Genomic DNA, 288,358 nt, shown 5'->3' on the forward strand with positions numbered 1-288,358 from the left:
TTTAGTGTAAGTACTAGGTCTCTAATAAATAGAAACTGTGTTCTAACCATACTGAAAACCACAATAGCACTGTACACTGTGCCTCACCACGAGTTCGTCTCTCTATTCTTATATTTTGACGCTAAGACTAAACTGGAGATTTGCATTTAGGAGAGGGTCAGAATTTAGAGAAACATTGATTGGAATTATCTGGATTTATCAAGAAACATCGATAATCAGACCAAAGTTTGTTTTCCTCATATTGGTCTCAATTTATACCATTAGAATATTATGTCAAAACGAGATCATTTTTATTCCTAGCTATTTTTTGAAATCAGAATTCAGTGTGGAAGTAAAATCAGAGCTAAGCATAAATCTACTTGGCCAACCTAAAGACAGGGGTGTTTCTCTCTTAGATTTCAACATCTACCTACTGGAATGTAACAGAAATATAAATACATAAAATCTATACATTAAAATGAACAGGTTATGGGAGAATTAGATATGTCTATCTGAAAAAAATAAAATGATTGCAAACTTCTTATGGTTGCTAGCTCTTGATGTTTTGCTTTCAAAATTGTGTTGTGTGAGTGGGTGTGAGAGAGAGAGAGATGTATAGGGGAAACATGATTGCTTAACTAACTATTTGATCACATAAAAGAAATACAAATTTGCCACTTACATGGACTATGGACCATCTATATTTTTGCATTTATATTATGATAATTGTATGTCATTCAATGTGTGCTATATTTGTCTAATCATTTTATTTTATCATAATGCTAATTATGACTCTTATACTTCATAGTTTATTGCTTTGTAACATAGTACTTAATGCCTTTACAAGTTAAAAACACTAAAGAAAGATAACATGGTTAACTAATGCATTTCAATTGCCAGTATATTTGTTACTGTGGAAATATGCTGATAAAATACATCTATAAATAAAAATGCTGATGAGAATGAAAATAATTAATAGTTATTATTATCTAAAACATAGGACTGAAAGGAACCATGAAATAGTATTTCCCAATTTCCATTATGAAAGCAGAGCCACTGTTATTTTGTTTAAAAAAAAAAGTCACCGTCTTTTGTTCATGACATACTCCTTATAATCAAACCCATTGGCTTAAATTTATGTTCATTTTTGCTTACTCTGTAATCAGTGGAGATATGTAATATAAAACAGTTGCTATCCAGATAAAATTCTGTTCTTATTAAAACCACAGAAAATTAGTAGTATTTTGTTTGACATGTTCTTATATTGTATTACACCATTTGACTAAACATCTGTGTTTCAACTACACAGCATGCACTTCATAGATAAAGATTCCATATTCCTTTTCTCTTCTTGTCCTCCATAACACCTAGTTTGGTGTTTTATATAGAAGCACTCTAGTTATTTGAAATGACACAGACGTGCCCCCTCACATATTTAAAATGTGGAAATTTGGACCTATCTCTCTAACAGCCTGAAATCACTATGGGCTCTCCCACCCTATGCTCTGTGCCCCTGTGGATTTGAACTTAAGCTTCTTATGCTTCTTAACCTGCCTGTCGACTATTCCCAAGTGGAGATCCTGGATTACTTCAGACTCCTCTATTGTGATTAGTCGGCACAATATGCACCAACTATTAAATACATGAGATAGTAAAAGATGTTGGTTAGCTCCAATGGGTTGGTCGTCCAATTTTCAGTCTTTCCAATGGTGACATGGGCACCATGCTATGCAAATAGGGACAGACACCATAAGCAAATATACCAGATTGGAGAGAAGTGGAGGGAATGAGAAGAGGAGAGAACATAGAGATAATCAGCTCAGTGTCTGTGACATTTAAAAGATTTTGAGAACAAAGCAGAGAATGAAAAGACTTGAGGAAGTGATTTATGCTTTCAGGTTTTTGCTTCAGAAGAAAATAAATATTTATTTAATTTATAAACTTAACTTGCTGACATAGTGATAGTCTTATTTGATTTTGTTTAACATAACTTGTCAGGGAAGGGAGACGAGAGGGATTGAGGACAAGGAAAATATGAGGAAATTCAGGGTAGAGAGATGAAGTTTTGTAGAAAAGACTGAAAAGAGGGACATTGGCCAGAAGCCAGACTTCTTGCAGAGGAAGCTAGCATCCTAGGCTGTGGCTTGAAGGGATTACTCCCAGCAACTACCTGGTTTACAGCTTCTCTCTTTGCAGATCATGTCTTTCAACTTCCCTTCTCCAAGGAATTAAAGTTGTTTTTTTAAAAAAAGCTCATTTCTTTTAATTTACAACATTCCAAATAACTGTGTCCATGTTTCAAGGATAATCGTAAGGACTGTTGCTTCCTCACAAACCTATAGTCAACCTGACATATATTTGGCATTGATGCCAGATATTCCATTGTTTGGTTAGAAAGGCAATTTAGAACATCTTTTAAAATAAAAATAACTCCATAATTGGGATCAATAGAAATAAGAGAGTACATGACTGCCACTCTTTCTAGAAGAGCTCGGCACTAGTCTTGAATATCCCAAAGAGAAAGAGAATAACATTTTTAGTATTCAACCATATTATTTTCACAATGGTGGTGAGAAAACTCTTGAATAAAGTCACCATTTGAACGTTGTTTATCATTTCAAACCCTTAACTTATAAACAAACTTGTGCAAAATAACATCGTGTATATTGGAAACCAGCAGTAACAAGATCGGACAAAAACACAAGAATGCCCTGAACAGTAATTTGAAAGAAAAACATGTTGACTGCAAATATCTTGGATATACAAAATGCTAGATGATAATGTTGATTATCTGAGACATTTTGATGACTTAAGCTCATTACTATGATTCATAAAAAGTAACTGTCAGTCATACTTAACATAATAAACATTCTTATACCAATTACCCTAAAGAAACAAAGCCTGTTCTACTGTATTAGCTTGTGTCTACAGTAGCCCAACTTATTTGATTTAGTGTAAACATTGGCCTGGTGTTAACCATTCATCAGTGCTTTGTTTATGTAAGTTAATTTTATGCAAAGCAAACTTTCCATTCTCAATAATTTGGTCCAGACAATCAAATTCATTTATTGTATCCCTTGTCAACCTTCAAACAATTATTTATGAATGTACTGACTCTAATTTTATAATTGTACCATATACAAGCAAAATTTTCAGTTCTGCTATTCAATTTTACTTGTAAAAACTTACTCCTAAAAGTACAGGCAATTAAATAAAGGTTAATCTGAATTTCTGATTCATGATGTAGCAATGCTGGTCAAGATAAGGAACTCTAGCTTATTTTCCTTCGTCTTAAGTGGATTCTAATACTTTCCTGGTGTTAATTAAATATTGAAAGACTTCTCTTTTCTAACCAGGACAATGGAATTAGAAACAGTTCAAAGCATGCACAGCTAGGAAATATAGCATAAACATGGTTTTAAGGAGAAAACTTTATTATTCATAATACCTTGCAATGTGTTGTCCTTTCTTTACCAAAATGATGCTTTGGACAGCTGAGAGAATTTTGTAATTATTTTCATAGTAATAAAGATGATAATACTTTTACATTGAGCTGAGCTGACCACTAAATCTGTCTCCTGTTGTGAACATTTTGCCATATTTACTAGGTGGCTGGCATTAATAGGATGCTGAAATAATCCTTAGAGCAGTTCATCTGCACTTTTTAATCCCGCATGTTGAATTTTTTCCCAATATTTTAATTTCAAAAATTTTTGTTCTTGTTTTGTTTTCTGATAACTTCTTTTTCAGGTCAGTCAGTTCTTACTTTACAAATGCAGTATCATTTCAAATCACTGTGAGGATACCAATTAGAATTATTTTTCTTTCTTGTAGTAATCTCTAATTTTTTCAGGGGCATTTTTTTTGTTACTTCATGTTATATATCTTTCGTTCTATTTATTTTCCTCAAATATTTGGTCACCTTTGGTTTTGTATTTGTTAATGAAAGGTAACTGGCATGTATACAGAATACAGAATATTTTAATACATAAAGCTATATTTATGAATAGACATACAAATTGTTTCCAGCTGCACAGTGTTTTTCTTTCATATTTATACATCCTAATATGAATTAAAAATTAAACATATTTTGGGAAATTTTTTTTCAATTTAAATATATAGAAATAAAAGAGTAACAGGGAGACTTGTGCTTCTAGACATTTTGGAATAGTTGGTATAGGATATGTAGCACAGTGGGGCTTCCCTGGTGGCGCAGTGCTTAAGAATCCACCTGCCAATGCAGGCACATGGGTTTGAGCCCTGGTCCGGGAAGATCCCACATGCCACGGAGCAACTAAGCCCGTGCACCACAACTACTGAGCCTGCGCTCTAGAGCCTACGTGCCACAACTACTGAAGCCCGCACGTGTAGAGCCCATGCTCTGCAACAAGAGAAGCCACCGCAACGAGAATCCCGTGCATGGCAACGAAGAGTAGCCCCCACTCGCTGCAACTAGAGAAAGCCTGCGCACAGCAATGAAGACCCAACGCAGCCAAAAGTAAATTTTTTTAAAAAAATTAAAAAAATTTTAAAAAACCCCAATTTTTCTCCTTTCTAAGTTTCTTTAAAAGATAACTGTGAAAGCAAAAAATTATTATCACTGTATTTTGGCTATATAACCATATGTAGAAGTAAAAGGTATGAAAACAAACTGCAAAGAATAAGAGGGGTAAAGGGTAACATACTGCTCTAAATTCCATGTATTATTTGGGAAATGGTATATTATTCTTTGAAAATACATCATGATAAGCTGAATATGCATATTTTAAACACCAGAGCAACCACTAATTTAATGGATATAGGTATAGCTAATAAACCAAAATGAGAGAAAGTGAAATACTAAGAGATACTAACTTAATCCAAAATAACATAGGAAAAGAGGAAAAATAAAATGAAGGATATGGGGCAAATAGAAAAAATATCAAGATAATAGACTTAAAACCTAGCCATGTAAGTAATTACATTAAATATAAATATTCTGAACACTCAAATTAAAAGACAGAGATCGCCATACAGGATATAAAAAGACTCAAATATGCTATCTACATGAAACATTTTAAATATAAATAAATATAGAGCTTAAGAGTAAAAGATAAAAAAAAGATCATAAAAACACATAAGAAAATTGGAGTCATTATATCAATACCAAAGAGGACTATAGAACAAAGAACACTACAACACAAAATAAAGTGACATTTCATAATGATAAGGTGTCAATTCATCAAGGAAACAAAAATAGTATTAGTCAAAATTGAAACCCATACTTTCATAAAACTAGAAATGAAAGGGAACGCTCAGCCTGATAAAGGACATCCATGCAAACTTGGTAGTTAATAGTGAAAGAGAAACTCTCCTTCTTAAGACTGGGAATGGGGCAAACATGTATGCTCTCATGCCGTCAACACTGTAGACTAAGTTCTAGACAGTGCAACAAGTCAAGAAAAAGAAATAAAATACCTACAGATAGCAAAAAATAAGTAAAACAGTATTTGCAGATAACATGATTGTGTATATAAACAATTCTAAAGGATCTACAAAAATGCTATTAGAATTAATAATATAGCAAGTTTTCAGGATAGTAGGTCAACATACAAAAATCAGGGTTATTTTATTCTTTAAGTTTCAGGTGTACAGCATTGTAATTGGACATCTGTATACACTACAAAATGATCACTGTAAGTCTAGTTACCATCCATTACAATACAGTTGACCTCCTTCACCAATTTTTCACCAATTCCCCTAGACCCTAACCCACTTGCCCTCTGATAACCAGCAATCTGTTCTGTATCTATAGCTTATTTTTTTGGTTTGTTTTGTTTTTTTAGATTCCACCTATGAGTGAAATCATACAGTATTTGTCTTTCTCTCTCTGACTTATTTCACTTAGCATAATACCTGCAAGTTACATCCATGTTGTCCCAAGTGGAAGGATTTTATTCTTTTACAGGGCTGAGTAGTATTCCACTGTATATATACCATATCCTCTTTATTCACTCATCTATCCATAGACACTTAGGTTGTTTCCTTATCTTAGGTATTGCAAATAATGCTGTATATATCTTTTCAAATTAATGTTTTGTGTTCTTTGGATAAATGCCCTGAAGTGGAATGTCTGGGTCATATGGTATTTCTATTCTTAATTGTTTGAGGAATCTCCATACTGCTTTCCACAGTGCCTGCACCAATTTATAGTCCTACCAACAGCATATGAGGGTGCCCTTTTCTCCACATCCTTTCCAACATTTGTTATTTCTTGTGTTTTTATAACAGTCATTCTAACAGGTGTAAGGTGTTTCTGATTTAATAATTAGTGATGCTGAAGATATTTTCATGTGTTTATTGTCCATCTGTATATCTTCTTTGAAAAAATGTCTATTCAGATGCCCTGCCCACTTTTAATTGGGTTGTTTTCGTTTTTGTTGTTGAGTTTTAGGAGTTCTTTATATATTTTGATATTAACCTCTTATTAGATATATGATTTGCAAGCAGTTTCTCTAATTCAGTAGGTTGCCTTTTCATTTTGATAATGGTTTCCTCTGATGTGTCAAAGCTTTTGAGTTTGATGTAGTCCCATTTGTTTATTTTTCCCTTGCCTTTGAAGTTAGAGCCACAGAAGCATCACTAAGACCAATGTCAATAAGGTTACCCTACTTTTTTTTCTAGGAATTTTATGGTTTCAGGTCTTATATTCAAGACCTTTAATCCATTTTGAATTAATTTTGTGTATGCTGTAAAAGATAGTGGTCTAGTTTTACTCTTTTTCATGTGACTGTCCAGTTTTCCCAGCACCATTTATTGAAAAGACTGCCCTTTCTCCATTGTATGCTCTTTGTTCCTTTGTTGTAAATTAGTTTTCCATATGGATGAGGTTTTTCATTTTTCTTTTTTTTTTTGGGGGGGGGGTCTATACTAACAATGAACAATTAAAAAATAAAACTAAAAGAGAAAGTAGTTGAAATCCATGTATCTGACAAAGGACCTTTATCCACAAAATATAAAGAACTCTTTTACTCAATAAGGAGGTGAATTACTAAAAAAAAAATGTATAGCAAGAGCACTTCCAGCTTCCAAGCTGACCTTAGAAGTTGTCATTCCCATTCTCACAACAAGAAAAAAAAACTGAGCAAACTGAATATCAACAACTCTTCTTAGAACCATCAGAGAACTGAGGTCACAAGACAAACTACTGCTCTGAAATTCGGAGAGACAGACATGCAGATGCAGAGAAGCACAACGTGTAGAGAGCAGAAGCCCCTATCAGTGGGAACACTTCAAACTGTAACTGATGAACTACTGGAGGCTCAGTCTAGAGTAGTCTGAGTGTTGATATTTCCAAGGGGGCCCATTCTTAAGGGATCCCCACACTTTCATGTGATTTACCTCCAGGAACCCCATTGGGTTCTCACTGTGAAAAATCAGAAAAAAATTCCCTTGTGCTTCCAGAATGGATTAAAAAAAGAAGTGGTACTCCTATAATAATGGAATGATATTCAGCAATAAAAAGAAACAAACTACTCTATACCAAGAACATGAATGGCTACCAAAACCAATATGCTGAATAAAATAAGCTAGACACAAGAGTCCATATAGTAGAATTCCATTTACATGAAATTCTAATCTATAGTGATAGGAAGCAGATCAGTAGTTGCTTGGGGCCAGGTTAGGAGAATTGCTGGTAAGAAGCATTAGGGAACTTTGTGGGGTTATATACAGTTACACATATTTACCAAAACTTACTCAACTGTTCACTTAAATGAGTACAATTTATGTAAATTATCCTTCAATAAAATTGACTCTAAAAAACACTAGTATAAATTTTGGGGGTGAGAAGATTGACAAGATATTCTATAATTCACATGGAAAAAATAACAAGAATATCCAGCAAAATTTTGAAATATGAGGATAACAATAACCTGGCAAAGTGGTAGTCTCCAAATTGAAATAAAGAAGTCCATGTATTAAAATAACATTTATTATATCATCTTTTTTTTAATGTACATGTTTTAAATTTAATTTTTTTTGGAGTATAGCTGGTTTACAGTGTTGTGTTACTTTCAGGTGTACAGCTAAGTGATTCGGTTATACATATACATATATCCATTCTTTTTCAGATTCTTTTCCCATCTAGGTTATTACAGATTATTGAGTAGATTTCCCTGTGCTATACAGTAGGTCCTTGTTGATTATTTATTTTATATATCGTAGTGTGTATTTATCTATTTTATATATAGTAGTGTGTATATGTTAATCCCAAACTCCTAATTTATCCCTCCCCACCATGTTTCCCCTTTGGTAACCATAAGTGTTTTTGTTTTGTTTTGTTTTTTGCGGTGCGCGGGCCTCTCACTGTTGCGGCCTCTCCCGTTGCGGAGCACAGGCTCCGGACGCGCAGGCTCAGTGGCCATGGCTCACGGGCCTAGCCGCTCCATGGCATGTGGGATCTTCCCGGACTGGGGCACGAACCCGTGTCCCCTGCATCATCAGGCGGACTCTCAACCACTGCGCCACCAGGGAAGCCCCATAAGTGTTTTTGAAGTCTGTGAGTCTGTTTTGTATATAAGTTCATTTGTATCATTTTATTTTTAGATTCCACATATAAGTGATATATTTGTCTTTCTCTGCCTGACTTACTTCACTTAGTATGTTAATCTCTAGGTCCATCCATGTTGGTGCAAAAGGCACCATTTTGCACCATTATTTCATTCTTTTTTATAGCTAATAGCCCACGGTACCACATCTTCTTTATCCATTCCTCTGTCAATGGATATTTAGGTTGCTTTCATGTCTTGGCTATTGTAAATAGTGCTGCAATGAACATTGGGGTGCATGTATCTTTTCAAATTATGGTTTCCTCCAAGTATATGCCCGGGAGTGGGATTGCAGAATCACAAGTACTGAAACTGAAACTGTGATTTAAAAATTCCCAACAAACAAAAGCCCAGGACCAGATGACTTCACAGGCAAATTCTATCAAACATTTAGAGAAGAGTTAACACCTGCCCTTCTGACATTTTTCCAAAAAGTTGGAGAGGAAGAAATACTCCTAAACTCATTCTATCAGGCTACCATCACCGTGATAACAAAGCCAAACAAAAATACCACAAAAAAAGAAAATTACAGGTCAATATCACTGATGAACATAGACACAAAAATCCTCAACAAAATACTAGCAAACCAAATCCAACAATACATTAAAAGGATCATACACCATGAGCAAGTGGGATTTATCCCAGGGATGCAAGGAGTCTTCAGTATCCACACATCAATCAGTGTGACACACCACATCAACAAACTGAAGAATAAAAACCGTATTGTCATCTCAATAGATGCAGAAAAAGCTTTAGACAAAATTCAACACCGATTTATGATTAAAAACTCTCCAGAAAGTGGGCATAAAGGGAAATTATCTCAACATAATAAAAGCCGTATATGACAAACCCACAGCTAAACATCCTTCTCAATGGTTAAGAGCTGAGAGCATTTCCTCTAAGATCAGGAACAAGACAAGGATCTCCACTCTTGCCACTTTTATTCAACATAGTTTTGGAAGTCAATCAGAGAAGAAAAAGAAATAAATGTACCCAGATTGGAAAAGAAGTAAAACGATCACAGTTTGCAGATGACATGATATTATACATAGAAAATCCTAAAGATGCTACCAGAAAACTGCTAGAACTCAACAATGAATTTGGTAAATTTGCAGGATACAAAATCAATATGCAGAAATCTCTTTCATTTCTATACATTAACAAGGAAAGATGAGAAAGAGAATTTAAGGAAACAATCCCATTTACCATAACATCAAAAAGAATAAAATACCTAGGAATATTATGTCATCTTAAACCAAGATTAAATTATATTTCTGAGGAAACAGGATTGATAAACTTCAATATAAAATATATTAAATGAGATATTTAATGTATGAATATTCCTACCATTAACTATTAGCAGTATATACCTTTTGCTTGACTTGATAAAACATTGCAATAACACAATTACACAAATGTGTTTAACTTAAGTTAAATTTGAAACATTTTCCTGGATTATAGAAGGCTTGGGAGACAAGTTAATGTAAAAATTCCTGGTCAGCCATGAGTCAAATGAGCATAAATTTGGATTGATTTTTAAATGAGCAGAAATTTGGACTGCTCTTTAGTGCAGTTCAGAGTTATTAAACTATTTATTTTGAATTAAGTATTAAAACACTTACAAAGGCTTGTTGCAAAGCCTGCTCTAAAATATATCATACACCTTATTTCACATGGAAATGAACAAATATCTCAATCTCAGTATAGAATCCAATTAGACTTTCTTCAATTCAGTTTTGGTCCAGAATAGCTCTGACTGACCCGTTAGAAGAATTAGAAACTTTTTAGAATAAAAGAAGAACGCTTCAGGATCTTCTGTCTTTTGAGTTTCTGTTTTCTCTCTCTCTCTCTCATATATATATTCACTTGTTTATCAATTTATTTGCCAATACATGTACATTTATATATAAGTAAAGAATATGCATATATATTACATGTGAATTACATATATGTGTAAAGAAAACCTTCACATCTAGCTACAAAAAATGTTTGTCACTTACCAAAAGATGTTCATTAAAATATGCTCCAGTGAAAGTGTTTGGCTGCACCCTGCAGGCCTGCAAACCTTGTAATTTCCCAACTGCGAGACTGAAGAAAGAGCCTGGAGACACCCACAATGTATTGGATAGGTAATCTTACACATTTGAAGCAAAAGTCCTGCACCGACACTGCCGACAGCAGACGGACAGCAGACGGCAGGCAGGACATTGCAGCACCTTCGCTACCGAGGGGGAAGAAGGAGGCTACTAGTTAGATGGGGAATTGAGGTCAGGTTGGCTCGTCAGTTACCAGAGAAACCAGCAGCTGGGGCAGGGGCAAGCCTGTAGGCAATTACTGATTAAGCCCTATAATTAAGAGGACTGGCTAGTTATGTGAGTAGGGTGTAGGTGAAGCATGGACTAGTCAGGCAGAGAATGTACAGAGAACAGGAGAACGGCCATCTTGATGGCCTGATCATACTGGCTGTTAGTGAGCTCACTGTGATCTCGATAAATTGCCTACCCTGGAATATTCACATCAGATAAGTTCATAAAACCAAAACAAACCAGAAAAGAAACAGTAAGTTTGGCTTACTGCATTGTTTGAAAAGGAAAAAAATTAGGACTCTTATTACACTATTTAATCAATATTCGTGTCAGTAGAACAGTTCCATTTCACCTGTGAAATATACTAATTGTTAAGAAATTTTTAATTAATGAACACCAAACGCAAAAACACAAACACTAAGTGTGTCTTTATTTGGACAAGATTGTTTCCTAAGGATGGTAATCCAGAGGCTTTCAATGCACTTTGGAAGTGTATGGTTTCCCAATCATTTCTTACGTAACAGAATTGCAGATCACCAGTTCTCCATTTCCATGGAATAAAGAATGATTTCTGGCAGGTGACTATGGATGACCTGGGTTTTATTTTTGATCTCTAGCTCTGACCTTGGTTAAGTCACTTACTCCACCTACTTCAGGTTCTTCATCTGTAAAGTGGGGATGATAATCCTTGCGTTGAAAGGATTGGTAGTGAGGCAACCAAGTAATGAGTGTGAAAGGACTTTTAAAAGTGGTTTTCTTTGAAAATAAAGCTATTGTTTTTTTGTTTTGTTTTGTTTTTAACATCTTTATTGGAGTATAATTGCTTTACAATGGTGTGTTAGTTTCTGCTTTATATCAAAGTGCTTTCATTTGAGTTTATTCCTTGGAGGAAGATTTGTAGGTTTCTTTCCTTCTTGTTTTCAAGGCCTCACTATTCCATTTTAATGCATGTATAGACTATGCTGCTTTTTGTTGTAGGTAAAGTGTACATTAAAATGTTTATATCCAGAAACAAGTATAAGTAAGCATTTTACTTCTTAATAGAATGAGGCAGGAATCACTTACATTTTAATCAACACTGGATCTGACCTGAGCTAGGCCATTTTAGGCCCCTCAGCTGCACACAGGAAATAGGTGGACACTCTGAATCCATTTTGGTGATTGCCATTTTAAAGATGATTGCCGATGCCACTGAAAGTGGGAATTAGGCACCAAATTAAGCACCAAAGCTGACAAGTAAAGCAGACTTTTACATCCTCAAAATAACCAAGTTAATTAGAGGAAGAGCATTATAAAAACAGAGCCTCAAAAAACAGATTTAAAGGAAAGCCATAAAACCCCCAGTGTCGGAGGTGATGACGGAAATCGTATTGCTAGTGTGGTGCCCATCACCACCTCAGGCATAGTTGAAACAAATCAATACATCCTTTGCAGGGAGTACACTTTTTCAAAGCTATATAAAGCTTAAATCCTTTTACACTTTATGTCATCTTTCAGGATTTCCTCCTCTTAGACTCCACTCACTCCACCCCCATCACGTATCCCAAAATAAGCAGCAGGAGCTTTATCAGGAGAGATGGGAGTGAGCTGCAATTTTACCCTGATTCCCAAATGGGAGCTATTTTTCTTTGGGGCTCTCCTGTCATGATATTATCATCGAACAGGTACATTTTCGTCTTGCACAGGAAAAAAAAAAAGAATGTACAATTCTGGTATGTTTGATTTATTATTTGGGAATGCTGAATGTTGGAGACAATAAATGTAAAATTAAGCAATATTCTTAGAGACGAGATGTTGACCCATCCTTTATTTACTTTTTTTTTTGGAGTGCTGCTTCTTTAGTGGATATGCATATGCTCTAGATGCTCACCTTTTTTTCTTATTTCTTTTCCTATTTATTCAGCTTCTTATTTTAAACAAGCTACTCAGAGGAACTTTTCTTTTACCTCTGCAGACTCTCCTCTCATTCTACCTTCTCTTCTGCAGGATCTCATCCAGTCTCTACGCTAAAATTACAAGTCGTACAAGTCAACGACTCTCAAAGTTATATCATTAGTCTAGAGCTCTCTTTTGATCTATACACCTAAATATTCAACAACCTATTGGGTATCTCCATTTGAATTTCCCCAGACCCTCAAGCTCATCACATAAATAAGAGAACCACTATTATCTACGTCGGCCAAATCTCTCCCCTTCAATGTTCACCACCTCAATCAATGAATGGTGTTATCCTTCTCCTCAGTGCCCAAGTCAGAACCCTCAGCATTTTTCCTGACACCTTTTCCTTTCTCACCTCTGCCTATGATCACCAGGTTTGCCAGTTCTACCTCCTATATATCTCTCAAATCAGTCCACCTATCACAGCCACCGTTATTTATCAAGTCCCCATCAATTCTTGTCTAGATCATTTTAAAGGCTCTCCATCACACTCTGCCTACAATTTTATCGCCCCTCTAAGTGATCCTCCATAAAGCTATCATAGTGGCCTTTTACTACTGTAAATCCAGTCATGTCAGTTCCCTGCTTAAAATGCTTCAGTGGTTTTGCAATCACCTCAGGGTTAAAATGCAAGCTCTTCAGCATGACATTCTCTAAGAGCTGGTCCCTGTAGCCTGTCCAGCCCCACGTCTGACTATTCCCTACCATTCATCTTGTCCTGCAGGTGTAACAAATACTGTTTTGCAGTTCTAGGAAATTGCCCCACTCTCAATCACTCCTCTCCTTTGGACATACTTTTCTCACTGCCTAGAATATTCTTGGTCTCTTTCTTTGCTTGCTTAGTCTCTGTCATCAACAATTCTGTTCAATTGTCACTTCCTGGAAAGTTGAACTCCTATATTCTAAAGGTCCTTAATCGCATCTCTGTTCTCACCAATTTCAGTATTTATGAAGAACTGAATACATGTGCCAGGCAGTGGGCTAAGAGCTAAAGATATACAAAGATGAAGACACACCTTTTCCCTCTATGAAGAACTTGGTCTAGTCTAGCTCCCCTTTCACATGCTGTAGTGTTTGTTTCTTTCATTATCATTACTTCATTTCATTATGTCTGTACACAGAGAGAGGTCCCTCTCTCTGACAGAATACTCAACTTGCTTTTCTTATTTTGCATTCCAGTTGCTTTCATAGACATCCTAGAGTGTTTCTTATTAACCCTCACTGGAGTGCCAGGACAGCTGTAAACCATTAGTTATTGGGCTTGCCTGCAAAGCACCATGCAATGATCGCATGATTGATTCAATTCATGCAACAACCATAATTCTGAATTTATGATGGGTTTTTAATAGTGATGGTTGGGGGAGATGTATCTCAGAGCTACTAAAATTCATTTTTCCTCCCAATCAATGCCAGAGTGAATTTGAGAAAGCATCTTTTTTGTTCTTAACAATCAAAAAGAAAAGAAAATTCATACTTCTTGCCTGATGAGGTAAATTGTAGATAGTCTCTGGAAATGTCTTGCAGAAAACAGCTCTCCAAAATTTACATTTGTCATTAGCTGCATGAATTGTCTGTACACAGAAAAGGGAAAGTGAGTTGGGAAATGTTTATGCACATCTCAAAAATGGCTCCCAACTGTTTCTATGCTGGTCTCTTTCTTCGCTAAGGAGATGAATGTCATTCACGTACTTACACAGTGGTGTCCCCCAGATTCTGGGGTCTCATCTAAAAGTACAGTGTTCCCAAAGGATCTCTGAAGAACGAAGCAAAGCTTGAACACTTCATTTATGTATTATTCTTTAGAAATCAAAAAGGAGATTAAAAAAGGAAAAACAAAATACATTATCTCAGTCAATATTAGCTACTCAAATAATTGACTAAATTTGAAATGGAGAAAATACAATGTTTCCATAGAACCTTGTATACATATCAATTCTTAACTCCCTCTCCTATGATTCCACTTTTACAGGATGCTGAAAGGGAAGGAAATATTCCTACACAAGATGACAGTCACTGTGGTACCACATTTGATTGCTAAATTTCCCAAGAATACTTTATTATTCATAAATTTATTCACTAAATTCTTCTCAAGTGACTATGACAGACACTGGTGTGGTGCTGAGAACTCAAAAGTGCTAAAAATAGACCACTTCCATGTTTTAATGAACTTATAGAAATAGAGATCAGCATTAAACATTTTCTCACAAAAATCAGCCTGATTATAGTTTATGCTAAAGGATATGAAGTAAAGAGCAGAATGTCAGAACATAAATTGTTAAGCAGCCATCTCCTCCCCGTCTTTCACCTGCCATAGCAGTGCTCCCAGAAATGGTGTGAGCTAACAATTCCTCAGCCCCAGTGTGAGCAGAGCAGCCTATTGTTTTGCTTGAGTCAAGGTGCGTTGGTGTGTTGGCCAGGAACCAGCTGGGGGAGCACCCTGCTGTCTGACAGCCAGGCATGCCCCCTGCCCTGGCCTGGAACTATCTATGATAGGCCACTGCCTGGGAAGTCTGTTTCAGGTCTGTCAAAAGAAAACTTGATATTTCTTGAAAGACAAGAAGACTTGAAACTTACTTTTCTAAGCTTCCAAGACCCTTTCCACAGCCAAAAGATAACATCATTTATATATCACTGGCCAGTTCCAAGCTCATCCACGCACATTATCCAGCTTGAACTTTACATCCACCCAGGGATGCACAATTGAGTATTCTCATTTACGGGGAAATCAAGGCTCAGAAAGGATACATGACTTGCCCGAGGTCGCACAGTTTATACATTATGGTCCTGGGGTTGAGACCCAGCTCTCCTAAACCCAAAGCAGGAGCTCTTTCTACCATGTCATAGTGTTCACCCCTTGGAGGCATTCATCACCCCAGTTCCTGGATAATTGTTAAGATTCTCATTTTAGTTGCCATCTGATCTTTGAACACTTCAGGAACAATTCTCTTCTTTCTGGAACCTCGTGGTGAGCAAAACGTGAGCCACGTGGAACAGACAGTGTAAAAGTGTCTTTTAGAAGGAGAGAGAAATTCAAATGGCCACTGTCAGTCTCTTTATGAGATGAGGGTCCAGGCAACTGAGAAATACAAAGTGACAGATAGGATCCTGAATGAAAAATCTATAGGAAGCAATACATTTAGTGAAAGAGATAAGGAATATTTTTGTTAAGCATGCAAGTCACTGTCCAAGTGGAAGATCTCATTTTAGAAAACTGAACATTTAGTTTAAACACTTCAGGAAGTTAGATTATTGTATTGATGTGAAAAATAAAACCCCAGAATAAGTCTTACTCTTTGAAGGATAAAAAGGCTTCTTTTTTTTTTTTTTTTTGTAGCTCACACAAGGACCAGAGTTGAGGTGTTAAAGCAACAGTCCCAGTCAGCTTTTGCTCCTGCATAACGGGGGACAGAAAGAAGGGCTGTGAGCTAGACCTAAGAAAAGTTGCATATCAGTACATGTGCTTTACCTTAAGACATCCCAGTCTGCAGCTGGGATCAGCCTTTTTTTTTCTTTCTGGCTTGCTTCAAGTGTACAGGGGTCTTTGTTTTCTCAATGAGTACAAGGTTTCTTTAAGGAGCAGAGGTAGTGCTCACATCCAACTAGTATGCAGTTATGCACTCAGTCTGGAATGCTCCAGAGTCTAGGAGGTAAGGTGACCTTGGGAAAGCAGAAATTTGTATTTAGTACGTTCTCTTCTATGTTTCTGGCTTGTCAGAGTCTGGGGTGCAAGAACAGCAGCATGATTAAAAGCACAAACTTTGAAATCAGGCTGCCTGGTGTTGAATCTTGGCTCTATTACTTAGCCTCTGTAAGTCTGAGAGGAAGTTATTTAACTTCTGTTACCTCATCTATAAAATAGGAATGGAAGGAATTTTTCTCCTATTTTTTTTCTCCACTTCTTTTTTCTCTCTTGCATTCTTTCTTTTCTCTCTCTCTCCTTCCCTTTCTTCTTTTTAGCTGGCATCACACAACCTTCCTTTGCTTCCTTCTGAGGAATCTACCACTTGTATGTCTTCCCACCATGGAGGTCAAAGAGGCCAGACATCCTCTCAACCCGACCCCACCCCCATCCTATTGGTTAAGACTCCAACATGTGGCCAACAATTCTTCCTGCTGAGGCTTTGCCTCTGGAAGGAGGAGTGCACGCATATAAAGAGAGATGAGAATTGGATGATGCTAAAAGCACAGCAGAGGCAGTCTGGGGCATCCAGGAGCAGAAGCCTTAAGCAATATCTGAGCTGGCTGCCTCCTCCCACCCCTGGTGTACCGGCTCCCTACCCCATCCTCCAGCCTTCCTGAAGACTCTGTTAGCTTCCCCATGTCCATCCAACACAGTTCTTCTCTAAGCTAACCCAAGTCAGGTTCTATTGTTTTCCTCTAAGAATGCTGACAGATGAAATGTGAAAAATAATACAATCACAAGGACTAAATAGGAAAACACAGATTGAGCACTTAATACACTGACTGGCCTATAATATACAATTAATAAAATATTAGTTATTACACATATCATTATTAAAACTACTACTGTTCTAGCATTACAGGTTGTCTTATTATTTATAAAAGAAGTTGAAAGGTTTTTTTCTGGGCATAATTTAAAATATGTTTCTGACTAAAAGAGAATGAATGATAAAGTATAAGAAATTTTAAAAATAGAGACGATTATGAGGAAGGAAATGGAAATAGTTCTTTCTCTTCTTAAAAATCAATACACGTGAATGGATAAAGATTCATCTGTTGTATAATACAGTTGATGTGTTATATGTGGTATATACAGTTGAACCTTGAACAACATGGATCCAACAACTGTGTGGATCCACTTATATGCAGATTTTTTTCAATAAATACAATCCATGGTTGGTTGAATCCATGGAGGAAGAACTGGGGATACAGAGGGCTAACTACAGGACTTGAGCATCTGCAGATTTTGGTATTTGCAGAGGGTCCTGGAACAATCCCCCATAGATACCTGGGAATGACAGTATTATAACAATGGGATATAATTCAGCCATGAGAAAGAAGGACATACTACCACTTGCAACAACATGGATAGATCTTGAGGGCATTAGGCTAAGTCAAATAAGTCAGACAGAGAAAGACAAATACTGTATATTATCACTTATATGCGGAAACTAAAATAGCTCAACTCATAGAAATAAAGACTAGAATGGTGCTTATCAGGGGCTGGGGATTGAGGGAAAAGGAGAGATGTTGGTCAAAGACTACAAGCTTCCAGTTATAAATGAAGAACCACTGGGATCTAATGTACAACATAATGCTTATAGTAATAAAACTGTACTATATACTTGAAAAACAAAAAAAGAGTAACTGGTGTGGCAGCTATGAAGATAAGTCACTTGGATCTCCCTTCAAGAAAGAACTCTCAGTGCAGCTTCAAGGAATGTAGTTAGCTGCCAGCCTTCAGCCTTGGAGATCCTCCTCAGCTTTGGAGCTGAGGCCATGCTCTTCCCAGCCAATAACTGAGCATGGTGGAGGTACCAGACCCTAGCTAATTCTGCCTAACATGAAACTCCTCTAATGGTCCACCTTTGCTCTGGAGCTCTCTTTTGGGTTGGCAGAGATGGTCAGATCTGCTTTGTGAAGAGGGCTTTCTCTACTCTCCCATGTCACAGGTATCAGATCTGTATAGTGGTCTAATGGCTACTTCTACCCAATCCTGCTTCCTCCTTTTATCTTTCACTCCCATGACAAACAGAGCACTTACACTCCTAATTCCATCATGACGTGTGCTTCCTGTATGAACCAACTAACATAAGGGAATATTTGCTTTCAGTCTTTTTTTTCTAAATGTCTGTGTTTGTGTGTATGTGTCTAATTTTTGTTACATAATTGAGTTCATATTGTAGATTTAATTTTAAAAATTTTCTTGTCTATTAATTATTAAAATGTTTCCATGTCATTAAAGCTTTTTTCATCAATATCCTTTTTATATTTTTAATTTATGAAGCTTTATTCATCTGCTAAATCCTATCACCTTAATTATTTATTTATAAGTTGAAACTAGAAGACTAAAAAGTGAGATCAGGCCCCAACCTTCTATGCTATGACATTGACATTATTGGAGACATAGGAAACATCAAAGCCACCCCATTTTCTTAAGCTGTAACCAGATTGGACCAAAATGAACATTTTCTACTTAAGAGTGTATGTACTTGGGGCAGAGGGTTAACTATATTTAAATGTGTCACCATTGACACAGAGCACAATTTGCCTGGTATTTGAAACACATAAAAGAGACAACTTTTCTCTGGCTTAATTCCTCAAGTTTAAGTATTCCACTTTCTATTTGTGATGATATGACACAAAGATTTGGATGTGAAGAGGAACATCCCAATGCTTACGACCTTCACCAATCACAGTGTAATAAGACTCCAAAGTACTGCAACTCCATTTTTTCCTTACTCATAGAAACTCACTCATAGAACCTATATTTGCAGCTTCGACTTGACCTTGATTTTTGATGTCAAAATGAGGTTCCTTGCAGTCAGGAGTTCTTCCTGCAACAACGATATGTGAATTTTATGTTTAATAATGCACTTACATATCTGGGGTACTTACATATCAATATCTTTTTAAAGGTTAAATAATGATTATTTTACATACTTGTATACATTATCTCATTGAATTCTCACAACACCAACTCAAAATAGTCATTATTAACACCACTTTTATTGTGAGGAAACTAAGTTCAGAGAAGTCAAGAAACTTACCTGCAGGCACAAAGTAAGCAGAGCTGGGGAGTAGAGCCACCATTAGAACCCAGACTTGCCTACTCTGAGCCCATGCTGCTCCAACCTCCATGCTGCCTTGGCCCCTACCATACTCTTACGCACCAGAATCTGCATTTAATGACAAACTTTTACCTCTATTCCTTGTAGCACTTATCCTAGCCCTGGACAAAGAAAAAATTCCATGTGATAGACAACATGATAGAACTTTAAAGAAAGTTCTATGCGAACATAATCTGAGGAACAGAGTTGCAGTGAAGCCTTTTAAGGAAGCTGAGTTTAGTGGACTTATTGAGCTTTCCAACACAGTTACAATATTTGCAAAAAGAATCCACGGTAATTTTAGGTATAACTAAAGGATTATGTGTGTGTGTGTTTTGAAGGAAAAGGAGAAAAAGGGTTAATAGATATTTGGACTGATTGTGTATCCCCAAAACTTATGTTGAAGTCCTAACAACTAGTATCTCAGAATGTGACTATATAGGCATACCTCAGAGATACTGCCAGTTTGGTTCCAGAACACTGCAATAATGCAAAATATTAAAATAAAGCAAGTAAGAGGAATTTTTTGGTTTCCCAGTTCATATAAAAGTTATGTTTATAATATACTGTAGTCTGTTAAGTGTGAAATAGAATTATATCTAAAAAAGTGTATACCTTAATTTAAAAAAATAATTTATTGCTAAAAATGCTAATCATCATGTGAACCTTCAGCTAGTTGTAATATTTTTGCTGGTGGAGGATCTTGCCTCAATATTGATGGCTGCTGACAAATCAGACTGTTGGTTGCTGAAAGTAGGGGTGGCTTTGGCAATCTCCTAAAATAAGACATCAATGAAGTTTGCCACATCAATTGACTCTTCCATAAAGGAATGATTTCTCTGTAGCATGCAATGCTGTTTGCTAGAATTTTACCCACAGTAGAATTTCTTGCAAAATTAAGCGAGTCAATCCTCTCAGACTCTGCCACTGCTTTATCAACTAAGTTTATGTAATATTCTAAACCCTTTGTTGTCATTTCAACCATCTTCACAGCATCTTCACCAGAAGTAGGTTCCATTTCAAGAAATCACTTTCTCTGCTCATCCATAGGAAGCAACTTCTCATTAGTTCAAGTTTTATCATGAGATTGCAGAAATTCAGTCACATCTTCAGGCTCCACTTCTAGTTCTCCAGCTATTTATATCACATCTGCAGGGACTTCCTCCATTAAAGTCTTGAACCCCTCAAAGTCATCCATGAGGGTTGGAATCAACTTCTTCAAAACTCTTGTTAATGTTGATATTTTGACCTCTTCCCATGAACCATGAATGTTCTTGGTGGCATCTAGAATACTGAATTCTTTTCAGAAGTTTTTCAATATACATTGATTGTCCAGGTCCAACAGAAGAACCACTATCTATGGCAGCTATAGACTTATGAAATGTATTTCTTAAATAATAATACTTGAAAGTCAAAATTACTCCTTGACCCAAGGGCTGCAGAATGGATTGTGTTAGTAGGCATGAAAACAGCATTAATCTCTTTGTACAGCTCCATCAAAGCTCTTGGGTGACCAGGCACACCGTCAGTGAGCAGTAATATTTTGAAAGAAATCTTTTTCTTTTCCTGAGCAGTAGGTCTTCATGGTGGCTTAAAATATTCAGTAAACCATGTTGTAAACAGATACATTAACATCCAGGCTTTATTGTTCCATTTATAGAGCACAGGCAGAGTAGATTTAGCATAATTCTTAGGGGCCCTAGGGTTTTCTGAATGGTAGATGAGCACTGGCTTCAACTTCAAGTCACCAGCCACATTTGCCTCTAACAAGAGAGGCAGCCTGTTTTTCAAAGATTTGAAGCCAGGCATTGACTTCTCCTCTCCAGCTATGATAAACCTAGGTGACATCTACTTCCAACAGAAGGCTGTTTTGTCTACTTTGAATATCTATTATCTAGTGTCACCACCTTCATTAATTATCTCAGCTGATCATCTGAATAACTTGCTGCAGCTTCTACATCAGCACTTGCTGCTTCACCTTGCACTTTCATGTTATGGAGATGCTTCTTTCCTTAAACCTAATGATCTGATCTCTGCTACCTTCACACTTTTCTTCTGCAGTTTTCTCCCCTCTCTTAACTTTCAAGGAATTGAAGAGAGTTAGGGCCTTGCTCTGGATTAGGCTTAGCTTAGGGGAATGTTGTGGCTGGTTTGATCTTCTATCAAGATCACTAAAATTTTCTCCATTTCAAAAATAGGGCTGTTCTACTTTCTTATCATTTGCACATTCACTGGAGTAGCAATTCTAACTTCTTTCAAAAACTTTTCCTTTGCATTCACAACTTGTCTAACTACTTGGCACAAGAGCACTACCTTTCAGCCTATCTTGGCTTTTGACATGCTTTCCTCACTGAATTTAATAATTTCTAGCTTTTGATTTAAACTGAGAAACATGTAAGTCTTCTGTTCACTTAAACGGTTAGAGGTCATTGTAGGGCTATTAATTGGCCTAATTGCGATATTGTTGTGTCTGAGAAAATAGGGAGGACTGAGGAGAGGGAGAGAGATGGAGGAAAAGCTGGTTGATGGAGCAGTCAGAAGACACAAAACATCTTATCCCAAAACAGTGGTAACCACACCATCAAAGATCAGTAATCATAGATCACCATAACAAATATAATAATAATGGAAAAGCTTGAAATAACGTGAGAATTACCAAAATGTGAAACAGAGATGCAAAGTAAGCAAATGCTGTTGGAAAAGTGGTGCCAAAAGTCTTGCTCAATGCTTCAGGGTTGCCACAAACCCTCAACTTGTAAAAAATGCAGTACATGTGAAGTGTGATGAAGAAAAGTACAATAAAATGAGGTATGCCTGCATTTGGAGGTAGAATCTTTAAAAAGGTAATTAGGTTTAAATGAGGTCATTATGGTGGGCCCTAAATCAATGTGACTGGTGTCCCTATCATAAAAGGAAATTAGTACAGATACACAGAGAGGAAAGAACATGTTAAGGCACAGGGAGAAAAAGGCCATCTACAGGCCAAGAAGCAAGGCCTCAAGAAGAACCAATCATGACCACACTTTGATCTTGGACTTCTGTCCTCCAGAATCATGAGAAAATTAGTTTCTTTTATTTAAACAACCCAACCTGTGGTACCTTGTTAACCCTTGCAAACTAATACAGGAGATGAGGCTAAAAAGGCAAGGAATTGATTAGTGAGGTCCTTATATGCCATGTTTAGGAGTTTATGCTTTTATTCAGAAAACAATGGGGAGCTACCAAAAGATTTAAATCAAGAAGAGAGGTAATAAAATTCAGGCTTTAGAAATGTTTAATCTTTGTAATCAATAAATCCACTTCTGTCCCTATCTAGCTCTTCCATGATGAAAGTAAATGGGTCTGAGGGGAAATGGAAGTAATTATTCAGTGACTGGTTCTTACATATCCGATCAGGCTTCAGGCTACATTTTCAACAATCCCACCTCTGCCTTGTCCTTATTTCCAGCTTTTTTTCCCCCCACAGTAATCCCTGAGTCCACAGTCCAGACTCTTCTTCCAGGTCATGAGCCCTGCCTGACTCACCAAATCTCATCACTACCCATGACATAACATGGCATTTAGGGGACATTGCAAAGACTTAAAAGGGTTGCAAAATGAAGTATTTATAATAGAGGCCCAATACTAAGCCTATACTGAGATCCCTACTCATCTGGGCATAGCTGAAAACATGGGTGTTGCCTGTGAGGTGCCCAGGGGACAAATAGTCTGGAAGCGCTTATCTCTGCCATCAATTTCTAGTCCAACCTATTGAATGTGTGCCAGGTTAATGGAGGGGGAAACTGAAGAAATTGGTTTCCTGGCGTTCTGGTGAGAGGTCAGGTGGCTGCATGTGATGGGGTGGTTAGCAGATATCTCCTCCTGTGCTTCACATATCACCCAGCACAGGCCCTGTGAGGAAGGGGTCTTACTCTTTGGGGAGCGTGGGGAGATAACAATGTTGGTGTGGAAATGAGAGTTTTCGCAGGAAGGAGGTAGACCATGAGAAAACAGTCTATAAAGACATCAAGCATCCTCTCCTCTCAGCCTCACTCCTGGGCTCACTCCTGACACTCATGATGGAACAGGGGTTAAGTAGTTGTATGGGGCAGGTTGCCAAAGGTCAATGAGCTAGTGAGGCCCTGAGGAACTTGGCATCACCAAGTCAAGGAATTACTCAGGTAACCATTGAGTGTCATTCACTAGTTTGTACTGCTGTCCTATCCCTGTTCTTTGTTTAGTGTGTCAGTGCTCATGTAGCATATCACATATCAAACTATTACATTTCTCCTTCAACTTCTGGGAGAAAATAAGGACACAAAGTAAGACTGACTTTTACCCTCTCTATATAACATGACTTCCTCATATATTTTATTCTCAACTTTTCTGCCTGTATAAAGTGGTTTGGTAATTAATAATCACTTTATTTATAAAGTTATGAGAGAGTGGGAACAAGGTGCTATTTCCTCATAAAAATTATCTTCATGACATTTGGTATTAACCCACTCAAAGAAGGCAGTAAAGATTCATTGTTGTACTCAGAGACACTTTGGCAGAATACTCAACAGACATGATACATTGAGTAGAGTGGGCTCTTTTTTTATGGTGGTGAGGAGAGTGGGTGGTGAGTTGCTAAGGAATTTCTTACAAGCTAAAAATATATAGGCCTAATCTGCTCTCCAGGTTATAAGCAATTAACTCATCTTCTCAGCTTTCCTCTTGAAACTGGGCCAGACTCTGTGGGATAAATAGAATGTAGCAGTACAGTCATCCTTTTGTATCTTCAGGGGATTGGTTCCAGGACCCCTGGGATACCAAAATCTGTGGATGATCAAGTCCCTTAATATAAAATGGCATAGTATTTGCATATAACCTATACATATCCTCCTGTATACTTTAAATCACCTCTAGATTGCTTATAATACTTAATACAATGTAAATGATATGTAAATAATTGCCAGCATGAGGCAAATTCAAGTTTTCCTTTTTGTAATTTCCCAGAATTATTTTCCCAAATATTTTTGATCTGTAGTGGGTTGAATCCATACCTGTGCAACTCAGAGATACAGAGGGGTGACTATAACTCTGTGTGACTTCTGAGATTGAGTCATCAAAGGCCATACAACTTCCACCTGCTTCTCTCTACTTTACTATGCTCACCCGCGGGAACAAGTCATCATGTTGTAAGGTAGCCCAGGCTCCATGGTGAGGCCATGCATATGTGTTTCAGCCTTTGGCTCCAGTAAGGTCCAAGGTGATAGCCAGCATCCCCTGGTAGATATGTGAGTAAACAAGCCTTCAGATGATTCTAGCCTTCAAGCTTCAAGCTGCCATTAGTGGAGTGGAGCTATTTCCACTGAGCCTTTCCAAAACTTCAGATCCACAAACAAACTAAAAGCTGTGATTGTTTTAGGGTGGTTATTCCACAGCACTGGTAAGCAGACAAATGGCTCCTTATTGCCAACAAGACATGGTTTCCATTGTGCTAGGGATGAGGTGTAGCGTTTTGCAGTTATCTTTGAGGCTAAAATTATGTAGTGGGAAAGAGCACAGGCTTTGGAAGCAGAAGAATCTAAGCTCAGATTCCAGCACTGGCCCCTACTAACAGCTGGGTGACCTCTGGCTGATTACTGAACCTCATCTTAAGAAGGGAACTTCTTTACTTACATCACTAAGCTGTTGTGGGACTAACTGAGAGCCTTTAAAGAACTTAATACAAACTATCATGTACTCTCTTAGGAACTAAGATCTCTGAATGAGTAGAGTTCAAATTTGGGGGGACAGGAAACAACACTTTGGGGAGTGGGTTATTAAAAGTAGTGAAGGAAGGAATCTCTTCCACTTCCACCCTTTGATTCCTGAATTTGTTGTGTTTTGGCTATGGAATTAAAAAGTACCATACTCTAGTCATTGGTCCATTACATATATACCACTTTCACTTAATAACAGTGTTGATGTCCATAGATTTCATTATGGTTTGTGGATTATATATCATTCAGTTCATGATGGGTAACTCAGGTTGTGTGACCACCTGGTACCCCGTTATTCAGTCATTAAGTATTTATCTGGGCAAGTAGCAAGCAGGAACCAGAGGTCTATACAACATCCTTGATGGCCACAGACTTCAGCACCATGACACCAGCTGGGTCAAAAGGCCTAAGTGATGGAGTAGCTTGCACTGCAGCCTGGCCTGCTTCAGACCTTGCTTTGCTTCAGGACTCACCCAAATGTCAGTTACTAAGTTAATGAGTGAGAAGAACACACTCATAATGGTATATCCTGCTTTTAAAATTCAAAGAGATGATTGTGCCTCTTTCTTAATGGTAGGAAAATTATCCTTTACTTTGGAAGGAATATCCCAACAAGCCCCACATATCTGAACTCTTAGAAACTTTTCTAAAGAAACAGAGCCCTGAATTTTCATGGTGCTCATTTCCCACACTCGGGACATATTTGTCTTATTTAGGCTTCTAGGATTTCCGTCTTACACTGCTCCTCAGGCCCAGTCAATATAATGAGTGATCTATGTGATGTCAGGAGGGTCAAGGTTCTCCACAGTCTATTACAACTAAGAGGAGAAGGGTTGATAGGACCCTCTCCCCACCAGGTGAAAAAAATTGCCTCTGGTTGTCCTTGTTGTTTATATGGAGGAAAAAAAGCAATATGATCAATTTGTATAGCAGCTGTCAAGGGCTGTTTAATTTGCTTCAATAAATATACCACATCCTGAGCTCTAAATGAAGTTACACCTAATTGGATGTATGATACTCCATAGTCATTCTCTAGAATCGACTTGCCAAACAGGGCAGTTGAATGAGAACATGACAGGAATCATCACCCCTGCAACTTTCAAGTCTTTAATGAGAGCACTAATCTCTGTAGTACTCCCACATCTGAAGGCTTGGCTCTGGTTTACACACCAAAAAAGAAGGGGAGTTCCTGAACCAATGTGAAGATTTTGTCATTTGCTGAGTGTGTTTATTCTAATTCTGTATTTAGGAACTGAGGAAATAACCACATGATGGTTAGATCCATTGGGCCCACTGTGAGAGAGACTCTAAACAAACTCCATTTAAAAGCTGATCTCCATAAACCCTCACTAAGATCTTAGAACCCATTTCGACACATAGTTTCCAGGTTTCTACTGTTATACATTAACACTTTCTATTGTTTAGTTCAAACTCAACTCTATCCTGGTTAGAGGTTTTAAGTTTTCTTCTAGAACTTCCTGTACTATGGCTCTAAGTTATGGGTCTAGAAGTAATTAGGAGTAGCGGGGTGATACTAGGGGAGAATGAGCATCTTCCTGCAAGACACCTGCTTCAGAGGATCTTCAAGTGTTCAACCGGTTTCCCATGCTGTCTTCTATATACATTCTTTCTCTGGTTCAAACAGATTATATTTAAAGTGATTGTAAACATTAACCATGCCATGGACTGTTATCAGTATTACACTTTTCACTGGCAATGCACTCATCACTTTGTTCAAGACCATTCAGATTCTTATGTTTGATAAACTTTTTCCTGAGATCAAGTAGTTGTGATCTTCTCAGGAAGACAAAACAAGACAAAAAATTAGATACTTCAAGCATAGAGAATTGAATACAGGAAAACAGTTAAAATGTATGAAAAGGACTAGAGGAGCAGAAGGAAGAAAAGATGTCACCCTGAAATCAGAAAACCACTATCATCTCTGCAGTGGAGCCCATTTACCTGCACTTTCTAGCACACGGGGGCTAGAACTTCCAAATGGAGCTACACCTGCCAGAGCTGGAATCCAGGAAAAGCTGACCTGCTACAGTAAACGCACGGTCATCTGGTCTCCACTGCTCGTACAACCACCAGCTACTAGAGCAACTGTCCGTGCTTTCAGAGCCAGAATCAGAATTGTTCTTCTTTTCTCCTACTTTAAAATCTCCCATCAGTGACTTCTTTTTGGCAAAATTTAACAAGAAGCCAGCTGCCAAAAGAATCTGGGAAACATAGCTTGCAGAGTCCCATTGCCAGTAGTTCAGAGCAGAGTAGAGAAGAATAGGCATAAAGCTGGTAGAAAACAGATAAATAACCAAAGATGACTAGATGGAAAGATACATTTTGGGATGTTGGTGGCAAGGAGGAGTTGCTTCAGCAGCCCTGGGCTATTCTGTTACATGAAAAATAAGGTAAATTCTCATTTGTTTAAATAGCTGTTACTTGTATTCTCTGCTGCATTTGGCTAATTACCATCCTTGCCTTAAACAGAATTTGGTAAAAGGGGAAGTAAGATGCCAGAATATAGGATTGACTTATAAGGACCTTGAGAGGGATGACACACATATCGTCATGGAGAATTGGTGACCTTCGTTATGTGGTGGGGAAATATTTGGCCACTTTTTCTCCTGCTGTAACTTGAAACACAAGCCTTGTTCCTATTAAGTCTGCAGTGTTAGGGGAAATGGCAGGAAATCCAGATTTGTTTGGTGTATGCTGATTATATCTTGTCATTTTCAGCAAAAATGTCTTGATAGAGAAATATGAACACAGACTAGACCTCACCAGTCAAAAAGCTAAGATGGAAAGAAATAGGGCACTGCTAAGAGAGCTGTTCTCTGCCCCAGCCTGCAATCTAAATTGAATAAGAATCCCATAATTCACAGCCTAATAAAGTTGAAAATGTTGATTGCTTTTGTTTCCAAAACAAAAGTAGTTGTGGCACGCGGGCTTAGTTGCTCCATGGCATGTGGGATCTTCCTGGACCAGGGATCGAACCAGTGTCCCCTGCATTAGCAGGTGGATTCTTAACCACTGAGCCACCAGGGAAGTCCCAGCATGTCTCTTAAATAAGATTACAAAGAGCTTTGACCAGGACCCAGATTAAAAAAATAATTTTACATTGTAGCCTAGCATACATAAACATATATACATATACACATGTATATAATTAAAACAAACATTTTATGAAATAATATTTACATTTATTACCTGTGATGCTATCTGGTATTTTGTATTCAGTTCCATCCCCTTCCATTGTGAATGCTGACTATGACTCAGAAAACAGCCTTCATAATGCAGTTTTAAAACATTTTTCAAACTACTGGTCTACATCTTCACAAATACTATTACATTTTCATTCATGAACCCATTTCTCTTCTTCACTTCTCTCTTTGCCCAGTTTATATTATGCGGTCTATCTTTCTAATGATTCTCTTGCATCCTCTTCACTCTGTTACTTCTCCTTCTTACCATAATAGTTGTCATCATTAGTTAAATCCAACTCTTTACTTACCCCACACCTGCACTTGAGTAGAGGAATGTGACAGGAGAAATCACACAACTAAGCTAAAGGGTCTAAGGACAAAGCTCTTAGTGCTACCTATATTCCTAAATTCCTTTGTCTATTCACTCCCCAACTCTCCTAATAGGTTATTTCATGTTTTCTCCCCTTTTCTGGACATACTGCTTTCTATTTCAATCTCAGTTGGTATAAATTCCTTGTTATTTCACTGATAAAATAAAAGGAACAAAAAGAGAATGTCAAGATGCTTCCACTCTCAAATCAATGACCCTACCTGCATGCACTGTGCCATTCCTTCTTTCATAAATCATAATGTCAAACACCTCTACCCAAGCACTCAACTTCATATCCCCCAGCAGTTGTCACTTTTTACCTGCATCTCAATTTGTACCTCTCTGCTGCATCATTTCCAAAGTTATAAAAATATGTTCTAATATATCCCACCTTAAAAGAAAACTGCCTTGACCCCGTATTCTACCCCCCTACTACACATTTCTGTGGTTCCTATTACAGCAAAACCCTAGCTACCATTGCCACTTCATCTCCTCCCAATATTTCTTAAATAAACCACAAGCAGGCTTTCATCATCACCACCACCTCTCCACAAAAATTCTATGTCAGTTTCAATACGACTTCTCAGGTCTCATCTTCTTCAGTCTATCAGCCAACCATTTATAGACACAGTGGCTGATTTTTTTCACGTGGCCTCCAGAATACCATTTTCTTTGCCCTTTCATATCACATCCTATGTTTTGTTAGACACATTTCTGAATACTTACCCATCTCTCAACCCTCTAAGCATTCGTTTGCCCTAGGTCTTAGCTTTACACATCTCTTTTTTTATAAATATTTTTGATTATGTCATTCAGTCCCATGAATTTTAATAATATCACTTTGGTAATGATTCTCAAATGTACATCTTGAGCACCAATTTCTACCCTGAGCTTCACTCTCAAATATATAAAACTGGTTACTTGACATCTCCACTTCACTCCATTCTATCAAACCTCTCAAACTTAATATTTCCTACACTGAACTCTTTACTCATCTCAAACTTGCCTCTCTCCTAGTGTTTCCAGTCTCAGAAATGGAAACAGCTTTTTTCTAGTCATTCAGGCCCAGGTCCTTGACTTTGTTTTTTACACTCACATTCACTCACACTGTTTATTACACCTTTGAGTAAATCATATCTGCTCTTTTTTTCTACATATTTCCAGAATCTGTTTATTTTTAGTTCTCCTGCAACCAAATGTTTTAAGACACCATCAGGAGGAGCTTCAAGATGGCGGAAGAGTAAGATGTGGAGATCACCTTCCTCCCCACAAATACATCAGAAATACATCTACACGTGGAACAACGCCTACAGAACACCTACTGAACGCTGGCAGAAGACCTCAGACCACCCAAAAGGCAAGAAACTCCCCACGTACCTGGGTAGGGCAGAAGAAAAAAAGAATAAACAGAGACAAAAGGATAGGGATGGACCTGCACCAGTGAGAGGGAGCTATGAAGGAGGAAAGGTTTCCACACACTAGGAAGCCCCTTCACGTGTGGAGACTGCGGGTGGCGGAGGGGGGAGCTGTGGAGCCACGGAGGAGAGCACAGCAACGGGAGTGCGGAGGGCAAAGCGGAGAAATTCCCGCATAGAGGATCAGGGCCGACCAGCACTCACCAGCCCGAGAGGCTTGTCTGCTCCCCCGCCGGGGCAGGCAGGGCTGGGAGCTGAGGCTCGGGCTTTGGATGTCGGGTCCCAGGTAGAGGACTGGGGTTGGCGGCATGAACACAGCCTGCAGGGGGCTAGTGTGCCACAGCTAGCCAGGAGGGAGTCTGGGAAAAAGTCTGGAGCTGTCGAAGAGGCAAGAGACCATTGTTTCCGGGTGCGCAAGGAGAGGGGATTCAGAGAACTGCTTAAAGGAGCTCCAGAGACGGGTGGGAGCAGCAGCTATCAGCGCGGACCCCAGAGACGGGCATGGGACGCTAAGGCTGCTGCTGCACCCACGAAGAAGCCTGTGTGCAAGCACAGGTCACTGTCCACACATCCCCTCCCAGGAGCCTGTGCAGCCCGCCACTGCCAGGGTCCCGTGATCCAGAGACAACTTTGCCGGGAGAAGACATACGGCGCACCTCAGGCTGGTGCAACGTCACGCCAGTCTCTGCCGCTGCAGGTTCGCCCCACATCCGTACCCCTCCCTCCCCCCGGCTTGAGTGAGCCAGAGCCCCCAAAGCAGCTGCTCCTTTAACCCCGTCCTTTCTGAACGAAGAACAGACGGCCTCAGGCGACCTACACGCAGAGGCGGGGCCAAATCCAAAGCTGAACCCCAGGAGCTTTGTGAACAAAGAAGAGAAAGGGAAATCTCTCCCAGCAGCCTCAGGAGCAGTGGATAAAAGCTGCACAATCAACACGATGTACCTGCATCTGTGGAATACCTGAACAGAAAACGAATCATCCCAAATTGAGGAGGTGGACTTTGGGAGCGACGATATATATATTTTTTTATCCCTTTTTCTCTTTTTGTGAGTGTGTATGTGTATGCTTCCGTGTGTAATTTTGTCGGTATAGCTTTGCTTTTACCATTTGTCCTAGGATTCTGTCTGTCCGGTTTTTTTTTTTATTACTTAAAAGTATTTTTTCTTAATAATTATTTTTCATTTTAATAACTTCATTTTATTTCATTTTAACTTCTTCCTTCCTTCCTTCCTTTTTCTTTCTTTCTTTCTTTCTTTTCACCCTTTTATTCTGAGCCATGTGGAGGACAGGCTCTTGCAGCCCCAGCCAGGTGTCAGGTCTGTGCCACTGAGGTGGGAGAGCCAAGTTCAGGACAGTGGTGCACAAGAGACCTCCCAGCTACACATAATATCAAATGGTGAAAATCTCCCAGAGATCTCCATCTCAATGCCAAGACTCAGCTCCACTCAACAACTAGCAAGCTATACTGCTGGACACGCTATGCCAAACAACTATCAAGACAGGGACACAAACCCATCCATTAGCACAGAGGCTGCCTAAAATCATAATAACGCCACAGACACCCCAAAACATACCACGAGACGTGGATCTACCCTCCAGAAAGACAATATCCAGCCTCATCCAACAGAACACAGGCACTGGCCCCATACACCAGGAAACCTACACAACCCACTAAACCAACCTTAGCCACTAGGGACAGACATCAAAAACAACGGAAACTACGAACATGCAACCTGCGAAAAGGAGACCCCAAACACAGTAAGTTAAGCAAAATGAGAAGACAGAGAAACACACAGCAGATGAAGGAGCAAGGCAAAAACCCACGAGACCTAACAAATGAAGAGGAAATAGGCAGTCTACCGGAAAAAGAATTCAGAATAATGATAGTAAAGATTATCCAAAATCTTGGAAATAGAATAGAGAAAATGCAAGAGACATTTAACAAGGACCTAGGAGAACTAAAGAGCAAACCAACAGTGATGAACAACACAATAAATGAAATTAAAAATTCACTAGAAGGGATCAATAGCAGAATAACTGAGGCATTAGAATGAATAAGTAACCTGGAAGATAAAATAATGGAAATAACTACTGCAGAGCAGAATAAAGAAAAAAGAATGAAAAGAATTGAGGACAGTCTCAAAGACTTCTGGGACAACATTAAATGCACCAACATTCCAATTATAGGGGTCCAAGAGGAAGAAGAGAAAAAGAAAGGGACTGAGAAGATATTTGAAGAGATTATAGATGAAAACTTCCCCAATATGGGAAAGGAAATAGTTAATCAAGTCCAGGAAGAACAGAGAGTCCCATACAGGATAAATCCAAGGAGAAACACACCAAGACACATATTAATCAAACTATCAAAAATTAAACACAAAGAACAAATATTATGAGCAGCAAGGGAAAAACAACAAATAACACATAAGGGAATCCCTATAAGGTTAACCGGTGATCTTTCAGCAGAAACTCTGTAAGCCAGAAGGGAGTGGCAGGACATATTTAAAGTGATGAAGGAGAAAAACCTACAACAAAGATTACTCTACCCAGCAAGGATGTCATTCAGATTTGATGGAGAAATTAAAAACTTTACAGGCAAGCAAATGCTAAGAGAATTCAGCACCACCAAACCAGCTTTACAACAAATGCTAAAGGAACTTCTCTAGGCAGAAAACACAACAGAAGGAAAATACCTCCAATAATAAACCCAAAACAATTAAGAAAATTGTAATAGGAACATACATATCGATAATTACCTTAAATGTAAATGGATTAAATGCTCCAACCAGAAGACATAGATTGGCTGAATGGATACAAAAGAAGACCCGTATATATGCTGTTTACAAAGGACCCACTTCAGACCTAGGGACACATACAGACTGAAAGTGAGGGGATAGAAAAAGATATTCAATACCAATGGAAATCAAAGGAAAGCTGGAGTAGTAATTATCATATCAGACAAAATAGGCTTTAAAACAAAGACTATTACAAGAGACAAAGAAGTACACTACATAACGATCAAGGGATCAATCCAAGAAGAAGATATAACAATTGTAAATATTTATGCACAGAACATAGGAGCACCTCCATACATAAGTCAAATGCTAACAACAATAAAAGGGGAAATTGACTGTAACACAATCATAGTAGGGGACTTTAACACCCCACTTTCACCAATGGACAGATCATCCAAAATGAAAATAAATAAGGAAACACAAGCTTTAAATGACACATTAAACAAGATGGACTTAATTGATATTCATAGGACATTCCATCCAAAAACAACAGAATACACATTCTTCTCAAGGGCTCATGGAACATTCTCCAGGATAGATCATATCTTGGGTGACAAATCAAGCCTTGGTAAATTTAAGAAAACTGAAATTGTATCAAGTATCTTTTCTGACCACAATGCTACAAGACTAGATATCAATTACAGGAAAAAATTTCTAAGAAATACAAACACATGGCAGCTAAGCAACACACTGCTTAATAACCAAGAGATCACTGAATAAATCAAAGATGAAATTAAAAAATACCTAGAAACAAAGGCCAATGAAAACACCACGACCCAAAACCTATGGGATGCAGCAAAAGCAGTTCTAAGAGAGAAATTTATAGCAATACAATCCTACCGTAAGAAACAAGAACCATCTCCAATAAACAACCTAAACTTACACCTAAAGCAATTAGAGAAAGAAGAACAAAAAACCCCAAAGTTAGTAGAAGGAAAGAAATCATAAATATCAGATCAGAAATAAATGAAAAAAAAATAAAAGGAAATGATAGCAAAGATCAATAAAACTAAAAGCTGGTTCTTTGAGGAGATAAACAAAATTGATAAATCTTTAGCCAGACTTACCAAGAAAAAATAGGGAGAAGATGCAAATCAATAGAAATAGAAATGATAAAAGGAGAAGTAACAACTGACACTGCAGAAATACAAGGGGTGATGAGAGATTACTACAAGCAAATATAGGCCAATAAAATGGACAACCTGGAAGAAATGGACAAATTCTTAGAAATTCACAACATCCCTAGACTGAACCAGGAAGAAATAGAAAATATGAACAGACCAATCACAAGCAATGAACTTGAAACTGTGATTAAAAATCTTCCAACAAACAAAAGCCCAGGACCAGATGGCTTCACAGGCGAATTCTATGAAACATTTAGAGAAGAGCTAATACCTATCTTTCTCAAACTCTTCCAAAATATAGCACAGGGAAGAACACTCTCAAACTCATTCTACGAGACCACCATCAGCCTGATACCAAAACCAGACAAAGATGTCATAATGAAAGAAAACTACAGGCCAATATCACTAATGAACATAGATTTAAAAATCCTCAACAACATACTAGCAAAGAGAGTCCAAAAGCACCTTAAAAGTATCATACACTAGGGCTTCCCTGGTGGCACAGTGGTTGAGAGTCCGGGTTCGTGCCCTGGTCCAGGAAGATCCCACATGCCGTGGAGCGGCTAGGCCCGTGAGCCATGGCCACTGAGCTGGCGCGTCTGGAGCCTGTGCTCTGCAACAGGAGAGGCCACAACAGTGAGAGGCCCGCGTACTGCCAAAAAAAATTTTTTTTAATGTATCATGCACTATGATCAAGTGGGGTTTATCCCAGGAATGCAAGGATTCTTCAATATATGCAAGTCAATCAACGTGATACACCATATTAACAAACTGAAGGGGAAAAACCATATGATCATCTCAATAGATGCAGAGAAAGCTTTCGACGAAATTCAACACCGTTTATGATAAAAACCTCCAGAAAGTAAACATAGAGGGAACTTTCCTAAACATAATAAAGGCCATATATGACAAACCCACAGCCAACGTCATTCTCAGTGGTGAAAAACTGAAACCACTTCCACTAAGATCAGGAACAAGACAAGGTTGCCCACTCCTCTCACCACTATTATTCAACATAGTTTTGGAAGTTTTAGCCACAGCAATCACAGAAGAAAAAGAAATAAAATGAATCCAAATTGGAAAAGAAGAAATAAAGCTGTCACTGTTTGCAGATGATGTGACACTACACATAGAGAATCCTAAAGATGCTACCAGAAAACTACTAGAGCTAATCAATGAATTTGGTAAAGTAGCAGGATACAAAATTAATGCACAGAAATCTCTTGCATTCCTCTACACTAATGATGAAAATTCTGAAAGTGAATTTAAGAAAACACTCCCATTTACCATTGCAACAAAAAGAATAAAATATCTAGGAATACACCTACCTAAGGAGACAAAAGATCTGTACTCAGAAAACTATAAGACACTGATGAAAGAAATTAAAGATGATACAAATAGATGGAGAGATATACCATGTTCTTGGATTGGAAGAATCAACATTGTGAAAATGACTCTACTACCCAAAGCAATCTACAGATGCAATGCAATCCCTATCAAACTACCACTGGCATTTTTCAAAGAACTAGAACAAAAAATTTCACAATATTTCTGGAAACACAAAAGACCCCAAATAGCCAAAGCAATATTGAGAAAGAAAAAAGGAGCTGGTGAAGCAGGCTCTCTGACTTCAGACTATACTACAAAGCTACAGTGATCAAGACAGTATGGTACTGGCACAAAAACAGAAATATAGATCAATAGAACAGGATAGAAAACCCAGAGATAAACCCATGCACATATGGTCACCTTATCTTTGATAATGGAGGCAAGAATATACAGTGGAGAAAAGACAGCCTCTTCAATAAGTGGTGCTGGGAAAACTGGACAGCTACATGTAAAAGAATGAAATTAGAACACTCCCTAACACGATACACAAAAATAAAGTCAAAATGGATTAAAGACCTAAATGTAAGGCCAGACACTATCAAACTCTTAGAGGAAAACATAGGCAGAACACTCTGTAACATAAATCACAGCAAGATCCTTTTTGACCTAACTCCTAGAGAAATGGAAATAAAAACAAAAATAAACAAATGGGACCTAGTGAAACTTAAAAGCTTTTGCACAGCAAAGTAAACTATAAACAAGACAAAAAGACAACCCTCAGAATGGGAGAAAATATTTGCAAATGAAGCAACTGACAAAGGATTAATCTTCAAAATTTACCAGGAGCTCATGCAGCTCAATATCAAAAGAAAACAACCCAATCCAAAAATGGGCAGAAGACCTAAAGAGACATTTCTCCAAGGATGATATATAGATTGCCAACAGACACATGAAAGAATGCTGAACATCATTAATCATTAGAGAAATGCAAATCAAAACTACAATTAGGTATCATCTCACACCAGTCAGAATGGCCATCATCAGAAAATCTACAAACAATTAACGCTGGAGAAGATGTGGAGAAAAGGGAACCCTCTTGCACTATTGGTGGGAATGTAAATTGATACAGTCAATGTGGAGAACAGTATGGAGGTTCCTTAAGAAACTAAAAATAGAATTGCCATACAATCCAGCAATCCCACTTCTGCACATATACCCTGAGAAAACCATAATTCAAAAAAGAGTCATGTACCACAATGTTCACTGCAGCTCTATTTACAATAGCCAGGACATTGAAGCAACCTAAGTGTCCATTGACAGATGAATGGATAAAGAAGATGTGGCACATATATACAATGGAATATTACTCAGTCATAAAAAGGAACATTACTCAGTCATAAAAAGGAACGAAACTGAGTTATTTGTAGTGAGGTGGATGGACCTAGAGACTGTCATACATAGTGAAGTAAGTCAGGAAGAGAAAAACAAATAATGTATGCTAACACATATATATGGAATCTGAAAAAAGGAAAAGAAAATGGTCATGAAGAACCTAGGGGCCAGACTGGAATAAAGATGCAGACCTACTAGAGAACAGACTTGAGGATATGGGGAGGGGGAAGGGGAAGCTGTGACAAAGTGAGAGAGTGGCATGGACATATATACGCTACCAAATGTAAAATAGATAGCTAGTGGGAAGCAGCTGCATAACACAGGGAGATCAGCTCCATGCTTTGTGACCACCTAGAGGGGTGGGAGAGAGAGGCTGGGAGGGAGGGAGATGCAAGAGGGAAGAGATATGGGGATATTTGTATATGTATAGCTGATTCACTTTGTTATAAAGCAGAAACTAACACACCACTGTAAAGCAATTATACTCCAATAAAGATGTTAAAAAAAAAAAAGACACCATCATTTCTTACCTGGACTCTTGAAATAATATATATGTCCTATTTCCATGGCTTTCTTTTTAGAATTTTTTCTTCCTGTTTTATTGAGATCTAATTGACATACAGCATTGTATAAGTTTAAGGTATATAGGATAATGATTTGACTTACGTACATCACAAAATGATTATCACAAGTTTACTAAGATTCTGTCATCTCATATAAATATAAAATTAAAGGAATAGAAAAAAATTTCCTTGTGGTGAGAACTCTTAGGATTTACTCTCTTAACAAATTCTATATATAACATACAACAGTGTTAATTATATTTATCATGCTGTAATTATATTCCTAATACTTATTTATCTTGTAACTGAAAGTTTATAATTTTTGACTACTTTCCTCCAATTTTCCCTTCCCTCACCTCCTGCCTCTGGTAACCACAAATCTGATCTCTTTTTCTATGAGTTTGTTTGTTTTTGAAGTATAATTGACCTACAACACTATGTTAGTTCCTGTTGCACAACACAGTGTTTCAATATTTCTATACATTTCAAAATGATCATCACGATAAGTCTAGTAATCATAGGTCATGATAAAGACATTACATATTTATTGACTATATTCCCCACACTGTACGTTTCATACCCATGATTCATTTATTTTACAACTGAGAGTTTGTACTTCTAAATCTCCCTCACCTATTAATTTCGTCTTCCTATCCCCGTCCCCTCTGACAACCACCTGTTTGTTCTCTGTATCTGTAACTCTGCTTCTGTTTTATGTTTGTTCATTTGTTTTGTTTTTTTAGATTTCACATATATGTGAAATCATACAGTTTTTGTCTTTCTCTGTCTGACTTACTTCACATAGCATGATACACTTAAGGCCCATTCATGTTGTCACAGATGGGAGGATTTCATTCTTTTCTTAGGGCTGAGTAGTATTCCATTGTTATTGTTGTCTTTTTAATAATAGCCATTCTGACAGGTGTGAGGTGATATCTCACTGTGGTTTTGATTTGCACTTCCCTGATGATTAGTGATGTTGATCATGTTTTTGTGTGCTGTTGCCTATCATTATGTCTTCTTTAGAAAAATGTCTATTCAGGTACTCTGCCCATTTTTTAATTAGGTTTTTTTTATGTTGAGATGTATGAGTTATTTGTATATTTTACATATTAACCCCTTATCGGATATATCATTTGCAAATGTCTTCCCCTATTCAGCAGGTGGCCTTTTCATTTTCTTGATAGTTTCCTTCACTGTGCAAAAGCTTTTGAGTTTGATGTAGTCCCATGTGTTTATTTTTGCTTTTGTTTTCCTTGCTTGAGGAGGCACATCCCCCCAAAATATTTCTAAGACCAATGTCAAAAAACGTACTACCTATATTTACTTCCTGAAGTTTTATATTTTCTGGTCTTACATTTAAGTCTTTAAGCCATTTCAAATTTATTTTTGTGCATGGTGTGAGAGAGTAGTCCAGTGTGATTCTTTTGCATGTAGCTGTCCAGTTTTCCCAACACCATTTACTGAAAAGGCTATATTTTCCCTATTGTATATTCCTGCCTGCTTTGTGGTAGGTTAATTGCCCATATAGGTGTGGATTCATTTCTGGGCTCTCTATTCTTTTTCATTGATTTATGGATCTGTTTTTGTGCCAGTACAATACTGTTTTGATGACTGTAGTTTTAGAATCAGGTAGTAGGATACCTTGAGCTTTGTTCTTTCTCAAGATCATTTTGGCTATTTAGGGTCTTTTGTGTTTCCATACAAATTTTAAAATTATTTTTTCTAGTTCTGTGAAAAACACCATTGGTTGTTTGCATTAGTTAGTATGGTCTTTTTAACAAAATTATTTCAACGAATTAATATGGTATATCTTTCCATCTGTTTGTGTTGTCTTCAATTTCTTTTATCCATGTCTTATAGTTTTCCAAGTTTTCACTTCCTTAGTTAGGTTTATTCCTAGGTATTTTATCCTTCTTGATGTGATTGTAAATGGGATTGTTTTCTTAATTTCCCTTCTGATAATTCATTGTTAGTGCAAATAAATGCAACGGATTTCTGTATATTAATTTTCTACCCTGCAACTTTACCAAATTCACTGATGAGTTTTAGTAGTTTCTTGGTGCATCTTTAGGATTTGTACTAAAGTAGATACCATGTCATCAGTACACAGTGACAGTTTTACTTCTTCCTTTCCAATTTGGATTTCTTTTATTATTTTTCTTGTCTGTTTGCTGTGGCTAGGACTTCCAACACTACGTTTAAAAAAGTGGCAAGAGTGGGCATCCTTGTTTTGTTCCTGATCTTAGAGAAAATGCTTTCAGCTTTTCACCATTGAGTGTGATGTTAGCTGTGGGCTTATCATATGTGGCCTTTATTATGTTGAGGCACTTTCCCTCTATACCCACTTCATTGAGAATTTTTATCAGAAGTGGATGTTAAATTTTGCCTAAAGCTTTTTCTGTATCTATTGAGACAATCAAATGATCCTTTTCTTCAATTTGTTAATGTCATGCATCATATTTGATTGATTTGTAGATAGTGAACCATCCTTGAATCCCTGGGGTAAATCACACTTGATCATGGTGTATGATCCTTGTAATGTATCATTGCATTTGGCTTGCTAATATTTTATTAAAGATTTTTGCATGTATGTTCATCAGTGATATAGACCTGTAATTTTATTGTGTGTGATATCTTTGTATGGTTTTGGTATCAGGGTAATGCTTGCCCTACAGTTGCTAAAATGTGAAATTTACAATAACTAAAAGTAATGCAGATCTGCTGCAACAGTTAAGAGAGAGCAATTAAACAGCACTGATCACTGCAAACATAAGAACCTGGTAGATGATAAATTTAATATTTCATACTAGTGAGAATATAATGGAAAATTCTAATTTTCAAATTAACCTCATCCATAATACTCTGGCATCAACCTCATTGCTAAAATACATTGTCTGTGAAATATGCAGTAAATGAGTTTCACATATAGTGCTACCTTTGTAATCTTGTTCTGGAATCCTTTTCTCATTCCATCAAAGAAACTGCTCCATAATGTTTACTTTTACACACTTCTAATTTTAAAAGTAATGTGTATTAAATGTGGAAAACTGTACTAGTGGTCATCATTATTCAGTTCATCTCTATTTCCTGTGCACACAGGAAATGACACTTCCCACCATTTTACCATTAATGGAGCCATCAACCACTTCTGACCAGTGGAATGTAATTGGAAGTGACTTTTTCTTTTTTTTACTGCCTAAGGCAGTAAAAAGCCCCTGCATGAAGGTCCAGCCATTTCTTTTCCTGCTACAGTGACCTGGCAGCCTTGTGCTGAGAGGATGGAGCACAAAAGTGGAAGCACACTGGATCTCTAGGTCATTGCTTGAAAGTCCCCTTGGGAAGAAGCTATTAGACACATAGAAGACCTGGTAAAAGCAAGAAATAAACTTTTAATTTGTTAAGCCCTTGTAATTTTGATTTAATTTGTTACTAAATTATAGCACAGCCTCTCCTGGTGAATACATTAGATAATTCATTTTATGGTGAGACTATATAATCTCTGGTACATTTTCTTTCAGTGGTACACAAAGATGCAGTTATTTGTACAGTCATGATTGAAAAAAGAATCTTTAAAAAAATCTCTCAGCTTAAGAGCTGAGAGATGCTAAAAATACTTTTACTTTTATCCAACTCTATAGTCATTCACCCACCCTGGTAATTTATTCAAATATAGTACTATGTTCTCCAAATATGCAGGAGCAATGTTTCCCCTCCCTCTCCACAAGTCTTCCAACAGAACTTGCTGACAGAGAAATGCATTTCAGTTTATCACCACCCTCATTATTTTTCATATATCATTTCAGCCAACTTTGCTGTGGCAAAGAAGTAAGTATTTCCCTATTGATGTCTCTTTGTTTTCTCCTATTAGGGAAGAAAATTTCAACAGAAGACTCTAAATATTTATCAAATTCACTGAAAAATTTAAAGTAATGGACTGAGATTCACATAAATTTAAACATTACTTTAAAAAGCTGTAGGATTTGTTTTCATATTCTGCATGCTTGGAGGCTGTATGTTTTAAATTCTGAGTGTTTTTCAGACAAATACAATGGTTTCATGTATATGGCATCTCAACATCCCATATACACTTTAGGTGAAGTTTATCCTTAAGTCTTTCAGACAATTTCAACATTTTTGCCTGATTTCTAGTCTGATCTGTTTGGATTGTGATCATTTTAGTCACAGAATGTGTGTGATAATGACCTTGTATTGTAGTTTGTGTTTCTTTTATTAGTAGTATTATCTTCATATCATAGTTTACTTGGACAAATCATTTTTAAGATACTTATCTTTTATGTGAGATTTCATTCAGTTATAATTAGATAATGTAACCCATAAATCCATCTCATCAAGAGTATGTAAGTTTAAATACATGACAATACACTGAAATTGAACAAATGAATAAACATGCCACATCAAGCCTCCTGCACTGGTGGAACTGCACGTGGCAAAAAGTAAAGGGTGAGCATTATTAGAACCTCTTTCTTTCTCAATCACTCAGTTTCCTCTAATATAGACAAGAGGAACAAAATAAACCAATTTCCAGTTCTTTCTTAATCTAGAAGTGGCCATGTGACACTATTCTAGCCAATTAGATATAACCAAACCTGGAGAGAGTATCTCTTCCAAGATAACCCCTTGTTAGAAGGATTTTCATTCTTGGTCTTTCCTTTCCTTTAAGCTAGGAATGTGGGTGTAATGCTCTAAGAAGCAGCAACCATCTTCCCTGAGGGTGAGAGACCTCAAGTATCAACTAGTAAGTGTCAACATGTGGACTATGGTCCAGAAACATCTGATTCCAAAACCGAAATGCTCTTAATCACTTTGGTACACCACCTCACCACAGCTAGAATGAAAGGAGCTAGCTTTCAGGGAGGGAGAGGACTTCAGAGAAAAGAAGAAAAACAATAGCAATGAGGAGTTAAGAATGATAAACTGGGTAGGACAATAAGATTTTAGGAGAATAAGAAGTTTCCACAACACAAGGCAAAAAAGGAACTCATGTCCTCCAGACATTTGTGGAGGTAGGGTTTTATGATGAAGTATATTTAGTATTAAATATGACACATATAAATCAACTTTGTAGCATTAGATTCTAATTGTTGGTGATATTGTAATAAAAATGGAGATTGTTAAATGCTTTTTGTACTGTGGGATTTTTCTGAAGTCCATGGAGTAGGTAAAGAAAAGGGTGGTTAACATATTTTGACATTTTGGCAAGATTTTTCTACTTGTTTAAGAGGCAAGATTTCACTTGTTCTAGCATCAGATCCCTGGATATGAGCCTATTTTATATATTATGTTTTTTATTGAAGCTCAAGTTAGTTCTCAACTTTTTCCATTTTATACAAACAATTTCCATATTGTAAAAATTTAACACTACAATATTGCCTATAAAAATAATTAAAACCATTGGGCCTCATTGCATAGAATTTACATTTTTAGAAGCGTTTTTTTTTTTTTTTTTCTATTGAACAAGTCTTGTACTTCAGAGAGACTTGTGGGAACAGACTATTTTTGAAACTTTAATTATACTGGCTTGAATACAGCAGGGTTCATAGGCAAAATTACTGAGAAATTAAACTTGAAGGTCAGTTGGAGTCAGGCTCTAATCTAATTGAATAGGTCCTGGAATTGAAGAGGACCATGGAGTTCAGGGTGGGGATTTGATGGTTTCAATCTATGGAATCAGAATGGAAAGATGGTAGCTTATTCAACAAATACTTGTTGAAAATCTACAACTGTATAAGACATTTGCAATTTTTGTATCAGGAATTAAGCTTACGTTTCCTATACTTTACTGAGTATTTTTCAGATATTCCACAATGTAATAAAATCTTGTTTTTAATAAGTTTGCAACCAACTCCTTCTACAATCCCTCTATGCCTGAGCAGTGATGACCAGAAAATGGAAGCTATTCCAATCAAGACAGAAATGAGGAGAAATATGGAGAACAAGGCTCTTTGTGGAAAATTCCCTGTCATTAGTTTCATGAAGCTGGATTTTGAGCACTACTAATAGGAACACTGCTGCCAAGCTGAATATCATGGCACATGGGTAGATTTTGAAAGGCGTCCAGACTGAAAACCTCTTAGGAATTTGTAGCTGGTAGTTAGCACCCGGTGTTACAGTCTGACACACACTCAGAGCCTGGTCATGATGTGCTCGCTGCTGCATTTACCATTTTGTCTGTGCCAGATGCCAAAGTGGAAAATAAAAGTAGAATAAATATTTCTATAATCCGATTATGGCAGTTTAAACCAGGTGGATCTACTTCGAGTTTGAAACACAGAAAATTTCAAAAATTCTTTCCCTTTCACTCTAAAGATTTCTCAACCTCAGCACTATTAACTTTTGAGCTGGATAATTCTTTGTTATGAGGGGCTGTCTGTGCATTATAAGACATTTAGCAGCATCCCTGGCCTCTACCCACTAGAATCCAGTAGACTTCCTCCCCAGTCATGTCCATCAAAAAAACGTCTGTAGACACTTCCAAATGTGCCCTGAGGACAAAATTTCCCTCCCCTGACCTCTGCCCAGTTGAGAACCACTGCTCTATTTAGAGATTCAACCTATGCTGAAATATTGCAAATGACTCTGTGGTCCACAGTACCAAGAGAACATGGGGGGCATATAGAATAAGGGTTCAGAAAAAGCCATTCTGTTTGACATTGTGCACATCATAGGGGATGGAAAGATATGATTCTGGCAGAGTGAGAGTAATGTAGACTACACTCAAGGTCTGAGAGAAAGAGAGACCTGTGATTTTTTTAAAGTAGAAATTGTCTGCTTTTTCTGCAAGTTGGCATGAAGGGAGAGAAATAGGCTGATAGCTGGCAGGCCTCAGTGCCTCACTGAAAGGTGTCCTGAACAAATAGATATGTGTTTTTCTGTTTAACTTAGGACTTTTTTTTTCCCCTCCAGGATACAGACAGCTGAGAAGGTTTGGAGTCAGGAAAGAGTTAATAGAATAGAGAAAGAATGAAGACAGACATAGAAAAAGGAAACATAGGTAGGGGGAGTAATGGGAGCTGGAGGGCATCCCAGAAGGAGGATAATGACAGAGGAGACAGAATTACATAGCTGGAAGAATTTGGAATCCAGAACTAGACTATGGGACTTTTAATTCTGGGTGCATCATTTTTGAGATGTGTGACCTTGAAGATTTTTTTAGCCTCTTAAAATTTCCATTTTCTCATATGCAAAATGGAGATCATAATAACTCCCAAGCTTGAAGGTTCCTAGGATATGAAAATGTGATAATGTCTGTAAGGCATGTGACACAGGGCCTGCCCTAAAGAGAAAATCTGTAGAACAGTACTGAGGGTATTATGGGGCACCAAGGACCACACAGACTCTATGTGTGTGGCTTCCACAGTGACTGTGAGGGTCTTTTGTGGTCCAGGTGCAGTGAAGGTCAACGGCAAGATATAGACATGACCCAGCGGGCACAATATAAAGGAGGAGGAAGATTAAAAGGCTTAGCAGGACCATAGGCCCAGGCTGAGCCAATAATCACCAACTTTCTTAACGAATATCTGAAATGGGTGAACAGAGGAGGAATTCAATGGCTAATCTGCCAGGAACATTGGCAAGCAAGAGAAAGGACAGGTAGAAAGCTGTGAAAAGTGCAGGAATGGAGACACCCAGGCCAAGATCTTAGCAGGAGAGCAGGCAGGAATGCTACATGAGTCTGTGGTCTAGGTGCTGTCCATATCGCCAGAGCATACGTTCTCTATAGGGGTGGGGCTTTGTGTTGAAATCCCAGCCTTTAAATGGAATATCTCCCATGTAACTGCTCAATAAATACCAGATGAGTGAACAATAGGATTGAAGAATAAATGAGGGAAATCAATAACTCCTTTTCTGAAGTGAACTCTTGTTTCAAACCTTTTGAGGCAATTAAGTTTTATTTTTAACAACGAGTTACAAATTGTATTGGGAAATTTTATGTATCAACTTGACTGGGACTTGCAGTATGCAGAAATTTCGTCAAACATTATTCTGGTGTCTGTGCAGATGTTTTTGGATTAGATTATCATTTGGATCAGCAGACTGAGTAAAGCAGATTGTCCTCTTTGATGTGGGAGACCCACACCCAATCAGTTGAAGGCCTGAATAAACAAAAAGGCTGACCCTCCCACGAGAGAGAGAACTCTTCCTGCCTGACTGATTGAGCTGGGATATTGGTCTTTTCCCACCTTTGGACTTGAACTGAAAAATCAATTCTTGTTGGGTCTTAAGCCTACCATTCTGGACAGGAACTTACACCATCATCAGCAATCCTGATTCTCAGGTCTATGTATTCCAACTGGAACTATATCACTTCAGACAGGCTGGAATCTGGGGCCTGGGACCCTTTGCTGCAGTGTTTGCACCTGGACAAACATCTCCTGGAGCAACAAAATACAAAGACACTCTAAGGGACTAAAAATAGCTGCATGTATATAGCACTGGGGAAAATCATGGACAATAAGTTACAAAAAAGACCAAAAACCCAACTGCCACTTCTGAAGAGTCGGGAGCAAAAACATGGTACCAGGAGCAAAAGCAGGGTACTGCGCATGCCCCCTGCACACACCACCACTAAAGGGGTGGGCAAACCACCTAAGCCACACCTCCGGCCCCACTCCTGGACCCACCCCTACCCTCACCCCATATAAGGAACCAGCTCACCACCTCCCCCAGCAAGCAAGTGACCAAGGAAACCTGTTACTTGTTTTTGCTCCTCCCTGCTGCAGCAGGAGCCCCAAAAAAGCCTTGCCAGAATTTCTTGTCTGGCCTCTTTTCAATTTCTATTGATTAGGGAAGGCCAAGAACCCTGGTCAGTAACACAGTGACTCTCTCAGGTCTCCAACTTGCTAGATGCAGATCTCCATGAGCAATCCCTTATAATAAATCTCTTCCCATGTGTATATCTTGTAGGTTCTGTATCTCTGGAGAACTGTGACTAATACACATATTTTTCCTAGTGTTAATTACTGTATATTTGTCTTAGTTCTTTCATTAGACCAAAAATTCTTCAAGATGACTGTAACTTCTTAATTTTTATATTTGCTGTCTCATTGTACCTTATTTTCAATATCCAAGTACTATAGACATTTATAGAATTAAAATCTGTTTGAAGGCAATGATAGTGAAAAAAACGTTGCAAATCTGTGATATCAGATTGGCTGGAGGGTCATAATTGGGTTCAGTGTTTCTTCACCCTGAATCCATGCATACATTCTTGAGGATTTTTGAGATGAGGATTTTTTTTAATCTGTAGTTTTTATTTTGATGATAATCTAAATTAATATTTTATCAATTATAAAAATAAATTTGTTTTTTGAGGTGATAATGCACCATTGAAATATATTTTGATACTCTGAGCTCATAAGTCAGTGCTTCTCTGAGTTAGACTTTTAATTCATATTAAAAGAAATTACTCTATTATTCAAATTTAAGAAAATCTTTTTTGGGGAAGAACCCTGGGCTGAATACCAGGACAGCAGGGTCTAGCCCTGGCTCTGCTAACAACATTTGTCAAATCACTCAAGACATCAATTATGCTACCCATAAAACAAGGTTTTTGAAGTTTATTGATTTCTGAGTTTCCCCCTCAGCTCTGAACGTCCATGTTTCTAAGGCTATTGAAGTTAGCAGGGGAAGAGGAAGACAATAAAAATGTGAACAAGATTGTACAAATTTCAAGAAAGGTGAAAATGGTACCTATAAAGCAGTGAAAACAAGCATATATCAAGTATTTCCTTTTTTTAAAGCTGTATTTAGAGAATATATATGTCAGGCATGGTTCCAGGCATTTGGGATTCATCAGTATACAAATCAAAATCCCTGCCCTGAGGAAGCTTGCAATGATGACAGCCTTCAATAAATGAGTAAGTGGGTTAAATAGAAAATAAACAAGTAAATAAATAAATGAATTAATATATAGTATGGAAAATACTTGTGCTTCAATGGAAAATGATGCACTGTCAAGAGGATATCCCTCCAGTTTATCTGCTTTTAATCATTCATCATCTTTCAGTAACTGTAGTTCTATAAATTGTAGACAACTGATAGCAATGCAAAATTATTCTTGTACACTTGCAAATTCTGTCCCATCTAGTAGAAGTACAGTTGACTTCCCCATTTCCTTCCATTCCCCCTGCCAGGAAAGTCAGTTTCATCTCCATTTGCAAATTCATTTCAATATGCCTAATCTACAAATTTGTCTGATTTACAGGTTGTCTTTTTTTTTTTTTTAGCATCTTTATTGGAGTATAATTGCTTTACAATGTTGTGTTAGTTTCTGTTGTATAACAAAGTGAATCAGCTATAAGTATATATATATTCCCATATCCCCTCCCTCTTGCATTTCCCTCCCACCCTCCCTATTACAGGTTGTCTTTTGAACTGGTTATAACACTGTATGGAGTAGAATAGAATCTTTAAATATTTATTTTTATGTCTTCCTGAGGGTTATAATTTTACCTTTTTCTGAAAGTCACCTTTTAACAATGGTTAAAGTCTATGAAGGAAATAAGCCAGGTTAGTGAGACATAGAGGGATGAAGCTGGAGGAGGGGTTGGATAGCTTTAGACCTCTGGTCAGGAAAGACCTCTTAGAGGATGGAGCCAATGAGTTGAGAGCTGACTGATGAAAGGATCACCTCTCAAAGGCCTGGAGAATGATCATTCCAGGAAAAGGCAGCAAGAGGGGCAATGGTCCTGGACTGAGAATTTCTTTGGTGTGTTCAAGCTTCCAGAAGGCGGCCAGCATGTGTGGCTGGCACATACTGAGCAAAGGGAATAGAGTATGAGATAGAGATAGGTAGGCAAGTGTCAGATGTTTAGGGTATAAAAAGCCTTGATAGTATGTTTGATTTTTATTCTCAGTGCAATTAGAAAGACAAAGGAATGATTTGGATTCTATTTTTAAATAACTTTCTATGACCAAGACACTTGACTTTCCACTTTATGAGCATTACTTCAGTCGGTCCTCACGTTAATTCTATGGAATATGGAATAGGGATTTTTACTTTACCCACCTCACAGATGAGGAAAATGAGGCTCACAGGGTAAGTGCACAATTAATACCTACAAGGTCATGATTGCTATTCATCGATGTAAATAACAAGTATTTCTATTGTCAACTGTTCGTACAATGATTGCGATTAAGCTGTGAATAAGCTCAATCATAATCAACAGTACTTTTCTGAACCATTACACTGAATTAAGTTTTGTAGGTTTACTTTACAGAGTTTCTTATCCTCTCTTTTCAGATTATTTTCTGGCTCTGCTTTCAAGAATTATTTGAAAAGTAAATTTTGATTGTGAGTTTGAGTTAATATCAGTAACGAGTCAATGCTGGCTGTGAGGACTTTGTAAACTTATCCAGCTTCTACATTGTTTCTATGGGTTTTTATCTGTGCGTATAATGGAGCATACAGTAGCTTTCATTTTGTCTTAAACACAGAAGATATTTAATTGCCATAATTACATAATACACTTAAACTGATATGTTTCTCAGACCTACCCACTATATCAACAGCCAATAAAAATACAATATGTCTCATGTTTGTGATAGCTTTTAGGTTGCATTTGCAATATGATGACTATAATAATGACCTGGTCCTTTTTTTACAATTTAGTGAATCTATTAAAAATCTTATTATTCACATTGATACTTCACTGTTTAAAGCTTACAATATTCTCATTATTGGAGTAGGGAAATAGCATTTGGGAGAAAAAATCAGTGAATCAGCACGTAAAATCCTTCCAATGAGTTGTGATGAGACTTGTCAATATCTTCAATCTCTTCAGCTTGATACATTAACTTTTCAGTAATTATAATCCTTTCTCATGACGTTCTTCTGCTTTTACTGTCATGATCAGTTTCACTTTCTTTTCTTAGCTAGGCTAGTTTACTGTGTACCCAACTTAGATGCTTTTCCATCTCAAAATTCAGATGATTTTGCCAAGCAAGACAATAGCAACTTGGACACACACTGACATGAACCACCAGTGGTTTGTCTGAAGAAGTAGAATGACTATTTTGTGAGAACATTTCTCCCTGAGTGCCCTGAATCATTGAGTTTGGCCGCATCTCAATTTTTCTTTCAGCAGAAATGGAGAAAAGGAAAAAACTGGGATGACTAGCTAAGCAAAACAAAAGCTGCTTAAAGACTAAAGAAGCACAAAGCCTATTTCAGGAAGGGCAGTCAACTGGAAGTCTGGAGTCAAAAACTATCAGCTTGTTGGATTAGAAAGCTTTAGGAATTTAGACTTTACAAGAGAAAATAAAACGACACCAGTCTTCGTGTGTGTGTTGATATAGTTACACTCGTGCATTTTACCTTTATTTTAAATAGATCTTCCAAGCAGATGGTCATGTCTGAGCAGATACCTTCCACACCCACAGTTGTACTGTGAGAAACAAAAATAAAACACTAAGCATATTAAAATGTGTAAATATTTTCTCCTACTGAGTTTGTTAGCTGAGTATCTCATTTGTACATTGCTCCTGCTTTAGCCCAGTAGTTTTATTCTCTTAATTCTGCATTTTACTTCAGGTTGGGCAGAATGCCTCTGAGGGGAAAGCAGCTGAACTCCCTGGACTCCCAGGTTGCCCTAGTGAAGGAATGCTTTTATTGCTTGCCCAAGTTTAAAAAACGCTGCTCGTTAAGCCTAAGAGATCAGAATACTGTCCTTAAAAAGCCCCGAAATAGGGCACCCTACATCACATATGCTCTGCAAATAACCCTTGGAGGAAAATAATCAAATGGAATAGCTTTTTTCTTGTAAATCAAGCAGTATGGTTAAGGAAAAATAGCGACTGTTCTTCTGATCAGACCTTGAAAGCTTTTATTGACTACCTTATTCTACACATAGGAGCTATTGTAGAAATTAAAATATCCATAATTAGGGATCATTTCTAGGGGAAAAAAAGCCTACTTACAGTTTAGCAACCACTTAACATTAGGATATAAGAAGTTCCATTAAACACATCAAATAATGATAGGAAAACGTTATAGATTGAGTCAAAACAGTTAACTCTAGGTTAGAAGTTCACTTTGTAAGGTCAGATCAATAAATATATTGCTTATTTTCAAGGTGGCAGGAAGAGTTACAACTGTCATTTTCCTTATATACTGAACATTTAACATGACTAATTACTAACAGTCATTTTTCAAAATGTTTAATGCACTGATGAATTGTTAACATATTTTAAGTGTTTGTTACTTAATTGATCTTTGTAGGGCTCTAACATTGCCTGAGTCTAGCACCGGTTATATAGCTTCTTTTGAAAGTTAATGGAGCAGAAGGATGGAATTCAATTACGTGGAGAGAAATATAACAAAGAGAGAAGAAAGGAGAAAATACCAGCCTTTCAGAAGCACGTACTGGAAAAACATCTTATGGCCTTTTATCGTTTTGACAAGCATTTTATTTTTTATTTTTTTTAAATCATTAGATTCTCAGTCATTATATTGTTACACAACTCTTACTTATTCCAGGCTTCCAAATAGCCTGGACTATTAATAGTCACTTTAAATATACCTGTGACTTTACCTGTGACTTTAAATATAGCTTAGAACTGCAGTCCTGAAATCCACGGAAACTGCTTTTTACCCTAAACTCTGTTCCAACCTAATCAGGACCTATATTGTATAACCAAGCAAAAAACCTGAAGACAATGAGATGGGACAAAAAGACACACAAGGGCCAAATTGCCTTGGGTTCTCAGGATGGCCAGCAAAACTGTCCACAGCTTCTTGCTCTGTTAATGAACCTTGATGTATCCCTGGGGTGGAAAATCAGGACAATCCCTATCCTAGAACTATCTATTATCCACCAAATAGCTTTCTCTGCTTCTCTTTAAAGTGATAAAATGTCCGACTTTAAATTTTAAAAAAATTAATCATAAAACTACCATATGATCCAGCTATTCCACTTCTCAGTATTTATCTAAAGAATACAAAAACATTACTTTGAAAAAATATATGCATCCCTATATTCATCACATTATTATATACAATAGCCAAGACATGGAAACAACCTAAGTGTCCATTGATAGATGAATGGATAAAGAAGTAATGGTATATATATGAAATGGAATATTACTTAGCCATAAAAAAGAATGAAATCTTGCCATTTGGGAGAACATGGATGGATCTTGAGGGTATTATGCTAAATGAAGTAAGTCAGACAGAGAAAGACAAATACCATATGATTTCACTCATATACAGAATGTAAAAAAACAAACAAAATAAATGAACAAAGCAAACCAAACAAAACAAACACATGGATAGAGTTCAGAGTAGTGGTTACCAAAGGGGAACGGGTGGAGGGGAGGTTGAAATGGGTAAAGGGGATCCAGAGTAAGATAATAAATGGAAACTACTTTTTGGTGGTGAGCATGCTATAATATATACAGAAGTAGAAATATATTGTTGTACACATGAAACTTACATAATGTTATAAACCAGTTACCACAATAAAAAGTAAGATGAAACAAAAGAAGTTACTTAGGCAGCTTCCAGAATTCTCTGTTCATCAATATATTTACTAGCAAAACCCTTATTGATTGATCAAGCACAAAAATCAAGACTGAACTTAAAACTCAAATTGCTTACAATGAACTGATGAAACTTAGAGACTGTTTTATGAATAACAAAAGGCATCTCCCATGGAAATGGTAGCTTATGTTTATGTGAGCTTTAACATTTTTGAAGTAGTTCTACACTGTATTCAACTTGATTTTTTTTTTTTTTTTTTTGCAGTACACAGGCCTCTCACTGTTGTGGCCTCTCCCGTTGCGAAGCACAGGCTCCGGACGCACAGGCCCAGTGGCCATGGCTCACGGGCCCAGCCGCTCCACGGCATGCGGGATCTTCCCGGATCGGGGCATGAACCCATGTCCCCTGCATCGGCAGGCAGACTCTCAACCACTGCGCTACCAGGGAAGCCCTCAACTTGATTCTTATACCTGTCAGGATAGGATAGCTTTTGTTGTAAGGACAAACCACACCAACATACCACTGGCTTAAAACAATAAATGCATATTCTTGCTACTTGTTTATCATTGAGTCATCTGGGGAGGGAGTTTTGCCCTATATCATCCACATTCAGGGACTCAGACTAAGGTGATCTATCTTTGTGTTTCCAAGATTACAAAGGTGGGAAAAGGGAGTATGGTGACTGGTGTGCTTACTCTTAAGGTACCTGCTTGAAAGTGACTCATGACACTTCTGATCATAGTTTATGGGTCAAAGCAAGTCACACAATCCCTCCTAACTTCAAAAGAAGAAAGTTTAATCTTGCTCTGTGTCCAGAAAGAAAAGAACTTGAATGTTTAGATGAGATCAGTGACTATCATATTCATCTTTACATCTCTATGAGGAAATATAACCAGTAAGGCAAAGCCATGGAAACCAGGAAGATTTTTCTAAAGATGGTATCTAGCAAAAGAATGGAAAGTGACCCATATGTGGCAATGCTTTTCCTTTTTGTTCATAAATATCTTCCACTCACCATGCCCCAACGCCTAAAATTTCATTCGTCACTTCTTTAGGCTAAGCAATGCCTTGCTTAAAAGGCCAATACCTTTCCTAACCTATTGGTGTTCCAGTTATCAAAAGACGATGGGAGGATGGTCTTCAAGATGGACAGGGTTTCCTGAGTGCAGCATGGTAGGTAATGAGGTCTCTATGACTCTTGCAGTATGGTGGGGTGTGGAGGACAGGGGTTAAAAGGCTCTTTTTATTGAAAGGCATGACAGTCTATATATATTTCCTGGGATAGGATCTCTGTAGACATTTTTACAGATAATACACAGTGAAGGAGTCAAGTTACATGTCTCCTGAAGTTGTAATTCTCAGAACTGTAAAGAGCAAATTAAAGGCAAAATAAGAATTAAACAGATGATGTATTTAAACTGTGAACTTTATAAAAATGCAAAGAGAGACAGAATTTCCTTGAAATTGCTGTCCTAGCACTATCCAGGTAATTGACCATACCAGTGAAGGCCAATTTAGAACCCCGAAATTCAGAATCAGAACCATGGAAGAAGAGACATCTGATGAGATAAGGAGACACATTTCTCCTAAATACACTGAAGTAGACTTAGACAGAAAGAACTGGAAGGTGACACCAAAATCATTCTGCATATTATTTGCTTGACATATGTATGTGCTTTCTTATGTTAACAAGGTGCTTTGGTGCTCTTGAAACTTTTTTGAAGCCTTCATGAAATCTCATATCAACTTCTGATTTTTTTTTCTTCTAGTGTTCTCATAAAACATTAGCATATTTTCAATCCATAACTTTATTCATTATTTTTGTTCAAAAGCTCCAATGGAAAGATACAAGTGGCTTTAGGCAAGTCATATATTATGGTGACAATTTTCCTTGCTTAAATTAAGAAGTACGAAAATATATCATAATTTTAAAATATGAAGGATTTTGCTCGAGTTTTTCATGAATTGGTGGCTTCAGGCTGATTTTTATATTCAGGGTATTCCAAATAATTGAAATTTTAAATTGTTGAAAACAAACTAAAAAGTTATAATGATTTTTGTTTAATACTAATTGCAGTGTTTGCTTCTAAAATATGTGATAATAAAATGAGTGTTTTCTTCCTTTTTTATCTTACTTTTTCCCATTTAACAATAAGTACTTAAATCGATCTATCCTATTAAAATTTACTATTCAATTCCTTAATATTAATTCAGTATACACCGTTTAGTCATTAAGTTTTTATTCTGATTTCCAGTTTCTAAATTTGCAAAGCATTTTGTAATAAAGTTTGAAAAGAAATTGCATAACTTTATTGTTTTACTATTTATGCTGTATTTTTATTATCATAAAAACTATTTACAAAGATGTATTGTACAACACACACAAGGAATATAGCCAATATTTTGTAATAAGTATAAATGCAAAGTAACCTTTAAAAATTGTATAAAAATTTTTGAAAATTAAAAAAATATTTACTATCTTACAAGCTACTTTACAAAAACTGGAATATATTAAAAAGATCCATTGCTGAAATATATTTGTACCGTTTTACATTAGTGGCAGCCTTATTCTGAATTCCTATATAAAAATCAGGAGACACTACTTCATGCACTCTTTTGGCACACTGCTCACTGAAGTCGGAAGCCCACCAGGATTTGAGTTCTGGCTTTGCCTCTTACTAGCTTCCAGACCTAAGCCTAGCCATTTAGCAGCTCAGCTATGACATGCATCAAAAGGAAATAATATCTGTCCTGCTTTCCTAGTTTTTGTGTTGTGAAAATTAAATAAGTTTAAAATCATGAAAAATACTTTGACAATTCTAAAGGGTTATAGAAGCTTAAATAATTAATATCACGGTTGAATTATTATATATGTTTCCCTACCCTTTGGAGTAAAGAATTAACTTTAATTATAATGAGAATTAGAAATATTACTAAAAGATTTAGTTTATTTTTGTGGCAGTTGAAAGTCTTAAAGATTATAAATGCCAACATGCTGTCATGTGTAGATTATTTGCTATCTTGTCTATATTATGTGTTCTTACTGAGTTTATAAGACATGATTAACTGTGTTAAGGGAAACAAAATCAAATTCTTGTTTCATATACAATTTAGGACCTAAAAATACGCATACTTTGATAACAATCTCTTCTCAATCCTGGAGTAAAATTGATTTCTTTATGCAGAGCTAAAGAAATAGTGAGATGAACTGGCAAACAGGATAAAGATGATATGTTTAAATTGAAACAAGGGAGGCCAGGTGACTGATACGGTGGATTCATATCAATGTTCTTCAAGATACTTAGGTATGATTGGTTCATTCCAAGAATCTAATCCAGGGGATTCCCTGGTGGCACAGTGGTTGAGAGTCCGCCTGCTGATGCAGGGGACATGGGTACATGCCCCGGTCCAGGAAGATCCCACATGCCGCGGAGCGGCTGGGCCCGTGAGCCATGGCCGCTGGGCCTGCGCGTCCGGAGCCTGTGCTCCGCAACAGGAGAGGCCACAACAGTGAGAGGCCCGCATACAGAAAAAAAAAAAAAAAAAGAATATAATCCAGGAAGAAATGTAACTGAATCAAAGTACATATGAGAAAATTTCTCAGAGATCAAAAAGGCAAGTTTAATATAAGTACAGAATCTGTTTGCAGATAGATTTTTTAAACTCCAAATCTCAGAAATATGTGAAGTGCTAAATGAACTGATAGGGAGGGAGACTGGTTCAAGATGGCGGAGTAGAAGGACATGCTCTCACTCCCTCTTGCGAGAACACTGGAATCACAACTAACTGCTGAACAGTCATTGACAGGAACACACTGGAACTCACCAAAAAAGATACCCCACATCAAAAGACAAATGAGAAACCACAATGAGATAGTAAGAGGGGCGCAATCACAATAAAATCAAATCCCATAACTTCTGGGTGGGTGCCTCAGAAACTAGAGAACACTTATACCACAGAAGTCCACCCACTGGAGTGAAGTTTCTGAGTCACATGTCAGGCTTCCGAACCTGGGGGTCCAGCAACGGGAGGAGGAATTCCTAGAGAATCAGACTTTGAACACTAGTGGGATTTGATTGCAGGACTTTGACAGGACTGGGAAAACAGAGACTCCCCACTAGTAGGGCACACACAAAGTAGTGTGAGCATAGGGACCCAGGGGAAAGAGCAGTGACCCCATAGACAGTGAACCAGACCTACCTGCTAGTGTCGGAGAGTCTGCTGCAGAGGCAGGGGGTGGCTGTCTCTCACCGTGAGGACAAGGACACTGGCAGCAAAAGTTCTGGGAAGTACTCCTTAGCGTGAGCCCTCTCAGAGTCTGCCATTAGCCATACCAAAGAGCTCGGGTAGGCTCCAGTGCTGGGGCACCTCAGGCCAAACAACCACCAGGGAGGGGATTCAGCCCCACCCATCAGCAGACAAGCAGATTAAACTTTTACTGAGCTCTGCCCACCAGAGCAACAGTCAGCTCTACCCACCACCAGTCCCTCCCAACAGGAAACTTGCACAAGCCTCTTAGATAGCCTCATCCACCAGAGGGCAGACAGCAGAAGCAAGAACTACAATCCTGCAGCTGTGGAACAAAAACCACATTCACAGAAAGATAGACAAGACGAAAAGGCAGAGGGCTATGTACCAGATGAAGGAAAAACAGAAAACCCCAGAAAAATAACTAAATGAAGTGGAAATAGGCAACCTTCCAGGAAACTAATTCAGAATAATGACAGTGAAGATGATCCAGGACCTCGGAAAAAGAATGAAGGCAAAGATCGAGAAGATGCAAGAAATGATTAACAAAGATCTAGAAGAATTAAAGAACAAACAAACAGACATGAACAATACAATAACTGAAATGAAAACTACACTAGAAGGAATCAATACCAGAATAACTGAGGCAGAAGAACGGATAAGTGACCTGGAAGACAGAATGGTGGAATTCACTGATGCAGAACAGAATAAAGAAAGAAGAATGTGATTCCCTGATGGCGCAGTGGTTGAGAGTCCGCCTGCCGATGCAGGGGACACGGGTTCGTGCCCCGGTCCGGGAAGATCCCACATGCCGTGGAGTGGCTGGACACATGAGCCATGGCCGCTGAGCTTGCATGTCTGGAGCATGTGCTCCGCAAGGGGAGAGGCAACAACAGTGAGAGGCCTGCATACCGTAAAAAAAAAAAAAGAATGAAAAGAAATTAAGACAGCTTAGAGACCTCTAGGACAACATTAAATGCAACAACATTCACATTATGGGGGTCCCAGAAGGGGAAGAGAGAGAGATAGGACCGAAGAAGATATTTGAAGAGATTATAGTCTAAAACTTCTCTAACATGGGAAAGGAAAGAGCCACCCAAGTCCAGCAAGCACAGAGAGTCCCATACAGGATAAACCCAAGGAGAAACAATCCAAGACACATAGTAATCGAATTGGCAAAAATTAAAGACAGAAAAATTATTGTACGCAGAAAGGGAAAAACGACAAATAACATACAGGGGAACATCCATAAGGTTAACAGCTGATTCCTCAGCAGAAACTCTACAACCCAGAAGAGACTGGCATGATATACTTAAAGTGATGAAAGGGAAGAACCTACAACCAAGATTACTCTATCCAGCAAGGATCTCATTCAGATTCAATGGAGAAATCAAAAGTTTGACAGACAAGCAAAAGCTAAGAGAATTCAGCACCACCAAACCAGCTCTACAACAAATTCTAAAGGAACTTCTCTAAGTGGGAAACACAAGAGAAGAAAATGATCTACAAAAACAAACACAAACAATTAAGAAAATGGTAATAGGAACATACATATCGATAATTACCTTAGACGTGAATGGATTAAATGCTCCAACCAAAAGAACAGGCTCACTGAATGGATACAAAAATAAGACCCATATATATACTGTCTAAAAGAGACCCACTTCAGCCCTAGGGACACATACAGACTGAAAGTGAGGGGATGGAAAAAGATATTCCATACAAATGGAAATCAAAGGAAAGCTGGAGTAGCAATACTCATATCAGATAAAATAGACTTTAAAATAAGGAATGTTACAAGAGACAAGGAAGGGCACTACATAATGATCAAGGAATCAATCCAAAAAGAAGATATAACAATTGTAAATATATATGCACCCAACATAGGAGCACCTCAATACATAAGGCAACTGCTAACAGCTATAAAAGGGAAAACTGACAGTACACAATAATAGTGGGGGACTTTAACACCTCACTTACACCAATGGACAGATCAGCCAAACAGAAAATTAATAAGGAAAAAAAGCTTTAAATGACACAATAGACCAGATAGATTTAATTGATATTTATAGGACATTCCACCAAAAAACATCAGATTACACTTTCTTCTCAAGTGCTCATAGAACATTCATTCTCCAGGAGAGATCACATCTTGGGTCACAAATCAAGCCTCAGTAAATTTAAGAAAATTGAAATCATATCAAGCATCTTTTCTGACCACAACACTATGAGATCACAAATCAATTACAGGAAAAAATGTAAAAAACACAAACACATGGAGGCTAAACAATACGTTACTAAATAACCAAGAGATCACTGAAGAAATCAAAGAGGAAATCAAAAAATACCTAGAGACAAATGACAATGAAAACACGACGATCCAAAACCTATGGGATGCAGCAAAAGCAGTTCTAAGAGGGAGGTTTATAGCTATACAAGCCTACCTCAAGAGACAAAAAAATCTCTAATAAACAATCTGACCTTACACCTAAAGGAACTACAGAAAGAAGAATAAAGAAAACCCAAAGTTAGCAGATGGAAAGAAATCACAAAGATCAGAGCAGAAATAAATGATACAGAAACAAAGAAAACAATAGCAAAGATCAATAAAACTAAAAGCTGGTTCTTTGAGAAGATCAACAAAATTGATAAACCATTAGCCAGAGTCATCAAGAAAAAGAGGGAGAGGACTCAAATCAATAAAATTAGAAATGAAAAAGGAGAAGTTACAATACACACCACAGTAATACAAAGGATCATAAGAGACTACTACTCTATGCCAATAAAATGGACAACCTGAAAGAAATGGACAAATTCTTAGAAAGGTATAACCTTCCAAGACTGAATGAGGAAGAAATAGAAAATATGAACAGACCAATGAAAGTAATGAAATTGAAACTGTGATTAAAAACCTTCCAACAAACAAAAGTCCAGGACCAGATGGCTTCACAGGTGAGTTCTATCAAATATTTAGAGAAGAGTTAACACCTATCCTTCTCAAACTCTTCCCAAAAATTGCAGAGGAAGGTGCACTCCCAAACTGATTCTATGAGGCTACCATCACCCTGATACCAAAACCAGACAAAGATACTACAAAAAAAGAAAATTACAGACCAATATCACTGATGAAAAATCCTCAGGAAAATACTAGCAAAGAGAATCCAACGACATATTAAAAGGATCATATACCATAATCAATGGGATTTATCCTAGGGATGCAAGGATTCTTCGATATACTCAACTCAATCAATGTGATACACCATATTAACAAACTGAAAAAGAAAAACCATATGATCATCTCAATAGATGCAGAAAAAGCTTTTGACAAAAGTCAACACCCATTTATGATGCAAACTCTCCAGAAAGTGGGCATAGAGGGAACCTACCTCAACATAATAAAGGCCATATATGACAAACCCACAGAAAACATCATTCTCAATGGTGAAAAACTGAAAGCATTTCCTGTAAGATCAGGAACAAGACAAGGATGTCCACTCTCACCACTATTACGCAACATAGTTTTTGAAGTCCTAGCCATGGCAATCAGAGAAGAAAAAGAAATAAAAGGAATACAAATTGGAAAAGAAGAAGTAAAACTGTCACTGTTTGCAGATGACATGATACTATATATAGAGAATCCTAAAGATGCCACCAGAAAATGACTAGAGCTAATCAATGAATTTGGTAAAGTTGCAGGATACAAAATTAATGCACAGAAATCTCTTGCATTCCTATACACTAATGATGAAAAATCTGAAAGAGAAAATAAGGAAACACTCTCATTTACCATTGCAACAAAAAGAATAAAATACGTAGGGATAAACCTACCTAGGGCGACAAAAGACCTGTATGCAGAAAACTATAGGACACTGATGAAATAAATTAAAGATGAAACAAACAGATGGAGAGATATACCATGTTCGTGGATTGGAAGAATCAATATTGTTGGAATGACTATACTACCCAAAGCAATCTACAGATTCAATGCAATCCCTATCAAATTACCAATGGCATTTTTTACAGAACTGGAACAAAAACTGTGAAAATTTGTATGGAGACACAAGAGACCCCGAATAGCCAAAGCGGTCTTGAGGGAAAAAAACGGATTGGGAGGAATAAGGCTTCCAGACTTCAGACTATACTACAAAGCTATAGTAATCAAGACAGTATGGTATTGGCACAAAAACAGAAATATAGATCAATGGAACAAGGTAGAAAGCCCAGAGATAAACCCAGACACCTATGGTCAACTAATCTATGACAAAGGAGGCAAGGATATCCAATGGAGAAAAGACAGTCTCTTCAATAAGTGCTGCTGGGAAAACCAGACAGCTACATGTAAAAGAATGAAATTAGAACACTCCTTAACACCATACACAAAAATAAACTCAAAATGGATTAGAGACCTAAATGTAAGACCGTACACTATAAAACTCTTAGAGGAAAACATAGGAAGAACACTCTTTGACATAAATCACAGCAAGATCTTTTTTGATCCACCTCCTAGAGTAATGGAAATAAAAACAAAAATAAATAAATGGGACCTAATGAAACGTAAAAACTTTTGTGCAGCAAAGGAAACCATAAGCAAGACATAAAGACAACCCTCACAGTGGGAGAAAATATTTACAAATGAATCAACGGACAAAGGATTAATCTCCAAAATATATAAACAGCTCATGCAGCTCAATATTAAAAAAACAAACAACCTAATCCAAAAATGGGCAGAAGACCTAAATAGACATTTCTCCAAAGAAGACATACAGATGGCCCAGAAGCACATGAAAAGCTGCTCAGCATCACTGATTATTAAAGAAATGCAAATCAAAACTACAATGAGGTATCACCTCACACCAGTTAGAATGGGCATCATCAGAAAATCTACAAACAACAAATGCTGGAGATGGTGTGGAGAAAAGTGAACCCTCTTGCACTGTTTGTGGGAATGTAAATTGATACAGTCACCATGGAGAACAGTATGGAGGTTCCTTAAAAAACTGAAAATGGAATTACCGTATAACCCAGCAATCCCACTACTGGGCATATACCCAGAGAAATCCATAATTCAAAAAGACACATGCACCCCAATGTTCATTGCAGCACTATTTACAATCGCCAGGTCATGAAAGCAACCTAAATGCCCAAAAACAGACGAATGGATAAAGAAGATGTGGTACAATGGAATGGAATACAATGGAATATTACTCAGCCATAAAAGGAACGAAATTGAGTCATTTGTAGAGACGTGGATGGATCTAGAGACTGTCATACAGAGTGAAGTAAGTCAGAAAGAGAAAAACAAATATCGTATTTTAACGCATATAAGTGGAACCTAGATAAACGGTACAGATGAACCAGTTTGCAGGGCAGAAATTGAGACAAAGAGGTAGAGAACAAACATATGGACACCAATGGGGGAAGTGGTGGGGGTGGGGTGCAGGTGATGTGATGAATTGGGAGATTGGGTTTGACATGTATACACTGATGTGTATAAAATGGATGACTAATAACCTGCTGTATAAAAAAATAAATTAAATAAAATAAAATTCAGAAATTCAAAAAAAATTACCCTGATAGGAAAATATATTTATGTTAAAAAGATATTACACTTTCTTCCTAAATATTATTATTGGATATACAAACTCTGCCACTTTAACAGTAAATGCCTCCTGGATAATGACTGGTCCTGCCAAATGTGGTTTGATTCTTCGTTTCTTTATTTGTAAAATAACTCTAATTTTCTCCTGCCTTTTCCCCCTACAGTTTTTTGCCTATGGGTAACTCTTTCTCCTCACTAAAGCAGCAAAACAATCATGATGTTTTTATCTGTGGTGGAAAGAAATCAAATTAAGGATCTCTGGTTTCTAGTATCACTAAGAATGTTAGGCTTCCCATTTCAAAGGAATAGCAGACTACATTTTTCAAACATCCTTTCTCCGTTTCCCAAAAATGTTACTTGGGCAATTCCAGTATTAAGACAATCACCACGTGGGTACTTTCAGCAAATAATGGATAACAGGAGTTGTGTTTTCACTAATGCATGAGAGGTGTAAGAGGACAAAACTCTACCTGGGCAGGACTTTCAGAGAAAATAACAGGCTTATTATCACACTCAAACTACCAACGTATTTATTGTCAGCTGAACTTGAAAGCAGAGCCAGCTTCCCCTCCCACACACCCGTGTACAGCTGTAGTCAGTTCACTTTAGATTCCTCTTCCTTAATGATTCCAGTGCCAACTCCCTCCTTCTCACCTCCAGTTTAGACCTCTACATGTCGAAGTTCAGTGCTGTTTCCTCCATCTCGCATCCCTTTCGGTATGTCAAGTGAAATCTTGCCTAAGTTCCTTTAATATTTTTTTTTTTTCGGTACGCGGGCCTCTCACTGTTGTGGCCTCTCCCGTTGCGGAGCACAGGCTCCGGACGCGCAGGCTCAGCGGCCATGGCTCACGGGCCCAGCCGCTCCGCGGCATGTGGGATCTTCCCGGGCCGGGGCACGAACCCGTGTCCCTTGCATCGGCAGGCAGACTCTCAACCACTGCACTTTAAGATGTACTTTAAAATTCTCTTGCCCTGCTGCACCACTCACGTACCACACACTCTACTCCCCACCACCCACCCCCTCACACAGGCAATAGATATCTCTCTGCTTTCTTTGGCTAATGACTTTTTTGGAGCATTCAGCACAGTACATTCTGACTTCACTTCTATTAAATCATTTACCTGTCACTGGCAAGCCTTCTTCACTTCCTATTCCTATACTAGAGCCTTTATTTCTCTCATAGGCTTACCACCATGTTACCATTCCCTTCAACCTGGATTGTAATTTCCATCATTCTTTTAATAAATATTTATTAAAAGAACACTAGCTGCAAAATCGTATGTGGTTATTGACTTGGAAGAGACGGCTGATGAGGTGCTTTGCAGAGGGGAGGGTCTGTTAAATACTCGAGTATCATTCAAGATGGAAGGATTATTTAGGTATTTTCTTCAGCCCTCTCAATTAGTTACAGAGTAGATTGTCGATAGTTCCTTATTGCTTTGGATGACTTGGCTACGGGGAGAAAACTTAGGAGAGTTGTTTTAATGGAAGAATAGAATTTGAGGAATGTGATGGCCAAATTCTGAGTGCCTGGGGTCACAGAAAGCATATGGCATTAGGAGAAGCACCAGATAATGGATTATGTGGAAAAGGGTAGGGAAGTGGCTAAGATATGCCTGCCAAATGAGTTGGGAAGGGAGGGGACTGGGCAGGAAATAAGGTTCTGCATATAAATCTGTACTTATTCACATTTTGATTAGAATTAACTCTGGTCCTAGGGAGGTTATTTAAGAGGAGAGAGACATTATCAATGATTAATACTAGAGAGTGTAGCATCATAGACACATATAAAGACTACTTCCTAATTTGAGTTTGTAGGGTGGGGATAAGAAATCTACACTTTTAATAAGCATCCCAAGTGACTTTGTTGTATGTGGTCACAGGGCCATCCTTTGGGAAACACTGGTAGAGACTACAAGGTTTCACTTTCAAAATATGGCTAAGATGCCAGCATCTCCTAGTTAATTTACAGCCTGGCTCTGTTGTATGAATAGGAGGAAAATATCTAGATGGCTTCACACACAGATTGCTCGCTTTTCTTGTAGCCACCAGAGGTCCAATTTAAGAGAGAGGAAAGAATCTATAGTTTTGACATATTCAAATCTTGAGGCCCACATCTCCATTTAGTACTACGTGATTTCAACTGAACAGGATGTAGTTTTCCTTTCACATTGTTTAGGTTGCTTAAAGTCTAACATCATGCATAGTTTTCACTTGTAAAGGCTCTATAGATGTCCCAATGATAATTCATAAAACGCACAGAAGCCAAACATGCAAGTATAAACACAATCCCTTTAGCTTTTCAACGTTCAAACTGTATCCAAAGAGCATAATTTTGTCTCCATACGGTAATTTTCTCATGAAAAATGGCGAGTAAATGTTTCCCATAGACAATTTATTTTAGTGTTATTGATTTTTTTTCCTCCTAAAAAGCTTTATTGAACAACAGCCATTAAGGCTTATAGAGCTTTGCAACATCTGCTTATGATTGCAGACAATTGCTCTATTCCTTATTCTTGAGACTGCTTATAATACCACAGAGAACACCTTCATTAGCTGCCTACTATTCCCCTTTCAGATGGCACCTGGGGAAAGGCATACAAAAGAGATAAATATCTGAAGGCAAAGCACTGGCTACTGTCCATAAATTACTTACATCATTTACCCACAGTGTCTGCTCTCTGGCGTTGTGTTAGAATATTTTGCTTCTGTATTCATTACTTGGAATAACTGGGCTCAGTGTGTTTAGTGAATTAAATACATCCATTTTAAATTAGAGGCATACTAGCACATAGCCTTCCACTTAAACAGTTTTACATAAATAGAATTCACCAATAGTTATTAGTAAATTTTGTTAGCAGAAAGAAACAAAAATTGACTCTGGTCAATTGAAGCTGAAGGATTTTATCAACAAGATTGGATTAATTTAGGAAACTCCTCAGAAGTCTAGCAAATGAAATGAAAACAAGCAGGAGCAAGGAAATATCAGGCAGGTGCCAGGACCACAGGAAATGTTATGTGAAGATATTTCTTCCTCTGCCACTGGAGATGAAACGGACACGGCTGCCGCTACCCAACCTGGGAAATGGGTGTGGCTTCCGCACAAATGAATGCGTCCCGCTGTCTCTGAATTTTGTGTGACTCCCTCAAATTTAAAATGCCAGGAGGATCTTGGCCTCATTAGCCAAGGCTAGATCTCATTCATGAGAGAAGCTTGAACCTGAATTAACTGGGCTTTCTGGAATTGTGGTAGGATTCAGGCGCTACCTCCTACCAAGACATATAGTGAAAACATAGGAAGGCAGATGCCGGGCAGTCAAAAAATCCAGGTGTTGGGGCTTCCCTGGTGGCGCAGTGGTTGAGAGCCCGCCTGCCGATGCAGGGGACACGGGTTCGTGCCCCGGTCCGGGAAGATCCCACATGCCGCGGAGCGGCTGGGCCCGTGAGCCATGGCCGCTGAGCCTGCGCGTCCGGAGCCTGTGCTCCGCAACGGGAGAGGCCACAACAGTGAGAGGCCCGCGTGCCGCAAAAAAAAAAAAAAAACCAAAATAAAAAAAACCTTTAGACTCAAAATGGCTAACTTTTAACATGCTCCTTTTAACATCTGAAGGAGCAAAGTTAACTATCATATCACAATATTAGTCACTTCAAGGAGAGTAGACTGGTAGAGATTCTTCAGAGAATCGAATATCAAGGCCTCGAAAGATAAAGTTTATAAACATACAAATATGGAATTGAATAACATTAAATAAATAGGAAGTTTTGCATCATTCTTCCATCCCATCTGTCAATAAACATTCATTTAGTGTTTTCTATAAACTAGGTGCTCCGTTAGGTATCAGGAGTTCAGAGGTGAATTTAACCTTGTTCTTGTCTTCAATTAACCTATTATAATGCAAGACATGTGCAAACAGACAATGCAATAGTGCAGCTTTGGTGCTTTATGAAATTATGTATACAGCAAAGTGGAGGTACAATATGTGAGAAATCAAATCTACATAAGCAGAAGGAAACACCTCAGGTTAAAAAATAAATAAATGAACAAAGTCTTAGAAAATGAAGATGTGTTCTCTTGGGAAAGTACCAGAATGGATTCCCAGGCGTGAGAAAAGGTAGGGAAGTCGTGCATGTGATTTGGGTGAATGTTTGTATGTTGGTGGAGATGGGATGTGAAAGTAGGGAGAGGTGGAATCATGAAATAAGACTGGAGAAGTAGACAGAGTCAGAATTTGGAGAGCCTGTCCTAAACAGGGAATATGAGTTTATCACATAGGCAACTGAGAATCATTAAAAGTTTTTAATCAGGGAAATATTATACTTTACTTTTGTGCTTTATGTTTTATGGAATAGTATATGAAGGCTGTTGTGGTGTGAAGAATGAATTAGAGAAGACAAGAGGAGACAGGAATATCTGATAGTTTTGGTAATATCCTAGGGAAGAGAAAAGAGAGCTGTAACTAGTAAAATTGAAGTGTTAATGGAAAATGGGAGAAGAAATGAATTTGAGAAATGAAAGAGAAAAAAGAATTGTCAGGGCTGCACATAGGGAGTGAATGGAGGAGCATCTGGGCTAACAGACTTTGGTGGAGGTATGGAGTGCCAGTGGCAGAAGAGTAAAAGATTTGGTGGAAAAAGAAAAGATGTCCAGCAAATTGGAAATATATGGGTTTGGAATGCAAAGGAGATATTTTAGTTAGGAGTGCCACTATTAATCACCAGGATAGAGCATATGAGATCACACTGGGAGAATATGGACAACAGAGAGAGAGGAAGACAAAATACAGAGTATGGGAGCACACCAACATTTGAGGAATTGATGGAAAAAAAGGAGCCTGCAGTGGGAACAAAATAGAATGATCAGAGAAGTTAGATGAAACTGGGGACAGTTGTAACACAGAATGGTTGGATTGAGAGATATTGAAAAAAAATGGCATGATCAATACCCTATTAAACAAATTATTTTCTTTGTCTGTAAGGCCCTCAGTAGAAGGGACAGTGATTTTTTTTTTAACCCCAAAAGACCCAACATCTAATAAAATATCTGGCACATGGTAAGTACTCAGAAGTGTTCTTTGGATTCAAGTATAAAACATGGTTGCTGCCAAAGAAGGAGCTGGGGATACCATTCAAAATTTTCCCCTAAGGGAAGTCTACACATGAGTGAGTTAACAGGAATACCCTGCACTGAAACAGTCATGGTTGTGTCCTGACATCTGTATTTCTACCTTCCAATAAATGGGAGAACTACTGTCAGCTGAGTGTAATTGGGAAGTTATTCATCTGGCCTAGAGGAGTATCTCTTACCTATCAACTAGAAAAGAAAATAACAGTTACAAAAAACAGAAAGGTGGAACAAAGAAGAAACTGGTCAAAGACTTCAAAGAATTCAGATCAACCTTGGTTCCAGTGAGATACAAGGAGAGCACTCCTTCCCAGAGCAATAGTAATCAGTGGCAGGCATTTGCAGAGCATCTTACAGGGACCTGAAGCTTCCTTAGTATTGTGGTTGATGAAGGTGTAAAAGTGAACTGGGAATATTTGTTCATGTATCAGTTAAGAATACCTGGCAAGGGCCCTGATAAAATTACTGAGCATCTCAGGATAGATTAATGTGGGTCAAATGCAGCATGGAACTCTCAGAGAGCATCTGTATAATTATATAAGAAGAGAAGATGCTTCTTTAATAAGGAAGCAAACAAGTATGAGAAACTTATTGTGGAAAAGATATCATTTATAATAGCTATTTATGCTTGTGCTAAATGAATAGCAGAATGTGAAGTCTCTTCATTCCATAACACAGCTTCAGCTTGTTCAAATCTTTTGGTTGTGAATCCCTTCTGGTATATAGATTGATATAGACAGACAGACATGATATAGAGATAGAGATAGTTACAGATTCAGATATACCTATTTATATATATAGATATGAATATAAATATATTCATATGCATGTGAATATAGATACAGATATAGAAAGGTTATAGATATGGTTATGAATATGAAGATAGAGATAGCTATTTGGATTGGGTAGGTACCTCCTGATTATGGCAGGATAGATTCAGGTGCCCAGGGCAATTAAAAATGGGTAGACAGTGCTGCCAAAAAGTTTGTTTCACATTATTAATATTTAAAAACAAAATGCAATGATTTCTGATGTTTACTTTGAAATATTAAGGCAGGGAAAAGAGGTGGCGCATAGGTCAAACAAGACTAGCTAGGAGTTGGTCCTTTTTGGAGCCAGGCAATTGGATATTTATATGCTTATTTTACTAAATTGTCTACTTTTGCATGTGTTGAAATATTTTTCCACAATTTAAAGTTTTTAAACAGTGAAAGTTCATACCTCAGAGTTCTATATGTTAAAATAGCATTTAATTAAATACTAAACTGCATGGTAGAGATTATTAAGTCAGAGAAGGTTCCAGGGGAGTGTCAAAGGGGAGTGGGACTGGAGGCAGAATGTGGAAGGGTGGGTACAGTTCAGAAAGGCAGAGGAGTTGGGAGGCACTTTCAACAAGGGAAAATCATGGGGAAAGGAAAGAGGGATATGCCATTGAACAATAAAAATGCCAGTTTATGAGTAATGGATGAATGATACAAATATTGAATTAGGGAGATAATTCTGACTGTGAAAAATCCTTGAGTGCTAAGATTCAATTTCATATCTGCATAGTAAGAAAAAGGAACCCACAGTTTTTGAAAGAGGAATAATATGAAGAAATTTATTTTAAAGAAGATTAAACTGGCATACAACAATGAAAAGTGACTAGACTAGTAGCAGGAAGTCCTGCTATAAAGCCTTTCAGTAATTTCAGACGTGATGTGATGAAGACCTATGTGAAAGGAATGGATGGATAAGATAGAGCACTTGAAGGAAGAATTAAATGATGCAGACTGTCCAGGGGTGAGGCAAAGGGATGCTCATAGTACCAAACTTTAAAGAACTTTAAAGATAAGTAAATCGAATTTTTATTTATAGTAAGATAATCTTGGCAAGAACTGGGAGTTGGCTTAAGGTTTTAAAAGATGACATGTTCAGATACCTTAAAAGATATACATCCATTTAATTTTCCCAAACATGTTTTAGAAAGCCTGATTTTCCTTCTTGTTCCATTTTCCTCCAAATAGAGAGTAACAACTATAACCAATATTCTGAATGCATTCTATACGTAGGCAGGTATTCTGAATAATACAGAAGTAAGAATGCAAGGACAGGGCCACTGTATTAAAAGTTATACTCTTCCTGTGTAGACGGGAAAAAAATTTTAATGTATAACACACCCACACAATATTCATGAAAGTCAGTATTCATGAAACCCCATTCTCTACTCATTATATAAGAAGGTAAAGGACATCTCAATTGTCACTTAATGCAGCTGTGCATCTGAGCTTATTAAGATTGGGCATAAAAACCAGTATTAAAATACCCAAGTGAATTTAGTTCAGTATTTATGGAACTGAGTATATTTTATTCTAATAAGGAGCAGCTTAATGCAATTGAGAGTCTGAACAAACACAGTCCTATGCAGAGGATAAAGTGTAAGAGTGACAAGATGACAACACATTATGACAGCTACTGTGCCACCTGACCTGGAACATTTATGCATTTTCTAAACGTGCATAAAAGCAAATTTTATCATTGCTTCCAGCACATCAACCTTATGTTTTTAGTTTTTATCACCCATAATCCCACGGGCTCTGGTAAAATATCAAACTGAAGTTCATTAGTTAACATTTTAAAAGGACACAATTTTAAGATTCTCCCCCAGGTGCCCTGATTTCAGCAATTTTGCATCCTAGGCCAAGTAGCAGACAAATCACTAGCCCTGAAAACAGCCAACAGCACTATCATTAACAACAATAAAATCCACCCGCAAACTGAACCAGTGCCAACCAACCACTCTGAAATGCTGACAGCATCACGGGGCTTTCCAACGGTGGGGACATGGAAAGCAGCTGCGATTCTCCTCACTAAATGCAGATGGTGAGAGAGGTTAGACTGTTTTCGTTGGTGCTCGGGAGGATGGACACTGATGGGAAAGCCACTCAGAACTTCCACAGATAAACCCAGTGATGCAGCAGTTAGTTCCAGATATTGGCTACAAACTGATCTTTTCATCTCCTGCCTGCTTCTCTTCCTCCATTTTATTTCTCAGATCACTGCATTACCATCTACCCAATGGCCCAAGCTAGAAACCTCCAAATTGGCTTTTTTGTACATTCCCCGACCACCAAAGTCAAGAAATCTCAATTCCACTTCCTCCTTCCTGGCCCCATTGCCACACTTCAGGTCCTTTTATTTCCCTCTAGACTATTACTAGAGGTCTTAACTGGGTTTGTGTTTGGCCATAATTAATTGCTAATATAGTAGTCTATCTTTGATCAATGTTAAGATGACACATTAGAGACCTGTTGCCAGAAGATCCAGAAACTATTAATTTAGAAACTAGAAGTAAAATTACCAATCATTTCCATGTGGTGCTTAAACACACATTCAATATTCAAAGGGATGACAGATAAATTCTTCACTTAGACATTGCAAATATTCTAAGAATTGCTACTTTTTTTTTCAGGAAAAAGGATACTGAGATCCTTAAATATTAATAGCTAAAGTAGGATTTAAAAATCCTATCCTCCTGTTGTTTAGAGGTTGGTCAAGAATGTGTTTCCCAGATTCTCCTCCCTGCAAGCACCTGCATATGTTGCAAATCTGAGTTCTTAAGAGATTCTTTCTTTTGAACATTAATATATTATATTTGATTTTAAATTTCAAGATTGATACAGGCAGTGGGCTATTTCCTTTTCTACCATTGAACTCAATGTTTTGAAGAATTTAGTCAGGTCTAGTCTATGAGCAACAGCTCTGAAGGGGGCTATAGTGATTACACTGTCACTCTCCACCAAGGCCACTGTTACCAGCCTTGTCAGGGGGCCAGGCCCATTGCTACATGACAAAGAGTCACCTTGGAGACACAGCAAGAGCAGCTTCATCTGGTGCCCTTTTCTTTAGTTCCTCACTTTGAAAACCACTTACACTTGAATGTATTATTTAATGTGGTGGAAAATGCATTGCTCTTGCAGACCTTTAGTGCTCAAACAGGTTTAAAAAGCTTTGGAGACCTTTCTAAATCTAAAATAACCCTGCCCTTGAAAGAACAATGCATGATGTTCATATCAGGATTATCGGCAGTGGGTCTGGATGAGTAAAAACAATTAAATGAACAGTTTTATGAACTTTGGTACTGTAATGCCCCCACCCCCCTGCTCACTGAAGAAGCTTAAAAGGGCTTCATATGTCATAAACCAATTATCCTCCCATCATGCTTGAAAGAAGTACAAAATTGCTATAGTCATAGCCTCAAAAGTAGTGTTAAATCTTAGACACACAATAACTGTGGCAAAGAGAAGTGAAATAACTTGATCCAGCTTAAAGAACAAAGACAAAAATAGGGTTGAGCAGATGTCCAATTTCCTGACAAATGGAATAAACTGACCTTGCTGATTGAATCAGAGATTGCCAATTCAATTAGGTCATTTAAACAAGACCTAAAGAGTTTACATATAGTTTTTTACCATACCTTTTGAGATATAGACTTGAAGCACAAATGGGAAGAAAGAAAGGGATTTGGAGTCTCTGTACTATGCCAGCTTAACTAAGCTGGAAATGTGTTTCCTAGAATTCTCTTCTCTTTATGATTCTGGGTGAGGGCTCACGGCAAGGGAAATTCGTGGAAGGAGTGGACTCTAGAAGTGAATCAGGAGTCTTGTTTTGCTTGGCAGGTCAGATGCTAGTTCAGCTCACTATGTTGTTGTGCATATGGGGTTCGCCATGTTGGCTTCTGTCTTATCTCCTCCTTGGGTTTCTCCAACACCTGAGCCAGGTGCATTTTTAGGATACTGAAAGAGAGTGTCAGCCTCTCCTATAAGTCACCTGCCTCATCTAAATTATAGATTAGCGGTGGTGACAGATTAACTCAATTTTCAGCTTATCATTTGGTTCCTGCTTATCCTCCTGTATTACAATTTGTCCTTGTTCTTGTTCACTTCACACCCATCTCTCCTTTCCAACTCCCTGCTCACTTCAGGTCCAGCACCAGATGCAAAACCAACAGCCATACATAAATTGTTTAACCAACTCCCACACTTGCACAATGTCAAGCCCCTCTAATTAATCCCTTATTCTATCTCATTTCTGATGGTTTTGCTGCTCTGACCAAATCCTGAATGACAGAAGGTATGCCAGGACCTGTATATAGGTGCATTGCTATACATTGTCCAATTAAAACCTCACAAAGCTTCATTGTTAATTAAATTGGAAAAAAAAAAGATAAAAATACTAAAGCCACACAAGTTTCTGTGGCACCAAATTCAAGCTTTGTACTATTTTCTCTGTGTAGCATAACTTGATAAAGGCTCCTTCTCCCCAACCAAAGCACATTAAACATCAACTTTAGAGGACTGTTGGTGACAGGGGTTAACTAGATCTCAGGGATTGAAGGAGCAGGAAAAACATTCAGGAAGACAAATTCAGGAATGACCTTTTCTGCCTGAGGGTCTGGGCTTTTTGGATGAGTCAAAGAACGCTTCTCAGTGAAGTTTGATCTAAGCCCATGTCTGATCTCGAAATTTAGATACAAGGAGCAAGATGAAGATCCAGTTAGTCATGAGGACTCAAGCTTAGACCCAGATTAGAGGCAAATCAGAATGGCTCGATGTTGAACCACAAAGAATTTTCTTGATATTCTGTCACTCTAGCCAGAATTCAGGGCTGGTCTCATCAGTGCTATACACTGAGGTCAAGTGACTCTTGCAGCTAGAAAGAGGTGAAGAACCAGAAGGGTGACAAGCTGTGAGGCTTGAAAAACAAACTGTATGTGAATAGGTGTATAAAATATACATAAATACTAAAACTCAAAAATGGGTAATATTAAGTGACCTACCTGTGATTACATATATATATATATAATTCCATACATGAAATATTTGTATATATATGAGGTACTTAACAAAGCAACATCTTATATACTCTATACATGTAAATAAGGTATCCCGTTTTCATGACCATTATATTGAGTAGAGTTGAGAGATAAATACATCTATGACCCTGTTCAATAATTAACTGAAGTTCCTGAATTCAAAGAGCTATCAGTTTTTCCTACACTACTTACACTGGGGTAAAATAATTTTACAGATATGATTTAACCAAGAATTACTTTTCTCATCTGTAGTTATAGAGATCCGTTATCCCATATTAAGTTGTTTTTCCAGTTTCTTAAATCTTCTTTCTTTTGCCACAAACATGTAGATAAACAATTTTATTGATTAAATTTAACTTTGGGGTCCTAACACTTCTGGAATTCATAAAATACGATTTAAAAGTTAACGAGTTGGACTAGAGGCAGACAGAAGCAAGAAGAACTACAATCCTGCAGCCTGTGGAACAAAAAGCACATTCACAGAAAGACAGACAAGACGAAAAGGCAGAGGGCTATGTACTAGATGAAGGAACAAGATAAAACCCCAGAAAAACAACTAAATGAAGTGGAGATAGACAACCTTCAAGAAAAAGAATTCAGAATAATGATAGTGAAGATGATCCAGGTCCTCGGAAAAAGAATAGAGGCAAAGATCGAGAAGATGCAAGAAAAGATTAACAAATACCTAGAAGAATTAAAGAACAAAAAACAGAGATGAACAACACAATAACTGAAATGACAACTACACTAGAAGGAATCAATAGCAGAATAACTGAGGCAGAAGAACGGATAAGTGACCTGGAAGACAGAATGGTGGAATTCACTGCCACAGAACATGATAAAGGAAAAAGAAAGGTAAGAAATGAAGACAGCCTAAGAGACCTCTGGGACAACATTAAATGCAACAACATTCGTATTATAGGGGTCCCAGAAGGAGAAGAGAGAGAGAAAGAACCTGAGAAAATTTTGAAGAGATTATAGTCAAAAACTTCCCTATCATGGAAAAGGAAATAGCCACCTAAGTCCAGGAAGCACAGAGAGTCCCATACAGGATAAACCCAAGGAGAAACAATCCAAGACACATAGTAACCAAATTGGCAAAAATTAAAGACAGAAAAATTATTGTAAGCAGAAAGGGAAAAATGACAAATAACATACAGGGGAACATCCATAAGGTTAACAGCTGATTTCTCAGCAGAAACTCTACAACCCAGAAGAGACTGGCATGATATAGTTAAAGTGATGAAAAGGAAGAACCTACAACCATGATTACTCTACCAGGCAAGGATCTCATTCAGATTTAATGGAGAAATCAAAAGCTTTACAAACAAGCAAAAGCTAAGAGAATTCATCACCACCAAACCAGCTCTACAACAAATTCTAAAGGAATTTCTCTAAGCGGGAAACACAAGAGAAGAAAACAACAAACCCAAAATAATTAAGAAAATGGTAATAGGAACATACATATAGATAATTACCTTAGACGTGAATGGATTAAATGCTCCAACCAAAAGACACAGGCTCGCTGAATGGATACGAAAACAAGACCCATATATATGTTGTGTACAAGAGACCCACTTCAGACCTAGGGACACATACAGACTGAAAATGAGAGGATAGAAAAAGATAATCCATGCAAATGGAAATCAAAAGAAAGCTGGAGTAGCAACACTCATATCACATAAAATAGACTTTAAAATAAAGAATGTTATAAGAGACAAGGAAGGACACTACATAATGATCAAGGGATCAATCCAAGAAGAAGATATAACAATTATAAATATATATGCACCCAACATAGGAGCATCTCAATACATAAGGCAACTGCTAACAGCTATAAAAGAGGAAATCGATATTAACACAATAATAGTGTGGGACTTAAATACCTCACTTACACCAATGGACAGATCATCCAAACAGAAAATTAATAAGGAGACATAAGCTTTAAATGACACAATAGACCAGATAGATTTAATTGATATTTATAGGACATTCCATCCCAAAACAGCAGATTATACTTTTTTCTAAAGTGCGCACGGAACATTCTCCAGGATAGATCACATCTTGGGTCACAAATCAAGCCTCAGTAAATTTAAGAAAACTGAAATCATAACAAGCATCTTTTCTGGCCACAACACTATGAGATTACAAATCAATTATGGAAAAAAATGTAAAAAACACAAACACATGGAGGCTAAACAATACGTTACTAAATAACCAAGAGATCACTGAGGAAATCAAAGAGGAAATAACAAAATACCTTGAGACAAATGACAATGAAAACACGACGATCCAAAACCTATGGGATGTGGCAAAAGCAGTTCTAAGAGGGAAGTTTATAGCTATAAAATCCTACCTCAAGAAACAACAAACATCTCAAATAAAAAATCTAACCTTACACCTAAAAGAACTAGAGAAAGAAGAGCAAACAAAACCCAAAGATAGCAGAAGGAAGGAAATCATAATGATCAGAGCAGAAATAAATGAAATAGAAACAAAGAAAACAATAGCAAAGATCAATAAAACTAAAAGCTGGTTCTTTGAGAAAATCAACAAAATTGATAAACCATTAGCCAGAGTCATCAAGAAAAAGAGGGAGAGGACTCAAATCAATAAAATTAGAAATGAAAAAGGAGAAGTTACAACAGACACCACAGAAATACAAAGCATCCTAAGAGACTACTACAGGCAACTCTATGCCAATAAAATGGACAACCTGGAAGAAATGGACAAATTCTTAGAAAGGTATAACCTTCCAAGACCGAACCAGGAAGTAATAGAAAATGTGAACAGACCAATCACAAGCAATAAAAATGAAACTGTGATTAAAAATCTTCCAACAAACAAAAGTCCAGGGCCAGATGGATTCACAGGTGAATTCTATCAAACATTTAGAGAAGAGCTGACACATATTCTTCTCAAACTCTTCAAAAAAACTGCAGAGAAAGAAACACTGCTAATCTCATTCTATGAGGCCACCATCACCCTAATACCAAAACCAGACAAAGATACTACAAAGAAAGAAAATTACAGAAAATATCACTGATGAATATAGATGCAAAAATCCTCAACAAAATACTAGCAAACAGAATCCAACAACACATTAAAAGGGTCATACACCATGATCAAGTGGGATTTATCCCAGGGATGCAAGGATTCTTCGATATATGCAAATCAATCAATGTGATACACCATATTAACAAATTGAAAAAGAAAAACCATATGATCATCTCAATAGATGCAGAAAAAGCTTTTGACAAAAGTCAACATCCATTTATGATACAAACTCTCCAGAAAGTGGGCATAGAGGCAACCTACCTCAACATAATAAAGGCAATATATGATAAACCCACAGCAAACGTCATTCTCAATGGTGAAAAACTGAAAGCATTTCCTGTAAGATCAGGAACAAGACAAGGATGTCCACTCTCACCACTATTATTCAACATAGCTTTAGAAGTCCTAGCAGCGGCAATCAGAGAAGAAAAAGAAATAAAAAGAATACAAATTGGAAAAGAAGAAGTAAAACTGTCACTGTTTGCAGATGACATGATACTATATAGAGAGAATCCTAAAGATGCCACCAGAAAATGACTAGAGCTAATCAATGAATTTGGTAAAGTTGCAGGATACACAATTAATGCACAGAAATCTCTTGCATTCCTATACACTAGTAATGAAAAATCTGAAAGAGAAATTAAGGAAACACTCCCATTTACCATTGCAACAAAAAGAATAAAATACCTAGGGACAAACTTACCTAGGGAGACAAAAGACCTGTATGCAGAAAACTATAAGACACTGATGAAAGAAATTAAAGATGAAACAAACAGATGGGGAGATATACCATGTTCTTGGATAGGAAGAATCAATATTGTGAAAATGACTATACTACCCAAAGCAATCTACAGATTCAATGCAATCCCTATCAAATTACCAATGGCATTTTTTACGGAACTAGAACAAAAAATCTTAAAATTCTTAGGAGGCACAAAAGACCCTGAATAGCCAAAGCAGTCTTGAGGGAAAAAAACGGAGCTGGAGGAATCAGGCTTCCAGACTTCAGACTATACTACAAAGCTACAGTAATCAAGACAGTATGGTACTGGCACAAAAATAGAAATATAGATAAATGGAACAGGATAGAAAGCCCAGAGATAAACCCAGACACCTATGGTCAACTAATCTATGACAAAGGAGGCAAGGATATACAATGGAGAAGAGACAGTCTCTTCAATAAGTGGTGCTGGGAAAACTGGACAGGTACATGTAAAAGAATGAAATTAGAACACTCCCTAACACCATAAACAAAAATAAACTCTAAATGGATTACAGACCTAAATGGAAGACCAGACACTATAAAACTCTTAGAGGAAAACCTAGGAACAACGCTCTTTGACATAAATCACAGCAAGATCTTTTTTGATCCACCTCCTAGAGTAATGGAAATAAAAACAAAAATAAACAAATGGGACCTAATGAAACTTCAAAGTTTTTGCACAGCAAAGGAAACCATAAAGAAGACAAAAAGACAACCCTCAGAATGGGAGAAAATATTTGCAAACAAATCAACGGACAAAGGATTAATCTCCAAAATATATAAACTGCTCATGAAGCTCAATATTAAAAAAACAAACAACCCAATCAAAAAATGGGCAGAAGACCTAAATAGACATTTCTCCAAAGAAGACATACAGACGGCCAAGAAGCACATGAAAAGCTGCTCAACATCACTGATTATTAGAGAAATGCAAATCAAAACTACAGTGAGGTATCACCTCACACCAGTTAGAATGGGCATCATCAGAAAATCTACAAACAACAAATGCTGGAGAAAAGGGAACCCTCTTGCCCTGTTGGTGGGAATGTAAATGATACAACCACTATAGAGAACAGTATGGAGGTTCCTTAAAAACACTAAAAATAGGGCTTCCCTGGTGGCGCAGTGGTTGAGAGTCCACCTGCCGATGCAGGGGACACGGGTTCGTGCCCCGGTCCAGGAAGATCCCACATGCTGCGGAGCGGCTGGGCCCGTGAGCCGTGGCCGCTGAGCCTACGTGTCTGAAGCCTGTGCTCCGCAATGGGAGAGGCCACAACAGTGAGAGGCCAGCGTACTGCAAAAAAAAAACAAAAACTAAAAATAGAATTACCATATGACCCAGCAATCTCACTACTGGGCATATACCCAGAGTAAACCATAATTCAAAAAGACACATGCACCTCAATGTTCAATACAGCACTATTTACAATAGCCAGGACATGGAAGCAGCCTAAATGCCCATCAACAGATGAATGGATAAAGAAGATGTGGTACATATATACAATGGAGTATTACTCAACCATAAAAAGGAATGAAACTGGGTCATTTGTAGAGACGTGGATGGATCTAGAGACTGTCATACAGAGTGATGTAAGTCAGAAAGAGAAAAACAAATATCGTATATTAATGCATATCTGTGGAACCTAGAAAAATGGTACAGATGAACCGGTTTGCAGGACAGAAATTGAGACACAGATGCAGCGAACAAACGTTTGTACACCGGGGTAAAGTGGCAGCAGTGGGGGGTGGTGGTGTGATGAATTGGGAGATTAGGATTGACATGTATACACTGATGTGTATAAAATGATAATTAATAAGAACCTGCTCTTTAAAAAAATAAATAAAATTCAAAAAAAAAAAAGTTAATGAGGTCACAGATGTGTATCCTGCCGCAACTCTCTACCTATTGGCCCCCAACAACATACACACTTGTTTGAAAGAAGTACAAGAGGACTCTCACACAATTACCTGCTATTTATAGCCAGAATGGAGATTTTTGAAAAGCATGCAGCTTTCTGGCCTTTTGCATTATTAGATCCCATGCTTAACAATAACAATTTCTGTAAATATAGATATTCAATACTCAGCAAATAAAAACTCTCACTGTCAAGACATGATAAAGTTTGCAAGAGGAATCTACTTCAGCAGTACTGGCTTTGGCCCCATTTTGGTAATGATTCATTTTAATATCCTCTGTCTTACAGTGAATTATTATACTTACTTTTATTTGCTCACTGTGTCCTAACCAGCAAGAAAGCTATTAACATGATATTTATGCATGTTCCTTTCTTTAGATATTCTATTTTCTGTTCCCCTTCAGTGGAGGTAACAGCTTTAAAATGAATGTTAGATCATTATACTTCCATCTATGTGTAATTTTAATGCATTTAATCTGGACCAGGAAAACCTGTCTTCTAGTCCTGCTATGAGCAAAGAGAAACCTCTAGGTTTCTTAGGCCTGAAGCTTGGTGTGCAGCAGAGAATTGGGCTAAGCTGAATTCTAAAAGAAACGTGGGGATAAATTACATCATGGCCAGTACTATCTATTACCCTCAGGCTGGCTGTTAGATCAAAGAGAACTACAGTTCTCACAGGGTGTTTCAGAAAGAAATGTTAATAGTAAAAGTTCTGATCCCATGAAGATCATTTATAGTGCCATTTGAAAGAGATGTGTGTGGGCAAGGAGGAAGAATGACAGGCTGCGCACACCAGAAAGTACTCACTTGACCTTAAGTACTTTCAATTATGTGGAAGGGCATAGGGGATGCTAATTTGAGATACTGGGAATCTTCTCAAGCCGAGTGGTACCAAGGCTAGTGTTCGAGAGGTCTGTCCTGGCACAGCAATAAGAGAATAAGAGGATGCTTTGACTCTACAGAATTGAAAAATAATAATAAAACCAACTAAAATAGGGTCTATATTTCATTAGCACCATTCGTTGGCAATTCTTAACAACAGTGATAAATATATCTCTCACAAACTATTTTGTTTACCTAAGTTCTAAACAAATCCTAGTTACTATTGAGTTTTACACATATTTTCTATATGCATAGAATATACTTGTAATTTGTTTTTATTTGCATTTACAGTTTAAAACAGTGAAACAAAGTGTGACATGTGAGATATAATATTTTTTTTTGTTAAGAGCAAGTTTTAGTTCATAGGTAAAACGTTTTACTGAATTTGAATAATTTCTTTAAATCAGTTTTTATCTTTCACTTTTAATTGTTAATTTTTGTTATAAAACTAAAGAAAGAATCTTAAAATAATTATTTTTGATTATTATATTATTACCATAAATTTTTTGTTCTACAGAGGAATAAGGTATTAAAAAAAAAATGATCTGCACCAGAGGTCAAATACTCTAAGCACACCACTGTCTAAAATAAACCAAGTTTTGAGACTACTGTTTGCACAGTATGTCAGGCACTCACACCAGAGAAATAAAACTGAACCAGCTTGGAAAGGGCCCTCAGAGGCATAGATGTGATCAGTTCTGCATATGCCATGAGTAATTGATCACTTTTAGTAGTTAGCCTGTTCCAAATGCTCAATAATTTGAGTTTTGTTTAGGGAAGATCCAAGATTTCTTAAAATGATAATCTTCATTCATTATACTTCAGCATAGGGAACAAACCAGAACTATACCACCCCTAGCAGCCCTGGCTAGCTTTCTTGATTGAAGGCAGTTTGCCCAGCTGCTTTGTGAAAACCATCCAGTGTGATTCAAAGATATTCTGAATCCAGGAGGAAGAGGTGGAGAGGTGCCTGTTTGCCCAAACCCTTGTTTGAATGCTGATTGTGGGGTACCAAGGGATCCAAATGATTCATGCCATCTGTGATTTTCACCTCCATCCCTTTCACCATCGGTTCAGCTTGATGTATTTCCCTTTTTTTCTGGCATCAGAATATGTACTTAATAAATACTAAGAACTAATCTTTGAAAAACAGCTATTTTCTTTTGCGAATAATGAATTATCAGCCTTGAATAAGGATATAATCATGTTGGGCATGCCTGCTACACAAAGGATATATAAATAGAGCAGATGCAGGATTCAGGAGTTTTTTTGTTTGTTTTTGTTGTTTTTTTATTTAATGATAGGGAATCAGCAAATAGAGCCACTTTTGGTTGCCTCATAGACAAGCATGGCTACTAGGATAATCCAAAGCATTTCATTTTATATTTTATAGGAGTGTGCAATATCCTATGGAAAAACAAAGTTAAAAAGGAAGTCATGATCATAGTTTAATAGAGCAAAACTTCTATTTATTTGCCTCTTCTTTCATCTTCTATGCTTTTAAAATCCATGCTTTTATACATGAATAGAGGAAGTACAGAGATGATTAAAAGGCTTCTTTAGAAGGGTCTTTCCTCATGTACAAAGGGTCTCAAGTATTGGTTATTGACAATGTTTATAGTAATTGCCATCCTTAATCCTCATTTTTTTTACTAATCAAATAAATCAATGGGAGGTAAAGAAGTATGTCACCAATGGTGAAATAACATAGTCCTGATGGATAATATGCCATGGGGATCATATTTACAGATATTAAAAGCACAGCAAGGAGAACGACACTTTCTATCCACAGTATAGCACATGTTTTAATAGTCACTATTTTTAGAGTAACATTTCTCTCTTGGTGACAATGGAAAGAGTTTCACATATTAATCTGCCTTTGGACCAAATTTGGATAAATAATTCAACTGAAACTTTGTTCAGGTTTCAAACTTGTCATAGTTAATCATCACATGAGTGAATATTATGGGAGAAATTTTGAGGTTACTTAACAATTTTTTCCCTTAGAAATGCATTTCTCTCATTTCTTCCCATCTCTTGACATTACACCAACTCAATAGAAGATACATCCTACTAAATTACTATAATTCTTTATAAAATGCTAGTGTCCAATTAATAGTAGTGGCATTTCCAGTCCAAAAGGACAAATGCAGAGTTCACAGTTTACAATCCATTGCTTTCCTCTGAGCAAGCTGAAATGATCCTTCTCTTTGCTTCTCCTTTTCTCTCTATTTTTACTGCCTCTCCTTGTCTTTGACCTCAGATACCTTCTGCCTACTTCTTCTTATATACACATAAAATATGGTGCTTACTTTCAAGGCCTTCTGGTACTTCATAGCCGCCTCCACCATTCTTAACTCTATTTTCTCCTTCTTGAAGACTAGTTATTTCAAGGTAGTATATCCTGAACTATTAATAACTTGCCTAGATTAGATGAAAAAATCACTAATATAACTAATATCCAAAGATACTTCATCTCTACTGAAGCAAAGAAAACAAACCTGTTAAAACAGCATCTAGTACTCAAAACAGAAAGTTTCTTTAAAGTAAGAAGCCCAGATTTTTCTTGCCAGCTTATGTACAATTTGTTGAATATTTATGAATATCCTTGAAGAGGATATAATAATTAATCTTAATTAGAGAGGTTGTGAAAATCTCCAAAGTTAGACTTCCAGGTCAAATTGTGACTCTGTCGTGGTATTAGATAGGTACCATGGACACATGACAACATCTCTATGCCTCAGTTTTCTCACATGTAAAAGTAGAATAAGGTTTTCGTATTAAATGAGTTAATACTTGTAAAGCTCTTAGAATAGCACTAGACATACATACAAATACTGCTTTGATACAGTGTAATTATTACTCTCATAGAGACACTACGTAGATAGATAGCAAAGGAGAAGGGACTACTTCTTTCAGTGAAGATCATGAATGTTTTCACAGAAGAATGGACTTACAGCAGTTGAAAGGAGAGACCATCAGTGCTAATAAGATCACTTGTATTACAATATTCATATGAGAGATAAGGGGGGCCTGAATCAGAGCAACAGCCATGGGGTAAGTTAGGGACACCTTTGAGATGGTGAACAAAAAATCTACACTATGTGGCAACTGACTAAATAGGTGAAGAGAGGGAACAAGGAAAACTAAAGGTAGCAAGATATTGGCCTCAGCCTCTAGTAGAAAGAGTATCTCTTAAAAGCACACAGACACAGAGCACTATGAGGTTTTGGACAGGGTAATGGGACACTGTGGAATTTGTGAACAGATAGCAGGACCACCGCTGTAGCCTGGAGTTTGAGGGCAAGAATACATGATTGATGGGAAAGTGCCAAGATCAAGTCAGGGATGAAGGCAGGACACCAAGCCCAGGGACCAGGTTTAAGGAATGAGAAAATTGAAACAGGGAGTGACCTAGTTTGGGAGCACGAACTAGGACATAAGGTCAGAGAAGACTCTTAGGTGACCTCCATCTGTCTCCCAGGGTATTAGATCAGAGCTTCCCAAATCTCTCTTGCCAAATGCCATGATTTATCCTAGATACCAGGGAGTCATTATCATGCTGTAGGAGTTCAACTAAGGAAGAAAGAAGAATGAAGAGTCCAGAAAATAGGAGAAGTTTGCCTCCCTAAAATTCTGGAGAGAATTTCTACATAGTTTGATGATCCAAAATATGGGGTTTCCAAGTAAAAATAAAAATGGAGACCAAGAAACAAAATTACCAATTGCATCTTTTAAAACAACTACTTTGAAGTATGTAAAGGTTATCAATGAAGAAAGTATAAGAAAGCGGTCAGAAGATATTCAGATGTCTCTATACTGATGTACAGAGATTTAGTAAGTTGAATTTAGGTCTTTCAGGTTAAGAAGAAATATAGTAACGTATGTATATATCATCAAGATATAGCAACAAACATATAGCTGTGGAAAACTACAGCCTACTCAAAATAACCATAGTTTTTGCTTTGTTTGGTTTGATTTAGTTTTCACAAGATATATGAAAGATGTTCTCTGTTAAGAAGGCATATACCTCTGTGTAGTGTCAAGAATTTCTACGTAGAAATTAAGCCTTTGGCTAATTATAGGAAATTATAAGAAAGAGAGGATATGAAGAGGAGAAAGAGCTCCTGGGAGAACCAAAGACATACTTCACTTAATTAAGAGTCATTTCTAGGCTCAGGTCTGGACATGAGTCTGTAGAAGTAGTCAACTGAGCAGACAGAATGTAAGGTATGACCTTACTTTTTGGCCTCAAGTAAGCCTGTAGGAATTGTGATGGTAAGCATATTGTGTTGTCTGTAAGACTGCATCTCCAGGTTTCCTAATGGCCCTGTTGCTCACTGAGGTGTAAGGAATATTTAGCAACAGAGTGTTTTGGTTACAACCTGGCTTCCATAGCGTAAATATTGAGAATACAGATTCTAAATAAGACATATCAGTAACCCTAAACCACAAAAGTATGTATGCAATTTATCTGATGCAAAATTATAGTGGACAATGGTTTCAACCACAAATCAAAGATCAATGTAGGATGGGTACAGTGTGGTGAGGCCCACCCACTTGGTATTGATCATCAGAGCCACAGCTTCACACACAGATGATAATTACCACCAGTCATACCTGCAAAGATAGGACCACAACATTTCTCTTGTGCATGTCAACATGCAGCAAGACATTGTCACTTAGGATAATTCCATATTTGTATCTCTGTAATTCAGCCTTAAACTACTTGTAGGTAACTGATAATAATGGTAAAGTCACATTTTAAAATAGGGTCTGGTGGGCTTCCCTGGTGGCACAGTGGTTGAGAGTCCGCCTGCCGATGCAGGGGACACGGGTTTGTGCCCTGGTCCGGGAAGATCCCACGTGCCGCGGAGCGGCTGGGCCCGTGAGCCATGGCCGCTGAGCCTGCGCATCTGGAGCCTGTGCTCCGCAACGGAGGGGCCACAACAGTGAGAGGCCCACATACCGCAAAAAAATAAAAAAATAAAAATAGGGTCTGGTGTGTTTTCTACTTATCAATGCTTTTAGCAGTGAATTGCAATCATATTAGTTATTTGAAAATAAAAGAATATCATTTTAAAAATATTCTGTAATTCTAACAGAAATTTTCTCAAATGAGTCACATTACTGAAGTGTGTATATGTGTGTCTGTTTGTAACACTCTTAAATATTTTGGAATAAATTAATCACATACAAAACATAGCTGAAACAATTTAAAGCCTTTAAGCAAACTACATGAACTTCCTACCAAAATAAATAACACATATTGTGCTTTTTTAGGAAAAACTCTAGAGCATATTTCTCTAATGTTTTAGAAAGTGTGTTTACCCAGATTCCAACTGTCTCCTGCACACAATGAAACAGAGATCCTTTATTTCTGTTTCCCACTGCACCCACATTGCCTACACAGAATAAAGGACCAACGAACATTTGTTGGTTGATGAATGAAAAATAACTGTGGAAACAGAACACTGCTAAATTATCATCCATATGTTATTGAAAATAAAGATTTAACAACCATCAAGCATACAAAAAACTTCACAAGATGATCACAAGCCTCCATTGGTAAACAATATTCTTGCCTTTCCTCTAAATGGTGATAAGGCTATGAATCATAAAAACAACAACAACAACAACAAAAAACCCCGAGAAACAAAAGCAAAACCTCTGTGGGTACATCCAGGTTCTCTTGTAAAATGCTTTCCTGGAAAGTCTTGAAAAAAGCTGTCAGAATAATACAACCTCTCAACATGTTCACCTTTTCCCAACATACAGAAACAAATAAACCCATCTTAAAAAAGTTTCTCTCTCTTCTGTTATCAGCTTTAGCTACTTAACCTTATTCCTTTCCTTTCCTTAAGTACCAATTGTTTTTAAACAAATAGGATAAATTTATTCGCTTCTGCTTTTTCACTACCTTCTTACCTCTTAAGCCCTCGAAGTCTGGGTTCTGCCATTAACTTCTCTACTGAATCTGCTACCTCAGCAGTTCTATTTTCCAAAACTATTGGCATTTTTTTTGTCTTCTTCATAGGAAGGTTATAACTCTAGAAACACAGTTTCCCTCTGCTCGTGGACTCTAAGCCATTGCTCCTTCTCTGTTGCTCTTCTTCCTCCATATTCTTTGCCAGCCTCTATCTTCTCGACCCCTACAATCACTTAACAATTAACAAATAATAATGCTTATTATTATATCAATCATGATGACTAACACAAATTACCGACCACAAGCCAGGGACTGGTATTCAATCATGTTATCATCACAACAACCCAATGAGGCAGCTGCTATCATCATGTGCATGATGAACCTGATGCAATGAGGCTAATTCACCTGTCCATGTTGACTCCATTAGTAATTAGCTAAGGAGGATTTGAACCCACAGAGTTTGACCCCATAAACATCCGTAAACCTGGTCTGGACCATCATTTCCAGCACCTTTCCTGACTCATCCAAGTCCTGTTCACTTCTCATCTGTACGTTTCTATTCGGGTAAGTGTGTACTTATTTATTTGCCTCCATTTCTCATTGTCTCTAATTTGCTTTATACACTATAGTGAAATTCATTATCCTATGACATAATTTTAATCATGTCACTCTCTTGCTTTCACCTTCAAAGGCTCACCATTTTTAAAATGAATTTAGAACACATTTTCCATTTAGTAAAGCATGTAATGCCCTCTTTATTCTAGCCTCCCTAAGCTTTACGTCTTCCTCTCCAGTACATGCATGGTGTAGTCAAGCCATTCCCCCAAATTAATGCCATTATTTCCCACATCCATAACGTGTTTATGTTATATATTTTATCTTTACCTCTCCCCCAATGCCACCCTTCAATGCAATAGCCATTGGAATTCTATTCTATTCTAATCCATCCATCCAATTCCAGGTTTCACTTACTTTCCCTTGAGATCCAAACCTTTACAGATCCTTTATAGCACTTACCATATCATTCCTTAAACAATGGTTAGTTATTTCACCCACCACCCCAATAAAAGTGGGGAGTGTATCTTACTATTACAGCCCTAGCAGCATCAAACTTAATATTTCACAAATAACAGATTTTGAAGAAATATCTTTGTACAAACCCATTAAAGGAATCAGCTCTGTGCCTTTGTACACTGAGGAAAAAGATGGTTTTACCAAGTACTTTCCTAATTGAAGCATTCAGTCATTTCACATACTACTTTGGAATATTAAGTGTAAAGCAGCATTATAAACATTTTACTAGGAATTTGTGTTGGAAATTATCTCCCGAAATCCATTCTGCTATTTCTATTCAGCAAAAGTGACCCAGTATATTTGGCCAACCATATTGCCACCCTGCTAAAATTCAACATATCCCAGTCATTCTTACACCTAAATAGGGTCTGTAAGTCAGTCTTGGCCAATGAGATGTAATCAGAAGTGTTGTATAGTATGTCTATGAAGTTTCCTTAAAAGTATGGGGCCCATGTCTTCTCCCTTCTTTCCCCTACATCCACTGCTCGGAATGTAGATGAAATGGGCTCTAGTAGCCATCTTTGATAATGAGAATTAAAATCCCACCTTGGGAAGATGAATCTGAAAACTAAAAGGAACATGAGTTCCAGAAGGCTCTAGAATGACTATACTAGCCCTATTTTGGATAAGAGGAAACAAAATGCCTACAGGTGAAAAGACTTGCCTAAGATTACATCCTACTAAATGATAGAGCTAGGGCTAGAACCCAGTGAGACTTACCCCAGAGTGAACATTCTTTTTTTTTTTTTTTCAGAGTGAACATTCTTAATCACGGAGCTATGCAGTTTCCTCAAGTTCTAGCCGCAATTTATTATACATTGTACATAATATTCTAATTGATAAGCTAGAATGATCATAAAAATGAATCCTTTCAGAATATTAGTATTTTTATTAAGATAGATTGGAGACATAGCTGGAGTCAGAAAAAGCATTCTTAAAGTAATATGAAGAAGAGAAAAAGGCGCTAAAATTTGGGCCCAGTTAAGCTGCTATAATACAGTCATACTCCTGGTTCAAATAATGATTTGTAATTCTTCAAGAAATTTGAATATTAAAGAAATGCTTTTAAAGAGCACAAAATATTGAGTTTTCACCTATTACCTCTATTTAGAAATAAGATGATAATGAACATTCCAAGATAAAACTTTATGTGTTGATTATTTGAAGATGATTATCTGTTAATGCATAGCTACAAAACACTCTATTGGTGTACACATTTAAAATTAACACAAAGAAAGACTTTCCATTTATCTTGGAGTTATTTGCAAAAGAGAAACAAGACAACCTGAGAGGGCTTTTTTTTATATTAATGAGACTTTCAAGTAAGATAAAATAATTTGCCCAGTGCAGATTACCATCACATTCTTAATAGTATTTTCATGTTCAACCTATATTTTCAACTATATTAGGCTTACTAGTAATCATCAAAATTCATCTCTACAAGAAACAGAATATAATTTCAAAGTCCTCTCATGTATTAGGTGTCATCATGTCTTACTCATAAATTACCTTTCAATCTAATAGCATTTAAACTGAGAAAAATTTGGAGCCTTTTAAACTCATTTTCTCAGGAAATAAACTTTATAGTAAAATGACCTTTCTTTGAAAAGGGAAGAAGTATCACATTTAAAATTTTTTCAAGGTTATGACTGTGATAAAGCAGGGGGCTTTTATTCAGATGCAATAACTAAGGCTCACCTGTGTTCATTGTATCATATTGTATTTTATCATTGCATTGTATCAGTGCACTCTTTTTTGTGCACTTCTAACTATGGAAGCTGAAAATGCTCTTGTAAAACTTGTTGTCATGACAACAAAATCCCGCAAGAAATGATGCAAGTCTGCATGTGAAGGAAGTATCCATGGCATGATTTAGCAGAAAGATGCTTCAACCACCCACCACAATCCCATTTTTCAGCTTGTCTATTGTTTGTTTGTATTTTTTAGCATTTGACAAAATTTCCATCTACACAGCTCTTTAATAAATATGCTAAAAGTAGCAGTTATTTTCAACTTTCTTCTACCAACCGTTACTTATAGTGAGTAAGAAAATGGGGTACTAAAATTTGTCAATCTTTATATGTTATTCAGAAATATTTTCCTTGGTCACTTATCCTTGATTTGTTTTGAAGAAGCTCCTTCAAACATCTTCTAATAGATTTCTCTATAACAGAAACATTTGATAACTCTGGACAAGGAGAATTTATAAGGAGGTATGAATTTATTGTTTAACAAAGGTGAGAATATAAAAAATGAAAAATAAAAAAATAATAAATTTAAGTAGAAAAGCATACTTTGTTTTTGCTTTAAAAAATATATAAAAACTTCAAAACCAGTGCCAAAAAGAAAACTTTCTGCTATTTTACTTTTTAAAAACCTTAGAATCTAGACTGTTAATTGGGAATAAATTTCTAATAAGTTTCAAAATGTAAAATATGGGTGATACCTTCCAATTTGAGGGAAAAAGTAAGAAAAATAATCTATGAAAAGCTTTGGTTTGTAGCCATCATATACTATGTGTCGTGTTACTTTCTACCATTTGTTCTGGCATTTGGGGTCTTTCTCATTGTAGCTAACTCTAAAGCACCTCTCCAGTCCCTTCCTCCACTTGTATCAAGAGTTTAATACAAGAGTTTGATAACATAGATGTACCCTTTGTTCTTGCCAAGTTAAATTTCTCATTGCTCCCTGAAGAAGATCTTAACCACCCAATGTGTTCTTTCATCTCTCATCAACTGTTTTAGCCAGTGCAGTAAAGCAAGAAAATGAATAAAGGGCGGGTTGATCAAAAAGGAAGATGTAAAACTGTCCTTATTTGTAGATGCTGTAATAGTCTACATAGAAAATCCCAAGGACACTATAAAAACACTCCTATAACTAATGAGTAAGTTCAGCAAGGTCATAGGATACAAGATAAACATAAAAATAAATTATATTTCTATACAATGGCAGTAAGTTTGTGGAAACCAAATTAAGAATACAATATCACTTACAATCACACACACAAAAATACTTATATGTAAAGCCAATAAGACTTGTACAGGTCTTGTATCCTGAAATGATAATTAAAGATATTCAAAAAATCTCTAAATAAATGGATAGATATACTATAGTCACGGATTGGGAGACTCAAGATAGTAAAGACGCTGATTCTCCCCAAATTTATATACAGGTTTAATGCAATTTCTATTAAAACCTCAATGAAATTTTCTAAAGACATAGGATTATTCTATAATTTATATGGAATGAAAAGGAACTAGAATAGTTGAAAATAATCTTGACTAATTTATTTTCAATAAAGTTGAAAAATGAGAATAAAATGGGAGGAATTACTCTATCCTATTTTAAGATTTATTCCGTAGCTCCAGTAAGCAAGATCATGCAATATTGGCAGAGCAGTAGACACATAAATAAGTGGAACACATTAGTTAGGCCAGCTGATTTTTTACAAAGGTGCAAAAAAATTCAACAGAAGAATAATAAACTTTTCCACAAATAGTTCTAAAATAACTGAACATCTATATGCAAAAAAGGTGTGAATCTCACACCTTTTACAAAAACTAACTCTAAAATGAACCATAGATTTCAGCGTAAAACGCAAAAATCTAAAACTTTCGGAAGATAGCATAGAAGAAAATCTTCAGGACCTAGGAATTTGTGAAGAGTTCTTAGACATAATTCAAAAAGCATTAGTTATTAAAAACAATCTCCAAATTGAACTTAATCACAATTAAATACCTTGGCTTTACCAAGAAACCCTGTTAAAAGGATGAAAAGACATGCTATAGACTGGGAGAAAATATTTGCAAACCACACATCCAAAAAAAGACTCACATTTAGAACACATAACTAATTCACAGAACTCAACATAAAAAAAAAATCAATTTAAAAAATGACAGATACATGAAGTGACACTTCCCTGAAAAGGAAATACTGATGGCAAATAAGCACATGAAAAAATGTTGAACATCACTAGCCATTAGGGAAATGTAAAGCCACCATAATTATACACCTATTAGGACAACTCAAGTGAAAAACAGCAATGGTACTGAAAGCTGGCAAGGATGTGGAGACACTGGATCTCTCACACATTGCTGGTAGGAATGTAAAATGGTACAGTCACTCCAAAAACACTTGGGCAGCTTCTTAAAATACTACACATACACTTACCACACAACACAGCAATTTGCACTCCTGGACATTTATCTCGGACAAATGAAACTAATGTTCTCAAGGAAGCCTATACACAATTGATCATAGCAGCTTTGTTTGTACTAGGCTAAAAATGGAAACAATGAAAATGACCCTCGATGGTGAAACAAACTTCAATGCACTCATACTATGGAACACTCTGCAAAAATTAAAGGGAATAAGCTATTATTAATACACACAATGAATTGGGTGAATCTCTAGGGTATTATGCTGAATGAAAAATGTCAATCTCTAAGATCTCCTAATACGTGATTTTATTCACAAAACATTTGGAAATGACAAAATTATAAATACAGAGAACAAATTAGTAGTTGCTTGGGTGGGGGATGGTATGAGATGGCAGGGGGGAGGTTGTGACGAACAGGCAGTAGCACAGGGGAGAACTTTGTGGTGGTAGAACAGTTCTGCGTTTTGACTGCAGTGGTGGTTACACCAAACTACCCATGAGAGAAAAAGACAGACCTATAAACACACATTGTGCCAATGCTGAATTCCTAGTTTTGATATTATACTATAACCAGGTAAGATGTAACAATTGCAGGAAAGTGGGTACACAGGACCTCTCCATACTATCTTACAACTGCCTATGAATCTATAATTATTTCAGAATAAAAGTTTAATTAAAAATATCAGTGCTGGAATATATTGTTAACAATTTAATGTGCAGTTTGAATTGAAAAAAATGTCAACAGCCTTTGTAGCCCTATTCCCAAAGGGTAGTACTAAATGATGACGAATTTCATTCACTAACAGACAATAAAGATGGGGGGCGTGTCTTCTGCAATACTTGTGAACCTCTGGAATAACACTCTTCTAAATTAGAAAATAAAATGGTACATCTTTATTTATACAAGCCACACATTTTCAATCTAATTTCTATCCAATAAAATAACACGGTTTCCATAAACTTCAAATCTTAACCCATAATAGACTCTGGAAAAAACTTAGGTGATATGGTAAACTAACACATCTATGCTCAGAAAATTTCATGTGACAGGTCTGTAACTCTGTATAGGTTATTCTAACAACTTCAGCTCCCTTGAGCTGGGGCAGGGCTCACTCTTTGAGCATTAGGTACACCACTCAGGAGCATCATTTCCTTCTGTCCATCTGCTTTTTTTTTTTTTTTTGCTGTACACGGGCCTCTCACTGTTGTGGCCTCTCCCGTTGCGGAGCACAGGCTCCGGACACGCAGGCTCAGCGGCCATGGCTCACGGACCTAGCCGCTCTGCGGCATGTGGGATCTTCCCGGACCGGGGCACGAACCCGTGTCCCCTGCATCGGCAGGCGGACTCTCAACCACTGCGCCACCAGGGAAGCCCCTTTTTTTTTTTTTCCAATACATTTGTTTATTTATTGGCTGTGTTGCCTCTTCTTTGCTGCGCGCGTGCTTCCTCTAGTGCAGCGAGAGGGGGGTACTCTTTGTTGCGGTGCATGGGCTTCTCATTGCAGTGGCTTCTCGTTGCTGAGCACGGGATCTAGGCGCGCAGGCTCAGTAGTTGTGACTTGTGGGCTCTAGAGCACAGGCTCGTAGTTGTGGCACAAGGTCTTAGTTGCTCCGTGGCATGTGGGATCTTCCCGGACCAGGGCTCGAATCCTTGTCCCCTGCATTGGCAGGTGGATTCTTAACCACTGCGCCACCAGGGAAGCCCCCATCTGCTTTTCTGCTCACAGCTCTACACCTCTGTGAGTATAAACTGAGGTAGACCTTATCACTGATCTTCCCATTTGGAAGTTTCAGGGCGATTCTTTCCACAATCAGCGTTTTCTCCGTTTCCTTCCTCACTCCTTCCACTTGTACTAAGTCCCTTGTATTATTTGTTTACCTCTGTGTACTCTCCTTTTCTAGGCATAGTAGTTTTATACATTATGAATCTAATGCATGTTTGTAGAATAAACTACTTTTGCACAATTACAGGAGAGTTAAAATGGCACAGTTATGTATTGGTAATTCCACGAGGTCTATAATGTTGTTAGCACCATACCAGAACATACAATCTTGGTTTCTTCATTTTAACTGTATTGCACCAAAAGGAATAAATTTAAAGAAACCTGAAAACACTGAGCCAGGAGATAGTCTCTCTAGTAGGGAGCCAGTGAGGTATTCAGATATTCCTTCAACATTTCACAGCGTTAACATTTAACAATGTTAAGGTAACAATCAATGTTTGTTTAGTCAGCAAATGATTACTGAATATATTCTATAAGCATGGCTGTTTGCCAAGTTCTGAGGAAACAAGGGTGTCCAGGAGATACGGTCTTAGTCCTCACAGAATTAGGTCACAGAATCAGTCCAATGGAAATGGGATTTATTTTTGTAAATTAGTCAGAGCCAGTCTATGCTTTATAAGCACAGAACAAGTATATTTAGAAGCATCACAGTCTGGGGTCCCAGGATTGTGTGGCAGTTTTCAATAGGCATCTTCTTTCAAAACTTCACTGTGGCTTGAGATGTGGCAGAGAAAAGTGAGCCAAAACACTTAGTTTGGAGCAGTACTAAATCCCTCTAACTGCAAGTCTGTTCTGCTCAGAAGAGTCCAAGTTCTTTCCCATTAGGTTATTCTGGGAACAAACCCTAGCTAACAAGTCAAAAGAAAAAAATATTTTCTTTATAAATTTCCAGGAATGAGTTTGCAAAACAAACCAACAATGGTGGGCCAGTAAATTTTGTATTGCTGCATTTCCTAAGCTTGTGAACCAAACTAAGACTTTTCTAAAGAGAATATTGGTATATATTGATAGCATTGTTATATAGCCATGTCTCCTTGATTACAGAGCAAGAACTATCTTTTTATTTTAGTTTAACTAAAAAACAAACAAATAAACACACCAATAAAAACTACAGGCTGCTGAAGAATCTAGTGGATACAACCATCTAAGTGACTTATCTACAAAATAAAGAATTTGACAAAGTAAGTTTGAAAAGTAAACAGGAGTTGGTCCAGACACTAAGCTGCTTGTATTGGAAGGAATATATCTTACCTAGATACGCAGCTTTAATTTTTTAATAGACTTTATTTTTAGAGCAATTTTAGGTTCACAGCAAAAGTGAGCAGAAGATACTGAGGTTTCCCATTACCCCCTGCCCCCTCACATATGTAGCTTCCACATTACCAACATCCCCACCAGAGTGGTACATTGGTTTCAACTGATGAATCTACACTGACACATCATTATCACTCAAAGTCCATAGTTCATATTAGGGTTCACGCTTGGTGTTGTATATCCTGTGGGTTTGCTCAAACGTATAATGACATGCATCCACCATTATAGAATGATACAGAAGTTTCATTGCCCTAAAATTCCTCCGTGCTCCACCGATTCACCCCTCCCTGCCCCCTAGCCCCTGATAACCACTGATATTTTTTACTTTTTCCATAATTTTGCCTTTTTCAGAATGTCATATAGTTAAATCATATAATAGGTAGCCTTTTGAGACTGACTTCTTTCAGTTAGTAATACACATTTAAGTTTCCTCCATATCTTTTTATGGCTTGATAGTTCATTACTTTACCTTTGAGAGTTCTTATATTTTAATCAGACTTCATTCAGATAAATTCCTTCTGAATTTTTTTCAAAATCAGCTTTTGAGATAAACAAACTCTTTTGAGATTTAAATCTTTGGCACCCTAATTGTTTTCCAGCATCTACTAGCTGCATTTAGGAAATCATCTAAGTGGGTTCCTTGAAATAGTCAAACATTAAGCACTAAGATAGCTTTGTAACTTTAAGTTAGTACTTTCCCAAAGTGCTAGTCTCTCTTACCTCCCCTCAATTCACTAAAATACCTCAAAAGCGTATACTCTTAGAGCTCATAAATCAATTAATTGGCATCCGATGAAGCTGAAAAATAGTGGCATTAAGAGACAAAGGAAAAGGTAAGAAATCTGAATGTTTTCTTAATGCAATATATTTGCACAGACATTTCACCAAAAAAGATATAGGAAGGGTGAATTAAAGATGCTTAACATCACCAGTCATTAGAGAAATACACATTTAAACCACAAAGAGATAACACTACAGACACATCAGAAAGGCTATAATCAAAAAAATTGATAATACTAGGCGTTGGAAAGGATGTGGTGAAACTGGAACTATCATATACATTGCTGGTGGGAAGGTAAAATGGTATAGTAACTTTGGAAAACATTTTGGTATTTTCTTTAAAAGTTAAACGAACACCTACCATATGACCCAGCAATTCCACTCCTGGGCATCTACCCACAACAAATGAAAATGTACGTCCACACAAAGACTTGCATACAAATGTTTAGAGGAGCATTATTCATAAAAATTAAAAAATGGAAACAATACAAATGTCTATTAAACTGGTGAATGGATAAACAAAGTGGGATAAAACTGTACTCAGCAATAAAAGTGAACTCATGACACATACAACAACATGAATTAGCCTCAAAAAGAATTGCCAGTGAAAAAAGTTAGACACAAAAGCCTACATATTGTATGATTCTATTTATATAAAATTTCTAGTTGAAGCAAATCTATAAAACAACACATCAAGGCTTCCCTGGTGGCACAGTGGTTGAGAGTCTGCCTGCCAATGCAGGGAACACGGGTTCGAGCCCTGGTCTGGGAGGGTCCCGCATGCCGCAGAGCAATTGGGCCCGTGAGCCACAACTACTGAGCCTGCGCATCTGGAGCCTGTGCTCCGCAACAAGAAAGGCCACGACAGTGAGAGGCCCACGCACCGCGATGAAGAGTGGCCCCCGCTTGCCACAACTAGAAAAAGCCCTCGCACAGAAACGAAGACCCAACACAGCAAAAATAAATTAATTAATTAATAAACTCCTACCCCCAACATATTCTTTAAAAAAAAAACAAAACATCAGTGATTCCCCATGGCTTGGGGTTATAGTGAGGACTGACTATAAATGGGACCAGAAAATATTTTTTGGATGATGGAAGTGTTTTAGATCTGGATTATGGTGATGACTGTACAACTATATAAATTTACTAAAAATCATTGACTTATAATAAGTGAATTTTATGCTGTTTAAATTACACTTCAAAAAAGTTATTTGTAAAGGGGCAATAAAGCTTCTCCAATAGATCTTCATCAGGCAACAAAATTCTAATAGCAGACAAAATTCACTTGTATACAAAGTGTGAATCACTAGCAGGGGTAAGGGAGGCAAAATTGTTGGAGTCAAGAAATATTTCTAGGAATCACGTTATTAACAAAGAAATGAGAATGATAGCTATTTAGTTAATATAATTTATTGTCTCCTAAGCTTCTTCCGCTCACATGAATATGATGTATACATGTGGTCATGCAGGAGCCATCACATTTAGTCTGAATTTGTAATAATAACAGTAATGGAAACACGAATGTGGGCAAGGCTCTCAATGTGTTTTTTCACTAACGTGCACAGGCAAGCTCATATCTCTGCCTCTAAGCCTAGACTCTCCTTCCAAAGATTGTTTAATGAGTCAGTCAGAGCTCTGTACAACTTAGAAGGGCAAGAGGAGGGTGATGAAGGGCAGGAATCCCAACATAATTAAAACAGGGTGCATTCCTTTAAAATTGTTAATAATGAGCCCAGAAAAGATATTTTTTGCCAACATTTATTCTATCTCCTACAATTTAAGCCTTAATGTACTAGGTTCTATAAAAAAAAAAAAAAGAAAGAAAAAGAAAGGGCTAATTTAATTTGTAATTTGAGAGATACTTAAGAGTTGTTTAGGAAGAGTAAGACGCAGAGATTACCTTCCTCCCCACAGATACATCAGAAATACATCTACATGTGGAACGACTCCTACAGAACACCTACTGAACGCTGGCAGAAGACCTCAGACCTCCCAAAAGGCAAGAAACTCCCCACGTACCTGGGTAGGGCAAAAGAAAATACAGAGACAAAAGAATAGGGACGGGACCTGCACCAGTGGGAGGGAGCTGTGAAGGAGGAATGGTTTCCACACAGTAGAAGCCCCTTCGCAGGCGCAGGGCGGGTGGCGGAGTGGGGGAGCTTCGGAGCGACGGAAGAGAGCACAGCAACGGGTGCGGAAGGCAAAGCGGAGAGATTTCCGCACAGAGATTCCCGCACAGAGGATCAGCGCTGACCTGCACTCACCAGCCCGAGAGGCTTATCTGCTCACCCACTGGGGCGGGCGGGGGCTGGGAGCCGAGGCTCGGGCTTCGGTTTTATCCCAGGGAAAAGACTGGGGTTGGCGGCGTGAGCACAGCCTGAAGGGGGCTAGTACGCCACAGCTAGCCGGGAGGGAGTCCGGGGAAAAGTTTGGACCTGCCAAAGAGGCAAGAGACTTTTCTTCCCTCTTTGTTTCCTGGTGCGAGAGGAGAAGGGATTAAGAACCCTGCTTAAAGGAGCTCCAGAGACGGGCGCGAGCCACGGCTATCACCGCGGACCACAGAGACAGGCATGAGACGCTAAGGCTGCTGCTGCCGCCACCAAGAAGCCTGTGTGCGAGCAGAGGTCACTATCCACACCTCACCTCCCGGGAGCCTGTGCAGCCCGCCACTGCCAGGGTCCCGGGATCCACGGACAACTTACCCGGGAGAACGCACGGCACGCCTCAGGCTGCTGCAACCTCATGCTGGCCTCTGCCGCCGCAGGCTCGCCCCGAATCCGTACTCCTCCCTACCCCCGGCCTGAGTGAGCCAGAGCCCCGGACGCAGCTGCTCCTTTAACCCCGTCCTGGCTGAGCGAAGAACAGACGCCCTCAGGCGACCTACACGCAGAGGCGGGGCCAAATCCAAAGCTGAACCCTGGGAGCTGTGCGAACAAAGAAGAGAAAGGGAAATCTCTCCCAGCAGCCTCAGGAGCAGCGGATTAAATCTCCACAATCAACTTGATGTACCCTGCAGCTGTGGAATACCTGAATAGACAACAAATCATCCCAAATTGAGGAGGTGGACTTTGGGAGCAAGATAGATTATTTTTTCCCCTTTTCCTCTTTTTGTGACTGTGTATGTGTATGCTTCTGTGTGAGATTTTGTCTGTATAGCTTTGCTTTCCCCATTTGTCCTAGGGTTCTGTCAGACAGTTTCTGGGTTTTTTTTTAACTTAAAAAATTTTTTTTCTTAATAATTTTATTTGATATTTTATTTTAATAACTTTATTTTATCTTACTTTATTTCATTTTATTTTATCCTCTTTCTTTCTACTTTTTCTCCCTTTTATTCTGAGCCATGTGGATGAAAGGCTCTTGGTGCTCCAGCCAGGAGTCAGTGCTGTGCCTCTGAGGTGGGAGAGCCAACTTCAGGACACTGGTCCACAAGAGACCTCCCAGCTCCACATAATATCAAATGGCGAAAATCTCCCAGAGATCTCCATCTCAACACCAAGACCCAGCTTCACTCAACGACCAGCAAGCTACAGTGCTGCATACACTATGACAAACAACTAGCAAGACAGGAACACAACCCCACCCATTAGCAGAGAGGCTGCCTAAAATCATAATAAGGCCACAGACACCCCAAAACACACCACCAGATGTGGACCTGCCCACCAGAAAGACAAGATCCAGCCTCATCCACCAGAACACAGGCACTAGTCCCCTCCACCAGGAAGCCTACACAACCCACTGAACCAACTTTAGCCACTGGGGACAGACACCAAAAAGAACAGGAACTAGGAACCTGCAGCCTGCAAAAAGGAGACCCCAAACACAGTAAGATAAGCAAAATGAAAAGACAGAAAAACACATAGCAGATGAAGGAGCAAAGTAAAAACCCACCAGACCTAACAAATGAAGAGGAAATAGGCAATCTACCTGAAAAAGAATTCAGAATAATGATAGTAAACATGATCCAAAATCTTGGAAACAGAATACAGAAAATGCAAGAAACATTTAACAAGGACCTAGAAGAACTAAAGAGGAAACAAGCAATGATGAACAACACAATAAATGAAATTAAAAATACTCTAGAAGGGATCAATAGCAGAATAACTGAGGCAGAAGAATGGATGAGTGACCTGGAAGATAAAATAGTGGAAATAACTACTGCAGAGCAGAATAAAGAAAAAAGAATGAAAAGAACTGAGGACAGTCTCAGAGACCTCTGGGACAACATTAAACACACCAACATTCGAATAATAGGTGTCCCAGAAGAAGAAGAGAAAAGGAAATGGACTGAGAAAATATTTGAAGAGATTATAGTTGAAAACTTCCCTAATATGGGAAAGGAAATAGTTAATCAAGTCCAGGAAGCACAGAGAGTCCCATACAGGATAAATTTAAGGAGAAATACGCCAAGACACATATTAATCAAACTGTCAAAAATTAAATACAAAGAAAACATATTAAAAGCAGCAAGGGAAAAACAACAAATAACACACAAGGGAATCCCCATAAGGTTAACAGCTGATCTTTCAGCAGAAACTCTGCAAGCCAGAAGGGACTGGCAGGACATATTTAAAGTGATGAAGGAGAAAAACCTACAACCAAGACTACTCTACACAGCAAGGATCTCATTCAGATTTGATGGAGAAATTAAAACCTTTACAGACAAGCAAAAGCTGAGAGAGTTCAGCACCACCAAACCAGCTTTACAACAAATGCTAAAGGAACTTCTCTAGGAAAGAAACACAAGAGAAGGAAAAGACCTACAATAACAAACCCAAAACAATTAAGAAAATGGGAATAGGAACATATATATCAATAATTACCTTAAATGTAAATGGATTAAATGCTCCAACCAAAAGACAAAGATTGGCTGAAAGGATACAAAAACAAGACCCATATATATGCTGTCTACAAGAGACCCACTTCAGACCCAGAGACACAGGGACAAAGACCAATATCACATTCAAGCTCCATATTATGGATATATTTGGGTGGATAATTCATTATTATGGGGGGCTATTCTATGCAATGAATGATGCATTGCAGCATCCCTGGTCTCTACCCAGTAAACACCCATAGCACTTCTTCCCCAGTCAGGCAACCAAAAATGCCCTCAGAAATTGACAAATTTCCCCTGGGAGCAAAATTGCCCACAGCTGAGAACCAATGGTCTAATCAATCCAAATTCGTTAGAGTAGTCAAAAGATTGCATAAGAACTTTGAAAAAGTATAATGTCTCTCACCATCAAATTGTCCACATAAACTATAAATCTGTTGATACCTAGAAAATGCAGAGTGAGTGTTTTGGAAAGTAAAGACATTTGCAAGAAGGAAAGTATCATTACTTCTGTTTTATTGCATCAGCAAACTCCAACATCAAGAACAGTGAATGAGGAAAATGAGTTGTTCTATACATTCAAACTGCATAAAAAGAGACTGATTTTTACCACGTGGCCAATCCCAATATATGCTAAATAAATTGGCTTTATTATGAAATATTAGTGACATGTCAAAAGACAAAATCCAAAATTTATACCTAATCAAATTTTATCACCACATTTGACTGCAAAGCCCCACAGGACACAGAGACTGTCACTAAATTAAACCATCAAAGTGAAAAGAGACACAATGTGCTCACTTTTGATGAGTAATGTGATAGACATTAAAGTTCTCTTCAGTAAACTAACACTCTGTTCTAACTGCATCCTATTCACCTTGTTGGTGAGGGAAGAATCCACCATTCCAAATGGTACAAGATGGTCAAATGCACAACACAAAACATTGGAAAGACAAAATAGCAGTTATAGTCACATATACTCACATTCTGGGGGAGAATGACACTGCATACCATGTACAGCCACACTGGGGTTGCAATCAGGAACAGAACAAGCAGGGGCCCTGGGGGGAAGGCTTTGTAGTAACAAGAGGGTGGGAGTGACCTTTGGTTCCCGTATGAGGATGTGACTGGCTTGTTTGAAAAAACTCATGGGTTGGCAGGGAAGTGAATCTGTTTAGTTGAGGGCTGAGAGGAAGGCACTGTTCTGGCTGACAGAGAACCAGCCCGGTGGGGAGCTCTTCATGCTAAGTGGTGCTGGGAGGGTTGCACCTGTGGCAAGAATGGGAACTCATGGTAACATCAGACAGGTGAAAGTGATGTGTGATGCCTCCTCATCTTAAAGGCAAACAGAAAACCAAGTGACAGGAATAGCTTTCCAGCATGAGTTAGCTGTGTTAAAGGTTTTCAAAAGAGAAATGGGTCTAAAAAGAATAGACCTGAAAAATTCCAGCATGTTTTCAAGGCTTTTTTCTTTTTGAACATTTTTATTGGAGTATAATTGCTCTACAATGGTGCATTAGCTTCTGCTGTAAAACAAAGTGAATAATCAGCCATATGTATACACATATCCTGATATCCCCTCCCTCTTGCGTCTCCCTCCCACCCTCCCTATGCCACCACTCTAGGTGGCCACAAAGCACCGAGCTCATCTCCCTGTGATATGCGGCTGCTTCCCACTAGCTGTCTATTTTACATTTGGTAGCGTATATATGTCCATGCGACTCTCTCACTTCATCCCAGCTTACCCTTCCCCCACCCTGTGTCCTCAAGTCCCTGCCCTACATATGCATCTTTATTCCTGTCCTGTCCAGAGGTTCTTCAGAACCTTTTTTTTAGATTCCATATATATGTGTTAGCATATGGTATTTGTTTTTCTCTTTCTGACTTACTTCACTCTGTAGGACAGACTCTAGGTCCATCCATCTCACTACAAATAACTCAATTTCATTTCTTTTTATGGCTGGGTAATATTCCATTTTATATATGTGCCACATCTTCTTTATCCATTCATCGGTCGATGGACACTTAGGTTGCTTCCATGTCCTGACTATTGTTAACTAGTGCCGCATTGAATATTGTGGTACATGACTCTTTTTGAATTATGGTTTTCTCAGGGTATATACCCAGTAGTGGGATTGCTGGGTCAGATGGTAGTTCTATTTGTAGTTTTTTAAGGAACCTCCATACTGTTCTCCATAGTGGCTGTATCAACTTACATTCCCACCAACAGTGCAAGAGGGTTTCCTTTTCTCCACACCCTCTCCAGCATTTATTGTTTGTAGATTTTTTGATGATAGCCATTCTGACTGGTGTGACGTGATACCTCATTGTAGTTTTGATTTGCATTTCTCCAATGATTAGTGATGTTGAGCATTCTTTCATGTGTTTATCGGCAATCTGTAGATCTTCTTTGGAGAAATGTCTATTTAGGTCTTCTGCCCATTTTTGGATTGGGTTGTTTGTTTTTTTGATATTGAGCTGCTTGTATATTTTGGAGATTAATCCTTTGTCAGTTGCTTCATTCGCAAATATTTTCTCCCATTCTGAGGGTTGTGTTTTCATCTTGTTTATGGTTTCCTTTGCTGTGCAAAAGCTTTAAAGTTTCATTAGGTATCATTTATTTATTTTTGTTTATATTTCCCTTTCTCTAGGAGGAGGGTCAAAAAGGATCTTGCTGTGATTTATGTCATAGAGTGTTCTGCCTATGTTTTCCTCTAAGAGTTTTTTGTTTTTTGTTGTTTTTTTTGTGGTACGCAGGCCTCTCACTGTTGTGGCCTCTCCCTTTGCAGAGCACAGGCTCCAGACGCGCAGGCTCACCAGCCATAGCTCACGGGCCCAGCCGCTCCACGGCATGTGGTATCTTCCCGGACTGGGACACGAACCCATGTCCCCTGCATAGGCAGGCGGACTCTCAGTCACTGTGCCACCAGGGAAGCCCTCCTCTAAGAGTTTTATAGTGTCTGGCCTTACATTTAGGTCTTTAAACCATTTTGAGCTTATTTTTGTGTATGCTGTTAGGAAGTGTTCTAATTTTATTCTTCTACCTGTAGCTGTCCAGTTTTCCCAGCACCAATTATTGAATATGCTGTTCTTCCTCCATTGTATATTCTTGCCTCCTTTATCAAAGATAAGTTGCCCATATGTGTGTGGGTTTATCTCTGGGCTTTCTATCCTATTCCATTGATCTATCTTTCTGTTTTTGTGCCAGTACCATACTGTCTTGATTAATGTAGCTTTGTAATATAGTCTGAAGTCAGGAAGCCTGATTCCTCCAGCTCCATTTTTCTTTCTCAACATTGCTTTGGCTTTTCAGGGTCTTTTGTGTTTCTATACAAATTGTGAAAATTTTTTTCTAGTTCTGTAAAAAATGCCATTGGCTGTTTGATAGGGATTGTATGGAATCTGTAGATTGCCTTGGGTAGTAGAGTCATTTTCACAATGTTGATTCTTCCAATCCAAGAACATGGTATATCTCTCCATCTGTTTATATCATCTTTAATTTCTTTCATCACTGTCTTATAGTTTTCTGCATACAGGTCTTTTGTCCCCTTAGGTGGGTTTATTCCTAGGTATTTTATTCTTTCTGTTGCAGTGGTAAATTTGAGTGTTTCCTTAATTTCTCCTTCAGATTTTTCATCATTAGTGTATAGGAATGTAAGAGATTTCTATGCATTAATTTGTATCCTGCTACTTTACCAAATTCATTGATTAGCTCTAGTAGTTTTCTGGTAGCACCTTCAGGATTCCTGATGTATAGTATCATGTCATCTGCAAACAGTGACATCTTTACTTCTTCTTTTCCCATATTGATTCCTTTATTTCTTTTTCTTCCATGATTGCTGTGGGTAAAACTTCCAAAACTATGTTGAATAATAGTGTGAGAGTGAGCAACCTTGTCTTGTTCCTGATTTTAGTGGAAATGCTTTCAGTTTCTCACCATTGAGAATGATGTTGGCTGTGGGTTTGTCATATATGGCCTTTATTATGTTGAGGTGAGTTGCCCACTTTCTGGAGAGTTTTTATCATAAAGGGGAGAGTTTTTATCATAAAGGGGTTGAGTTTTGCTGAAATCTTTTTCTGCATCTATTGCGATGGTCATATGGTTTTTCTGCTTCAGTTTGTTAATATGGTTTATCACACTGATTGATTTGCATATATTGTAGAATCCTTGCATTCCTGGGATAAACGCCCCTTGATCAGGGTGTATGATCCTTTTAATGTGCTCTTGGATTCTGTTTGCTAGTATTTTGTCGAGAATATTTGCATCTATGTTCATCAGTGATATTGGCCTCTAGTTTTCTTTTTTGGTGACATCTTTGTCTGATTTTGGTATCAGGGTGTTAGTGGCCTCATAGAATGAGTCTGGGAGTGTTCCTTCCTCTGCTATATTTTGGAAGAGTTTGAGAAGGATAGGTGTTAGCTCTTCTCTAAATGTTTGATAGAATTCGCCTGTGAAGCCATCTGGTCCTAGGCTTTTGTTTGTTGGAAGATTTTTAATCACTGTTTCAATTTCAGTGCTTGTGATTGGTCTGTTTATATTTTCTATTTCTTCCTGGTTCAGTCTAGGGAGGTTGTGCTTTTCTACAAATTTGTCCATTTCTTCCAGGTTGTCCATTTTATTGGCATAGAGTTGCTTGTAGTAATCTCTCATTATTCTTTGTATTTCTGCAATGTCAGTTGTTACTTACTGATTTGAATCTTCTCCTTTTTTTTCTGGCTAATGGCTTACCAATATTGTTTATCTTCTCAAAGAACCAGCTTTTAGTTTTATTGAATTTTGCTATCGTTTCCTTCATTTTCTTTTTCATTTATTTCTGATCTGATCTTTATGATTTCTTTCCTTCTGTTAACTTTGGGGTTTTTTTGTTCTTATTTCTCTAATTGCTTTAGGTGTAAGGTTAGGTTATTTATCAGAGATTTTTCTTATTTCTTGAGGTAGGATTTTATTGCTATAAACTTCCCTCTTAGAACTGCTTTTGCTGCATCCCATAGGTTTTGGGTCATCATGTTTTCATTGTCCTTTGTTTCTAGGTATTTTTTGATTTCCTCTTTGATTTCTTCAGTGATCTCTTGGTTATTTAGTAGTGTATTGTTTACCCTCCATGTGTTTGTATTTTTTACAGGTTTTTTTCTGTAATTGATATCTAGTCTCATACGTTGTGGTCAGAAAAGATACGTGATAAGATTTCAATTTTCTTAAATTTACCAAGGCTTGATTTGCGATCCAAGATATTATCTATCCTGGAGAATGTTCCATGAGAACTTGATGTTGTTTTTGGATGGAATGCCCTATAAATATCAGTTAAGTCCATCATGTTTAATGTTTCATTTAAAGCTTGTGTTTCCTTATTTATTTTCATTTTGGATGATCTGTCCATTGGTGAAAGTGGGGTGTTAAAGTCCCCTACTATGATTGTGTTACTCTTGATTTCTCCTATTATGGCTTTCAGCATTTCCCTTATGTATTGAGCTGTCCCTATGTTGGGTGCATAAATGTTTACAATTTTATATCTTCTTCTTGGATTGATCCCTTGATCATTATGTAGTGTCTTTCTTTGTGTCTTGTAATAGCCTTTATTTTAAGGTCCATTTTGTCTGATATGAGAATTGCTACTCCAGGTTTCTTTTGATTTCCATTTGCATGGAATCTCCTTTTCCATCCACTCATTTTCAGTTTTTATGTATCCCTAGGTCTGATGTGGGTCTCGTAAACAGCATATATATGGGCCTTGTTTTTGTATCCATTCAGCCAGTCTTCATCTTTTGGTTGGAGCATTTAATCCATTTACATTTAAGGTAGTTATCAATATGTATGTTCGTATTACCATTTTCTTAATTGTTTTGGGTTTGTTATTGTAGGTCTTTTCCTTCTCTTGTGTTTCTTGCCTAGAGAAGTTCCTTTATCATTTGTTGTAAAGCTGGTTGGTGATGCTGAATTCTGTTAGCTTTTGCTTGTCTGTAAAGGTTTTAATTTCTCCATTGAATCTGAATGAGATCCTTGCTGGGTAATCTTGGTTGTAGGTTTTTCCCCTTCATCACTTTAAATATGTCCTGCCACTCCCTTCTGGCTTGCAGAGTTTCTGCTGAACAATCAGCTGTTAATCTTATGGGGATTCCCTTGTTGCTATTCCCTAGCTGCTTTTGATATTTTGTCTTTGTATTTAATTTTTTATAGTTTGATTACTATTTGTCTCGGTATGTTTCTCCTTGGATTTATCCTGTATGGGACTCTCTGTGCTTCCTGGACTTGATTCATTATTTCCTTTCCCATATTAGGGAAGTTTTCAAATATAATCTCTTCAAATATTTTCTCAGGCCCTTTTATTTCTCTTCTTCTTCTGGTACCACTATAATTCAAATGTTAGTGTGTTTAATGTTGTCCCAGAGGTCTCTTAGACTGTCCTCAATTCTTTTCATTCTTTTTTGTTTATTCTGCTCTGTGGTAGTTATTTCCAGTATTTTATCTTCCAGGTCTCTTATTCATTCTTCTGCCTCAGTTATTCTGCTATTGATTCCTTCTAGAGAATTTTTAATTTCATTTATTGTGTTGCTCATCATTGTTTGTTTGCTGTTTAGTTCTTCTAGTCCTTGTTAAACGTTCCTTGTATTTTCTCCATTCTATTTCCAAGAGTTTGGATCAGCTTTACTATCATCGCTCTGAATTCTTTTTCAGGTAGGCCACCTATTTCCTCTTCATTTCTTTGGTTTGGTAAGTTTTTACCTTGCTCCTTCATCGTCTGTGTATTTCTCTGTCTTCTCATTTTGCTTAACTTACTATGTTTGGGGTCTCCTTTTCACAGGCTGTATGTTTGTAGTTCCCATTGTTTTTGGTGTTTGCCCCCAGTGGGTAAGGTTCATTCAGTGGGTTGTGTAGGTTTCCTGGTGGAGGGGACTGGTGCCTGTGTTCTGGTGGATGAGGCTGGGTCTCGTCTTTCTGCTGGGCAGGACTGCACCTGGTGGTGTGTTTCGGGGTGTCTGTGAACTTAGTATGATTTTAGGCAGCCTCTCTGCTAATGGGTGGGGTTGTGTTCCTGTCTTGCTAGTTGTTTAGCATGGGGTGTCCAGCACTAAAGCTTGCTGGTTGTTGAGTGGAGCTGGGTCTTATCGTTGAGATGCAGATACCTGGGAGAGCTCTCGCCAACTGGTATTTCGTGGGGCCGGGAGGTCTCTGGTGGACCAATGTCCTGAATTCGGCTCTCCCACCTCAGAGACTCAGGCCTGACAGCCGGCCGGAGCACCAAGACCCTGTCAGCCACACGGCTGGAGAAGATGGGCTATGAGTTGGGTGTCAGCCACTGCCCTGTGTAGCTCTGTCTCAGCTGTCTCCAAAGGTCCCCCAGATACATTGGGTTATTCCCCCATTCCTCAGAACTTGCACATGCCAGTCTGGGATTTGTATATATCCTCCTGATACTCTTCACTGAAATACCTTGCCTTCATGGTGGTGAGAGATATGCTAATAGTGTTGGTTCTCTTCAGTTGAGAGACTGGGACAGTGAAAGCCTTCATGTGGCCAAGTCAGGAGCAGCTGGCCAACGGTCCCAAAGTGATAACATGTCAGATTCCAGAGGCATTCTGCAGCTCCCGAGCAGTAGTCCCAAGCAGCTGCTCCCTCAGGGGCAGCACTCTGACCAGGGACCTCTGTGGGACCCTCAAACGAGGATTTCTGCCAGCCCTAGAGCCTGACTTTCCCACCCAGGCAAGGAGCTGAGAAGAGCATCTTCTAGCCCCATCTCACCAGTGCAGCGGACACCTCCCTTTCAAGACTTTTAATTGTAGTAACTGCAACGGGCACAGGGCACACTTCTAAGCATTGAGGGAAGGTATAAAGAAGAAGATTTTTTTTTCTTTAAGAAGCTTCATGTCTACATCCTTGGAGAATTCTGCACTGATCTCAGTACTCCTGTGGGGCTTTTCCACACGGATCACTGTGCAAAGGAGAAACAAAGAGACAGACCACACGCAATGATGAGACTACATTGTGTCCTGCCTTAGGAACAGCACAAGGCCAAACCCTGAAGTTCTGAGAGCAGTGATAATTTTCTGTGAGGACCGTGGACCATGAAAGAGCACCGCCCCCAACAACTAATAGTAACATTTCTTTTAGTTCTACAAGTGCTTATATGTAAACCAGGTATCTAGTACATGTCTGAGGGACACTTTGAGGCAAATAAAAACTTGATGTGGAGTCAGAACTCTGGCTTTGAAAACTTTCTCTGATACTTTCTAGTTATGTGAGCTTAGAAAAGGCTTTTAGTCGCCTACAGCCTGTGGCCTTGACTCTCTAATGGGGTCATTGGGGGCATTATACATGAAAGTAACTAGGACTTTATCTGACAAATGGTAGATAATTCTACTTATCTATCTATCCATCCATATACAACATACGAAATAGTGAGAATCTTGGTTCTATATCAAAGTCAATTTGAGTGAAACAGTAAAAACAGGTGCAAAAGCACAATAGATGTAATTCTGTATAAGCCACAGATATCCTGTCAAAGCATAGAAAGGAGGCTGAGTGAGGAGGATGCAGTTGCTGGTATTGAACTTTGGTCCCTGTGTCATGTTCAGTATAAACTCTCTAAATTGCCAACCGCACTTGTATCTAAATAAGTTGGGTGAATGTAACAACCTAAATGGGAAAATGTATAACTGAATCACTTTGCTGTATGCCTGAAACTATCACAACACTGTTAATCAACTCTACTCCCATATAAAATAAAAAGTTTAAGTAAATAAATAAAGTTGGGTGAAAGTCCTAAACTAACTCAACAACTAGGAGCCTCTCTACTGCTTTAACATTAACTTTGGGAACTTATCTTATAGCTCTGAATCATAAATCAGAAAGAATGCTGAAACAGTATTTAACTTCCAGTTGGTGTAACAGAGATCTCATATTTTCACTGAAAGTAGAAATGTCAAATGGTACTGCTTTCTTGAGAATTTCAGATTAAATTAGGGCTATTACATAGCCCATAAGTTGAGGTTTTTAAAAAATATATTTTATTTCCTGAATTGGGAGGTAGGGCAGGAGAGGGTGTGTGTGGTATGTGTTTGCCTTTATGGTTGACAGGGAAGTAAAATCACTCTAGCTGCTAGCCATGCCTGAACAAATTTTTACCTTTTCTGATTTTCTCTATAAAGAAGGTTAAAAAACCTGGAACTTCACTAGAAACTTGGTGTCAATGTGCGTTACTAATAGTTATGGCTCCTCAATAAGTTCTAGGATCTACACTTGACTACTGGGAAAATTAATAGTAAATAGAAAGCATCTCAAGTTTTGTATAACCGATTATACTTTTCAAAGCACTCTCACCAGGCTGCACAAAGAATAAAGTACCCACTAGCAAAAGAAAGGAAGAAGAGCAAGGCTCCTGGCAACCCCACCAGCACAGAAGTGTCTTTATCTGTTGCTGATGTGCTGAAAGGAAGCTCTCCTCCCTGCCCTCTGTCCTCTCAGACCCTGTCCTTTAGAGAGTTTAATGGTGATTGTTGGATGTCTTGCTTTAGTCCTCCTTTTTTTCCTTAGGCAGGCAGGGAGTCACAAAGCCTGCAGCTCAAGGTCACCTGCAGAGTGTTTCTTCTGCTCCCCCTGCTTAGAGCCCAGTGGAAAACTACAGGCAACAGCAGATGAATGGGCAGCAGTGAAAGAACCAGGATTCTGAAAATCTTCTCTCTTCTCTCTTTGCCCGAGTTGTTAAGATTTGGGGGAGTGGTGTTAGGAGTGAAGAGCGTGGAAATTTAAAGAAGGTATGAAAAAGCTGAAATTCTTCCATCTCCCTAAGCCCAGGAATTGTTCTTGGCACTCTTGCCAATCAGTAAATTAAATAGCTCAAGGTCATTAGCATAAGCATTTCAACAGAATCTTGCTGTTGTTGTTACAATAGGACATTCACAGATGTGGAAGACAGCAAACCCTAAGATCCATACTTTGGGTGTAGCTGTATTTGGTCGGTTTGGTCATCATATCATACCCAGAAGCAATGTTTGTTGATGGGTTGAATGATTCCAGGTGACAAGATGCTAGCACTACTCTACCAGCAACTGACCATATTGAACACTGTTATTTATAAAGCATGACAGACATACATTTCCCCTTTTTATTGGAATAGTCCCAGTGAATTTTAAGAACTAAGGAAGGTATCCTCCCCAAACACACACACATATATACATACACACACATTTAAAGACTTAATTTTAAGTACCAGAAAACAGTAGAATCAGGTGAGATGGAAAGTAGTGTTTATTGCACCCCCATGGACTCACAGGAGACTAGAGGCCCAGAAGTTCCAGTTCCTGCTCCTCACACAGTAATCTGGGGTGGTCAGCAACTAGCCAATCTTTCTGTGTCTTCTTGAACTCTTTCGCGACTTGCAGCCTTAGCCAGATACAACAAACTTGATCTATTAAGTTCTGATTCTAAAACTCTTAGGTATACAGAGAGTATCATGATTGTAGGATACTAAATGATTAATATCAAAGGGAGAGTACACCTTTTCTGAGCTACCTTTTTTAATTTAAGAAAATTGAAATTAAGGACACACAGCTTTAAGTCAATAGCACAGTTGGACAACTGTCATTTCAGCAGCACTCAGAGATGAGACTAGCAACATTTTAGTAGCATTAGCTGAAATGTGTTTGTGTGTGTGTGTGTGTACGTGTGCTTGTGCTCATTGTGGAAAACCCACACAGCGATGTGATATAGTGGAACAGACACTGGACTTGGAATCAAGACAACTGAATTTTAATCCTAGCTCCTATTTAATTGCAATAACGATACATATAACTTTGGAGAATCGCTTACCCTCTCCAATCCTTGGTTTCTTAATTTCTTAAAGTAGGTGTGGTGCCGATTCATTTCCAACGTCCCTTCCAGCTGTAAAATGTCAGTTCTGGTTTTCTCACATTGGGCACATCTTTATTTAATCCAATTAAAGCACATTATGCTTATTTACCTAGAATAAGCAAAATGGATCTGACTTGTTTTCAACCATCTTATAGAAAGCAAAACCCTCCTTGCTGGTTGGGAGTAGAAGCATACTAACATAAGAAGATTGAGAATTGGAAGGTTCATACATGCTCTGTTCTTCACCACACCGTCAGGAGAAAACATCCCCTAGGACAAAAATTTCTCTCTCATCCTCCTCTTAATCTCTTATAAATCCATTATATGGTTTATCACATTTTGAAAATAAGTATCTTTCTCAATTAAGTTATTACCACCAAACTTACATGGAGAGATTGTAATATATTTCTGAGTGTGTGTGTGTGTAAGGAAAGAAGGAAAAAAGGGGGAAAGAGTGGAGGAAGCGTTAACTACTGACATTTTGCGTAGAAAGTATGACACTACTTTGATATTCATTTAGTTGTGTGTGATCATCATATATCCTTGGCTCCTGTATAAATGAGAGCAGACTCTAGAACCTCCACCCCCTATAAATACACCCGAATGCAACCATAGCAAAGACAAAGCTTTATTTAGTTGTCTCTCAATCAAAAATGTTACATTGCACAAAAAAACAATAGATACCAGTAACTCTTCAGTGATGTCCAAAAATGCACCTCTTAAACTGTGTTTCTTCAACTAGAAAAAAAATTGCATTCTCCTATAACAGCCTTTCTTTATTATATATTCAACCCTTACCTTTTAATGACTCAAGGGTTAGTGGCAGAACCATTAATGAATGTTTTGAAAAAATGAAAGTACTCTATTGTTCCATGTACATTCTTCCCCTATGCTTCTAAATTTCACAGACTGGGATAAACCTATAATGTTAGGAAAATAATAACATTTTTGATAGATTGATAGAATGAAGAAATATTAGAGAAATCCCATTTAAAAATAAAATTTTCTCCAAAATTCCATCCAGATTTTATTTTCCATCTTTCATGGAACAGAGATATCTTCTAATTCCAACAAACTTACTGCTGGGGTTTAAAATTTCAACTTCATATATATGACTCTAATTTTATTACTTACACTGTCAGTACAATTTATCAGAGGAAAAGTATTATAGAAGTTTAAAATAACATTTTAAACTAATATATCAAAGACTGTTTTCTCTGAACCCACTGCGCTTCATGTGTTTGTAATGGGGAGCTTTTCATTTACTAAACTAAATTCAAAACAATAATTTTCAACAAAGACTCAATTCAAACAAGTTCCATAAAATGCACATTTTATTCTGTATCATGAAAAAATATTCACATTTAAATAAATTGTGGAAAAAAACCCAAAGTTAATCCTCCCTGATGAAATACAGTTTATTGTGCTGAAACCCAGAATTCTTCTGGGTTAGAAACTTCCACCTGCCAATTCAATTTTTTTTAAATGATTGTGTCTTGAGAACAAATCTTAAGTAAAGCGATAATCACCACAAACTTCCCAGACACAATCAAATTTTGATCACAAGTATTCCAGAATTGACCCTGAAGTCACAAAGTTAAAAACATTTTCACACATTCTCTCAGCAATCAGGTGATGTCAACAGTACATAAAAAATTTCTATATTACACATTGCAATACCTTTGTTTAAGTAGAAAAAATGATTTGCTAAACATGAATTAAATTTTGAAAAGAGCAAACTAGTACTGCTTAGCATAAGGTATTAAAAACATCACATGAAGTTTTTGCATTATTCCCTTGGCCAATACATAAATCAATTGTTTCCAGTGAATTAACCCTTACAGATAGAGGCATTTTTAATACCCCAATTTCCCACCAATATGGTTGCAGTGGCAGAAACATTTACAAACTTTCAAAAATAAATTCCCATTGTAATATTAGTGTTATAGTCAGGAATTTACAGTATAGTATACAAAATGCTGCAACTAATGTAAACAATGTCACTAGAGCATAGAATAAAAAGAAATCTATAGTTCTTAATATATCATAAATATGCACATTTTACTTTGTGTTGTCTGAGTACCAAGCACTTCTAGGAATCATTGCTTTTCCCATAAACAACAGTGGATGTGTAGGGTAGAAATGGGTCTAAATTGGTTTCCAATTTCAATGTGGTAACAATCATATTGTTCATAATATAAAATGCATGTTTTATCTCTCTTTAACTGTGAATTGGATCTAAGGAGGAAGATGACTGCTCAATGGAAGACACCAGTGCTGCCAATAAGATGGAAGTGAACAAGACATTTATACCATCTTTGAAAAAGAACACTGAGAATCATAACATGAAAACATTGCTGCACAGATCAAAAACCTATCCTTGCCACGATTTTCCTAAATCTGAAAGATTTTAAATAATCTTGATTTTAAATAAAAGTACATTTGGCTTTTGTATAAACTGACAATGCATGGCTGTGACATAATATACCATTATTAAAGACCCAGGTCTATCAAAATGTCTTTGACATGAAATTCAAAATGAATCATTATTGTGATTTTGCATAGTTTGCTAGCTATTCTTCCTGTTTGCTCAATCATGGCCTCATCAGGAATCTTTCCCATCATACTTTGGTTGGAAAAAATTGAAGAGCAAATGAGGGATCCATGACACCAACACCTCTGTGACTTACAATAATCTTTATGTTGTTTTAATCACAAAGTCCAACTTCCCAATAGAGAGTCTGACCATGGAGGGAAGAGGTTAAATTCATGTCATCAAAGACGATTTAGCAGAGAAGGCGGATAAAATATTTGGCAGTGAAATACTTAATTTGGTTGCTATGAATACCCAATCTGGTTTATTCAGGCATCAATGTAGATATTTTGGCCTTGATTGGTCTGGTCATTCAACAGTTAGTAAATATGCATGAAGGAGAGAGTGGTCAGATCCTCTTGACTTTACTCCATGAAGATAGAGCCCAACCAGCCGAATGTTTATGGGCCTGGGCTTCTAGGTAAGAACTAGAAGTTCTAAACTCAGTTGATGGGGGAGCACTCATTTATATATGTATTAAAGCTCCAGTATTTGACAAACTTTGACACTGCTTCCTAACGTTTCATTAAAGTCTTAACTATGGTGTTGACAATGTGTTATCTCTAAATAAATAAATAAATATTTAAGAGCATCACACAGAGAAAACACATTAAGAGAAAGTAACAGCTATACCTAACCCTCTTTTTTATTTTCCTCAGTTATAATTCTGGCCCAACTGTACTTTTAGGTCAATTGTTCTTTGAACAAATGCATTTAGATGTAGCACAAGTCATGACCATACTTAAATAGTAACACAGTGATAATGTAAAAGCCAGGGATGAAAGTGAGCTAACTATAAAAGCTTTATACAGTGTCACTGGGGTCCTCCCCAGTTGTTCTGAAAAAGGTAGAATGGTCTTTTCCATGGTTATCTCTTGCTGTATTGTCATCAAAGTGAAAACAAGATGGTTTGGGCTGAGGATCCCAGAGTATACTGTAATACCTTGTATTTTCTCCTTATCTCAAAACATTATCTTAAAAAAATCTCAACGGATAGAATAAATCACATTAAGAATATTAACATTTTTTTCATTAGAGAAAATTATTTAAACTCTCTGAAGTAAATATACATACAAGAGGCTCATTAAATTTGGAAATAATACAAATTGCTATTCTAAGCTGAAACAGTTCATTTGGATAATGCATTTAATAGTAGTTTGGCCAAGAAGCCAACAGTGGTACAATTAAAAAAAAAATTAAAAGATCTGCATAATCTACTTAAAATTCAGTGGGTCGAAAATAAATTTTAGAAATAAAATATTTCCATAGTCTCACCCAAACCCCAATATTAAAAATTAAGAGAGATTATAGAAAAAAACCTGAATGTTTCTTGCTTTTCTTGACTATCATGCATTACCTCTTTGGGTTAAAATTCAGTTGGAAAAGGAAATGTTAATACCAGTGACCACAACTTGCCTCTTACTTACAACCACATTTGGTGACTTACCTCTACTGGTAAGTTGTTGGGAGAAATAAAGGAAGATCTTATTACTGGGATAGGGTACCTTGTGCTTGCAATAGTTATGACTTCAACCTCTGTCATTTATTCTAACCTATTATGAAAAATAAAAATTTATACTTATATAATAGAGTGAAATTTTAAAAAATTATTTTAAATTCAGGAAACTTTAAAAGTACATGTCTTGAAATATCTGAAATTTGTGGTTGGGCTAGATAGCCCTTGCAAATGTCAGTATTTTATAAAGTGAAGTTTTCTCTCCAGGGTCTGCCTGCCTGTGTTAGAATCTCAATAGCTATGCTATTCTGACAAGTTCCCTCATCTATTCCCCAGCCATATATATATATATATTTTTTTTTCCATGACTAATGGAAGATCCAGACTTAGCCAATCCTTCTCATTGAGAAGGCTGCACATACTTACACAGAGCAGTCAATAAATGTAAAGCAATGTACACCAGTAAAGCTAAGGGAAGACAAAAAAAAAATTCTATATAAACTCACCAAAGTTGATCTGACTGCACCCATAAGCATTGCCAGTGACCATGCTTAGCTCTCCATGCACTAAACTGCGACCTCCATTATGCTCTTCTTTGTAGATCTGTTCCAAACGTGAAAATGCAAATCCTGATTTGGACTCCTGTGAACTCATGCAGTCTGGCACCACTGTCCTACTTAAAACCTGACTCTGTTTTTGTTCTGATCGTGTAGTCCCACATGTATCACCTCTTGATATGTTTTCCTAGACCAAGATAAGAAGAATATTTCCTATAATGTCAAATTAATCTATATCAACATTCTAAATAATAATAAATGTCATGCCACACCTGTAAGAGTTTTTATTATCTAAGCTGCTAACAACATTTAGGCTGTTAAGTACAAAGTTTACGCTGAGAGCAAGTTGACTGAAAATATTTATTTACATATGCAAATACATATGTAATATGACTGTGAGTTGGAATGCCAAGGGTCCATCACAGCAGATAAAAATATAAACGTTACTGACCACTTAGCAAATAACTCATAAGGATTATAACGCATAGTAAAAAGTCATGGTCAATGATGACCAATCCCCTTAAACCCCCTCTAATACTTCTTGAAAGTCTCAGGCATTTATAACTAGTCTTCCTTTAACTTGAGAAATTGTGTCTGTTTTCAAAATAATGCCTAATTCCTAATTTGTAATAACAATTTTAAAATTCTGATTTGATGGAAAGATTAGAAAACCCAGTAAGAGATCTAAATATCTCTTGTAGTACATTAAAATTTCCCCTTTGTTTCTACATGCTCTTGTTATTTTCTTTACTCAAAGGGTCATGGCAAATGTAGTGACTGCAGGTTTGACTGTATCTCTTAGTTTACAAGACTGTCTTTGCAGAACAAACAATTGTTAACAAAATGAATCTCATGTGTGAAAATAAATTTTTACATGCTATTAAGTGGCTTCCTTGAGTCACCAATATTACTAATTACAAATTATAACTTTTTAAAATTAAAACACTCTCATTAGGATACAACATGAGTGGTTTTCTAATGTAATTCAAATGATTTCCCTTTTTTAAAACTGTTTTTTTCCAGTTCAAGATACACACTGAAAAAATGATTAGTCATTGGAAAGGATTCTTTCATAGTTAAAATTTTGTTATAAGAACATCTACCTATGTGTAGCCATTATCTTGAGAAAGTCATGATTATTTTCATACTAAAGTTGAGGATGAGCTATACCTTGAATATTCACCAAGTTGTTTACTTTTTCTCACAAAATTGAGAATTTCTGCTGAGCAGTATGATTAGGTAGAATAAGAAAAATCATAATATTTACATATGCCTTTTTCTCTTATTTCTCTCTTCCTTCCTAAAAGTTCTTCATTCTTTCCATGTTTATTTGATTAGTAGCTCTATATTCCCAGATAATTTTCAAGTCTTATACTTACATGCCACTGGCCAATAATTATTTAGCTACTTATGCCTTTCCCCACCAACCTCTGACCAGAGAAGTCTTCTCTAAAACCTAGAAGAATATTTAGAAAGTGCATCTTGGCTAGTCTGCTATGAATGAAAAAAAAATAATTTGTCTTAATGTTATTTTCATCTGAGAGGAAGATGATTTTCCACTGACCTAATATCATCTTGGTGAAAGAAGGGAGCAGTTCTTACCTTCGTTGTATTATTTATCAGTAGGGAAACTGAAGCCCCAGATACACCAAAAAAGAGTTAACTTGCCCAAAGTTACAGTGCGATTGTGGCAAAGCTAGATGCAGAATCCAAGACAGAGCTCAGATATTCATCCTAGGCTTGAATTCTAGTTTTCCAAAAAGTTGTTCTTTCTTCTCTCCCTTTCCGTCTAGACCACAAGAGAAATACACTTATCATAACAAAGTATGAAATACAACATTCACGTGATTACAAATATCCTTAAAGTTATCCATGTATGATATGTACATTCTAGACAAATTTTCCTATTACCTACATAAAATTTTGGAAGAGATAGAGATCTTAAAAGAGAGTGGAATTTATTAGGGATATGACAAATAATTTCACTAGTATCAGCCACTGCACACTTCAAAAACAGTCACTGTTCTGAAGACTAATTTTTTTTAAAAAAAGGTTTCTAAAAGAATTTAGTTATTTAAAATAGAACAGCAAATGGGTCAGATCTCACAGGTGAACCAAATCTCCTTAAATTTAAGGATGGACGCTCCGGTTTTCATTTGGGCTCCAATAAGATTAACTTTCAAAATGCAGTTTAATTAGTGGTCATAATTAATATTCTTAAAGTGCTGGGTACTCCTGGAGTATATATTTGTTCTTAGGAGCAAGTTAAAATCCCAAATTTTCTAATTCTCTTGTTCTGATCTACATAATTTTTTTAACTGAATACTTAGGACACTCATACTTCTATACTTAATGTAAGATGAAACCAGTGTCATAATAAAAATTTTCCATTTTAACAATGAACTATGTGTCTCTATTCAACGTCTATGCCTGGACCATTCTAAGGACTATTTATGTCAATGTGGGACACGAGCAGCTTTGGCATTGTCATCTGCCTTTCATGTTCCTATTTGCCTTTTATCATAAGCTCCTCTATTTACTAGATCACATTTAGTGCAATAATATCCTAATACAGACTGATAAAACTTGTCGTTATGATATGCAGCTCACATTTCCGTTTTTGTTTGACTTCTGTTATCACAGTACATTACAACCACCTGTCCAGGGTACAGCATCTGATCTTATACATTATCATAGAAAAATACTGAAGGTGTATAAGTTGCTTTGGAAAATGTTCAAATTTTAAACACATATCTATTTACTCCTATTATTCCATTGTTCAGAAAGATAATAGTACAAAATTTTACTCTGGATGCACTGAGAGCATCTATACAGTACAAGAATAAAACATGCAGTCATCTGGTCCCCCCAAAGAGAATCTACTGTCTCTGTGCTGGTTGAGGCAACACAGAACATGATTGTATCATTATTGCACGTATTAAAGCAAGTGCTCACCCCTCATTCAAATCTGAGTAAGTTTGACTGGAAAGAGTTGTGGAATCTGGAAACCTAAAAGACTACTCTATATATACAATGTTTGCTGAACACATGCATTCCTGCTGAAAACAGTAGAGTGCATTCAGCACTTCATCATATCATGCACACAGGAACAGAGGTGGCTGGAAAAGAATACTGTGATAACTGCACCATAAATAAGCAACCGATACTCTTCCCTTTTTTGTGACAACCTGAAGTAGTTCTAAAGTAGTTTCCTCTATATATGAACATCAATATTGTAGGTCAATTAGATGAAGCTCTGAGTCAATGTCAGAGCACAGCAGATATTAGCAACACTAATAAGCAAAGGCATGGATCACAAGTACAAACCGCCCTGCTGTTTCACAGTCACTCACACCTTTACACCAACTGTTATTTCTGAAGCACATGGCTAAAGTTAAACTAACCATTTCTGTACTCAGATTATTTTTACCACGCACTTTGAAAGCTTAGCCAAGCTTGTCTCATACATGGTTAAATAGAAAATACCCTGAAATTCAATAAATATCTGAAGTCAAGAAGAAGGTACCATCCTCATCATAAAAGCAACAGAGTCTCAATTTCAATGTTGATTTCTTACACCATAGTTACCTCACTGTCTTGTGCCTATGGTAGGTAGATATTGTAGCATAGCATGGAGAAGTGTTCCCCTGAAAACTTCCATTTTGAGAAATGGAAGCTATGGGCACAAAGAAAGGAAAATGGAACCCATGCACATAACATCTGTTCTGAGACTCCTAGATTAAAGAGGCACATCTTGTGGGCATGTGAAGAACCTCTAATAGAAGTTCTAAAATATCAACTGTTTTTATAAAATACTTTGTTTTTCACTTCTCCAGTCTGATGGTCGTAACTTGTTTTTCAGTTCTGTTGTTTTTGTTTGGGGATCCTCAGAGATAGTTTAAAAAGCTCATAAAAATGGCTACAACACATCAAAATATCTCCTTTCATTTTGCTATCATCTTGTGTATGCTAACATATATGTACAGATGGTCATATATGTAATAATATACAAATTACTGCTATATATTTTCAACTTGATGCAAACATTAACTACCCTGCTCCTGCTGTTAACTGTCATGCATGCACCAATTTAAAAGTATGCCTCTCTGATCAACTTTATAAAGTAAACTTTAGTCAAAAGAAATAAAGTTTTCTAGGTTCTCACAAATGAGTGTGCATTTTATTCTCAATATACAGCATTTAAGAGTCTAGCTATACACAGCCTTTTGTTACTTTTTTTTTTGGTTGATAATAGGCACTTTCTAAGAAGAGAATTTGTGGCCCAAAAGACTCTGAAATTCAGTCTTTAGTACCCCCCTTTCATGAGCGGATCTGTCCGAGCTGTGGTAGTCTATTGTATCAACTCAGCAGAAGTCCAGCAGTAGAACTGTGTGCAAAAAAAGCTTTAGAAAATTGTAACCAGAATAAAATTATAGAAAAGCAGTTGTCTGAGTTGAGCAACTTAACGTCTACTATTTAGTTTTCTTTGTTTTCTAACCACATTTCATGTATTACCTCTATAAGCAGTTAAGAATCAGGTGTGAACAATTCTGTACCCATGTTTCATTCTTTCTAAGTCACAAATAAGCTACAGAAACTTGTCTATTTATATTCTTTTTTATTTTATATCATTCTAGTTTAATTTTTGATATGATTACTTAAATGTATTTTGTTTACTTGTTTCTTTGCTAAGAGCCTTTAACTTCACCCTTGAACAAGTCTTCAAAAAACAAAGTTAGAACATTCATCACCTTTGGAAAATCACCATCTCTAACATGAGTTGTTAAAAGGCCCTTTTACCCTGTGATGCAGTATTTCTATAATATACACTATATTAATAGTTTCATATTTATGGGGTTGATAAAAATCAGCTTATAAGATGGTGGCTGTTATTTAAGACAGAGGGAGTAGGGATATCCTTACATAAGAGTTTATGATTACTATCTAAGTATAATGTTAAAAAAAGGAGAGGTATAGTTGAGCAAAAATGCAATTCATGCACAAACCCCATAGCAATAAGTTCTCAGCATCCCACACAGCTATCTGACTGAGGCAACAAAACAGTCATTTAAATGGAGCAAACACTGCCTATTGGGGAAAATAACCTAACACTAAGTTACAGAAAAATATCCTATGGAAAGGGATCACAAAATGGCACTAACATTCTAAAATGCTGAATGCTTCCCTGGCATTAATTTATAATTTTAACTTAACAGAAGAGTGAGGAAATGACAGCTCAATACAGTCGGCCTGAGATCAAATTTGTCATCGCAACATTGGCAGGTTGGACCCTGATTCTTTAACTATTACATTGCCTTGGTTAACAAAAATCATACCTTTTAAAAGTATAGAGATTATAAATAAATGTAAAGTGTACATGCAGTCAACTGCATAATATACAAGCGATATCTATGTTTTTAATAATTATCTTCTTTGGCAGGCCAGAATCCAGCTGGACATGCAATATTTACATATCAAAATCCATATTGTGTTCATCATATTGAAAGCAAGTGAAAATATATGTATATACTGTATATACACACATATGTATATAGATGTATATACTGTTTTTAATATATTAACAAATATATATATATATATATATATATATATATTAAAAGTGGATTTCATCTTTGTCAGATTCAGGTGACTCAGGCCTTGAAACACTAAAAATATCCTGACATGGTATTTGGGGAGGTACTTGGAGCGGCATTTGGGATTTGGGAGAAGAGGTCGGGGGCACACTTTTTTCTGAAAGTATTTTTAAAATTTCTGCCACCTGCTTCTCCAGGGCAGTCATTCTGCAGCTTAGCAGCTGAATGTCCTCTTTGAGTTCGTGTTTGACTTCCTGCAGTGTGGTCTGTAAGGCCTGCTCAGGGATGGGATAAAAGGGGTGCTTGGCATCAGCCTGGATGGGGCTATGCTCTAGTGGACTTCGCGCCTCCCCAGCCTTATCCAAAAGAAGGTCACTTTTTGTAATCCCACTGTCACAAGAATCTGTTTTTCTTAGTGGATTTTTGGTGACGCTGTTCTCTGAATCACTGCCCTTGGGGTCCTCGGAGAGTAGCCCCATTGACTCAGCTTTAGTGACATTATTCCAGTCTTCCTTCTTCTCCTCATGGGCTCCCATATTATTCTTGAGTCGCAGCCACCCTTTCCCATTTCCATTCTTCATTCTTATGGGGCTGTTGACTTTGAGACATTTGGGGTCAGCACCACCACTGGGCTTGAGTTCCATGGCATCACGGTTGTTTTGTTTGAGGGACTCGCTGGCTTTCACATAGGCCAGAGATGTCTGAATGGGCGTAATCTGTGACACGGTGACCACACTGGTGCCAGTGATGGAGGCTCCGTTCTGTAAGGAGCGGCTTTCTACCTGCAGCTGGTTCCGCTCAGGGTCACTCTGCGTTGACCCCTGATTCCGCAGCTCCTTCTGCTGTTTGAACTTCTGGAAGAGCTTTCTTACCGGGTGGTCCACGGGTATGCTGAGGGTGACCTCATTCTTTTGCCTGAGGCGCTCCTCCTCTTCTTTCTTCACATCACTGATTTTGCGGAAAATGATCTGTGGAGGGGGAGAGAGATAAAAAACATGATTATAAAAACAGTAGGCATAGAGGGAACTTACCTCAACATAATGAAGGCCATATATGACAAACCCACAGTCAACAGCATTCTCAATAGTGAAAAACTGAAACCACTTCCAGTAAGATTAGGGACAAGACAAGGTTGCCCACTCTCACCACTATTATTCAACATAGTTTTGGAAGTTTTAGGCACAGCAATCAGAGAAGAAAAAAAAATAAAAGGAATCCAAATAGGAAAAGAAGAAGTAAAGCTGTCACTGTTTGCAGATGACATGATACTATACATAGAGAATCCTAGAGATGCTACCAGAAAAATACTAGAGCTAATCAATGAATTTGGTAAAGTAGCAGGATACAAAATTAATGTACAGAAATCTCTTGCATTCCTATACACTAATGATGAGAAATCTGAAAGAGAAATTCAGGAATCATTCTCATTTACCATTGCAACAAAAAGAATAAAATACCTAGGAATAAACCTACCTAAGGAAGCAAAAGACCTGTACTCAGAAAACTATAAGACACTGATGAAAGAAATTAAAGATGATACAAACAGATGGAGAGATATACCATGTTCTTGGATTGGAAGAATCAACATTGTGAAAATGACACTACTACCCAAAGCAATCTACAGATTCAATGCAATCCCTATCAAACTACCAATGGCATTTTTCACAGAACTAGAACAAGAAAATTCACAATTTGTATGGAAACACAAAAGACCCCGAATAGCCAAAGCAGTCTTGAGAACGAAAAACAGAGCTGGAGGAATCAGGCTTCCTGACTTCATACAATACTACAAAGCTACAGTAATCAAGACAGTATGGTACTGGCACAAAAACAGAAATATAGATCAATGGAACAGGATAGAAAGCCCAGAGATAAATCCACGCACATATGGTCACCTTATCTTTAATAAAAGAGGCAAGAATGTACAGTGGAGAAAAGACAGTCTCTTCAGTAAGTGGTGCTGGGAAAACTGGACAGCTACACGTAAAAGAATGAAATTAGAACACTCCCTAACACCATACACAAAAATAAACTCAAAATGGATTAAAGATCTAAATGTAAGGCCAGATACTATAAAACTCGTAGAGGAAAACAGAGGAAGAACACTCTACGACATAAATCACAGCAAGATTCTTTTTGATACCCCTCCTAGAGAAATGGAAATAAAAACAAAAATAAACAAGTGGGACCTAATGAAAGTTAAAAGCTTTTGCACAGCAAAGGAAAGCATCAATAAGACGAAAAGACAACCCTCAGAATCAGAGAAAATATTTGCAAATGAAGCAACGGACAAAGGATTAATCTCCATGATATACAAGCAGCTCATGCAGCTCAATATCAAAAAAACCAAAAAACCCAATCCAAAAATGGGCAGAAGACCTAAATAGACATTTCTCCAAAGAAGAGATATAGATTGCCAACAAATACATGAAAGAATGCTCAACATCACTAATCATTAGAGAAATGCACGTCAAAGCTACAATGAGGTATCACCTCACACCAGTCAGAATGGCCATCATCAAAAAATCTACAAACAATAAATGCTGGAGAGGGTGTGGAGAAAAGGGAACCCTCTTGCACTGTTGATGGGAATGTAAATTGATACAGCCACTATGGAGAACAATATGGAGGTTCCTTAAAAAACTAAAAATAGAACTACCATATGACCCAGCAATCCACTATTGGACATATACCCTGAGAAAACCATAATTCAAAAAGAGTCATGTACCACAGTGTTCATTGCAGCACTATTTAGAACAGCCAGGACATGGAAGCTACCTAAGTGTCCATTGAAAGATGAATGGATAAAGAAGATGTGGTACATATATAGAATGGAATATTACTCAGCCATAAAAAGAAACAAAACTGAGTTATTTGTAATGAGGTGGATGAACCTAGAGTCTGTCACACAGAGTGAAGTAAGTCAGAAAGAGAAAAACAAATACCGTATGCTAATACATATATATGGAAACTAAAAAAAAACAAAAAAGGTTCTGAAGAACCTTCGGGCAGGACAGGAATAAAGATGCAGATATAGAGAATGGACTTGAGGACACGGAGAGGGGGAAGGGTAAGCTGGGATGAAGTGAGAGAGTGGCATGGACATAGATACACTACCAAATGTAAAATAGATAGCTAGTGGGAAGCAGCCGCATAGCACAGGGACATCAGCTCGGTGCTTTGTGACCACCTAGAGGTGTGGGATAGGGAGGGTGGGAGGGAGACGCAAGAGGGAGGAGATATGAGGATATATGTATATGTATAGCTGATTCACTTTGTTATACAGCAGAAACTAACACACCATTGTAGAGCAATTATACTCCAATAAAGATGTTAAAAAAATAATAAAAATAATAAAATTATCTTATTGAAAATAAATAAATAATAAAAACATATGACTTTATACTTGTGTGACAAGATACCAGTTGTACTTTGTTTTATAAAGAAAACCCTTGAAGATAGGGTAAGATCATTTCTAAAGGGAAAAATATTTCAATGCCAGTTAACAGATGCAATACACTTAAAATTCAATGTAGAAACACTGATGAAGCTTGCTTAGCTTACTTAGTTCCACTTCCTTGCATATCAGAGAAGGAGTATAGTAAAGAGACAACTGAACAGAGCTATTTGCTTTCATGTTCATGTTCCCATTTCATAGAAAATATATAAATATATAAATGTAAACATTTATGTTAGTATATATATACATGTGTGTATACTTTTATGTGTAAGAAAACATTCATCTCTTAATTTTCCTTGCAGTTCATCACTATTTTTTGTAAGGTTTTCTTTTGAATCATATAGATATGATCCAAAGCCATTTTTAATGCCATCCGCTGTTTAGAGGCCAAACAGTGAGAGTTCTAGGCTATAAAACTACTGAAAACTTAAACAGTTTACCAACATAGCACCTGGGTTGGGTGGGAGGAGGGATTAAATTTATTTATGTGGCTCCAGAGGGCAGAACAAGGATTTATACTTAGAAGTTTCTGGAAGGTAAATACCAAGTCAGTATACAAATTTCATTTCCAACTACTACCTATTAATTGAATAAATTGCCTTGAAAACTCATGAAACTCACACCACTGAAATAGCCAAACAGAAACACGAATGTTGTCTGTGTAATACTTTCACTGAGGAGGAGGTTGGACTCTTCAAATTCCAATATTCTTTAAAATTCAAATATAAAATTAAATACATAGTACATGTAGCATTAGATGACTATTCACAAATAAGTAAGCATAAATTTTATTAAAAATATATTTTGAAAAGAATACTGGGAAAAGTTACAACTCCATCAAGATAAATTTAAAAGGCTATGTAAGAAATTATTACCACTTATATTATCAGAGTTAGAAGTGAATTTGGTAAGTGTGAGGTTTTTGCTCAGTCATCTAAAGAACAAAATAACTGCAGGTGAGGGTTATAAGGAATATTCACAAGGGAGTTATATTAATGTGCTTTCAGAATCAGACAATTTTATGATGCTAGCAAAATTACTTACCTCCATCACCCTCTCTCATTAAGCTGTTGGTTAGATTAGAAATACATGTGAAGCACATAGTCTCCAGCACATAATAGACATTCAAAATATGCTGGTTGTCTCCCTTGAACTCTCGTAAAATACTTCCTGTTTGAAAACATTTTCATCACCTCTTGGAGATTCAGCAGCTTCCAGGAATAACATATAGTCATTGACCTTATACTAGAAACCAATACTAGTGATGATCACTGTAAACACAAAAGTCAAGGAGAAGCAATCCTCTATCTAAAAGCACATTTTCTAAATTAAGATTGATACATGAAATATAGCTTATCAAGTGGCAATAATTTGTATTTTAAAATAAATATTCTCTAAATTCAATAACTGTCTATTAACACCAGCATACTTTTCCTTCTCTACTGGCACATGAAATTGGGTATTTTTAAAAAATGTAATACTAATCTCTAAGTCTGACATCAAAGTTCTAAGAGTTTAATTAGAAGTCTTTCAAAGGGTTGACATGTTTCTTATGCTTCCTGAGTAAACAGGGCTTGTGCTAAACCTTGAAGATATTAACACTCTTTGGACAGGACAAATCAAAACATGGAAACACAGATACTCTATTCCTATATCATCCCCGTTCACTGAAAAGGGATTTACTTTGATTCCATCAACTGACATGACATCCTCCCTCCCACTCCGCTCTGACCTTGTTTGCCTTTTTAAAGGTAGTTACTTAACCTTGGAAAGACATAGCCTTAGTGCAGTGTGGTAACTGAGATTACCCTTCGTGTTTGGGGAAAAAAGCATCTATTTCAAATGAACAGTGGAGGAGGGCACATAGGGGTGTCAGATAAAATGCAGGACATCCATGCAATATTTAGGACACACACTAAGAAATCATGCATTATTTATCTGAATGGGACATACTGATACTGCCATGTGAAGTTCACAGTTTATGAAAGATTTGGGGTTCCTGGAGACTGAGAATCTGTGGACATCTTAGGCCACAGCTTTATGTTTTAAATTTTCAATACAATGGCTAATAATTGCTTATAATTACAGTATGCTTACCAAGTTTGGGATGCTTTGTGATTTAAGGGTATAATGTACACATGTAAAATATCAGAAGGAAAAGCCTTCTTTGTCCAGTTTCCCTTACCACCAGCCAGCCCCACCCCACCAAGAACCAACAAAGGCATTTGCACTGCTACTATTAAGTGGAGAACAAAGACTCCTAATGCCAAACTACTGAGAACAAAGAAAAAAAAAAAATTCTGTCACAGGGCCAGGCTGCCAGTCTGCATCAAGGGACAAATGAAATAGAACTGGGTTGGCATATTTTGCCACCAAGAAAATGTAAAATGAAATGAGAAAGAATGAGGTTTTGTATATGGAAGACAGAATCCTAAGAGTTCACACCTGGATTTGATAAACTATTTACAATAACCAGGCTTTTAAGCCAGAGGTCACTCTAAAAAAACTATTGGTTTGAATGGAGTTTACTGAATGAGACTAAATTTATTTTATTTCTTTCGACTGCAGAACAGAAATTATGGCTTATTGAAAAATACTTATAAAAATTTGCATATAACAAAGAGGTCACAAACATATTATCTCATTTAACTGTCATAACTACTCTATGAGATAGTTCCTATTATTCTCATGTTACGGAAGAGCGAACTGAGGCACAAAGAGTTTAAATGGTTTGCATTAGGTCACACAGCTAGTAAGTGGCCAGGATACAAATCCAAGGAGTCAGATTCCAAATAGTCTTAACGATTATACTCTACTGCAGCTCCTCAAAATAACTTTGACACCACCTTCTGGACCCTGTGAAAACCTGGATAGGTGAGTGGGTGAAGTAGGGAGTGATATAGTAGTTTAACATCCAACAGGTAACCCTTCATAGAGCATTTGCCATGATGAGCCATCCCTCAAAGTGGTGAATTGAACAAACAATTGAAGCTCTGTGCTTGTTAAACAAGTAGAGAGTTGACAAATTCTTGCTGAGTAGAATCAGGTTCAAATCTTTGACCCACAAATCAATCTTTAAAGAATTTGAATCAGAATCCTTCAATTGTAAGAATAGAATGACATCCATTAAGAACTTATTTTCTAGTTGATGACAAAGCAAAACTTTCCTAATGCAAGGTAAGAGAATATAGGCCCTGAAATTAAAAACAAAAAAACAGGGTTGATTTTATTATATTTACAGGGTTTAAAGACTAATAATCTACTGAGGTGTCACAAGCAGTTGATCTATGTCTTACATGTAAAGCATGATAGCTTTTTGTTGTATCTTAAGTTATAAAAAATTTATTATATAACAAATAAGAAAACAAAACTCACTGTATTTCAAAACTTTTAAATGTAATAAGCCATCCCTATAAGTCCTTATAGTTTTGAAGACCACTTTATGACCCTAAACTCCAAGTTTGAATAACAATCTATTTTTATTACTAAGGAGACTACATTTCATCATAAAAAAATAGGATGGAAATTATTCTACATTACTATTACAAGTATGAACATTCTCAAATTATCTGAGCTCGTGCTGAATCTTTCCTTTGAAAGAAGTGCGTTTTACCTTTAACTTTTTAATCATGTAAAATAAAATGGTTCAAATTAATAAGGAATAGAAAGATTGATAAATTTTATTTAGTTAAACCTTCCAAAACAGTGTATAGTTTAGTTTAAAAACCTGCATGCTACTTTTTGGCAATTGAAAGAATCTTCAAACAATGAGTTTTCATAATCCAGTTGATTCTTACATTGGTAATGTGTCACACAGAAAGTAAAAATTTTCCTGTTAATTCAATAATTCAATACATAAGCGATATAGATGAATTCTGCTTAATGATAACATGGAAATGATGATGATTATTCCCTAGAAGGCAAAGATTAAAAAACAAAATCCCCCAAAACATTATTTTAGAAACTGTTAAAGGATCTGAGTGAAGTTCATAGGAGATCAACTTACATGAATTAAATCATGTAAAAAAAATGTATATCCATGATTATCAACATGGTGTTTGATAATCAAATTAGCTTTTAAAAAATGCAACATTTGTTTTTTTTCCTCAGTGTTAATAACCTAGAACCTTCTGCGCTTGATGTATTCTGTGTCTTTTGCCCAATGGCAAATCAAATTGCTAATGAACACCAAAAAATTAAGGACAAAATTTAAAAAAGAAAAATCATGAATCAGGCTATGATCCTAGCCACACATTTATTGGTAGAATGCACAACAGTCTGTACTCTTTCTATCAGCAAAGAGGTTTATTTCATTTAGGCTTTTCTTCTCCTTGCTTCATTAGGTTCTGGGGAGCCCATGCTAGAAGGTTTAATTTATTTAAATGATAAAATCTTCTTAAACTTAACAGGGAACATGGCCAACTGAGCTTTCCATTTCAAAAGTAGGACATTTGATCATAAAAGGGATATCAAAATTAAATAATTTGAATGTGTACTGAACTTTGAAATCCTATAAAGGCAAGGGAAAAAAAGGGGTTAGAATCATTTATTTAATGACATGGATTTAGTGTTATGTAATTTGGAGGATAGAGGTGTGCTCTCTGAAACGACCCATCACTTTCCAGATCTGTGAATTGACTAGGAATCTATAGCTATATGCAATCAAGCAGCAGCTCCGGTTCATCTGATATTTAAGGATCTAGTTGGTTTGGTTCTTTGGTTCTTTTTACCGCTTCTGTAAACTTAGTCACTAATTCTAACTCTAGTCCTTTCAGTCATTCCAACCTGAACTAATACAACAAAGCGGTACTTATTAAACACTATCATGTATATATCAGAGGCTATAAACTTTTCTTAACAAAGGCCACAGTGACAGAGCTGTGGTAGGTGAACATGTGTGACTGAAGGATAACAATGATGCATCACACTCTGTTTGAAATATGGTTGCCTTGCTTCATTTCAGCCACTCATAGATCTACAGGCTCTTCAGGGGCAAGGAATGTGTTACAGATCTAGTTTAGCCTCTTAGGTCCTAAATAAACTTTGAGGAATTAATTAATTAACTGATTAATGTAAAGAAAAAGGAAGGAAGGGAGGTGAGTAGAAAGGAAAAAGGAAGTGAGAAAAAGAATATGTTTTGATTTTGTTAATGTGTTGGGAAATGCCTAACGTGAATAAGGGTGGTGAGTAAGATGCAAAGGCAGGACATTCTAGAATTACTGATACAATTACATGTTTTTATAACTAAAGTTTTTTTTCATTAAAAAAATAATAAAATAAGGAAGCTCAAGTCTTCAAAACCAAGAATATAGCTGTTCCAAGGTAAAGCTGGCAAGGTTTAGATTCACTGTCTCAAATACTGCAGTAATCCATGATTTGTCCTCCTTGCCTCAATTTCTAGCTTCATTTCCCTTTATTCCATTCTTTGCTATTGTGTATCAGATATGATAGTGTCCCACGCAAAAAATCACAAAGTAAAACTAAAGCTCTTTAATAAAGTCAGCAAGCCTACAGTGGTTCAGTCTACCTGCCCCTCCAATCTCTATTTTCTCCAGTCTCACTTGACCTTAACACACCAGCCACTGAATCACTCTGAGATCCAGAATCTAATACTGCACATATTGTTCTCTCTCCTCCTCCTAACCTGCTGGGGAGCTCCTACTTATCCTTTAATCCTCAACCCAACTGTGCTCTTCTTTATGAGGCAGGACCAGCTACATAATACGTAGGGCCAAATACAACATAAAAATTCAGGCCCTCTAACATCATGCTTAATGGTAAAATACTGAAAGCTCTCCCCTGAGTTCAGGAAAGAGAAAAGCATGTACCATCTTGCCACCCCTATTCATCATTGTGCTAAAGGTTCTAGCCAGAGAAATTGTCAAGAAAATGAAATAAAAGACATCCAGAATGAAAAAGAATTAAAACTATCTTGATTTGGAGATGACATGATTAGGTACACAGAAAATCCACACGCGCATGCACACACACACACACAAAACTATTAGAGCTAATAAAGGAGTTCAGCAAGAATACAGGATACAAAATCAATATAAAAGTTAGTTGTATTTCTATACACTAGTAATGAACTATCTGAAAATAAAGCTAATAAAATAACATCATTGAAAATCAAAGAGAATAGAATACTTAGGAAAAATTTTAACAAAATAAGTGTAGGACTTATACAAAAAAACTATAAAACATTGTTGAAATAAATTAAAGAAGACCTAAATAAACAGAAAGACATCTCATGTTTATGGGTTGAAAGACTTAATATTGTTAACATGACAGTATTCCCCAAATTGATCTGTAGATTTAGTTCAATTCCTATCAAAATTATTACTGCTTATTTTTCAGAAATTGACAAGCTGATCCTAAAATTCAGGTGCAAATGAGAGGGACTCAGAATAGCTTAAAAAAAATCAAAATATACGAATGTAATTGGAGGATTCATACTTCCCAGTTTAAAGACTTATTACAACGAATTAGAGAAATGCAAATCAAAACTGCGATGAGGTATCACCTCACACCAGTCAGAATGGCCATCATCAAAAAATCTACAAACTATAAATGCTGAAGAGGGTGTGGAGAAAAGGGCACCCTCCTACACTGTTGGTGGGAATGTAAATTGATACAGCCACTATGGAGAACAGGATGGAGGTTCCTTAAAAAACTAAAAATAGAACTACCATGTGACCCAGCAATCCAACTCCTGGGCATATACCTGGAGGAAACCATAATTCAAAAAGATACATGCACCCCAATGTTCATTGCAGCACTATTATAATAGCCAGGACATGGAAGCATCCTAAATGTCCATCAACAGAAGAATGGATAGAGAAGATATGGCACATATATACAATGGAATATTACTCAGCCATAAAAAAGAACAAAATAATACCATTTGCAGCCACATGGATGGACCTAGAGATAGTCATAGTGAGTGAAGTAAGCCAGACACAGAAAGACAAATATCATATGATATGGCTTATATGTACTATCTAAAAACAAGGGTGCAAATTAACTTATTTACAAAATAGAAGTAGAGTCATGGATGTAGAAAACAAGCTTATGGTTACGAGGGGATAAGAGGGCAGGGATAAACTGGGAGATTGGGACTGACATATACATACTATTTACTATATATAAAATAGATAACTAATAAGAACCTGCTGTACAGCACAGGGAACTCTACTCAATACTCTGTAATGGCCTATATGGGAAAAGAATCTAAAAAAAAAAAAAAAAAATCCAGAACATGAGGAAAAGAACCTTGTTACAAAGCTATAGTAATCAAGACAGTGTGGTGCTAGCATATATATCAATGGAATAGAACAAAGATAAATAAATAAATAAACACATAAATAAATAAAAATACCTATGCATTTATGGTCAATTGCTTTTTGACAAGGATGCCAAGGGGGTTCAATGAAGAAAGATCAATCTTTTCAACAAATGGTGCTGGAGCAACTGCATATTTACAAATAAAATATGAATATGGATGACAGCCTCATACCATATACAAAACTTAACTCCAAATGTATCAAAGACCTAAATGTAAGAGCTAAAACTATAAAATTCCTAGAAGAAATCCACAGCACAAATTTTAGTGACCTTGAATTAGGCAAAGCTTTCTTAGACACCTAAATCTCAAGCTACCAAATATATTAAATAAATAAATTGGGCTTCACAAAAGTTCAAAACTTTTTTGCTTCAAAGGACACTATCACAAAAGTAAAAAAACTCACAAAATGGGAGAAAATATTTACAAATCATATACCTGATCTAGCATACAGAATATATAAAGACCTATAACGATTCAACAATTAAAACACAAAAAAATTTAAATTTAAAAATAGTTACAATAGCCAGAACATGGAAGCAACCTTAATGTCCATAAACAGATGAATGGATAAAGAAGATGTGGAACATATACACAATGTTAGTCATAAAAAAGAATTAGTCATAAAAAAATGAAATAATACCATTTGCAGCAACACAAATAGACCTAGAGATTATCATACTAAGTGAAGTAAGTCAGACAGAGAAAGACAAATATCATATGATATCACTTATATGTGGAATCTAAAAAAGAAAATGATACGAATAAATCTATATGCAAAACAGAAATAGACTCATAGATATAGAAAACAAACTTATGGTTACCAAAGGGGAAACGGTAGAGGGGGAGGGATAAATTAGGTGTGAGATTAACACATACACACTACTATATATAAAATAGATAACCAACAAGGACCTAGCACAGGGAACTATACTCAATATTTTGTAATAACCTATAAGGGAAAACAATCTGAAAAAGAATATATACATATATATGTGTGTATATATATATATATGTATATGTATGTATGTATAACTGAATCACTTTGCTGTACACCGGAAATTAACACAACATCGTGAGTCCACTATACTTCTATAAAATATATATATATATATAAATGGTCAAAGAATTTGAATAGACATTTCCCCAAAGATGGTATACAAATGACCAATAGGCACATGAAAAGATGTTCAGCATAATTAGTCATTAGGGAAATGCAAGTCAAAGCCACAATGATATACATTTCACATCCTCTAGGATGGCTATAATTAAAAGATAACAAGTATTATTAATAACAGAAAATACCAAGTGTTGGGAGGATGTAGAGAAATTGGAACCCTCATTCATTGCTGGTGGGAATATTAAGTGCTACAGGCTCTGTGGAAAACAGCTTGGCAGTTTCCCAAAAAGTTAAACATAGAGTAGTCATACGACCCAGCAATTCCACTTCTAGGTGTACATCCAAAAAAAATTAAAAACATACAGTCATGCAAAAACTTATACATGAATGTTCATAGTAGTATTATTCATGATAGACCAGAAGTAGAAACAACCCAAATATCTATTAATGGATGAATCAGCAAACAAAATGTGGTATAACTTTACCATGGAATATTACCCTGCTATAAAAGGAAACGAAGTACTGATACATGCTACACCTTGAAAATATGACCCTAAGCGAAAGAAGCCTAACACAAAACGTTATATATTGTATGATTTCACTTATATGAAGTGTATAGAATAGGCAAATTTAGTCAGAAAGTATATTAATGTTTTCCAGGGGCATGAGTATATGGGAAATGGGGAATGACTACCAGCAGCTGTGGGGTTTCTTTTTGGGATAATGAAAATGTTCTGGAATTAGATAGTGATGATGGTCGCACAACTTTGTGAATATACTAAAAAACACTGAATTGTACACTTTAAAATGGTGAATTGTATGGTGTGTGAATTATATCACTACAAAAAAAGCAGGTCTCCTTGTTCAAAAAATAATTTCAAGATAGCAGCAGCAGAGTATTCAACCAAGAGCAGGGCTCTTCTAAATGCAAGGCCTGCACGACTGCACGGGTCGGGCATCCATGAAGCTAGCCCTGCTGGGAGGCTTTCACTTACCGCCCCAGATAGAATTGGGTCCATCCTATTCTACACTCTAACGGCATTTATTTTGTGACACATTAATGGTGAGATACAGCAGCAAACAAGATATTCATTCACATTGTGAGTATTTGTTAAACACCTACCATGTTTCAGGCCCTGTTTTGGAGTTAGGTATACATCAATAAACAAAACAAAACCCCTTAAATATTCCATAAAATGTCAGGTGATGATGTGGGGTACAAAGAAAAATAAAGAGTGGCAAAGTGGTTGGGTCTTTAAGAGGAAGTGTTACTGGAGCAAAGATAGTCATGGAATGAAGAAGTGGGCCATGCAGCTGGCCATGGGGAGAGGGGGAACCCGAGCTGAGAGGATGCTCTGCATGTCTGAGGAACGGTAAGGAGGGCAGAGTGGGTGGCACTTCGTACATGGGGAGAATGACTGGTGAGGAGGCCAGGGACTTTGGTTTTTAAATGTGAGGAGAAGCCATGGAGACTTTGGAGGAGAGGATTCACACTGTCCCACCTCCACTCTAAAAGGATAGCTCAGGCTGCTGTGGGGAAAAATAAATTGTACGGTCAGAATGATAGGAGGAGGGTACCAATCAGGAGGCTTTTTGAGTTAATTCTGGGGGGACATCATGGTGACTTAGACCAGAGAGGTAGAAATGGAGGTAGTGACAAGTGGTCAAATTCTGGATTTATTTTGCCAGTAAGACTAATGAGCCAGATAAACAATCAGAGAAGAGAATTTCTTTTTTAAGTCTCTCTTTAGACTAAGCAAAAGTATAAATAGCAGTACCATTTTCTGAGATGGTGAAACCTGATATGGTGCCCTATAAACTATAAAGACAAGTTATCTGCCCCCCTAAACACACACACACACACACACAAATATGCATGCATATATACACACATGCATATATAAACATGTGCACAATGTATAAAAGTGGAGCAGGAACAGGATAACTGACCAAACACTCCCATAAAAAGGGGTGGGGAATAATGGCTGAGAGGCTCAGCAGTTGCTGGTCCACAGCAATGAGGAAATCTACCAGGCAGGCATTGTGAGGCCCCTCTGCCCTGGCAGTAGGGTAAATTCCTTTGTTGGGCTCTCAGTCTGCTATCTGGGATAAGCTCTCTCATCCATTGTTCTCTGTGGCTCCTGATTCTATCTCTTTGGATGTTCTTTTTTGTCCTTTTCCCTCTATAGTTCAAACCTAATTTGGGGATTGGAGAATTTGTCCAAGAATTTGTCCTCCTCAGCTTCTTCCTGCCTGTGCAAATTTGGGGGCCTAAGGTTTGGTTTTGAGCTCACATAGCAAAATGACTTTTTAAGACCAAGCTTATGGTTTCTTTGGCAATATAATTGTCTAAAATATTTAGTAAGTTTCTGATCTGTTGATAGTCAATTCCGTGCTCCTGCAATCTCACAAAAAGTTCTTTCCTAGATATAATTCTCAAGCCTGGTTTAATCCTTTTCTTTGTTGGCACCATGTCTCTCTGTTGCTCTCTGCCTCTGTCTCTTTCTCCATGATGGAAACTACTTTGAAGGCATCGGGCTTGATGGGAGGTCATATCTATTATCTGATCTTTGCCACAAAACTGTCTTAATAGACTATTTTGTACAATGAACTTTCAATCTTATTTCTGATTTTCCCTGTTCTAAATTCCTTTCCATATCTGCTTACAAGCCAGCCAATTCTTGCCGGTGATCACCTCTTTCTTCTCATGCCTTGCTAAATGTAACCAGTCACAACCCCAACTCACTACTAATATTCTGCTTTCCAAACTGTTCCAAAAGAAATACAGCATTGGAAGGCAATCAGAGATAGCCACTTTACCAAATGTTTTGTCACTGGAAAATATTTGTCTACATCTTTTCAAGTCTCAAATATCAATATCCTTACTTATTTCTACTCCTGCTAAGTTAATGCCACATATTTTAGAATTAATGGTGGCAAAGTCTCACTATTGATATCAATTTATGCTCATGCCCAGGAGCATTGCATTTTTCCCCAGTGGTACAAACATGAGAGTATATTTAACACACTGTACTGTACACTTTAAGTTGGTAAGTTTTATGTTATGTTTTTTCCAACAAAAATTCAAATAATATCTAAAAATAGAACCATAAACTTTCCAAAAATTACTTTCAACTCACAAACTTCCTCTCACACAAAAAAATATAAATTTATCAATAAATAGACATGAAATTAAGACTATTTCCATAACTATTCACCAAGACAAATGAAAATATTGATCATTAACCCAGAAGAAAAATAATTACATAAGTCATGAACAATGCAGGGGTAATAATTAAACAAACATTCACATAGTTTTTTACTGGAGACAGACATACTGGAGATTCAAATTTGAATTCAACACCACATTGTCTTAAGTATACTGAGTTGAAAATTGTCATTTACATACTTGATATATTGGTAAAAACCAAAACAAAACTAACTAATTTGGGGGAATCTGAGATTAAAAAAGGAAATAATTGTAAAGGCATTGCTAAACAAGAATAAAAGAAAATTTATTGCCCCAGACTCTGAACACAACATATTATGTACTATTAAGAAAAAAAAAAGAATCCTCCTAAATAACTATAGTTTTCAACTGTGACTATTTGTTAGCATTTAAAAATTCAGGAGAAGATTCAGAAGAATAAAGTTATTTTATTTCAAAATTCTTTGTATAGAATTTTTAGCACACTCAAGTTCAAAGAAACAAAACTGATGAAGAAAAGCCATGTCTATTATGTTTTGCTATGAATAGCTAAGAATAAAGCCCCTAGTATAGCCTGAGACCCATACATGAACCACTAGACTACACTGCTTTTGGGAACATAATTATTGTATTCATAGTAGCTATTGCTTCTACATATTTTCATCTTGGAATTACTGCAATAAAAATATTGGATTAAGGGAATTTTACTAAGTATTTCCCATGGATTATTTGCTCATTTAAATTTCACAATAATCCATTTTATAGATTAAAAAACTGAGGCTTAGAGAGATTTAAAAATCTTCCCCAGGGCTTCCCTGGTGGCGCAGTGGTTGGGAGTCCGCCTGCCGATGCAGGGGACGCGGGTTCGTGCCCCGGTCCGGGAGGATCCCACATGCCGCGGAGCGGCTGGGCCCATGGGCCATGGCCGCTGAGCCTGCGCGCGCCCGGAGCCTGTGCTCCGCAATGGGAGAGGCCACAGCGGTGAGAGGCCCGAGTACCGGGAAAAAAAAAAAAAAAAAAAAAAAAATCTTCCCAAGTCTACACAGCTAATGAGAGACAAAGTGTGGTCTCCAACGGGTTCTATTGAACTCAACTAGACTAGTCTGATTTAGGAATGCCTGATCTAAATTTAAGAGAGATGCAAAGGATTTAAAGGCTCAAAGATCTGCGGAGAAGGAAATTAAATGATAAAGGAGGTTAAATTACTTTAATAATGGCATACACCAAAGTCATGACTCTAGGCTAAAAGTTTAATACACAGGAGATGGAGACATGTGAATATGTAATGGGACTCTTCAGTATGCAAGTAGAAAATAACACTGTTTAACATTTGTCAAAGATGATACATTTTATAACACACTTTAGCATATGTTACCTCATCCCCTCTCCAACTGCAACTCTACAAATCAGGAAGGGCAATTATTATTATCCCTATTTAACAGATGAAGGTCAGAGAAATTATGTGACTTGCTTAAACTCATTTAGCTAGTAAATGGCCAAGCTGGGACTGAAATCTATTTCCTGATGTCAACTCCAGTGCTCCTTCCACTATTCCATGCTGACATTCCTAATGCTATGTATAATTTTGTTTTGTAGTTTACAATGCACTTTCAGCTATATTACCCTAACTATTCCTTTGTCCCCAGGAATACGCCTAATATGTGGCTTTAGCTTTTGCCTTGTAAGATAATTTCTGTGCCTCAGGGAGAACAATTACTGAGGTAAGGCAGTTACAACACCTTAAGAAGTATTTTCTTAATGAAAGAAAATTTCCAAGGCTTTTGTCTGGAAAACCAACTATAGTACATTTACTTAAATATGTGTTAATTTTTGCATTTGATGCTAAAAGAATGATGCAGCTTTTAGTTAATATCACACACACAAATCCTTCGCTGTTGGGAAATACAGATTGAGTAGGTAAATATCTCTATTGGAGTATTAACCTCTAGAAAGATTTATAAATGTATATCTAGTCTAGATAATATAATACTGTTTCAATCTTTTACACTTGGAATCAAATTTACATAAAATAAAATAATTCTTGGGTATTTCTTTATTTTGTGGAATTTGATAGCTGAAACTCAGAGGAGTCAAGTGAACAGGCATTTGGATGGACAGCCCGTCATTCACAGTGGGATTCAGTACTCTCATTTTCTGGTTTCTAAGTCCACTCTCCCTTTCCCCCATGGGTATCCCTTATTTCTAGACTAAAATTCTGTGGCAAAATTAAAAAAAAAAATGTCTCTGAGAGTCAGGAGGCAAGGGTTTGGATACTATCTCTGACAATGACTACCTGTATAAACTTGACTAAGCCACTCAGCCCTTCTAAACATCAGGTGTACTCAAATATCTATTTAAAGTAAACAATTCTCTATTTTATCAGGATGATTTAGCTATTCCATGTCAAACAGACATCAACTGCTTATGTTGAATCTAATGAGTGGCATAAATATAGCATGTATTCACTCAGCTGAATTGAGAATGGGTCTGTAAGTATTTGTTGATTGCAAAATAACCAAGTTCTTGTGTAGAAATCTCTCCTCTTTCATTCACCACTTGGATTTTTGAACTTTCCATAAAAGCTAAATTAGATATGCAAGTGATTTCACCCTGCCTCTTTGGAACATCTCTACACTATTCCATTTGAATAATTTGTTCAATACATTTAGATAATGCAAAGGAGGCCATCTATCCCTGCCTTTCGCAGACTGAAAAGTAGTGTACCATATTATACACTATTTTATGTTTAACTTAGTAAAAGGCTACTAGGAACAGAATTGGTGCCTCTTTCCAACTTGAAAACGTCCTTTGCAGGAGACTTGATGTTTAGAGGGTGCAACGGAAACAGCAATGATGGGTCATTTGGAGACTGGAGTTCTAGTCCTAGCCAGGGATCTAATTAGCTATGTGACCTTGTATGTAAGTCCCATAATCTTTTTGGACTTTAGTTTCTTTATTTAAATAGTTATTACAGTGCTAGGCTTAGTTCTTTTCAGCTCTATCCTCAAATTTATGAAATAAGACAATCTACTTTACACTCTTTAAATTATTCCTAACATAACTTCTTGCTAGAAAATAGCACACTTGACTCATTTTCAAAGTGTCAAAATTCTTTGCATCGAACCCTGCCCTGCTGAGGCTTCTGTGACCCTCAGTAACAATTATAGATCTAGAATACATACATGTGCTGCTCTTATTTATGTTTTGATTCTGCTTCTTCCTGCGGCAACTGCTTCCATGCTGTGCTGAGATAAGATGAAAGTTTCCTCCTAATTACCAAGGTTTGTGCTCCTAAAGATTGTAGGCCAGTAATTGAATTGCAGTGTCTAGAGCTGAGTATTAGCGAATAACTTTGTCCCTACAGTACTAAACTGTAATTAGTTATTCTAGTCAAAGCAGAGTATGAGAAGTTATGTGGCTGTTTCTTTAGTGCTGCAATTGTCAGAAGCTGGAAACTACAGTTTTAAAAAGAATAGAGCTGTTTATTGGTTAACTGATTGAGATGTGCCAGTACACTTGCCCACCAACATGCATGCACATATACACACTGCAAAGCCAGCAGAGGCCCATGGAAGTAAAGTTTGAGCTGTCATCATTGGAAGGTCTGGTTAAAGAGATCTAGGCTCTGCACATTACTGGGGCACAAACTTTGAAAAATTATATGTATTAGATGGCATTAGAATATATGATAACTTCACTTGAAGCTTCCTATATAAATAAATTCATATATTGATACCAAGTCTAATATTTGTTAAGTAAAACATGTATCTGTGATTTATTCTATTTGGAAGAATGTTTATACAGCCAAGATAGATCTGCCACTATCATTTTCTATTTATTATTAGCTAGTTGTGTCATCCTTGTGTGGAAGGGCCTCATATTCCATATATATAACTGTGATAGGAGGTACTGTCTCCTACTAACATAGGTAAAATAATAAAGTACTAACCTGAGAAGAGTCTTTGCCTTGTTTTCTTAGAGAGCACAGATTATATAGCCCAGTTGATACTTCAGAGAATTTTGGATCTGAATGAAAGATAATCTCTGAGGAGTAAACTAAGTATTTTTAGTTGAGAATCACATGGTATAAAAGGGGAAAATATGGGAGATCATAGTTGATTGAGGATATAAGAGTGGAAGGAGAGGGCGTATGAGAGTTTATGTTTTTGAGGGTCAGCTGAGTTCCAGGCACATATTATGCATAGGGAATGCAAAAATAAGTAACTTAAATAAATGCAGGGACATACCATGTGTATGGTTTGGAACAATGACTATTGCTAAGATGGAAGAAATTCTCCCTTAACTGATTCACAGATTTGTTATAATCCAAATCAAAATCCTAGCAGGATCTTTTGAAGAAATCAACAAGCTAATTTTACAATTTATATAGAAATGTAAAATGTACACGATAGCCAAAGCAAAACTAATTGATAGGAAAAATACTAGAAGACTTATACTGCCCATATTTTCCTATTAAAAACTATAGTAATTAAGATAGTGTGGTATATAGCACATGTCTTAGTCCTATCAGGCTGCCACAACAGAATACTAAAGACTGGGTAGCTTATAAGCATCAGAAATTTATTTCTTGCAGTTCCAGAGGCTGGGAAGTCCAAGATCAAGACACTGGCAGATTTGGTATCTGGTGAGTTCCCACTTCTTGGTTCATATAGGGCTCTCTTTTCACTGAAGGGGGAAGGAAGCTCTCTGGGGCCTCTTTTATAAGGGTTCTAGTCCCATTCATGAGGGCTCTACTCACATGACTTCAATCACTTTCCAAAGCCCTCTCTTTCAAATACCATCACATTGGGGATTAAGTTTTAACATATGAATTTTGAGAGAACACAATTATTCACTCTATAGGAGCACATGAATAGACAAATATGCAAATGAACAGAATAGACTGTCCAGAAGTAGACCCATACGCATTTGGACACTAAATTATGATGAAGGTAATGGTGCAGTAAACTGGGGAAAGTGATGTTTTCAGTATAGGTATATGATAAACGGACTCTCTGAAAAATATATATCTTGCCCTTTATTTCACACTACACACAAAAATCAACTTGAGACAGATTACAGATCCAAATGAGGAGAGCAAAACCCATAAAACTCTTAAAAGAAAAAATAGGAGAAAATCTCAATACCTTGGGATAAGAAAAGATTTCTTAAACAGCAAACAAAAAGTGGGAATCATAAAGGGGTAAAAAGAATAAATGAAACTAACTACATAAAAATTAAGGCTTTTTGTTCTTTGAGAAATACCATGAAGAGAATGGTATCAAAATGGTATCAAAATATCAAAAGAGAATCAAAAGACAATCAGAGTGAAAGGAGATAAATTCAATAGCTATATCCAATAGAGGACTCATATGCAAAATATATGAAGAATTGTTACAAATCATTAAGAATAGAGACAGACAACTCCAATAGAAAAATGAGCATCTTACCAAGACAAAGTTATATAAATGGTTATTAATTATATGGAATAGTGCTCATCTTAAATAGGCATCAAGGCAGTACAATTTAAAACCACAATGTATTACCCTTACACACTTACCAGAATGGCTAAAATGATAAAGAAAACAACAAGTATTGGTGAGGATGTAGAAAAACTGAATTCTCATAAACTGCTGGTGAGTGTACAAATTCATACAACCATTTGTAAAAATTGTTTGATGAGTATCTACTAAAGCTAAAGATAAATATACTCCATACTTAGAAATTTCACTCCTAGGTATATACCCCTCCAAAAAAAATGTGTACAAATGTAAATAAAAAGGCACGCACAAGGATGTCTGTAGCAATATAGTTCATAATAACCCTAACTGGAAACCCAAATGTCCATCAAGACTAGAACAGGTAAGTTGAAGTATATTCATTTAATAGAAAACTTTACATGAATATCAATGAACCACAACTACAGGCAACATGAATGACTCCTACAAAATAATATTGAGTGAAAGAAGCCAGATACAAATGAGTATGTAATGTGTAATTCCATTTATATAACTCTAAAGATCAAAAAGACATGAAACTAATCTAAAGTGTTAAAAGTCAGAACAATAGCTAACTCTTGAGATTTAACTTGAGAAGTTACAACCACCGACACCATGCAAATACAAAGAGTCATAAGAGATTGCTATGAACAATTACATGCCAATAAAATGGACAACCTAAAAGAAATGGACAAATTCTTAGAAAGGTACAATCTCCCAAGACTGAACTAGGAAGAAAGAGAAAATACGAACAGACCAATTACCAGTAATGAAATTGAATCAGTAATTTTAAAACTTCCAACAAACAAAAGTCCAAACCAGATGACTTCACAGATGAATTCTACTAAATATTTAGAGAAGAGTTAACACCTATCCTTCTGAAACTATTCCAAAGAACTGCAGAGGAAGGAACACTTCTAAACTCATTCTATGAGGCAAGCATCACCCTGATACCAAAACCAGAAAAAGATATCACAAAAAAAGAAAGAAAATTACAGGCCAATACCACTGATGAACATAGATGTAAAAATCCTCAACAAAATATTAGGAAACCAAACCCAACAATACATTAGAAGGAGCATACACCATGATCAAATGGGATTTATCCCAGGGATGCAAGGATTTTTCAATACCTATGAATCAGTCAATGTGATACACTGCATTAACAAACTGAAGCATAAAAACCATATGATCATCACAACAGATGCAGATAAAGCAATAAAGCTTTTGATAAAGTTCAACATACATTTATGATAAAAACTATCCAGGAAGTGGGCATAGAGGGAATCTACCTCAACATAATAAAGGCCATATATGACAAACCCACAGCTTACTCAATGGTGAAAAGCTGAAAGCATTTTCTCTAAGATCAGGAACAAGACGAGAATGTCCACTCTTGCCACTTTTTTTTTTTTGTGGTACACGGGCCTCTCACTGCTGTGGCCTCTCCCGTTGTGGAGCACAGGCTCCGGACGTGCAGGCTCAGCAGCCATGGCTCACAGGCCCAGCCACTCTGCGGCATGTGGGATCCTCCTGGACCGGGGCACGAACCCGTGTCTCCTGCATTGGCAGGCAGACTCCCAACCACTGTGCCACCAGGGAAGCCCCACTCTCGCCACTTTTATTCAAGTTTTGGAAGTCCTAGCCGCAGCAATCAGAGAAGAAAAAGAAATAAAAGGAATCCAAACTGGACAGGAAGAAGTAAAACTGTCACTGTTTGCAGATGACATGATGCTATACATAGAAAATCTTAAAGATGATACCAGAAAACTATTAGAGCTCATTAATGAATTTGGTAAATTTTCAGGATAAAAATTAATATACAGAAATCTGATGCATTTATATACACTAACAACAAACTATCAGAAGGAGAAAATAAGAAAAAAATCCCATTTACCATTGCATCAAAAAGAATAAAATACCTAAGAATAAACCTACTTAAGGAGGTAAAAGACCTGTACTCAGAAAACTATAAGACACTGAGGAAAGAAATTGAAGATGACACAAACAGATGGAAAGATACACAATGTTCTTGGATTGGAAGACTTAATATTGTTAAAATGACAATAGTACCAAAGGCAATCTACAGATTCAATGCAATTCCTATCAAAATACCAATGGGAATTTTCACAGAACTAGAACAAATAATTTTAAAATTTGTATAGAAACACAAAAGACCCTGAATAGCCAAAACAATCTTGAGAAAGAACAGAGCTGAAGGAATCATGCTCCCTGACTTCAGACTACACTATAAAGCTACAGTCATCAAAAAAGTATGGCACTGGCACAAAAACAGACACATAGAACAATGGAACAGAAGAGAGAGCCCAGAAATAAACTGACATACTTACATTTAATTAATATATGACAAAAGAGGCAAGAATAAATAATGATGAAGAGACAGTTTCTTCAATAAATGGTGCTGGGGAAACTGGACAGCTACATGTAAAAGAATAAAATTAGAACATTCTCTAACACCATGCACAAAAATAAACTCAAATTGGATTAAAGACCTAAATGGATTAAGACCAGATACTATAAAATTCCTAGAGGAAAACATAGGCGGAACACTCTTTGACATAAATTGCAGCAGTGCTTTTTGGCTCCATCTCTGAAAGCAAAGGAAACAGAGGCAAAAATAAACAAATGGAACCTAATTAAACTTAATATCAAAGAAAAACCCAATTAAAAATGGGCAGAAAACCTAAATAGACATTTTTCCAAATAAGATATACAGATGACAACAGGCACATGAAAATCACTAATATCACTAATTATCAGAGAAATACAAACCAAAACCACAATGAGATAGCACCTCACACCTGTCAGAATGGCTATCATCAAAAAGACCACAAATACAAGTGTTGATGAGGATGTGGAGAAAAGGAATTCTTTGTACACTGCTGGTGGGAATGTAAATGGGTGCAGCCACTGTGGAAAACAGTATGGAGGTTTCTCAAAAACCTAAATAGAACTACCATATGACCCAGCAGTTCCACTCCTGGGTATATACCCAGAAAAAATAAAAACACTAATTTGAAAAGATACATGCACCCCAATGTTCACAGCAGCATTATTTACAATTGCCAAGACATGAAAACAATCTAAGCGTCGATCAACAGATGAATGGATAAAGAAGATGTGGTGTATATATACAATGGAATACCACTCAGTCATAAAAAAAGAATGAAATTTTGCCATTTGCAGTAACATGGATGGACTTGGAGGGCATTATGATAAGTGAAACAAGTCAGACAGAGAAACACAAATACTGTATGATATCACTTATATGTGGAATCTAGAAAATACAACAAACCAGTGAATAAAACAAAAAAGAAGCTGACTTACACACAGAGAACAAACTAATGGTTACCAGTTGGGGGAGGGATGGGGGAGGAGCACTATAGGGGTAGAGGGAAAAAAATGGGTTACTATGGGATTATATGAAATCATGTTTGTGCAACTTTTGAAAATTGTAAAGCACTATAGAATTTAAAGAACGTAACATTCAATTAAATAAATAAATAAGTGTTAAAAGTCAGCACAGTAGTTAAATCTTGGTTATGGGTCGTCATGAATGTAATGAAGCAGGAAATGTTCTGACATGCTTCCTGTTCTGTTTCTCAAGCTAGGTTTTGGTTACATGGATGTGTTCAGTTTGTAAAAATCTATTAAGCAGTACACGTATGGTTTATACACATTGCTATATGAGTTATTTATCGGTTAAAAGTTTACTTAAATAATAAATAAGAGCTTGTTCCATTCCCAAGGATTCTCAGTGTAGTAGGAGTAGATCCTCTCATTAGCAATGTTACTACAATGGAATGAGATAACTCAGTGTATTATAATTCATCAAAGATTTATAGGAGCCCTTATTGTGTGCATGATAGGCTTGTAGTAGCTGAGGATATAATGACGAATAAAATAAGCTTGCTTGGGATAGATCTTGGGAGGAAGGAGTAACTAATGATAGTCAATTGTGTGAAGTCACTAATGTTGCCTGGTGTGGGGATTTGGGGAAAGCTTCCTAAACTTTTGAGCAGGACCTTGAATCATGAGTAGGAATTCACCAAAGGGATAAAGGATGAAAGGAAGTGTAGGCAGAGGACACAGCTGGTAGAACATGCAGAAAACTAAGATCATGGTGCATTAAAAGAACCTTGATTTATTCTCTATTCCTGGAGTCAAAGTTTCCTGGGACTAAGAGATGGAAGGTTAATCTAGAAATGTAATTTAATTTACTTTTTAAAATTTTCAGAAGACTGTGAGATTCATGAGAGCAGTCATTATTTCTACTTTTTCTGCACGTCATGTGACATCCACACTCTCCTGGTTCACTTCCTAGTCACCGGTCAGTGACTAGCCCTAGTCACCTTATCTGAATCCTCCTCTTCTTTCTGATTTCTAAATGTCAGAGTACCTGAGGGTCCACAATTTTAAATGACAGCTATACCTCAAAGAATAGCCAAAAATTTTATGTAGTCATAGTCTAAACTTTAAGCTTTTATATCCGTATAACATATCATCTAAACTGAATATATTTTAGGAGAGAAGGTCCTATTAATAATTATTCCAAGATAATAGGCATAAATCAGGACTGTCCTGGGCAAAGCAGAACATATGGACACCACATATACCCAGCTACTCGCTCAACCTCTCCACTTAGATAGCCAATAGACACCTCAGCCTCAACATGGCTCAAAACAAACTCTTGACATTCAAACCTGAGAAAGAGGACTGCACATTGTCTGGATATGCCAGACTTTGAGCTAGATGAGACTTGCTATTGTCTACTCTGTGTTCTAGGTGCAGGAAGAAGGATAAGGCATATAGTCAATCTCCACGGTAGATTACTAATTTATCACCAAACTGTTTCCTCTTTTTCCCTTGCATAGGGCTAGCTGACATTTTCTTGCCTCACTTAGAAGTTACCACATGACAGCCCTAGCTAAGGAAACGTGTACAGAAATGATGTGCATCATGTCCAGGCCTAGCCTAGTATAATTTCCATGCAGGATCCACTCTTGTTGTCAGCTAGAAGTGAAAGGCCAGTGCATCTAAGGAATGATGGAGTCAAAAGATGGAAAAATTCTGGGTCCCTGAATCACCCAGTGGAAGACTACCCATCAATCACTTCCTTTGGATTTTTACATAAATGACAATTAAAATTTTATTATGATACTGAAATTTGGGAGGTTATTAATTTTAGTAGCTGGCATTTCCTTTACAAAGAAACATAACAGATTTTCTGTGAATTTTCAGTTTGATTTAAATATTGTCATATAAATACTATTTTGTTGAAGTCAAAGAGTAAGTTAAAATAATCTACATTTTGCATGCAAACCAGATCTTTATTTTTTTCTTTTCAGACTCTGCAAGAATACAAACTTATTCTAGGAATTACTTTTTATACCTTTAAATAAAAATATAGTTTTGGGACTTAATAGACTGCATGCAAGGACAAAAAAAAAAACATGAATAAAGTATTATATTCTGATCCTTATTTTTAAAAAGCCAAAATAAAATAGCTACTAGAGTACAGTTATTTAATTTCCAGCATTGCCTTAGAATTAGTGATTTCTATAGATAAGATTATCTTACATCCTTTGATAGTTATGGGGAAAATGGTTGCAAGAGAGCAAAATCCATAACTTTACAGTAGTAATGTCCACCATGGATCAAGTACTACAATCAGTGGCACAGTGATCAATTTACATGACACACCCCTCCTCTTTATTTTCCCTTTGTTACTCTTCACTATATGGAAAGAAATCTCTCCAAGTTATTTCATCTTGTTTAATATTAACAGAATGAAGAAACCTCTTTCCAAATCTAATCAAGAACAACCACATGGAACTGTTTATTAGTTAAATGAATCTGAGAACATAATAGACTCACAGAAATCTTTATTTCTGCTGACATTATGTACATTATATACAATTAAAATCTGTTTTTACTGATAGGCAGATTTCATCCCTGACACAGGGCACACATATTAAAAACTGGTAGAGTAAAACTACAGAGGTCAATATCCAACTGGGTGATGTTTAATTATATTCCAAACAATAAGTATAGATTTGGGTAGGGGTAGCTGTAGCATGTGACACTCTTTTCTAACAATATCATTTTTCCATTGACTTTATTGGTAAAAACTAACATTTTTAGAATTTTGAAAATATAATAACTGATCATTTTTAAATACTAGTCATATTGATTAAAAAAACAAAAGAAATGAAGAGCAAATGTTGCAATAATTCAATATAGTTCTCTTTTTTGAGATACGATATTAATTTGTTAGCTACAAGCTGCATGGATTTAGCAAATACCATTGATGGCTTCCACATGCATTGTAAATACATAAATATAGCACAAGTGTTTACTAAAATTTGAACCTAGACTATATTTATCTGCTCTATGTGACACTTGCTTTAACCTTCAGAAAAAAACGTGTTGTGCTGAGCATGGAAATGCTAATTATGATACTTGTAGGAATTTTATCTAAATTTTGTGAAATATTTCCAAGAACACCACAATTATCATGGGTTTAAGTATATATGTTGCACATATACTTTAAAAATAGCACCCAAAAGAAGACGGAGAAAATAAAATGATCTCAGTTGTATAAGATGGGTTTTGAGGGAATATCACCAATGGCCTCATTTCCTTTGGCCCTGCCCTACTACCAAACTAATCTGATAAAACCAGTATCCTGAATCATCCCTTTAACCGGTCTTGCATTACACAGTCAGGCTGCTGTGCATATACCACTGATAAGAAAAATCCCTCAGTCAAACATATAGGGCACATGTTATAGCTCAGGATCTCCAACATTAACCAGGCTTTCAGTGGGCATGTCCTGTCTTGGTCAATTCCTTCTTCTGCTCCCCACTGTGTCTATTTAAAAGATATATAACTCTTGGGACTTCCCTGGTGGTCCAGTGAATCTGCCTTCCAACGCTGGGGTCTCGGGTTTGATCCCTGGTCAGGGAACTAAGATCTCACCTGACATGAGGCAACAAAGCCCGCACGCCACAACTAGTGAGCACACAAGCCACAACTAGAGAGAAGCCCATGCCGCAACGAAAGATCCTGATTGCCGCAACTAAGACACGAAGCAGTCAAAACTAAAATAAATAAATAAATAAATATTTTAAAAGTTAAAAAAAAATAAAAGGTACTTAACTCTCCCCAAATCCACGCAGATATTCCACCCTCTCATGCCCAGGAGATGATCATACCTTCTCTATCAACAGTTCTCTCAATTTCTTACCTCTCCCCCTCACTAAAGATTCAATACAACCAGGCTTCTGCCTGTCCTTCTTGCCAATCTGAGAAAATGAGATGTTCTTCCTTCTGTTTAAAGCCACCCCTTCACTTTGACTCTTTATCTGTCACCTGAATCCTCCAGGACTTTTCTCTATCAATTATCCTTAAATTCTCCAATAGTGTGAACTTCTTTTCTGTTGACTTTTTACCTCAGCTTTCAGTTCTCTCCCATGCTGTTATAGTGGGAAAAAAGCTTCATAAAACTCAACCTCTTCATTTGACTTTGCAGCCACTTTAGCTAATACTGTATCTTCTTATTGCTCTACTCAAACTAATTTTGTACTGACTATATTCCATTTACCCCTCCAGATTCGCTCCCCACCCTTCTCGACCTCCAGGCCACTGCATGCTGGCCTGTATGATTACATCAATGGGCCTACTTGCTTTCAATTGGGTTTGGTCAATGGGAAGCACTAGAAGGAGAGTTGAAGGAAGGAAGGAGAGTGAGGATTTTATCCTCCCAGCTCCTCCTTGGGGTGTCTCCATGGTCTGGTTTAATTCCTTGGTTAAAGGTCATAGCTCCTAACAGGCAACTTTTTTGATACAGGTTCTCTCTCTCTCTCTCTCTCTCTCTCTTTCTGCCCTTCTCCCCCTCTCTCTCCTTTCTCCTATCTCAGTTAGGTCAATAGATGATAATGGTGTGCTGTAAGTAGCCCATGGGTAGCACTATCCCTTATGTGGATAAACCATGAGGGCTGCCCACACTTCGTATATAAGCCTTTTATTAGCCCTCCTCAAATTATCCAATAAGAGTCTTCATTTGTCTCCTGCTACAGCCCAGTTGGATATAATTTCCTTGAAATAATAGTTTATATAGATACTACTTACACACTTCCTATTCAGTCATCAACCCACACAACTTAGCTGTTGTCCCACCATCCCTACACTAAACCTATTTTGTTTCTGTCTGGTCAACTATTACTGGTTTCTACATAGACAAATGCAGTGATCATTCTTTGGTCCATATCTTACTGGACATTTTTTTCTTCACTTTATACTGTTTACCACTCCGTTCTTTAGTAAATTAACTTCCACAGATTTAGACCCATGATACTCTCTTAGCTCTCCTTTTATGTCTCATTCATGGGTTCCTCTTACTATTATCCCTTCAAACACTGGTGTTCAGTTCTTGGCCCAATGCCCTTTTAACATTATATGCTTTTCCTATGTTAATCCCTCCACTCTCAAGACATCAAGCATATCCAACATGGTCCAAATCCAGCTATTCACATGTTAGACACAAATATCTATACATTCCAATGACACTTCAAGTGCAGCATGGCTGATACTATAATCATTGTCCTTACACTAAATGCCTCAGAACTGCTCCTTCTTCTATTTTCCTCTAGTCTGATGGCTTCATTTATTCAGTCAGAAGTCTGACTCACCCTAGACTCCTCTCTGTTCCCCACTCCCCACCATAACATCTTCCAGTCACAATTCATTGAAAATTACTGTTCATGCTTCCACCAGAGAGAAATTCTGAAGTGAAAAATCTGACCATGCCACTCCACTGTTTAGGACCCTTGAATGGCTGTAGTTTGAGCTCTTTCCAATCAAACAAGTGCTTTCTTCCCGTCCTGACCCTTACTTATATCCTCAGTCTCGGCAGCTAGAATTATCATGCCTTCTGCTTTACGTGTTATTAATACCAAACTTCTTATCATTTCTAGTTCAAGTCATAACATTTTATGCCTCCATGCCTTTTGAAATCTGTCACTCTGACCAAACTGCTCTTGGCCGCCTTGTTCGATTGTGTCCTTAGTGTTTTAGCCTAAGCACAGTTATTTTCCAGGGGTTTATTATATAAACCCCTCCTCTGCTGGCATTATGCCCTTCCCACTGTCCTCCTGCTGCTAAGTGCCTGTAGTTGGGCTCCCAGAACACCATAAAATCTCTCAGAGAAGTTAAAATAGTATACTGAAATTATCTGTTAGCATCTCTCTCTACCTCATTAAACCTGAAATGCTCTAAGGCAGGGAACGTGACTTGGTCGTCTTTTAACACGGAATAGCACAGTTACCTAAATTAAAGAAAATATTTAACATAAATTTTTGTAAACTAAGAGTAACTATTAGTAATAGCAAGCTTCTTGCTACTCCTTAACATCAATGTCACTACTTAGAAAATGAATATTGAAACATTTTGGATATCCATGAAAAACCTAGTATTCTGACATATTATAGGAAAGTTTTTCTAAGCCATGAATTGATATATTGTATGCAGCAGCCATATACCAGTGTAAGGTCCTATACTATGTATTCACTCGAAATTAAGGCAAGTGCAGACAAGTCCCTGGAGCACACCAGGCTGGATTTATATGGCTCAAGACCGAGGAAGATATCATGTCAACATGTGTGAGAGCTGATAGCCAATCACTGCACCTGTGACCCTATTAGAGATCTTGCTGGAAACATAGCTTAATGATATTCAGTTTGGAAAGTGGGAGAAGGGTTTTGCAGCACAAGGACTTGTAGGGTCAACAGGGAGAACTGATGTAATCAATTTTGGTGACATAAAGAGGTGACAAGAACGATGGAGCTGCATCTGTAGTTAGGAAGTGACTTGGGTAGCTCAGGAATGACAGTGATCCCAGTTACAAGGCAGAGCAGGCAGTGGAGAACAGTGAGGCAAGACTACTTAGGACCATGTGAGCTACCCTAGGGACCCCTCGAACTGAAGAGAGGGATTTGATGTCTGATGTCCCTCAATTGCACGGATACTGTTTTCCTCTTGCATCACCCAAGGAAACATAGGCTTGTTTTCTTACAAGCAGTGTTGCTACTGTGATCATCTGATCATCATAATAATTTTAAGAACAAAAATAATCATAGCTACTAATTAGCAATTATAATAGTCACTATGGTATTATATATGTAATGTATATATGCATACGTGTATAAGTATATATATATATATATATACATATATTTAAATTATCCAGTAATTGAAATATGTATCTGTATATACTTTTTGAAATATATGTATATAGTAATTGAATACATATATGTACATATATAAGTTTTAGCCTCTAGTGCCTCAGAATGTGACTTCATTTGGAAATAGTCTTTACTATTTATATTACCTTTACTTGAGGTAATCAAGTTAAAATGAGGTCCTTAGGGTGAACCATAAACCAATACGACTGGTGTTCTTATAAATAGGGGAAATTCAGAGACAGATATGCACAGTGGAAAGATGTGAAGACTCCCAGGAAGAAGACAGCCATGTGACTGAAGTGATATGTCTACAAGCCAAGGAATGCCAAGGATTCAACAGAAGGTAGAAAAGGCAAGGATGGATTCTCCCCTAGAGCCAATCAGAGAGAGTATGGCCCTACCTTCACCTTGATTTCAGACTTTGGGCCTCCAGAACTGTGAGACAATACATTTCTGTTATAAGCCATCCAGTTTTTGGTGCTTTGTTAAAGCAGCCCTAACAAACTAATGCAGCCCCCAATGCTTGGGTTGGTGCAATAACCTCCTCACTGGTCTCTCATTCTGCATTTTTACAGCTTCCCCTCCCCCAACCCATAATCTATACTCAATGTATAAAATGGAAGCAAGAGCAAATCTTTTAAAACATACAGCATGTCATACTAGTCTTCTACTCAAAATTCTCCCATGGCTTCCCATCTTATTCAGAGTAGAAACCAAAGTTCTTACAGTGGACTCCAAGGCTCTGTACCTTTTGATCTTATCTCCCATTATCCTCTCTTTTGTTCACCACAGTCCAGCCTCACTGGCCTGCTTTCTGTCCCTCAGACATGCTAAGAAAACTCCTGTTTCAGGCCTTTGCACTTGCTGTTTCCTCTGCTTGTACCCCCTGGATATCCATAAGCCTCTCTCCATCTTGCCTCAAGAGTCATTTTTCATGAGGTCTAATTACCCTGTACAACTGCAACCCTCTGAAAATGCACTAATCCCTTTCCCTGCTTCATTTTCCTCCACGTTAATCATCACCATCTAATACACTATACATTTCGTTTATTGTATTTGTTGTTTTTCCAACATGAATTTAGTCTAAACAAAGATTTGATGTTTATTTGTTTTGTTCAATGATGTACACTGAGTGCCTAGAACACGCAGAATCTGGCACAATGTATACGGTGTAGCTATTGAGCGACTAAATAGATCATCTCTAGTTCCTTAGAGGTAGCACAAAGTAGAATGAATACTGACTGCCACTGGAGTTAGAATTCCTGGGTTCTATACCCCATGGAATCACTTACCGAGGATAAGTGTAAGTAGTGTCTGAGTCTGTTTATTCATCTGTGAAAATGAGAATAAAATCCACTCTACTTCACAGTGTTGTTCTGAGGATCAACTTCGATGATACATATAAAAGTAAATATGTAATCCATACAGTGTTATATAAATATGAGCTATTATTAAAACACTCAGTGTTATAGAATGAAAGTGATGCTCTATGTTAAGAGGCAAGTAATAAGAGATGGCATTCTTAATTGTTGAGAAGTCAGGCTTCCTGAAAATATGTTCTAAAAAAGAAAAAGTCAAAGAAATCCCTGCCAAGCATGACTTAAAAAAATTTTTTAAGTGGGAGCTGGGAAATGCAATATTCATTATTAACAGCTATTACTTGCTAAGAGTTACTGAACATACTTGGGTATATAGCAAAATACTTAAGAACCCAGGACATTTATGCTTTCTTGAGGCCACAAAGAACTCATTGTGAGTGAATGAGACTCAGAATTATTGCCTAAAAGTGTATCACTTCATAAAAAAGGAAAGAGAAAATATGTTAAAATATCATACTGTGGTTTCTTCAATTTACCTTGCCCACTACATATGCTAATATACTCCTGCCAAGTAAGTATTCCATTGATAACGTATACTTTGCGTTCATCTCCCTATCAAATCCTACAATCATGCTTAGGACATCTGGTATCAACTTAAAATTCATCCTACAGTTAAACAGAAAGCATTTCCTAAGTATCTGTTGAGGGCCAGGCACTGTGCCTGATAGAGGGAACAATGATGAAAAAAACATGGTCTCCCCCTTACAGGAGTATCCAGGGGGTATAAGCAGTCTACTTAGGGACTATACAGCCATCAATACAAATCAAACTATAAAAGGCCGTTAATAGAAGGAATTCTCACGCACACACCCAAAGTGCATTATGAAAGAGGGAAACTGACTGAGGGATTCTAGAAGAGTTTTTAGAGATGGCAAAATTTTAGGTGGGTCCTAAAGTACTTGAAAGGAAGAGAAGTAGGGAGGCTGTAGGACATGCCAGGCAGTGGGAGTAACTTGACCAGGAGCCGTACAAATTTCAAGAAGACTTTAGACAGACTTGTGATAACTTTATCTGTAAGTAGGTTTTAAGGGCAATATAGATATTTAGGGGTCATCCTTAATCTGTGGAAATTAATAATGTCAACTGTAAACTTTCTCTCCAGTACAAATTATAGTATGGTGACAGAGTCAAAGACAGCAGTGTATGGCATGTCTTGTTAACTAAATTGTAAGAAGTGTTCAATCTCTTGTGAGGTCACATGCTTTTTTTGGAAGCTAATAAAACATAAAACCTCTCTCAAGAATACACATTGCAGGACTTCCCTGGTGGTCCAGTGGTAAAGAATCTGCCTTCCAATGCAGGGGACACGGGTTCAATCCTTGGCCGGCGAACTAAGATCCCACATGCTGCGGGGCAACTAAGCCCACACGCCACAACTGAGAGAGCAAGCATGCTGCAAACTACAGAACCCATGCGCCCTGGGGCCCATGAGCCCCAACTAGAGAAAGAAAACCCACATGCCACAACTAGAGAGAAGCCCACAAGCCACAATGAAAGATCCCGCGTACCTCAACAAAGAGATCTCATGTGCCGCAACTAAGACCCAACGCAACCAAAAATAAATAAATAAATATTTTTTAAAAAGAATACACATTGCCCAAGACAAGAAACATTTAAAATCCTATTTCAGAAATTTAATAGATTTCTTTGAGGCTTGATTTGGACCAAAGACTTAGAACCTCTAGTTCAAATGACAAAGGCTCTTTGTGTGAGGTTTGTGTCAGCGTATTTAAGAGTTCTTAGAGCAGAAGTTTTGAGGGCAGTGCTAAAGTAATACTTACGTCATTTGAAAAACAAGAAATTATATGTCAGTGTGTTGGAGGATGTCTAAGATGTTGTCTACTAAATATCAACATTTACCATCTTAACAGAGAAAACTTTTGACAGGCAGTTCTGTGACCCATTGAAACTATAAATCCCAAAGGACTGCCAGCTTCAATCATGGCACCATCATGCAGATTGAAATACTTCTATGAGAAAGTTCTGCACAAACATTATAAGTAGACAAAGATTTACGTTCCTATAGACCCAGGGCATGGGATTTGAGTGTTACTCTTTGTGATATAAACCTGCAGGGAGTTTGAAGAACTGAAGGGAAAGTTTGCTGTGTAGCTCAAGGATTGCCAGTAGAACACTGTCTTTGATTTACAACAGTATTTTAATGGTATTTTATCGATAGGCCACAAACATAAAACATAATAAAATGTAAACCTTTCAGCAAAGTAAGGTAGTGTTTTTGGTGGGGTGGGATGGGAATGTTTTAACATCTGAATCAGCATTGCTAAGAATCTTTTCTCTTGACAAACAGACCACATAAATAGCTAAGCTGCTTTTCATTCCTAGAAATAACACATTTAAACAAGTCAGGTCTGGTTAAACTGATAGGAGAAGAAAGAAAGTCAAGCAGGAGTCTGTAATAGAATCATTACATGGACTAGGATATCAATGTATGTCTTTCAAACAACAATGTGGCCACAATATACAGAAGGTATGTATATAGGCATCTGTGAGGATACATTTGACTATAGAAGGACACACCTTTTGTTATTACTCCCATCCATCCATTATTCAACCTTGTGTGTGTGTGTGTATTTGTCTTATCTGATCTTATAAACTCAATAATAATGATGACCATCATATCTCTTGCCTAGGTGGTCAGACAGAGGTGGCCATGTTCCAGCTACTTTTTTTTTTTTTTTTTTTTTTTTTTTTTTTTGTGGTATGCGGGCCTCTCACTGTTGGGGCCTCTCCCGTTGTGGAGCACAGGCTCTGGACGAGCAGGCTCAGCGGTCATGGTTCACGGGCCCAGTCGCTCCATGGCATGTGGGATCCTCCCGGACCGGGGCACGAACCCGCGTCCCCTGCATTGGCAGGCGGACTCTCAACCACTGCGCCACCAGGGAGGCCCCCAGCTACTTTTTAACCTATTACTCTCCTCTTGCTCACCAGCCCCCTACCACGTTTTGTTCCCCTGCTGATTTTCTAACATTACGCTTAAACTTGCCCCTTGCATTCATCCCATTCTGAAAAAGCCTTCCTATTCTGTGAAGCTAGTTCAAAGAATGTGACATTTAAGAGATGTAACTCCAGGGCTTCCCTGGTGGCGCAGTGGTTGAGAGTCCACCTGCCGATGCAGGGGACACGGGTTCGTGCCCTGGTCTGGGAAGATCCCAGATGTCGTGGAGCAGCTGGGCCCGTGAGCCATGGCCGCTGAGCCTGCGCGTCCAGAGCCTGTGCTCCGCAACGGGAGAGACCACAACAGTGAGAGGCCCACATACCGCAAAAAAACAAACTAAAAAAACCTAACCTCTTTAACCTTTTCTTAGAGATATTATTTATGTTAGGGGAATGTAAATGCATGTAATGATAACTATATTCAATCCTCTTGCAAACAGGAGGAGCTCCAATATTGATTCACTCACTTGCCAAACATTATTTGAACATCATAGTATAAAATGCTACTGTAGATGCTATGATTACCCTATTCACAATCTTTGACCTCAAGTAGTTTACAATTTTGTGGGAAAAATGGACTAAATGTAAGAAGTATAATAAAAGGTACAAGTAATAAGCTCAAGGAGTTACTTCTTTAAGTTACCAAAGCTTTGATGCAAAAGCAGCTCATGCACAGATGACACAGATGCCATCCAGGGTGCAGGTAACGGTCACTTCCACTGCCTGGTCTGGATCCTGGAGAAAGAACTTCACTGAGCTGTATTTTGACTGGGTACTTTCTCTAATTCTCTAATTCATGACATAAATGACAGTTTATGTCTAATTCTCTAATAAATGACAGTTCTCTCTTTCTGCATTTCTTTAAATTAATAACCCTGTGGAATATTTTTCATTAAAAATGAATTTTACCTTTACTATGAAATGGCAAACATGAATAAAATGAGCAACTTTTTCTTGCAGGGAATATTATAAAAAAGAAAGATATTAGTTCACCTTTTCTTTGACAAATTTGACTAATGGAATGAGCTTATTGAAGTAATAGATCTCTTCCCATACCAGTTGCCTCTCTATTATGTTTTCTCACAAGCAGATGAATGGATACAAATAATTCTTTTTTTAATTAAGTCCTTCAAAGATGCCAGAATGATAAGGGCAGGTGAAGTTAAAATTTTTATGAAAGCAAAATGTAGTTGCCTTTTACTTCTAAAAGTGCAATTCAAATTTAGCTCGAGGTTCTAAATAAGAGGAAACTTGCTGTATAAAAAATAAATAAAATAAAATTCAAAAATAAAAAGAGTAAACTTAACTCTTGGCTTACAAAACTACCAGGTTAATACTAAGCACAGATTGGAAAAGATCTTTTCCATGTTTCCCAATGCTTCCCCTGAGTGTCTCCTGCTAAGATAAACCCATTTATGTAATAACTGTTTCTATATCCACAGGGGCATAGTTAATAGGACAGTATTTCAATAGATAGAAGAGTGCTCAGACAGTCAAACTTGATAGATAAAATTCAGGATGAGTTTAGAACATTTAGTTAAAGTACACGTTGTAGGTCAAGTTAAATTTGCTAATGCTCTGGGACCTAATGAAACTTAAAAGCTTTTGCAAAGCAAAGGAAACTACAAACAAGACGAAAAGACAACCCTCACAATGGGAGAAAATATTTGCAAACAAATCAACGGACAAAGGATTAATCTCCAAAATATATAAACAGCTCATGCAGCTTAATATTAAAAAAACAAACAACCCAATCAAAAAATGGGCAGAAGACCTAAATAGACATTTCTCCAAAGAAGACATACAGATGGCCAAGAAGCACATGAAAAGCTGCTCAACATCACTAATTATTAGAGAAATGCAAACCAAAACTACAGTGAGGTATCACCTCACACCAGTTAGAATGGGCATCATCAGAAAATCTACAAACAACAAATGCTGGAGAAAAGTGAACCCTCTTGCACTGTTGGTGGGAATGTAAATTGATACAGCCCCTATGGAGAACAATATGGAGGTTCCTTAAAAAACTAAAAATAGGGGCTTCCCTGGTGGCGCAGTGGTTGAGAGTCCGCCTGCCAATGCGGGGGACGCGGGTTCGTGCCCCGGTCCGGGAAGATCCCACATGCCGCGGAGCGGCTGGGCCCGTGAGCCATGGCCGCTGGGCCTGCGCGTCCGGAGCCTGTGCTCCGCAACGGGAGAGGCCACAACAGTGAGAGGCCCATATACTGCAAAAAAAAAAAAAAAAAAAAAAAAAAAAAACTAAAAAAAGAATTACCATATGACCCAGCAATCCCACTACTGGGCATATATCCAGAGAAAACCATAATTCAAAAAGACACATGCACCCCAATGTTCATTGCAGCACTATTTACAATAGCCAGGTCATGGAAGCAACCTAAATGCCCAACAACAGACGAAGTGATAAAGAAGATGTGTTACCTATATACGATGGAATATTAGCCATAAAAAGGAACGAAATTGGGTCATTTGTAGAGACGTGGATGGATCTAGAGACTGTCATACAGAGTGAAGTAGTCAGAGTGAAAAACAAATATTATATATTAATGCATATATGTGGAACCTAGAAAAATGGTACAGATGAACCAGTTTGCAGGGCAGAAACAGAGACACAGATGTAGAGAACAAACGTATGGACACCAAGCGGGGAAAGTGGTGGAGGTGGGGGATGAATTGGGAGATACTGATTGACATATATACACTAATATGTATAAAATAGATAACTAATAAGAACCTGCTGTATAAAAAATAAAATTCAAAAAAAAATTTGCTGATGCTCATCTTCACACACACAGCAAAACAGCATGGAAGTGTGTTCATTAGATTAGAGAAATGAAATCCATGGGTTAAAAGGGCCAAGAACTGGACTTGACATCACAACCCCTGCCTGTTCTCTTAATATGTATCATTAGCCAAATCATTTCATCAAATGTTAGGGACCACAACTGAGATTTCACCCCTAATAAAAGTTATATATGTTGAATCTGTGAAGTTTAGAAAAAGGCAGAGGTAAACATTGTTTAGTGTTAACAGAAGAAAGTAGGCATTTCTTTTGGGAAAAGTCAACATTATTCTGGGCAAGCATAAAAGCATTTAGTTCCACAATTCTCAGCATATTCCATTGCTGCTTATGGAATTCCTCACTAGTACATATCATATTTGGCTTTTAAGAGGGGGCTTCTACTTTCTAAAGAGATCAGACCTGGGTGCCTTGCTAACATTGCTCTTAATTTCATATCACCAGTGACTGACAGACTCCAGTAACACTGAGACTAAAGTTTGACCTTCTCTTCCCATTAGAATTTTGAGAGGGTCTTAGGCACCAGTCTGGCACTGACACTTTTGAAACGCATCCTTATCAACATCTCCATCACCACCATTATCCCCATCAGCACCACTAATCTTCACTAAGGCCTCACGCGGGATGGTCTCTATGTATTTAACACTCACAGCAACTCTATGAGGAGGGTACTAGACCCTAAGCCCCATGAGAACAGGAACCTATCTGTTTTATTCACTCCAAATAGTCTGGATTTAGAAAAGTACCTGGCACTTAAGAGGTACTCCATGCATATTTACTGACTATTAGATCATTTTACAGATGTATAAACTGAGACACAGTAAGTAAACTCATGTGCCCAAGATCATACTCTTGAACCAGAAGCTGGCTCTCTAGTTCTTACAAAGACAGATGTTGGAACATTCCCTAGGAAAGAGTATAGATGGTCTTTGACTATGGGTATAAACAAAATTGCTTTTATTTCTGAATTGGGTGGAAGCTGTGGTCCACTTTTCCTGCCTGTAGTTGTTTAAGAGAGAAGGAGCCATGTGTTTGTGATATGTTTTCCCCTTTTCTCCTTTCACCAAAACAACAACTAAAGATTCATTCTAAATTCAATACCTACTGCTGGCAAAGAGAGAATTCAGGTACCCCTTGGAGAGTCCCAAATGTTACCGTTTCCCCTTACTATTTTTAGAAAGGTTTTAACTAGTTAAAATGTATCTGCTCATAGTAATCCAATGGCAACTCCACATTTTTTATCTTTAATTTCCCAAGGAATTTTTTTTTTTTTTTTTTGCGCGGTACGCGGGCCTCTCACTGTCGTGGTCTCTCCCGTTGCGGAGCACAGGCTCCGGACGCGCAGGCTCAGCGGCCATGGCTCACGAGCCCAGCCGCTCCGCGGCATGTGGGATCTTCCCGGACCGGGGCACGAACCCGTGTCCCCTGCATCGGCAGGCAGACTCCCAACCACTGCACCACCAGGGAAGCCCCCAAGGAATGTTTTTAATTCCTCAAAAATGTAATCTTTGCAAATTCTTCTTAAAGATACATTCAAAATGATCCCAGTAGTTATCAGAATTTAAAAAAATAATAAATTGGATACCTCTTTTCCTGCTACTTTACTCTCAGTACTTATTCCCCCATGGGTATCGGGTTCTGCTGCCAGAAAGGGAAGCAACACACATTGCTTTAAAGTAATGAACTCTGCAGTATCAGTACTCAGTCATTCAATCAACAAACATCTCTGAAGTGCTGGAGCACAAAGAATAGTCGGATGTATGGGAAAATAAACATTTCTCTGTCTTTAAGAGCTTAACAGTCAACGTATGGGGACAGGGCACCTGTTCAATACGTATAACCCTACAAAGCAACATGCAGTAAATACTGAATAAATGACACAGTGGTGGGTGGTACAGGAGTACAGAGAAGGGAGAGATCACGCGCAGCTGGAGCAAGTGGGGAGGCGAACGGGGGAGGGGCAAAGCTGATCCTTGAGGAGGGAGCTGAAGTCATAGGATAGGTGACTAGTTGCTTTTATAAAATAGCAATTCAAGTGGCACATATCTTTTTCCTCGTAATATATTCTTTTCCCAAGCTCTCCTCCATTTGTCTAAATCTCGATGATTTCACTGTTCCATATTTTAAAGATGTGATATCAAATTTTAAGTTTTGAGAACAAAAGTCTTTTCATAATTCAATAAAGGAATACCTTTGCCCTTGTCTTGCATTTAAAATAACCACTTTTTTGCTGTATGAATTGCTATACTTTGCCTTTATTATAAGGCTGGTCATTCATTTTTTTTCTCTTTTTGGCCGCACCGCATGCCGAACTTCCCTGACCAGGGATCGAACCCGTCCCCGCTTCAGTGGAAGCACAGAGTCTTAACCACTGAACCACCAGGGAAGTCCACCCTGGTCATTTATTTTAGCTTGACTTTATTTTGGTGAGGTATTAACTGCATTTCTGATATTCTTTAATCAAAATAAATCAACTGCATCTTTGACAAACTGGAACACATCTGAGTGTTGAACACTGTCTGAAATCTAGACTAGAATAGCATATTTAAATTGGGCATATTTTTTCAAAGAGGATTTGCACAAAATGAGAAAATGCCTGAATAATTTAAAGTTCTATGGCATCAATTATGAATTTATTTCTGGGATATGGATATTTGACCCTGGAATTATACAGCAGTGCCTGTGCTTCCAGAAAGAGATTGATGTGTTTGTTTTATAAAGTTTGTTCAAAAGCTGGAAACCCAAATCTCTTGTATCCTGTTTGGTATAGTAAAGCCAGCTTACCCTCCAAGCATCAGATACACTTTCATATAATTGCATTTGTTGCCAGTCTTTTCTGCTGACAGACTTGCCCTGATTGATTTTTTGGATTCTTAAAGTCATCTCTCTCCCTCTCTCTCTCTCTCTCTTTCTGCATTGTTTGAGCTTCATTATTGTTGTCAACCTCCACAGAATTTCTGGTTCATAATTAAAATACCCCTCTAAAAGGAGTGTGCCAAGTAGAATGACCTAGGAACGCAACAACAGAGATTTTTCAGCTTGGCAAAACTACCAAATCCAAAGACACAGACCTACTAGAGAATGGACTTGAGGACACGGGGAGGGGGAAGGGTAAGCTGGGATGAAGTGAAAGAGTGGCATGGACATATATACACTACCAAATGTAAAAGAGATAGCTAGTGGGAAGCAGCCGCACAGCACAGGGAGATCAGCTCCGTGCTTTGTGACCACCTAGAGGGGTGGGATAGGAAGGGTGGGAGGGAGACTCAAGAGGGAGGATATATGGGGATATATGTATATGTGTAGCTGATTCACTTTGTTATACAGCAGAAACACACCATTGTAAAGCAATTATACTCCAATAAAGATGTTAAAAACAAAACAAATCTACTTTCATTGTTTTCTCACCAGAGCAAAGGTCCACATTAAGCCCTTTTTTGCAAACACTTTGGAGAAGTCAGCTGCATTAGAATGTAGGGGATGAGGCCCTGTCAGGCAGCTTTCTTTGCTCCCCACCGCATACTCATTCCCAACAGCCTTCCCAAAAAGTCCTCCTAGTGTGTGATTTCAGTAACAAGCCACTCTGTGACTGCCAGGTGTGGAACGTTGCTATTAACAAGCCAGCAGTCAGCCTCCTTTTATGGAGTCGTAAATCCAGCAGGCTGGATTTGATCTTCCATGCTTGTTTTTTGCTGGCATGACAGACCCTTCCCCATGTGACAGCACACTCTACAGTGGCTAAGTAGGTCATCCTACATTATGGTTTCTGAATTTCCAAGCATTAGGAAACACTATTTTCTCACTCAGGAGGGGGCACGCATCTTCTTGTCACGGTAAACTCACTTTCAAAGGACCTATGTTACATGTCACCCATTTAACATGCTAGAATTATGATGCCATCCACAACCATATCTCAACTAGTTGCTAAGGCAGCTGTTAAAAGAGGGAAGCAAATTCCTGGACAGGGTTCAATGCCCCGCATTACCTCTCTGTGCTGCCTTCAGTGAAAACTGGCTACTTTTTACATGCAGAATTAGCAGTTACAGTTTTTACTCTGCAGTTTCCATTCCAGAGTGTGAGCTTCCTAAGGGAAAGTGCCTCTGCTGAACTTCTACTGATGACATCACTCTCTAGAGGATAAAACTGCGGACATAGAAGAAACCCCAGTAAAATCAATGCCAACTCCTAAAAGTGTTGGGTGAATCAAGTATAACCTGATTCAGAAAGAAGAGGCAGAAAATGAAGGCCTTTCTCTGGGAGAAAATACTGCAGCTTCTCTGGGTCATCTGAGTGTCTCTGCCTATTTAGTAGAACAACTTGATTTGATTCCTTTGGGAAAAGATTAGTTGATTGGAATGTCAAAATCTGTGAAATGAACCTCCCAGCTGGGAAACCTTCCCATTCCAGGAAGGCAGATTCTATTTGGGTCGTAACAGTCAACTATTACAAATTAAATCTAACCACAGAGCAGTTCTCCATTTTCGCATTTGTAAAATGTATATAATGCTTTAAAAGGCTTTTTATTTTATATAAACTGATATGTTTTATTATAATATTTACTTTACTTTATTGGCAATAACCTGAATTCTCTGAATTCACAATAAGCATCTTAAAACTCCTCTTCTGAATAACCAAATTCTTCTCAAAATATGTCCTGTTATAAAGTGTTACAAAGCTACTTCTCAAAATCAGCGTGGAAGGCTTTTGAACACATGTCTTTTGAGCTCTATATTTTCTCAGGTACCTCAGAGGACAGAAAAGCCTGAGTCAGTGGATCCCACTTAAAAAGTGAAGGGAAGAAATCCCTATAATAACAAACTATATGATCAAATTTAGTTGTTGTCTTGGGGACTGGCGAGGAAGTAACTCCCCCAAAAGAACTCTGCCTAAAAATTCATTAAAATACAGATTCATAAACAGATCCAAATTTGATATTTTACATACGACCACATCCATTGACTTCTTTTTCCAGAAGAGAGAAGGAAAAAGAGACAAAAGAAAATAACAAGTTAGGATAGGAAAAATTGTATGCATTCCAAATTTAAATCAATACCAAAAGGCATTAGGGAAGAAAATATGTACATTTCAGCCTTAATATTAATAGAAATCCTTGCTTCTTAATTCAAAAGGAATATTTTCCTTTAAATGAAGATGGCGTGATATAGCACCAGGCTTTCAATGGTCCCTCATCAAATATTAATTGTTGAGAATTCAGAAGCGGTAGACATATTGGAAATAAACAGTCTGCCGTCCAGTTATGATACTCCTAGAAAGGCACTACTGTAAGGCAGAATTCAGCTCTAAAATAAAACAAAGGATTGTTTCAAATGACTGTTGGCTACTTTGAGAATTCCCAAGAAAAATAATTTATAAAATGTCTACCTTCTTATGTTAGTTGAATATTCTTTGGTCTACTTCAGGCTTATTCATTTCCTTCTTGTTTACTACTAATATACATGCTTTCTTGCAATCAGAATAAACTCTAGTGTTGGAAAAAGTTGTCAAACAGAGAGTATAATCTACTGTCAAGTTATGTTGGTAAATTATTGAATCTAGCCCCCACTCTAAAACTTAGGAAACTCTGTCCTTAACTAACTGCTTTGGAGGCATTATTGAAGAGTGAGAGATCTGTGAACCTATGTCCTGGTAACTAAATGTGGAAAAGTTTCTTTTCTATCTGGAAGCAGACCAACAGAGAGCTCTAAATAGAAGCAGCTTAAGGGCTCAAAAGACTGCATAATTAGGTCTCTGCTTTACCTCAGTGCACATGACAAACTTCCGGAATTGCTGAAAATCTGCTCCTTTTTACCACCATCAGTGAAATGAGAGCCACTTGGAGTTGGAAAACTGAGGCTGGAGCTGTGGTCATGAGCAAGTCACCTTCTCTCTCTTTGTTCATTTCCCTACAGTGTTGATTTGAAGCTCAAATGAGACAATCCCTGTGGTGTGCAAACTACATCAGTTTAGAGGTGAAAGTTCTACAAACCATAATGTATGAGCAGAGCTATTGCCAGCAGGGCCACAGTGAATCTGCAACCCTGATGCTCAGTTGAGGTCGTGAGAGTTATAACAACACTCTGCTCAGGTTCAAGTGTGGTATACAGATTCTTCAAAGGAAACTGCGAGGAAAAAGTTTGCTCTTCGAAGTTATTTAGAATGAGATTAAGGCAGTAACCTGGTAAATCTAGCCCCTGGCAGCAGGCGATCTTAATTCAGTCAACAGTGATAAAATTGCTGCACTATTCTGAAAGCACTAGCATTGTGCAGAATCTGCAGGCATAAATGGTTAGAAACTGCAGCTGGAAGTTAACTCTAATTGTGATTTAACACTAATTAGTAACGGTCATTTTCATAATCCTATTTTCATAAGGCTCTTTGCCAAAGTTGTCAAGGATACCATTTGCTTCTCTGAATGACCGTGATTATTCTGTGCTGGGCAACGTGTCTGATTCACGTTTCATTCCTTCAATTAGCAGGCACTACAGGCACTCTTCTGGTCATTGGCAATAAAGAGATTACAGAAAATACCTACTTTATGAAGCTCATTGTTCTATTGAAAAAACAAAAATGTAAATAGGAAACCAAAGTACCGCAATCAATGCTGTGAGAGAAGTAAGCGTAGATACTATAGAATACTTGAGTTTTATGGAGACCATGTATCTTTTGTTCCAACTGTGGACAATGTTTTTACTAGTGTTTTTTTCATGGGATAAAAACCATGGGTTTGTGGAATGAATGTGCTCCCATATTTTGTTTAGCTGATATGGGTGCGGGGGGAGAAGGTAGTGAAGTTGGAACTTCCATTATCACATTCCTAGGCTATTTCTTCAAAGATGCCAGTAATGACGATTGAAATACATGTAGTTTGCACCACATGTACACCAAGCAAATACTTTAGGCCTGTTTTATATCCAATTTCAGTATGTTTTCCATCCACAAAACGTAATTGCTGTAGAGATGCTTCGTTGCTCACAGAAAAAAAAGACATTCTGTGCTACTGGATTTCCCATGATAAGAATGCTTTCGGGAAAGAAAAACCATTGCTTAGTTCTGAGCCTGTGCTAATTCAAGAGTGAGTCTAAACCGCTATTTCTTACCACTGGAACATTAAAATATAGGACTGGTACTACACTCATCCATAAAGTTGCCAGCTGGCTTCAGCTGCCCTCTACTTAAAAACAGTGCCACCTGTGGAAAAGGACTGGCTTTACAGGGTGAAAAGAATGCTACAGGTACCTCTATTTCTGATTTCCCAATTTAGAATTGGTATTGGTCATTCTTGGAGATTTTTCTAAGTTTAAACGGGAATCTTAAATCACTGTAGGAGTGCAAGAATATTTTGCAAGTATTGATAATTATGCATTGCCTAGAAGTTATAAAAATCAATGCTGAATACTGATACTGCAGCACTTCCCCAGTAATACAGATCTATATCAGCCACAACTGTGGATTTAGAGTATTTCTAAAAATTATTCCTTCACAATTAATTTTAAAAAAACAGGGTCGTTATGGACTGAATTTTTGTTTCCTACCTGCCCTCCCAATTCATATATTGAAACCCTAGCCCCTAGTGTGGCTGTACTTAAAGGTGCAGCCCCTAAGGAAGCAATCAAGGTTAAATGAAGTCATAAGAGTAGGCCCCTGATCCAGTGGAATCCTTATACAGTAAAAAGAGACACCAGAGAGTTCACATTCTCTTCCCCACACACACGCCCGGAGAAAAGGCCATGTGAGAACACAAGAAGACAGCCGTCTGCAACCCAAGGAGAGAGTTCTCACCAGACGCCAACCCTGCCAACACCTTGATCTTGGACTTACAGCCTCCAGACTGTGAGAAAATAAATTTCTGTTTAACCACCCAGACTGTGTTAGTTTGTTATGGCTGTCTGAGCAGACTAACACAAGGGTTAAATGAATTCTGTTGAGGTGTTCCAGATTATCCTGTGTCTTGACCTAAGACATTCAGAAATGCATGGTAAAAAGGAGTATCAGCCAGGAGCAAGGTAAGTCTCTGAAGCAACAGTGGAGGCATTTCTTTGAGACTACAACTAAAGGGTAAGCATCAGTTTGGCATCGTTTTGGATCAATGTCCAATGGGCTCCACTCCATAAACACGCCTCCAAGTGTCCTCTCTCTAATTCCTTCAGCAATGAGTTGTGACAACGCTCGTGAGATGTTGCCACAAAGGATGCTCATTATGGACTCAGTGTCCAGTGGTTTTATTGGAATTTAGTCACACAGGTAGTCCTGTCTGGCACATACTAAAATGCCACACTCCTTGAAGGAAAGTAAATGTTTAGCATAAGCCACACTGTTTGGATAAGTAGCAGGTACTGTGAGTCACTCTTATTAGAGTGGTGGGAACTCTCTTGAAGTTCAAGTTCTCAGATGCCAGCCAAGGGCCCACTTTGTAAGCAGTTCTTTCAAAGTCCAGCAGTCAGGCTTGCTACATTTACTCTTTTTACACAATGGTAAAGATCACTGCGTAACAGGAGGCAGAATGAGCAGAAGTGCAGCGATTACGTTTAACGTCTGATTAGAATTCTTTAAGATTTACATATCACCTGTGCTGGTTGTGCTGTGTGCCTTTTCAGACCTGTCCCTGAGGGCTGGTCCTCAAGTTAATAAATACCATTTAGTCATTCCAGGAAATGGTATCTTGAATAGGTAAAATAAATAAATCATAAATAAAATCAGCAAGTGAGTCAACCTTCCTCTGTTGCTCTGCTATGCCTTTTCTGAATATGTTTAAACTTATTGGAAACTATAGAACTGTCTTCTTATTATTGAAAAACATATACCATCCAGTCCTCTTGCTCAACTTAGTCCAGTTTCTGACTCTCATATGGGGGATCTTAATCTCCAGCAGTCAGGTAAAACCTGTGGAATAGGCCTCATTCCAGTAGAGCTGCTTTAAATGCACAAAATAAAATACATAGTGTACTTTATTGTACTGAAATATTGTACTGAACATATTGTACTGAAATTCGGTTATCAAATTTTAAAACTAATTTGCAAGATAGTAATCTATGTGCTTTTTTATTAACACAATAACATTATTATCACAGCAGGTCTAATAACTATCATAATTATTAAGTACTGATGAGTGCAAACATTTTAGGATGTCTTCAACAAAAACATTATGCTGTGAAAATATCTGTAATGTCTTTTGGTACTTCTAATAACACTGTAGTTTGTTATCAACTTTCATAACTGAAAAAAAGGCTAAATTTCACTTAGAAATTAAAGAAAATAACGATATAATAATTTTTCTCATCCAAATTTACAGGATGCAGGTAAAAATTTCAGGCTTCTAGTATCATAAGATCAGGGGTTCTTTACATCATTCCATTCAGTTCACAAACAGTTGACCAAGGGCAAGCAGATCTGTTTTGTTTGACTATAGTGTTTTCAAAGACAAAGTAAATTAGTTACCAAAGTAATGTGATTTCACATAAAAATTCATACTTCTGGCTTCTCTGAAAAAAAATATGCAGACCAAGCAACCGTAGGCTGGTATTCCAAGGCAATGTACAAGCGGACTGAGTAGCAGCAGCCCTGCTACATATGGTGTGAACTTTCCAGTCTTCATAGCCTTACTCACGTGTGTTATCTACCTGGCTCCTGTAGCCACCTCTTGTTTTGTTTTGTTTGTTTGGATTTTGTTTTTGTGTGCAGCCACCTCTTATATATGGCATTTTCCATTTCATTATGACCCTCTTGCTGGGTGGCAATTAGTAGAGATTTGCTTTCTAACAAAGGGGAAGAATTCTATTTGCATACCTACTGTCATCCCCATCTAACTTCCAGTCCTCTACTCTCAGCTATTGACACACTAAGGCCCATAAGAAGCCACCTGTGTTAGTAAAGTTTCACTGAAGCACAACTATCCTCTTTTATTTATATACTATCTTTGGCTGCTGCTATGGACTGAATTGTGTTCCCCTAAAATCAATATGTTGAAGCCCTAATCCCCCAGTAGGATGATATTTGAAGAAAGAGTCTTGGGGAGATAATTAGGTTTAGATGAGGCCATGAGGGTCCTCATGATAAAATTAGTGCCTCTGTAAGAAGAGACCCTGGAGAAATTGCTTCCTCTCTGTATCTCTCTCCACCATATGAGGGCACAGCAAGAAGGCAGACATTGCCAAACCAGAAATAAAAGAGCCCTTATCGGGGAACCGAATTGACCAGCGCCTTGATCCTGGACTTCACAACCTCCAGAACTGTGAGAAATAAATTCTTGTTGGTGAAGCCACCCAATCTATGGTGTTTTGTAATGGCAGCCCAAGTTAAGACAGCTAATATCACGCTACAATAGTGGGGTTGAGTAGTTGAGACAGAAACTATATGGCCCTCAAATTCTAAAATATCTACTATCTGGTCCTTGCCAGAAAAATTTTGTCAACCCCTGCTCTAGTTTTTGGATGAAATTACCAGTTATAGTTCTAGAAATTTTATATAGAGGAACCTAAGGATGGTTAGTGGGAGCTATATTTGCATAAAAACCGTCTTATTTCTCCTTACTGGAGATGGAGGCAAGCAGCTAAAGCATTACCAAATTCCTCCCTACTACAGCCACCGAGAACTACACACTATAGAGCCACTGTATGTGCTTATGCGGCTAGAGCTGTAATCTACGAAGCCTGAAACCCTGAGTCCCAAATCTGCTCCCCCAACTTGGAGCTAGCCCTTAATTAATGGTTATGATAACTAGGAGATATCAATAGCATGCTAAGGACATAGTCTTGATTCTACGATTCACAACCAATGTTCACTGAAAGAATGCTGAAAATAGTAGCAATAAGAACAAAATATTTTTTGTTAATAGCTCAGTGGGGGAATGAAGTTAAAGTAATTGAGTGAATGAGAAACTGTACATTGTTGAGAGTGTGCCTGTAGGGTATTGTTGTAGGGGAAAAAAGTCAGCTATTTTGACAAACAAAAGCAACATGGTATAATCTAAAGAATATGGGCTTTAGAATCAGAAAGAGATGGACTCTGACCCGTAATTTATTTGGCAACTTGCTGCCTCACTCTCAGAACCTCAACCTCCTCATCAATGAAATGGAGATTATACTGCCTCGTCTGTGGGTTGTTGATATTTAATAAGATTAATTATTATATGCAAAATATGTTGAAGTGCATGGCTATAAAATAGGCTCTCAAAATGGTAGCTATTCTCATGAATCATTTCTTTACAGTTTCTCTTCTTTATGAAAATACTTTTTTTCTGAGAATAAAGTGACACTGATTAGCAATACACCCACATTCGAGTGATTGAGACCATCTATCAATTGCAAAAGGGCAAGAAAGATTTTTAAAAAATAAACAAACAAAAAACCTGACATGTTATAACAAGGAACAAGGGAAGAAGCCATGTGATATAACTAGCACACTGGCACCTACAAAGGGAGGAGCTCCATTCCTGGGTCCCATTAAAAAAACAGCACGAGTTTTCTGTCTCTAACACCATCAGAGATAGACACGCTGGTATGTGTGCTCAGCTCTTATAACCAACGTGTGTGTGTGTGCGCATGTGTAATGTGCACATGCTCAGATGTGTGAAAGAGAAAAAGAGATGATAGAGCTTTGTGATTAACTCATCTTGAAGAACCAAAATTTATTTGCCACTGGTGAGTTTTCTTAATTATCCCTCTTTGACACCTTTCATTGCAAATATATCAGTCGGTTACTTAATATTAATTTCTTTAGGTCTGAGTTCCCTCATGTGTTTTGAAGGGAAAATAACTGCCCTTTTTTCCCCACAGGAATATTATAAACATCAGATGAGATGATGTGTAGACAACAGTGCTTTGAGGAGGACAGTGACAAATAATATCTGTCCTGAGGACTGTAAGGACAGATCTGAGTTTTGGTAAACTTGTAGTACGTGGGAAGATTCTAAAACTGACAAAATGTATATTGGGAAGATTTAATAAGACATAAGAGTTTCAAATACCCACGAGGTAGCCTTGTAGAAGAGAAGGTAGAACACAGACCTAAGGAGACATATTTCTGTGTAATACTAGACAAGGCTCCCTAATGAACGAGCAGGTGCCCTGTTTGGTACCCCTCTTCCAAGTTTATCATTACCTTAACTCTCAATTACTTGTACAAATAGATGTTTCACATATTTGCATTTCACATAATATTTGCACTTGGCTGTCATCTCCTTGAGCGTGGCGACTGTGTATTTAGTCCTCGTGCTCTCTACAGCTCTTTACATTTTGTCTTGCAGGTTGTGGATGCTCAATAACTATTTGTTAACAAAATATAAACTGAAACTGCTATATAAATCAAGTGTTGTGACACTAGTACGAATATGACTCCTGAAGTCTTATCCTCTCTTAGAACCCTGAGTAGAGAATTACGTTGATTTGCTTACTTATGCACATTTCTTTGTTGCTGCAGTATAGATGTTAATTTGTCTCTTGGATTGATTTTTTTCTCCATGTTAACTAGCAGGAAGGTTCTATTTAAGGGGTTAGTGGAAGGAAAGGCTTGTTATTTCAAAATACTTCATCATAGACAGGTGATCATCTTAGATGAAATTCCTTAAGTGCTGTTATCCAAACATCTATTTCACTGTTGGCAATAAAAGAGCCCTCGCCAATGTCCAATGACCTATAAGTCAGAGCTAGGAGGTTTCTTTATGCAAATTAAATTTGTGCCACACTCATCAATAAAAAAGAAAACAGCAATAAGATTAAAATTGCAGCAGCCATGCAAAGTAAAGGATTCCTAAATCTATTTATAGGATATGTCAGTATGGCTAATTATTTTTTGAGATAGTGTGTTTGAAAGAATTAATGGGGAATGAGCTTTATGAATTGACTATTAAATGAGAGGGAGGGTGTAAAGAGAATCAGGAATATAAAGTAGGCAACCAGTTTGATTAACCTTACTAGCTTTAAAAGATCCACATAATAAAGTAAGAGACACTGATATTAATTTTATGGCAGTATTATAAACCCCAAGAATTAACTAATTACGTTATAGTACAGTTTGTTTCTCCTCAAGTCTGTTTTTCATTTTGCACTTAAATGATAAAGATTCAAATCTTTACCCATGTACTCAGGGTTTTTACCCCCTCTTTAAAAAGCAAACAAAATATAAAGAAAGGGGGGAGAAATCATGTCACTTTACATTGATGGGAATGTGCTACTACGAAATAAAATCACTTTACCACTCTTCAACTAATAGCATATAAGGTATTAACCCTCTAGATGCTAATAAGTGGAAGTGGGTCCAGACAACATACCCGTTTCCTTAGATTGCAAGTAAGAGTGAGATTCCTTGAGAATGAGTTTGCAAAAGCTGTATAAAAGTCCAGGACTTTAAGCAAGGCTTCTCGCTTGATGATGTGGAGGTCACAGTATGTCAGTGCTCGGACATTGGCACAGGCATGAGCAAGGGTGGTTTCCTTCCAGAAGATGTCTCCAAATACATCCCCTTTCCCTGGAAAACAATTAAGATATAGATATTCAAGTATCTACACTTGTTTTTATCCTAGTCACGATATTTTATTCAGTTTCATATATGGTATTGATCGTCTAGCGTAATTTGAAGTCTAAGTATATAACACCATCTATATACATGTAACAATGTACAACATTTTCATATAATATGTAAAGTAACATCATCTTAAATTCAGTTCTTGAAGGAAATCAGTTCTTGAATAAATGAAAATCCAACAGAGAAGCCAAGAACCTCATTTTAACAAACAGTTTCATTATCTTCTGCCACCTTAACTTTTCGCATTCTGACCAGAAGGAGCAATGGTGACGTCTTGGGCTCATCCTTTCTTCTGCTCCTTCTGCTAGAAATGACAGTAAGAGGCAATATACAAGGATCTCCTGTTACAGCCTTTATAAATCTGGAACTGACTCCACATACGTTAAACATACATTATTCAGCAGCTAAGTCTTGTGCTCCAGGCAAACAAAACCTCACCATCACTGATTCCCAAAGGATATCCTTCTCTTTTCACCGAGCCAAACTTTATGCAAGGCCTCAGGGCCAGGGAGAGAGCTCTAGTCCATAATAATAGAGCCGCAAGGGGCTAAATTGGATAAAACATGGAGGCCCAGATTTGCTATGCCATAAACAGTTCCATAAAGGGTGCTGTACTGTAGTCAAATGTGGATGTCTTTTTAAAATTCTAGAATTCTAGAACACAGGAATCAACTATTCACTTCAGAGCAACGCCCACTGGTGACCTGAAATCAAGAGTTCACCATCCTGAGTCAAGAGTACTTAGTTGCCCAAACAAAGGGAAATGAAGAAGCTTCAGAGATTAAGTGCTGAAAGGCTTTTCTGCTGAGGCAATTCCAAAAGTGTCCCTGGCTTCTGAAGGGCTGTCAACTGTGTTCTCTGTTCTTCTGTAGGAAAGGGAAAGTTTTAAAGAGAAAAAAGATGGGGAATATTTCTAGGTGAAAAAAAAAAAAATCTTCCTAGACCAAGCTACCAAAGATTTATTCTTTCTGCACTCTAACCACAGAGATGAGTGAACATCTGCTCTCATTATTAAGATTAAAGTCCGAACTGACAGGAAAAAAGAAGAAGAAAGACTACTTGTAACACTTCAGGCCAGTCACACCACTGGAAAGAAAAGATAGTGTGTAACCAGAGAAATGAGAGAGAGGGGAAGGGAGAGAGAACAAGACAGAGACACAGAGAGAGACAGAGAGAGAGAGGCTGAGGCTGAGTGAGATTACAGATTCTTTGCCCACCCCACACAGGCAGTTTGGAAATCCTTAGAGAACCACGAGGCACTCTGGTATGGAGAGAGAAAACATATATATTATTGAGGAGGTGGTTAAAACCACCATGTGATCAAATGATCAGCATAAAATAACCATAATAGATATTTAATAAATCTTGAGCAGTATCATTTGTTACCTGACCCTCCCCAAATTCCTTTTAGTTCATGACACTGATGAACGACTTAAATGTCTGATAGTCATATATTTGTTCAAGGAAGGATAACTAGAGACCTGAGAGCCAAATAAGGTGCCTGAGGTTATACAGCATCAAAGTAACCTAAGGGAGACTTTAACTATAGAAATTTAAAAGATAAACCCTACCTCCACTTAGATGAATTTCAGAAATCCATAAACGGCATTACCTTTAAACTAGTAATTCCAATTATAGGTATTTACTCTAATTGCATTATCAGAAGTACCAAAATTGCTTATAAGAATGTTCACTGAAGTGATATTTATAATAGCCATAAAAGGTAGAAACAAGATAAATGTGAATGAAAAAAATAAATAAATTATGGAATATTATGCAGCCACTAAATATCATAAATTTTTTAAAGTAACAGAGAAATGTTCATATTATGTAAAATAACAAAAGCAGGATTATCAAATCATACATATAGTAGTATCTCATCTTATACACCTTCTTCTCCCCAGAAACACACACATGTACACACAAAACGAATGCATCAAATAGTAGGTTTTCTCTCATTACAGGCTAATGGATGAGTTTTATTACGTCTTATAATTTACTTGTATTATTTTTTAAACAGAAGAGATCAACAGCTATTATATTTTCTTAGTCCCCCGTGCTGTGGAAATAACAGGGCATTGCCGCTTCTTGTTCCTTTTCCTCTATTGTATTGCTACTCTTTCTATACTGGCTTTTACCTTGAAGAGAGAAAAATGATTACATTTCTCTCTGATTCATTTCTGAAACCTTTTCTCAAGTTATCATTTATAATACAAGCTCTGACCCACTTATAAGTACTCATCACTTTTCAACTATTTGATTTTCATGTATAGTAACCACAATAATAATTACTAGTGCCTTTGACTCAGTAATTTCGCTTCTGGGAATCAATCAAAAGATTTAGAACAAACACATGTAATATTCACTGGAGTGCTATTAATCATAACTTCAGATTGGCAAAAATAAATAAAATATCCAACGAAAACAGAAATCTATATCTATATATAAATTCATGTAGAATTAAAACTAGTTTCAGAAATAACATGCAGAAATGCAAATCTTATAAAAAAATAAAGATACAAAGAATGATTATGGTTATAGCTATAATAAAGTACATAAAAATGAAACTGAAACTCTAAGACTAAAAGAATTTTCCATTAAAAGTCTACTATTTCTTAATTTCTTAAAGAAAAATAATCCTGATAGGACCAAAATATATTGTTTTATTATTCTATATTATTCTATATAGTATATTCTATGTTATTAATTTGTTGATTGATAATAAATTGTGTTAAAAATCAAAAGGGATACAAGACTAAAAGAAAATGCACATAGCTATTACAGCGATTGGCTTCAAGTGATGTGCTTATTGTTTTCCTTCTTTCTACTTTTTGTTTTCTAAATTTTTCTCTAACGAATCTTTTATTTTAAAATAGCAATTATTTTCACAGACGTCTTTCCTTATACTTTTTAATAAAACAGGTACACAGATCTGCAGAACAGTAAATATTCATTGACTGATAAGCGTATCATCAATAGGTAAAAAGTACTCAATATATATATAAATTTCCCCTTGCCAATATAGGCCATTTTAAATTGTGGAGGTCTTCAAATATCTGTTATATGTTTTATTTTACCTAACTGATGAAATTAAAATTCTCACCATATTTCTATCAACAATTTTAAATTTAAGTTATTTATCTTTTTTACTATCATGGGGAAATAAAAAGTCTATGAGGCTGAAAAGTAACACAAAAAGTTAACTGACTCAACCAAAGTAAAACTTATCCTCTGCTCCTCTCCCTAAAAATGTTTAGAGAAACAGCGAAATTAATAAATGTGAATTATTCTGCTCCAAACATCAGAACTCACATTACATATAAACAATGCTAATTGTTTTATAACATAGAATTTCCATTAGGATACACAATATATCAATTATACATTAATCTAATCAACCATTTCAAACTATTTTGCTTTATCCAGTGTTCTATATCACCTAATAGTCACTAAATTCACAACAAACGTTTAAGGCACTTGTGGAAAGATAGTTGTCTTGTAAATCAGTTAATTTATGAGCTGACTAATGTTCTTCTTCAGGAAATATTATGCACATTTACACTGAGTAATGTGCAGGAATCACAGCTGTGAAGACATGTGGTTATGTATGGACTATCTAATAGAGAAGCGCCCCTTTTTTTTCCATCACAAGGATTTTGCACACTTTCAGGACTGGGAAATCCTGTTTATCCTCATAACTATAGAATATTTGATGCTAGTTTTTAGGTCAGTTCCCACTGGGTGCAAGTAGACTCAGCTAGAAATATTTTAGAGTTTGAGAAAAGTAACCTTCCCCCAAAGCCCTAAAATTAGTAGAAAAGCTCACACTCAACATGAAAGTTGTTGTTTGGTCTATTAATATTTTCTCAGTTCTTTGCATCAAGTCTTATGAAGTATTTTATTTTCAAACCACAGGAAACAGGATTGTAAAACAGAAGTAAATGTTAAAGATTCATAGAGCAAAAAACTGGAAAATTTAAAGACAAAACAGAGACAAAAAGTTACAAAATAATTAAAGGAGTAATACGGATCATGGTATGCCGGTACCCTGACATGCTGGTTTTACAGACAGAGTGTTTTTATTTTAATGTGAAACACATCATTTGGTGAGTTAATGACATAGATAAAATGAATTCATAAAAATTATCTCAGTTATTCATGAGTGAGTACAACTATCTACCATAGCCAATGAATTCCTAAAAATATAGCATTTGAAGTTTACTTAGGTAGTTTCCTGTGAGTGTATGTGAGGTTGTACTGATAGCTCTATTTAATGGTTCTTTTACAGAATGGACTTAATTCACATTTTTACTTTTATTAGTCAGCCCTTCACTACAACTGATTGTTGTAGTCGGCTCATAAAGTTTATTATGAATACATATGAACAAAAATATTCATTTACAAATGAACAACACTAAGAGTTTTTAAATTATGTGATTTTAAATTGACTTGGACTATTTACGGACAGCAAATGCAATAAAGTAATATTTTGAAGGACAAGAACAGAAAGAAGATGATGAGCATTAAACTTTAGAAATTATATTGGTGTGTAAGAATAAAATCTTTAAAATATTTAGAATTGGTGCCTGCCAATCTTCAGTGATTGATGTCCAAAGTCGTTCTGTTGAAAAATTATAATGGATACATCTTGACACTTTTAGAGAAGCCAATAATTCTTATCTACAAAAAAATCACTGATTTAGCTTATGAATTTTTATTTACACACACAAAGAATGAGCCAAATAGCTGTTACTAAGTGGGATAGGGAGGGTGGAAGGGAGGCTCAAGAGGGAGGGGATATGGGGATATGTATGGCTGATTCATTTTGTTGTACAACAGAAACTAACACAGTATTGTGAAGCAATTATACTCCAATAAAGATCTATAAAAAAAAAAAAGGAGATGTAAAAAAATAGAGAGTATCCTGATAGATAAGTAAGGGATGATGGTAGGTGCCTTTGAGGAGGTAGAAGATATGGTAATTAGCAAGCTGGTAATCCTGAATTTGGCACTATTAGTGTTGAGAACAAATTGGTTACATACAGAAACCCAAACATGTGTCCAAATCAAGAAAGTTAGTAGCATATTATAAAAAACAAGTCCAAGAAAAAGACTAAACTAAAAAGCAGTTATATCTTGAAGTTCTTCTGTTTTCTTTTTCTAAGAAAGCATTTAGGGTTGAAGCCTATTATAATGTTCATATTATAACTAAGTCTTGCACACTTCACACCTATCAAATGGTAGAAATGATGGCTGTCCTCTTCACCCCATTCAATAAATACACCTAGCATCCTAACCCTAGCTCTAATACTACCCTTCAGCTAGAACATGTGCTTTATGCTGTGGAGGGATAGAGACATGCAGGAAATAGAAATCCTGTTCTCAAGAATTTTTAATGTATAATAAGAGAGACATGTCCAAAAAATGATAAAATAGGAAAAAATAAAATAAGTACTATAGGATCAGGATAGGGAATGCGCACAACAAAAAACATTTGTTTTGAATTTGAGGGTATTTAGTTAAGATCTCACAAGTAGTGTTTGGGTTTAATCGCAGTGGAGCCTTCAAGAGAAGAGCAGTACTTTTTGTGAAAGAGCAGCATGCGCATGATCTGCCCAGGGGATGATGAGCAGTATTAGCCCAATACTGGAAACCTATGGGACACAGAGAGAAGGCCGAGTCTAGAGGGAAAACACAGCACCCAAGAGGGAGAACATTTAATGCAATGCAACAGTCTGCTTCATCCTAGTTCAAAGACGAACGACTAAAAGTGTTTCAAGTAAAGACAGTCATGGCCTATCCAATGCTTTAATAGCAGAACTAATGACAGTGTGAAGAGTGGCAAAGGAAGTACCGTTACATCATGTTTTCTGATGGCAGAAAACAAAAGCTCCATGATTTGCCTATTGATCTGAGTGAGGTGGAAGGAGTAACATTTGAATACTCTAGGAATAAATGTGAACCAAGAATTTCATATCCAGCAAAACTGATTTTCAAGAATAAAGGACACAAACTATATCACCAATATAAAAGAACTCAGGGAATTTTGCTCCCATGGATTTTTCCTACTATTAGTGAATTATCTTCATACAACCAAAATACTTAGAGAGACACTGACATAAAGACTAGTGGTAGCACTAACTATACAGTTACTTGTAGAATTAAGACTAAATGAAGGTTAAAAGGGAGAGGGTACAGTATGCAATGGTTATATGCTTTAACAATATATAGTACAACTACTAAAAATAATGATGGATGGGGGAGAATGGGACAAGCATATGCAAAAATCTTTTTATGTATTTTCAGTAATCATATTCGTGGTGATGGCATTAGTACTGTTATTCTGAGGTTGTTATATTTGTAATGTGGCATAAAGCAATTGAGCAATTATGCAATATTTTAATTCTATCATCCCCAGCATTCTCAATATGGAAGAAGGTAGTTGAAGATGCAATATAGACATGGATAGATAAAGCCCTATTGTACTCAGTTTTAGTTAAATATATTGTATGAACTCATGAGAAATTTTATTTATATATGTGTGTGCATATATACATATATATATACATACTACACACACACACACACACACACACACAAATATTTTTCTCATTTTATTTATTAAATGGACCAAGAGACAATGATCAACTCAGTAGCAGTGAATATCTGTAGGACCAAGATTGTGAAATATTTTTCACAAAAACAAATTCAAGCTTCTTGGAGAAATGACTAAATGGCTGATTCCACGTGTGGGGCAGAATTATACAAGATGAGGATCTGGTCATATTACATAGCAAAGAAAGACTGTTGTATCAAAAAGACACAGGAGCCAACTTGAAGAGGCTCTTACTTGCCAAAGATAGGACAATTTGCACTTCAATAATGGTCACAACTGCAAAGCACTGAAATTCACCATTTGTTTAAATTCATTAGTACATAAGGATATTTTTAAGAAACTATCCAGGTACCCTCAGAGGATAAGAAACCAATTAGTTATCTTAAAAGTTGGTAAATAATGGAGAAGTATCAAGCACATATGTGGCCATTCCTATGTGAACTTCATACTGAATAACCAAATAGTAGTTGAGAGGAAGTATCTCTCTATAAAAGCATTCCAACTAACAAGCAAAAATATAAAATTAGAACATCTTCATTTTGCAACTCCCAGTGAATTAATGGATCTAGGCATTGAGTATCAACAGTTGTTAACACCATCAAAAAATGCAACTAGATAATCACACGTCATCTGATGAAAGAACACACCCACCTAGAGTCTTGCAAAGGGATTGAACCTGAGTCTGATCAAGCCTCTGGATCCAGCTGCTAACTGACAGGAAATATAGAGGATGGAGGAACATGTTAAACTACAGTGAGCATGCAATCAGCAGAATCCACACTGTGGGAACTCTGCAGGACAAAAGGCCCAGGCTCTACAGCAAAGAATTATAAAGAAAAGAAAGGGATGGGGGGGGGGAGCTGTAGATTTAAAAATATTTAAAAGATAGATCAAATTTAGAAATAAGCAAATTAAACTTGGTGTTTAGGATGGGTCACACAGTGGGACTTCTCCAGCGGGGGCAGGGTTTGTAAAAGTTCTGTTTCTTAACTTGTGAAATGGTTACAGGATCTTTGATTATAAAGTTTCATTAGGTTATATGCTTATATTGGGATTTTTCTGAATCTCTTTTTTAGTTTGCAAATTTAAAAATTCAAGTAATTTTGATGTGCATGTACTCACCAATAACACCTCCCCCTCTGCACACCAAAAGGAAGACTGAATTCTCAATGGCATTCACCAAGTAAGTAAACCAACACCTACAACTGACTAGCTTTGATCTTCTTAGTGACAAAACGAAACCAACTTATTAAACCTGTAATTAGTTAAGTTTTCAATTCCTTAAAGACAAAAGAATCCTTGATACTTTTTGAGAAAATATGAAATAATGGGCTTGACTAGGGGAAGGCAGGGTAGAGAAGGAGAGCAGGAGCAAGACACTGATATGTAGGTAGATATAAGAAATCTGGAAAAATGAGGGTGAAGCTTTCTGTACGTGGATGCCATGACCTCAGGGGAAGAAAAAGAGCAATGAGAAAAGCAGGCCAAGCATCCCTACTCTGTCCAGAGACTGTCAGCATTTAAGGGAGGAGCAGAGTATTCAGCCTAAGAACTGAGACAAGTCACAAGGCCAGTACAAACTCAATGAGTGGAGAAACAGACTCTACCTCTTCATGGAAGAAACTGCAAAGGTTTGTGGCCATTCTTGCAATCCTGGAGCATTCTTAAAAGCTTCATTTCCACTTTAATACCTACCAACTAGATGGACCCTGAACTCTTCCAATACCCAGATGAAAGACCCATAAGCAGAACTTAAGATCCTCATCTTGTGTTCTGAGGGCTCATGAGAGTCACACTCTGAGCCAGTTCTCCCCAGTCCTAAACACCTGCCTGGTGTAAACCAGTCACTTGGAGGAGGACCATATTTGTAGATATTTAGTAGCTGATTAACCATCTTATACTTGGGTCATGTTTGGTTTTTTGTAACATACACTGGTGTGGTACTTAGTGTTGTTAGAAAAAAAATTGTTTTTAATAAAAGGAAACAAATGGGTAAAGTTAACATAGGCCCTCCATTTTCTGTCAAGATTAAACCAACTAGTTGTATAATTTCAAAATTCCATTTTAAAATTCCTGTTAAACAAAGCATCACATTTGTAATGTGATGGTTAAGAGAATGGACATTGAGTCAGATAAGTCTGGGTTCAAATCCTATACCCACCACTTATTTTCTAGCTGTGACCTAGGGCGAATCACCTGATACTGCAGAGCCTTGGTTTTTTTCATCTGTAAGATGACTACAGCAAGTACTTTTTTCACAGAGTAAATTAGAGAATTTGATGTAATAATGCTTATAAGATAATGAGTATTTAACAACTATTGGTATTTAAATCAGACTTTCAAAAGGGTCTGGATTTCATTTCTCAAAAATATACTTTAAATATTTTGATAGGGAATCTTAAAATCAAAACATTACTATAGAGTTTAAATTTTACTTAAGTATAGGCAAGCTCAGTTACTAACTACACATATGATTTTTCTTTCCATAAGCCCCTTTTAACTCTTAAATGTTAATTTTCTAGTAAAATCAATTCTAATTTGTAGACCTATTCATTCCAGTTGATGTCAAAAGTAATGTCACTTTTAGGAATTAAAGCCAAATCCCCTTCCACAGATATAAAGTTTTTCTACCATGGTCAGTGACCAGGGTACAAGTTAGATTCTTTCTTGCTACTGGGAGTTCCTGATGAAGAACAAGGAAGGAGTGTTTTGTTAAAGAGTTGTTAGTGGCCTGAGATATTTAACATTTATCTCTTCTTATTCTCCTTGTTCAAACTTCCTGACTAACAGCAGGAAAATACTTTCTCAGTCCATACTAGATCTATGCTAAAGCAAGAGTCTTAGGGAAATGCATTTTACTAAAATCATATAGATGAGAGAGAAACAGAGGGTAGTCAGTATCTCAAGATAAAACATAAAGAAAATGGCAACAGAATACAGCACATTTTTTTAGGAACCCAGAACTAAAACAATTATAAAAACTGCTTAATGGCAAAACAAAGGGCTGGCTAATTTGGCCCACTGAACCTTTACTGAGAACCTATTTAAGAGGTCCTATCACAGATGACAGAGAGACAAAAATAAGCAAGACATTTCAAGTACTCACAACGCAGTAGGAGTATAAACAAGTAAAGGGTAGACTAAGAACCCTGTGTAGGCATGAAGTAGAAGCCCAGAACAGAGGCGTCTGATCCAGACTAGGGCAAGAAGGGAAAGAGTAAAAGAAGATGAAGAAGCAAGAGACAGACAATTAAAAAGAGGAGAAAAAATGTTCTAAACAAAGGAAGCAGTATATGCAATAGCTTGCCAGTATGAGAACTTGGTGCTTAGGAAACTTCCTGCAATTCAATATAGTGAAAATAGAGTAGGAATAGGGAATGGCACAAATCAGGCTGGAAAGGAGGGCAAAGACCAAGACCTAAATGGCTTCACAGGCCATGCTAAGAGCTAACATTTTATCCCCAAAGTGCTAAAACGACAATCCTAACAAGGAGACTAACAAGATATTTTATATTTTAGAAAAATTATTGTGGTGGTAGCATAACATAGATTTGGAGGTTGAAGTTGATAACAGACTGAGAGTAGATAGACTTTTCAGATGGCAGCCACAACCCAGAACCAAAATTTTAAGAGCAGTGGTCATGGGAAGGGACATTAAGGATAGGTTAAAGAGACACCAAGGAGATAGAATGAACAAGACTTGGTGTGTTTTTTTTGGTTTTTTTTTTTTGCGGTACGCGGGCCTCTCACTGTTGTGGCCTCTCCCGTTGCGGAGCACAGGCTCCGGACGCGCAGGCTCAGCGGCCATGGCTCACGGGCCCAGCCACTCCGCGGCATGTGGGATCTTCCCGGACCGGGGCACGAACCCGTGTCCCCTGCATCGGCAGGCAGACTCTCAACCACTGCACCACCAGGGAAACCCAAGACCTGGTTTTAATGGATAGTAGAGAGAGGGTTTGAAGCTAAGTCTAAACTACCAGATTGTAAAGACTATATTTTATCCAAAAATCTACATGCTGAGGAACTCTGAAGGGCATAATTTAAACCATAGATAAATGTCTTAATCACTACTTAGAAAGTTTAAAACAATATAAGCATGCAATTTTTTAAAGCAAATACCTGGTTTGCCTATTATAAAAATGTCTAAATTGACTAAGTTCATCATCATCATAATATGTAAAGCAAACCTACCTGGTTCATAGTACAGCATCTCAAAACACAGAAATGTGGATGCAAAAGAAAATAATTTTCTGGGGCTTGGGGATAGCCCTTTCAAGACTTTAAAGTGTGAAGCACTTGACTGTTAATAACAAGTATATGGGAAGAAATCTTAACCACAACACAAAAGTCACATTTTCACAAATTCTCAAAACAGCAGAATATTATTCTTTCACATCTCAGACTTTTTCTTTTTGGAATAAAAATAAGTAGAAGATTTTGAATTTTGATAACTATAATTTATGTTTTCTTTGATAATGCACAAATGTTTATAAGAGATGAACTGATTCTAAATAACTGATCCTAATTAAAATGGAATCTTAACCCAGGTTCTAGAAATTACCCTTTTTATATTAAGTTCATTTAATTCCGTCTTTCCCTTCCTCACTTATGCCCTCTTCCACCAACTTGATAGGACCATCTAACCCTTCCATCCAAACTCTACATAAACAATCATAGTTCTCTTGGGAATTTAAAGTTACAATTAAAAGACTTAGATACAGATTGTGTTATATTAATAATTCCAACTATATGATTCTAATAATCACAGAAGAGAAAGTATTTTATTCTGTTTATATTTTATTCCCTTAAGTCAAGTGTATATTCTGAACACAGAAGAGAAAAGACAAAATGTGAATGCAGCAAAACAAATATCTTAGGAGTTGGGTCTAAAGTTAGTGGGGAAATGCCATTTTTATAGTCTCTATAAGGTACAATATACTTTGTCAAGACACCTAAAAGTAACCTGGCTCTTTTAGGCATACCAATAACTCTGTTCACATTAAGTAATTATAGGGTAAAAACTAAAAAGCAAGACAATATTAAAGCATATAAAATAGTATGTATGCATCATGAACTTAGTTTGGAATTCTCTGTGTTTCATAAAAAGTGGGAAGGTCAAAAGAAAAAAAAGGTGGAGGTGTAAGAACTGAAAGAACTTCACATTAGAAAAAGACGTGAGCTGCAATTATCTTCCTATGCCCTATTTAGAAAACAACTGGAAGCCACCTCTCAGTGTTAAAAAAGGTATTTATTGACTACATTTTTTGTCTTTCCATTAATTAGTTCTGCTTCAGAACTTATTCATTAAACACCTTAACACTTTTGACACACGAAAGAATTAGGTACCTACCAAGAGACCGTTCAGAGGCAAGGATCCAAAAGAATGCACTGCACCTGGTTTTTGGATTTAGAGATTTTTTAATTAATTTTAAAACGACTTCAGTTTTCTACCTTTCAACTGGCAAATAAATCAGTGTAAGAGAGAGCAAGGCCTATTTATCAGACCAATTTAAAACAAATTCTCATTTTTTTGAGGTACACTGAGATGGGGGAGAGGATGCTGTTTCTGTCTGACCCTTATAAGGGTCATGATGAAAAAGGACACATTTCAATGCTAAAAGACACAATTCAAAATGAAGATATAATAGTTATGAATATTTGTACACCAAATAACACAGCAACAACCGCTATAAGGCACAAACTACAGGAGATACAAAGAGACATAGACAAAACACCTTAATAATAAAATACTTTACCATGTCACTCTCAGTCCAAAAATAGATCAAAAGGAAAAAAAAAAAGTAAAGATATTGAAGACCTAATCAACTTACTCAGTAAGGTAGAAAACCTAAGGCTATATGTCAAACTTCACATGCTGATAATTTTTGCAACTTTTCATTAAGTTTGTAATTAGGCTAGCAAAAAATGAGAAGGTAAGAAGAAAAAATAGTAGAAAAAGAATGAACAGTCACAAAGTGTCAGAAGTGATGCTGATGAGTTACTATTTTCCCCTCTCCCTTTCCTAAAACATTGTTAAAGCATCTTAAGTGTTAAACAAAAAAACAAAAAACCTTTTTAATTGTAAAGGAAAGTATTTTTGATTTAGAAAAATCTGAAAACATGTGTCCCCAATGGAAACCACACTGAGAAGTCACACAACGGAGCTGGTGTGACGACTGATCTACAAGTCAAGAAGCTGGTTCGTTAAGGAAGGCCCTTCTGGCAGGTTCCATGCCCCTCAGGTGAAGCACAGGTGGCAGCAGGCACCGGACTTCAGCTGCCTCATGGGTGGAACCTGTAAACCATATGAGCACAAGGGTGTATCTAGACCATGGCAGACACACCACTGCATGTGGTGCAGTCGTCTCTCGTGTATGACATCACACTCCATCTCCTGCAGAAAGTCACCATGAGTCCATACTTCTAGTCCACAGTCTCCTCAGATTGCCTTCCTATAAAGCCAGATTAGCGGAAGGTGCAACACCAAGGCAGAGTTCCCAAAGCTTGTCTCCATGACTATCTCGTCACCAATGACCCAAATCACAGACTCCATGAGGACAGTGTCTTTGCCCAGCACCATGGCACCTATGTGACCCTTTGAGCCCATGCCTCACCACCACCCACTTACCTCCTCTTTGGGAGATCACTTACAGATCAAAAGTTTTTTTTTTTAAATAAAAACCTTCTGACTGCCTTTTAGCTGAACTAATCTTTGTTAGAGGCCCACACAATAAAGAAAGATTGCCAGAGATGTATATATGTAATTTGACTCATTAAACCAAGAGATGAAAAGTCTCTGAAATCTCAAGATTTTTGAGGAGGATAAACAAAAAGCATGCATTCAAAGAAATAAAATATGACAGATATATGATGAGACTGGGCCAATACCCAGGGGCCCTGTGTTCATTTTTACTGTGTCATTGGGCAAAACCAGCTACCATTTTATTTTAAAATGAAAAGAAAATGCATTTTGTCTGTCTCACTGAGCAAATGATTCCAGCTTAGCAGATCCAGCCCAAAGGTACTACACTCAGGGCTTTCTCCATCCATCTTTTTAGAAAAGAATCTACCAAGGTAAAGCTATAATGAAGAAAATGGGGCAAAGCAAACGACAATGAGTGCACAGCCAAGGTAATTTATCATGATGGTACTCACTTTAGTGTAATATATTTTATGTCTGTTCTCCCACCCACCATTGACATGAACATGCAGGAAAAAATACACCTGTTTCGGGCTTGTGTTTTATCCTCTTCTTTAAGCAAACAAGAACGGTTGTAGTGTGTATGTACTCCATTTTACCACAAAGGATTGTTCTGGCAAGATGTACAGTTTTTAATGAAGGATTATATAACTCCTTTATACTCCAAGAAACAAAGCAGAACAAGCACTAAGCAGCATTAAACACACCCAGAGTGCTGACTCTAAGTACTGTATGCATTTTTCTTGCAAAAAAAAATAAAAAGTTTCTAAAAGAAATTTATGCATAAATATAATATTATTTCTCAACAGTTAAGAAAAGGGTTACAAACAATAGTGTTCAGTCATTTGCAACACTGAATCATTTTCTGTAACCCTTACAAATTTTACTGAACAATAAAAATTTTACTTTATTTTCCTATGAAGAGTCATTGTTTCTCAATTCTCAATTCTGTCTTTTTCAAGTAATTGTGTTTTTTGAAATCAGTCCTTTATTTGGGGGCTGGATTTTGCTTTTGCAGTTTCTAAAATACATCAGTCAGTCTTTACTTATGAGAATAAGTGGCATTTAAACTATGGTAGGTTGACCTCAGTAGCTAAAAAATCCAATAGTTTAAAATTGAGCTCATTTTTCATGAGATACAAGCCATGAAAAATGTGATCAAAAGGGAGCTGACATCCTGCAATTCTAACTTATTTTACTTGAAAAAACACAAGAAATGATTCTCCTCTGACCTCTTTATTGCTTCCTTTTTTTTATCTATGTGGACTTCATGCTGCAGTATTTGAGCAGACAATGACCTAAAATATCACTTAGCAATTTTTTTACCAAGATAAAATGTAAAATGGGTTACACTGTCCCCAAACATGTAATTTTTAAAAATTTTGTCACTCACATGTTCTGTCACTGCCTTTTGTCATCAGTGCAACTATCTACCAGGTCTCTGAATTTTAGAACAAATTTATTATTAGCTGAATAACTTCCCTGATTCATAAAGGTAGATGGACAAAACCAGCTTTAAAAACCTAAGTTTACTTGCATTGTGATTATTCCAATATAATGGGTCAAATTCATTTACCTCCTCATCACTTTCAGCTCACTACTTAGGTCCACTGTGAGGAAGCGCAGAGGTTTAGAGTAAGATGATCTGTACTCAAGTCCTAACTCATTTACTAACTAGCTGGGCCAGTCACTAAAGTTTTCTGGGCCTCAATTTATACATCTCTAAAAGGAAATGTCGAACTACACGGGTTCTATTGTCCCTCTGAGACTAACACTCAGGTTACTAAACTGACAATCATTTCACAAGCCATTTTCACACTTACCAACGTGGAGATACAGCCACCTTAGGCTGCGATCACCTCCAGTCTAAAAGGCACTGTCCTATGTTGCCAAAGAAAGTTTAATCAAACCCTCACGCAGCCCATTAAGCTATGACCAATACTGATGTTCTCTGCTGAAACGGAATTACTAGTTTTCACTGAGATTCATCATCTCATTAGTGACCCCATTTCCAAAGTCACCAAGCAAAGGAAATTTCTCTTAAGAAACCTGAAAAGTAAAATCTCTAAAACGGTTACACGTTTGCTACTACGTTAGGAAAGTTCACAGTACCTAAAATAGCCACCACCTCATCATCCTGGATGACTTCCAAGGATCCTGACACCACAAAGCAGAGGGCATCCACACTTTCTCCAGCATGGTAAATGAGGTCCCCAGGAGCACAGTGAATAGTTTGAAACTCTACCGCCAAGGCGCGCAGACACCCGTCGCTGGCCAATCGAAAAGCAGGATGCTCATTAAAAACCTTCCGGTTTAGATGAACACAGATATCAGCTCTCATGTCCTTGGGACAGATGGAGAGGACCTGAAGAAAGTGAGAGATGCATAAGTGAGAAGAAAATAGAGAGGGACTATTTCAGAAATCTAACATACTTATTGACTATGACACAGTCCGCAAAACAGTGTATTGAGGAAAACGGTAACAAGACACAGCTCTGCTCTGAAAGATATAAAAATCCATGGGCTGATGAGCATAGGGGCTATTACAATACAGCACCATGTACTAAAGCTCTGAGGGGGTATGGATCTCACCATTGAGACAACAGAGTCTTAAAATGGCCAGGAAGTGTCTCAGAAAAATATTTAATATAATGTCATCAAAATGCCAACTAAGATAGGTCATTAACATTCATTTTAGTCTCGTTGCTGTTTTAGAATTTTTTCATAACTAAATCAAAATTCAGGATAATGGACTTTTACTACACATTGGAGATGGATTCGTATTAACCAGTTATAAGACAACAAAAGCACCCTTGTGACACGACATGCAATTTGACATGGCTGATATAACTCCACTCTCAATGTGTTTTCTTCACTCTGAAATACGTATTTTCATTTTACTAATGAATTCATGCTCAGGGAGTGGAAAGAATATTCACCAGCCTTCTGTAGGGCTTAGGCAACTGGCAATGTCAATGACGGCAAGGTGGGCACATCATGTTGCATGGCAGCCCTTGCTCATTCGGGTCTTTGACTCCTAAAGACCGCTGAAAGCAACAGCAGAATAAGCTCTAAGTATCCTTTAGAAGAGGGAACAAACGGCAGAAACATGCTTAGAGAGATAGGGGTACAGAACTTTTATTCCCTGTAGCTTTCAGACAGGGCAATTAAAGACCCAGATTAAAATGGACATTATCCTCACATTATCATCAGAGCATCATCAAGCAAGATATGATTACAGAAGTCAGGACTGCCCAATTTAAAGATGCACGTGCAAATTCACATAGAATCCTCTCCCAACTCCCTTGGTAAACTATTCCTTATAATCAGAAATGTTTTTCTTTGATAGAATTAGAATCCCTCAAGCTGAAGTCTAAGTTGATTTTTCCTCATTAAGTTATATTGAATAACGTTTTCATATAAAACTGTTTTCTTCCCTGTACTAATTGCATTTTAAGCTTTAAAAAATTACCTAAGGCTTGGAATATCCCCTGACTTTCCTTTTATTAGGGGTTCACTATCAATGAAAAGGAAATTTCTGTTTGAAATGAAAAGCTGGCTGCTTCCATGTGTAGAAGACGAGCCCATGATAAATGTAAAGACCGTTCATTAAATGATTTCAATATCCCTCCCCTTAACCTCTCCTAGTACTGTAATACTATCTCACATCACTTAAGCATCTTTGTGGATTTTTTCTTACTCCTTTGAATTCCTATATGCAGTACAATCAGCTCACCTATCTTTCTGAAAGAGTTCATCTTTAAGGAAAGGAACACCTAACAGGGATATAGAAGCAATTGGCACTTTCCACATCAGTTATTTTCCATAATAATATAATTTTTTTTTACTATATTAACTTTTAGTGACTTCTGACAATATTAGTCATTCAATAAGCACTTATTGGGCTTCTACTATGGGGCGTGCCACTGCATTAAATTCCTGGAACTAGAAAGATAAATAAGATGCTCTTTGCTTTGGGGGAGGTAACCATGAAGTAGGGGGAGGTAGCCATGAAGTAGGGGGAGGTAGGCATGTAAAGAGACAACTATAATACAGTGAGAAAAGTGCTATGGTAGGGGCATGGCCAAGGTGACATGGAAGCATATGCTGCCTAGAAGTCATTACTTATGACTTAGAGGTACCATAAAAGATCAACCTCAAGAGGACATGGGTCTGGGTGCAAATCTACCACTTATTGCCTCTGTAACCTAAGGCAAGTTACTTAACGACTCTAAACCCCATCTGCGAAATGGGATGATAGTGTTTATTTCATAGGTTCATTGTAGGAATTAAATGAAAGAACTTGAGTTAGCCCAATTTAGTCTTACACATGGCAAAAGTTAAAGAAAGGCTAGTTTTTATTTTCCCTACTGAACATGAGTATTCCTACAAAATTTACTGTTTTTTTTAGTTCTCTAAAGAAGCAGTTTGCTCTTTTTATTTCATTTTCCACTCCTGCCTGAATTCTGTTTCTTGGCTGTTTGATGAGGTTCCAAGCAGAATTAAGAAAGTATTTCAGCATGAGCCTGAATACATTTTAAGCTTTAACTAATGTTAATATTATATTTTCCTCAAGTTGAAAATGAAACTGGTGCTAGAAAGCAAAAAACATAAAAGCAATTTTAAAATACATACACACACGCATAAACATTGCACTGAATAGCTTAATGGGAAAACGGATCAATCTATTTCTATCCCATTTACATTACAGAATTTTCATTGTTTTAGATTCATTTTGGTAATAGTCATTTTATGCCCTTTTAATTATTTCTTTCAAGATTCATGCTGCAAATGAAATCTTCCAATGTTAGCAATATTCTGTTTAGTGGCATATCAAAAGAGGATTTTTATTGCATTTTAAGTGCATCTTTCCGTTTTTTTTCACTTTCCTTAAGACATTGCCTCATTATTTTGATTCAAGGTATATACTAAAGTCCAGACGTCATAGAGTGACAAATTAAAACTAAGTGTTAAATAGACCAAAGTCATCCCTAGTGGCAAGCTCCTTCCCAATCTGTATATAGAGCATGTGCTCTATCACGATGTGTCTGTCATCAAAATATGAGTATAGTGTTATTCTTTCTGTAAATGAAAGCCCTAATAAGTGTCTTAAACAAGGCAAAATTTAGTTTTAAGTGATAGAATAAAGTTATCATGCAAGATGACTCTCACACCTGGTCCATTGGTCCCAGTTTCAATGTACTCTGCATTGAATGTCATATCCAACCTCTCGCTGGTATATTCCCCATTGGATATCTCATAGTTATAAACAAATGAAATTGAATTTCAGTAGAACATATTCAGTTAAAAGTGACCTCTTTTATTTGACTCCCAAGTTGATTATTTATCCCCTCTTCATGTCAGGATAGAAATAAATCAAAGTAGACGCTTAATTAAGACAATAAGTTTTCTCTTTGGAAGAGCTATGGCTGTATATAAGGGATCGTTTTTAGAATTCTGCAAACCAAGTGTGAAAAAAAGGAAGAATGCCATGGTCTGAAAAAGAAAAATTCTTGCGTATTTATGATGCCAGTTTCATTAAACCCAAGATCAAGAGGTATCATAATAGATACCCCTTAGGCTCCAAAGATCTAACCTCAACACTGACACTAGATCCTGATCTTAGAGGAAATGCTTTCAGTTTTTCACCATTGAGAATGATGTTTGCTGTGGGTTGTTGTATATGACCTTTATTATGTTGAGGTAGGTTCCCTCTATGCCCACTTTCTGGAGTGTTTTTATCATAAATGGGTGTTGAATTTTGTCAAAAGCTTTTTCTGCATCTATTGAGATGATCATATGGTCTTTATTTTTCAGTTTGTTAATGTAGTGTATCACACTGATTGATTTACATATATTGAAGAATCACCACATCCCTGGGATGAATCCCACTTGATCATGGTGTATGATCCTTTTAATGTGTTGTTGGATTCGGTTTGCTAATATTTTGTTGAGAATTTTTGTGTCTATGTTCATCAGTGATATTGTCCTATAATTTTCTTTTTTTGTGAGATCTTTGTCTGGTTTCATAGAATAAGCTTGGGAGTGTTCCTTCCTCTGAAATTTTTTGGAAGAGTTTCAGAAGGATAGGTGTTAACTCTTCTCTAAATGTTTGATAGAATTAGCTGTGAAGCCATGTAGTCCTGGACTTTTGTTTGTTGGAATTTTTTTTTTTTTTTTTTTTTTTTTTTTGCGGTACGCGGGCCTCTCACTGTCATGGCCTCTCCCGTTGCGGAGCACAGGCTCCAGATGCACAGGCTCAGCGGCCATGGCTCATGGGCCCAGCCGCTCCACAGCACGTGGGATCTTCCCGGACCGGGGCACGAACCCGTGTTCCCTGCATCGGCAGGCGGACTCTCAACCACTACGCCACCAGGGAAGTCCTGTTGGAATTTTTTAACCACAGTTTCAATTTCAGTACTTGTGATTGGTCTGTTCATATTTTCTTTTTCTTCCTGGTTCAGTCTTGGAAGGTTGTACCTTTCTAAGAATTTGTGCATTTACTCTAGGTTGTCCATTTTATTGGAATATAGTTGTTTGTAGTAATCTCTTATGATCCTTTATATTTCCGTGGTGTCAGTTGTAACTTCTCCCTTTTCATTTCTGATTTTACTGATTTGAGTCCTCTCCCTTTTTTTCTTGAGGCATATGGCTAAAGGTTTATCAATTTTGCTTATTTTCTCAAAGAACCAGCTTTTGGTTTCATTGATCTTTGCTACTGCTTTCTTTGTCTCTATTTCATTTATTTCTGCTCTAATCTTTATTATTTCTTTCCATCTACTAAATTTAGGTTTTGTTTGTTCTTCTTTTCCCAGTTGCTTTAAGTGTAAGGTTAAGTTGTTTGAGATTTTTCCTGTTTCCTGAGGTAAGATTGTATTGCTATAAACTTCCCTCTTAGAGATGCTTTTGCTGCGTCCCACAGGTTTTGGATTGTCATGTTCTCATTGTTGCTTGTCTCTAGGTGTTTTTTGATTTCGTTTTTGATTTCTTCAGTGATCCATTGGTTGTTTAGTAACATACTGTTTAGCCTCCATGTGTTTGTGTTTTTCACAGTTTTTTTCTTCCTGTAACTGATTTCTAATCTCATAGTTTTGTGGTCAGAAAAGATGCTTGATATGATTTCAATTTTCTTAAATTTACCGAGGCTTGATTTGTGGCCCAAGATGTGATCTATCCTGGCGAATGCTCCCTGTGCACTTGAGAAGAAAATGTATTCTGCTGCTTTTAGATGGAATGTCCTATAGATATCAATTAAGTCTATCTGGTCTAATGTGTCATTTAAGGCTTGTGCTTCCCTATTAATTTCCTGTCTGGATGATCTGCCCATTGGTCTAAGTGGGTTTTAAAGTCCCACACTCTTTATTGTGTTACTGTCAATTTCCCCTTTTATGGCTGTTAGCATTTGCCTTATATATTGAGGTGCTCCTATGTTGGCTGCATAAATATTTACAATTGTTATATCTTCTTCTTGGATTGATTGCTTGATCATCATGTAGTGTCCTTCTTTGTCTCCTGTAATAGTCTTTAAAGTTTATTTTGTCTGATATGAGAATTGCTACTCCAGCTTTCTTTTGATTTCCATTTGCATGGAATAGCTTTTTCCGTCCCCTCACATTCAGTCGGTATGTGTCCCTAGGTCTGAAGTGGTTCTCTTGGAGACAGCATATATACAGGTCTTGTTTTTGTATCAACTCAGCCAGTCTGTGTCTTTTGGTTGGAGCATTTAATCCATTTACATTTAAGGTAATTATTGATATAAGTGTTCCTACTGCCATTTTCTTAATTGTTTGGGTTTTTGTAGGTCTTTTTTCTTCCCTTCCATTGACAGAGGAAGGGATAAAGAAGATGTGTGTGTGTGTGTGTGTGTGTGTGTGTATACACACACACACACACACACACACACACACACCCCAAAATGGAATACTACTCAGCCATAAAAAAGAACAAAATGCCATTTGCTGCAACATGGATGGACCTAGAGATTGTCATACCGAGTGAAGTAAGTCAGACGGAGAAAGACAAGCATCATATGATATTGCTTATATGTGGAATCTAAAAAAATGGTACAAACGAACTTACTTACAAAACAGAAATCAAGTCACAGATGTAGAAAACAAACTTATGGTATCAAGGGGGGAAGGTGGGGGGAAGGAAGGATAAATTGGGATATTAGGATTGACATATATACTCTACTATATATAAAATAGGTAACTAATAAGAACCTACTGTATAGCACAGGGAACTCTACTCAATACTCTGTAATGACCTATATGGGAAAATAATCTAAAAAGAGTAGATATATGTACATGTATAACTGATTCACTTTGCTGTACAGCAAAAACTAACACAACATTGTAAAGCAAACTATATTCCAATAAAAATTAATTATAAAAAAACACCTAAAAAAACCCACTGAGACTAGAGAACCCCTTTTTCTAAAAAAATTTTATTGGAGTATAGTTGACTTACAATGTGTTAATTTCAGGTATATAACAAAGTGAATCAGTTATACATATACATACGACTCTTTTTTTTTAGATTCTTTTCCCATATAGGCCATGACAGAGTATTCAGTAGAGTTTTCTGTGCTATATGGTAGGTCCTTATAGAGAACTCTTTTAATAAAACATAATCATGTTATCTCACTTTCTTAAAAATCTAAAAGCTTGCTTTCCCACCAGATAAAGCTCAAGTTCTAAGCAAGCATACAAGGCTCTTTATGGTGGGAGCCTCCTCCAGCCACAACCCTTATTACCTTCCTTCAACCCTGCATCCCAGTCACATGGTATTTGTCACCTCTCTAAAGTTGCCATGCTTGCTCATGGCTGTTTGCCTTTACACATGCTGTTCCTTTTGACTGGCATACCCCATCATCTCCTTCTCTGTCTAGTCACCTCTGATTCATCCATCAAAAAAAACAGACCAACTCTCACTGTGTCATAAATACAATTTATATACAGCTCTATCATAGAATTTGGTATTGTATAGAAGGGGAAAATGAGAATAAAGGTGTTGTGATCTGTATTTTTAAATAATAGCACATTGTAGTAACATTAAATTATCACAGAGTTGAAAGGACTTTGTCCTAGAGATTTCAAAATTTTATTTACAGCAATAAAATTATCCTTTACTTTTTTAATGAAATCTCACCTTATGCCCAATATGTAAAGCAGATACAAGCAGAATTATGCTGGATGAAACTCTGACGGAAAAGCAGACTCCTAGGCAGGGCTCCAGAGGTCACATTCATTCATTTAACTCATAGCTACTGAGCTCTGGTTATATGCTAGTTACATGCTGGCTACTATACAGGCCCTCCAGATCCATGAGCTAAAATTCTCATGGTGCCTGACTCCCTGGAGCTTCCAGACAGGAAAAGCTTGAAAAATTACTGTTCCTAGTCCAATGCCCTATTTTACAGAAAATGCAAATATATATAACATAAAGGTTATGTGATTTGCTCAAGGCCTCTCAATAAATTACTAGCAAAATCCAAAACTGTTGAGTTCCAGCTCTTAAGCCATGCTCCTGAGTGAAGTTCAACCAGCAATAAAATATAACATCTGTTACTTTCTGATGTTTTCTTGTTCTTAGTGTACTACAAAATTCTTTGCAAATTTGTTTCCATTTATAACTAAACCCTTTCATTTTAGCTCCAGTAAATATAATGCATATAGAATGTGTCAGTAAAGACATGAAGATTCACTGACAATTTATTTATCCATTACTATTTGCCAAAGGGAAGTCTATCTTATTTTATATGTAAGTTGTAGTGTATATCTTGAAAGGATCTGAACTAGATATTAGCATAGAGAGAACATTTGATAAATGTCACTCAGGTAGATTCCTTCCCCCATCACTTTCATCCATTATGGTATTAGTGCTTAGAGGAAGCTTAGAAGAAGAGTGAGCCTACATACTTTAATTAGAAACCAAGAAGTTAAATCAAGATTCTCTAAGGAAATGCTTGACTAGAGTCAAAGGAAGGTTTATCCTCTTTTATTCATTCTTTGAACATACTTTAAAATGTATTTTAATACTCATTATACAAAACATGGGAAATCAAAAAACTATAAAAGAAAATAAAATGTCTTCATTATTTATACATATTTATATATGTATATAGCATTTTCATAAAACTTGAGTCTCTAAAGTTTTATTTCATGCTATAATCACTCAACGTCATATTATAATCATTTCCCATGCCATGAAATATTGATTTAAAAACAAAATTTGAATCATTGCATAATAATCCCTAATATCATTATAACACAATTCACTTAATCATTGCATTATAACTGGATATTGAGATTTTCAGTTTTACCTTTCATAAATCAAGTCATAACAAATACCCTGTACCTACATCTGGTTGTCTAAGGACAGTGTTTTTAGAAGTAAAATTAGTGAGCAATGTATAAAAACATTTTTAAGGCTCTTGCCAAATTGCTTCCCAAACAAGCTGTACCAAATTACACTTTGACTGGTAGTATATGAGAGTATCTTACATGATTTTAATAATCTCTCTCTGAAATCTCCCATTTTCATTTGAAAGAGAAACAAATGGCAATTTCACCTGAAACAAAAGAACTGTATAGTGACATGAGACAGAGGCTGGAACACTTTAGTCTTAGTGGAGGTGGTTTCCTACCACTACTCCCTAGTTCAGTGACCACAGATGGACCACTTCTAATCAATCTACAACAAATTTCTAGGGTGAAAATGGGAATAATTGTATTTTAAGTGCCTGAAGGTAGTGAACTAAACAAGGCTCCCTCTTGAGGTCTCTTACGGCTCTAAAATATTTTGCTGTTTATCTATAAAATCCTGTATCAGGAATAATATAGTATCAGCTATCTTTAGTAATAACTGATTAGTGAAGATGATCCAGTTTTCTTAGGGCAATGGAATAAATACATTGATGACATTTTGATAGGCATTGAAGTCATCATTGACATTCTTCAAAATTTCTGCTCCCTTTCACGCAATTGTTATGCATTGCTAATTAATCACTGCTCACCAATCCAACTGAGTGGGTATTAAGTTAGTGAAAATTAGTGGAAAATGTCAGGCAAGTGACATTTGCACATAAAACATTTTTACAATCCTTCCTGGGAATGAGGAGTTCAAGACTGCCAACAAGTGGAGTAGTGTTCTCTACAGGAATTCAATTCTCATTCATTTTATAAGAAGAAAAGAAAGCTCACCTTATTATTATTATTTTTAACTATAGCCTGGCAGCCATGTGGACCAAGAGAGAGCAGCTGTCTGGATGTTAGTCTGCCAATTTCTGGGGGTATCAAAACCTCTAGATAATTAACTCAGAACCATGTAATGAAATAAAACCAAAGTAAATTAACTTCCATTTTTTAAAAGTAAAAGGTCATATTTAGTGACAGAAGACTGCTCTAACCAGTGAGAGATTACAGATTAAAATACATAGGTTTCACTTTACAGATAAATTTCCTGTGACTAGACTTCATATACAAAAGTGAGACCTAAGGTTTTTGTTTAAAAAACACAGAAAACCAATTCTACCAAGTTTTTCATGATCTTGGTTTTCTAGCAGGGTGAGCAGTGAAAAGAAACAGCAGTTGTTACCAATTTTTTAACTTGTTAAAGCTGCTGTTTGGGGCTACTAACTTTCCAAAGGTAGGGCTCTGATGAAATTTAGAGTTTCTATTGTTCTCTATTCTCTATCTCATGTCTGTATTTTTATATGTGCATATATTTGACTAAATAAGAACACTTTTACACATGTGAAAATATTTTCTAAAATTATACTTTTAAAGTAATTTGATTAATTATGCAGAAGATTGGAAACCATCCTAGAAACAATCTGAGCATGATCTTTTTAAAAGTCATCTATGACAAATGATGCTCCCAGCATCTCTAAAAGAATGAGTTCCTCTCTTATATTGTGGGTGGAAGTGAATTAGTACCTCTATTACCTGGTGACAGAAACTGTATATATATATTATACCTTAACATCCAACAATTCAACTTGTAGGTATACACTCAAGAGAAATGTCTACATATATGGACAAAACCATATGAACAAGTGTAGCAGCACTATTCATAATAGCTCCAAACTGAAAATTACCCAAAGATCCATAAACATTAGAATAGATAAATACATTGTGGCATATTCACACAATGGACTGCTACTCAGCAACAAGAATGAAAGAAGAAACAACTACACATAACACACCTGAATCTCAACAACATGATGTTGGTTAAAAAAGAGCCTGACATGAAAGAGTATTCTCTACATAAGTCCATTTATATAAAGCGCAGCAACTGGCAAAATCAATATACGGTTCTTGAAGCCAACAGATGAGTTACTTTGGAAGGGCAAAGTTGATTAATGCCTGGAAAAAACATGAATATGTTCTATATGTTCTTTCCACATGGATATGACCTATATGGGAAAAGAATCTAAAAAAGAGTGGGTATATGCACTTGATCCCTTTATTTATTTATTTAAATGAATATTTATAGAGTATAGTTGATTTACAATGCTGTATTAGTTTCTGCTGTACAGCAAAGTGAATCAATTATACATATACATATATACACTCTTCTTTAGATTCTATTCCCATATAGGTCATTACAGAGCATTGAGTGGAGTTCCTTGTGCCATACAGTAGGTCCTTATTAGTTATCTATTTTATATATAGTAGTGCGTGTATGTCAATCTCAACCTCCCAATTTATCCCTCACGCCCCCTTTCCCCCTGGTAACCATAAGTTTGTTTTCTACATTTGTAACTATTTGCTTTGTAGATAAGCTAATTTGTGCCCTTATTTTAATGCCACATATGAGTGATATCACAGGATATTTGTCTTTCTCTGTCTGACTTACTTCACTCAGTATGACAATTTCTAGCTTTTAAAGTTTACTTTTAAAACCACACACAAACATAAATAGTAACTATGTGAGAAGATGGATATGTTAATCAGGTTGACTGCAGTAATCATTCCACTATGTATATGTAATCAAATCATCATGTTATGCACCTTAAATTATATAACTTTCATTTTTTAAAAAAGTTACTTTCAAACAGATGGGTATTATCCAAAGAAAATGAATGATACAGAAATTGGAACCACTAAATCAGTAGTGACAATTATTTCCAGAATGATTGTGACTATGAATGTTCATGTCTCAACCTACCATTCAGTTCCTAAAGATATGCATCGGGTCTCTTTCAAATTACTTAATGTAATTTAATATATTTATGTAATTTAATATAAACGGTAGAAAGTAAAGGTAGTCAAAAGAAGTCATGAGTAGTAAATGAAGCAAAAGATATGTGGGTTGATTATTTATATTGCTTCTATTCCAAATAATTCCATATATGTGTGCATGTGTGTATCCAGATGGCTAAAATCAAGCATACAAAAAATAACAGCTAGAAAGTTAAGTTGTCTTGAAAAGATTAGGAAATTATTAAGCAGAAGAATAAATAAAACAAAATCCCAATGTTTGAACAATTGAGATCATACTGAAACATTTTTTCACAACTCTGTCATATACAGATGACAGATACAGTATATATAACAATGCTTATGTGTAAGATGTCTATGTACTATAAAACCAGATATCTTTCAAAGAACACCAAGCTCTTCCACTCACTCTCCCAATATGTCGACATTTATAGACTAGACCCTGATCAATATGTTCTTATTGAATAAAGCCTGTTATGTTATTTTGTATAGTTGAAATGGGATAGCAATATCAGACAAAGCTTCCTTGTAAATTATACCCTTCACTATTCGTAACATGTCTCAGGAATTTAGCTCTCTGGGACAACTGGAATAGACAAAAGAGTATAGTTACTTGAATATTTACATGCTCAACTATTCCCCCTAGATTTTCTATGGCAGTATTTCATGCATAAGTAAATTATAAGAAACAACATACAGACTATATTAAAACTAATTTTTAAAAGCACGTACAATAAATATAATTTTCAAAGTTAAGAAAATGAAATATAAGCCTTAGATTGAAAGAATATATTTGTAATACATGTATCTTACAAAGGAGTCACATTTCAGATAACATGAAAAACTTCTACAAATCAATAGGATATAGGCAGAAAACCTAATTTTAAAAAATTTAAAAAGAGTTGGGCAATTTACAAGAGATTATCTGTACAGATAATATGACTTTTAAAGGTGTTCAAAACCATTAAGTATGCAGAAATGCAAATTAAAACCACAATTAGATACCAATACACACACGCCACAATGGCTAAATGTAAAAGGCTGACACTATACTAAGTCCTGGAGAACATGTGGAGCAACTGGACTATCAGTTATCAGATAGTTAACTGGACTATCCCATTCTAGTGGGAATGTCAAATAGTACAACCACTTCCAAGACTCTGACAATTTCTAATAAAACCAAACTTCTACCAATACTACAACCCATCAATTTCATTCCTATGTATATATACTACAGAAGTCTGTAAATATGTTCATGAAAAGACAGGTACAGGGCTTCCCTGGTGGCGCAGTGGTTGAAAGTCCACCTGCTGATGCAGGGGACGTGGGTTCATGCCCCGGTCCAGGAAGATCCCACATGCCGCGGAGCGGCTGGGCCCGTGAGACATGGCCACTGAGCCTGTGCGTCTGGAGCCTGTGCTCCGCAACGAGAGAGGCCACAGCAGTGAGAGGCCCACGTACCACAAAAAAAAAAAAAAAAAGAGACAGGTACAAGAATTTCATAACATCTTTATTCATAACAGCCCAAACTTAGAAGCAACCCTTGTGTCCATCAGCCATAGAATGAGCAGAGAAATTTTGATATAGCCATATAAGTGAATACTACATATATACTGTATAATTCCACTTATGTGAAGTTTAGCATCAAAATAGTGGTTACAGGAAGCAACTCAAATGCCCATCAGCTGATGAATGGATAATCAAAATGTGGTAAGTTCATACAAGGGAATATTATTCAGTCATTAAAAAGAAATGAAGTAGTGATACATGCTATAACATGGATGAATCTTGAAAACATGCTAAGTGAAATAAACCAGTCACAAAAGACCACATATCATATGATTCCACTTATACGAAATGTCCAGAATTAGCAAATTTATAGAGACAGAGAGTAGATTAGTCCTTTCCAAGGGCTTGGGAGAGGGGATAATAGAATAAGTTACTGCGAATGGGGATGAAGTTTCTTTTCGGGGTGATGAAAATGTTATGGAGAGTGGTGACGGTTACACAACCATGTGAATCTACTAAAAACTACTGAATTGTACATTTTAAAATGGTGAATTTTATGATATGTGAATTATATCTCAATTTTTTAAATAGTGGTTTATTTGGAGTAGGGAGGGGACAGTAATTGCCTGGACATGGCGTGGGATGGGCCTTCTGGGGTGATAAAAGTGTTTTTATCTTAATCTAGGTAGCAGTTACATGGTATATACATATATAAAAACTTATTGATATTTATGTCTATGATTTGTACAGGTTATTTTTGTGTATGTAGTGTGGGTGAGTACCTTTCTCTGATAAAACACTATATGGAAAATCATTACTATCACCATTTTCCAACCACTAAAAGTATTAGCATTAGGCAAATTTGGATAGAATTAAGTTGTACCATGTATGGAATAGAACACTGCAGCAGACACAACTACCTAATTTCATTCAATAATTACATACTACTGGCATAGAGTGTATTTTTATGTAAAACATACATAGGAAGTGGCATTAATGAATAGTTACAAAGAGTTTTTGCATGCAAGTTGCTTGCCTATCTCACCAGGAAAATAAGACAAACTCACTAGTCTGTCAAAGTTACAAGGAAAAGTGAACAAGTTGGAAAAAGGAAGCCAGCTTTAGGGAAAATACATTATTGGCAGCAGCTCAGAAGAGTGTATAATTAAGGAATGTTTGGGAAAAAGAGAGCTGATCTACTCAGGCCAAACCAAAGTGAGATCTTGGTCATTTATAATTAATCAATATTTATGTTTTTTTCACTTCATGTAGTTGAAACAGCTTTTTTTAAATGACTGGTACATCATAACGAATTTCTATCACTAAATGTAGTGTCTACTATCTTAAGTTTGTATCAATGCTGTTAATAAGACCTGAAAACAGAACAGTAAATACTGCCAGTTTTTTCACTGTTTACTTAATAGTATATATGTTGTCATGGTGACTAAACCATTTCAATGTTTTAAGGACCAAAAATAAACAAACTTTCCTTATATACATGAGCCCATTTAGTAGCACAGGAGACATACATAGGTTTTCTTAAGTTTAAGAAATTCCTTCAAAACTCATTAATATTCTGCAATATACTAGAAACCAAATGATCATCTTTTTGATATAGCATGCTATGTTGACATTATTAAAGGGACTTCTGGGAAATTAACTCTGAATGAATTTTGTTTTATGTATTACTTACATTGCTATTTGCTACCAATGTCTTCATTGCTGAGAAACGAGACATGACAGTAATCAAACTTGTTGCAATTCTCATCATCCAGAAAATAGCCATGAATACAAGAGAAGTAAAACTGTCCATGAATAGGAGAAAAGACCGTCACACGCATGTGAGATCTGCATGTAACAGATGCCCTCAGACGTCACTTGATTCTTCAAGGAACTCTACCAGAGCCCCACATCCTGCAAACATGACCTAGTTTCTGCATATGGCAGGTCAAAGACAGCAAATTGTTAGAAATTTTGCTGGAGGTGTGTGCTGACTGTGAGGAAAAGCAATAGATGAGAGGCTAAAGAAATATTCAAAAAAACAAAATGTAATGATGAACATATGGAAATGAAAACTTAAAACATAATATCATTTATAATTTATAAAATAAAATAGTAAATCTAACAAAACAGGGACAGGATCTGTTTTCTGAAAATTACAAGACGCTGATGAAGGAAATCAAAGAAGACCTAAATGAATGGAGAGATATACCATGTTAATGAATTGGAAGACCCAACATAGTAAATAGGTCAACTCTCCCCAGATTTATCTATAAGTTTAATGCAACTCCTATCAAAATTCCAGCAAGGTTTTTTGGTAGACACAGACAAGCTTATTCTGAAATGTAAATGGAAAGGTGTAAGATCTAGAATAGCTCAGAGCATTGAAAAAGGAACAAGGTAGTAGGAATCACTCTATCCAATGTTATGGTATATTATATAGCTGTAGCAATGAAAACAGAATGATATTGGCAAAGACACTCTTTTCAACAAATGGTGCTGGAAAAATTGGACATACAGTGGCAAAAAAAGGCCAAACTTCAACCTAAATCTTACATCTTACACAAAAATTAACTCAAAATGCATCATGGACTTAAATATAAAATGTAAGACTATAAAACTTGAAGAGAATGAAAAGACAAACAACAAACTGGAAAAAAATACTTGCAAATCATATATCCAACAAGGGACAAATATCTAAAATATATAAGAAGTACCAAAACTCAACATTAAAAAAAAAAATCCACTTCGTAAACAGGCAAAAGACATGAAAGGATGTTTTACTGAAGAGAACAAACAGATGAAAAATAAGCACATGAAAATATGTTCACCATTATTAGCCATTAGGGAAATACAAATTAAACCTACAATGTGATATTACTGCCCACCTAAAATAAAAAATAGTGATAACCTCAAATGATGCGAGGATGCAGAGAAAACAGATTGTTCATATATTGCTGGTGGGTATACAAAACTGTATATCTACTCTGGTAGTTTCATACAAAACTAACATGTGCTTAACATATGACCCAGCAATTACACTCTTGAGCATTTATCCCAAAGAAAGGAAAATTAACATCCACACAAAAACCTGTCCATGAACGTTTATCGTAGTTCTATTTGTAATAGCCCCAAATGGAAACAACACAAATTTTCTTCAGTGGGTGAATAGCTGAACAAACTGTGGTACATCTATGCCATGGCATACCATTCAGTAATGAAAAGGAACAAACTAGTGATACACACAATAATTTGGATGGATCTCAAGGGAGTTACACACACAATGAAAAAAGCTAATGTCACAAGTTTACATGATTTGATTTATATAGCATTCTTGAAATGACAATATTAAAAAGCTGGAGAATAGATTAGCGGTTGCCAGGATTTAGGAAGGTGTGGGTGAGAGAGGAGGCTGTGGCAGTGAAAGGATAGCACGAGGGACCCTGTGATAGAACTGCCCTGTACTTTGACTGTGGTGGTGGTTGCATGAACCTATGCTTGTGATAAAATTGCTGGTTGTAGAACCAAACACAGACACACATACACACAGAGAGAAATTAGTGTGTGTAAACTGGCGAAGTTTGAATAAGGTTGATGATTCATATCAATGTCATCTTCCTGGTTATGAGGGAAACCGAGTGAAAGGTAGAATCTCTCTATGATGCTTCTAACAACTGCATATGATTTACAATTATCTCAAAATAAAAAGTTTTTTTTAAATAAAGCTAAGAGCTTTGTATTAACAAAAACTAAAAGTTTTTTCCCTCTCCTTTCAGGAAGGGCAAATATTCCTTCAAACAACCAGAGCTCCTAGAACATCAACTAATAACAGAGCATTGCATTCGGTGCCATTAATACACTTTTATTGTGTTACTTTTCATAAAGCTAAAAATACTTGAGAACGCCCCTCAGTAGGAGAACCGTCTGTATGCTCTGGATTTACATGTGCCACCTTGGCTGGAAGATTAGTTTAATCTCATCAGAGACAACTACAGTTTGTCCTTCTGCCCCAGGGTAAGCCAAATGCCAAACCTCTGACCTGAGGCATTAGCCTCTAGCAAAAAGCCAAAGGCTTTAGTCAAAAAACCCTTTGCTCTGGGAAACCAAGCTGTAATTTTGCAATTTATAACAGCTCTCTATAAAATATTCCAGTTTCATCTTCTTAAATGCCCAGACACTTCAAAACTGTACTGAAAATCTCATTTAGACAAAGAGTATGTTTGGTCCTTAGTGATGCTTTAGACCTGAACAAAATCTTTATGCAATTATTATTTTTCCAGTTAATGAATCCTTTAATGATATTAGCTTTGCAAAGTGTGTTAACTAATCTAATACACTAAGAAAGCAGTATAACTGCTTTCCTAAGTCCACAGAGGTTTTCAAAGCAAAACAGGAGTGAAGGGGGCAGGGCACAACCTTTAAAAGAATGACATAGCCCAATGACATAGCTGATTAGAACCAAATAGGTCCAAGATGGACTAGACCTTGAGCCTCAGTATATGCTCATTGTAACACATCAGCAAGCTAAATGACACACCCACATGGGCCAGACAGTTCCAAGGCCAACCATAAAGGTCAGAGAGTGGGCGGTGGCCCAATTCCTGGAAATCCCCACCCCTTCCCCAAATAGCTGGAATACCCCTCCCACTCATCAGCCTATGAAATTACCCACCCCTATAAAAACTGACAACCCCGTACCCTGGTGCCACTCTGGCCTTCTGAGATGGTCCACACTCTGTCTGTGGAGTGTGGTTCTCTCTAAATAAATCCACTTCTTATCTATCACTTTGTCCCAGCGCGTGGGTTCAAGCCCCAATCAGAGTTACACCAGTTTCAAAAGCACTCTAAAACAGTTCTATCATTGTTTCCTATTTCGTTTGCTCATCGATTGATGGTCACCTATGAATTCCAGAAACATGTTTTGTCTTTCAGATATAAACAAAAAAATATATACAGCCACTACCTTCAGAGTTTCTAGTCTACTGGTTAAGATAGCTTAACAACAACAACTACTGCACTCTTTTATCAACAAAATATGAGTAACATTCTGGGAAAGCCCAAAGACCTGAGTGACTCAAAAGTTAACCTTGCTGAGGTTGAGGAAGATAGCGGAAGAGTAAGACATGGAGATCACCTTCCTCCCCAGAGATACATCAGAAATACATCTACACGTGGAACAACTACAGAACACCCACTGAACGCTGGCAGAAGACCTCAGACCTCCCAAAAGGCAAGAAAGTCCCCACGTACCTCGGTAGGGCAAAAGAAAAAAGAAAACACAGAGACAAAAGAATAGGGACAGGACTTGCACCAGTGGGAGGGAGCTGTGAAAGAGGAAAGGTTTCCACACACACTAGGAAGCCCCTTCGCGGGTGGAGACTACGGGTGTCAGAGCGCGGGAAGCTTCAGAGCTACGGAGGAGAGCGCAGCCACAGGGGTGCGGAGGGCAAAGCGGAGAGATTCCCAAACAGAGGACCAGTGCCGACCAGCACTCACCAGCCCCAGAGGCTTGTCTGCTCACCGGCCGGGGTGGGCGGGGGCTGGGAGCTGAGGCTCCGGCTTCGGAGGTCAGATCCCAGGGAGAGGACTGGGTTTGGCGGCGTGAACACAGCCTGAAGGGGGCTAGTGCGCCACAGCTAGCAGGGAGGGAGTCCGGGAAAAAGTCTGGAGCTGCCAAAGAGGAGAGAGACTTTTTCTTGCCCCTTTGTTTCCTGGTGCGCGAGGAGAGCGGATTAAGAGCGCTGCTTAAGGGAGCTCCAGAGACGGGCACAGCCGCGGCTATCAGCGCAGACCCCAGACACGGGCATGAGACGCTAAGGCTGCTGCTGCCGCCACCAAGAAGTCTGTGTGCGAGCACAGGTCACTATACTCCACTCCCCTCCTGGGAGCCTGTGCAGCCTGCCACTGCCAGGGTCCCGTGATCCAGGGACAACTTAGCCAAGAGAACGCACGGTGCGCCTCAGACTGCTGCAACGTCACACTGGCCTCTGCCACCGCAGGCTCGCCCCGCACTCCGTACCCCTCCCTCCCCCCGGCCTGAGTGAGCCAGAACCCCTGAAGCGCTGCTCTTTTAACCCCGTCTGGTCTGAAGAACAGACGGCCGCAGGCGACCTACACGCAGAGGCGGGGCCAAATCCAAAGCTGAACCCCAGGAGCTGTGTGAACAAAGAGAAAGAGAAATGTCTCCCAGCAGCCTCAGAAGCACCAGATTAAAGCTCCATAATCAACTTGGTGTACCCTGCATCTGTAGAATACCTGAATAGACGACGAATCATCCCAAATTTAGGAGGTGGTCTTGGAGAGCAAGATATATTATTTTTTCCCCTTTTCCCCTTTTTGTGAGTGTGTATGTGTATGCTTCTGTGTGAGATTTTGTCTGTAAAGCTTTGCTTTCACCATTTCTCCTAGGGTTCTGTCTGTCCGTTTTTCTTTTTTTTTTTTAACTTAAAAAAATTTTTTTTCCTCATAAATATTTTTTATTTTAATAAATTTATATTATTTTAATTTATTTTTTTCTTTCTTCCTTCCTTCCTTCCTCCCTCCCTCTCCTTCCTTCCTTCCTTCCTTCCTTTCATTTCTTTCCCTTTCTTTCTTTCTTTCTTGCTTTCTCTCTTTTCTTTATTTCTACTTGTTCTCCCTTTTATTCGGAGCCCTGTGGATGAAAAGCTCTTGGTGCTCCAGCCAGGAGTCAGTGCAATGCCTCTGAGATGGGAGAGGCAAATACAGGACACTGGTCCACAAGAGACCTCCCAGCTCCATGTAATATCAAATGGCGAAAATCTCCCAGAGATCTACATCTCAACATCAAGACCCAGCTCCACTCAACGACCAGCAAGCTACAGTGCTGCATACACTATGACAAACAACTAGCAAGACAGGAACACAACCCCATCCATTAGCACAGAGGCTGCGTAAAACAATAATACAGCTACAGACACCCCAAAACATACCACCGGACGTGGACCTGCCCACCAGAAAGACAGGATCCAGGCTCATCCACCAGAACACAGGCACTAGTCCCCTCCACCAGGAAGCCTAAACAACCCACTGAACCAACTTTAGCCACTGGGGACAGACACCAAAAACAACGGGAACTAGGAACCTGCAGCCTGCAAAAAGGAGACCCCAAACACAGTAAGATAAGCAAAATGAGAAGACAGAAAAACACACAGCAGATGAAGCAGCAAGGTAAAAACCCACCAGACCTAACAAATGAAGAGGAAATAGGCAGCCTACCTGAAAAAGAATTTGGAATAATGATAGTAAACATGATCCAAAATCTTGGATATAGAATAGAAAAAATGCAAGAAACATTTAAAAAGGACCTAGAAGAACTAAAGAGGAAACAAGCAATGATGAACAACACAATAAATGAAATTAAAAATACGCTAGAACGAATCAATAGCAGAATAACTGAGGCAGAAAAACGGATAAGTGACATGAAAGATAAAATAGTGGAAATAACTACTGCAGAGCAGAATAAAGAAAAAAGAATGAAAAGAACTGAGGACAGTCTCAGAGACCTCTGAGACAACATTAAATGCACCAACATTCGAACTAAAGGGGTCGCAGAAGAAGAAGAGAAAAAGAAAGGGACTGAGAAAATATTTGAAGAGATTACAGTTGAAAACTCACCTAATATGGAAAAGGAAATAGTTAATCAAGTCCAGGAAGCACAGAGAGTCCCATACAGGATAAATCCAAGGAGAAACACGCCAAGACACATATTAATCAAACTGTCAAAAATTAAATACAAAGAAAACATATTAAAAGCAGCAAGGGAAAAACAACAACACACAAGGGAATCCCCATAGGGTTAACAGCTGATCTTTCAGCAGAAACTCTGCAAGCCAGAAGGGACTGGCAGGACATATTTAAAGTGATGAAGGAGAAAAACCTATAACCAAGATTACTCTAACCACCAAGGATCTCATTCAGATTTGATGGAGAAATTAAAACCTTTAAATACAAGCAAAACCTGAGAGAGTTCAGGACCACCAAACCACCTTTACAACAAATGCTAAAGGAAATTCTCTAGGCAAGAAACACAAGAGAAGGAAAAGATCTACAATAACGAACCCAAAACAATTTAGAAAATGGGAATAGGAACATAAATATCGATAATTACCTTAAATGTAAATGGATTAAATGCTCCAACCAAAAGACACAGACTGGCTGAACGTATATAAAAACAAGACCCGTATATATGCTGTCTACAAGACACACACCTCAGACCTAGGGACACATACAGACTGAATGTGAGGGGATGGAAAAAGGTATTCCATGCAAATGGAAATCAAAAGAAAGCTGGAGTAGCAATTCTCATATCAGACACAATAGACTTTAAAATAAAGACTATTAAAAGAGACAAAGAAGGACACTATATAATGATCAAGGGATCGATCCAAGAAGAAGATATGACAATTGTAAATATTTCTGCACCCAATATAGGAGCACCTCAATACATAAGGCAAATAATAACAGCCATAAAAGGGGAAATCGACAGTAACACAATCATAGTAGGGGAATTTAACACTCCACTTTCACCAATGGACAGATCATCCTAAATGAAAAAAAAATAAGGAAACACAAGCATTAAATGATACATTAAACAAGATGGACTTAATTGATATATATAGGACGTTCCATCCAAAAACAACAGAATACACATTTTTCTCAAGTGCTCATGGAACATTCTCCAGGATAGATCATATCTTGGGTCACAAATCAACCCTTGGTAAATTTAAGAAAATTGAAATCATATCAAGTATCTTTTCCGACCACAACGCTATGAGACTAGATATCAATTACTGGAAAAGATCTGTATAAAATGCAAACACATGGAGGGTAAACAATACACTACCTAATAACGAAGTAATCACTGAAGAAATCAAAGAGGAAATCAAAAAATACCTAGAAACAAATGACAATGGGACACAATGACCCAAAACCTATGGGATGCAGCAAAAGCAGTCCTAAGAGGGAAGTTTATAGCAATACAATCCTACCTTAAGAAACAGGAAACATCTCAAATAAAAAACCTAACCTTGTACCTAAAGCAATTAGAGAAAGAAAAACAAAAAAACCCCAAAGTTAGCAGAAGGAAAGAAATCTTAAAGATCAGATCAGAAATAAATGAAAAAGAAATGAAGGAAATGATAGCAAAGATCAATAAAACTAAAAGCTGGTTCTTTGAGAAGATAAACAAAATTGGTAAACCATTACCCAGACTCATCAAGAAAAAAAGGGAGAAGACTGAAATCAATAGAATTAGAAATGAAAAAGGAGAAGTAACAACTGACACTGCAGAAATACAAAGGATCATGAGAGATTACTACAAACAACTCTATGCCAATAAAATGGACAACCTGGAAGGAATGGACAAATATTTAGAAATGCACAACCTGCTGAGACTGATACAGAAAGAAATAGAAAATATGAACACACCAATCTCAAGTACTGAAATTGAAACTGTGATTAAAAATCTTCCAACAAACAAAAGCCCAGGACCAGATGGCTTCACAAGTGAATTCTATCAAACATTTAGAGAAGAGCTAACACCTATCCTTCTCAAACTCGTCTAAAATATAGCAGAGGGAGGAACATTCCCAAACTCAGTCTATGAAGCCACCATCACCCTGATACCAAAACCAGACAAAGATGTCACAAAGAAAGAAAACTAAAGGTCAATATCACTGATGAACATAGATGCAAAAATCGTCAACAAAGTACTAGCAAACAGAATGCAACAGCACATTAAAAGGATCATACACCATGATCAAGTGGGTTTTATTCCAGGAATGCAAGGTTTCTTCAATATACCCAAATCAATCAATGTGATACACCATATTAACAAATTGATGGAGAAAAACCATATGATCATCTCAATAGATGCAGAGAAAGCTTTCCACAAAATTCAACACCCATTTATGATAAAAACCCTGCAGAAGGTACGCATAGAGGGAAATTTCCTCAACATAATAAAGGCCATATATGACAAACCCACAGCCAACATCGTCCTCAATGGTGAAAAACTGAAAGCATTTCCACTAGGATCAGGAACAAGACAAGGTTGCCCACTCTCACCACTCTTATTCAACACAGTTTTGGAAGTTTTAGCCACAGCAATCACAGAAGAAAAAGAAATAAAATGAATCCAAATCGGAAAAGAAGAAAGCTGTCACTGTTTGCAGATGACATGATACTATACATAGAGAATCCTAAAGATGTTACCAGAAAACTACTAGAGCTAATCAATGAATTTGGTAAAGTACAAGGATACAAAATTAATGCACAGAAATCTCTGGCATTCCTATACACTAATGATGAAAAATCTGAAAGTGAAATTAAGAAAACACTCCCATTTACCATTGCAACAAAAAGAATAAAATATCTAGGAATAAACCTACCTAAGGAGACAAAAGACCTGTACGCAGAAAATTATAAGACACTGATGAAAGAAATTAAAGATGATACAAATAGATGGAGAGATATACCATGTTCTTGGATTGGAAGAATCAACATTGTGGAAATGACTCTACTACCCAAAGCAATCTACAGATTCAATGCAATCCCTATCAAACTATCACTGGCATTTTTCACAGAACTAGAACAAAAAATTTCACAATTTGTATGGAAACAGAAAATATCCCAAATAGCCAAAGCAATCTTGAGAACGAAAAATGGAGCTGGAGGAATCAGGCTCCCTGCCTTCAGACTATACTACAAAGCTACAGTAATCAAGACAGTATGGTACTGGCACAAAAACAGAAATATAGATCAATGGAACAGGATAGAAACCCCAGAAATAAACCCATGCACATATGGTTCCCCTATCTTTGATAAAGGAGGGAAGAATGTACAGTGGAAAAGACAGTTACTTCAATAAGTGGTGCTGATAAAACTGGACAGGTACATGTAAAAGTATGAAATTAGAACAGTCCCTAACACCACACACAAAAATAGACTCAAAATGTATTAAAGGCCTAAACATAAGGCCAGACACTATCAAACTCTTAGATGAAAACAAATGCAGAATGCTCTATGACATAAATCACAGCAAAATCCTTTTTGACCCACCTCATAGAGAAATGGAAATAAAAACAAAAATAAACAAATGGGACCTAATGAAACTGAAAACCTTTTGCACAGCAAAGGAAACCATAAGCAAGACGAAAAGACAACCCTCAGAATGGGAGAAAATATTTGCAAATGAAGCAACTGACAAAGGATTAATTTTCAAAATTTACAAGCAGCTCATGCAGCTCAATAACAAAAAACCAAACAACCCAATCCAAAAATGGGCAGAAGACCTAAATAGACATTTCTCCAAAGAAGATATACAGATTGCCAACAAACACATGAAAGAATGCTCAACATCATTAATCATTGGAGAAATGCAAATCAAAACTACAATGAGATATCATCTCACACCAGTCAGAATGGCCATCATCAAAAAATCGAGAAAAAATAAATGCTGGAGAGGGTATGGAGAGAAGGGACCACTCTTGCACTGTTGGTGGGAATGTAAAGTGATACAGCCACTATAAAGAACAGTATGAAGGTTCCTTAGAAAACTACAAATAGAAGTACCATATGACCCAGCAATCCCACTACTGGGCATATACCCTGAGAAAACCATAATTCAAAATAGTCATGTAACAAAATGTTCACTGCAGCTCTATTTACAATAGCCAGGACATGGAAGCAACCTAAGTGTTCATCTACAGATGAATGGATAAAGATGATGTGGCACATATATACAATGGAATATTACTCAGCCATAAAAAGAAACGAAATTGAGTTATTTGTAGTGAGGTGGATGGACCTAGAGTCTGTTATACAGAGTGAAGTAAGTTAGAAAGAGAAAAACAAATACTGTATGCTAACACATATATACGGAATCTAAGAAAAAGAAAATCATGAAGTACCTAGGGGTAAGACGGGAATAAAGACACAGACCTACTAGAGCATGGACTTGACGATATGGGGAGGGGGAAGGGTAAGCTGTGATAAAGTGGGAGAGTGGCATGGACATATATACACTACCAAACGTAAAATAGATAGCTAGTGGGAAGCAGCCGCATAACACAGGGAGATTAGCTAGGTAGTTTGTGACCACCTAGAGGGGCAGGAGGGAGGGAGATGCAAGAGGGAAGAGATATGGGAACATATGTATATTTATAACTGATTCACTTTGTTATAAAGCAGAAACTAACACACCATCGTAAAGCAGTTATACTCCAATAAAGATGTTAAAAAAAAAAAAAAAAAGAAAAGTTAACCTTGCCCTGGATAGTCAGCCTTACGCCTATTTTGAAATCCCAGTATCTAATATTTTACTAGAGTAGCAAATCAAATATCCTCCTCCTCAGGTTCAAACACAGCTTGGCAGGGATTTCAATATTGTTTTCTTAGATTCAATTGGTTCATATTTTGAAAGAAATAGAAAATGACACCAACAATTTTAATCCTTATGAAAATTATACAATGCAGATCTTATTTCCATTTTACAAAGGTCAATAAGATTCATGGTCTGGGTGACTTAAAGCCCTTTTGCTCTTTCTATAACACAGCATTTTCATATACCTTTTGGGTATTTGTATGTTTTTTATGGAGAAATGTCTATTCAAGACATTTGCCCATTTTTAAATTGGGTTATTTGTTTTTTTGCTGTTTAGTTGTGTGAGTTCCTTATATATTTTGGATATTAACCCCTCAACAGACATAGGTTTGCAAATATCTTCTCCCATTCTGTAAGTTGCCTTTTCACCTGTTATTTGCTTTCCTTGCTGTGCAGAAGCTTTCTGGTTTGATGCAGTTCCATTTGTCTATTTTTGCTTTTGTTGCCTATGCTATTGGTGTCATATCCAAGAAATCATTGCAAAGATTTAAACATAATACCTGAGACTCTAAAATTCCTAGGAGAAAACATAGGGAAAATTTTCTTGATTGTCTTTTTGTCATTGTCTTGGCAATGTCTTAATCCATTTTGAGTTGATTTTTGTGTGTGGTGTTAGATAAGATCCCAATTTCATTCTTTTGCATTTGAATGTCCAGTTTTCCAAACACCATTTGTTGAAGAGACTTTCCTTTCCCCATTGTGAATTCTTGGCACCCTTGTCAAAGATCAGTTGACTATTTATGTGCAAATTTAATTCTGAACTCTCTATTCTGTTCCATGGTCTATATGTCTGTCTCTAGGCCTGCACCATACTATTTTAATTACTGCAGACTTGTAAAGTATTTTGTAATCAGGAAGTGTTATGTATCCAGTTTTGTTCTTTCTCAAGATTATTTTGGCTGTTTGAGGTTCTTTGTGGTTCCATATGAAATTGACACAGGTTTTTCATATTTAAGTCTTAAAGCCCAGAATTGATTGATATGGTGGGAAGGAGAGGTCAGATTGAGCTTTTTTCCTATGCCCAATAACATTTGTTGAATGGTCTTGCCTTTCCCACTCATGTATATTTGCCTATCTCTGTCATATATAATGTCTCTCCATATGTTTGGGGCTATTTTTACATTCATTAACTTGCGCCATTACCATATGTCAATTTGATTATCCCTATGCCAAAATCACACTCTTAATTACTACACATTACTCCTCCTCACTCCAATGTTTCATCTGTCTCCACTACTCTAATAAATCTGCTTTTATCAAGTCCACAAATATGCTCTATGTTGAAAAATCCAAGCAGAATTTTTCACATTTTATTTATATTTTAGAAGATTTCAAGATAGTTGTTCATTTTCTCTCTTGATTTCCATAAAATAAAATATTTCTGCTTTTGATCTGATATCACCAACCACTGATCAATGTCCTTTCAGGCCCTTTCTCATCTACTTCATCTAAATGTAGGAGTTTCTCAAAACTCTTTTCTCTTTCCTAGCTATAATGTCATTTTGAGTGATCACAGCCGTGTCTTCAAGGCCTTTTATATATTAATGGCTTCCAAATGTATATGTCCTTATGAACCCCAGAATTATATCCATTGATAAAATAAAAATTTATTGATCATCTAACATGTACCAATCACTATTCTAAGTGCAAATTACTCAGCAATGAACAAAAGAGGCAAAACTCCTTGCCTGCATGAAATGTTTATTCTAATAGTGGCACATTTAACAAATAAAGAAATGAACTATATATATAAAATACTTCAAGTTGTGATAAGTTCTGTGAAGAAAATTAAACTGTGGAAGTTACCTAAGGACTTTAAGGGTAGAGATGCTGCAATTTTAAATAGGATAGAAATCTGACAATCTGACTAGAGACGTAGTAATCTTAAGCAGAGGTCAGCAAACTAGGACCTGAGGGGCAAATCTGGACTTCCACTTGTGTTTGTATGGCCAGTAAGCTAAAAATGGTTTTTACATTTTTAAATAATTGAGGGAAAAAAGGAAAATAATATTTTATGACATGTAAAAGTATATGAAATTCAAATTAATGTAACTATAAATAAGCTTTCATTGGGACCGAGCAGTGTTCATTATTTACATGTTGTCTATGGCTCTTTTCATGCTACAATGACAAAGTTAAGTAGTTGAAACAAAGACCAAATGGCCCACAAAGTCTAGACTATGTACTTTCTGGTCCTTTACACAAAAAGTCTGCTGATCCCTGATCTTAATCAATATACTCTATTGCTTGCAAACAAAAGATTTGCATGACAAAGTCCTATTTGGATTCAATGCCAGAAGAAAATATATTAGTCTTTAGGCAAATGTGTTTGCCTCCTTTAATAGACAACATTTCTCTTTTTAATTTAGCTGCCAAGAAAATCAAAAGATCAATATGACCAAATTCAGTAAAAATGACACTCCAAGTGGCTAGACACCTCTATTGTATTTAATTCTTTCTTGTATATAAATGTGGAAGTGTTTATGCATGTCTGTTGTACTGTCTTGTTTTATATTGATTTTAATTTTATGAGAAGTCCATAAAAGTCAATACAAATATGAACAAACATAAGAATAAATATTTGATATACTATTTTAAGAGGTTATCCTTAAAACTATAATAACCAAACTGCCTTTCTCTATTATGGATTTGGAGTTAAAGTATTAAACAAGTACATGTCTAAATTCATGAGGAGGTGTAGTGCTCCTTGTGAAGAAAATATTTTCCTAATTTATGTAATATATAATATTCTCTTTAAGGAAAACATGTAACATCATTTGAAAGGCTTTTCTCAAGATTCTTAAATAATTGTGCAGGAAAGAACAAGTTTCAGTCAACTGGAAAATTTACCTCTGTGAAATAGCTCGTGCTTTGACACTAACATTCTTATGCATCATTGCAAATAGAGAACAGAGGTATATTAAGATTAAGTGATATCAGGTCTCACGTTTTATTAGTGAGAAAGTAAAGGTCATGGAATTAAGATTTGAGGTTTTCTCTCAGTTCTTTTGAATCTTCTATAATGTACTTTAAAACTAAGGATCAAAAAGGAAAAATTAAACTGTTTAGGGTTTTTTGTTTGCTTGTTTGTTTTGGTTTGTTTTGTTTTTGAATATTTTGGTTTTTCTTACCTTTGAACATTTTACAATAGCACTCAAAAAGCCACAGAAATGAAACTCTTCCTCTGTAAGTTTGTAGGGAGATTTATTACAAGAACTTTCTTAAAACCAATTAAAGATAAATTTATTATCAAGAATATTAACTCTAGTACTCCACCAAATTTTGATTACAGAATCAGGCCTTTTTCTTGTAATAGGTGTCCTATATAAGTAATAAGTTTGATGGTAGGACCACTATTGATATATTCATTCTGTAATTTCTTATAGTGGTACTGTATGTTTGTGGCAAGCTACATTCCTGTGAGTGGTGGGATTATGGGTGATTTATCATAGTTTCTTCTTTGCCTAGCTCTAATTTCTTATTTTATATAAGTCATGTATCTCTATTAAATAAACATTTTGGGGGGAAAATGGTTAGAAAAATATTTTTTTCTAACATTTTATTCATCCTTGGTAGAAATGATGAAAACAGAATGTGTAAAGTATGCTCTGGTCATGAATGTATTCTCTGATACTTGTCCACAAAGGCAGCAGACGCATTTCTAAACAAATATGTGCTGATTAGCTTAATCAGGACTAGGGAACCAGTGGAGTCCATATGCCCCCGTATGTGCTGTTATTGGTTTTAGAGTAAGATTTTCAGCCAATATGAATACTCAGTTCAAATTATTCCATAGCACATAGAATGTAGAGTCTATGTATAGTTAATTAATGAGTTAAGTAGCTAATGTACTAACTAGACCTTTGCTTTTTCTCCTTTCTTTTGTTTTCCATCTTCAGACCAGTTACTTGAGGATTAGCATACAGGTAATTTGAGTTCTGTTATAAAATATGTGAAGTTTCATTTTCTAACAAGCTTTTCTGTTCAAATTTTACTGCTTTCTCCATTGCCGTCTTAAACCTACATCCTCCAACCTTAACTAGATCCACTCCCTCTTCTATTATTTTTAAATCTTCCATAGCTCCCTGTATTATATTTCAAGCATCATCACAATTTGGAATCATACATTTAACTCTGGTTATTTAAGTCTTTCCTCTCACATTAAACTCAGAGCAACACAAGAGCAGGGACTATGTATACTTTTATTTACCACTCCATAGCAATTACTACAATATCCTGCAAAACCATGTTTCCCTTTTTTTCTTTCCCCTTGTGAAACCACGGTTTCAAGGTATAATTGATTTACAACATTATATTAGTTTCAGTTGTACAACATAGTGATTCAAAATTTTTATAGATTATACTCCATTTAAAGTTATTATACATAGTAGTTTGTACCTCTTAATCCCCTACCCCATCTTACCCCTCCACCTTCCCTCTTCCCACTGGTAACAACTACTTTCCTCTCTATATCTGAGTCTGTTTCTTTTTTGTTATATTCATTCGTTTGTTTTATTTTTTAGATTACACATATAAAGTGATAACATACAGTACTTGTCTCTCTGACTTATTTCACTAAGTGTAATACCCTCCAGGTCCCCCATTGTGGCAAAAGGCAAAATTTCATTCTTTTTTATGGCTGAGTAGTATTCCTATGTGTGTGTGTGTGTGTGTGTGTGTGTGTGTGTGGCACATCATCTTTATCCATTCACCTGTTGATGGACACTTAGATTACTTCCATATCTTGGCTATTGTAAGTAATGTTGCTATAAACACTGGGGTGCATGTATCTTTGCAAATTAGTGTTTTGTTTTCTTTGGATATGTGCCCAAGAGTGGAATTGCTAGATCATATGGTAGTTCTATGTTCTGTTTATTGAGGAACCTCCAAACTATTTTCCATAGTGTCTGTACCAATTTACATTCCCACCAACAGTGTCCAAGGGTTCCCTTTTCTCTACAGCCTCACTTACATTTGTTATTTCTGGTCTTTTTGATGATAGCCATTCTGATGGGTGTGAGGTGATATCTCATTGTTGTTTTGATTTGACTTTCATTTGTTGGGAAGTTTTTTTTTTTATTACTGATGCAATTTCATTACTGGTAATTTGTTCATATTTGCTATTTCTTCCTTGTTCAGTCTTGGGAGATTTATATTTCTAGGAAATTATCCATTTCCTCTAAGTTGTCCATTTTATTGGCATATAACTGTTGATAGTAATCTCTTATGAGCCTTTGTATTTCTGTGTTGTTGATTGTAACTACTTCTTTATTTCTGATTTTATTGATTCAGGCTCTCTTGCTTTTTTTTCTTGATGTGTCTGGCTAAAGGTTTATCAATTTTGTTTATCTTTTCAAAGAACCAGCTCTTACTTTCATTTATCTTTCTATATTTTTTCAGGCTCTATTCATTTACTTCTGCTCTCATCTTTATGACTTCTTTCCTTCTACTAACTTTGGGTTTTGTTTGTTCTTTTTCTTGTCCCTTGAGATATAAGTTTAGGTTGTTTATTCGAGAGTTTTCTTGTCTCCTGAGATAGGCTTGTATAAACTTCCCTTTTAGAACAGCTTTTGCTGCACCCCACAGATTTTAGATTACTGTGTTTTCATTTTAATTTGACTCTAGGTATTTTTTTATTTCTTCTTTGAATTCTACAATGATCCACTGGTTGTTTAGTAGCATACTTTTCAGCCTACAAGTGTTTGTGGTTTTTTGCAATTTTTTTCTTGTAGTTGATTTCTAGTCTTATGGTCGGAAAAGATGCTTGATAAAAAAAAATAAAGACAACAGTATGGACTGAATACCAAGCAAAGACTAAGGTAAAAATGATGCCAGGCATGACCTACATTTTATAGTTTATGATTAGTAAAGGAGGAAATCAATTGATTGTAACCTCAGTAAACTAAATTATTTGATTACACTTATTATTGCTTACCTTATGCAGGCACTATGTGGGCACTTTTCATCCTCTAGACAACTAAGTAAGGTGGGTGGTGGTATCTCCGTTGTTGATGTGAACACTGAGCATGGAAACCAATCCTCATGGTCAAGATAAAGCCAGGCTACTGAGCAAGTCATCCATGGCCCTACATGGACAACTCTTTCTCTTTCCTGGACTATAGCTATCAAATGACTCTGTAGTCCCTTCCTCAGAGGCTAGTGACAGAGTGGTGAGAAAATGAAATACAAACTAGCCCACTCTAATGCAATAAAGTAACTTCAACATGGTACATAAAAATAATGCACTTAATATTATTCCTAGAGAAAGGTTTAAGCCACTCAGGTTTTAACCTAAGTTATACAGTGTCTCCCTATCCTTACCAGAGAAAAATAATACTGCCTACTACCCGACACACAAAAAGTTTGCTAGTAATTTTATTAGCTAACAATAATATAAAGCTGGCATTGGAGAACTCTTAAACCATGCCAAAAGCCATGACACACCAAATATAATTTGATGCTTCAAATTTCTATCACAGAAAATATTAAAGTTCCTATCTACTTATAATGTTTCTAATAAACCCTTGAGTGTTATTTTATTTAACTTCTGATCCATGAAAGGAAAAATATAATTGAGGTTTCAGATAAAGTCTACCTTTTCAGGTAATGCCTGCAGGTCAGCTAGAAAAAAGAAATGTCAATAATAAGTCTGAATGCTTACCCTGTAATTTTTCACTAGGTAACAACTGAGAAGCACATGTGTACATGACAATAGTTAAATTCCCTTGCCATGTATAAGTATAGATATAAAGGTCACAGTTTTCAGATATTTGGGCCATGGTGCTTTCACAAAACAGGTTAAAATATAGTTTCCTATAATAATAAACTAGCCATAGTCTCTCTTGTCCAACAAGCAGTTTATTTAAAGACCACAGGAAAAACATGCCAATTGTCCAACGGGCCTGGGCTGGCTTAGCCCTCAACAGGGATACTGAGTCCTCATAATTTTTTTAAGATGGTATTTGTTCTGCTACCTTGGAAAAACCAGTTAGTTTCATGTGTAAAACTACAGTACTTAGATGTACTAATAAAAAGTTGTTGGGAAATAATTATTGAACCATTACTGAATTTTATTCTGTAATTTTTAATACAGGATCTCTTGAATATATGTTTCTTAATTGTAAAAAGGTTATGATACGTAATAGTACTCTAAATCATTCAGATACAGCTGTCATGTAATTTCAGTGTCAGGACCTACAAGTTCATTTTGGACGATGTTCTGTCTGTATCCTTTACCCACAGGGACTTAATTTCCTCCTGAAGCAGATAGATCACTGCATCTTTAAATACTTCAAATAGTTCAGGTCACCTGTCATACCTCTCCCCAAAGTCTTCAATTAGCCAAACAAAATATTCATATTTCCTTTAACTTATAACAAGATTCTCAGAACTTTATGTCATCATGATTATCTTCTAGTAAGTGTGCTGCCATTTGATAATATTTCTTTTAAAATATCCAGCTGATAGCTGAACATAATATTTTATCTATGATCTGAATAACATGGACTGTATTGGGATGCTTAGTACCTCTCTTGATCCAGAGACAAAAGTCCTATTAATGCATCTTAATACCAATTCAGTTTTGTTTTACTATCTTCACATGTATATACTTACATGGCATATTTAACTGGGGGGAGCTCTTTTTGGAAGGCTAGTGCTTTCACTCTTGGGTTCAGCTGTACATTGCTATAAAAACTTCTTGAAGCATTTAAATAATTTAAATATTGAACCAAGATAATGATACCATGAATATATAAGAATGTATCCCCATTTTTCACATTTAGGAATACAAAGAAATATTTAGACAGGCTTTCCTAAATTTAAAAATATGTTTGTATAAAAGTAAACTGATTAAAAGAAAGTTACTTTAATTCGTAGAAAAAAAATATATATTGCCTACTGTATTTGGAAGAAGTAAAGTGCTTCTGTTATAGATCTGGTTTAAAAATAATCCAAGATTTTAAAATATTCAAAATCAATTTCTTTACATTCTAAAGGCATAATTCTGCCAGAACTTTTCATATAATGGGATCTGCCTACTGATAACTTTATGCTTATTACAAAACCCATGAAACAAGAAATGAAGACCAAAGAGCTTTTTCTGAGTTTCTTCAAAGAACATGCTAGAAAAAAAAATATTAGACAGTGGAAAATAAAAAACCTTAAGGTTTTAAATTTCATTCTACAAAACAAGCTGAAAATGATTCCAGTATTATGAGAAATATGTGGTCTACACAACATGCTACAAGTTACATATTTTTTCATACAGTCCTAAAGCTGAAAATAAAGTCCCCAGCCATTTACTTTATTTGAATTATTTCTCAGTAAAATCATTTCAAACTGTAGGATAGAGTTTTTGAGCTTTAACTATCATCCTTTCTATTTTTTTCCCATAATCTGCTCTTTCCCTTTTAAATCCTCACTCATTCCACCCATTTCTCTTGTCTTTTAACTGCACAGAATGTTAGCAAGTAGCAAAGCCCAGAGGACGGATTTTGGTTATTAAATTTGAAAAGAATTTAAAGCAACTATAGTAATTAGTAGTCAATAAAATACTTTCAACCAAATCAAATTAATCTAGGTACTGTTTTATATTTTTAAATTGCCTAAGGCAAACTTGCATGATAAAAATGCTACAATCTCCACATCAGTAGTGATTTTAATGCCACAATTTGTATTAGAGAAAGCATTATTCACAAAAGACAAGCTAAGACTGAATTAAATCACAGTGATTAATTTGCTTGTGGGTTAAAGCTGAATTCAAAATATCTGTAAAATTAAGTATGTGGAAGCGACAGAATGAAATCTCAGTAATTGGGGCGAACGTTTTCTCTAATTAGCTGAAATGCATCATTAAATTCTATTGTACCAGCAGCTGAAAAAAATAGCTGTTTTAGAACTAACAAGAGAAGCGTTAGAACAAAGACATTTCGTTTCACACATTATATTTCGATCTTTTTCAGTACATACTCAAAAGTTAAATTTGATAACAACCACCATTGATAAAATGTTTGAAACAAACAATTAACAAAATGTAAGATAAGAAACATATAGGAAGACAAATATTTCACTTATTGAGGAACAGCAAGTCTAAGAGAGGTCTCTAATATCAAATATGGTATAACTGTCAGATGCTGTTTACTGAAGCTATCCTCAAGTAAATCTACACTTCTAAGATTATGACTACAATTACAGGATTTATGTGATTACTGTCATTGAACTTTCATTTTCTTTTTTCTACCCTTGTATTTTAACAGGCTCAACCAATGTCATTCTTATTATCAAAAGTAAAGATGAATAAAAAATAGTTAGATACACAGATGGATGGATGGATGAGATAAATAAGATAAAGAGATAGAGATGAGAGATAAGAGAGAGAAAGAAGATAGAAAGCTTTATTATGAAAGCCATATAAGCTCATTGGCTGCTGTGCTGAGAATAACCTATACAGGGATGGGGTGGATGCAGAGACCAATCACTTGGCTACAGAATAACCCAGATAGGACATGATGGTGACTTGAACCAGCTGATCTCAATGGAGGTGGTGAGAAATGGAGGTGGAGCCAATAGGATTTGGGGGAAGTTTCAACGTGGAAGCTTTGTCCTAAGCAACTGAGGTGTGGAGTTTCCATTAACTGCATTGAGGAAGAATGTCAGTAGAGCAGGTTTATGGGAGATGATTAGGAGTTCAGTTCTGGACAATTTCATTGGATATGAGTAGGCAGTTGAATAGGAGAATCTGTGGTTCAGGGAGTAGGTCCAGGATGAGTATGTATACTAGGGTGGTGTTAGCATATATTATTACAGTTATGAGATTGTATGATATCACTGAGGAGAGATTCTAGACAGAAAAGGCAAGAGGCATAAGGACTGAAGTCTAGATATCCCTAAATTTAGGATATTATCTTGGTAAAACTGTTTTCAAGAAGCACCCTACCAAGTTACACACAGACCAGAAAAATATGATAGTGTCAGTCACTACAGCCTTTGCTAATATTAGGCATTATATTTGATAGTCTCTTGTTCTTTCAATATTTATTCATTACAAGTGAAAATAAGACTTTTTGTATGTTTATTAGTAATTTGTACTTTTGTCTTCTATGCATTCAGCTCATTTTCCCCATGTATTCTAATTCTTCTTATTGATCTATAAAATCACTTTACATATTAAGGTAATTAACCTTTCACCTGTGATATTTGTTGCAGATGCTTTATCTCATTTTTGTTTCCATAGCTTTTGGTGTGAAAGGTTTTACATATTCTAGCCAAATTTATTCATCACTTAATTTGTTATGTACTCCATTGCATTAATACATACGAAGACTTCTGTATGTGCCATGGTTCTTTAAATCTGCTCTTCCTACTAGTCAAACACTACTCTAAAGATTTCCCATTTAGTTAGGAGGCACATCCATGATTTTGTCTTATCCAAAAGTTAATTCATTTTAATATTTTTAGTTATTTCTTTAAAAATCTTTTTATGTGAATTAAAATTTTATTTCACCTTTAATATTAACCTCCCCATTTTTTTTCCTATTACTCCCTTGCCCATGGATACTCTACCAATCAGAAGTACATTTCTATGACAATAAATGATGAACAGCAAACAACCAAAAAAAATGTCAATAATAAGAACTACATGGTGGGTGCACTTCCGTAAACACCCAATGCCAGTATATTACACCCTAACTGCGTCATGAAGCAGACAGTTGAACAGGTACTAGAGGGGAAGCTTGTGAGATTCTATTGGTTCCATTCCCGAACTAACCCAGCATCTGGGAACTTAGAGAAGGGAACTAAAAAATCTGCCATGTACCATATCTGTGGCATAAGCTCTGGGTCAGGTACTTTTCTAGTGTAAAGGGCTATTACTCCATCAGTTTACTGATGTTATCTGTCAACTACCATGAGACCACACTGAATTTTCTGGAAAGAAAAGCTTCTGACTGAGATAGTGATTGACAAGGTAAATGGTTGCGTCTTGAGCTCAGTGTCATTGAATGTGGACCTCAGAGAATATCCTGCTTCTAGCGATTTAAACACTGACTCTCACGTGCATCCCTCAAGAAGATCCTGTTCCTTCTTTGGATTCCCTCCCTACTAACCTTATATCAGTTTAGGTACACAGTAATCAAATTCCACAGGTATGCAGTTTTTCCTTTTCCCCTCTGTGGTCACACATTCCACTTTAAGGGGCCATTTAACTGCATCTTGTAAAATGTCAAAAGAAGAGCAAATCTCACCCTCTTTCATAACTCTTCCACATAGCTAGCCTCCAGTATCTCACTTGCACTCTCTCTGAAGGCTTCCCTCCCTCAGCTCTTACCCTCAAGTCCGTTCCCTTCAACTCCCCTCAATCCTCTGCTCCTAACACCTGCTCTGGCTTACAACTTCCTACTTGTTTCATGAAATTCCCCTAACTAAACATCTACTTTGTTCATTGGCTCTTTCACTTTGACATTGAAAGGTGCTTGTTGAGCAGGTCTGAAAGAAAAACTACAAGTCAACCTCATATGATTAAAAAAAATAAAATTTGTGGGAAATGGCAAGGAAGGTTATGTGCTATCTGATTATCATATGTCAAAAATCAGTACCTAAAAATAAAGACTTCGCTGATACTTATAAAGTGAAATAGCTTAAGATCAGTTTTCTCTAGAAGTCTTATGTGCAAGCCCTACTTGTCATTCCCTGTATTGGATGTGAATCAGCTGGGTGTAGGAAGTGAGAATTTATTTGATTTTGTTTATCATGAGGAGGACTTTGGTTTCTTCTTTGCCCCTAATATGAGTTAGATGGGAAAAATTTAAAGAGGTTCCATGAAAAGACAAGCAAGAAATTAGACAGGACAGGTGGATTGCAAGGGTCATATCCATTTCATAGATTTGTGTAGGGAAAAAGGGAAAACAAAGAACTATAAGTTGCATTATAGAACGTGTGATAGAGAGAAGAGAAATTTAAGTAGAGGGTAGAATAGAAGATATATAATCTTTTAGTTATAAGCAAGGAAGTTTCTTTCTGAATTTTAAATGGGCAAAATGTCAAAAGAGAAATCAAGAATAAAATCTAGCAAAAGAAATGGCATCACAGTTAGCATTTTAGAGGAATGTGACAAATTACTCTGAGTGGTAATGAGAATGTTTTGAGGAAATGAAATAATTAGCTGTTTTCAGGAACCACAATTCCTAAATTGAGTTTGATGACTAGTACTAATTGATGATTAATGGTTGAACATTTTCCACCTTCCAAGCACTAAATAATATGATTGACTGATTTGTCACTTATGAAATACAGAGTAACATTTATAAAGCAATTATACAAGTAATATGTGAGTGGGAAAGCTATGGGCATCTGAAGATCCTATTGAAACAGAAAATAAATAACAAGAACAATAATAATAACCCATACCTTTTCTGTGTCAATGCCTTTTGACATAGACCATGTTGAGACAATATAATCCATGACTCGTTCACTAAGGCCTTTGGGGACCTGATAGAGTTTCAGGAAGTCCCGTACATTATTCAGCATCTCATGGTACCGGTTGGTGTTGGCATACATTTGCTGGAAAATTGTGGTAACATTTCCAAAAATAGTTGCATAAAGAAGAGCTGCAAGAGAAGAAATGATGAAAATAAATCAACTATCCCAAGTGAAAAAAAATGAGGTGAATATTGGTGAAATCAATGAACCACTTGACAGAGATGCCTTTATAAACTTTTTGGCATATGCATGGTAACCCCTGAGCAGAGTGCCCAGAATTTGGTGTTCACTCAATAAGTGTTATCTTTAGCATGATAAACATGATTTTATGAGTGAGCACTACTCTAGTCATTGTGGTAAAACATGAGCGTGGTTGATAGATTTCATGAAGAATTAGATGATCCAAGGTTATGATTTGCCTAAGACATTCTTAGCCTTATGACTAAAGTTATCCTCCAGCCCTGTCCTCCTGAATGAAGCCTAATCAAGTTAAATTTTCGAGAGATTGATGATCCAGTTTAGAAATGTATGCTCTTTCTCACTGCTTGCTTCGTCCAGCTTTTGGATTACTTCCCTGCTTATCAATATTTTTGACAGAACAGAAATATAGGGAGGGAAGACAAATCAAAGTGTTCCATTTCTAGAAGATTCTAGAGAGAAACAGCATTGGAATTAACAGTTAAAATGAAACTTTGGGAGTGCCTGAAAATTCTAGTTATTAAATTTATGTCAGTAACCCAGTATCAAAAGGCTTTTTTATTTCATTATTTTAATTAAGAATAAAGTCAGTTTGCAAACAATTGTTATTCATCTACAGTGGCTAGGAAAGGAATAGGGTTTTTTAATGCCCCTGACTGCTACTCCCTCCCTCAACCCATAATTTACCAACTCTTCTCTCTCCAGATCTGGTCAGGTTACTAATGTTGACCTGATCTTGAAAAAGCTTTTAAAAGCAATTGAGTTCAGCCCCAGATCAACACACCTTCAATCACACACCACTCCCAGCCTATCTTGTCCCTTTGATTTTACTCCTTTGTTAACAGTAAGCTCTTTTGAAAAGAGGGCAATATTTTATTCCCCTTAATATTCAGTAAACACAATGTTTAGTAACCACATTCATTCCATAAGCATTTCACAAATAAGTGGAATATCAGACAGTGATCACTTCCATTCTTGTTCCTCTAAGCATGTGAAAAATTACTCGTCTAAACAAAAAGTATGGACTGTTTTATTTCACAGTTTCATCAACCAAATCCCACTTGATGGAATTAGTATAACAACAAGCCAGTGAAGCAACTTAAGATCTTCAATCTATTTTCAGAAAATCATTTGTTTTTTAAATAACAGTTGCTCTTTGAGTACAACAAATTATAATTTCACAACAGGAAGCTATGATTTTACAAGCATTTACTCAGATTTTTTTTTTTTTTTGGTTTTTTGGGGGGTTTTTTGGATGTTATTTAGGGATTTTGATGCCTGTGAAGAACAATTTTTAAGATAGATGATATTTTGTTAGAACTGACTAGGAAGAATATAGTGCTGACATTTCCCATCTGGGTCTTTAAATCTTTGTTTATATTTAAAAACAACAAAAAAGTAGAGGTAATCACAGACTTAACATTCTATTCCATCATTGTTGGCATTAAGAAAGACGAACACAGAAATAATGTGAACAAATTAATGGTAGAAGAATTATGCAACAAATGGAATTTTGCATTTCCTGAAAAGAGACATAAAGAGGATTTATGTTTTTAAAATAATGAGCTTTTTAGAGGTTAATGAAATAATGCTACAATCATGTTTTTGGATAGTCCCCAGCTATTTTAAGTTGTCGGTAAATATCACAGAACTATTATTTTGACATGTTCAACTCATTTGTCTCCCTAAGATGCCTGTAATATACTATATTGCCAAAATGTCTTACTACTGCCTTTTAGCTTAACAAATTACCACACATTTCATCTTTAGGGGTACATTAAATATGCACACATTCTAATCATATGAAAAGCTTAAGTACTAAAATATGAATATAACTGCCAATGTGGGCTTCCCTGGTGGCGCAGTGGTTGAGAGTCCGCCTGCCGATGCAGGGGACACGGGTTCGTGCCCCGGTCCGGGAAGATCCCACATGCCGCGGAGCGGCTGGGCCCATGAGCCATGGCCACTGAGCCTGCGCGTCCGGAGCCTGTGCTCCGCAACTTGAGAAGCCACAACAGTGAGAGGCCCGCGTACCGCAGGAAAAAAAAAAAAACTGCCAATGTATTTAACGTTTTCAGCATTAATAAATGAAGAATACAATCAACATCCCATTAAGTTTGGTATATTACAAGGATATTTTCTGCCTCCAACTTTCATGTGAGTGTGGTGTCCTGCACTGGGTAGGACTAATCAAAGTCACAATTTAAGGTAAGACATTCAATTATATATATAATTATATGTATATAAGTATATATATATATATATATATATATGTAACATACACATAATTATATATACATATATAGCATATACATAATTATATATATAATTTTTTACCTTGAAATGTTAAAAAAAATCATGCAGAAAGTTCATATACCCACATGTACCCACATGTACCTCTCTCAATTATGACATCTTACAAAACTATAGTAATTTATCAAAACCAGGCAATTGACAATGGCATAATACAATTAACCAGACTATAGACATTATATATTTCAGCATTTTTTTTACATGCAGTCATTTTTTTGGTGTACAGCTTTATAAAATTTTATCACATGTACAGATCCATGTAATATATGTATATTTTTAAAAAGAGAAACCACTTCTTCCTTAAAAATATTTTCCACATTTAGGACTAGTACACATTTCATAAAATATAGTGACAGCAAGTATGGTATTCCATAGTAAGCAAAAATACTGCTTCCCACCACAGTCTGTGTTCTCAGGATAAATGGGTACATCTTTAATGAGAGTGACCCTGGGACATGACACACGATAACGAAAGAAATTGATCTTTGTAGAACCTAGCTCTATGCTGCTAACTCCCAAAGTAATACCTATCCCCTGAAGTACAGACACACAAGCCTTCTTGAATGTCTCATTGCCATTCAAATCTAACAAGTCCAAAAGAGAACTCTTATTTTACACCACCTTCTCTTCAACAACCAAATGCACTTTTCATCTCATTAAACTGTAAAGCCACACCTAGTTGCTCAGACCAAAACTAAAGCATCATTCTTCAATTCATTCTTTGATTCATCTCCTACCTCTACTCTATCAACAATTCCTATTGGCTCTCCCTTCAAAATAGAGCCTTAGTACAACCCCTTCCCACTACCTCTACCAGCATTCTTGCATCCTTTAAGAGTATATGCTTTTCCACTTACTAGCTATCTGTCTCTGGGCCAGTTACTAAATCTCTCTAGGATTCTATTTCCTCTCTTACAACTTTACAGTTACTTTAGAATCTTTACAAAGGAGTTGTGCTAAATGATGTAACATATAAATCAGTTTTTAAAAAGTCCAGTAGGGAGTAAGTATCCATGAAATGTTATGTATGTATCATCGTCGTCGTCATCAACATCATCATCATGGAAATAGCTCCCAAACAATTAATTTTTCACTCAGCAGAAAGAATATCCCCTTCCTTCAATACAACTCTCTACCCCCTTACTATACCTGTGTTCTTAATCTTATTTATCACTACTTTAATTTACATTACACATTTATTTATTTGCTTGTTGATATCTACCTTCCCTATTAGAAATGCAAAATCTGTAAGTACAGGCCTGGGCCTTGTCCTTTTTGCTCACTGCTGTATTTCCAGAATACAGACCAGTTCCTGGAACGTAATAAGTATTCAGATATTTTTTCCTGTAAGTTCGCACACTAAAAACCTAGGAGACGTTTTTTCAGAAACATCCTTCTTTTCAAGTCAAACTTCACTACTGGTGATACAAAAACATAAAAGGAATACACACTATTAATGCACGTGAGAGAATAAAATATTTCGAAGCTAAGGTGACACATACCTTGGCCATGTTAAGATAATAAATAAATTAAGAAGGCCTATTGTCATTCATCAAACATGAATGCTCATGCTTGGCCTGGCAAGTTTTGCAGAGTACTATTATAGAATTTTATCCTTTGAATGAGAGGCCATAGACGTAATTTGCCTACTTTACTATGAATAATTAGAATAATCTGTTAAAATTTGATAAGCCTTTTATATACTCTCCTGTAGCCTTTTAAGCTTAAGACAACTTAAGACAAGCTAATTTTATAAGCTTATCACATTTAATGAATTGGTAATTCTGGCATATACACTAGTAAATGTCTTATCTAAAAAGTCTTATATTTTTCTTATTCACCACAAGGGGATTATTTTAAAGATAATTATGTTAGATTAAAGATGGCTACAAATTCTCTGACACCCCTTCCATTGACAGGCAGGGTCTATATTCCTTTCCCTTGAATCTAGGCATACTCTATAACCATTTTACTAATAGACCACGGTAACTATAATCATATGCCAATATCTGGGCCCAAGCCTTAAGAAGCTAGAAGCTTCCAATTCCTCACTGTTAGAACACCTGCTCTTAGAATCTAGCTTCCGTGTTGTGAGGAAGCCCATTCTTCTAGAAAGTTCCACATGGAGAAGAATTAAGGCCCCTGGTCAATAGTCTTGGCTGAGCTCCCAGCTAAGCACTGGCCTTAGGCTGAACAATTTAAAATATTGATATAAGAAGACTTAAGGCTGTGCAGGTGATTCAACCATCACTTCCCTTTCTATTTATATTCACATTTAATAAGGATAGCTAAGATAGGAAGGAAAATGTCCTATCAATCTATGATTGTATGTGCAGCACACAGCTTGACAACATCAGCTTACCAGCCATGTCTGTGGCTGAGCCAACTAAGAAGTGAATTTTTCAGACCCATTCAAGCCATCCCAGCTGATAACACATGGACCAGAAAGTCATGCCTTCCTGGACCTGCATAATTTACAGATTCATGAGTGAAATAAATGGCTGTTCTTGTTTTAAGCCACTAATTTTAATTAGTTGTGCAACTTTAATATTCTAATAAGTAGTTTTATTAATAGCCTAATAAAACAGATTGATTCTCAACTGATTAGAAAACCTGGGAGAGGAGGGTAGCGAGCTCCTTACGATGCGCATCAGAGCCCAACAGCATATTTTAGAAAATGTTTTTTTAACATTTAATACATTTTAGTACTTAAAAACACCTATTATTTTCATAATATATACATTAAAGTCATGAATGAATGTTTAATGTTCTCAAAAAGAGACAAAGGTTAAAAGACTGAATAATGCCATGTAGCCAATCACAGATTTCACTATTCATTCATGTATCATTTAATTCAGTAGATATTTATTGAACACTTATTACATGCAGCCACTACAATAGTCACTAAGGATTCAACATGATCCGTGCTCTCAAATAGTAATCACTACTTCCTATAGAAAGGTATTAATCTTTATTTTTTATCAGGGCCCTTAATTTTATTTATTTATTTATTTTTAAAATTTTTATTGGAGTATAGTTGATTTACAATGTTGTGTTAGTTTCCGGTGTACAGCAAAGTGAATCAGTTATACATATAATTATATCCACTCATTTTCAGATTCTTTTCCCATATAAGCCATTACAGAGTATTGAGTAGAGTTCCCTGTGCTGTACACAGGTTCCTTATTTGTTATCTATTTGGTCCTTATTTGTTATCTATTTAATATATAGTATATATATAGTAGTATATATATAGTATATATATATATATATATATAGTATATATATAGTAGTGTGTATATGTCAATCCCAATCTCCCAATTTATCCCTCCCTCCCATTACCCCCAGTAACCATAAGTTTGTTTTCTACATCTGTAACTCTATTTCTGTTTTGTAGATAATTTGTACACTTTTTTTTAGATTCCACATATAAGCATTACCATACGATATTTGTCTTTCTCTGTCTGACTTATTTCACTCAGTATGAAAACCTCTAGGTCCATCCATGTTGCTGCATTATTCTTTAATTCTCCCAACTCACATGCTTTGGAAGGAGGCTAATGATCATTTCCTTTCCATAGTTTACAAAAATTCACAAATAAACTTATAGCCATTCCAAGTATATAAACTAAATATAGTTTATTTCTCAGGGTTAAACAATTTGCAGAGTCAAACAAAATCTATGTTTAGCTAATTAATTGTAACTCTGCCTCCACTCTTATGAGTTGCTCAGGATAACAGATCAGATGATGATATCCAGTTCTCTGAATAGACTGTGTTCTCCAGTCACTTCATTTTGTTTGCTCCTTAGGTCAAGCTGCAGCCATTCATCTTCTTATTAATGATTTATATTTTTTAGACTTTTTGTGCCTGTTCAAGTTGACATCCAACATTTACTTTTCCTAATTATCTTTCTTTTATAAATCTTGGCAAGTAATAATTGGCCTTAGACTAAGCAATTTAAAATACTGATATGAGAATGCATTTCTGGTAACCATTAAAGCCACATAGGTGGTTCATACATCATTTCCATTTCTATTTCTATTCACTAAAGTCCACCTTTAATAATGATATTTAAGACATGGAAGGAGAATATTCCACCAATGTATGATTTTATATGTATCACACAGCCTGCTAAAACACTTGAAATCACCCCAGTTGGCCTTAGAACAAAGTGAAGAAGCTGATCATCAGATCTCCAATTTCAAAGTTTTATTCTCCTTCCAGCTGTCTCATAATGGCTCCTGGTTTCCCTGGATGCTCTTTTGCTATTACCCATATATGTAAGCTGCCTCTAGGCATCCACTTCTGAAACAGATATCTTCTCTTTCCCAGTCTTCACTTAATCCATGCCCCATTTCATCTAGTACCTGAACCATGCCAACTATTTTGTTAGAAATTAATCTCATTAATTACTTTATATTAAGTGTTAAATACTAAAAACTATTTAATACAATATCCCTCTTAGGGACGTTGTAATTTTGAAGGAGGAATTCCACACAATACAATGAGTTGACTGAATCATTACTTGAATTAACTCTCAACTAGTAAGATAAGTTGATACACAGAAGGGACCATTTTTTTAATTTATCAAAATTATAGGGGCTTCCCTGGTGGCGCAGTGGTTGAGAATCTGCCTGCTAATGCAGGGGAAATGGGTTCGAGCCCTGGTCTGGGAGGATCCCACATGCCACGGAGTGGCTAGGCCCGTGAGCCACAACTACTGAGCCTGTGCGTCTGGAGCCTGTGCTCTGCAAAAAGAGAGGCCGCAATAGTGAGAGGCCCGCGCACGGCGATGAAGAGTGGCCCCCGCTTGCCACAACTAGAGAAAGCCCTCGCGCAGAAATGAAGACCCAACACAGCAAAAATAAATAAATTAATAAACTCCTACCCCCAACATCTTCTTAAAAAAAAAAATTATAGCATAGTATTGGACACATTTCAACAGTTTACAGCTAATACCATGATTATCATAAAAACTAACTACATCAAAATAGTTTCAATAATTATATGGCAATGACTATTATTTTTTATTGAAGTGTAGCTGATTTACAATACTATATTTGCTTCAGGTGTACAGCATAGTGATTTAGTATTTTTATAGATTATACTCCACTAAAAGTTATTACAGAATAATGGCTATAATTCCCTGTGCTGTATAATACTTATCTATTTTATACACAGTAGTTTGTATCTCATAATCCTGTAACCCTAATGTGTCCCTCTCCCCTACCCACTTCCCCAGTGGTAACCACTGGTTTGTTTTGTGTATCTGTAAGTCTGTTTCTATTTTGCTCTATACATTCCTTTTATTTTTTAGATTCCACATACAAGTGATACCAAATAGTACTTGTCTTTTTCTGTCTGACTAAGCATAATATTCTCTAGGTCCATCAATGTTGCTTAAATTGGCAGAATTTCATTCTTTTTTATGGCTGAATAATATTCCGTTGTATATATACACCATGTATTCTTTATCCATTCATCTGTTGATGGACACTTGGGTTGCTTCCATACCATGGCAATTGTAAAATAATGCTGCTATGAACATTGGGGTGCATGTATCTTTTCAAATTAGCATTTTTGGTTTTTTCCAGGTACTCAGGAGTGGGATTGCTGGATCATGTGGTAGTTTTATTTTTAGTTTTTTGGGGAACCTCCACACTGTTTTTGAGAGTGGGTATACCAATTTACTTTCCCACAAGTGTACAAGGGTTCCCTTTTCTCTACAACCTCGCCAACATCTGTTATTTGTAGACTTTCTTATGATGGCCATTCTGACTGATGGAAGGTGATATTTCATTTTGGTTTTGATTTGCATCTCTCTAATAATTAGTGATGCACATGTTTTCATGTGCCTGTTAGCCATCTGTATGTTTTCTTTGGAAAAATGTCTGTTCAGGTCTTTTACCAATTTTTGATTGACTTGCTTGGTTTTTTTGATATTGAGTTGTATGAGCTGTTTATATATTTTTGGATATTAACCCCTTGCCAGTCATATCATTTGCAAATATTTTCTCCCATTTAGTGGGCTGTCATTTCATTTTGTTGATGGTTTCTTTTGCTGTGTAAAAGCTTTTAATTTTAATTAGGTCTCATTTATTTTTGCTTTTGTTTCCTTTGCCTTAGGAGACAGATCCAAAATAATATTATGTCCAAGAGTGTTCTGCCTATTTTCTTCTAGGAGTTTTATGGTTTTGAGTCCTACATTTAGGTGTTTAGTCCATTTCTGAGTTTATTTTTGTATATAGCATGAGGAAATGTTCTAATCTCATTCTTTTACATGTAGCTGTCCAGTTTTTCTAGCAGCACTTGCTGAAGAGACTGTCTTTTCTCCATTGTATATTCCTGCCTCCTTTGTCAAAGATTAATTTACCATAGGTGTATGGGTTAATTTCCATTCCATTGAACTATGTGTCTGTTTTTGTGGCAGAACCATACTGTTTTGATTATTGCAGTTTTGTAATAGAGTCTGAAGTCAGGGAGGGTGATACTTATAGCTTTGTTCTTGTTTCTCAATATTGCTTTGGCAATTCAGGATCTTTTGTGACTCCATTTTAATTTTAGGATTATTTGTTCTAGTTCTGTGAAAAATATCATGGGTATTTTAATATGGATTACATTAAATCCATAGATTGCTTTGAGTAGTATGGCCATTTTAACAGTATTAATTCTTTCAATCCAAGAGCACGGGATATCTTTCCATTTATTTGATCATCTTCAATTTCCTTCATCAATGTTTTATTGTTTTCAGAGTATAGGTCTTTCACCATCTTGGTTAAGTTTATTCCTAGGTATTTTATTCTTTTTGATATGATCTTAAATGGGCTAACTTTCTCTTTCTGATAGTTCTTTATTGGTGTATAGAAAAGCAACAGATTTCTGCATCCTGTACCTTGCAACTTTACTGAATTCATTTATTAGTTGTATTTTTCAGGGTATTTATATATATTCTTATATCTCTTTTATTAAAAAAAAACTTTAAAACACAAGGAAACAACAATGGTGAGATTCAGAACTGCAGTGATTTGATTTGATTCAAATTTGATTTGATTCAAGAGATTTGATTTGATTTGATTCAGAGATTTGATTTGATTTGATTCAGAGATTTTCTTTTGCCCTTCAAATTATAAAATGCAAACAACAGATAACTCTACCTAGTTGTAAGTCTACTTTTATCAGTTACAGAAAAGAAAAAAGGGAAAAAAAAGAGAAAATATAGTAAGTACTGAATGGATTCACTATGTTGAAAAATGGAATTTCTTTTACTTACAGCTGTTCTCTGTTTATTTTGTACTAGATAGACATTTTCAATGTTTTCCAGTAATTTTCATTAACATTTTTCATTAATGATACCTGCAAGCCACTTCTCTAATCTTTAGCCCCAGAATATGAAAAGAAGCAATAAACAGAGGATAACATTAGATCACTTACTCTTTCTATAGATCTATAAAGGGGGTATTACTATTATACTTATATTAATATGGGAACACTAAATACAAAACTTGAAATAGTATTAAAATATCTCTTTACCAAGTCACAAGTATTATTGATCCAAGATCCAAAGAGTAAAGTGGCACTGTCAACAACCTAAATAAACTGTTGAGGTCCCTAAGAACAGTATCTGTGCAATAGCCAAGAGCTTCTTATGTATTCTGAAAAATAGTGTCATAACCTGTCTTCTTGCTGAACCTCCAAATAATTTATTCTTGCTTCCAAATCTTTGTTCATTCAGTTCCTTTGCGGTGGATCTCAAAATATGACCATATATTTTTCCTATCTTGGTATGCACATCTCTTTGCAATGAAACTTTATTGCTCCTCCCACCAAAAGGTGGAATCTACTTCCTTTAATCTGTGCTGGCTTTATGACTTCCAGTAGAATAAGGCAGAGATGATATTATGCAATTTCCAGAGACATTAAGGGACTTACTTGTTTTGCTTTTGCTTTCTTGGAATGCTGTCTTGAGACCATCATTCATGAAGAAGCCTGGAATGTACTGACAGCAAGATAGCAAGGATGGAGAGGTATAGTTATCCAGTGGTCCCAGCTGAACCTTGTCCCTAGCCAAGGTGATAACTATATGTAGCTACCTGAGGGAAATGAACTGAAGAACTAATTATCCAGTCAACCAATAGAGTCATGAAAAATAATGAATCACTGTGCTATGAAGTCACTCTGTCTTGGAGTCATTTCTTACACAGCAATAGATAACTGATACAAAGCCCTCTCCCTTTTCCTTCATCCTTCCTAAATCCCAGGCACTCTTTGGGGCTTATTATTCCCTTTATAAAACCTTCTCTGATTATCCTAGGTAAAGGAATTTCCTAGGATTATCCTAGGTAAAGGAATTTCTCCTATTCTTCTACAGAACCTATCAATACCTCATTCCTTAAAAGAGTAATTATATGCCTTGGTTTATATTTTTATATTCCCCTATATGTGTTAACATATCATGCTATAAATATAATGAAATTCTTGAAAGCAATTACCTTTTAAACTCCTTTGTACCTGTCTATTGACAACACAGTTCCAAACACATAACTTCTGAACAAATGAAAAATAGAAGTTGAATTAACTTTAAAGGATTCTCCTTATACAGCAAAGCAAACAGCAAGTACATAAGAACCATCCCAGGTCAAATCTGACTGAGAATATCATTAAAGTATTCTGATTTGCCAGTCTGAAGAGATGGAAGGCAAAAAACAAAACAGCTATTAAGAGGTATAAATCACAAAAGTTATTGCTACAGTGAAAATTATTTGCTAATACTCTAATACCAAGAATAGTAGAACCTGGGGACATAAGTTACTGGAACTTAGTAGTTTATGAAAAATAAATATATTCTAAGTCATAGTATAATATTGTAGATAAAGATATCATCAGAAATTAATCAAGAAAATATCCCTATACTAAGTATGGGTTAGAAGTTTAAATGGATATAGTTTAGACAAATTATTCCATTTCTTGGAAGTTATACTATGACATTATAAAATGAGCACACAAAAATGATCACTGAAGTGTTGTTTATAATATGTGAAAAAAGTAAAATGTTCAAAAATAAATATTAGGTGATACAAATGATGGCACAACAATACAACTGAAAATTAGGAAGCCATTAAGATTATGATGGGGATTTCTGAGGATATATCTGGAAAAAATTAAAAGCATAGTTTTATTATAAAAAGTTTTCTTAATTTCATTCTTTGTAATATTATATCTGTGAATATGTGTGTGGAGGGTTGATTTATGGGTATACATAGAAAAGTGACTAGAAGGATGTTTATAAAATGTTAACAGTTCTTATATTTAGGCAATAGGATTTGTGGTGATTTTGATGTTCTTTAAACTTCAGCATTACTTAATATTTGTAATAAGCATAAAGAAGTGCCAAAATTTGCAAAAAGAGTAAGTTAGTTGTATTTCTTAAAATGGTAGAAGCCATAAATCTTTTTAGAGAGCAATTAGATTAATTCCCAGGTGACATATACATAAAAGATCATCAAGAAACCTGAGATGCTAATGGTGATAGCAAACCTTTACTTAGTACTTGCTATGAGCTTTATGTACATTATCTCACCAAATTCACACAATCACCCTAAGTTACTACTTTATCCTCATTGTAAAATATAAGGAACACATTCAGGAAATTAATCTGCCCAGAATCAGATCAGAGCTTCAGTCTCAACAACTACACAACCTAACACCCTTATCAGCTTTAAGATTAATGTTGCAAATAATAATTATTCTACCCCACAGCAGACTTCTGTAGCCAATATTAATTGCTTACTAATCATAGATCTGACCAAAAGTTCTTAATTGTAAACATCAGATCTCAAATAATTAAGCACCCCCAAGGGCTAGAATATAAACCAAGTAGAAACAGCATGCACCCCTTAAATGATTAAGTACCAAGAGATATCCTGGGCCCATCACTAAACTAGGATATGGTTGAATACAGGCAAAAGCCCTTAAATCTGCTATGGTTGCAACATTACTCAAATAGCATTTAATGCAGTAGAAAAGAAAATTTACTAATATCTCTGTAACATAAAAGGAAATTTTTAGTTTACTCTGCTTATGCTTATTCACTGTGATACACTATTAAACATTATGATACACATCAATATTACTCAGGAATTAATGTTTATTTTGAGAGAATTAAAAATTCAAGAAAATTGGATACATACTTAGTAATGGAATTTCTAATTTGTGAATCTTAGAAGGAAAAATACCCAGGGAACATGAGTAATACAAATCTAACATTTATAATCTGCCCATAATCATCCTCAAATTACATATATTCTTACATCTATAAGCTCCCCATCATCCTGATGATGGGGAGATTAAATTGTATATTCAGTTGTATCAAATTGTATATTCTTAAGTCAGTGCTGCATCCATTGGCACTCCATCACAATCTAGTTTAGGTGCTCTGTCATCAATTTTTAATGATGTAACAACCTTCATAGGGCCCTTCCTTCCATTTTCTCAAATATTACAGTCAGCCCACTGAACTCAGGAACAAATAAATGTCTTTTATCAGCAGTCTTTGAACACCTTCTTTAAAGCACTGGGCAGATTAAATTGCCCAGGTCCAGGGGTCTGTGTGCTTGTCACTATTCTCTTGCTTCCTTCTAATTTGGAAACTACACTAAACATCAAGTTTCCAAACCAGATAAAGAGGATTTTGGGTTGTGGAATACAGGTTTCATTTTGGAGCTGGAAAAGGAGATGAGATATGGTAAATTTCATTCTGTTAGCATCTCCTCAGTGCATATAACCTATAAACCCTTTACATAGTGGAAATGAAAACAAAATTATAGCTTTTCAAAGGTGAAACTCTGAATAGTTTTGTCTGGCAGACATTTTGGTCAACAGCACCACTGATCTTCTCAGCTCCATTGTTGGCTCCAATCTCTATATGACCCATTTATAAAATCACTTACCAAAGAGTTTTTCATTCTGCCTTCAGAATAGCTCAAACTCATAGTCTCCTTCCTAATAAGGTCCCAGAATCTGGTCTTTTCATCCTATGGATAGGTTACCACAAAAGCTTCCTAACTGTTCTATCTCCAGTCTCTGTTACAATACAGTCGGCACATGGCCACCTGGAAAAATTTCCTAAAATACTAAAATGCTGAGATTTTATTTTTCTCCTCAAAAATGTTTAATGTATACATATAGCCTTTAAGGTAAAGGCACTCTGAGAGAACCTATGGGATCTATACAATGGGGAAAAGTTTCTATCTGCCAGACTCAATACTTTGTATTTCTTCCATAAGCTAATTTATCACTCCCCTACCTACACTGAGCTATGAAAGAAGAAACCACATCCCTAACTTCTTTTCCAACCAAGTCAGAGTTTTGCCCAGTGAATGAATTTTCAAAAGTTAAATTCACTTGGCTATAAATAAAGGGATGGGAGGCTGGATTTTTCTGACTATGTATCTCTCTAGCTGCCTGTATGGTACCTGAATGATCTTACTACCTATTAAAATTTCATGTAATGCATAGCAAACAATTCATCAGAGGATAGGCAATATATCCTTAAATAAATTTATTCTTTAAGTTCTTTAATGCAGAGTCAGTATCATCTACTTCCTTCATAATCCCTAAGAATAATTAGAATGTTCTTCAACAAAGTGGGTTACTGACAAAAGTGGCGAACTAACATGAAAAAATTACAGCAGCTAAACTAGACTCTGTCCCTTATGGTGAAATAACATAATTAATTTGTGTCTGTATAGAAGACATTAAATTGTATACACATGATCAAAACTTCTAAGAAGGTGTTTTAGCTATTTTATAATTATATTTAGGCCTTTTTTGCATTGGCCAATAATCAGAGTACGCATCAACATATCAAGCATACATTTATTAAGTGCTTACTGAGTGTAAACAATGCGAAACATTATGGGAGATATAGGGATATACAATTCTATACACGTTTTTATTTTTTAACTAATACTTGAAGCAATTTGATTGTAAAAATCTATGCTCAACAATGATTATGAATTTTTTCATGTTTCTTAAAAATCTTCTAAACAATGCATCAGAAATCTGATATCAACACTGTAAGAAGCCTGATTATTAAATAACAATACATTTGGCAAAATGCCCTGAAGAGTCAATAAGATCAAAACTAAACAGGTGGACCTTACTTTCTCACTGAAACTGTTCTACATTAAAATCTTGGGTCAGTCTCATCATCACTGACTTAACATTGCCCTTAACAACTTTCATAACTCTTTTCCCTTTAAGTAATGCTTATCTCCTTCACATTTAAGACACACAGCTCCTCTACTGGCTCTTGTCTTCTCCCTCATCTAAATCTGTACAATTAATCAGTCAAACCAAGACCTTTCTGAGAGTGAAAGAGAGCAATCTTATTAGTTATGCTGGGACAGCAGGGCTAAGGAGGGCTGTCCCAGGTAAACAAGACACACCATGAGTGACTCCACCTTTATTCCAATTCCTCTTTCTGTGGCCCCTTCCCTCATTACAAGAGACAAGGTCTGTGGGCAACTGACGATCATTTGCATCAGAGCTCACTCTGTGAGGAATTCTGTCCATTCACGGGATCTCAACTAACATCTGAACTCATATGTTTTCCCTGTTTACATGCCCTACCATCTCGTGTTGCAAGGGCTTACACAATCACTTTACTGGATGACTGTAGCTCTCAAACTGCCTGATGTGATGCTTAAAAGGAATCATGTCATTTCCTCCTGGCCTAGAGTATTACTCTTCCCCAAATTCCTTTTTACATTCATCTGAGTAGGCATAAAGTATAAAACGAAGGCTCTAGAAGCTGAAACAACTATGGTTTTTTTTTTGCTGACCCTGAGGGTTTAAAATGAACAGAGAATTTTTTTAAATATATGAGTGAGATGAGAAAAGTATTTTCTAGAGAAGGCAAAATGAGTTGGTCAGGGTGTAAGGAATTTGATTTGACAGTGCAGTCCAAAATTTGCAAACTGTATTCTTTTGGAACACTGTAATTCCCTGTGATGATAACAGATGTTTGTCTTAAAAACATTTTCTGGATCAAATAAGTTTAACATTAGTTCTCCCTCTGGGAGAGTCCCAATTCACATTAGCATATCACAATGCACATTATCATATCAAAAGCTCTGAGAAACCTTGCAGTAAAGACACCATTTTTCATACTTGTTTGTTCTTGGAACGCTTTTTGTTCATTAAAAACCTACGAACAGAGACCTTCAAGATGGCAGAGGAATAAGACGTGGAGATCACCTTCCTCCCCACATATACATCAGAAATACATCTACATGTGGAACACCTCCTACAGAATGCTGGCAGAAAACCTCAGACTTCCCAAAAGATAAGAAATTCCCCACGTTTCTGGGTAGGGCAAAAGAAAAAAGAAAAAACAGAGACAAAAGAATAGGGACGGGACCTGCACCTCGGGGAGGGAGCTGTGAAGGAGGAAAAGTTTCCACACACTAGGAAGATCCTTCACTGGCAGAGACAGGGGGTGCTGGGGGGAAGCTTTGGAGACACGGAGGAGAGCGCAGCAATAGGAGTGCAGAGGGAAAAGTGGAGAGATTCCGCACAGAGAATTGGTGCCGACCAGCACTCAATAGCCCGAGAGGCCTGTCTGCTCACCCACCAGGCTGGGTGGGGGCTGGGAGCTGAGGCTCGGGCTTCGAAGGTCAGGTCCCAGGGAGAGGCCTGGGGTTGGCTGCGTGAACACAGCCTGAAGGGGGCTAGTGAACCACAGCTAGCCAGGAGGGAGTCTGGGAAAAAGTATGGACCTGCCTAAGAGGCAAGAGACCATTGTTTCGGGGTGTGTGAGGAGAGGGGATTCACAGTTCAGCCTAAATGAGTTCCAGAGAAGGGCGCGAGCCGCGGCTATCAGTGCAGACACGAGAGACAGGCAGGAAATGCTAAGGCTGCTACTGCAGCCACCAAAAAGCCTGTGTGCAAGCACAGGTCACTATCCACACCTCCTCTCCTGAGAATCCGTGCAGCCCACCACTGCCAGGATCCCGTGACCCAGGGACAACTTCCCCGGGAGAACGCACAGCGCGCCTCAGGCTGGTGCAACGTCATGTTGGCCTCTGCTGCCGCAGGCTTGCCTCACACTCTGTACCCCTCCCTCCCCACGGCCTGAGACATCCAGAGCCCCCGAAGCAGCTGCTCCTTTAACCCCGTCCTGTCTCAGCGAAGAACAGATGTCCTCAGGCGACCTAAACACAGAGGCGGAACCAAATCCAAAGCTGAGCCCCTGGGAGCTGTGCGAACAAAGAAGAGAAAGGGAAATCTCTCCCAGCAGCCTCAGGAGCAGCGCATTAAAGCTCCACAATCAACTTGATGTACCCTGCATCTGTGGAATACCTACACAGACAACAAATCATCCCAAAATTGAGGTGGTGGACTTTGGGAGCAACTGTAGATTTGGGGTTTGCTTTCTGCATCTGATTTGTTTCTGGTTTTAAGATTATCTTAGCTTAGTATTTAGAGTTTATTATCATTGGTAGATTTGTTTATTGATTTGGTTGCCCACTTCCTTTTGCTTTTTTATATATATATTTTTTTCCTTTTACTCTTGTTGTGAGTGTACCTGTATGCTTCTTTGTCTGATTTTGTCTGTATAGCTTTGCTTTTACCAACTGTCCTAGGGTTATGTCTGTACGTTTATTTATTTATTACTTTTTTTAATAAAGTTTTTAGTGCTTGTTATTATTGGTGGATTTGGTTTTGTTGCTCTCTTCTTTCTTTTTTTTTTGACTTTTGACTTTTTTATTTTTAATAATTTTTAAAATTTTCTTATTTTAATAACTTTATTTTATTTCATTTTTTTTTCTTTCTTTCTTTTTTTCTCCCTTTTCTTCTGAGCCGTGTGGCTGACAGGGTCTCGGTGCTCTGGCCAGGTATCAGGGCTGTGCATCTGAGGTGGGAGAGCTGAGTTCAGCATATCAGTCCACCAGAGACCCGCCAGCTCCAAATAATATCAAACAGCGAAACCTCGCCCAGAGATCTCCATCTCAACGATAAGACCCAGCTCCACTCAATGACCAGCAAGCTACAGTGCTGGACACCCTATGCCAAAGAACTAGCAAGACAGGAACACAACCCCACCCATTAGCACAGAAGCTATCTAAAATCAAAATAAGGTCACAGCACCCCAAAACACACCACTGGACGTGGTCCACCCCAACAGAAAGATAAGATCCAGGCTATTCAACAGAATACAGGCACCAGTCCTCTCCACCAGGAAGCTACTGGGGGCAGAGAGCAAAAACAATGCGAACTATGAACCTGCAACCTGTGAAAAGGAGAACCCCAAACACAGTAAGTTAAGCAAAATGAAAAGACAGAAACACACAGCAGATGAAGGAGAAAGGTAAAAACCCACCAGACCTAACAAATGAAGGGGAAAGAGGTAGTCTACCTGAAAAAAGAATTCAGACTAATGATAGTAAAGATGATACAAAATCTTAGAAATAGAAAAAAGAATTCAGACTAATGATAGTAAAGATGATACAAAATCTTAGAAATAGAATGGAGAAAATACAAGAAACGTTTAAAAAGGACATAGAAGAACTAAAGAGCAAACAAACAATGATGAACAACACAATAACTAAAATTTAAAATTCTCTAGAAGGAATCAATAGCAGAATAACTGAGGAAGCAGAACAAATAAGTTACCTGGAAGATAAAATAGTGGAAATAGCTACTGCAGAGCAGAATAACGAAAAAAGAATGAAAAGAATTGAGGACAGTCTCAGAGACCTCTGGAACGATATTAAACACACCGACATTCAAATTATAGGGGTCACAGAAAAAGAAAAGAAAAAGGGACTGAGAAAATATTTGAAGAGATTACAGTTGAAACTTCCCTAATATGGGAAAGGAAATAGTCAATCAAGTCCAAAAACACCATAGAGTCCCATACAGGATAAATCCATGGAAAAACATGCCAAGACACATATTAATCAAACTATCAAAAATTAAATACAAAGAAAAAGTATTAAAAGTAGCAAGGGAAAAACAACAAATAACATACAAGGGAATCCCCATAAGGTTAACAGCTGATCTTTAAGAAGAAACTGCAAGCCAGAAGGGAGTGGCAGGACATATTTAAAGTGATGAAAGGGAAAAACCTACATCCAAGTTTACTCTACCCATCAAGGATCTCATTGAGATTTTTTTTTTGTAAAGAAGATGTTGGGGGTAGGAGTTTTTAATTAATTAATTAGTTTATTTTTGCTGTGTTGGGTCTTTGTTTCTGTACGAGGGCTTTCTCTAGTTTAGCAAGCGGGGGCCACTCTTCATCGTGGTGTGGGGGCCTCTCATTATCGCAGCCTCTCTTATTGCGGAGCACAGGCTCCAGACACGCAGGCTCAGTAGTTGTGGCTCACGGGCCTAGTTGCTCCGCGGCATGAGGGATCCTCTCAACCAGGGCTCGAACCCGTGTCCCCTGTATTAGCAGGCAGGTTCTCAAACACTGCGCCACCAGGGAAGCCCTCATTCAGATTTGATGGAGAAATTAAAACGTTTACAGACAAGCAAAAGCTAAGAGAATTCAGCACCACCAAACCAGCTTTGCAGCAAAGGCTAAAAGAACTTCTCTAGGAGGGAAACACAAGAGAAGGAAAAGACCTACAATAACAAACCCAAAACAATTAAGAAAATGGTAATGGGAACATACATACTGATAACTACCTTAAATGTAAATGGCTTAAATGCCCCAACCAAAAGACACAGACTGGCTGAACGGATACAAAAACGACACCCTTTATATACTGTCTACAAAAGACCCACTTCACACCTAGGGAAACATACAGACTGAAAGTGAGGGGATGGAAAAAGATATTCCATGCAAATGGAAATCAAAAGGAAGCTGGAGTAGCAATTCTCATAACAGACAAAATAAACTTTAAAATAAAGACTATTACAACAGACAAAAAAGGACACTACATGATGATCAAGGGATCAATCTAAGAAGAAGATATAACAATTGTAAATATTTATGCACCCAACATAGGAGCACCTTAATACATAAGGCAAATACTAACAGCCATATAAGGGGAAATTGACAGTAACACAATTATAGAAGAGGACTTTAACACCCCACTTTCAGCAATGGACAGATCATCCAAAACGAAAATAAATAAGGAAACAAAAGCTTTAAATGATATATTAAACAAGATGGACTTAATTGATATTTATAGGACATTCCATACAAAAACAGCAGATTACACTTTCTTCTCAAGTGCTCATGGAACATGCTCCAGGAGATCATATCTTGGGTCACAAATCTAGCAGTGGTAAATTTAAGAAAACTGAAATCACATCAAGTATCTTTTCTGGCCACAACGCTGTGAGACTAGATGTTAATTACAGGAAAAAATCTGTAAAAAATACAGAAACATGGAGGCTAAACAATACACTACTAAATAACCAAGAGATCACTGAAGAAATCAAAGAAAAAATCAAAAAATACCTAGAAACAAATGAGAACAAAAACACAATAACCCAAAACCTATGGGATGCAACAAAAGCAGTTCTAAGAGGGAAGTTTTTAGCAATACAATCCTACCTCAAGAAACAAGAAATATCTCAAATAAACAACCTAACCTTGCACCTAAAGCAATTACAGAAAGAAGAAGAACAACAAAAAAAAAAACCCAAAGTTAGCAGATGGAAAGAAATCATAAAGATCAGATCAGAAACAAATGAAAAAGAAATGAAGTAAATGATAGCAAAGATCAATAAAACTAAAAGCTGGTTCTTTGAGATGATAAACAAAATTGATAAACCATTAGCCAGATGCATCAAGAAAAAAAAGGAGAGGACTCAAATAAACAGAATTAGGAATGAAAAAGGAGAAGTAATAACTGATACTTCAGAAATACAAAGGATCATCAGAGATTACAACAAGCAACTATATGCCAATAAAAGGAATAACCTGGAAGAAATGGACACATTCTTAGAAAAGCACAGTCTTCCGAGACTGAACCAGGAAGAAAAAGAAAATATAAACAGACCAATCACAAGCACTGACATTGTGACTGTGATTAAAAATCTTCCAACAAACAAAAGCCCAGGACCAGATGGCTTCACAGGCGATTTCTATCAAAGATTTAGAGAAGAGCTAACACCTATCTTTCTAAAACTCTTCCAAAATAAAGCAGAGGCAGGAACACTCTCAAACTCATTCTACAAGGCCACCATTACACTGATACAAAAACCAGACAAAGATGTCACAAAGAAAGAAAGCTACAAAGCTACAGGCAATATCATTAATGAACATAGATGCAAAAATCCTCAGTAGATGCAGAAAAAGCTTTTGACAAAATTCAACACCCATTTATGATAAAAACCCTCCAGAAAGTAGGCATAGGGGGAACTTACGTCTACATATTAAAGGCCATATATGACAAACCCACAGCCAACATCATTTTCAATGTTGAAAAACTGAAACCATTTCCACTAAGATCAAGCACAAGACAAGGTTGCTCACTCTCACCACTATTATTCAACATAGTTTTGGAAGTTTTAGCCACAGCAATCAGAGAAGAAAAAGAAATAAAAGGAATCCAAATCAGAAAAGAAGAAGTAAAGCTGTTTGCAGATGACATGATACTATACATAGAGAATCCTAAAAATGCTACCAGAAAACTACTAGGGCTAATCAATGAATCTGGTAAAGTAGCAGTCTACAAAATTAATGCACAAAAATCTCTTGCATTCCTATACACTAATGATGAAAAACCTGAAAGAGAAATTACGGAAACACTGCCATTTACCACTGAAACTAAAAGAATAAAATACCTAGGAATAAACCTACCTAAGGAAGCAAAAGACCTGTACTCAGAAAACTATAAGACACCGATGAAAGAAATTAAAGATGGTACAAACCGATGGAGAGATATACCATGTTCTTGGATTAGAAGAGTCAACACTGTGAAAATGACTATACTATCCAAAGCAATCTACAGATTCAATGTGATCCCTATCAAACTACCAATGGCATTTTTCACAGAACTAGAATAAAAAATTTCACAATTTATATGGAAACACAAAAGACCCCGAATAGCCAAAGCAATCTTGAGAGCGAAAAACGGAGCTGGAGGAATCAGGCTCCCTGACTTCAGACTGTACTACAAAGCTACAGTAATCAAAACAGTATGGTCCTGCACAAAAACAGAAATATAGATCAATGGAACAGGAAAGAGAGCCCAGAGATAAACCCACACACCTATGGTCAACTGATTTTTGATAAAGGAGACAAGAGTATATAATGGAGAAAAGACAGCCTCTTCAATAAGTGGTGCTTGGAACACTGGACAGCTATATGTAAAAGAATGAAATAAAAACACTCCCTAACACCATACACAAAAGTAAACTCAAAATGGATTAAAGACCTAAATTTAAGGCCAGACATTATAAAATCTTAGAGGAAAACAAAGGCAGAACAATCTATGACATAAATCACAGCAAGATCCTTTTTGACCCACCTCCTAGAGAAATGGAAATAAAAGCAAAAATAAACAAATAGGACTTAATGAAACTTAAAAGCTTTTGCACAGCAAAGGAAACTATAAACAAGACGGAAAGACAACCCCCATAATGGGAGAAAATATTTGTAAATGAAGCAACTGACAAAGGATTAATCTCCAAAATTTACAAGCAGTTCATGCAGCTCAATATCAAAAAAACAAACAACTTAATCCAAAAATGGGCAGAAGACCTAAATAGACATTTCTCCAAAGAAGATATACAGATTGCCAACAAACACATGAAAGGATGCTGAACATAACTAATTAGAGAAATTCAAATCAATATTGCAATGAGGTATCATCTCACACCGGTCAGAATGGCCATCATCAAAAAATCTACAAACAGGGCTTCCCTGGTGGCGCAGTGGTTGAGAGTCCGCCTGCCGATGCAGGGGACACAGGTTCGTGCCCTTGTCCGGGAAGATCCCACATGCCGCGGAGCGGCTGTGCCCGTGAGCCATGGCTGCTGAGCCTGCGCGTCTGGAGCCTGTTGCTCTGCAACGGGAGAGGCCACAACAGTGAGAGGCCCGCGTACCGCAAAAAAAAAAAAAAAAAAAAAAAAATCTGCAAACAATAAATGCTGGAGAGGGCGTGGAGGGTACCCTCTTGCCCTGTTGGTGGGAATGTAAATTGATGCTATGGAGAACAGTATGGAGGTTCCTTAAAAAACTAAAAATAGGGCTTCCCTGGTGGCGCAATGGTTGGGAGTCTGCCTGCCGATGCAGGGGACGTGGGTTTGTGCCCTGGTCCGGGAGGGTCCCGCATGCCGCGGAGCGGCTGGGCCCATGGGCCATGGCCACTGGGCCTGCGCGTCCAGAGCCTGTGCCCTGCAGTGGGAGAGGCCACGGCAGTGAGAGGTCCGCGTACCACAAAACAAACAAAAAACTAAAAATAGAACTACCATATGACCCAGCAATCCCACTACTGGGCATATACACTGAGAAAACCGTAATTCAAAATGATACATGTACCACCATGTTCACTGCAGCACTATTTACAATAGCCAGGACATGGAAGCAACCTAAATGTCCATCAACAGATGAATGGATAAAAATGTGGCATATATATATACAATGGAATATTAGCCATGAAAAGGAACAAAATTATTTGTAGTGAGGTGGATGGACCTAGAATCTGTCATACAGAGTGAAGTAAGTCACAAGGAGAAAAACAAATAATGTATGCTAACGCATATATATGGAATTTAAAAAAACGGTACTGATGAAGCTAGGGGCAGGGCAGGAATAAAGACACAGACATAGAGAACGGACTTGGGGGCATAGCGGGGGAAGCAGAAGCTGGGATGAAATGAGTGCGTAGCATTGACATATATACACTACTAAATGAAAAAAGGATGGCTAGTGGGAAGGTGCTGCATAGCACAAGGAAATCAATTTGTGCTTTGTGACGACCTAGAGGGATGGGATAGGGAGGGTGGAGGGAGGCTCCAGAGGGAGAGGATATGGGGATATATATATACATATAGCTGATTCACTTTGTTGTACAGCAGAAACTAACACAACATTGTAAAGCATTTATACTCCAATAAAGATGTGAAAAAAAAAAAGATGCAGTTAAAAACAGAAAAAAATTTTTTTTAAAGATCTAGGCAGTGGCAGAGAGCAAGGTGAAGAATAGTATATGTGAGTTGGCAGGTCTCCTTGCTTTCTCTAGCCAAGGCTTATTGCGTTTTTAGGCATAGACTGTCTGCAGTCCCCTGCCACTATGCTTTGTGGGTGTTAAAGTGGCATTCCCTAATTGACTAGAGTCACTGTTTGATGAATAAGGGATAAAAGGCTACTTGAAAAAGCATACTTTTATCCTTTTAGAGAAGCTGTACTGGAATGAGAAAGAGACTAAAGACAGATAAACAAGCTACCAGGTTGGACACCATCTCTATGAAGAGGGAAATAATGAGGATCTAGAAAATAAACCAAAAGACATGAGGAAGAATCAGCAAGACAGAGAAACTGAACTTATTAGGTCAGTAGACTTTCACATAGTTATATTCTTGCAGTCTTAGAGAGCCTGGGAAGGGCTGGCCATAACTTGGCACATTGCCTAATCAGTCTGTATTTTTTTCCTTTTTGTTGATCTGCACCTTCCCAATTCTTTTTTGTAAATCACTTCAGTTGTATACTTTTACCGTCTCTACATAAAGTGTAAATTTATTATGCAGAAGAACATATTTTCCATGAATTGTGCATTTCCCAGGAGAACCTTGTACACTGCTTGCAGCAATAAATTAACTGATGTTAAACATGAATTGTAAGCATTTATCTTAGATATGACAGGGTACTTCACTGACTTCTTTTAAAGATAATATCCCATCCTGTGTTTAAACAGGACTGGATCTTTCAATGAGTAATCACCAAGAGATTATAATGTGTAAGACATCGTCATCAAATTTAAGGAACAAATCCATGTAATGATATATGAAGAAAGGAAAAAAAATCCATCATCCGGAAACTTAAAAAGCAGAACATATTACTTCACTTATGATTCCTGGGAATTATGATTCGTAGAAACTTTGGGCATTCTGTCTATAGAAACTTTCTATGCTCAGTCTATTCATTAGGAGCTGGCTAAAAAGTAAAACTTAGGTAAGTGCTTATAATGAATGGAGGCAACATAAACCTGTTAGGTCAACAGAAATGTCATTGATTTAATAGGTTTCAAAAGTTTTAATTTTTGATTCTATAAAATTATCCTCATTTTTCTAATTTTCAAGATGGTGTATCCCATGAAACACTGTGTACCCCATAAAACAGTGCATGATATATTACTAAACTTCTCTATCTCCCACATGACTAAGTTTCATTCTTTTCTAATAACACTAGGTACCAAAGTCTGACATGTATGGAATAAAGCCATACTAAGTTCATTTTACTGGGCACATCATTGTGGCAGAAATGTCAACTATAATAAGGATGTGATGAAACACATCTTCAGGGCTCCCGTCAGGTAGTGCATAACCTGACAGTAGGTTAAAACAGAACATTTACATGAAAAGTTTGGGTGACTGAGGCTGACAGCTGTCATTAACACTATGAAGAAGAAATGTGCCACCTAAGATTTCCTGGCCTTCACAGTTTACATGTGCTTTCACAGTCCCATTTAATCCTTCTAACAAACATGGGATTGGGCACTACTCTCCATTTACAGGTGAGAAATCTGCCTTCCCTCCCTACCCATATTACCACTGTCCTGGTTAAGCACTTATCACACCTCAGCCTCCTGATTGACATCCTTGCCAAAGATCACGTTCCAATTGTAAGAACTGGGTAATAGTAGGCTTTTCTAGGGGAGAAAGGAAGCTGAAAGCTCAGTTGCTTAACAACCAATTTTTACTTGTAGCTCACAACTACAGGGTGGATGTGGATCACAGAGTTCTCTATATTGTTACCAATATATAAGCCTATAATGTGGCTGTTTCTGAGTGAAATGAATGCCTTTTGTAATTCTTTCAGTCATTATGAAAATTTGTATAATTTATCTCATAATAAGAACTACACATAAATCAGAGATTCAAGCACATATCAATATGTTATACATCCTTGGGCACTTGATAAAAATGAGTGGTCCAACTGGTTAAATCACAGACTTTACATCTGGGAAGGATGATTGTCTAATGTCCCAATACTTTGAATTTCATTAACTATTGTTTGGAGGTACTTAAAAAATCAAACACTAATATTTGCTTTTCTGAGCTATGGAGCAGAACAATAAAAATCTGTACCCATTTATCACAAATGCCAAAAATCCTTCTCAGTATTTTTCCCCAGAAAGGATCAGGTGGCAGGGTATAGAAGTAGCTGGAAATGAGAGCAGCCCTTAGACTCTGCAAACCATGTGAGTGACTGTCACCAGTCTGCTTCTGACAGACACAAAGTGATTTCTGTATATGTGTAGGTCAACTGATGGCTCAGCTCCAAGGGTTGATCTAGTTCTACCTTTTTATTTTTAATTTTAAACCTAGGCTTCTAACATGACAGGGTATTTTAGGGAGTTCAATACCCACTAACTCTTAAACAGGAGGCCTGAAACTCTTGAGGCTAACAATGAAAATAATTTGTATTTAAAACAAACTAAAAAAATCTTTCCATAGAGGAAGGAACAGAGTTCAGACTAAAGTTTATCTCCTAGAACTTCATTTCTGAAGATATGAGGTTTTTCCTGGAGACTCTGTTTGTGTGTTTGTTACCAAAGAAGATTTGAACTTCACAAAGAAGTTCATAATGAAAGCAACTGAGCCTCTTGTGTATAAATGTGTTTCTTTCCTTTTAAATTGCTCGTGAGATTAAGAGCATGGGATATCTGATTCAGATGAATCTGGATTCAAGTTCCAAAAGTACCACAGACTAGTTTGTAACCTTGTAAAATTTATTTAATTTTCTGAGTTTATGTTTCCTCACATAAAAAAATTGATAACAACAACAATGAAAATAAGATGCCTTGCCTACATGGTTATAGGAGGGAATTAAATGACATAATGCATATAAAATGGTCTGCACAGAGGTTGACACATACAAATACTCAAGAAAAGTGAGCTATATTTCTAAAATAAGAAATAGTAAAATTTCATCAGCTTTGTATGTTGTTATATGAGAAATTTAAATCTGACTTCAATTATCATATTGGTGTATATAAAGATTTTGGAAGCCAGAAAAATACTTCCTAAGCAGTTTCATGACAAGAACATGACTGCAGATGATCAGCAAAATCCCAAATTCCAAAACTTCAGCAAGATTTGCTTGCTATCTTAAATTGATTTCAGATTTCTTAGGTACTATTCTTAAATAGTAACCTATTGTTTTAAAAACTTCATAAAGCAAATAACCATAAGATGATAAAGTAGTAAATCTGCTTTTAAAAGTATCACTAGATGGAAAGGTAAGATGGTTAATTTAGACTCGCAAGGTTCATTTTTTGTGATTCTTCTTGTTTCCCATTAAGTTCATCTCTGAACAAGTTAAAACTAAGGTAGATATGTTTTAGGGAACATTAAGCCCTCTTCCAACATGATGTAGTAATTGATAACAGACATATCCTCCCATCATAAATAACAAGAACACAAAAATTAACAAAATACATTAAACAACTGATTTTAGAAGTTGGACAGCAAACAGGACATAACTATTACTCTGAGGGACAGAAAATAAACAAGATGAACCCAACAATTGCCTTGGATATCTTTTTGGAGACCACAAAATGGGGTGGAGGGGAGTGAAGAGGAAAGGGAATTAAGTTGATGAGAGCAATCAGGTGAGCTGACCAGACTGAGATCAGAACCTGGGAAAGGCTAAGCAAACTAAAATTTTCATGAACAAGAATCAGAAATGAATATGCTAAGCAAAGGAAAAAGCTCCATAAATATACATATGTCCCCACTTAAGTCTTTGTCTGAATATTATACTGTGTATGAATAGGGAGAAACTCCTAGAGACCAAACAAAAATAGCTAGTAGATCTGTAAGCTGAATCCAGATATCATAAAAAGCTTTTATTGACTTGCCTTCCAACCAGCCAGTGAAGAGGCCTCATTGAATAGACAGGTTTTCACTAGAAAACCCAGAAGAGTCATATCCTAGGAGTAGGGTTAAACTAGTAAAAGAGTAAAGTTTATTTTATACTCATCTAACAAAGCTTTAAAAACAAGCCTTAAAAGGATCAAGCTTATTTGCAAGTTAGTGTATAAGAACATGTATAAAAACAATATTCAAAACACTTTAAGGGAAGGCAATAAAATCCAATCAATAATATAACACTGACAATGTCCAACATCTGTTCAAAAATTACTAGATGTGTTGGGCTTCCCTGGTGGTGCAGTGGTTGAGAGTCCACCTGCCGATGCAGGGGATGTGGGTTCATGCCCTGGTCCAGGAAGATCCCACGTGCTGTGGAGTGGCTGGGCCCGTGAGCCATGGCTGTTGAGCCTGAGTGTCCGGAGCCTCTGCTCCGCAACGGGAGAGGCCACAACAGTGAGAGGCCCGCGTACCACCAAAAAAAATAAAATAAAAATTTAAAAAATTTATTAGATATGTGAAGAAGAAAACGTGACCCATAAACAGGAAAAAAATCAGTCTATAAATAGATTAAGAATTAAAAGATGATATAATTAGCACACAATAACTTTAAAATGGCTTTTATAAATGTGCTTAAGGATTTAAATAAAAATACAAGCATAAAGTGGAAAGAAAGGGAAGGTATAAAAATAACCAGATACAAAATTTAGAATGAAAAATGCACTGGGTAAGATTTATAGCTGATTAGACTCTTTCACAAGAAAGGAACAGTAAGCTTGAAGACATAGCGATAGAAACTATCGAAACCAAAGAAAAAGACCTAAAACTATCAACAGAATATTAGTAACCTGTGAGACAATGCCAAATACTTTAACATACATGTAATTAGAGTCCTAGAAAGACAATGAAGATGGAGAAATATATTTAAGGAAAGAGGGATGAAATGTTCCCAAATTTTATGAAAATTCAAAAGCCATAGATTGAAGAGGCTCAATAAGCACCAAGCAGGATAAAATACAGACGAAAAGAAAAAAAGTACATCATAATCAAACTGCAAAACCATTGGTGAAAAAAAAAAAAGCTGTCAACCTATAATTTTATATCCCATGAAAATATACTTGAAAAATAAAGACAAAAAAGATCTTCATGAAAATAAAAACTGGGGAATTCATCACTAGAAAACTTGCACTATAAGAAATGTTAAAGAAAGTTCTCTAGGCTGAAGGAAAATAACTCCAGATGAAAAATAAGACCTACATAAAAGAATAAAGAACACTGGAAAGAATAAATATATGGGTAAATATAAAACACATTTTACCATTTCTAAACTTATTTAAAAGATAAATGACTATTTAAAATAAAATAATATATTGTAGAGTTCACAAAATATTTAAAAGTAAAGTATATTATTCCTATAGCACAAGAATAGTGGTAGGATATAAATATAAACCCTGTTTTAAAGTTCTTACATTATATATGAAGTGTTAAAACATTATGTGAAGGTAAAATATGGTGATAAATTAAAGTTACATATTATAAACCACAGAATAATCATTAAAAATTAAAACAAAGAGGTTTAGGTAATAAACCAACAGAGGCAATAAAATTGAATGTTTAAAAATATTCACTAAATACCAAGGCAGAAACGAGGGGAAAAAAGAAAAATAGCAAAATAGTAGGCATAAACCCAACCATAGTGACAATACATTAAAAGTAAATAGTCTAAACATTCCAATTAAAAAAGCAGAGAAAGTCAGATTAGATAAATACAAAAGACCCAACTATAAGAAGTGCACTTTTAATATAAACACACAGATAGTTTGAAATTTTAAAATGGCCCTAGATACAGTAAACATAAGAAAGCTGGATGGGATAAATTTATCAAAGGAGGCTTCAGTACAAGAAATACTAACAGAGATAAAGAGGAATACTTTATGATAATAAGTTAGTTAATTCATTAAGAATACAGAAAAATCTTAAATGTGTATGCACCTAAAACAGAGTCTCAAAATAAATAAAGCAAAACGTACAAGAACTAAAAGTGGAAATAGCCCCACAAATAGAGTTGGAGACTTTAATTCTCCTCTCTCAGGAATTCATTGAACAAGTACCAGAAAATCAATAAGAAAACTTAAAACCTGAACACTACTATCAAGCAACTTGACCTAACTGACTATAGAACATTACTCCTAACAATGGTATAATATACTTAATTTTCAGGTGAATATGGAACATTCACCCAGATAGACCATATGCCATACAATGAAACAAATGTTAATGAATTTTTTAAAAGATTGAAATTCTACAGAAAGAAAGAGAAAGAAATAAAGAAAAGAAAGAAGGAAGGAAGGAAGGAAGGAAGGAAGAAAGGAAGGAAGAAAAGAAGGAAGAAAGAAAGAAGGAAGAAAGAAAGTTTAAACCAAGGATCAACAAGGATCAATAAATTAATATCTGGAAAAAATTATCAAATATTTGGAAATTGAATAACATATTTTTAAAATAGTTATTGATTAAATGGGAAATCAAAAGAAAACTAGAAAATATTTTGAGAATGAAAAATATCCAAAAAAATGTATGTGAAATGAAAGCAGGGTTTAATTGGGAATCTGTAAATTTAAACATGTATATTAAAAGAGAAAGACAAGAATGATGATTGAAGGATCAACCTTAAGAATCTAGAAAAATAAGTCTAAATTAAACCCCAAGGAAGTAGAAAGAAGGAAATAAAGTGGTAAAGCAGAAGTCAATAAAATTTTTAATTAAAAAAAGAGAAAAAACAGTGAAACCTAAAGATGGTTATTTTTATAGAAGCAATAAAACTGATAAATCTCTAACTAGATTGATTAGGAATAACAAAAATTATCAATATCAGGAATGAAAGTGGAGACTTTCATTAATAAACACTGTAAACAATACATCATTGATTTAGATGACTTAGGTGAAATGGTTAAATTCATGGATGACACAATTTACCACACTGCCACAAAAACAGACAGAAAATAGCACAATTTCTATTAAAGATATGACATTTGAAATTAAAAGGCTTCCCACAAATAAAACTCTACCCAGCTGGTTTTACTGGGGAATTTCTCAAACATTTAAGGAAAAAATGTTTGCAATCTTAAGCAAGTTTTTTTCAGAAAAATCAAAACTAATTCCCAACTTATTTGATGAAGGTAGCATTACCTTAACACTAAAACTAGTCAATAAAATATTTGCAAACCAAATTCAGCAACATTTAAAGAAGATAAATATCATAACCAAGTGTGATTTATCCTAGGAATATAAGATTGGTGTAACATTTGGAAAACCAATTAATGTAATTCACCATAATAACAGACTAAAGCAGAAAAATCATACAATCATCTCAACAGAGTCCAAGAAAGCACTTTATAAAATTTAATAACCATTAATGATAAAAATTCTCAGAAAAGTAGATGGAAATATCTTCAAAGTGATAAACGTAATCTACAAAAAAGGTGATATCATATTTAACAGTGAAAGAGTTAAGACCTTCCCCTAAGATGGGAAGTAAAGCATACTCAGTCTCAACACTTGTATTTTATATTATGTTGAAATCTTAATCAGTGGAATAATGCAAGGAAAAGAAAAGACATACTAGTTGGAAAGGTGAAGGATAGCTGATTTACAAATAACATGATTGTACAAATAGAAAATCCTAAGAAATCTACCAAAAGCTATTAGAACAACAAAAAAAGTGAATATAGTCATGTGCAAGACACAAAGAGAATTAAAAAAATCTACTTTTAGTTCTACATACTACCAACAAATAACAGAAAAATTAAATTTGAAAAAAATAACACTTCAAAAATCAAATAGCATGAAATATTTAAAGACAATTTTGACTAAATTATGTTTAAACCCTGAACAATAAAATTCCACAAACATACTATATATTACATACTATATAGTGACCTTTATCAAGATAATATGGTATTGCCATATGGGTAAGATATATAGATCAATGGAACAGAATAGAGGGTCCAGAAATAGAACCACATGTGTTGGGTTAATTGATGTTTGCCAGGTAATTGAATAGAGAAGACAGTAGTCCACAGTAAATGGAGGTGGAAAAACAGTATCTTCACATGAAAGAAAATAAATCTTGATGCTTACCATACATCATATATTTTTTAAAAATTCAAAGTACAATCATAGACTTAAAGGTAAAACTAGAGCTAGAAAATCAAAAAAAAAACATGGAACAATATCTTATTGACCTTAAGGTAAAATAAAATATTTCTACAGAACACCAAAAGCACTAAATATTTTTAAAATTGATAAACTGGACTTCTTACAAATTAAAACCTTCTGCACTTCAAAGTGTCATCATTAGAAAATAAAAATTCACACCACAGACTGGGAGAAAGTGTTCACAATATATATATACATACAAAAAATATCAAAAATGTATAAAGAATATGTTTTAAACCAGTATCTTAACTTAAAATGGTCAAAAAGTTCAAAGACCCTTTGCACTAGTTTGTGATGGTTCCCATAACAAAGTACCACAGACTGGGTGGCTTAAAAAGCAGAAATTAATTTTCTCACAAGTCTGGAAGCTAGAAGTCTGAGATCAAGGTGCTGGCAGGCCTCTCTCCTTGGCCTATAGATGGTCATGTTATCCCTATGTCTTCACATGATCTTCCTTCTGTGCATGTCTCTGTCCAAATTTCCTATTCTATAAGGACAGCAGTCATAATGAATTAGAGCCTACCATTATGACCTTATTTTAACTTAATTACCCCTTTAAAGACCCTATCTTCAAATAAGGTCACATTCTGAGGTACTAAGCACTTCAACTTATGAATTTTGGTTACACAATTCAGCCCATAACCCCTTCATTTAAAAAAACATATAGTAATGAATAATAAACATAATCCCTGATTTCAAACTATATTACAAAGCTATAGTAATTAAAACAGAATGGTATTGGCATTAAAAACAGAACAGAGACCCCAGAAATAAACCCATGCATATATGGTCAATTAATTTAAAACAAAGGATAGAAGATTATAAAATGAGGAAAGGACAGTCCTTTCAATAAATTGTGTTGGGAAAACTAGACAGTCACATGCAAAAGAATGAAATGTCAACACTATTTTAGACCATACATAAAAATGAACTCAAAATGGATTAAAGGCTTGACTGTTAGACCTGAAACCATAAAACTCCTAGAAAAAAACATGGGCAGTAAGTTCCTCGACATAGGTCTTGGTGATGATTTTTTTAATCTGACACCAAAAGCAAGAATAAACAAGTGGGACATCAAGCTAAAAAGCTTCTGCACATCAAAGGAAACCATCAACAAAATGAAAAGGCAACATACTGAATGGGAGAAAATATTTGTACATTATATATCTGACAAGAGGCTAATACCCAAAATATATAAAGACCTCATACAGCTCAATAGCAAAAAACAAACAATTTTTAAAATGGGCAAAAGATCTGAATAGACATTTTTCCAAAGAAGACGTAGAGATGGCCAACAGGTATATGAAAAAATGCTTAACATCAGTAACCATCAGGGAAATACAAATTAAACCACAATGAGATATCACCTCACACCTGTTAGAATGGCTATTATCAAAAAGATAAGAAATAACAAGTGTTGGTGAGGACATGGTGAAGAGAGAACCCTGTGCACTATTAGTGAGAATGTAAAATGGCACAGCCACTGTGGAAAACAGTATGGAGGTTCCACAAAATATTAAAAATAGAACTATCATATGATCAGCAAATTCATTTCTGAGTATCCAAAGAAAAAGAAAACACTAACTTGAAAAGACATATACACCCCCATGTTCACTGCAGCATTGTTTACAATAGCCAAGATATGGAAATATGGAAACAACCTAAGTGTCCATCAATGGATGAATGGATAAAGAAAATGTGGTATGTATATGTATTTTATATATATATATATATATATATATATATATAATGGAATATTATTCAGTCATAAGGAAGAATGAAATCTTGCCATTTGTGAAACATTGATGGGCTTGGAGAGCATTTTGCTAGTAAAATAAGTCACACAGAGAAAGACAAATACCATAGGATCTCTCTTATATGTGGAATCTAAGGAAACAAACAAAAGAAAACAAACAAGCTCATAGATACAGAGAACAGATTGGTAGTTGATAGATGTGGGGGATGGGTGGTAAGAGAAATGGGTGAATTGAAATTAAAAGAATGATTAATAAGAACAAAACCAATTCTCAAAACCATTAATAATCAGGCTAATACAAATAAAAATTAATAATGAGATATTCCTGCACACCCACCAGAGTGGGTTAAATTATAAAGACTAATTATAGAATATGTTGGAAAGGATATAGAATAACCAAAACTCTCATATATAGCCAATGGGAATGCAAAGAGGTACAACCACTTTGAAAAACAGTTTGGCAGTCTCTTATGAAATTACACATATTTACCATATAACCAACAACCCCATGTAATCTACACGATTATACTCTAATATTTTAATCTATAGTAAGTACCAAACCATGTGCATTTCATCTGTCCCCAGCAATATCTCCAGAGACTAGAAGAGTGTGTGGCACATAATGAGTATAGACAAAATATTTATTAAATGAATGAAGGCATTTCTTTAACCAGTCCATTATCATTGAACATTTAGTTTATTTCTAATGTAAAGGTAAACCTTTACCTTCAACCACATCTTTGTTAATTTAGGCACATTCTAAGCTCCCTGAAGCATATTCCCTAATACTCTCCAGAGAACTTGTAGCAATATATATTCCTATCTGTAGTGTGATACAGTTATCTCATTCTGCTCTCTCCCAGTATCAGGCATTAAAATTTATTGCACCTTTGCCAATTTGATTTGGAATTTATTTTTTAGTCTGCATTTTGTTAATTATCAGAGGTGTTTATCTCTTTCCATATAAGTTATCTGTGTTTCTTCTTTGTGCATTTTGAAAAGACTGTTTTTATAGTTCTGCTTTTAGTGATATTCAAAAGCAAGTGTCAGTCATGTCTTCTAATCATAATATAGCCCATATAATAAGTTTTAAATTCACAGAGCCCGGGCAGGGCTTTGTGTCCACTTTCTGCCACATAAGAACATTTTTATTAAGGAATATTTCATTAAGCATACTAAGCTATGTGTTTATTACATAGCTGGTTCACAAGCTGTGTTTAAATTTTTTTCTACCAGAAATGTATTGATCTAGGTTTATGTTCAGTGAAGTTTTTGGTTGTGATATTTTGTGAGAGGCACCGAACTAAACATTTTATCTCAATTCCTCATGTTTCACAATCAAGGGTATTGCAACCATTTCTTTATTAGGCGATCATTCTACATGCAATTATATTTTCTGTGGAATAGACTGTGGCATTTGAAAAATAGCTCATTAGTAGTGCAATTATATATTAGAACTACAAATTCCATCCTTTTTTTTAAATGCACATACATGCACACACATGCACTTTTACACGCCACTCCAAATTCCCCAAACTAAAGGGAAAAATATCAAAAGAAAAATTTTCAAGAAAGAAAATCCAACACTGAGTTTAAAAAATCCTTTCACAATGTAAAAAAGTAGAAAGGAGGATCTGATTTTCAATGCTGGTGCAATGAGAAACTGTTTGATCTCATTGGGCACACCAGTTAGGATACTGTGGCATTCTACAGCCAAAAGGAGATCCTCACTCAAAAAAAACAATTATTTAGTGTCAACTGTGGTCCAGAAACTACATGCAACCATAGGTTTTTAGAACAATATTAAAATGATGATGTGTAGATATTCTTGGGGACAAGAGCAAGAGATAAAAGAAAGTGGGTTGTAGGCAAGCGGAAAAGAGAGGATTGGGAGACTTTCGTTAACGTTAGTGGCAACTTTATCACTGGGCCCAACTTTCACTTGTTTCCTCTTTTTTTAAATAAGAAACAGCCATTATAAATTTAGTGTAGTATTTGTCCATTTGAAAACATCTGAGAAACATGATCCTATTTTTAGAAGATGAAAAATAAGTCCTGGGTGTGTCTGTTGCCAAGCTGATTGGAACTAACAAAGGTTCCACATAGAGTGCTAGTGCCAGCCAGTCACTGATATATAGCTCAGTCGTTCCTTTCATTGACACAGAAAGGGAAAAAATGCTGCAAAACTGCAGCCATTTTGTAGGAGCTGAGTGTATCTAAATTTGTCACTTTTCAACAGTTGAATTGACATTGCATAGAAACACCATTAAGGTTTCAATAAAATGCATATGCATTAGGGGACATTTAAGGCCACCTAATAGATCATATTTTTCTACCCATATTTGTCAGTAGAGGTAGTCAATGGTACGCTGACGTGGTGCTTAGCTTCCAAGAGCTTAGATTCTAAAACAAACAATAGTGAGTTACAGAAGAACAAAAAGATACTAAATACACATCACTTATCTAAAGATTTCCATGGAAGATTGCATCAGTTCCACCATTTATAAATCCTCATGACAAGAATGTCTCACTTCTGAAATCCCTGAAATCCCTCATGCTGTAATAAATGGAAAATAGTTCATTAACACTGTGTATATTGCTAGTAATAATGCCATTTAAGAAGCACTTTTGGTCTTCCCTGGTGGCGCAGTGGTTGAGAGTCTGCCTGCCGATGCAGGGTACATGGGTTCATGCCCCGGTCCGGGAAGATCCCACATGCTGCGGAGCGGCTGGGCCCGTGAGCCATGGCCGCTGAGACTGCACGTCCAGAGCTTGTGCTCCACAACGGGAGAGGCCACAACAGTGAGAGGCCCGCGTACCCCCCAAAAAAAGTTAAAAAAAAAAAAGAAGCACTTTTTATCACAATACTCTGTGAAGTTGATATAAATATCCATATTTTACAGATACAGATGAAGAAGAAGAATATTCACTAGATTAAATAATTTCCCAAAGTTACATTGCTAGTGAGCAGTGAAGCCTAGGTTCAAATTTCAGGCTACTTTCAAAGCCCTACCTCCTGCTCAGATTTATATATAGTCTCCTAAAATAACTCTGATGGTCACTATATTTCTACCACCCTTGGAAAGCTTTTACTTTAAACATTTAATAATCTTTTAGGGAACTTCTGGAATCCACTGAACACTCTTCAACCTCATTCTCCTCCTGGTCAGCTGGGGAGCACAAGAGGTTAAAAGTCCTTTTCAGGAAAATAATAATTCCCGCTAAGAAGAGTGAATGTGCATTACAGAATCAGTATTGAGCTGATGCTGTAATTTCTATGCTCAACTATGCACAGCCATGGGGCTTTAGCCAAGTCTCATAAGCAATGCGCTACACACTCAGTAATCAGACTCATGCTTCATCTGTGACACTAATAACAGAGTCACAACACAGCCATAGACTATAGAGCAGGGCCACATGCTTTTGTGGTCCTAACCTATAGTGTAATATGTGCCCTGGAGTAATAGTGCTCTCTCACTCACAGAACAGTCCCTTGAAAACTGAGTTTGGAATGTTCATTTTCGTGCCTTTTCTTTCTTCATGCTGTTTACTAAACTTGTTTTCCCATTATAATACATGCTGAACATGCTTCCTGGGTGGATTTTAATTCAACAGCATAACTCTTCAGAATTTGACACAGAGGCAAATTCACCACCAATCAAGGCTTTTATTAATAAAACATGAAACTTTAGCCTCATATTGGTCAACTTAATTAACATTCGGTAAAATAAGCTAAAAAAATTTTTTAAGTACCTTCTGCACAAGAGCCTTTAGCTTTGTATTACTTCCTTCCTCCTATATGGCCTAAGAAATGTTTCTAATGTCCCTGAAAGTTTTATCAATAGGTTAAAATGATAAGCTTCTGCAGTTAAGTTTTAAGGCTCTGAACATCAGATTAGCCTGAAATTACACTGAGGAATCACAGTGGGAACGGTTTAATGAGTTAATACTCTTCCAAGAGACTGCACTCATTAATCTGGGAGATAAACAGCAGATACTTTCGTTCTGCTCTCTGAAGTATGGTTCTTCTCCCACCTCCATTTGTCCATTTAACCATTTGATCCAATCAGGACAGCTTTTTGAGTAAGAATGGGATGTATTTCCAAGTTCAGTAGAATTCAATTACCTACAATGTGTCTAGGAAAATTTAGCTGCCCTGATTAGAAAGCTAGTAAATTAGTTAGTCCGTTAGGTACCCCAGGAAATGCAATGATTTCACCTGAAAAAAAAATAGGTTTTTCTCAGTATGGAATATTATGATTAACTAGGGGCTGCTTCTAAGTTCAGGACAGCGATAACTCTGCTGCTACTTGTTAAAATCAAAAACAAACGGAGACAGCCTTGAAAAATTCCCTGAGCAGACAAAACCAGTTTAGTCAAACAAGCAAAGCTTAATTTAGCTTATTTTGCAAGACAAACTTAGCCTGGGTCATTTCATGCTTATGCCTCTGGAAATCAAAAGCAAACTTAAGCTGCTTCCCAAAGTTGATATGAGGTAACCACTAAAAAATTCCCCATCATTTAAGAAAACTCTAATATTATAACCAATCACTGTGAAGATTTAAACAGTGACTGCTTTCTCACTATATAAACTGTTTTATAACGATATACCCCTGAGCCTCCTTCCATGTTTTAGTTTGAGTGCTCCTGATTTGCAAACTGTCCTTTGGGTGTGTGCACAATAAATTTTTACTGACTACTGCCTCAGAGATTCATTGGTTTTACTTCTGTTGTTCTTAAACTTTTGACATTTCATGGCATCAGAATTGGGATCCACAGAAGACCCCCAATGACTCTGAGGCCAATAAGCTAACAGGTACTGATACCCACAGAGCTCACTGAGCTCTCTGCTTTCTCACTGACCCGGAATTTGAGATTAAGTCTCTCTTGGATCCCAGCTCTCTGCTCTCTTTTTGTTTTGAGCACGTAGATTTTATTGTGCACACCTGTATTTTGTTTATCAGCGCTTCTTGATAAATCATCCTAACCTGCTCAAAAAGGGAAAAAACATGTGATTCCCTGTGTTTTAGAACTGCTGTTGGAAAACAGAGCCCCTCACAGTTAAGACGTCTTAGAAAATCTAGAGACAAAGATGGGTTCCACCTGGTCTACGAGCCAAGTTCTTGTGTCTTTTGGACAAAGAAGTGAACTTTTGGAACTGTAGTAACCACTTTGGGGAAATTTATCTTAGGTAACTCCATCTTAAAGAGAACCCTTAAAAGAGAGGATTCCAAACCTCTCAGAGACAATGGAATGCATTCTTTGATTGGTATACAGAAGCTTCTAAAAGACAAAATGACTCCAAAAACAGCTCAGAGAGGTGGCCTTCAAGACGGCAGAGGAATAAGCCATGGAGATCACCTTCCTCCCCACAAATACATCAAAAATACATCGATATGTGGAACAACTCCTACAGAACACCTACTGAACGCTGGAAGAAGACCTCAGACTTCCCAAAAGGCAAGAAAATCCTCACGTACCTGGGTAGGGCAAGGAAAAAAGAAAAAAACACAGACAAAAGAATAAGGACAGGACCTGCACTTCTGGGAGGGAGCTATGAAGGAGGGAAAGTTTCCACACACTAGGAAGCCCCTTCACTGGTGGAGTCAGGGGGTGGACGGAGGGGAAATTTCAGAGACACGGAGGAGAGCACACCAATAGGAGTGCAGAGGGCAAAGCGGAGAGATTCCCGCACAGACAATTGGTGCCGACCAGCACTCACCAGCCTGAGAGGTCTGCTCACCCACTGGGGCGGGTGGGGGCTGGGAGCTGAGGCTCAGGCTTCGGAGGTCAGAACCCAGGAAGAGGACTGAGGTTGGCTGCGTGAACACAGCCTGAAGGGGGTTAGTGTGCCACAGCTACCTGGAAGGGAGTCCAGGAAAACTCTGGACCTGCCTAAGAGACAAGAGACCATTGTTTCGGGGTGCACGAGGAGAGGGGATTCCTTCCCTGTCTGCCCACAGAAGGCAGAGCACCGCCTAAACGAGCTCCAGAAACGGGTGCGAGCAGTGGCTATCAGCTAGACACCATAGACGGGCATGAAACGCTAATGCTGTTGCTGTTGCCACCAAGAATCCTGTGTGCAAGCACAGGTCACTAGCCCCACCCCCCACCCCCAGGAGCCTCTGCAGCCTGCCACTGCCAAGGTCCCGTGATCCAGGGACAACTTCCCCAGGAGAACACACAGCGTGCCTCAGGCAGTTGCAAAGTCACGTGGGCCTCTGCCACCATAGGCTCACCCTGCATTCCAATTATAACTACCTTACCCTCCCTAAGCCCCAGCATGAGTGAGCCAGAGCCCCCTAATCAGCGGCTACTTTAACCCCATCCTGTCTGGGCAGGAACAGAAGCCTGATGGCGACCTACACTCAGAGGTGGGGCCAAACCCAAAGCTGAACCCCAGGAGCTGTGCGAACAAAGAAGAGAAAGGGAAATTTCTCCATGCAGCCTCAGGAGCAGCAGATTAAATCCCCACAATCAATGGGAGGTACCCTGCATCTGTGGAATACCTGAATAGACAATGAATCAACCCAAAATTGAGGCGGTGGACTTTGGGAGCAATTGTAAACATGGGGTTTGCTGTCTGCAACTGACTTGTTTCTGAATTTTATGTATATCTTAGTATGGTTTTTAGTGCTTGTTATCATTGGTGGATTTCTTTATTGGTTTGGTTGCTCTCTTTTATTACTTTTTCATTTTAATACTTTTTTATTTTAATAATTTTCTTTTTAAAAAAAAATTTTCCCCCTTTTCTTCTGAGCCGTGTTGTTGACAGGGTCTTTGTGCTCCGGCCAGGTGTCAGGCCTGAGCCTCTGAGTAAAGAGAGCCAAGTTGAGGATATTGGACCACCAGAGACCCCCCCAGCCCTATGTAATATCAATCAGCAAGAGCTCTCAAAGAGATCTCGATCTCTACGACAAGACCCAGCTCCACCCAATGGCCAGCAAGCTCCAGTGCTGGATGCCCCATGCCAAACTACTAGCAAGACAGGAACACAACCCCACCCATTAACAGAGAGGCTGCCTAAAATCATGCTAAGTTCACAGACAACCCAAAACATACCACCAGAGGCAGCCCTGCCCACCAGAAAGACAAGATCCAGCCCCATTCGCCAAAACACAGGCACCAGTCCCCTCTACCAGGAAGCCTACACAACCCACTGAACCAACCTTACCCACTGGGGACAGACACCAAAAACAAGAGGAACTACGAACCTGCAGCCTGCGAAAAGGAGACACCAAACACAGTATGTTAAGCAAAATAAGAAGACAGAGAAATACACAGCAGATGAAGGAGCAAGGTAAACACCCACCAGACCAAACAAATGAAGAGGAATTAGGCTGTCTAACTGAAAAAGAATTCAGAGTAATGATAGTCAAGATGATACAAAATCTTGGAAATACAATGGAGAAAATACAAGAAACGTTTAACAAGGACCTAGAAGAACTGAAGAGCAAACAAACAGTGATGAACAACACAATAAATGAAATTAAAAACTTTCTGGAAGAAATCAACAGCAGAATAACTGAGGCAGATTACCAGATAAGTGACTTGGAAGATAAAATAGTGGAAATAACTACTGCAGAGCAGAATAAAGAAAAAAGAATGAAAAGAATTGAGGACAGTCTCAGAGACCTCTGGGACAACATTAAACGCACCAACATTCAAATTCTAGGGATCCCAGAAGGAGAAGAGGAAAAGAAAGGGTCTGAGAAAATATTTGAAGAGATTATAGTTGAAAACTTCCCTAATATGGGAAAGGAAATAGTCAATGAAATCCAGGAAGCTCAGAGAGTCCCATACAGGATAAATCCAAGGAGAAACACTTCAAGACACATATTAATCAAACTATCAAAAATTAAACACAAAGAAAAAATATTAAAATCAGCAGGGGAAAAGCAACAAATAACATACAAGGGAATCCCCATAAGGTTAACAGCTGCCCTTTCAGCAGAAACTGCAAGCCAGAAGGGAGTTGCAAGACATATTTAAAGTGATGAAAGGGAAAAACCTACATCCAAGATTACTCTACCCAGCAAGGATCTCATTTAGATTCAATGGAGAAATTAAAAACTTTACAGACAAACAAAAGCTAAGAGAATTCAGCACCACCAAACCAGCTTGACAACAAATGCTAAAGGAACTTCTCTAGACAGGAAACACAAGAGAAGGAAAAAACCTACAAAAACAAGCCTAAAACAATTAAGAAAATGGTTATATGGACTTCCCTGGTGACACAGTGTTTAAGAATCCGTCTGCCAATGCAGGGGACAGGGGTTTGATCCCTGGTCCAGGAAGGTCCCACATGCCACTAAGCAACTGAGCCTGTGTGCTACAACTACTGAGCCTTAGTGCCACAGCTGCTGAAGCCCGTGTGCCTAGGGCCCATGCTCCAAACAAGAGAAGCCACCGCAATGAGAAGCACGGGCACCACAATGAAGAGTAGCCTCCACTCGCTGCAGGTAGAGAAAGCCTTCTAACAGCAATGATGACCCAACACAGGCAAAAATAAAGAAAAAAATAAATAAAAATGTTAAAAAAACTTTACCACTAAAAGAAAAAAATGGTAATAGAAACATACATATCGATAATTACCTTAAATGTAAATGGACTAAATGCTCCCACCAAAAGACAAACACTGGCTGAATGGATACAAAAACAAGACCCATAAATATGCTGTCTACAAGAGACCCACTTCAGACCCAGGGGCACATACAGACTGAAAGTGAGGGGATGGCAAAAGATATTCTATACAATTGGAAATCAAAAGAAAGCTGGAGTAGCAATTCTCATATCGGACAAAATAGACTTTAAAATAAAGACCAGAACAAGAGACAAAGAAGGACACTACATAATGATCAAGGGATCAATCCAAGAAGAGGATATAAAAATTGTAAACATTTATGCACCCAACATAGGAGTACCTCAATACGTAAGGCAAATGCTAACAGCCATATAAGGGGAAAACGACAGTAACACAATAATAGTGGGGGACTTTAACACCCCACTTTCACCAATGGACAGATCATCCAAAATGAAAATAAAAAAGGAAACACAAGCTTTAAATGATACATTATACATGATGGACTTAATTGATATTTATAGGACATTCCATCCAAAAACAGCAGGTTACACTTTCTTCTCTAGTGATCATGGAACATTCTCCAGGATAGATCATATCTTGGGTCACAAATCAAGCCTTGGTAAATTTAAGAAAACTGAAATCATATCAAGTATCTTTTCCGACCACAACGCTGTGAGACTAGATGTCAATTACAGGAAAAGATCTATAAAAAATACAAACACATGGAGGCTAAACAATACACTAGTAAATAACCAAGAGATCACTGAAGAAATCAAAGAGGAAATCAAAAAATACCTAGAAACAAATGACAATGAAAACACGATGACTCAAAACCTATGGGATGCAGCAAAAGCAGTTCTAAGAGAGAAGTTGATAGCAATACAATCCTACCTCAAGAAACAAGAAAAAGCTCAAATAAACAACCTAACCTTACACCTAAAGCAATTAGAGAAAGAAGAACAGAAAATCTGCAAAATTAGAAGGAAAGAAATCTTAAAGATCAGATCAGAAATAAATGAAAAAGAAATGAAGAAAACAACAGCAAAGATCAATAAAACTAAAAGCTGGTTCTTTGAAAAACTGATAAACCATTAGCCAGACTCATCAAGAAAAAAATGGAGAAGACTCAAATCAATAGAATTAGAAATGAAAAAGGAGAAGTAAAAACTGACACTACAGAAATACAAAGGATCATGAGAGATTACGACAAGCAGCTATATGCCAATAAAATGGACAACCTGGAAGAACTGGACACAGTCTTAGAAAAGCACAACATTCCGAGACTGAACCAGGAAGGAAGAGAAAATATAAACAGACCAATCACAAGCACTGAAATGGAGACTGTGATTTAAAATCTTCCAAGAAACAAAAGCCTAGGACCAGATGGCTTCACAGGCAAATTCTTCAAACATTTAGAGAAGAGCTAACACCTATGCTTCTCAACCTCTTCCAAAATATAGCAGAGGGAGGAACACTTCCACACTCATTCTACGAGGCCACCATCACCCTGATACCAAAACCAGACAAAGATGTCACAAAGAAAGAAAATTACAGGCCAATATCCCTGATGAACATAGATGCAAAAATCCTCCATAAAATACTAGGAAACAGAATCCAACAGCACATTAAAAGGATCATACACCATAATCAAGTGGGGTTTATCCCAGGAATGCAAGGATTCTTCAGTATATGCAAATCAATGTGATAAACCATATTAACAAATTAAAGGAGAAAAACCATATGATCATCTCAATAGATGCAGAAAAAGCTTTTGACAAAATTCAACACCCATTTATGATAAAAACCCACCAGAAAGTAGGTATAGAGGGGACTTACCTCAACAAAATAAAGGCCATATATGACAGACCCACAGCCAACATCATTCTCAATGGTGAAAAACTGAAACCATTTCCTCTAAGATCAGGTACAAGAAAAGGTTGCCCACCCTCACCACTATTATTCAGCATAGTTTTGGAAGTTTTAGCCACAGCAATCAGAGAAGAAAAAGAAATAAAAGGGATTGAAATCAGAAAAGAAGAAGTAAAATTGTCACTATTTGCAGATGACACAATACTATACATAGAGAATCCTAAAGATACTACCAGAAAACTACTAGAGCTAAACAATGAATTTGGTAAGTAGAAGGATACAAAAGTAATGCACAGAAATCTCTTGCATTCCTATACACTGATGGTGAAAAATCTGAACGAGAAATTAAGGAAGCACTCCCATTTACCATTCCAACAAAAAGAATAAAATACCTAGGAATAAATCTACCTAAGGAGACAAAAGACCTGTATGCAGAAAACTGTAAGACAATGAAAAAATAAATTAAACATGATACAAACAGATGGAGAAATATACCATGTTCTTAGATTGGAAGAATCAACATTGTGAAAATGACTATACTACCCTAAGCAATCTACAGACTCAATGCAATCCCTATAAAACTACCAATGGCATTTTTCATAGAACTAGAACAAAAAATTTCACAATTTGTATGGAAACACTAAAGACCCCGAATAGCCAAAGCTGTCTTGAGAAAGAAAAAGGGAGCTTGAGGAATCAGGCTCCCTAAGTTCAGACTATACTACAAAACTACAGTAATCAAGACAGTATAGTACAGGCACAAAAACAGAAATATAGATCAATGGAACAGGATAGGAAGCCCAGAGCTAAACCCATGCACCTATGGTCAGCTTATTTTTGATAAAGGAGACAAGAACATACAATGGAGAAAAGACAGTCTCTTCAATAAGTGGTGCTGGGAAAACTGGACAGCTACATGTAAAAGAATGAAATTAGAACACTTCCTAATACCATACACAAAAATAAACTCAAAATGGATTAAAGACCTAAATGTAAGGCCAGACACTATCAAACTCTTAGAGGAAAACATAGGAAGAACACTCTCTGACATAAATCATAGCAAGATCCTTTTGACCCACCACCTAGAGAAATGGAAATAAAAACAAAAATAAAAAAATGGACCTAACGAAATTTAAAAGCTGTTGAACAGCAAAGGAAATCATTAACAAGATGAAAAGATAACCCTCAGAATGGGAGAAAATACTTGCAAACAAAGCAACTGACAAAGGATTAGTCTCCAAAATATATAAGCAGCTCATGCAGCTCAATATCAAAAAAACAACCCAATCCAAAAATGGGCAGAAGACCTAAACAGACATTTCGCTATAGAAGATATACAGATTGCCAACAAACACATGAAAAGTTGCTCAACATCACTAATCATTAGAGAAATGCAAATCAAAACTACAATGAGGTATCACCTCACACCGGTCAAAATGGCCATCATCAAAAAATCTACAAACAATAAATTCTGGAGAGGGTGTGGAGAAAAGGGAACCCTCTTGCTCTTTGGTGGGAATGTAAATTGATACAGCCACTATGGAGAACAGTATGGAGGTTCATTAAAAAACTAAAAATAGAACTTGCCATATGACCCAGCAATTCCACTACTGGGCATATATCCTGAGAAAACCATAATTCAAAGAGTCATGTACCACAATGTTCATTCATTTCAGCACTATTTAGAATAGCCAGGACATGGAAGCAACCTAAGTGTCCATTGACAGATGAATGGATAAAGAAGATGTGGCATATATATACAATGGAATATACTCAGCCATTAAAGAAACGAAATTGAGTTATTTGTGGTGAGGTGGATGGATCTAGAGTCTGTCACACAGAGTGAAGTCAGAAAGAGAAAAATAAATACCTTATGCTATCACATAGATATGGAATCTTAAAAAATAAAATGTTTCTGAAGAACCCAGGGGCAGGACAAAGTGAAAGAGTAGCATTGACATATATACACTACCAAATGTAAAATAGATAGCTAGTGGGAAGCAGTCGCATAGCACAGGGAGATCAGCTCAGTGCTTTGTTACCACCTAGAGGGGTAGGATAGGGAGGGTGGAAGGGAGACGCAAGAGGGAGGGGATATGAGGCTATGGGTATGGCTGGTTCACTCTGTTATACAGCAGAAATTAACACATTGTAAGGCAATTATACTTCAATAAAGATGTTACAAAACAAAAGCAAAAACAAAAACAGCTCTCAGCATGCCAATAAAAAAATCTTTAGTGAAAACCTTTGGCTGTCTGAGCAGGAAAAGTTAACTTTGTCCACCAGAAATACAATTTCGATCCAACTCTTCTTTTGAGTTTTATGAGACATGGCTAGACTTTTTAAAACAAAAGCTATATGATCTCTGCTTGCATCTGTCTGTATATTTATGTCTATGTTCATATGTTTTAGATATGTGATATTTTTCTACCTACAGATGATATTGCATAATCCATTTCTAAAGAGCTGTATTTAATTGGCTTAAAGAGAAATTTTTATAAAAATTCAGTGTTCCTCAAAAATAACACAAATGTTTTTGAAGTTCACATGATCTGGGGTAATCTTTTATAAATAAAAACTAGTTTAAGTTTGTTATTTTAATGAAAGCAGGCATATCTTCAAAATTTGTCTGCAAGAAAACTAAGATGATAGCTGTTTTATGTGTAATCTAAGCATAATTGTTAAAAACAAGTAATTTAAATAAGTGTAAATAAGATAAAAGTTTATAGTAAGTTAAACTAGATACGGTTTACTCATTCAATATCTAAATCATTTCCAAAGAAGATAAAATACTGAAACACTAATTACTGATCATACGTTTATCCACCTTTAGCTTCTTAATTTTTATAGAGAAATGAAAGATATTTGAGGCTATTAATAAACATGTCTCGTCACATTAAAAAATTATACTATAAAAAACATATCTTCAAAAATGTTTTTATAATTACATATTTATGAATTTGCTAATCTACTACAGGATGGTAATAAATGATAGGCAGTTCAAAATTGCCTGCTTCTTAGTTTTCACTGGAAAGCAAAGATTACAAACGTTAAAGTTTATAATCAATATGTAAAAATAAAAGTAGTAGAAACAATAAGGGTAAAAGAAAATGACAGTATAAAATAAGTAGGTAAGAAGAATAGAATGTGTTTTTTTTTTTAAAGAAAATATATAAAGGACAAGTGTTTGGGGTTTGTTTGTTTTTGGTAAGGCAGAAAAAGAAAGAAATTTTGTCCTAAATTACAATGATTATTCTAGAATAAGAAAGGAAAAAAGATAGAACAAAAGCTAAATGAATATAGAAAGTTGCAGAAGGTTTGTGGAAAAGGGATCTTGAGAAAAGAAATCTTATACGTGGTCAAGCTAAGAGTGAAAGGAATTTATTTAATTTAAAAAAGAGATAGAGGAAGGGGTGAGATACACTATGGGAGCAAGAGACACAAACTACTATGTATAAAATAAATAAGCAACAAAGATATACTGTACAGCAAGGCAATATAGCCATTATTTTGTAATAACTTTGAATGAACTATAATGTGTAAAAATACTGAATCACTGTGTTAACATTCCTGTGCCCAATGCACAGCGATGCCAAACAAACAGAAATATCGGAGTCTGGAGCAGAGAAAGGTTTATTGCAAGGCCTTGCAAGGAGACAGGTGGCTCATGCCTTAGAAAGCCCTAAGCTCCCTGAAGGGTTTCGGCAAAGCGATTTTAAAGGCCAGGTGAGGGAGGGGGGTTGCAGGGTAAGTGATCAGCTCATGCACAGTTCTCTGATTGGCTGATGGTGAGGTAACAGGGTGGTGTCACAGGGGTTTGCTCCAGGAGGCCTGGGCCTATGTGCTCATGGTCATCAAGTATTGATAGTTAACATCTTGCATTTGGTGGGGGTTTTTCACATCTGTAAAACAACTCAGGAAATGTGCATCAAATACTGTTATCTAGGTACTTCGGAGAGGAGCTAAAGCAGAGGATATGGGGGAAAAGCCTGTCCAGGGAAGGCCCCATAAGGTCCTACTCAGTTACAACTATGTTGTACACCTGAAACTAATATAATATTGTAAATCAATTATACTTCAATTAAAAAAGTTTTAATACTAAAAGTATACTGGTGCAAAATTAGAATTTGATTTTCTCTCTGTTAAATCACAAAAAATTTTTAATTATTGATCTGCTCTTAATAAGAAATTGTAAACAAAGGTTTTTCTTTACCTTTAATGTAATCTGCCTAGGAAACAAAAATTCTATGTCTTGTGAAAGTAATTTCCTGTGCTTCACCTTGTCTTTATCAGGTCTTTGATTACTTAGGAAAAAAACAAAACAAAACTTTTTTTTCAATATTAAAAGAATGAAGTTTTTTCTGTTTTTTACAACTATGTAACTTTCTGTATTGGCCTTTGAAATCTTTTAATTGTAACTTTAATTAAATGGATAACTAAGTATTGTTTCACAGTCATCTATGATCTATTTGATCAAGTGTTTTAAATCTTTTGGTATTTTTAACAAACTTCCCCAAATCAAATTCTGAATGAAGTAAAAAAAATAAGAACTTATTTAGGGCTTCCCTGGTGGTGCAGTGGTTGGGGGTCCGCCTGTCGGTGCGGGAAACGCAGGTTCGTGTCCCGGTCCGGGAGGATCATGTGCCGCGGAGCGGCTGGGCCCGTGGGCCATGGCCGCTGGGCCTGCGCGTCCGGAGCCTGTGCTCCGCAGCGGGAGAGGCCACAGCGCTGAGAGGCCCACGTACCGCAAAAAAAGTTAAAAAATAAAGAACTATTACTTAATTTAGGCTTATTTGATGTATTAAATTGCATGGGAAACATTATCAAATAAAAAGTAATGTTTAGCCTTCTTAGATCATATTTATATAGGATAGATATTACTAAAATAAATCATAAATTACATGAAATTCTTAGAAATCTGTTATGTTCTAATATAATGTTGTATCATAATTCCATCTTAAATTTTAAATTTTATCTTAAAATATTGTATATCACAAAAATAACCAAATTTCCTTGACAACTGTATTATTATGAACTCTCACTAGATCTTTAACCATGGCTGTTCTTAGGCCTGTTGTCACTCACAGTTATTGCTTTACTTTCATGCTTTTGCAAGTGTTCCTACAAAAATGCTTCATCTTCAAAGAGATCCATAGGAAAGAGTCTGACAAACACTCTAGAATGCAAGTTTCTAATAACTTTAAGATTATAACATCAAACTAGGAAAGAATTTCTAAAAACTTTAATGGAAAACTGATTCATAAAGCTGTTAACCCAAGATCAAGCAAAACAAGAGTTAATTACACAAGCCTGAATGAACTGATAAAGATGATTATAATTATGACTTCATTTAAAACACTGCTAGTTATTTAATGTTTTGTTTTCCAGATTTAAACAACCCTTTTCTCTGTTCTTTCAAGCTTTCTATAGCTTACATCAATTTGGTAAAGTATATCTTTGCAACAAAGGTTGAAACATTTATCTTTTTCTCCCTACCTGATACTTCTAGAATTCTGAAACTCTTATTAAATATTCTTATTGTTCATGACAATATAGACATTTACATGAATTCAATAAGAATATATTCTCCTTGTAACAGAGCAAAATTGGACAAGTCCTTACCTAGTTTCTTAGCCTAAAGAGACTCTAAAGGTCTAATCTGAGTTTCCTTATTACCAGACAATTTTAAAGGGCCAAGGTTGACTTTATGGAGCCAGTAAAGCCCCTTGTATATAACCAAAACTTTGACTGAAATGTCATATTTGAGAATATGCCTAGAATTACTATTCTGACTCCATTTATCTATATAATCAAGCCAGTTCAATAAGGCTAGGCTTATTTCACAAACAAATCAGTTTCATTATAAGTATTATTTGATAAAAATGGAATTACTATCAAAAATTATGTTTTAATAGAAAACTATAGTGTATCCATTATCAGATTCTAATCCTGTTAAGTGTCTTTGAGGTTTTATCTACCTGTAAACTTCAAGAAAAACACAACAGGTTGCATATGGACAAACTTTATGCCTGTTGCTGTATGGGCCACTCAAGAAAGCTCGGCAGAACCCCTGATGACATCATCAAAGGCATTCAAACTGCAAACCAGAAAAATCCATCAGACAGAAAATGCCATCCTCATTCCACCATCCAGAGAGGCTTCAAACTCAAAATCTAGAAATTTCTTCAACTGACTGCTCTCCAAACTCAGAAGCTGAATTTACAATTTGTTCAAACTACTAAGCTTTGTTTCTCTTTTGTTACCACAGAAACACCTCTCATACCTGATTGCTCACATCATACGGAGGTCTAATTTATGTGGAAGCTCATCTGCAGCACCATCTCCTGAAATAAAATATCTTCATATCCATCCTGTCCTAAGTAATCATGAGTATATGTGATTGCTAATACATCAGGGTGTGCCCATGTAAATAACTTAAAAAAATTATAACCCATTTAAGTTATTTAATTGGTTAAATCTTGGCTCCTGGGAATCTCTGCTCCAGGAAATTTTTTGATCCTTGGCTATTGTTCCCTTTTAGTCACCATATTAACCTCTCTAGTGCGTTGTATATGCTCAAAGGTTTTAAATGCCTATCAGCAGCCACTCATATGCCAAATGACACCTATCAGAATCACTGGGTCGCTTCTTGCTTATGCCTCTGGAAATCATAAGCAAACTTAAACTGTTTCCCAAGGTTGATATGAGGTGACTACTAACCAATTCCCTACCATTTAAGAAAATTCTAATATTATAGCCAATCATTGTGAAGAATAAACAGTGACTGGTTTCTCACTATATAAGCTGCTTTATAACCACATACCCCTGAGCCTCCTTCCATGTTCTGGTTTGAGTGCTCCCAGTTTGCAAACTATCTCTTTAGTGTGTGTACAATATTATAAATAAAATAATAGAGCAAAATAAAATTTTACTAATTACTACTCCAGTGATTCCCTGACTTTGCTTCTGCTATTTCTGGGCTTTTGAAATACTCATGGAATGTAAATTAAGAATACCAAAATTCTAGGACACTTTGAAACTGAGATGCTGGCAATCCAGTGTTCATTAAGGCCAGACTTGTAAATGGTATATTCAGAGAGAAAAACTGAGATTGAGATAAACTAACGAAGTATACTTGTAGGTACATAAAAGTTCTGTTAAAATACACAAGAAGCTATTAATCACACTAATTACGTCTGTAGACTGGAATGATAGAGGGGAACTTTAACATTTCACTATACACCTTGCTGTTCCTTTTTCCACCATAGATATGTATTACAGCAATAATAATAACAATAATACAAAAATGGGTGGAAAGAGTAAATATGGAGGAGTGAACATTAAGAATCTTTAAGCCATGGAGGCAAATGTCCTTTGCTCCCAAGTTACACTATCTGGATATATACATAGCCATCTGATTTCTCTTATTCAGACACAGAAATTTAACAAGTTTTAAATCCCAGAAGTATCTACCTCATAGCCACAGTCCTTTTTGCCACTTAGAGAATCACCAGTACTGAAGAAAGGGCATTTTTTTAAGTTCTCTGTTAGAATTAAAAATATTTTTTTCTAATTGAAATTATAATAAAACTGGACAATAACTCACAAAACCCCATTTAACCTGTAATGTACCTATAATATGATACTAATAGCATTCAGTATGTATATCACCCACACTTAAAAATCTGACTTCCCTGAGTCTGTGATTTGCATTCCAAACAGCTGACTTAGAAATGAAAATTATTATTCTAGGCTTGCCATTTACACAGCTTTGAGGTATGTATATGTAGAGTATATAAATATGCCATGAATATGCCAGCTGTTTTTAAAAACCCAAATGACAAACACAAAGGAATAGAACGCTAGATAATAAGCTGGTAAGTGGAAAATATTGATGATATAAACATTAAAAATCTAAGCTTGAATTAGTGCAAGTTCAAAGTCCAGAAAATTTTCATCTGAACTCTATAACACAAAATTATATCAATTCCAGAATTAAGTAAATAAATTCAGACACAAACTAGATGCTTTCTTAAAAGATATTTAAAAAGGCACATAATCAATTTATGAATTATTTGTATAACTTTATAGGATGTCAGTATACAAAAAACAAAGATGATCTCAAATCCTTAAAAAACAAGTATTCTACTTTAATGAATAAAAAAGTAAAGACCAGTTCTTGAAGAATGAATTGGATAATGATAGGAATTATATTTCCATGCTTGATCTTAGTGTTCAGGAAAAGATTCTTGAAATACCACCAAATTAAATATATACATAATCAAACAACCCACAACTGAAACTAAAATCTACCAATATGGTACTAGACAAGTCAGGTCATCTCTCTGGACCTTAATTTGATTGATTATCTTTCCTTTGGATAACATGATTTCTAAACCTCTTGTAAGCTCTAAGACAATTATGTTAATTATTATCATATCCCATATTCCAAGAATATAGTAAGTGTATAATGTTATAGGAGAATATAAAAGGGAAAAGAATTTTCCAGGACTGTGATGAAAAGATAAAGGTTTATAACTAAGATTATCAGTTTCTGTCATTGACCAGGCTCACAAATAATATAAAAAATCATAGCTAAAAATGTGTCAGTCAGTCAGGAGACAATGACAAAATGAAATGGCCTGTGCCCTTGGGAGTGTTAGATTACAGTAGAAATAGCAGATACTTAACAAGTAAGTACTTTAAAATATTATGGGTATAAGGACAGACGTTTGTTGAGAGGATGGTGAAGATCATTACCAAAGTACCCTTTTGTTTTTCAGGGTTGTTATTTATCATCACCTAGTAGAAGGGAGAAGCACAATGAAATATGAAGTTAGATGGAGAAAGTATATTATATAGTGTTTTTATACAAATAAATAAAATGTTGAAATTCCAAAGAAAAAATGTTCGAAGAAAGGGCTAGGCCTGTAAGGAAAAAAATGAAGCCCTGAATCCCATAGCACTTCTCTAATGTAATAATTTCTGCTTTGGAGTCTGTGTTGCCAACACTTGTCTGTTTGCAAATAAACAGCTCACAATTATTAATCATGTTTGCTCAAGCTGAACATTTCTCTCCTTAAAAATTCAGCACCTGCAGAGGAAACACACACAAACACAGATACACAAGAATATCTCTCTTCTGGGCATCCTCAGGCTGCAACTTTGGTACAGACATGCAAAAACACCTCTAATTACACAGCTGGTTTCCTGTGGAACCCATCAACCCAAAAGATAACATCCAAGCATGAAGCAGTTTGGTCAAAAACTGTAATACTTGTAGCATGTAAAAATGTGTGCTTTGATTTTTGTATTATGCCATGTGGTCTGCCCTTAAAACTAACAAAAAACAGAATCCTGCTGGGTAGAGGTTTTCAAGAACACAATCAGCCACATGCTCTCCTTAGAGGCTGTGTGGCACCAAAGCTGTGGCAGCAATGCTTCCCATGGCTTTAACTGGTACTGGGTTGTGGGTGTTTGGAAACCCGCAATGATTGTGATACCAGTTGAAAATTTTAAAAGAATATTTTGCCATTTGCTACATGAAATTCTTCAAGCTGTCAAACTTGAGTTGAACCTTGAAAGAAACTGGTCATGAGCTCTTCGTCTGTAAAACTGGCTTCTTCAATCATGCTTTTCAGGAAAAATATGGTTCCTGTCAACCTGAGCTTGATGCTAATATACACACCTGGCTGGGTGTGTATTTCCTTCCAAAGACTCAGCTATTGGAATAGGTTTATGGAGCATTTTGAGAAAAGCATAAAAATGGGTAAATTACTGCATCTTTGTATTAAAAAAAAAAATGTGAGGGGCTAATGCCAGAACAGATAAGACTGTTAGATGACATAGTTGAGTAACAGAACATTTAGATATGAGTAGAACTGGTAGTGTGATGATATGGGGAGCTGTACTTTTCAAGAGTCTAAACTAATACTTCTAGACATAAGAAAATGCCAAACAAAATGCCACATTTGGCTTCCCTAGTCCTCTGACAATAACAGAAAGGACATTTTAATGGAGAATACATAATTAGCCCCTTTGCTCCTAATTTTACTGATATAAATTGTTATTATGCTATCTTATTTAAATGAGATGATTATTTTACTATTATCACTGCATAAATTTGACAAAATATGGGCCTAGTCACTTCCACATACTAACCCGGACTTCAGGTAGACTTCAGAACTATACCACTTAGTTTGTGTGGTCTTTCTGGCAACAGCAGGAGAGCAATACAAGCCAAATCAGTTCTTGATTGAGGAAGAGCAAAATAGCACTGTTTAGACATTCTGGTGCTACTACAGATTATAATTACAAATAAGGACTGCCCAAGACTTCAGGTCAGAAGTTGTGTGGCCCATGCAAATCAATGTTACTTTTTGAAACTCTATGGTGAATATTTCCAAAAGTAGGGAGACAAAACACAGAGTATAAGAAAAAAGCAAGATAAAATTGCCTGTTATTAATGCTTCAAAAATCATTTGGGTATATTCAAAAAAAAAGAACTGTGAGATAAACTTTCAACTTAAACCACAGTGCTGAAAACATCAGATAAAATAATGCTGAGCATGATATAAGGTTTGAGGTTCCTAGAAGAGGACTCACTTCATTAAAATGGAAAAAGCATTGGCCCTGCAGTCAGAACAAGTGTGTTCTACTGTGAACTTTGCCTTTGGGTAGCTCAGCATGAAACTTTTGGAGCCCCAATGCTTTTTCCTTAATTGTGGTCAAATATATAGCCTCATCAATTTTTAGGACCCAATTCTTCCTCCTTAAAATAGGAAGTTGCGAGTGAGATGTTTAGTCTCAGTTATCTCTGAAATTTTACAAAACCTTTCTACTAATTCTAATGCATGTGCTTCTAAGAGCATTTTACATTTCCTTTACCTAAGAATTATTTTAAAAATGTTGGCATGAAGATTCTTAAGCAAGAGTTTGAGTCTCTACAGATAACTTTGGAGGTCTGCTGTATTTTATTGGATTTATTGTGCTTTGTCATACCAAGAGCATAAACTCTCTGCCTCAAAAAAAAAAAAGGGAAAATCTTTGATTTTATCCTCTAATCCCATTCAGCTGAAACTACAAAGACTGAAAAGCCCTGCATGTGTTATAAGAAGATGCTCTTATGACATTGCAGATTGTTTCAAAAGCTTTCTATGAAAGGAAAATTTAAACAGAAATTATGAGAACATATATTCCCTTTTGGACTATAACTCAATAGATGGAATTCATTTTCTTTCAAAGCATTGCTATGTCACCCTTGGCAGGAAAGTCATTCAACCTCTTTGGGTCTCAGATGGATGCTTTGTGTGAAATTCGAATTGCACCTAACCTGCCTGTAGGCAGGCATCTAAAATACGTGATCTCTTAAGGTGGATTTCAGCTCTAAGATCTATATTTCTGTGGTTTTAAGTTGGAAAATAATTTGATATACATTCCTATAAGACTCAGTCTTATAGAATTTTAAGGTTCTCCTCAGTGAACTATATTAGATAAATTCTCAGTGGCAGAAATGGAGCCACTAGATATTAGAAGCAAGTGTCTGTGTACATCTTGACCTACACAGTATTATTACTTGTAGACCTCCTAAGATTGCAGAATTCCTGTCATCTATCCATATAATTCATTTGGATCTGTGTCTCTCTTCCCAAAGTTTATTTTTCATGCCACCGAAAAGATCACTGACCCCAACCCAAGTATATATTATACAAAAAAAAGTCCACTTACCTAAGAATTTCCTGAAATTGCTCTTTGATAAAACCTAAGAACTTCTTAGTCATAAAAATATCTAATTTGGGAGAAGCCAAAGTCACTTGGAGACTCTAATTTATCCTTAGGTGCCAGCTGCAATACACTCTAATGGGTGATAACACCTTGTAACATTAACATCTTTGGTTATAACATGCAGTGGACTGTCATGGGCTCGAAGTAGCTAGATGTGCATGAGCTTCAAGAAAGAGGGGGTTTTGTCTGGAGTTCCTGTATCACCCCTTAGGTAACAAGTTCGATACCTGATGACAAAGACTACTCATGGAAATGTAAAGGTGAGACAGTTAAAAGGAAAACAAAATGATAGAGACAAAAGTAAGTAAATTTCAGTAAACATGATTTATTAACTGAAAGCCTGTCACCTGCTAAGCCCTGTTCTAGACACTGAAGACAGAGCATTGGACAAAATTCTAGCAGAACATCACATGGGGACCCAGCCTGGGAAGACAGAGATTGCACCAAAGGAAGCTCAACTGTAGGGGAACAGAATATCAGGAATAGCACAGCCAAGGGACAGGAAGCAAAGAGAGGCAAGAACTAAGAGCCAGATACCCAGAATCAGGGGGAAAGATGATGCAGTAGTCTAGAGAGCAGTCAATGATCACATTAACTGACAGGGCAGGGCTGGGTTTATTGCTGGCCCAGTTCCCATTGCTCTGTCTCTCTGATTCTTGAGAATCAAATCTTCACAAGGTGAGAGGCCAGGGCAGATTCTGACATTTAGACTATTTTAATACGTACAACGTTTTGAATAAGAGACAAAATTGGCTCATTAAGTACCAAATTCTGCACAATAACAATCCTGTACAGCAAAAAATTATCCTGCATAGTGCCTGTGTGTTTCAATTGAGTACATAACTACATAGGAGATAAGCTAGTTACTGACAAGTACTGAAGACAGTTGCTCAAAAAGGCATTAGAAGGTTAAGTAGAAAATTAGAAGTTGAAGGTCATAAAAATGTCATGGATCAACCAGGCATCAAATCAATATGAGTCACCAAGACCTAAAACTAAACATTATGCCCCTGAGGCTATAACCCTATACTTAGAACACACACACACACACGCATGCACGCACACACAAACACCACAAAACATGCATGCATACAGAATCTAAGTATCAAAGAGAAGGGATCTATATCCTAGGAGGTGTGGAAGTGGGAAGGGAAGAGCTCAGATTGGTAAGTAATAAAAGCTATAATAACTAAGGGGTATAAGTACTTTATTGTCCTCTTGTGTGTTTGTAATTGCATTTGTGTTCCACCACCTCATAAATTTCCTCCATCTCAAGTAGCAACAACACTGACTCAATCCCAGTTTCTTATTCCAGCAAATTATTCTATCTTTACTTTTATCAGTATATTTAAACTGAATGTTCAAACTGCACCCCTCAGAATACCTAAAAGTCAAGGTTACTAATGATTTCCACTGTATCATAACAAAAGCTACCTAACATTGGTTAACATCCAGCCCATTCTAGATAACTTTTGCCAGACCATTTGCTAAATTAGAAGCCAAAAGTTAATTGTAAGTCATTCTCTACTCTTACCTTAAGTCCCTGTACAGAACAGTATCCTCCATCTGATGGCCTTAACTAAATGAATCCACCTTTGATTTTCATTAAATGCACTGAAATTAAACTCACCAAGTCTCAATAAACTTTTCAGATATTTCAAAACATAACTCCTCTTAATTTCTAAAATACTGAGGGAATACATTCCCCTCATCTTCTACAGCTGGGAATCTATAGATAACCAAGCCTATAATCCACTCTAATGATAATTCAGAAACAGAGAGAAAGACCTTAAATTCATAACATTGAACTTAATAATGGAAGGAAACTTGACATTCGGCCTTTCTGTAGTTTTAGAATCAGCTAATAATATGACAAATAATATGTAATTCCCACGTGCACAATTAACTCTTAAGCCTTTGGAAATGTGAGATGAGAAGGTTCTTTCCTACTTTCTATTTTGAGATATTTTAGAGTATTAATATTAATTATAAATGTCATCTGCTGTTTTATTTACTTCAGGCTCCTAGGAAATTGTAGAAAAATTCTGATAACCTAATGCCACACAAATTTAACCCTTGTGCTATCAATAAAGATTAAAGAACTCATTAGTCAACACTAACTCATTCAACATAATGATTTGAAGAAAGCAAGTCATTTTTTGAGTCAGGATGGGAGCAAAGAACAAATCGAAATGCACCATGTGCAGCAACATTTATGATCACAGTCTTCTTATTTCAGAGATATGATAAGAATACATTGAAATTTAAGACAACCAGAAGATTCATGTCTTTTTCTCACAAAAATCTACTGATAGGACTTATACTCCAAAGAGATACCTTGTGAAGGTCCATCAGCATTGCTGAGGAGGAACACCTCTTTTTAGCATGCATGGATAGCCTACACTGAACCCTCCTTTCTATGAATTCCTGTAGCAGTTATAACCCTAACTCCACTTGCATAAAGACTTAATGCACTCTCATAGTAGGGAAAATGATGACCAAGGGCAGAGGCATAGAAAGAAGAAATTGCTTTAACACCATAAGCTTTGCCAGTGGGAAGAAATGATGGAAACCTCTGCTGTGTATTCAATCCAATAGTCCATAGGTATATCCAGAAACAGGGAATCTACAGAACAATCTCAACAATGTTGCTCTCCTTAATGGCAGTACTCTGAGACTAGGAGGGGAAGGGCAGAAGTCATAGTCATTAGTGGCACCAAGCAAGTCATTCTTTTCATTTGAAATGTCAATAGGTCACTGCAGCTATAAGCTGTGAATCAGCCAGAATTACATTCTGTTTTGACTGCGTAAGGACCTCTATAGCAGTACAGTGAGACAGTTCAATTTACTTTTGTCAGCAAATAGTAGATAACTGACATAAAAGTGTTTCGGGGTCGCGAGAGCTCAAGATGGAGGTCTACTAATGGTATAGCTGCTTCAATTCTTCAGTTTGCATTGCCAGTGAATATTAGGAATTGTGAGGGAATCTCCCTTCTACCTTCCTCTTACCATGGGGAGTATCCTTAAAGGAAAAGTAAAAAGCAGATTGATCCATATGTTTTCAAAAGTCTTTCTGAGGTATATTCAGAGTTCAATTTTATGAACAATATAGTACATGTTGCCCAACCATCAACAGAATTTACACAAGAAACTGCTACTTGACTTACAGACTATGAAATGAATTCCTGTTTCTTTTTTTTTTTTTTTTTTTTTTTTGCGGTACGTGGGCCTCTCACCGTTGTGGCCTCTCCCGTTGCAGAGCACAGGCTCCGGACGCGCAGGCCCAGCAGCCATGGCTCACGGGCCCAGCCGCTCCGCGGCACGTGGGATCCTCCCAGACCGGGGCACGAACCCGTGTCCCCTGCATCGGCAGGCGGACTCTCAACCACTGCGCCACCAGGGAAGCCCCCTGTTTCTTTTATAGGCATTCTGATCAGAATTCAAAGATTTTCTGAAACAAAGATCTTCATGAGGCCATAGGAAGCCCTCTTTTGATCCTTTTGGGTTCCAGTAACTATATGTAACAGCAAAGCAAATAATCTCAGTGAAGGATTTGACACTTGTTGAAGATCGTACAAATAATATCACACGACCACATGTGAGGAATATACGTAAAAAGCACCCTGCCCCTCTTTAGAAGAAAACAATTACTGAAAGCTACTAGTTCCAAATTACTCTTCAACAACTGAGTAAGGTGACAAAAGGTCACTTCCAGGCAGTGGTTAGAACAAATTTTGATCACTAACTTGCTTTATGGTGATGGTCCCCTATCCCCCACTAACAACTGGTGTTTTAAATTCTATTTATGCTTTACTGACATCACAAGCAAATTGAAAATGACTAAAGACAATGCATGAGTCTTCTCAGCAAGCAGTCTGAGAAGTAAATAGCAATAACTCCTGATTAGCATAACTTTTAGCCAGAGGTTATAAATAACGAGTAACAGATGTCTGATCTGGAGTCTTTATTACATTATCTTAAGTGAAATTCAGGTTTATTTTTAAACTATTCTTGGATCAGATATTGTAAGGTAAAAAAATGTGTTTTTATTAGTGGGAAAGAAATGTTTTTCTAGATGAACCAATTAGAAAAGATAGGGCTGAAAAATTAACAAGGGTATTTAGCACATACTGAAGAAAGAGGGTTTTTATCTGAAAGATGCTGGAATACTGAAAAAGAACATCATGGATAAGAAGAAAAGAGATGTGAATTCTGTCCTGGATCTAACATGGCCTGGTTTGATGCAGAACAAGGCCAAGGAATAAAATGTATCACTGCCTCATCTATAGCATGGGAACGTTATGAGAACTCATACAGGTCAATAATTTGAAAGGGAAAGAATATAGTTAGGTAGAAGAGCAGCAAATGAAAAACAATGGAGCCATATTAGTTTTACTGGTTTTCACATAGTCACAAAATGCAACAATATTTTTTGCATTCCTCATTTTTTCTCTTTACCTCTCTTTCCACCCACTACTTCCCACACCCGCTTGGCCTGGTAATTGGAACTTCCAGTTGAGTCAGTCCCATGGAAATGGAACATAAAAAACCAATACTAACCGTAGAAGGAAAAAAAAATCTCTAAATATTTTAACTTGGATGTTAAATTTTCTCAGTTAATGAAAACTCACAAGTATAATTGCAAGATGAGGCAGTGAGCCAGTGAGTTATTAAGTACCTGATAAGTACACGGCATTGCCTCAAGCACTGTGGATTAATTTAAAAAATAAATAAAATCAGATACTTGGTCTTAAGGAGCATAGAATATGTTAGGGACACAAATTGGAGAATATAATGTAATATATAATATAATAAAGGATTAAATTCTAAGATTACATTTTAGAAAGTAAGAGAAAAAATATCCACTATTATGTATATTTTAGTAACTATGATACCTAATTTCTTGCATTAAAAACTAAATAGAAATAAAAGATTAGAACCATGGTAAGAAGCTCAGAAGGGAATGAGTGAAGTTGATTTTAAATCCCTTATATTGCACTGAAAGAAGGTAAAGATACTCGTAGACTTTGTTAAACATACACATTAAGATATCTAGAGAAATCACTAAAAGGATAGACATGGAAATTATAACTCCCAAAATAGGAGAGTTATAACTCATTTCAAAAGAAAACAGAAAAGAAGGAAAAGAAACAGAAAAATTAAAAATTGAAAATCCAAAGTAAGATTATAGATATGAATTTTAAAGTATTGGTAATTAAAACTAATGTAAATAAACTAAAATCTTTGGTTAAAAACCAGATTGGTAAAGTGAATTTTTTAAAAATACAACTATGAACTGTTTACAAGAGATTCAAAAGAGTGTAAGAACACTGAAAGGTTGAACGTTAAAGGCTAAAATTTATATGACAGATAAATTATAATCAAAATAATTATGGTATTAATAGCAGATAAAATAGACCTCCACCTAAATATTATTGTTAGAGATAAATGTAAATACTGCTAGAGATCTAATACTTTAAAAATTATTGCTAGAGATATTATAAATTATTGCTAGAGATATAATGAATGCATAATAGACATTAGATGCATAATAGTGATATGTAGAATAACTACATATTGATCAAAATTTCAATCCCCTAGAAAGACATAATTTTAAATTAGTATGTACCTTGTAATATAGGTTTAAAATATATAAAGCAGAAATTGCCAATGTACAAGGAGATTTTGAAAAATTTATAAAGATAATTGGAGCTATTTATCCATCTCTCTTAACTGACTTATCAAGTAGATAAAAAAATCATTAAAGATACTGAATAACACAATTCATAAGGCACAAAAACTGGAGAATTTAATTCTTCTCAAACATACAAAGAATGTTAACAAAAATTTACTACATCAAGCCATAAAACAAGTCTTGCCAAATCTTAAAAACACTATAGTACAACGCATAATATATTTTCTGACTAAAAACAGAAGTAAGCAGTCAATAGCAAAAATAAAATAAAACACTCATGCATTTAGAAATGTTAAAATAGGCTTTTATATAACCTATTGGTCAAAGAAGAAAGAAGATATCAAAATAGAAATTAGAAAATACTTAGAGCTGAGCACTATCTTCTAATCTAAGGCATGCAGTTTTTCACATTTTAATATTTCTGAAATCAGAATGTATCTTATAATCAATGATGACTTTCAATTTTAGTTGACCAGATGTAATTGCATTAACTGCACATAATTGTTATTCCTGGTGACTTAAGAAAATTGCACCCTCCATATTTCATAGTTCATATTTAGAACCATTTGAGGAAGAAATACAAATCTTGTTTGTTGACCAAATATGATCCAGTGACATACTTCTGGTAAGATCAAAAAAGCACCAGCATCAAAACTCACAGAATAGCTGTGAGCATTCTGGAAGAAAATCCAAGGAAAAATAGTAAAGCACTCTTTAATAAAAGCTCTTGATAGCACAGAGGATGACATAATGTAGACAAAAATAAGAGTGCATGACTCAATCAATAAGTGATTCAGAAGAGTTGAATTCTGGCTGTGAAGAAGTTTATTAAATATCTTAACCAATTTAGTTTTATATATTTTTTCACATGTATGCACAAGAGCAATGTACGACACAATTATATGTTTTAAAACATTTAAAGAATCTTTAAACAAGTATAAAATAAAAATTAGAAATGATGAGAAGCTATTATGTTATCGTATTTTTTCTAAGTGTTATATAAAATAATGGTTATAATAGGTGATGAATTATGGTACTACATATGAAAATTGTATGATAAACCTAAGAGAAAGTAAGTACTGAATACTTACCATACAGAGATGAAAAGCTGAAAATAAATGAGCTCAGCAACCAAATGAAGAAATTTTTTAAAAAATAAAAAGAAATTTAATGAATGAAATAGCTAAGTGTAAAAACTAATGAAGATGAAAACAAAAAATCTGATGAAGACAGTAAACAAACCAAAAGTTGGTTCTTTGAAAAAAAGAATAAAAGTGCCTAAAATCATTGGTCAAGGAAAAAAACAGAAATAAATAAAAATATAATTAAAAATAAATATAAACGATGGTGCAGCAGACTTAAAACAACTTTGTGTCAGAGATGAAAACTGTATGCTAATAAATGTGAAAATGTATGTGGAATAAACAAATTTTCACAAAATGTAATTTAGCAAAACTTAACAGAGCAAAATGGCTCAAAAAAAGAGAAAACCTTTTCTTGATACTACAACTATTATAAATGGTACTATAAGTATTGAAAAAAATGAATCAGAATTAATATGTTATCACAAAAAGTATCACCAGGTGTAGATGGTTTTTCAGGAATGTTAACAGATTAATTCAGTCTAACATTAACTCCTTCAGAATCTGGAAAAGTTAGGAAAAGTCTTATTCTTTTCTGAGGCTAGTTTACCTTGATACCAAATTAGACAAGCAGTATGTAAAAAAATATTACTGCCACTCTCACTTATGTATACAGATGAAAAATTCTCAATAAAATATCAGCCAAAAAACCTCAACAATCTATAAAAAAAGTTACACATCCACATATAATTATGCATAATGACCAAATAAGTCTACTCCAAAAATGCAAGATTGAGTCATCATTATAAACTGTATTGCTCGAATTCACTATGTTAACAGATTAAAAGAGAAAAAAAAAGATCTCAATAAATATAGAAAAGGATTTGATAATATTTGACTATTTGTTACAAAATTA

At 36.6% G+C, this 288,358-nt stretch overlaps 1 protein-coding gene across 1 annotated transcript; it reads right to left on the reverse strand.

The window, feature by feature from the left end:
• Positions 1 to 27,316: 27,316 nt before the first annotated feature.
• On the reverse strand, positions 27,317 to 187,613 carry KCNH5 (potassium voltage-gated channel subfamily H member 5). Its single transcript, XM_022570758.2, has 5 exons — positions 187,385 to 187,613; positions 171,703 to 171,899; positions 120,501 to 121,361; positions 114,749 to 114,986; positions 27,317 to 27,540 (listed from the first exon to the last, which is right to left on the reverse strand). Exons 1-5 carry the CDS (start codon positions 187,611 to 187,613, stop codon positions 27,317 to 27,319), a joined length of 1,749 nt encoding a protein of 582 aa, XP_022426466.2.
• Positions 187,614 to 288,358: the final 100,745 nt, after the last annotated feature.

The sequence above is a fragment of the Delphinapterus leucas genome, chromosome 2 (assembly GCF_059928025.1).
Source record: "Delphinapterus leucas isolate spDelLeu-1000000601 "Yukka" chromosome 2, BTC_Dleu_Yukka2, whole genome shotgun sequence".
Taxonomy (NCBI): domain Eukaryota; kingdom Metazoa; phylum Chordata; class Mammalia; order Artiodactyla; family Monodontidae; genus Delphinapterus; species Delphinapterus leucas.

Coding starts and splice junctions, on each gene's coding strand:
- KCNH5 (XM_022570758.2), bottom strand. CDS start 187,613: ATGAGAGCTGATATCTGTGTTCATCTAAACCGGAAGGTTTTTAATGAG. Junction 171,900..187,384: donor TGAGGTGGTGGCTATTTTAG/GTACTGTGAACT, acceptor ATTGTTTTCCAG/GGAAAGGGGATGTATTTGGA. Junction 114,987..120,500: donor AATCCCAAATGCCGCTCCAA/GTACCTCCCCAA, acceptor ATCTTGGTCTAG/GAAAACATATCAAGAGGTGA.